The 252,458-nt window shown below is 39.3% G+C and overlaps 3 protein-coding genes across 5 annotated transcripts; 1 reads left to right on the forward strand and 2 right to left on the reverse strand.

The window, feature by feature from the left end:
• Positions 1-2,728: 2,728 nt before the first annotated feature.
• hcfc2 (host cell factor C2) lies at positions 2,729-39,304 on the reverse strand. Its single transcript, XM_061961351.1, has 16 exons — positions 39,118-39,304; positions 32,051-32,199; positions 29,599-29,759; positions 29,328-29,530; positions 24,014-24,098; positions 23,851-23,954; positions 23,567-23,794; positions 19,604-19,777; positions 17,616-17,671; positions 14,408-14,459; positions 14,294-14,325; positions 14,095-14,223; positions 10,546-10,722; positions 10,181-10,478; positions 10,046-10,115; positions 2,729-4,283 (listed from the first exon to the last, which is right to left on the reverse strand). Exons 1-16 carry the CDS (start codon positions 39,275-39,277, stop codon positions 4,274-4,276), a joined length of 2,088 nt encoding a protein of 695 aa, XP_061817335.1. The 5' UTR covers positions 39,278-39,304; the 3' UTR covers positions 2,729-4,273.
• A 35,921-nt stretch (positions 39,305-75,225) lies between these two features.
• Positions 75,226-215,609, reverse strand: cdk17 (cyclin dependent kinase 17). The gene is made up of 17 exons (XM_072913135.1): positions 215,350-215,609; positions 128,702-128,834; positions 118,357-118,539; positions 111,255-111,388; positions 109,273-109,398; positions 106,720-106,776; positions 106,490-106,604; positions 100,808-100,902; positions 100,686-100,748; positions 100,501-100,624; positions 100,316-100,436; positions 95,416-95,513; positions 95,243-95,348; positions 85,235-85,277; positions 83,720-83,810; positions 83,547-83,624; positions 75,226-75,713 (listed from the first exon to the last, which is right to left on the reverse strand). Exons 2-17 carry the CDS (start codon positions 128,826-128,828, stop codon positions 75,673-75,675), a joined length of 1,602 nt encoding a protein of 533 aa, XP_072769236.1. The 5' UTR covers positions 128,829-128,834; positions 215,350-215,609; the 3' UTR covers positions 75,226-75,672.
• A 1,364-nt stretch (positions 215,610-216,973) lies between these two features.
• Positions 216,974-240,492, forward strand: phyh (phytanoyl-CoA 2-hydroxylase). Of its 3 annotated transcripts, none has more exons than XR_012050418.1 (9): positions 216,974-217,108; positions 219,097-219,146; positions 226,978-227,091; positions 227,166-227,334; positions 230,316-230,397; positions 230,457-230,638; positions 232,252-232,401; positions 236,725-236,885; positions 240,225-240,492. XR_012050418.1 is itself a non-coding variant. In XM_061961348.1 (9 exons), the coding sequence occupies exons 1-9, from the start codon at positions 217,043-217,045 to the stop codon at positions 240,276-240,278; spliced, it is 1,002 nt and encodes a 333-aa protein (XP_061817332.1). In that variant the 5' UTR covers positions 216,974-217,042; the 3' UTR covers positions 240,279-240,492. The 3 variants fall into 3 exon arrangements, 2 of the variants coding, with proteins under 2 accessions (XP_061817332.1, XP_061817333.1); XM_061961348.1 differs by having other exon boundaries at positions 236,751-236,885; XM_061961349.1 differs by having other exon boundaries at positions 230,544-230,638; positions 236,751-236,885.
• The last annotated feature ends 11,966 nt before the right edge of the window (positions 240,493-252,458 follow it).

A 252,458-nucleotide genomic window follows, 5' to 3' on the forward strand; every position in this document is an offset into this window, starting at 1 on the left:
AAACTATATGTACTTTTATACAGTATAGGTGACATATATAAACTATATGTACTTTTATACAGTATAGGTGACATATATAAACTCTATATGTACTTTTATACAGTATAGGCGACATATATAAACTCTATATGTACTTTTATACAGTATAGGCGACATATATAAACTCTATATGTACTTTTATACAGTATAGGTGACATATATAAACTCTATATGTACTTTTATACAGTATAGGCGACATATATAAACTATATGTACTTTTATACAGTATAGGCGACATATAAACTCTATATGTACTTTTATAATGATAGGCGACATATATAAACTCTATATATACTTTTATACAGTATAGGTGACATATATAAACTCTATGTACTTTTATACAGTATAGGTGACATATATAAACTCTGTATGTACTTTTATACAGTATAGGCGACATATATAAACTATATGTACTTTTATACAGTATAGGTGACATATATAAACTCTATATGTACTTTTATACAGTATAGGCGACATATATAAACTCTATATGTACTTTTATACAGTATAGGCGACATATATAAACTCTATATGTACTTTTATACAGTATAGGTGACATATATAAACTCTATATGTACTTTTATACAGTATAGGCGACATATATAAACTATATGTACTTTTATACAGTATAGGTGACATAAACTCTATATGTACTTTTATACAGTATAGGCGACATATATAAACTCTATATGTACTTTTATACAGTATAGGTGACATATATAAACTATATGTACTTTTATACAGCATAGGCGACATATATAAACTCTATATGTACTTTTATACAGTATAGGCGACATTTATAAACTCTATATGTACTTTTATACAGTATAGGCGACATATATAAACTATATGTACTTTTATACAGTATAGGCGACATATATAAACTCTATATATACTTTTATACAGTATAGGCGACATATATAAACTATATGTACTTTTATACAGTATAGGCGATATATTATAAACTATATGTACTTTTATACAGTATAGGTGACATATATAAACTCTATATGTACTTTTATACAGTATAGGCGACATGTATAAACTATATGTACTTTTATACAGTATAGGCGACATATATAAACTCTATATGTACTTTTATACAGTATAGGCGACATATATAAACTCTATATGTACTTTTATACAGTATAGGCGACATATATAAACTATATGTACTTTTATACAGTATTGGCGACATATATAAACTATATGTACTTTTATACAGTATAGGCGACATATAAACTCTATATGTACTTTTATAATGATAGGCGACATATATAAACTCTATATATACTTTTATACAGTATAGGTGACATATATAAACTCTATGTACTTTTATACAGTATAGGTGACATATATAAACTCTGTATGTACTTTTATACAGTATAGGCGACATATATAAACTATATGTACTTTTATACAGTATAGGTGACATATATAAACTATATGTACTTTTATACAGTATAGGTGACATATATAAACTCTATATGTACTTTTATACAGTATAGGCGACATATATAAACTCTATATGTACTTTTATACAGTATAGGCGACATATATAAACTCTATATGTACTTTTATACAGTATAGGTGACATATATAAACTCTATATGTACTTTTATACAGTATAGGCGACATATATAAACTCTATATGTACTTTTATACAGTATAGGCGACATATATAAACTCTATATGTACTTTTATACAGTATAGGCGACATATATAAACTATATGTACTTAAATACAGTATAGGCGACATATATAAACTCTATATGTACTTTTATACAGTATAGGCGACATATATAAACTATATGTACTTTTATACAGTATAGGCGACATATATAAACTCTATATGTACTTTTATACAGTATAGGCGACATATATAAACTCTATATGTACTTTTATACAGTATAGGCGACATATATAAACTCTATATGTACTTTTATACAGTATAGGCGACATATATAAACTCTATATGTACTTTTATACAGTATAGGCGACATATATGAACTCTATATGTACTTTTATACAGTATAGGCGACATATATAAATTCTATATGTACTTTTATACAGTATAGGCGACATATATAAACTCTATATGTACTTTTATACAGTATAGGTGACATATATAAACTCTATATGTACTTTTATACAGTATAGGCGACATATATAAACTCTATATGTACTTTTACGACATATATAAACCCTCGGTTACACCATTTAGTGGTCAATTGCACGGATTATGTACTGTACTGTGCAATCTACTAATAAAAGTTTCAATCAATCAATCAATACTAATAAAAGTTTCAATCAATCAATACATAGCTGTGGCTAAGCGCAAATATGTTCGGCCAACATTAGCACCTTAACGATATTTTTGTTAATATTCACTGAGTACATTTTCCAAATCATATGTTTAATTCAGGAATAAGCTAATGTTGGTTGCTGATGAATGAGCAGCGAGCGCCAGAGATGTGAACTTCACGAACGAACCGAGTCTTTTGAACGATTCTTTTTCAATGAACGTTGAGAAGTGATTCATGCACATGTTAATATCGCCCGGCTGGCAACTGGATTTAAAAATTAACTTTGATTTTTAACTGTTTTTTGTTGATGTCTTTACTGTACTGGTATTGTGACGTGGGGGTCGTTCTCCCGGGATGCAGATGGACAACTCCGGACGCAAGCGTGAAGGTAGGATATGATTTATTCCTCATAAATCATAGCACAATACAAAAAAACAGGAAACAAACAAAAGGAAAGCGTGCCGATCGCACGAGAAGCTGAGGAACAAACTTAGGACTGGAGGATTGCACACAGCAAATAACCAAGCCAGACAGTGTGTGGCGAGCAACGTGAATAAGTAGCTCTCTGATTAGTGCCCGGCAGCAGGTGAGCGTGCTGAACACTAATCAGAGGCAGGTGAACCCAATCAGCACCCATGGTAACCAAAACAAACCCAGGGGTGCACAAAACAGGAACTAAGGGTGTTGGAATAATTGTTTGTAAGTTATCACAAAAGAAACGTTGTATTATGAATGCTGTCTTTCGAGGCCTAACAAGAGGAAGAAGGCTCGTGAAACGCCACTGTGATTTCAACACGGACAGATGGCAGGATCTGCTCAACTTCCAGAGGAACTCTCTTTGAAGTGTTAAACGAACTCTCTCTGAAGTATTTCACAAACTCTCTTCCAACTATTTGGTAACCGAGGTCAACGCTATTTACGACCCGCTGCCCTCTTGAAGTTGCTGTGGTCAGGAGACGGGAGGGGTTATCCATTGTCCTCCAACACCTGCCCCAGCTGGATCCAGGAAGAGCCCAAGCCCGAGAAATCCTCTTCTTGGTCTTCAAAGCGACCGAAAACAATGACTGTTTTACATACTTCCCATTCCTGCTGTGACATGTGTTGGTGCGTGAACATTGAACATCTGAATAAAAGAGGAGACGAAAACCTTCTTCGTCAGAGCGTGGTGCAGGACTGTACAGAGAGTGCAGTGGCCATGTCTCTCCTCAATATTGAGTCCAAATTGAATTCTGTCTCTGTTTGATTCCTTGCCTTTTGTCTTGTTTAATAGATGTCCTCAGTGTTTGAACGTGACAAAGGGAGTCCAAAACTAAACAGAACATGACTAAACAAAACATGATCCGGGTATATACATTTTATTCGTACATATTATTTGTATCTATTATTAAAATGCTACAAAGTTATGGACAATTCAAATGAGTGATATCATGGCACCCAATTATTGCCAATATTTCAGAATAATTACATTTGTGTAAAAGATTAGTTTCTCATTCACACCTTATCATATAACAGCTACAGTGATTACTTTGCAAAAAAAAAGGAACTGTAATAACGAGCAAGTGCTCTTTGAAAAGAACGTTGCTGTGATTTTCTCTAAATGACAATCATTCATAGTTAATGTAATTATTAAAGACGTACGATGATGAATGACCATGTGAACACCAAAGTATTTGAATGGAAAAAGACATCATTGTAATAACCTAGTAAACTATATCGCTGCAAAGATCATATCAAACACTGACATGATTAAAATTGCTCCCTGCGAACATAAAAATAGCTTACAAAACATGTCATGATTGAAACTATTTTAGTTATGTGGTGCATCATTACAAAAATATTGAAATCAAAATATATATACAGAGATGATTTAAATAGAAAAAATAAATATGTGCATTGCTTGATGTCCACGTCTCCTGATAATAATACTTTCAGCTGCAGCTGTAAGACAGAGAAGTCCATCAAACATTGTCAGCCAGGAATGACTTTGGTCTTTGTTTGTTCACCTTAGACTTAGGCCATGTCCACACCAACACAGATACTTAGGCCATGTCCACACCAACACAGATACTTAGGCCATGTCCACACCAACACAGACACTTAGGCCATGTCCACACCAACACAGATACTTAGGCCATGTCCACACCAACACAGATACTTAGGCCATGTTCACACCAACACAGATACGTAGGCCATGTCCACACCAACACAGACACTTAGGCCATGTCCACACCAACACAGATACTTAGGCCATGTCCACACCAACACAGACACTTAGGCCATGTCCACACCAACACAGATACTTAGGCCATGTCCACACCAACACAGATACTTAGGCCATGTCCACACCAACACAGACACTTAGGCCATGTCCACACCAACACAGATACTTAGGCCATGTCCACACCAACACAGACACTTAGGCCATGTCCACACCAACACAGATACGTAGGCCATGTCCACACCAACACAGACACTTAGGCCATGTCCACACCAACACAGACACTTAGGCCATGTCCACACCAACACAGATACTTAGGCCATGTCCACACCAACACAGTTACGTAGGCCATGTCCACACCAACACAGACACTTAGGCCATGTCCACACCAACACAGATACGTAGGCCATGTCCACACCAACACAGACACTTAGGCCATGTCCACACCAACACAGTACTTAGGCCATGTCCACACCAACACAGATACTTAGGCCATGTCCACACCAACACAGACACTTAGGCCATGTCCACACCAACACAGATACTTAGGCCATGTCCACACCAACACAGATACTTAGGCCATGTCCACACCAACACAGACACTTAGGCCATGTCCACACCAACACAGATACTTAGGCCATGTCCACACCAACACAGACACTTAGGCCATGTCCACACCAACACAGATACTTAGGCCATGTCCACACCAACACAGATACTTAGGCCATGTCCACACCAACACAGTTACTTAGGCCATGTTCACACCAACACAGACACTTAGGCCATGTCCACACCAACACAGATACTTAGGCCATGTCCACACCAACACAGATACTTAGGCCATGTCCACACCAACACAGATACTTAGGCCATGTCCACACCAACACAGATACTTAGGCCATGTCCACACCAACACAGATACTTAGGCCATGTCCACACCAACACAGATACTTAGGCCATGTCCACACCAACACAGACACTTAGGCCATGTCCACACCAACACAGACACTTAGGCCATGTCCACACCAACACAGATACTTAGGCCATGTCCACACCAACACAGACACTTAGGCCATGTCCACACCAACACAGATACTTAGGCCATGTCCACACCAACACAGACACTTAGGCCATGTCCACACCAACACAGATACTTAGGCCATGTCCACACCAACACAGATACTTAGGCCATGTCCACACCAACACAGATACTTAGGCCATTTTCACACCAACACAGACACTTAGGCCATGTCCACACCAACACAGATACTTAGGCCATGTCCACACCAACACAGATACTTAGGCCATGTCCACACCAACACAGATACTTAGGCCATGTCCACACCAACACAGATACGTAGGCCATGTCCACACCAACACAGACACTTAGGCCATGTCCACACCAACACAGATACTTAGGCCATGTCCACACCAACACAGATACGTAGGCCATGTCCACACCAACACAGACACTTAGGCCATGTCCACACCAACACAGATACGTAGGCCATGTCCACACCAACACAGACACTTAGGCCATGTCCACACCAACACAGACACTTAGGCCATGTCCACACCAACACAGACACTTAGGCCATGTCCACACCAACACAGATACTTAGGCCATGTCCACACCAACACAGACACTTAGGCCATGTCCACACCAACACAGATACTTAGGCCATGTCCACACCAACACAGACACTTAGGCCATGTCCACACCAACACAGATACTTAGGCCATGTCCACACCAACACAGACACTTAGGCCATGTCCACACCAACACAGATACGTAGGCCATGTCCACACCAACACAGACACTTAGGCCATGTCCACACCAACACAGATACTTAGGCCATGTCCACACCAACACAGATACTTAGGCCATGTCCACACCAACACAGATACGTAGGCCATGTCCACACCAACACAGACACGTAGGCCATGTCCACACCAACACAGATACGTAGGCCATGTCCACACCAACACAGACACTTAGGCCATGTCCACACCAACACAGATACTTAGGCCATGTCCACACCAACACAGACACTTAGGCCATGTCCACACCAACACAGATACGTAGGCCATGTCCACACCAACACAGACACTTAGGCCATGTCCACACCAACACAGATACGTAGGCCATGTCCACACCAACACAGACACTTAGGCCATGTCCACACCAACACAGACACTTAGGCCATGTTCACACCAACACAGACACTTAGGCCATGTCCACACCAACACAGATACTTAGGCCATGTCCACACCAACACAGATACTTAGGCCATGTTCACACCAACACAGACACTTAGGCCATGTCCACACCAACACAGATACTTAGGCCATGTCCACACCAACACAGATACGTAGGCCATGTCCACACCAACACAGATACTTAGGCCATGTCCACACCAACACAGATACTTAGGCCATGTCCACACCAACACAGACACTTAGGCCATGTCCACACCAACACAGATACTTAGGCCATGTCCACACCAACACAGTCACTTAGGCCATGTCCACACCAACACAGATACTTAGGCCATGTCCACACCAACACAGATACTTAGGCCATGTTCACACCAACACAGACACTTAGGCCATGTCCACACCAACACAGATACTTAGGCCATGTCCACACCAACACAGACACTTAGGCCATGTCCACACCAACACAGATACTTAGGCCATGTCCACACCAACATAGATACTTAGGCCATGTCCACACCAACACAGACACTTAGGCCATGTCCACACCAACACAGACACTTAGGCCATGTCCACACCAACACAGACACTTAGGCCATGTCCACACCAACACAGGTACTTAGGCCATGTCCACACCAACACAGATACTTAGGCCATGTCCACACCAACACAGACACTTAGGCCATGTCCACACCAACACAGATACTTAGGCCATGTCCACACCAACACAGATACTTAGGCCATGTCCACACCAACACAGATACTTAGGCCATGTCCACACCAACACAGATACTTAATAAAGGCATACTTATCTCTGTGTTTAGGCCTCTTGTCCACACACACACGCATACTTTTGTCTTTAAAAAGGCAGACTTTTACAAACGCTGGCCAAAGTGTAGGGATCCTAAACTTTCCACACACACACACACACACACACGCACGCACACACATACTTGTGATGACGTCACTCAGCATATGTGTGTACACCACACACACACACACACACACACACACACACACACACACACATACTTGTGATGACGTCACTCAGCGTATGTGTGTACACCACACACACACACACACACACACACACACACACACACACACACACACACACACACACACACACACACACACACATACTTGTGATGACGTCAGTCAGCGTATGCGTGTACACGGCACACACACATACTTGTGATGACGTCACTCAGTGTATGCGTGTACACGGCACACACACACACACAGACTTGTGATGACGTCATGATTGTGCGCTGTCATTTCCAAGCTCAATAACACTGCCTTGCTGCCTTTAAACACATTATAAGAGGACTTAATGTATGTTTGAACGTAAACATGCAGCTATTTTCACTCAACATGAATAAAAAAAGACATCAAAAAGGGCTTTGCAACACTCCCGCCAGCACTAATGTTGTTTGGATATGATGGCTGTGGAACAACTTTGACAAGAAAGACTTTTTACTCTGTGTCATAAGAAAGATGCAACATTATCTTATGTTTTTAGTCCTTGTTTGTGTGTAGTGATGTTAAATACTATATATACTTCATTACACATGTACTATATATTCATTGGAGTGTGTAGTGATGTTAAATACTATATATACTTCATTACACATGTACTATATATATTCATTGTAGTGTGTAGTGATGTTAAATACTATACATACTTCATTACACATGTACTATATATTCATTGTATTGTGTAGTGATGTTAAATACTATATATACTTCATTACACATGTACTATATATATTCATTGGAGTGTGTACTGTTGTTAAATACTATATATACTTCATTACACATGTACTATATATACATTGTAGTGTGTAGTGATGTTAAATACTATATATACTTCATTACACATGTACTATATATACATTGTAGTGTGTAGTGATGTTAAATACTATATATACTTCATTACACATGTACTATATATTCATTGTAGTGTGTACTGATGTTAAAGACAATACACACTTCATTACACATGTACTATATATTCATTGTAGTGTGTACTGATGTTAAATACTATATATACTTCATTACACATGTACTATATATTCATTGTAGTGTGTACTGATGTTAAATACTATATATACTTCATTACACATGTACTATATATTCATTGTAGTGTGTACTGATGTTAAATACTATATATACTTCATTACACATGTACTATATATTCATTGTAGTGTGTACTGATGTTAAAGACAATACAGACTTCATTACACATGTACTATATATACTTATTATAGTGTGTAGTGATGTTAAATACTATATATACTTCATTACACATGTACTATATATATTCATTGGAGTGTGTACTGTTGTTAAATACTATATATACTTCATTACACATGTACTATATATTCATTGTAGTGTGTAGTGATGTTAAATACTATATATACTTCATTACACGTGTACTATATATTCATTGTAGTGTGTACTGATGTTAAAGACAATATAACTTCATTACACATGTACTATATATTCATTGTAGTGTGTACTGATGTTAAAGACAATATAACTTCATTACACATGTACTATATATTCATTGTAGTGTGTACTGATGTTAAATACTATATATACTTCATTACACATGTACTATATATTCATTGTAGTGTGTACTGATGTTAAATACTATATATACTTCATTACACATGTACTATATATTCATTGTAGAGTGTAGTGATGTTAAAGACAATATATACTATATCATTATATCCATAATGAAATGCTTTATAATTCCATGGGAGTTTGCAGTGGCACACGCACGTCCGTGTGCTTTATATAGATACTTAAACATGCAAAATGGTTTCCTTGGCTCGTTGGTGTGTGCTGATTTGATGAATAATGTAGACTTGACGGCACATCACCATGTTGCTGAACATGTTCTAATTCTATGAGTGTTGGCTGTCAGCAGAACATTCACTCTTTAATAATGTTCCCAAGATTGTGAGTACGTGCAGGCTGGTTTGAAAGATAATGTACATCATCTAAAGTATATCAAAATAAACACAATAGGAAGTGTAATGCTGCATCAAGTCAGATATTGTTGCTTTTTTCAGGCTTCTGATTGGACAACAAGTGCATGACAGCAGGTGTGTGTGTGTGTGTGTGTGTGTGTAGACATAGACCATTTTGAAACTACACTTGTGTGGATGGAGATTGTTTTAACCTCAAATATGTGTTTTTGAAAGTGTGGACATGGCCTAAGACAAAGTTGAATGATCCACATTGAAGTTGTCACCTGTCAGCAGCATGGCGACCATCAGCACCACAGACCTCTGCCTTTGATCCAGCCCGCGCTTTAAAGAGATCTGCCAGGAAGACCAACAGGAAATGGAATTAGGTGGATGGCCAAATAAAGCAGCCTTGCTCCCACCTTGAATCCAGCGGATCTGGGTGGCCGGGCCGTAGCCCTGCTCGTTCTTGGCGGCGATGCGGAAGACGAGAGCCGGGCGGCTGGAGGCGGAGCAGTCCAGATGTGCATTCTCCAGCTGGTTGGAGCTGAGCGTGCAGGACATCTTGGTACCGCGGTAGATCCGGATGAAGGTGAGTTGGCCGGGACCCTCGGAGCTGGACGAGCGGCTCTTCTTCACCGCCATGTACATTGAATACTCCAGGATGCGGCCCGACGGAGAGGGAGGCGCTTCCCATGTGATGCAGACCACGTCGTTGGCCTGGATGGAAGAACTAGTCCATAACAGAGATTTGCAACAGCAATGCCAACTTAAGTCAAGATGTTACCTTGTTGATCTTGACAGCAGAGGGCGCTCCAGGGAAGCCATGTTGGCACGTCTTGAACTCACTGACCTGACTGAAGTCACCTCGGCCCAAGCAGTTGAGGCCCGCCACTCGAAACCTGTAAGTCTGACCTGCAGTCAGCTCCTCCTTCTCTCGCTCTTGGTAGTCCTGTAGCCTCCTCTGAGGGGAGGAGCGCACAGACCATTAATAACATCTTCTCTTTGTGGACTATTAATAACCACCATTATCTTTCATTGACATTGCAATCACCAGTATTTATTCTACCACTTCAACGTGGAATATCATTTCAAAGAACAACGGGTATAAACTAGTAACATAATAACAGTAACAAAATAAATATAAATAACAGCAATATAAAATAACAATACAATTCAGTTTTTCTGTTTTAATTAGGTTTTTGTCACCTTATTGTACCGCCATAGAGTGTGTGCTTTTTGTGTTCTTCTTGTTTTCGTGTCTTTGAAGCATGTGGTTATATGACAGTTTCCCATTTCTTTACACAGTCTTTGGCATTGTCCTTGAACTCTGCAAGATCTTTTAAGCTGCACTGGCTGGGTAGCAGAGGACAGCCAAGGCAGTGCTGCATCGTGTGGTTCTCTTCTCCACATTCGCAGGTGGTTGGGCCGGTTTTGTAGCCCCATCTGGCCATAGCAGCTTTTGATCGCCCTGTTCCTGTTCTCAGGCGGTTTAGTGTCTTCCACTGGACCCATGGTGTTTCTGACCCGGGGGGTAGGTCTTCAGAAGGGGGGATTCCCATGTCAATAGGAGGGGGGTCTTTCTAGTTTTTGTGTCCATAGCTGGAGTCTGGTTTCTTCTCGAGATGTTGTTAGGGGCTGGACATTCTCCTTGACTTCAGACATTGGGCTGAGGGTTCACGTCCATGGAGGGGGTGGCATTCATCACTGGTAGCTTTTGTGAACTCTACTCGGCTGGCAACTTCCCGTCTCACGTCTACAGGGGCAATGCCAGCGAGGAGATGTAGGTTGTTCAGGTTGGTAGGCTTCAAGCAACCAGTGATCAAGCGGCAGGTGTTGTTCAATGCTGGGTCGAGTTTCTCGGCATGGGTTGATCTCCCCCAGACAGGACATGCATACTACGCCGAGGAATAGCACAGGGCCAAAGCAGTACATCTTAGTGTGTGTGCTGTGGCTCCCCATTTGGAATTTGTCAGTTTCCGTGAGATGTTGTTTGGGGAGCTGACTTTCAGTTTGGTGTTTTTGATGTGTTCCTTGAAGGAGAGGGTGCGGTCCAGGGTTATGCCAAGGTAGACAACGTTGGTACAGTTCTCAAGTGGTGTTCCAGACCATTTGATGTTAAGAGGCCAATTCCTGAGATGGAACAAGCAGACTTGGGTCTTCGCAGGGTTTGCATGTAGATGTTTCGCTAGTAGTTGAGGAGTAGCTCATCTAGGACTGAGGTGAGGTTTGCTTCTACCGCTTCAAACATACTCTCTTGAGATGTTACACAGAGGTCGTCAGCGTAGATGAATCGTGCAGTGTTCTGGTCCATTGGCTGGTCGTTGGTATAGATGTTATACAGTAGTGGAGCCAGCACACTACCTTGAGGTAGGCCGTTCTTCTGTCGTCGCCAGCGACTTTGCTTGTTGTTTAAAGTAACATAGAAGCGCTTGTCTTTCAAGAGGACTCCAATGAGGTCTGGGAGTTCCAGATCTTTTGTCATCTCCAGGATCTTTTTTACTAGAAACATTATTTTCCCAAACAAATGTTCCTTCTCCTCACAATGACAACATTTCACTTACATTTATGTCAATGTTCCTGATACTCTGCATTTAACAGTGGATTGTGTGGCCAATTCTGTGTCCACAGTTATGTTAGAACGGAAATGCTTTACTTTTTGTGCGGCCCATCCATCCATCCATCCATCCATCTTCTTCCGCTTATCCGAGGTCGGGTCGCGGGGGCAGCAGCTTAAGCAGGGAAGCCCAGACTTCCCTCTCCCCAGCCACTTCATCCAGCTCCTCCCGGGGGACCCTGAGGCGTTCCCAGGCCAGCCGGGAGAGATAGCCTTCCCAGCGTGTCCTGGGTCTTCCCCGTGGCCTCCTACCGGTCGGACGTGCCCGAAACACCTTCCTAGGGAGGCGTTCGGGTGGCATCCTGACCAGATGCCCGAACCACCTCATCTGGCTCCTCTCCATGTGGAGGAGGAGCGGCTTTACTTTGAGCTCCCCCCGAATGACAGAGCTTCTCACCCTATCTCTAAGGGAGAGCCCCGCCACTCGGCGGAGGAAACTCATTTCGGCCGCTTGTACCCGTGATCTTGTCCTTTCGGTCATGACCCAAAGCTCATGACCATAGGTGAGGATGGGAACGTAGATCGACCGGTAAATCGAGAGCTTTACCTTCCGGCTCAGCTCCTTCTTTACCACAACGGATCGATACAGCGTCCGCATTACTGAAGACGCCGCACCGATCCGCCTGTCGATCTCACGATCTACTCTTCCCCCACTCGTGAACAAGACTCCGAGGTACTTGAACTCTTCCACTTGGGGCAAGATCTCCTCCCCAACCCGGAGATGGCACTCCACCCTTTTCCGGGAGAGAACCATGGACTCGGACTTGGAGGTGCTGATTCCCATCCCAGTCGCTTCACACTCGGCTGCGAACCGATCCAGTGAGAGCTGAAGATCTTGGCCGGAGGAAGCCATCAGGACCACATCATCTGCAAAAAGCAGTGACCTAATCCTGCAGCCACCAAACCAGATCCCCTCAACGCCCTGACTGCGCCTAGAAATTCTGTCCATAAAGGTTATGAACAGAATCGGTGACAAAGGGCAGCCTTGGCGGAGTCCAACCCTCACTGGAAACGTGTCCGACTTACTGCCGGCAATGCGGACCAAGCTCTGACACTGATTATACAGGGAGCGAACTGCCACAATAAGACAGTCCGTTACCCCATACTCTCTGAGCACTCCCCACAGGACTTCCCGGGGTACACGGTCGAATGCCTTCTCCAAGTCCACAAAGCACATGTAGACTGGTTGGGCAAACTCCCATGCACCCTCAAGGACCCTGCCGAGAGTATAGAGCTGGTCCACAGTTCCACGACCAGGACGAAAACCACACTGTTCCTCCTGAATCCGAGGTTCGACTATCCGGCGTAGCCTCCTCTCCAGTACACCTGAATAGACCTTACCGGGAAGGCTGAGGAGTGTGATCCCACGATAGTTGGAACACACCCTCCGGTTCCCCTTCTTAAAGAGAGGAACCACCACCCCGGTCTGCCAATCCAGAGGTACCGCCCCCGATGTCCACGCGATGTTGCAGAGTCTTGTCAACCAAGACAGCCCCACAACATCCAGAGCCTTAAGGAACTCCGGGCGGATCTCATCCACCCCCGGGGCCTTGCCACCGAGGAGCTTTTTTAACTACCTCGGCAACCTCAGCCCCATTAATCATTATTAATCATTATTTGGACTATAATATTTTGATGATCGTGAAAAGCCAAAATGCAAATGTGATGAATTGTCCAGCCCTAGTGTGTACACTTGATGATGACTGTGATTATAGTTACCTCTTTTGTAACAGAAGGCCGACTGCTTGGGGTCACCTGTTGGTTCTCAGCAGGCAGATAGTAGCAGTGGACCTCTGAAAAGAGGCTTTTAAATACACCTACATCAAACCACAGCGCTTCCTCCGGGCTCTGCAAAAGACTTGTTTTAGACGAAATCTGACACATGAAATGAAAATAAAAGTTGTGGAATACATCTGACCTGGTGTGTCATATTCTCAGCCTCATGTTTCTCTGTCAGAACAAAAGCAAACCAGCACTACTCAATCAGTGGCTGTTTGGTGAATTCATATGTATACATGTCTGATGACCGCACCTGCCTGGGGCTCCACCTGGCTAATGGAGGATTTTGCTAGGTTGCCGTGCTGCTGTGAGCCATCGTGCCATTGTGAAAGAAAAGCCACCATAATTATTCATTTATTGCAGTCACTTTATCTTAAAGGGGAACTGCACTTTTTGGGGGAATTTTGCCAATCAATTCACAATCCTTATGTAAGACAAGAACACATATGTTTTTTTGAATGCATTCTAACTTGTAAATAAAGGCTCGCAAGCCTATGAAGCACTCTAAAAAACATCCAAATACCTCAATCATTGTTTTATATACATGATATAAGTATATACATAATGTGGTTACATTCATAATAACATGTAATATATACATGATATATGTAATGTAGTTACATTCATAATAACATGTAATATATACATGATGTAAGTACGTATATATGTCATGTAGTAACATTCATAATAACATGTAATATATACATGATGTAAGTACGTATATATGTCATGTAGTAACATTCATAATAACATGTAATATATACGTGATGTAAGTATATATGTCATGTAGTAATATTCATAATAACATGTGATATATACATGATGTAAGTATATATGTAGTGCAGTAACATTCATAATAACATGCAATATATACATGACGTAAGTATATATGTCATGTAGTAACATTCATAATAACATGTAATATATACATGATGTAAGTATATATGTCATGTAGTAACATTCATAATAACATGTAATATATACATGATGTAAGTATATATGTCATGTAGTAACATTCATAATAACATGTAATATATACATGATGTAAGTATATATGTCATGTAGTAACATTCATAATAACATGTAATATATACATGATGTAAGTATATATGTCATGTAGTAACATTCATAATAACATGTAATATATACATGATGTAAGTATATATGTCATGTAGTAACATTCATAATAACATGTAATATATACATGATGTAAGTACGTATATATGTCATGTAGTAACATTCATAATAACATGTAATATATACATGATGTAAGTACGTATATATGTCATGTAGTAACATTCATAATAACATGTAATATATACGTGATGTAAGTATATATGTCATGTAGTAATATTCATAATAACATGTGATATATACATGATGTAAGTATATATGTAGTGCAGTAACATTCATAATAACATGTAATATATACATGATGTAAGTATATATGTCATGTAGTAACATTCATAATAACATGTAATATATACATGATGTAAGTATATATGTCATGTAGTAACATTCATAATAACATGTAATATATACATGATGTAAGTATATATGTCATGTAGTAACATTCATAATAACATGTAATATATACATGATGTAAGTATATATGTCATGTAGTAACATTCATAATAACATGTAATATATACATGATGTAAGTATATATGTCATGTAGTAACATTCATAATAACATGTAATATATACATGATGTAAGTATATATGTCATGTAGTAACATTCATAATAACATGTAATATATACATGATGTAAGTATATATGTCATGTAGTAACATTCATAATAACATGTAATATATACATGATGTAAGTACGTATATATGTCATGTAGTAACATTCATAATAACATGTAATATATACATGATGTAAGTACGTATATATGTCATGTAGTAACATTCATAATAACATGTAATATATACGTGATGTAAGTATATATGTCATGTAGTAATATTCATAATAACATGTGATATATACATGATGTAAGTATATATGTAGTGCAGTAACATTCATAATAACATGTAATATATACATGATGTAAGTATATATGTCATGTAGTAACATTCATAATTACATGTAATATATACATGATGTAAGTATATATGTCATGTAGTAACATTCATAATAACATGTAATATATACATGATGTAAGTATATATGTCATGTAGTAACATTCATAATAACATGTAATATATACATGATGTAAGTATATATGTCATGTAGTAACATTCATAATAACATGTAATATATACATGATGTAAGTATATATGTCATGTAGTAACATTCATAATAACATGTAATATATACATGATGTAAGTATATATGTCATGCAGTAACATTCATAATAACATGTAATATTTACATATTTTACTCATTTTAAACATGCGGTGGAGTATTAATTTCACAGACTCATCACAATGTTCGCTTTTCCCTTTTAACAACAACAACACTACTACTAATCACGACTACTTTGGGACAAATGATGATCCAGAAACTTCTATTTTTGAACCTGAATATAAGGAGGATGATCTACAAGTTTTAGAAGCTGTGTGCTAAACATATGCATCTTGCATCAAACACTAAGCATCATGTAGCAGTATTGCTAAATGCTAAACAAGAACATAATAAAACAACCACTTACTGTACAATGTCTGCTCTCATTGGGATAAAGACTGAAGGGATGTTTATATCTTCCCGTTTGGATGACGAATTAATCATAATTCTCAAAGAGTAAAAAAAATTCACAAACAAGCGTTTTTTTGTGTCTTTCTCGCCATCTTTGTCTTTAAGTTGGATGTCAAAGTTGACCAACTTGTGGGTTTATGTCCACAACCTTCTACTATCCAGGTGAGAGACATGATTTATCATCTACAATTAACTTTCACCAACTCAGAGGCCATGCAGCAGCTCAATATGTCAATATAGCAGCATAAGCTAGTTATCTCTCTGTGATCACGGCGCTGCTAAAAGTAGTTCCTTGGCGTTAGCGCTTATAATAACAATGTTGCTATTACTTGTTAATATTCAGGACACGACATGTAAATGGTGTATTGTTGGCGGGTTTTGGATGTTTTTGTAAAGTAATGCTAAATTGTCTGTCTTTACATATATAGTGCTTTACTATATCTGGAATGTTCAAAGCCCTTTACATGATACATCACATTCACACACTGATGTGGGCGCTAACCCCAAGCCGTCAGGAGCAAGCATGAAGCGTCTTGCCCAAGAACACAATGGCCGTGACTAGAATGGCGGAAGCTGGAATGGAACCGGACGCTCTAGCAGAATTCTCTTAGGTGCATTGTCAGCTAGCCCATACATGCTGTATGTGAGCAGTTACAAAGCATAGAAAAAGAAAAACATGTGTGTTCTTGTCTGACATAAGGATTGTGAATGATAGACAAAGTTGTATAAATAGAAGTACGAGTAATGAATTCAAGTCAAATACCTGCACTGATGTGTTCTCTTGTTCTTCAGTGTTGCATTCACTTACACTCTGGAAATCTGAGTTACAAGCGCCAACAATTAGCAGGCTGTACATTTGTCTATGTACAAACCCGTTTCCATATGAGTTGGGAAATTGTGTTAGATGTAAATATAAACGGAATACAATGATTTGCAAATCATTTTCAACCCATATTCAGTTGAATATGCTACAAAGACAACATATTTGATGTTGATCAAACTCATAAACATTTTTTTTTTTGCAAATAATCATTAACTTTAGAATTTGATGCCAGCAACACGTGACAAAGAAGTTGGGAAAGGTGGCAATAAATGCTGATAAAGTTGAGGAATGCTCATCAAACACTTATTTGGAACATCCCACAGGTGAACAGGCAAATTGGGAACAGGTGGGTGCCATGATTGGGTATAAAAGTAGATTCCATGAAATGCTCAGTCATTCACAAACAAGGATGAGGCGAGGGTCACCACTTTGTCAACAAATGCGTAAGCAAATTGTTGAACAGTTTAAGAAAAACCTTTCAGCTATTGCAAGGAATTTAGGGATTTCACCATCTACGGTCCGTAATATCATCAAAGGGTTCAGAGAATCTGGAGAAATCACTGCACGTAAGCAGCTAAGCCTGTGACCTTCCATCCCTCAGGCTGTACTGCATCAACAAGCGACATCAGTGTGTAAAGGATATCACCACATGGGCTCAGGAACACTTCAGAAACCCACTGTCAGTAACTACAGTTGGTTGCTACATCTGTAAGTGCAAGTTAAAACTCTCCTATGCAAGGCAAAAACCGTTTATCAACAACACCCAGAAACGCCGTCGGCTTCGCTGGGCCTGAGCTCATCTAAGATGGACTGATACAAAGTGGAAAAGTGTTCTGTGGTCTGACGAGTCCACATTTCAAATTGTTTTTGGAAACTGTGGACGTCGTGTCCTCCGGACCAAAGAGGAAAAGAACCATCCGGATTGTTATAGGCGCAAAGTTGAAAAGCCAGCATGTGTGTGGTTCCCCGGCGCCACAGTCCAGGATAAGCATCGCCTGCAGCGCATGGTACGTGCTGCTGAGAAGGTGATTGGCTGCGAGCTCCCATCCCTCCAGGACTTGTTCTCCTCCAGGACCAGGAGGCGTGTGGGTCGGATCACAGCTGACTCTTCTCACCCTGGACACACACTATTCTCCCCTCTCCCCTCAGGCAGGAGACTACGGTCCATCCAGACCCACACTTCCCGCCACCTGAACAGTTTTTTCCCCTCGGCCATCAGGCACATGAACAATAACTCCTAACAGTAGCTCCCTAGAATTCCTTCTAAGTCTATAACAAGATCTGATAGCTCAGTTACAGCTCTTGTTATTACCAAATCTGTGTTATATGTGTTTTATCTTGCACCATTGCACCAAGAAAAATTCCTAGTTTGTGAACCCGTTCTCAAACAATGGCAATAAAACGATTCTGATTCTGATTAGTGGCCAAGACATGGGTAACTTACACATCTGTGAAGGCGCCATTAATGCTGAAAGGTACATACAGCTTTTGGAGCAACATATGTTGCCATCCAAGCAACGTTACCATGGACGCCCCTGCTTATTTCAGCAAGACAATGCCAAGCCACGTGTTACATCAACGTGGCTTCATAGTAAAAGAGTGCGGGTACTAGACTGGCCTGCCCGTAGTCCAGACCAATGCTCCCTTTAATTTTTCATGTGTGTGAGCAAACGCACAAACACCCTGAGCATTCAGACGTGCACACTGTGGTCATACCAGCAGCACATTAGTCTCAAACCTGACATAACAATTTAAATGTCTTTATTATTATAATCACGTGACTAGTCAATTTCAAGAGATTATTTTCTAATATATATATAATATTGTTTTTTTTAAAATCAGCTATGCACTATAGTATTTTATATTTACATCTAACACAATTTCCCAACTCATATGGAAACGGGGTTTGTATATTTGTCCCCACTTACCTTGACTTTTTCTCTCTCCATCTGCTGCCGACCAATCCAGCTGTTTGGCTGGCGGGTTGACAGGCTGAATCTGGAGGAGGTAGCAGTCTGCTGCAGACACGGGGCGCCACGCCACATGGAGCATGCTGACAGTGGACTTGATGAGCATCACCGCATCCGAGGACGATGGTCTATCTAAAACAAAATGAAAGATATTGCACGTTTAATCCCCTCATTGTACCATTACAGTGGAACCTCCATTTACCACTCTCTCTATTTGCAAACTTGACCAAGTATGTCTGTGTGTATGAACGCTTCACTGCTTCATCTTGTGTCCCACTGACAGCCATTTTGTGCTTGCTTGTATTGAAGAGAATGAGGAAGCCAGCTTAGTACCAAATCAACTTTTTATTTTGTAATGAGAACTGACTTTTTCTGGACAAATATGCCAAAGCCGACTTATTTTACAGCGGAGGAGAAGACTGCCTCTTGTTCAGCGGCACAACTTCCAAGAGCACGCACGCACGCACGGCCCCTCCTACCCGCCCTCTTTCTTCTACTCAGTGGCCTAGTGGTTAGAGTGTCCGCCCTGAGACTGCTAGATTGTGAGTTCAAACCCCGGCTGAGTCATACCAAAGACTATAAAAATGGGAGCCATTACCCCTGCTTGGCACTCAGCATCAAGGCTTGGAATTGAGGGTTAAATCACCAAAAATGATTCCCGGGCGCGGCCACCGCTGCTGCTCACTACTCCCAAGGGTGATGGGTCAAATTTCACCACACCTAGTGTGTGTGTGACAATCATTGGTACTTAACTTTAACTTAACTCTTTTCTCTCCCCTTGTGAGCTGCTACTTTTTAACTGGTTATTATTGTCGCAATATGGTTGTTAAAGTTAGGGATTTTTGTCAAATCTGATTGTTTGTGAGGGCACCAGAGACGTATGTATGTGTTGGCACAGCAGTTGTCACGATGGGGGGGTGGGGGTCGCAGCTTGCTGCGCGGTTGTTCTTTCAAGATGCAAAAAGACGGCTCCGGACGAAGGCGTAAAGGTAGGATTGGATTTATTAACATAAATCACTCAACTACCAAAAACACAAACAACACAACAAAAAAAAGGCAAGCGTGCCTAAAACACATGAAACTACTAGTTAGCACAAGCTATGGCATAGAACATGAACACTTACTTGGTCAGAACGTGACGTAAACAATGAAGCCAGGCTGACTGACTGGCAAAGGCAACTTAAATAATGCCTCTGATTAGTGCTTGGGAAGCAGGTGAGCGGGCGAGCACTAATCAGAGACAGGTGAACACAATAAGTCGCCATGGTGACAAAAGCAAACAAGGAGGCCTAAACGGGAACTAAAGAAGTCCAAAAACTAACAGAACATAACTAAACAAAACATGATCCAGACCACGGATCATGACAGCAGTTGAGCTTGTTGTTGTTGTTTTTAGATCACAGGTGTTCAAACTATTCTAAAAATAACAAACAAATGTACATTACAAAGTGGGAAAAAAAGAGCAAACATTTGAAATGTAACCAGAAAAAAGTTGTAATGTTGACTAATAACACAAACTGTCCATGTAGGTTGTTTTTATATTTTATTATTATTAACTGTCATTGCTCAAAAAATAATAACGAATCAAAATCAATGTTGTTATGAATTATTGATCTATTAAAGGCTCCACTTACTTCACATCAAATATTTTACTCACATATTTTTGGGGTAAATATTGCATATTTTGTTTGCCATAAAAAACGAAGTTTTCTGTGACAAAAAGGGCATAAAACTAAAACAACATTTTTCATCTGAAATTATATCGAGATTTAAGCGTTGAAAGTAAAAAAAAAAAAAAAATGTATGACTTATTTTCAACATTTTGGACCCCTGAGATTTTTTGTGATATTTTTTTTTAAACAGTCATTGCTCAAGAAATTATAATGAATCCAAATGTAAATGTTGTTATGAATTAATGATCTATTTATAACTCAAATTACTTCATCTGAAATTGGGAGCCTGCGGGGGACTGTTGCATGTTTTGTTTTGTTTTTTCAGAATACAAAAAGTTTGGACATTCGTTTTGTCTTGTTAATAAATAGAAAGTTGATTCATCACCTCTTTGTGATTTCTGATTGTTTGTGAGGGCATCAAAGGGACTTCTGTGTGTGGGGGTGTGTTGGCAGAGCAGCACATACAGGAGACAGTTCAACGTGTTGTTGTTCATAAAGATATAGATGATTTGATGTACAGTACAGTAAAGCTTCACTGAAATATGGACTTTTGTCCCGACTGGAAAACAGTTTTCATATTGAGTTTGTTACGAAGAAATTTGCTTCACAATATGAACTGTTCCATTTACGACCCCTGTTCAAATCAAATCAACTTTATTCATAAAGCACATTTAAAATGTACCACAGGGGTAGCCAAAGTGCTGTACAATGGGCAGGTTCAAAGATAACACAAGAGAAACAAGCAAGCACACCACAACACAAACAGAGCACGATAAAAAAAAAAAATAGATAAATAAATAAATAAAACATAAAAACAGGTTCACAGCAGGTGCATTGTGGGACGCCATAGCAGGATGGATATCACTCAGTGTTAAAAGCCATGGAATAAAAGTATGTTTTTAAGAGAGATTTAAAAACAGGAAGAGAGGAAGCCTGTCTAACACTCAAAGGTAAGTCCTTTCAGAGCTTGGGAGCAGCAGCGGCGAAAGCTCTGTCACCTCTAAGCTTCAGCCATGTGTCAGGGACCGTCAGTAGCAGCTGATCGGCTGATCTTAGGGATCGGGGAAGGTGGCAGTAAGGCTGAAGGAGGTCGGAGAGATATGTTGGAGCGAGGTTGTTTAGACATTTAAAAACAAATAGTAGGAGTTTAAAATGTATTGGGTAACGCACAGGGAGCCAGTGAAGGGACGCTAGTATAGGGGTGATGTGCTCACGTCTGTGTTAGCGGACGAGCAGCAGAGGCCTGGCTAATGCCTACGTACAGGGCATTGCAGTAGTCAAGACGAGTCGAGATAAAGGCGTAGATTAATTTCTCAAGATCATGTCCTGACAGAAACGGTTTCACTTTCGCTATTTGGTGTAGTTGATAAAAAGCTTTTTTGTACGATGCTGCTGATTTGCTTTTCAAACTTCAAATCTGAGTGGAACTTTACCCCCAGGTTTGTAACACAGTCACTGACATACGTGGACAGAGTGCCGAGGTCCACGTTGGGGGAGGGAGAGCGACTTGGACCGAACAACATAACTTCTGTTTTGTCTTCATTTAGGCTCAGGAAGTTAGCTGAAAGCCAGACTTTGATGTCGTGCAGGCAGTCAATAAGATGTTGGACCGTGGCATTTTGTGCCATGGGAAAATAAATCTGGCAATCATCGGCATAAAAATGAAATGCAATACCGTACTTCCTGAAAACAGAACCAAGGGGGAGAAGGTAAAGCGCAAATAAACTTGGGGCAAGGATTGAGCCCTGGGGGACCCCATGTGGTAGAGGAGCTGTGGAAGACCTAAAACTGTCTACTTTTACACAAAAACTCCTGTCGGTTAGGTACGACCGGAACCAGTTGAGGGCGGCGCCCTTAATGCCCACACAGTTCTCAAGACGAGTGATTAAGGTGGCGTGGTCGACGGTGTGGAACGCAGCAGACAGATCTAAGAGCACCAGGACAACATATTTACCAGAATCTGTTGACAGGAGGATATCGTTAGAAACTTTTAAAAGCGCTGACTGTGCTGTGGAGGGCTTTAAAACCGGACTGGAACTGCTCAGTGATAGCATTATCCTCTAAGAAGGGCAACAACTGACTGTAGACAACCTTCTCTAATATTTTGGAAATGTATGGAAGATTAGAGATAGGTCTGAGGTTAGAGAGGAGAGAGGGGTCGAGGCTTGGTTTTTTAAGTAGAGGTCGTACCACTGCATGAACCAATGAAGTTTGTGAATGGAGGTTCACATGATCATATTCTTCTCACCTGTTTCCAGGTACCACAGGTCCTTGCAGCAGACTTGGTAGCCCAAGCTCTTATGGTAACTATCCCGGCCGCTCCAAACGTAAAGCCTGGATCCCACCACAGCGGCGCAGTGGCCGGCCCTGGCTTTGGGTCTCCTCGCATTCTGGTCCTCGCTCTGTGCCTTATGGTTCTGCAGCTGGGAGCCAACGTCGTCGTATTGTGGGCCCAGGTTCTGCCAGCTCATGGTGTCTGTCAAGTCTTGCTTTAAATTCCTTGTTATGATGGTGGATATCTCAACTACTTACCCAAGTCAAGAAGACTTAAGGAGTTGGTGCAAATCCATTTCATTCCTGCAGCCTTTTGCTTCTCTGACTCTGGAACAGGAACCCAGCCACCAAAAAGAAACATTCTGCAGACAAACCCCCGTCAGAGGTCACTACATGGGAGTTATGGCGGTTATAGCCTTACTTGTTTCCGATGATGCTGGCAGAGTGAAGACTTCTGGGTAGTGGCGTGGAACCCCTGGTGTGAGGCCTTGACCACATCATGGTGTCTGAAGAAGGATGGTGTGTCATGAGTTAGTGCATGTGATGGCTTCAACTAGGGCTGGCCAATAAAAATCACCATTATTTTTTTTTAAATATTATTCCATCTCAATTATAATCACATTTTTTGAATAAAGTGGGATTGTCCTGTGCAGGATGATACAGTCTACTGCAGTATCTTGTAACAGCACGCTAATATTTACTTCATATATACTGTATAGTTGTGTTCACGGTACAGGTAACCCACGCTATGTTCCGTACCTCGGCTTTAGGGCCACGGTGTTGATACTTTTTGGTACGTTTTGGGAGGTGAAGACAACTTTTTCCTCTCAAAGTTCTTTTGTTATTTTGCAAACTTCATCCTGCAGTAAACAAGTGGTGTAGTGAATACTATAAGACTTGTATTTAAGTGAACATTCACTAAACAAATCTTCTTTGATTACTTGTACACATGGGTGCTTCTCACCAGTGTTTTGGCAAACAGCAAGTGGTCACCAGATTTTGGAGTTTTTCAAATCTCAAATTCTGTATCTTACATTTAATGAAAATATTTGAAAGTGCAGTTTGAATTTGAGGTACTGTGAAATAATGTGTAGCAACACATAAAACAAGTTTGATGATTATTTCAGGAACAAAACGTTTTTGTCCACAAACTCCAAAATGATTTGAAAAGTAAGTATTTTGGCACATATTATAGCCCTAACCCTAAAAATAAAATCCATTTATGCTTTTTTTCCCTCGATTTTTCACTACTTTTTAAAGAAACCACTTCCAGCAGCTCTACTGAATGTTTTTACAGGGTTGTGTCACTTCTGGTTCATGTGCTTCCGTGGCTATCATTTATTGTGCTCCACAAACGGGGTATTGTTTGGATTACGAGCTGAAGGTTTTCACTACCAATCATTGATTTGTTCCCTCATAGTAGTGTGTATGTGTTTGTTGTGTGATGATCATGTTCTGATAGTTGCTTTCATTAGTAAAAGGATATTCCCTGCATTGAACTTACTGTTCTTCTGACGCTGACATCCATCCATAAAACCACAGCAACAGTCGCGTGTCACAACTCTGATCATCATCCATACCAGGTGGCAATGATTCCACTACAATACGCTGCTGTTTAGCCCGAATTTCTTTTGTCTGTTGCGTTCTTATTCGTCTCGTAAAGCACTTTGTGCAGTCATTTTTTTCTACGAAAAACCAAAGTACTGACAACACTTTTCTAACGTCTCAGAAATGAATGTAATCCTACAAGTTGGGACACGTAGACAGCCATATAGAACCAGAAAATGGCGAAGACGACACAAAAAGCACTTGTCTCCTCTTCCCAGCACCCCGTTTCTTGGCGAGGATTATGAGACATTTTTCATCTAAATGGGAATATATCAACATCCTAGCAGTCTAATGACAGCAGACATTGTACAGTAAGTGATGTTGTATTATGTTTGTTGGCTCTCATATACAGTAAAATATGTTTTATTATGTTTGTTGGCTCTCATAAAGTCTGCAGTGAGCAATAATCAGGGATGAAGAAAAAAAAAGCAAACATATTTATTATTATGAATGTTACTACATTACTACTATACTTAGGACGTCCCATTGGGGTTGTGAGTTTTTCCTTGCCCTTATGTGGGCTCTGTACCGCGGATGTCGTTGTGGCTTGTGCAGCCCTTTGAGACACTTGTGATTTAGGACTATATAAATAAACATTGATTGATTGATTGACTTACATCATGTATATATTACATGTTATTATGAATGTTACTACATGACATATATACTTACATCATGTATATATTACATGTTATTATGAATGTTACTACATGACATATATACTTACTGTCATGTATATATTACATGTTATTATGAATGTTACTACATGACATATATACTTACATCATGTATATATTACATGTTATTATGAATGTTACTACATGACATATATACTTACATCATGTATATATGACATGTTATTATGAATGTTACTACATGACATATATATACTTACATCATGTATATATTACATGTTATTATGAATGTTACTACATGACATATATACTTACATCATGTATATATGACATGTTATTATGAATGTTACTACATGACATATATATACTTACATCATGTATATATTACATGTTATAATGAATGTTACTACATGACATATATACTTACATCATGTATATATTACATGTTATAATGAATGTTACTACATGACATATATACTTACATCATGTATATATTACATGTTATTATGAATGTTACTACATGACATATATACTTACTGTCATGTATATATTACATATTATGAATGTTACTACATGACATATATACTTACATCATGTATATATTACATGTTATTATGAATGTTACTACATGACATATATACTTACATCATGAATATATGACATGTTATTATGAATGTTACTACATGACATATATATACTTACATCATGTATATATTACATGTTATTATGAATGTTACTACATGACATATATACTTACATCATGTATATATTACATGTTATTATGAATGTTACTACATGACATATATACTTACTGTCATGTATATATTACATGTTATTATGAATGTTACTACATGACATATATACTTACATCATGTATATATTACATGTTATTATGAATGTTACTACATGACATATATACTTACATCATGTATATATTACATGTTATTATGAATGTTACTACATGACATATATACTTACATCATGTATATATTACATGTTATTATGAATGTTACTACATGACATATATACTTACATCATGTATATATTACATGTTATTATGAATGTTACTACATGACATATATACTTACATCATGTATATATGACATGTTATTATGAATGTTACTACATGACATATATATACTTACATCATGTATATATTACATGTTATTATGAATGTTACTACATGACATATATACTTACATCATGTATATATGACATGTTATTATGAATGTTACTACATGACATATATATACTTACATCATGTATATATTACATGTTATTATGAATGTTACTACATGACATATATACTTACATCATGTATATATTACATGTTATTATGAATGTTACTACATGACATATATACTTACATCATGAATATATGACATGTTATTATGAATGTTACTACATGACATATATACTTACATCATGTATATATTACATGTTATTATGAATGTTACTACATGACATATATACTTACATCATGTATATATTACATGTTATTATGAATGTTACTACATGACATATATATACTTACATCATGTATATATTACATGTTATTATGAATGTTACTACATGACATATATACTTACATCATGTATATATTACATGTTATTATGAATGTTACTACATGACATATATACTTACATCATGTATATATTACATGTTATTATGAATGTTACCACATGACATATATACTTACATCATGTATATATGACATGTTATTATGAATGTTACTACATGACATATATACTTACATCATGTATATATTACATGTTATTATGAATGTTACTACATGACATATATACTTACATCATGTATATATTACATGTTATTATGAATGTTACTACATGACATATATACTTACTGTCATGTATATATTACATGTTATTATGAATGTTACTACATGACATATATACTTACATCATGTATATATTACATGTTATTATGAATGTTGCTACATGACATATATACTTACATCATGTATATATGACATGTTATTATGAATGTTACTACATGACATATATACTTACATCATGTATATATTACATGTTATTATGAATGTTACTACATGACATATATACTTACATCATGTATATATTACATGTTATTATGAATGTTACTACATGACATATATACTTACATCATGTATATATTACATGTTATTATGAATGTTACTACATGACATATATACTTACTGTCATGTATATATTACATGTTATTATGAATGTTACTACATGACATATATACTTACATCATGTATATATTACATGTTATTATGAATGTTGCTACATGACATATATACTTACATCATGTATATATGACATGTTATTATGAATGTTACTACATGACATATATACTTACTGTCATGTATATATTACATGTTATTATGAATGTTACTACATGACATATATACTTACATCATGTATATATGACATGTTATTATGAATGTTACTACATGACATATATATACTTACATCATGTATATATTACATGTTATTATGAATGTTACTACATGACATATATATACTTACATCATGTATATATTACATGTTATAATAAATGTTACTACATGACATATATACTTACATCATGTGTATATTACATGTTATTATGAATGTTACTACATGACATATATACTTACATCATGTATATATTACATGTTATTATGAATGTTACTACATGACATATATACTTACATCATGTATATATTACATGTTATTATGAATGTTACTACATGACATATATACTTACATCATGTATATATTACATGTTATTATGAATGTTACTACATGACATATATACTTACATCATGTATATATGACATGTTATTATGAATGTTACTACATGACATATATACTTACATAATGTATATATTACATGTTATTATGAATGTTACTACATTACATATATACTTACATCATGTGATTAAAATGGAGGTGTTTGGATGTTTTTTAGGGGTTCCATAGACAGAATTGAAGGGCCCCCAGAGGCTCCATTGTAAACTGACTTTTGATCGAATATATCTAATATTTAGAATGCATTAAAAATAAAATCCATCCGTTTTCATGTCTTTCAAAAATGACTGTGAACAATTACATAAAAGTGCAGTTCCCCTTTAAATGTTGTGTTTCAACTTCTGTGTTAGTGTTAGCCACATGTCTTTATGTTGTTCTTCTGGGCTGCATTTGCAAGTGTGTAAGGGGGACGCGGCACAACACTGACTGAACATTAATTACGTGGAGACACGTGTGTAAGGGGGAAGCGGCACAACACTGACTGAACACGAATTATGTGGAGACAGGCCTGACTTTTGACAGGGACGGTCGCACACATGCCCAACGGTCATAAAAGGCAGGATTATACGGAGCACCATTGCTTCCCTACTGCAATATCAGACATTTCCGCATGTTTGATGGAGGTAATTACGCTAACAGCTGGAACTGATCAAGATCATGTAATCGCCCAGCCCTCGCTCCTACAGAATAAACCTACTGAGATCAAGCTGCCAGAGGTCATCCAAGCGGCGCCCTTGCATTCCTCCAAAGATGAAAAGCTTGGGCGAGCCAAGACCAGCGTACGCGACAGCAGTGTGGGACTCCCGCGCTGAAGGACCGCACCATTTTGTCTCTGGGATGCTCCAGCCTCTTGCGCCTGATGCCGAATGCAGCTCCAGCTCATACAGGTCATCCATGTACCTTGCACAGCCAAGTAGACCTCATCACGTTACTCAACACAACACAACTTCATGAAGTGTGCACAGTACCGTGGGACATTTCCATTGGGGTCTTCGCTAACATTGGAGAGCCCCCCAAACACATAGCACCTGCCACCACAAAGTGTGAAGCTGTGTCCGATACGAGGGCATGGAGGCAAGCCATTTTTGGGCGCTCTGGGCTTCAGCTTCTTCCAAAGCCACCTGTTAGCCTATCAAATTGCAAATGTTAAAATAAGTGTTAGGGCTGCATGTTAAATCAACATTGAAGTTTTAGTTAGTGCGATAACAGTAACATGAGGCTGAGGGTTTTTTTCTCCGGCGTCACCGGAATTTGACTGAGACAAGTTCGCCAATCAGAATTGTTGAGCCTCGTATTTATTCGTCTCACTCTGTGCATCGTTTTAAGCACCCCGGCGTGTTTAGTTACCAGTAGAATCAACTGAATGCAGTGAGCCTTCTTTTCTGCCATGCACAATCTTTGTCTCGGTGGGCGGAGCACAAGACCGCCAACTTTACACACACACAGGAAGACTTGCGACTCACTAGTGGGAAGTTCCGCAAAGTTACAAAAATTAGGAGGATGAAAATGATACGTCAAAATGTCCCGTTGTTGGAATATTTCAGCTTCAAATGGGATGGGCAATATGAGCCCATCAACACAAGCAAACTGTGACAACAACAACATTCCACCTATTTTTTCCAACTAGGAAAAAAAAAAGCTCTTTATTTAAATGTATTTAAGTTCAATTTTGGCTTACAGAAATGAGAGTCCATTTATATTTGATTTGTTGAGGAAGTTATTTACCTTCCAATGACAGTACAATGGTAAACGATTCTACAGTCATAAGAAATGGGTGTATATCCTTTTAAATAGTTACTTGCATTATTAATATTATAATCGCTTTTGGTTGGTTATTTCTTCAGTTTAGGAGCGTGATGTAGACTAAAGCTCTGAGTCTGTCTTCATAAAGACAAATATTATACTATATAATATTAACTTCCGCTAACTTCTTGCAACTCAACGCCAAGAAAACGGAAATGCTGATTATCGGTCCTGCTAAACACCGACATTTATTTAATAATACCACCTTAACATTTGACAACCAAACAATTACACAAGGCGAATCAGTAAAGAATCTGGGTATTATCTTCCACCCAACTCTCTCCTTTGAATCACACATTAAGAGTGTTACTAAAACGGCCTTCTTTCATCTCCGTAATATCGCTAAAATCCGTTCTATTTTATCCACTAGCGACGCTGAGATCATTATTCATGCGTTCGTTACGTCTCGTCTCGACTACTGTAACGTATTATTTTCGGGTCTCCCTATGTCTAGCATTAAAAAATTACAGTTGGTACAAAATGCGGCTGCTAGACTTTTGACAAGAACAAGAAAGTTTGATCATATTACGCCTATACTGGCTCACCTGCACTGGCTTCCTGTGCACTTAAGATGTGACTTTAAGGTTTTACTACTTACGTATAAAACACTACACGGTCTAGCTCCGTCCTATCTTGTCGATTGCATTGTACCATATGTCCCGGCAAAAAATCTGCGTTCAAAGAACTCCGGCTTATTAGTGATTCCCAGAGCCCAAAAAAAGTCTGCGGGCTATAGAGCGTTTTCTATTCGGGCTCCAGTACTATGGAATGCCCTCCCGGTAACAATTAGAGATGCTACCTCAGTAGAAGCATTTAAGTCCCATCTTAAAACTCATTTGTATACTCTAGCCTTTAAATAGCCCCCCTGTTAGACCAGTTGATCTGCCGTTTCTTTTCTTTTCTCCTCTGCTCCCCTTTTCCTTGAGGGGGGGGGGGCACAGGGCCGGTGGCCATGGATGAAGTGCTGGCTGTCCAGAGTCGGGACCCGGGGTGGACCGCTCGCCTGTGCATCGGCTGGGAACATCTCTGCGCTGCTGACCCGTCTCCGCTCGGGATGGTGTCCTGCTGACCCCACTATGGACTGGACTCTTACTATTATGTTGGATCCACTATGGACTGGACTCTCACAATATTATGTCAGACCCACTCGACATCCATTGCTTTCGGTCTCCCCTAGAGGGGGGGAGGGGTTACCCACATATGCGGTCCTCTCCAAGGTTTCTCATAGTCATTCACATCGACGTCCCACTGGGGTGAGTTTTTCCTTGCCCTTATGTGGGCTTTGTACCGAGGATGTCGTTGTGGCTTGTGCAGCCCTTTGAGACACTTGTGATTTAGGGCTATATAAATAAAGATTGATTGATTGATTGATTGAAAGTAAATTGTTGTATATTTTTCTAATGTGTGGCACCTTTAGACCAGACTATGTTGATTGACAGTCTAAAAGTAACATGTCTACCTTCCCTCCTCATTTTCACAGTTTTATATGTATAAAATATAAAAATGGCAAATAGAATCACATCTGCAATTTTGGAGAGAAAATTCGTAATTAGGTTTTTCCCCCCCCCCAAATACGTATGTTACCTGATATTGTTAGAAATCATAGGAAAACATTACCTGAAGTTCATAGAGGTTGTTGGAGTATTTGCCATACTCTATCATGCCACCAAAGACCAGAATGCGAGTGCCCTCACAAACTAAACCATGGGCAGCACAGCCTGGTGGGATGTCTCCCCTCACAGCAGGCAGAAACCACTGCTTGGAGACTGTAGTAGAGTACAAAACATGTTGTAAGTAAGCTCAGTTATTTTAAACTGTTGTTAGTGGTTATCCTCCACACATATAGCTAGTATGTGCTGATTGTTTAAATCAGGGGTGTCCAAGCTAGTTCCATTACAGGTTACAATACACAGAAACAAATGAAGATGGTGGGTGCTTTGATATTTTTGATAATGATGCAAAAAACAATCGAATGCCAAGATATCTGAACATAACATTCATTGTGTTTCTAGCCTTAAAGTGAGATTTCATGTGCAATACATCATATTCAAGAACACAACAATGAATGCACCCTCTATTTTGTATCCCATGCAAATACACACATATTGTGGGTTCCAGAAGAAGAGGTACTAGGTATCCCATGCAAATACACACATATTGTGGGTTCCAGAAGAAGAAGTACTAGGTATCCGATGCAAATACACACATATTGTGGGTTCCAGAAGAAGAGGTACTAGGTATCCGATGCAAATACACACATATTGTGGGTTCCAGAAGAAGAGGTACTAGGTATCCCATGCAAATACACACATATTGTGGGTTCCAGAAGAAGACGTACTAGGTATCCGATGCAAATACACACATATTGTGAGTTCCAGAAGAAGAAGTACTAGGTATCCGATGCAAATACACACATATTGTGGGTTCCAGAAGAAGACGTACTAGGTATCCGATGCAAATACACACATATTGTGGGTTCCAGAAGAAGAGGTACTAGGTATCCCATGCAAATACACACATATTGTGGGTTCCAGAAGAAGAGGTACTAGGTATCCCATGCAAATACACACATATTGTGGGTTCCAGAAGAAGAGGTACTAGGTATCCGATGCAAATACACACATATTGTGGGTTCCAGAAGAAGAGGTACTAGGCATCCGTTGCAAATACACACATATTGTGGGTTCCAGAAGAAGAGGTACTAGGTATCCCATGCAAATACACACATATTGTGGGTTCCAGAAGAAGAGGTACTAGGTAACCGATGCAAATACACACATATTGTGGGTTCCAGAAGAAGAAGTACTAGGTATCCGATGCAAATACACACATATTGTGGGTTCCAGAAGAAGAGGTACTAGGTATCCCATGCAAATACACACATATTGTGGGTTCCAGAAGAAGACGTACTAGGTATCCGATGCAAATACACACATATTGTGGGTTCCAGAAGAAGAGGTACTAGGTATCCCATGCAAATACACACATATTGTGGGTTCCAGAAGAAGAGGTACTAGGTATCCAATGCAAATACACACATATTGTGGGTTCCAGAAGAAGAGGTACTAGGTATCCGATGCAAATACACACATATTGTGGGTTCCAGAAGAAGAGGTACTAGGTATCCCATGCAAATACACACATATTGTGGGTTCCAGAAGAAGAAGTACTAGGTATCCGATGCAAATACACACATATTGTGGGTTCCAGAAGAAGAGGTACTAGGTATCCCATGCAAATACACACATATTGTGGGTTCCAGAAGAAGAAGTACTAGGTATCCGATGCAAATACACACATATTGTGGGTTCCAGAAGAAGAGGTACTAGGTATCCGATGCAAATACACACATATTGTGGGTTCCAGAAGAAGAAGTACTAGGTATCCGATGCAAATACACACATATTGTGGGTTCCAGAAGAAGAGGTACTAGGTATCCGATGCAAATACACACATATTGTGGGTTCCAGAAGAAGAGGTACTAGGTATCCGATGCAAATACACACATATTGTGGGTTCCAGAAGAAGAGGTACTAGGTATCCGATGCAAATACACACATATTGTGGGTTCCAGAAGAAGAGGTACTAGGTATCCCATGCAAATACACACATATTGTGGGTTCCAGAAGAAGAGGTACTAGGTATCCCATGCAAATACACACATATTGTGGGTTCCAGAAGAAGAAGTACTAGGTATCCGATGGAAATACACACATATTGTGGGTTCCAGAAGAAGACGTACTAGGTATCCGATGCAAATACACACATATTGTGGGTTCCAGAAGAAGACGTACTAGGTATCCGATGCAAATACACACATATTGTGGGTTCCAGAAGAAGACGTACTAGGTATCCGATGCAAATACACACATATTGTGGGTTCCAGAAGAAGAAGTACTAGGTATCCGATGCAAATACACACATATTGTGGGTTCCAGAAGAAGAGGTACTAGGTATCCCATGCAAATACACACATATTGTGGGTTCCAGAAGAAGAGGTACTAGGTATCCGATGCAAATACACACATATTGTGGGTTCCAGAAGAAGAGGTACTAGGTATCCCATGCAAATACACACATATTGTGGGTTCCAGAAGAAGAGGTACTAGGTATCCCATGCAAATACACACATATTGTGGGTTCCAGAAGAAGAGGTACTAGGTATCCCATGCAAATACACACATATTGTGGGTTCCAGAAGAAGAGGTACTAGGTATCCCATGCAAATACACACATATTGTGGGTTCCAGAAGAAGAAGTACTAGGTATCCGATGCAAATACACACATATTGTGGGTTCCAGAAGAAGAGGTACTAGGTATCCCATGCAAATACACACATATTGTGGGTTCCAGAAGAAGTACTAGGTATCCCATGCAAATACACACATATTGTGGGTTCCAGAAGAAGACGTACTAGGTATCCGATGCAAATACACACATATTGTGGGTTCCAGAAGAAGATGTACTAGGTATCCCATGCAAATACACACATATTGTGGGTTCCAGAAGAAGAGGTACTAGGTATCCCATGCAAATACACACATATTGTGGGTTCCAGAAGAAGAGGTACTAGGTATCCCATGCAAATACACACATATTGTGGGTTCCAGAAGAAGAGGTACTAGGTATCCGATGCAAATACACACATATTGTGGGTTCCAGAAGAAGAGGTACTAGGTATCCCATGCAAATACACACATATTGTGGGTTCCAGAAGAAGAAGTACTAGGTATCCGATGCAAATACACACATATTGTGGGTTCCAGAAGAAGAGGTACTAGGTATCCGATGCAAATACACACATATTGTGGGTTCCAGAAGAAGAGGTACTAGGTATCCGATGCAAATACACACATATTGTGGGTTCCAGAAGAAGAGGTACTAGGTATCCCATGCAAATACACACATATTGTGGGTTCCAGAAGAAGACGTACTAGGTATCCGATGCAAATACACACATATTGTGGGTTCCAGAAGAAGAGGTACTAGGTATCCCATGCAAATACACACATATTGTGGGTTCCAGAAGAAGAGGTACTAGGTATCCGATGCAAATACACACATATTGTGGGTTCCAGAAGAAAAGGTACTAGGTATCCCATGCAAATACACACATATTGTGGGTTCCAGAAGAAGAGGTACTAGGTATCCGATGCAAATACACACATATTGTGGGTTCCAGAAGAAGAAGTACTAGGTATCCGATGCAAATACACACATATTGTGGGTTCCAGAAGAAGAGGTACTAGGTATCCCATGCAAATACACACATATTGTGGGTTCCAGAAGAAGACGTACTAGGTATCCGATGCAAATACACACATATTGTGGGTTCCAGAAGAAGAGGTACTAGGATCCGATGCAAATACACACATATTGTGGGTTCCAGAAGAAGAGGTACTAGGTATCCGATGCAAATACACACATATTGTGGGTTCCAGAAGAAGAGGTACTAGGTATCCCATGCAAATACACACATATTGTGGGTTCCAGAAGAAGAGGTACTAGGTATCCCATGCAAATACACACATATTGTGGGTTCCAGAAGAAGAAGTACTAGGTATCCCATGCAAATACACACATATTGTGGGTTCCAGAAGAAGAGGTACTAGGTATCCGATGCAAATACACACATATTGTGGGTTCCAGAAGAAGAGGTACTAGGTATCCGATGCAAATACACACATATTGTGGGTTCCAGAAGAAGAGGTACTAGGTATCCCATGCAAATACACACATATTGTGGGTTCCAGAAGAAGAGGTACTAGGTATCCCATGCAAATACACACATATTGTGGGTTCCAGAAGAAGAGGTACTAGGTATCCGATGCAAATACACACATATTGTGGGTTCCAGAAGAAGAGGTACTAGGTATCCCATGCAAATACACACATATTGTGGGTTCCAGATGAAGAGGTACTAGGTATCCCATGCAAATACACACATATTGTGGGTTCCAGAAGAAGAGGTACTAGGTATCCCATGCAAATACACACATATTGTGGGTTCCAGAAGAAGAGGTACTAGGTATCCCATGCAAATACACACATATTGTGGGTTCCAGAAGAAGAGGTACTAGGTATCCGATGCAAATACACACATATTGTGGGTTCCAGAAGAAGAGGTACTAGGTATCCCATGCAAATACACACATATTGTGGGTTCCAGAAGAAGAAGTACTAGGTATCCGATGCAAATACACACATATTGTGGGTTCCAGAAGAAGAGGTACTTGGTATCCCATGCAAATACACACATATTGTGGGTTCCAGAAGAAGTACTAGGTATCCGATGCAAATACACACATATTGTGGGTTCCAGAAGAAGAGGTACTAGGTATCCCATGCAAATACACACATATTGTGGGTTCCAGAAGAAGAGGTACTAGGTATCCCATGCAAATACACACATATTGTGGGTTCCAGAAGAAGAGGTACTAGGTAACCGATGCAAATACACACATATTGTGGGTTCCAGAAGAAGAAGTACTAGGTATCCGATGCAAATACACACATATTGTGGGTTCCAGAAGAAGAGGTACTAGGTATCCCATGCAAATACACACATATTGTGGGTTCCAGAAGAAGACGTACTAGGTATCCGATGCAAATACACACATATTGTGGGTTCCAGAAGAAGAGGTACTAGGTATCCCATGCAAATACACACATATTGTGGGTTCCAGAAGAAGAGGTACTAGGTATCCGATGCAAATACACACATATTGTGGGTTCCAGAAGAAGAGGTACTAGGTATCCAATGCAAATACACACATATTGTGGGTTCCAGAAGAAGAGGTAATAGGTATCCGATGCAAATACACACATATTGTGGGTTCCAGAAGAAGAGGTACTAGGTATCCCATGCAAATACACACATATTGTGGGTTCCAGAAGAAGAGGTACTAGGTATCCGATGCAAATACACACATATTGTGGGTTCCAGAAGAAGAGGTACTAGGTATCCCATGCAAATACACACATATTGTGGGTTCCAGAAGAAGAAGTACTAGGTATCCGATGCAAATACACACATATTGTGGGTTCCAGAAGAAGACGTACTAGGTATCCGATGCAAATACACACATATTGTGGGTTCCAGAAGAAGAGGTACTAGGTATCCCATGCAAATACACACATATTGTGGGTTCCAGAAGAAGAAGTACTAGGTATCCGATGCAAATACACACATATTGTGGGTTCCAGAAGAAGAGGTACTAGGTATCCCATGCAAATACACACATATTGTGGGTTCCAGAAGAAGACGTACTAGGTATCCGATGCAAATACACACATATTGTGGGTTCCAGAAGAAGAGGTACTAGGTATCCCATGCAAATACACACATATTGTGGGTTCCAGAAGAAGACGTACTAGGTATCCGATGCAAATACACACATATTGTGGGTTCCAGAAGAAGAAGTACTAGGTATCCGATGCAAATACACACATATTGTGGGTTCCAGAAGAAGAGGTACTAGGTATCCGATGCAAATACACACATATTGTGGGTTCCAGAAGAAGAGGTACTAGGTATCCCATGCAAATACACACATATTGTGGGTTCCAGAAGAAGAAGTACTAGGTATCCGATGCAAATACACACATATTGTGGGTTCCAGAAGAAGAGGTACTAGGTATCCCATGCAAATACACACATATTGTGGGTTCCAGAAGAAGAGGTACTAGGTATCCCATGCAAATACACACATATTGTGGGTTCCAGAAGAAGAGGTACTAGGTATCCCATGCAAATACACACATATTGTGGGTTCCAGAAGAAGAGGTACTAGGTATCCGATGCAAATACACACATATTGTGGGTTCCAGAAGAAGAGGTACTAGGTATCCGATGCAAATACACACATATTGTGGGTTCCAGAAGAAGAGGTACTAGGTATCCCATGCAAATACACACATATTGTGGGTTCCAGAAGAAGAGGTACTAGGTATCCCATGCAAATACACACATATTGTGGGTTCCAGAAGAAGAAGTACTAGGTATCCGATGCAAATACACACATATTGTGGGTTCCAGAAGAAGAGGTACTAGGTATCCCATGCAAATACACACATATTGTGGGTTCCAGAAGAAGAGGTACTAGGTATCCGATGCAAATACACACATATTGTGGGTTCCAGAAGAAGAGGTACTAGGTATCTGATGCAAATACACACATATTGTGGGTTCCAGAAGAAGAGGTACTAGGTATCCGATGCAAATACACACATATTGTGGGTTCCAGAAGAAGAGGTACTAGGTATCCGATGCAAATACACACATATTGTGGGTTCCAGAAGAAGAGGTACTAAGAACAAACAGATGCCAAGTAAACTTTCCACCAAGACTTTAGACAGCTCAGTCCTCGTTCCAGTGCTGCTATGGCAACTATTTGTACTTCTTTGTTTTGTATAGAATCAATTGTTCATCTTCAATTCTAGTCACCTTGCTTTAGAATCAAATCTTCTGGGAGGATCCCAATACTTGACAGTTGAAATTAGGGCTGGAGGTGACACATTAGTGTGATGAAATAATAATGACTGATAAATCAAAAGTTGGATTTCGGTTTTGTTCTTTCACATCAATGACTAAAATGTCGATGAAGTTGTATAAAGTGGTATTCGCTATTCTCAAATGTATGTATGTGTGCTAAAAACATTAGCCATGCTAATGTTAGCATACCCGTGTTATAAACATGCAGGTCCTCCGCTATCCCTTCGTTTCCACCTCCGAACACTACAATCAGCTCCCGAATGGCCACGGCCCTGTGTCCGTGTCTCGAACGTGGTATTACTCCTGTTATTGTATGGACTTTTCTCCATTGCGGTTCTTCGCTGGACATTTCACTCAAACAACCGAGAAGCCCAAATTTGGCGCTGTTGACGTTTTTAAAGATGGGCGTGGCCAATGAGGCGACCGGAAGTTCAGCCAAAGATCTTGAAATGGGTCGTGTATATTCTGGTCATTTATTTTTTGTTTCATGAATGGAACTTGGAAAACAAAAACGATTGGGTTATTTGGATTTAATTTAAAAAAATAAAAAATAAAAAATAAAAAAATAAAATAAAAAAAACAAGGCGTTTTTATTTGTCTGGTGTCAAAGAGCAAGTACATTGTCTAAAAAAATAATTTACTTTGATTGTATAAATCATATCACAAAAAATGTAAACCCCCAGTAAACAGAAATGAAAAAAACAAATCAAAACGGATGTTCTTTTGTGTGTTGACACCGGAAATGTTTATTTTCAAAGTAAAAGCGGGCATTCTGTGCCCGTGTGACTGTCTTAAATGTTAGAGATGCGCGGATAGGCAATTTATTTCATCCGCAACCGCGTCAGAAAGTCGTCAACCATCCGCCATCCACCCGATGTAACGTTTGATCAGAACTGCACCCGCCCGCCATCCGCCCGTTGTTATATATCTAATATTAATTAAAAAAAAAAAAAAAAAGGGTGAAAACTACGCGAATTGCACCTTGTGCAGACAAGATTTTTCGATCGGACACGGAGGAATTAGCGATGTAAAAGACCACGTTGGGACAAAAAAAACACAAGTCTAATGCCGTTGCTAGCGATACAAGTGGAAAACTTTCAACGTTTTTCGTCACCCAAACAGATTCTTTGGATGTGATAAATGCCGAAGTTTTATTTACGGAGGCAATAATTGAGCATGGACTTCCAATCGCACTGGCTGATCACATGGGACAGTTAATGTAATGCAACCTTTAAAAATCATTACGCGGTGATCGCGATCCCAAAAATAAACTTTTCTTGCATGATAATGTCCAGAAAAATTTGCTTTATATTACTATAGAGTCCTTTTAACGAATGAGTTTGATGGTTTATCACAAACCTTAAATGAAATTCCATGGCCACCGTCCTGCTCTCTATATCAACCAGTGTGAGCCCCACCCCTTTCGTGAGCGCACTGCGAAAGCGGACGGTGGGCGCGGTAGTGACCCTGGACGTGCGTCGGGCCCTTCTCACGGATCGCCTCAGCTACGGCTCCCGGTGGGGCCCTCTCGGGGGAAGGGGCCTCGGTCCCGGACCCCGGCGAGGCGTCCCTTTCTCCGCCCCGTAAAAGTGTCCATCTCTTTTCTTTTTTCTTCTTCTGTTGTGGCATATGCAGCAGGTGCCTGCTCGTTTTTCGTATGTGGGTAACAACATTTAACTATGTATATATATTTCCCAATTGGTTTAACTGCCACCCGCAAAAAAAATAAAAAAATAAAAAAAATATCTAATTAATCCGCCCAACCCGACCCGCAAGCGGATAAAATCTTATTAGGGCCCGCCATGGCCCATTGCAAAAGGACTCCCACAGGGAGTCCTTTTGCAATGGGACATAAGGACCTATTGTTTTTCGTCCGTTTCTTATTATTATTCTTCCGCAGCTTTGCGCACTATTTTGACCCCCTTAACATGCTTCAAAACTCACCAGATTTTACACACACATCAGTAATATACGGCAAAACTTTTTATCAAAAAACCAAACCTCAAAACTCAAAATTGCGCTCTAGCGCCCCCTAGGAAAAAAAAAAACTAGACTGCCTGTAACTCCCACTAGGAAGATCGGAGAGACATGAAACAAAAACCTGTATGTAGGTTTGACTTAGACTTAGTTTTCATAATTGTATATCCTCGGGCAAAAATCAACAGGAAGTTGGCAATTCCCCCTTCAAGACAAAAAAGTACTAAAAACAGTCACTTTTGCCTCTTTGCGCTGTAATTTGACCCCTTTAACATGCTTCAAAACTCACCGAACTGAACACACACATCAGGACTGGCTAAAACTGTGATCTAATAAAAAAACCTAACCCCAAATTCAAAAATTGCGCTCTACAGCAATTGTTGAATAAAACTGATAAAAAACTGCTCCTCGGAAGAAAAAAATTACAAAACTGCCTGTAACTCCCACTGGGAAGGTCGGAGAGACATGAAACAAAAACCTCTCCGTAGGTCTCACTTAGACCTACATTTCATAAATTGACTACCCTCAGCAAAAATCAACAGGAAATTTGCTATTCCCCCTTCAAAACAATTTTTTTGTAAAAACCGGTCACCTTCCTTCAAAAACGAACTCCTCTGAGCGCGTTTGTCGTTTCGCCTTCAAACTAACACAGGAGACAGATTGAACCCTTGTGATTACAACAACAGAAGCGCTTTTTAATTAACTGCTCCGGTTTTGATTTTATGACCCTTCAAAGACCCGCTGCGCTGATGCTGCTGCAATGCTGTTTTTTTAAGATGGCTGCTTAAAAGCAGGAAGCACCAACGTGCCCACACAATGCAGACAAGGTAGGTACACTAGACAAAAGTCTTGGGACACTTCAGACTACAAGTAGACAAAAGTATTGGGACACTTAGGACTAGCACCTGCCAAATACGCGGGCCCGTCCAACGTTGCTTGCAGCTTTAATTGTTTTTAATTTCATCCGCCCGATCCGCGGATAATCCGCGGACTCCGCGGTTGTGTCCGCAAACCGCGCATCTCTAATTTGGAGCCCTATACAAAATGTATCTTAAACATGGCACAACGAGGACTGACACCTACGCACATATCACACTAAAGTGGAGGCAAAATAATTCAATCACACAGTATTTTTTCCTTACAGACCAGCCCGCGGTACAGTTTAAAGTACAACTTCCGGTTTTGGTGACACAATATAAACAAAACATCGGGTTTAGTCTGTTTTTCTGTTTCTGTTGATGTGTGTGAAGAATGTCTTAAATAATTTCTGAGTCGGGCTCCAAGTACATTACAGCTAGTCACAGGCACACGGGTACCGTATTAATTATCCCCGCTTTTATTTTGAAAATAAAAACCTCCGGTGTCTGCAAATAAAAAAAAATATTCGTTTTGGTCTGTTTTTCTGTTTCTGTCTACTGGGGGATTTTAATGCTCGTAATATAAAATACAAAATGAAGATCAAACCGTTTTTATAGTCATTGCTCTTTGACACCAACATAGTTTGCATTTTAAAATTCAATTCAATCAAACAATCGTCTTTGTTTTTTTAATTTCCATTTATAAAAATAAAATTCAACGACCAAAACATACACTGATCAATGTCTCACTCCTTTAATTATCTGTGTAAAAAGTTGCTCCGAATTTGACAGACTTTGCGTGGCCAAAGTGTATAAACATACATTTCTGTTTGTTTACTTATGGTCCCTCCTCACTAACTTTCATGTGATGAGTCTGCTCTATTGTTTCTTTAACTATGGAGTTAAATTACAGTCAAAACTCCACAAAAGCAAAAGAAAAATGTTTCTACTCAAGCCAAACGATTCGCAAGTAAAAAAAAAAGTTTTTTTCCCCCCTGCAATTAAATAAAATATAGTATAAAAACAATTTCCTGCAAATAAAAAAACAATTCGCTAGTATAAAAACAATTTTCTGCAAGTAAAAGAGGATTCGCAAGCATAAAAATGTTCTTAAATAAAAAAAAACATCGATTGGCAATTATGAAAACAGTTTTTTAGTAACCCACACACTTGCACTCGGAGCACCTGTAGTTCGCACTCTACAGCAACAGGTGGTGCTGCTGAGTCCATTTAAAGGTCGTCAGAACTACGAGCGAGCTTGTTTCCCTTCTCTTCTGTGAAAGAAGCAGGGTGGACACTTTCTTCATTTTTTTTTTTTGGCGGATGGCACCATGCACCAATGTACCTCTGACAGCCTTAAAAGGTATCAGCAGCACAAGGTGTCGCTGTGGAGCGCTAATTACAGCTGCTCTGAGTGCAAGTGTGCAGATCTTTCTTTTTATAGCAGAAAATTGGTTTTATACATGCAAATCATTTTTTTTCCTGGCAGAAAATAGTTTTCATACTTTTTAATCTATTTTTACTTGCAGAAAATACTTTTTACATACCTGCCAACTTTTGAAATCAGAAAAACCTAGTAGCCAGGGTCCAGGGGCCGCAGGGTCCAGGGGCCGCAAGCCCCGGTAGGTCCAGGACAAAGTCCTGGTGGGGGGTTCAGGTTCGCCCCCCGACGCAAAATGATTATTAGCATTCAGACAGGTTAAAATGTTGCTAAAACCATCACTTTTCTATCAGTCACAGTGACTTTTCAAAACAAAAATATTACAGCAAAAATCATATGGGTTGATTGACATGTTTATTCTGTAAGCTAGCTAAGAAATTATTTTGACAGTTAATGCCAGTTATCCTGCCAACTTTTCACAAGACTTCAATTTGTTAATTGAAAGTATAAACACTTTTTACAGTAAACAAATGGTAAAACAGTACTAAACAATTCCATTAAAAAAAAAAATTGGTGTCATTATTAACTTTCTGTCCAAGCTTGTATAATCTACTGCCTTGTTCAATTGAACAAAATATTCTGTGCCTAAAATTCACATTTCTATCACAATTATCATACTGTAAACATGGTAAGCTAACTTCATTACAATTAATAGTCCTGTCAATAGCATGGAATTACAATTCAAATGTAGTTTTTTTGTAAGCCTTTCAAAAGAATTCAAAATATGAAAAATTAATGAAAATTAATTGAAGCCATCAGACACTTGAAAAGTGGCACATCACATCTCTAATGTAATCATTTGAACTTTTCAACAGAAATAGCACTGCAAAAATATTAAGGACATACTTCTGTATTTTGGTAGTTATGCTGTCAACATTTAACAAGATTTCTTCAACTTGGACTTGAAAGCATAAATAGTATAAACACTTTTAACAGTATAACAGTACTAAACAATTCCAATAGATAACATTGGTGTCATTACCTTTTTGTGGCTAAAATCCAATGGCAACGGCATTAGACTTGTGTTTTTTTGTCCCAACGTGGTCTTTTACATCGCTAATTCCTCCGTGTCCGATCGAAAAATCTTGTCTGCACAAGGTGCAATTCGCGTAGTTTTCACCCTTTTTGGAACGGATAATTATTCCCGGATAGGCTTTTGAATATTCTTCACGGAATGACTGCAGTTTTCTTTTCGGTTTAAGAATCGTTTGCGATTTTTCTCCGGCTGATTCCATGATCGTTCGCTCGTTTGGAAACAATGGCAACTGGTGCCTCGTGCTTGGCAGCGGTGCTATAAATAGCCTCGCGCATGGCATTCGGAATGTCTCGATAGGAAGTTACGGGAAGCAGTGTCGATTGTCATTGTTGTTACGCGATTTCGTGAATAAAACTTTTTTTTAAATTTTTTTTTTTAATGAATGAAAAACCGTATTTTTTATCACTGCAACCGTAACCCGGAATAGGTTGATGAAAACCGTACTAATTACGGGAAAACCGGAGTAGTTGGCAGGTATGTTTTTAAGCATGCAAATCATTTTATTTACTTGCAGAAAATTGTTTTCATACTTGCAAATCTTTTTTTGCTTGCAGAAAAATGTTTTAAGACTTTGTTTTTTTTTTACTTAAAAATCGATTTTTTTACATACAGATTTTTTTTTTTACATGCAGAAATGTCGTTTTATAGGTGCAAATGTTCTTTTCTAATTTCCGAATTGTTGTAATACTTGGAAATCGTTGTTTTATCAAATAAAATTGTTTTCATTTTCTTTCGTGTTTCACATCATTTCATTCTTGTGAATCTTTTATTTTTTTTGCTTGCAGAAAAAAATGGTATACTTGTAAATCGTTTTTTACTTGCAGAATTTTGCCAATAACTTTTTTACATGAAGATTTTTTTTTTTCTACTTTGGAATCGATTTTTGGTTTGAAGAAAATAATTTATTTGACTTGCAAATCGTTGGGCATGAGTAAAAACATTTTTAATTTGTTTGTGAATTTGTTTGGTACCATGAATTGATTACGTGGACCCCGACTTAAACAAGTTGAAAAACTTATTGAGGTGTTACCATTTAGTGGTCAATTGCACAGAATATGTACTGAACTGTACAATCTTCTAATAAAAGTCTCAATCAATCAATCAATCAATCAATCAATGTGGAGTTTTGGCTGTAATTTCACTCCATATTTGACTTTTTATAAAAGTAAATCAATACGGATTTTTACAAACTTTTCAAGGACGTTGCTTGTTTCTCCAAGTCAGAAGGCTGAATGTGTAACAGGAACCTGCCCCGTGAGCAGGAAGCCAACGTGTGACGTCACGCAACTGCACATGTGTGTGTGTGTGCGTTTCCACCCACAGGAATATGCATAGACATCTTATAAGTAGACGCAGCATGGAGCGCTACTGCCTACTGGCGCTGACGAGACGCAGGGCCGCCATCTTGGAGTGGTGATCCGCTCCACTCAGTGCAATTCATTTGGCAGGAGCAATGAACATTTAATTCATCTTACCTCACTGAATACCAGAGGTGGGACCAAGTCATTGTTTTGCAAGTCACAAGTAAGTCTCAAGTCTTTGCCCTCAAGTCCGAGTCAAGTCCCGAGTCAAGACAGGCAAGCCCCGAGTCAAGTCCAAAGTCAAGACTGGAAGGTCTCAAGTCAAGTCCTAAGTCCTGCATTTTGAGTTTCGAGTCCTTTCAAGTCCTTTTAACCACAGACTAATATATTAACACAGATTGTGCATGCTTTTCAAATGCTGTATTTATTTATTAAAACAAGTGCATTTTAAATTGCAGGAAAGAAAATTGTGCTGACATTGCACTTTATAATAGCACTATTAACCAGTCATTTTAAACATTAACTCATTCCTTTACAGAACAAACACATTGAAAAATAAAGTACTTATTTGTACAAAAGTGTTAACATTGAAAAAACATGACATATACGTGAACATAACAAAAAAGTTGTACTTTTTATATGTCAGGGCCCTATGCTGCATTGCATTTGCAAAAGACCAAATTAGCCAAGAGTCTGTCAGTCATTTGTGCACGATGGGGGCGTAGTATGATGCCACCATGGCTGAAAACTCGCTCCACTGGAGCACTGGAGGCAGGCACTGCCAAGACTCTCATGGCCACTCGGAACAGTGAAGGAAGAGTCTTCATGTTCAATGCCCAGAACAAAAGGGGGAGAGAGTTTCTTTGGGTTGGTGCACTACTTGTAAGTGTATCTTGTGTTTTTTATGTTGATTTAATAAAAAAAAAAAAAAAAAAAAAAAAAAAAAATTCTTGTGCGGCCCGATACCAATCGATCAACGGACCAGTACCGGGCCGCGGCCCGGTGGTTGGGGACCACTGAGGTAAACAACCAACAGTATGTCAGAAAGCTAGCTAAAACGGTACACATATTCATAATATAGTATACATTTTAACTGACCTTTATTTTACTATTTTTGTCTTTTTTTTAGGTGGCTAAAATACGCGGTGCTGCTGACCGCCGTCTAACGTTACGTGTGATATATTGACTAACGTAACCCTGCTTAAAAAAATCACTGAACAAAAAGTATGAATAAGGTAGTGAACTGCAACAGATTCCCGTGTTTGCAACAACGTTATAACATTAGCAGTGAGTTTACAGCCTCACTGATTTAACTACACAGCAAATAAAAGTCACGTTACTTAGCCAATAAACGTTATCTTACATTCAAAACTTACCGTTCTTTGTGCAACTTCAAATGCCGGACGAAGTTGGAAGTTGTTGCCTCTCCATCAGTAATTTTCGAACCACATGTGTTGCATACTGCAAACCGTTTTGTGTTGACCACCTCGTAATTTTTATACCCAAACAAAATTATTTAAGGCATCATTTTTTGTTCACTTGCGTGTGGTTTGGACATGTCTTCTTCGTTGGTTGTCCTGCAATTTGATTGGATGAATGCTGTGTGATGAAAACAAAGTAGATCTAATTTGATTGGCTGTTGTACTGAGAGCACACCAGCTGACACACGCAACGCTGATAGACAAGTACACAATGAAAAATACGGAGCGCTCCCGAATAACTTTTTCATCTTTGGGTTTTGGGGAAAGTAGCAAGTCATGTCAAGTCATGTCAATTCAAAAGGCTCAAGTCCAAGTGAAGTCACAAGTCATTGATGTTAAAGTCTAAGTCGAGTTGCAAGTCTTTTTACATTTTGTCAAGTCGAGTCTAAAGTCATCAAATTCATGACTCGAGTCTGACTCGAGTCCAAGTCATGTGACTCGAGTCCACACCTCTGCTGAATACCACTGATTTTCACACACTTTTTTGTCATAGGTGTAGCTATGATAAAGGACACATGTTTATATTATTCATAGTTTGCTTAACAATAATAGAATATTCTTATATGCTATAAGTGACCAGACGCCCGAGATCAAAACTGGGAATATAATCCCAGAGAAGGTACAGCTGTTTTTAAGTTGAAGAAATAATATGATGAGGTTATATATACATGCTACATAAACAATGTATGAATACATTAGATATCTATATATCTTAGGGACCTATAGACTGTATCTCTGTTGCTGCAGCAGTAGAGAGTTTATTCTGTCTTGACACTTTGTATTGATATTTTCTATTACATTCTTCCCTTAAATGATCATGTTTACAGTGATTGTTTCATATGTATTTTTTATGTATGTCGCTTTGGATAAAAGCCGTCTGCCAAATACTTCAACATAAACATATATAAACACCTGAAAGTCTTTATATCAGCTAAAACCACCAATCTGTTTCACTGGATTCAGAATTTAAGCAAATTCTGTCTTACTCAACAATGTTAGTATTTGAATATTGTTACTTGAAGACTTATTCCTGGTTACAATTATACTGTTAAGAAAGTATTGTCTTATACTTTGCCTAAAATGAGAATGCATCATAATCAGTGGCGGCTGGTGAATTTTGTTTTAGGTGGGGCTGAAAGTTTGTAAACCAAACCCCTGTAGGGGGGGTCATCCTCCCCCAGAAGATTTCTTTGTGATTTTCACATACAAATGAAGCATTCTGACTAAATAATGAAGACAAAATAGAACATTTCATAGGTTTGCAGAGAACTATATACAATATGCACACACTTCATAAAATACAAGCAATAGTACGTTAATGTTAAATCTTACTTGTGAAAAGTAATCCCCCGATTCCTATTTTCAACAGTCCGCTCATTTGAGCAGGAAAACGCTGAACACCATCTTTGTTTTCTACCTGTCAACTGTCAGTTTAGCATCTTTGTTTTCTACCTGTCAACTGTCGGTTTAGCATCTTTGTTTTCTACCTGTCAACTGTCGGTTTAGCATCTTTGTTTTCTACCTGTCAACTGTCGGTTTAGCATCTTTGTTTTCTACCTGTCAACTGTCGGTTTAGCATCTTTGTTTTCTACCTGTCAACTGTCGGTTTAGCATCTTTGTTTCCTACCTGTCAACTGTCGGTTTAGCATCTTTGTTTTCTACCTGTCAACTGTCGGTTTAGCATCTTTGTTTTCTACCTGTCAACTGTCGGTTTAGCATCTTTGTTTCCTACCTGTCAACTGTCGGTTTAGCATCTTTTTTTTCTACCGGTCAACTGTCGGTTTAGCATCTTTGTTTCCTACCTGTCAACTGTCAGTTTAGCATCTTTGTTTTCTACCTGTCAACTGTCAGTTTAGCATCTTTGTTTCCTACCTGTCAACTGTCGGTTTAGCATCTTTGTTTTCTACCTGTCAACTGTCGGTTTAGCATCTTTGTTTTCTACCTGTCAACTGTCGGTTTAGCATCTTTGTTTTCTACCTGTCAACTGTCGGTTTAGCATCTTTGTTTCCTACCTGTCAACTGTCGGTTTAGCATCTTTGTTTTCTACCGGTCAACTGTCGGTTTAGCATCTTTGTTTCCTACCTGTCAACTGTCAGTTTAGCATCTTTGTTTTCTACCTGTCAACTGTCAGTTTAGCATCTTTGTTTCCTACCTGTCAACTGTCGGTTTAGCATCTTTGTTTTCTACCTGTCAACTGTCGGTTTAGCATCTTTGTTTTCTACCTGTCAACTGTCGGTTTAGCATCTTTGTTTTCTACCTGTCAACTGTCGGTTTAGCATCTTTGTTTTCTACCTGTCAACTGTCGGTTTAACATATTTGTTTCCTACCTGTCAACTGTCGGTTTAGCATCTTTGTTTTCTACCTGTCAACTGTCGGTTTAGCATCTTTGTTTTCTACCTGTCAACTGTCGGTTTAGCATCTTTGTTTCCTACCTGTCAACTGTCGGTTTAGCATCTTTGTTTTCTACCTGTCAACTGTCGGTTTAGCATCTTTGTTTCCTACCTGTCAACTGTCGGTTTAGCATCTTTGTTTCCTACCTGTCAACTGTCGGTTTAGCATCTTTGTTTCCTACCTGTCAACTGTCGGTTTAGCATCTTTGTTTCCTACCTGTCAACTGTCGGTTTAGCATCTTTGTTTTCTACCTGTCAACTGTCGGTTTAGCATCTTTGTTTCCTACCTGTCAACTGTCGGTTTAGCATCTTTGTTTTCTACCTGTCAACTGTCGGTTTAGCATCTTTGTTTCCTACCTGTCAACTGTCGGTTTAGCATCTTTGTTTTTTACCTGTCAACTGTCGGTTTAGCATCTTTGTTTTCTACCTGTCAACTGTCGGTTTAGCATCTTTGTTTTCTACCTGTCAACTGTCGGTTTAGCATCTTTGTTTCCTACCTGTCAACTGTCGGTTTAGCATCTTTGTTTTCTACCTGTCAACTGTCGGTTTAGCATCTTTGTTTCCTACCTGTCAACTGTCGGTTTAGCATCTTTGTTTTCTACCTGTCAACTGTCGGTTTAGCATCTTTGTTTTCTACCTGTCAACTGTCGGTTTAGCATCTTTGTTTCCTACCTGTCAACTGTCGGTTTAGCATCTTTGTTTTCTACCTGTCAACTGTCGGTTTAGCATCTTTGTTTTCTACCTGTCAACTGTCGGTTTAGCATCTTTGTTTTCTACCTGTCAACTGTCGGTTTAACATCTTTGTTTCCTACCTGTCAACTGTCGGTTTAGCATCTTTGTTTTCTACCTGTCAACTGTCGGTTAAGCATCTTTGTTTTCTACCTGTCAACTGTCGGTTTAGCATCTTTTTTTCCTACCTGTCAACTGTCGGTTTAGCATCTTTGTTTTCTACCTGTCAACTGTCGGTTTAGCATCTTTGTTTCCTACCTGTCAACTGTCGGTTTAGCATCTTTGTTTCCTACCTGTCAACTGTCGGTTTAGCATCTTTGTTTTCTACCTGTCAACTGTCGGTTTAGCATCTTTGTTTTCTACCTGTCAACTGTCGGTTTAGCATCTTTGTTTCCTACCTGTCAACTGTCGGTTTAGCATCTTTGTTTCCTACCTGTCAACTGTCGGTTTAGCATCTTTGTTTTCTACCTGTCAACTGTCGGTTTAGCATCTTTGTTTTCTACCTGTCAACTGTCGGTTTAGCATCTTTGTTTCCTACCTGTCAACTGTCGGTTTAGCATCTTTGTTTTCTACCTGTCAACTGTCGGTTTAGCATCTTTGTTTTCTACCTGTCAACTGTCGGTTTAGCATCTTTGTTTTCTACCTGTCAACTGTCGGTTTAGCATCTTTGTTTTCTACCTGTCAACTGTCGGTTTAGCATCTTTGTTTCCTACCTGTCAACTGTCGGTTTAGCATCTTTGTTTTCTACCTGTCAACTGTCGGTTTAGCATCTTTGTTTTCTACCTGTCGACTGTCGGTTTAGCATCTTTGTTTTCTACCTGTCAACTGTCGGTTTAGCATCTTTGTTTCCTACCTGTCAACTGTCGGTTTAGCATCTTTGTTTCCTACCTGTCAACTGTCGGTTTAGCATCTTTGTTTCCTACCTGTCAACTGTCGGTTTAGCATCTTTGTTTTCTACCTGTCAACTGTCGGTTTAGCATCTTTGTTTTCTACCTGTCAACTGTCGGTTTAGCATCTTTGTTTCCTACCTGTCAACTGTCGGTTTAGCATCTTTGTTTTCTACCTGTCAACTGTCGGTTTAGCATCTTTGTTTTCTACCTGTCAACTGTCGGTTTAGCATCTTTGTTTTCTACCTGTCAACTGTCGGTTTAGCATCTTTGTTTTCTACCTGTCAACTGTCGGTTTAGCATCTTTGTTTCCTACCTGTCAACTGTCGGTTTAGCATCTTTGTTTTCTACCTGTCAACTGTCGGTTTAGCATCTTTGTTTTCTACCTGTCGACTGTCGGTTTAGCATCTTTGTTTTCTACCTGTCAACTGTCGGTTTAGCATCTTTGTTTCCTACCTGTCAACTGTCGGTTTAGCATCTTTGTTTTCTACCTGTCAACTGTCGGTTTAGCATCTTTGTTTCCTACCTGTCAACTGTCGGTTTAGCATCTTTGTTTTCTACCTGTCAACTGTCGGTTTAGCATCTTTGTTTTCTACCTGTCAACTGTCGGTTTAGCATCTTTGTTTTCTACCTGTCAACTGTCGGTTTAGCATCTTTGTTTTCTACCTGTCAACTGTCGGTTTAGCATCTTTGTTTTCTACCTGTCAACTGTCGGTTTAGCATCTTTGTTTCCTACCTGTTAACTGTCGGTTTAGCATCTTTGTTTTCTACCTGTCAACTGTCGGTTTAGCATCTTTGTTTTCTACCTGTCAACTGTCGGTTTAGCATCTTTGTTTTCTACCTGTCAACTGTCGGTTTAGCATCTTTGTTTTCTACCTGTCAACTGTCGGTTTAGCATCTTTGTTTTCTACCTGTCAACTGTCGGTTTAGCATCTTTGTTTCCTACCTGTCAACTGTCGGTTTAGCATCTTTGTTTTCTACCTGTCAACTGTCGGTTTAGCATCTTTGTTTTCTACCTGTCAACTGTCGATTTAGCATCTTTGTTTTCTACCTGTCAACTGTCGGTTTAGCATCTTTGTTTTCTACCTGTCGACTGTCGGTTTAGCATCTTTGTTTCCTACCTGTCGACTGTCTGTTTAGCATCTTTGTTTTCTACCTGTCAACTGTCGGTTTAGCATCTTTGTTTTCTACCTGTCAACTGTCGGTTTAGCATCTTTGTTTCCTACCTGTCAACTGTCGTAAGGACCAGATCAGTCGCCCGCTCGCCTGTTCTAAAAATAGCTCAAAGAGCAGCACTTACCAGTGAGCTGCCTCTATTTTTTAAATTGTATGTATTTACTAGCAAGCTGGTCTCGCTTTGCTCGACATTTTTAATTCTAAAAGAGACAAAACTCAAATAGAATTTGAAAATCCAAGAAAATATTTTAAAGACTTGGTCTTCACTTGGAATAAGCGGTAGAAAATGGATGGATGGATGGGTCTTCACTTGTTTAAATAAATTCATTTATTTTTTACTTTGCTTCTTATTACTTTTAGAAATACAATTTTAGAGAAAAAATACAACCTTAAAAATGATTTTAGGATTTTTAAACAAATATACCTTATTACCTTTTAAATTTCTTCCTCTTCTTTCCTGACAATTTAAATCAATGTTCAAGTAAATTTATTTATTTTTTATTGTAAAGAATAATAAATATTTTAGCTTCTGTTTTTTTCGACGAAGAATATTTGTGAAATATTTCTTCAAACTTACTATGATTAAAATTCAAAAAAATTATTCTGGCAAATCTAGAAAATCTGTAGAATCAAATTTAAATCTTATTTCAAAGTATTTTGAATTTATTTTAAAATTTTTGTTCTGGAAAATCTAGAAGAAATACTGATTTGTCTTTGTTAGAAATATAGCTTGGTCCAATTTGTTAAATATTCTAACAAAGTGCAGATTGGATTTTAACCAATTTAAAACATGTCATCAAAATTCTAAAATTTATCTTAATCAGGAAAAATGACTAATGATGTTCCATAAATTATTTTTTTAATTGTTTCAAAAAGATTCAAATTAGCTAGTTTTTCTCTTCTTTTCGTCGGTTGAATTTTGAATTATAAAGAGTCGAAATTGAAGATAAACTATGTTTCAAAATTTTATTTTAAATTTTTTCTTGTTTTCTCCTCTTTTAAACCGTTCAATTAAGAATTTTTTTCATCATTTATTCTCTACAAAAAAACCTTCCGTAAAAGGAAAAAAAAATGTACGACGGAATGACAGACAGAAATACCCATTTTTATATATATATAAATTTATTTATTTAACTATTCTTGTTTAAATCACACTTATGTGTAACTTACAAATGACAATATATTTATTTATTTAAGTGTGTATCAAACTGGTAGCCCTTCGCATTAATCAGTACCCAAGAAGTAGTTTTTGGTTTCAAAAAGGTTGGTGACCCCTGTACTAGGGCATCAAATCAGTGTCAGTTGAGTCGGTCCATAGGTTGCCTGTAGGGACTTTTAATGTCCAGCAGATGTCAGTATTTAGTGACACAGTATCGACACAGTATCAATACAGTTTTGCAATGTGTCGAAACGCTTCATGACGCCTCATCAACCCATCACTACCGCCAACACAACACGGACACTCTGACGCAGACTGAGCAATAAGACCCTCCCATGTAAAATAAAGCAACTCTTGTTGAGAAATATCAATCAATCAATCAATCAATGTTTATTTATATAGCCCTAAATCACAAGTGTCTCAAAGGGCTGCACAAGCCACAACGACATCCTCGGTATAGCCCGCATAAGGGCAAGGAAAAACTCACCCCAGTGGGACGTCGATGTGAATGACTATGAGAAACCTTGGAGAGGACCGCATATGTGGGTAACCCCCCCCCTCTAGGGAGACCGAATGCAATGGATGTCGAGTGGGTCTAACATAATATTGTGAGAGTCCAGTCCATAGTGGATCCAGCATAACAGTAAGGGTCCAGTCCACAGTGGGGTCAGCAGGAAACCATCCCGAGCGGAGACGGGTCAGCAGCGCAGAGATGTTCCCAACCGATATACAGGCGAGCGGTCCACCCCGGGTCCCGACCCCGGACATCCAGCACCCCATCCATGGCCACCGGATCTGAGTGTCTCCCCTTCCACAAGGGATAGGGGGGAGCAGAGGAGAAAAGAAAAGAAACGGCAGATCAACTGGTCTAAAAAAAAGGGGGGCTATTCAAAGGCTAGAGTATACAAATGAGTTTTGAGATGGGACTTAAATGTTTCTACTGAGGTAGCATCCCTAACTGTTATCGGGAGGGCATTCCATAGTGCTGGAGCCCCAATAGAAAACGCTCTACAGCCCGCAGACTTTTTTTGGGCTCTGGGAATCACTAATAAGCCGGAGTTCTTTGAACGCAGATTTCTTGCCGGGACATATGGTACAATGCAATCGACAAGATAGGACGGAGCTAGACCGTGTAGTATTTTATACGTAAGTAGTAAAACCTTAAAGTCGCATCTTAAGTGCACAGGAAGCCAGTGCAGGTGAGCCAGTATAGGTATATATATATGTATATAGTTATATAAAGGTATATACAGTATAGGCGTAATATGATCAAACTTTCTTGTTCTTGTCAAAAGTCTAGCAGCCGCATTTTGTACCAACTGTAATCTTTTAATGCTAGACATAGGGAGACCCGAAAATAATACGTTACAGTAATCGAGACGAGACGTAACGAACGCATGAATAATGATCTCAGCGTCGCTAGTGGACAAAATGGAACGAATTTTAGCGATATTACGGAGATGAAAGAAGGCCGTTTTAGTAACACTCTTAATGTGTGACTCAAAGGAGAGAGTTGGGTGGAAGATAATACCCAGATTCTTTACTGAGTCGCTTTGTGTAATTGTTTGGTTGTCAAATGTTAAGGTGGTATTATTAAATAAATGTCGGTGTTTAGCAGGACCGATAATCAGCATTTCCGTTTTCTTAGTGTTGAGTTGCAAGAAGTTAGCGGACATCCATTGTTTAATTTCATTAAGACACGCCTCCAGCTGACTACAATCCGGCGTGTTGGTCAGCTTTAGGGGCATGTAGAGTTGGGTGTCATCAGCATAACAATGAAAGCTAACACCGTATTTGCGTATGATGTCGCCTAGCGGCAGCATGTAAATACTAAAGAGTGCAGGGCCAAGAACCGAACCTTGGGGGACTCCGCACGTTACCTTAACATAGTCCGAGGTCACATTGTTATGGGAGACGCACTGCATCCTGTCAGTAAGATAAGAGTTAAACCACGACAAGGCTAAGTCTGACATACCAATACGTGTTTTGATACGCTCTAATAAAGTGTTATGTTATGAAATATGAGTAAAGAAAGTAAGAAGAGCGTCATTGAAAGCCAGCTAAGTAGCTGAAAAGGTGTAGATAATTAAATCACTACTGTTAATTATCAAATCACCAACAAGCTTACCAAAACCCGCGCGTTTCTTGATTACTTCCTGTTTTGTCTTCTTCGAATGACTATTGGTTGGCCTCCATCGCCATCGTGCAGTACCGCCTCTTCCGGTTGGCCTCCTATATTTGTAAACAATCATGCGCTCTTTGAAAAGTCCAAATGTTTCATCCATATTCAGTAGTCCTTTTAGTGTCCCACTATTTGTTTTTAAATATTTTATATTGTTTTTATTCAGTCATTGATAAGGATAACAATTAGAGATGCTACCTCAGTAGAAGCATTTAAGTCCCATCTTAAAACTCATTTGTATACTCTAGCCTTTAAATAGCCCCCCTTTTAGACCAGTTGATCTGCCGTTTCTTTTCTCCTCTGCTCCCCCCTATCCCTTGTGGAGGGGGAGACACACAGGTCCGGTGGCCATGGATGAAGTGCTGGCTGTCCAGAGTCGGGACCCGGGGTGGACCGCTCGCCTGTGCATCGGCTGGGAACATCTCTGCGCTGCTGACCCGTCTCCGCTCGGGATGGTGTCCTGCTGGCCCCACTATGGACTGGACTCTTACTATTATGTTGGATCCACTATGGACTGGACTCTCACAATATTATGTCAGACCCACTCGACATCCATTGCTTTCGGTCTCCCCTAGAGGGGGGGGGTTACCCACATATGCGGTCCTCTCCAAGGTTTCTCATAGTCATTCACATCGACGTCCCACTGGGGTGAGTTTTTCCTTGCCCGTATGTGGGCTTTGTACCGAGGATGTCGTTGTGGCTTGTGCAGCCCTTTGAGACACTTGTGATTTAGGGCTATATAAATAAAGATTGATTGATTGATTGATTACCACTCGCCAAAGAGTACTGAAAGACCTGATCGGTTAACGCGTGCTCAAAGACAACGTCACTTCTGATCAAACTGTTTTGTTACGTCTGTGCACGCCATCACTGTTACCATGGTTTTCATTTTGCTAATATTTAGTTTACAATGCCATGTCAAAGATTCCATACTAAACAAACATTATTTGACAATAGGGCAGGGCCGACATCCGGGCAACTGAGCTACATACGGGTTCTTCGAGCCATAGCAACCTGACTGGCGTTGAAAACAAACCGTCGCCATTACTCTTTAACCTGTCGACCTGCGCTGATTAAACCCGTCATTCTGCCTCCAAAATGCCAAAAAACGGTGTTGTTTTTGGTTGTGCAAACCACAACTGGAAACAGGGAAAACAAAGGTCGTATTTTGTTCTGCCAAAGCGTGCTAAAAGCCAGAGGTGTGGACTCGAGTCACATGACTTGGACTCGAGTCAGACTCGAGTCATGAATTTGATGACTTTAGACTCGACTTGACAAAATGTAAAAAGACTTGCAACTCGACTTAGACTTTAACATCAATGACTTGTGACTTCACTTGGACTTGAGCCTTTTGAATTGACATGACTTGACATGACTTGCTACTTTCCCCAAAACCCAAAGATGAAAAAGTTATTCGGGAGCGCTCCGTATTTTTCATTGTGTACTTGTCTATCAGCGTTGCGTGTGTCAGCTGGTGTGCTCTCAGTACAACAGCCAATCAAATTAGATCTACTTTGTTTTCATCACACAGCATTCATCCAATCAAATTGCAGGACAACCAACAAAGAAGACATGTCCAAACCACACGCCAGTGAACAAAAAATGATACCTAAAATAATTTTGTTTGGGTATAAAAATTACGAGGTGGTCAACACAAAACGGTTTGCAGTATGCAACACATGCGGTTCGAATATTACTGATGGAGAGGCAACAACTTCCAACTTCGTCCGGCATTTGAAGTTGCACAAAGAACGGTAAGTTTTGAATGTAAGATAACGTTTATTGGCTAAGTAACGTGACTTTTATTTGCTGTGTAGTTAAATCAGTGAGGCTGTAAACTCACTGCTAACGTTATAACGTTATTGCAAACATGGGAATCTGTTGCAGTTCACTACCTTATTCATACTTTTTGTTCAGTGATTTTTTTCAAGCAGGGTTACGTTAGTCAATATATCACACGTAACGTTAGACGGCGGTCAGCAGCACCGCGTATTTTAGCCACCTAAAAAAAGACAAAAATAGTAAAATAAAGGTCAGTTAAAATGTATACTATATTATGAATATGTGTACCGTTTTAGCTAGCTTTCTGACATACTGTTGGTTGTTTACCTCAGTGGTCCCCAACCACCGGGCCGCGGCCCGGTACTGGTCCGTGGATCAATTGGTATCGGGCCGCACAAGAAATAATTTTTTTTTTTTCTCTTTTTTTAATTAAATCAACATAAAAAACACAAGATACACTTACAAGTAGTGCACCAACCCAAAACAACTCTCTCCCCTCTTTGGTTCTGGGCATTGAACATGAAGACTCTTCCTTCACTGTTCCGAGTGGCCATGAGAGTCTTGGCAGTGCCTGCCTCCAGTGCTCCAGTGGAGCGAGTTTTCAGCCATGGTGGCATCATACTACGCCCCCATCGTGCACAAATGACTGACAGACTCTTGGCTAATTTGGTCTTTTGCAAATGCAATGCAGCATAGGGCCCTGACATATAAAAAGTGCAACTTTTTTGTTATGTTCACGTGTATGTCATGTTTTTTCAATGTTAACACTTTTGTACAAATAAGTACATTTGCACTTTATTTTTCAATGTGTTTGTTCTGTAAAGGAATGAGTTAATGTTTAAAATGACTGGTTAATAGTGCTATTATAAAGTGCAATGTCAGCACAATTTTCTTTCCTGCAATTTAAAATGCACTTGTTTTAATAAATAAATACAGCGTTTGAAAAGCATACACAATCTGTGTTAATATATTAGTCTGTGGTTAAAAGGACTTGAAAGGACTCGAAACTCAAAATGCAGGACTTAGGACTTGACTTGAGACTTTCCAGTCTTGACTTTGGACTTGACTCGGGGCTTGCCTGTCTTGACTCGGGACTTGACTCGGACTTGAGGGCAAAGACTTGAGACTTACTTGTGACTTGCAAAACAATGACTTGGTCCCACCTCTGCTAAAAGCCCCACAGAGACGAGACAAATGGCTCGCAGCTTTACACCGGGAAAACGAGGACGGTTCTCACTGGAGTCCCCCAAAATCCCGGGTCGTGTGTTCGGATCACTTCGTTTCTGGTAAATATAAGGAACAAAAATCCACCTTCTTAACCACAACTTGGCTATACCGTCCATGCTAATGTTGAACCCGTTGAATTTTTACTGAATAACGTTCGACAGCTGAAGTTGTTGTTGTTGCACAACAATAACATACGGTAAGTATAAAGGCTATTTTCGAAAACCGGTTTCATTTAAATTTGCACTTAACGGTTGGGTTTTTAAAAACCAATAAACCCTATAATTTTCATGTTGCCATTTAATCAACTTTTCAAGACAGTCGTAAAATGCTGTCTGCAAGTCTCCTTTGTTGTAATCAAACATTACTTGTAGTTGTAGCCCTCAAATCTCTCAATATTTTGTTCTGCCAAAGCGTGCTAAAAGCCCCACAGAGACGAGACAAATGGCTCGCAGCTTTACACCGGGAAAACGAGGACGGTTCTCACTGGAGTCCCCCAAAATCCCGGGTCGTGTGTTCGGATCACTTCGTTTCTGGTAAATATAAGGAACAAAAATCCACCTTCTTAACCACAACTTGGCTATACCATCTTGCTGGAAGGCGGTAAGGGCAGTCGTTTAATCCAACTACAGAACATTTTAACTCGTATCTTAACCTAGCCTCACTGGAAAGACTATTTACATAATCATACGCCATTTAGAACAGTTTAAAATGCCGTGAAACCTCGTTAAATGCCTTTTCTGTCAATGCTGTGTTCGCTGTGAGCTGGTTTGTTTTCAACGAATTCAATATGGCGACCGATTGCTAGGGGATTGGCAGGCGGAAGTGACGTAGGTCCGCCCTCGCCTATACGTACTTTGGTTGGAAATCGTACAGATCTGTACAGAAACCCGAACCACTGCTCAGCAGCCATAAATGGCAAAGACATCGAAATTGTTTACTGCTTTATTTACATCAAATACATTAATTCACAATACTGACTGTTGAAGATGGTTATATTGCACGCTTTTACTTTTGGAGCGCTGTGCACCAGGAAGTGACGTTTCACTGTGGCGCCAATATGTGTGTGATAATGACATTGTCGTTTTTTTAAATCTACGTTTCGTTGTTGCAGATTGCCATGACTGAATGTTCCCTGAAGGCAACACGCGGACTTCATCCGTCTTGTCTCGATAATGACATATGGACGTCTGCCATTACCGAGTGTTCCTGAAGGCAACACGCTGTCTTGTCTCGATAATGACATGCCAGTCTGCCATTACGGAGTGTTCCCGAAGGCAACACGCTGTCATTGATGTCTAACACTGACAATTAGAAAGTATACTTTTTGTCAGGCTGCAGATATAGATTTCAGTTAAAAAAAAAAAAAAAAAACATTTTTATAAACAATGATGCAATAGCATTGACAGAAGAGTGAAAACGGTAGACATTGTGTCACCTCTATTTCATTTGTATATTCTTGCTCTCGTTAAGTAAGCTCTTCTTTTTATAGAAGAAATAATATTAATGTGCAATCTACTAATACAAGTTTCAATCAATCAATCATTCACCTTCCTGTTTTCATTTGTTCATTTGGCTTTTAGGCAGCACTCCAACCACTGCGCCCTCTGCTGGTGACACTTCATACAGCAGCTAGAGACTCCAAGATGGCCTCTTGTGTTGAGGAAGGTGAAATAAAGAGCAGCTTTCCATCTTGATGTGTTGACATGACCTTTTTTTTTTTTTACCAAATTACAGTTGGTACAAAATGCGGCTGCTAGACTTTTGACAAGAACAAGAAAGTTTGATCATATTACGCCTATACTGGCTCACCTGCACTGGACTTAAGATGTGACTTTAAGGTTTTACTACTTACGTATAAAATACTACACGGTCTAGCTCCGTCCTATCTTGTCGATAGCATTGTACCATATGTCCCGGCAAGAAATCTGCGTTCAAAGAACTCCGGCTTATTAGTGATTCCCAGAGCCCAAAAAAAGTCTGCGGGCTATAGAGCGTTTTCTATTGGGGCTCCAGTACTATGGAATGCCCTCCCGGTAACAATTAGAGATGCTACCTCAGTAGAAGCATTTAAGTCCCATCTTAAAACTCATTTGTATACTCTAGCCTTTAAATAGCCCCCCTGTTAGACCAGTTGATCTGCCGTTTCTTTTCTCCTCTGCTCCCCCCTATCCCTTGTGGAGGGGGAGACACACAGGTCCGGTGGCCATGGATGAAGTGCTGGCTGTCCAGAGTCGTGACCCGGGGTGGACCGCTCGCCTGTGCATCGGCTGGGAACATCTCTGCGCTGCTGACCCGTCTCCGCTCGGGATGTTGTCCTGCTGGCCCCACTATGGACTGGACTCTTACTATTATGTTGGATCCACTATGGACTGGACTCTCACAATATTATGCCAGACCCACTCGACATCCATTGCTTTCGGTCTCCCCTAGAGGGGGGGGTTACCCACATATGCGGTCCTCTCCAAGGTTTCTCATAGTCATTCACATCGACGTCCCACTGGGGTGAGTTTTTCCTTGCCCTTATGTGGGCTTTGTACCGAGGATGTCGTTGTGGCTTGTGCAGCCCTTTGAGACACTTGTGATTTAGGGCTATATAAATAAAGATTGATTGATTTTGTCTGCTGCTCACCCCCACGTCTTTGCTGTCCAGCATCCATCACGACAAGCCCCGCCCACCTACATATCTCTTCCAGGTAAAAAAAAAATATATTTTTGTATTTAATGTAATATATTTTGATATAAATATATACTTTAAAAAGTGTGGAAACGTCTTCTCCTCTTCCCCACAGTCAGTGAGATAGTCCATGAATTCAAGTATCAATGCACAATTTTAGACAATAAATTGACCTTTGATGCCAACACTGACCGTATTTGCAAGAAGGCCAATCAGAGGCTGTTTTTCTTGAGGAGACTGAGGGGCTTCAGGCTGATAGGACACTGATGAGGATGTTCTATTCATCTTGTATCGAGTCTATTTGAACTTATTCTATCACTTCCTGGTTTGGTAACCTCAGTGTGGCCATTAAAACAGACTGGGTGGTATAATCAAGGTGTGCCAAAAGACCATAGGCACTACCTTGAACCTCCTGAACCAGATCTACCAGGCCAGAGTCATCCAGAAGGCAAAGGCCATTGTGGTCAACCCTCAGCACCATCTCTTCTCAGAGTTTAGACTCTTGCCCTCAGGATGCAGGTACACTCCTACTAATAGAAAGGCCAAACACAACAGATACATAAGATCCTTTGTTGACTTTATAAATGAGCTTCTTAAACAAGCTTAGCTGCTATGCAGTCACTTTAGTGGGAAGCAACATGTGATGATTACTTTTTATTGTGTTACAAATGTTTTTAGCTCAATGCCTTCATGATGGTTTGTATGTTGTATGTATTTGTACCTCCTTTTTACTGTTGTACCTCATTTTTACTGTTGTACCTTGTTTTTACTGTTGAACCTCGTTTCTCTGGATGCTGTGGGGCTATCTTGGTTGACAAGACTCTGCAGCATCGCGTGGACATTGGGGGGCGGTACCACTGGATTGGCAGACCGGGGTGGTGGTTCCTCTCTTTAAGAAGGGGGAACCGGAGGGTGTGTTCTAACTATCGTGGGATCACACTCCTCAGCCTTCCCGGTAAGGTCTATTCAGGTGTACTGGAGAGGAGGCTACGCCGGATAGTCGAACCTCGGATTCAGGAGGAACAGTGTGGTTTTCGTCCTGGTCGTGGAACTGTGGACCAGCTCTATACTCTCGGCAGGGTCCTTGAGGGTGCATGGGAGTTTGCCCAACCAGTCTACATGTGTTTTGTGGACTTGGAGAAGGCATTCGACCGTGTCCCTCGGGAAGTCCTGTGGGGAGTGCTCAGAGAGTATGGGGTATCGGACTGTCTGATTGTGGCAGTCCGCTCCCTGTATGATCAGTGCCAAAGCTTGGTCCGCATTGCCGGTAGTAAGTCGGACACGTTTCCAGTGAGGGTTGGACTCCGCCAAGGCTGCCCTTTGTCACCCATTCTGTTCATAACTTTTATGGACAGAATTTCTAGGTGCAGTCAAGGCGTTGAGGGGATCTGGTTTGGTGGCTGCAGGATTAGGTCTCTGCTTTTTGCAGATGATGTGGTCCTGATGGCTTCATCTGGCCAGGATCTTCAGCTCTCACTGGATCGGTCCACAGCTGAGTGTGAAGCGACTGGGATGAGAATCAGCACCTCCAAGTCCGAGTCCATGGTTCTCGCCCGGAAAAGGGTGGAGTGCCATCTCCGGGTTGGGGAGGAGATCTTGCCCCAAGTGGAGGAGTTCAAGTACCTCGGAGTCTTGTTCACGAGTGAGGGAAGAGTGGATCGTGAGATCGACAGGCGGATCGGTGCGGCGTCTTCAGTAATGCGGACACTGTATCGGTCCGTTGTGGTGAAGAAGGAGCTGAGCCGGAAGGCAAAGCTCTCAATTTACCGGCCGATCTACGTTCCCATCCTCACCTATGGTCATGAGCTTTGGGTTATGACCGAAAGGACAAGATCACGGGTACAAGCGGCCGAAATGAGTTTCCTCCGCCGGGTGGCGGGTCTCTCCCTTAGAGATAGGGTGAGAAGCTCTGCCATCCGGGAGGAGCTCAAAGTAAAGCCGCTGCTCCTCCACATCGAGAGGAGCCAGATGAGGTGGTTCGGGCATCTGGTCAGGATGCCACCCGAACGCCTCCCTAGGGAGGTGTTTAGGGCACGTCCGACCGGTAGGAGGCCGCGGGGAAGACCCAGGACACGTTGGGAAGACTATGTCTCCCGGCTGGCCTGGGAACGCCTCGGGGTCCCACAGGAAGAGCTGGACGAAGTGGCTGGGGAGAGAGAAGTCTGGGTTTCCCTGCTTAGGCTGCTGCCCCCGCGACCCAACCTCGGATAAGCGGAAGAAGATGGATGGATGGATGGAACCTCGTTTCTACCGTTGTACCTCGTTTTTACCGTTGTACCTTGTTTTTAATGACTACTGCTGCAAACCAAATTGCCCCTCGGGGACAATAAAGATTTTCTAAGTCTAAGTCACACAAGTCCTGTTGAAGGCCAAATGGGCCAATAAAGTGTTTTTGAAGTCTCAATGTGCCTAAAGAAAATGGAACTGAGATTCTTCATCATTTGAATAAGTTGTTCAAAATGGGGACAAAGTAAAGTGAGCTAAACTTTAGGATTTCTATCAAATTGCGAATTCTTGTTATCTTCTATGCTAACCCTCCAACATCTATTCACAAACGCTTTTCAATTGCTTATTTTTTTATAGAATAATAAAGAGTTTTCTCCAATGTTTGTGTGTATTTAAAGAGAAGTACAACAGCTGCAGATGAAATGGATGTTTTAGTGGTATTTAAGATGATCTACACCAAACATTCAGCTTCCTGTTTAAGGGCCCTGCACCACATTCTACAAATACTTTGAAAAAGTGCAATCTGCCAAAGACCAATGAGCTGGTCATTGACTTTGGGAGGTGGAGTCCAAGGTCACGAACCTATTGTGATTGAGGGAGTCGAGGTACAGACCGTGGACTCATTCAAGTACCTCGGGGTGTGAGTGGACAATAAGCTGGACTGGACTGTGAACACGGACCACTTGTACAGGAAAGGACAGAGCAGGCTGTACTTCCTGAGGAGGCGGCACTCCTTCAACATCTGTAGAAAACTCTTGTGGATGTACTACCAGTCTGTGGTTGTACTACCAGTCTGTGGATGTACTACCAGTCTGTGGTTGTACTACCAGTCTGTGGTTGTACTACCAGTCTGTGGTTGTACTACCAGTCTGTGGATGTACTACCAGTCTGTGGTTGCCAGTGTTCTGTACTACATGGTAGTTCAGTACATCTAAGAAGGACAGCTCCAGACTGGAGAAACTGATCAGGTTCTACGATGGGAATAAAAGTGGACTCACTGGTGACGGTGGCAGAGAAGAGTGTGGAAAAACTAGTGAGCATCCTGGATGATGCCAGTCACCCTCTGCATAGCGTTGTCAGTAGCCAGAGGAGCCTGTTCACTGCTAGACTGCTTCATCCCAAGTGCAGGACTAATAGACTCAAAAACTCCTTTGTCCCACACACTATTAGACTGTACAACTCCTCTCTGGGGAGTACTAGGATGACAGGGGATGCAATACTTTTTCATAACATGGTCATTACTGCCTAGTTTCTCTTGTTATATTCTTATTTTACTGTTATATGTTTACTCTCATTGTTGCTTTTTATTTTTATTCTATTGTAATATTTTTCTATTTCGTTTCTATTTAGACCCCCATTATTTACTTTTTAAATTCCATCTCAATTCTGTACACTGCTGCTGGAATTTTAATTTTCCTGAGGGAACTCTCCTGAAGGAATCATTAAAGTACTATCTATCTATCTATCTATTTAAAGAGCCAATGTTGACTCTAATAACACAAAGCTGTTTTTCTTTCAAACTGTCTTTGCTGAAAATATATTAATAATGTAATAATGAATTATTGACATATTCTAATGACTTTTTAACGATATCCTCCTGTCCACTGATTCTGGTAAATATGTTGTCCTGGTGCTTTTAGATCTGTCTGCTGCGTTCGACACCGTCGACCACGCCACCTTAATCACTCGTCTTGAGAACTGTGTGGGCATTAAGGGCGCCGCCCTCAACTGGTTCCGGTCGTACCTAACCGACAGGAGTTTTTGTGTAAAAGTAGACAGTTTTATGTCGTCCACAGCTCCTTTACCAAATGGGGTCCCCCAGGGCTCAATCCTTGCCCCAATTTTATTTGCGCTTTACCTTCTCCCCCTTGGTTCTATTTTTAGGAAGTACAGTATTGCATTTCATTTTTATGCCGATGATTGCCAGATTTATTTTCCCATGGCACAAAATAACACGGTTCAACGTCTTATTGACTGCCTGCACAACATCAAAGTCTGGCTTTCAGCTAACTTCCTGAGCCTAAATGAAGACAAAACAGAAGTTATGTTGTTCGGTCCAAGTCGCTCTCCCTCCCCCAACGTTGACCTCGGCACTCTGACCCCGTATCTCAGCGACTCTGTCACAAACCTGGGGGTAAAGTTTGACTCAGATTTTAAATTCGAAAAACAAATCAGCAGCGTCGTTCAAAAAAGCTTTTATCAATTACGCCAAATAGCGAAAGTGAAACCGCTTCTATCAAGACATGATCTTGAGAAATTAATCCACGCCTTTATCTCGACTCGTCTTGATTATTGTAATGCCCTGTATGTTGGCATTAGCCAGGCCTCCCTCGCCCGCCTGCAGCTCATGCAGAACTCTGCTGCTCGTCTGCTAACACAGACCCGCAGACGTGAGCACATCACCCCTATTTTAGCGTCCCTTCACTGGCTCCCTGTGCGTTACCGAATCAATTTCAAACTCCTTTTATTTGTTTTTAAATGTCTAAACAACCTCGCGCCAACCTATCTCTCCGACCTCCTTCAGCCTTACTGCCCCACCCGATCCTTAAGATCAGCCGATCAGCTGCTGTTGACGGTCCCTGACACAAGGCTGAAGCTTAGAGGTGACAGAGCTTTCGCCGTTGCTGCTCCCAAGCTCTGGAACGACCTACCCCTGAGTGTTAGACAAGCCTCCTCTCTTCCTGTTTTTAAATCTCTCTTAAAAACATACTTTTATTCCATGGCTTTTAACACTGAGTGATATCCATCCTGCAATGGCGCCCCATAATACACCTGCTGTGATCCTGTTTTTATGTTTTTATTAATTCTATTTTAATTATTTATTTTTTATCGTGTTCTGTTTGTGTTGTGTTGTGTTTGCTCGGTACTCGTTTTATCTGTTAACCTGTTCATTGTACAGCACTTTGGCTACCCCTGTGGTAAATTTTAAATGTGCTTTATAAATAAAGTTGATTTGATTTGATTTGACTTCACATCAAGTGTTCAATTTTGACATTTTTTGTGGGAAATAATTGAATATTTTGTGTTTTTGCCATTTAAAAAAAACATTTTTTCTTGGACAAAAAGTGAACAAAAAAAACCCCATAAAATAAATAATGCAAAGTTACAATGGACGGATGTGAAGTTGATCTAGAGATGTGAGCATTACAAGTCAAACAAAAGAAAATGAATTGTTATTTTCAACAGTTTTATGTGTGGAGCACTTTTGGATCCGCAATAATTTTAGTGGATGTTTTTAGAAGAAAAAAAAACTCAGTGCTCCAAAAATAAATAGGTCAATCAAAGTTGTTATGACTTATTACTTCACAACAAATATTCCACTTGAAAATGATTGCATATTTTGTGTGTTTGCCAAATAAAAAAACAATGTTTTCTTTGACAAAAAGGTTATAAAAAGGTGTAATGGACAGATGGATCTGAAGTTGATCTAGACATTTAAGTCAAACAAAAGTAAATGTATTGTTATTTTGAACATTTTTTATGAGTGGGGCCTTTTATACATTCCCAAGAATTTGAGTGGACTTAAAAAATAAAGAAATAAAATCAATGTTGTCATGCATGATTGATCTATTATATTGTATTTGCGTATTTGCGCAAATACGCAAATACGGTGTTAGCTTTCATTGTTATGCTGATGACACCCAACTCTACATGCCCCTAAAGCTGACCAACACGCCGGATTGTAGTCAGCTGGAGGCGTGTCTTAATGAAATTAAACAATGGATGTCCGCTAACTTCTTGCAACTCAACGCCAAGAAAACGGAAATGCTGATTATCGGTCCTGCTAAACACCGACATTTATTTAATAATACCACCTTAACATTTGACAACCAAACAATTACACAAAGCGACTCAGTAAAGAATCTGGGTATTATCTTCCACCCAACTCTCTCCTTTGAATCACACATTAAGAGTGTTACTAAAACGGCCTTCTTTCATCTCCGTAATATCGCTAAAATTCGTTCTATTTTATCCACTAGCGACGCTGAGATCATTATTCATGCGTTCGTTACGTCTCGTCTCGACTACTGTAACGTATTATTTTCGGGTCTCCCTATGTCTAGCATTAAAAAATTACAGTTGGTACAAAATGCGGCTGCTAGACTTTTGACAAGAACAAGAAAGTTTGATCATATTACGCCTATACTGGCTCACCTGCACTGGCTTCCTGTGCACTTAAGATGTGACTTTAAGGTTTTACTACTTACGTATAAAATACTACACGGTCTAGCTCCGTCCTATCTTGTGGATTGCATTGTACCATATGTCCCGGCAAGAAATCTGCGTTCAAAGAACTCCGGCTTATTAGTGATTCCCAGAGCCCAAAAAAAGTCTGCGGGCTATAGAGCGTTTTCTATTGGGGCTCCAGTACTATGGAATGCCCTCCCGGTAACAATTAGAGATGCTACCTCAGTAGAAGCATTTAAGTCCCATCTTAAAACTCATTTGTATACTCTAGCCTTTAAATAGCCCCCCTGTTAGACCAGTTGATCTGCCGTTTCTTTTCTTTTCTCCTCTGCTCCCCTTTTCCTTGAGGGGGGGGGGGCACAGGTCCGGTGGCCATGGATGAAGTGCTGGCTGTCCAGAGTCGGGACCCGGGGTGGACCGCTCGCCTGTGCATCGGCTGGGAACATCTCTGCGCTGCTGACCCGTCTCCGCTCGGGATGGTGTCCTGCTGGCCCCACTATGGACTGGACTCTTACTATTATGTTGGATCCACTATGGACTGGACTCTCACAATATTATGTCAGACCCACTCGACATCCATTGCTTTCGGTCTCCCCTAGAGGGGGGGGGGCTACCCACATATGCGGTCCTCTCCAAGGTTTCTCATAGTCATTCACATCGACGTCCCACTGGGGTGAGTTTTTCCTTGCCCGTATGTGGGCTTTGTACCGAGGATGTCGTTGTGGCTTGTGCAGCCCTTTGAGACACTTGTGATTTAGGGCTATATAAATAAAGATTGATTGATTGATTGATATTTAAGGCTGCAATTACTTCACATCAAATATTTCACTTTGAGAAAATATTTAGTTTGCCATAAAAACAAAGTTTTGTTGTTAGACAAAACAAAACTTCTAAAACTTCTAATTGATGGATATAGCTGAAGTTGATCTGGAGATTTAAGCCTTGAAAGAAAGAAAAAACGGAATTATTTTGAACACTTTTATGAGTTTGGATTCCAACAATTTGAGTGGAATCAAAAAGAAAAAACTGTCATTGCTCCAAAAATCCTGAATTGAAATCAAAGTTCTGAATAAGCTCCAATGACTTCACATGGCTCTGTGATGAAGGCTGCAGCTGGGGTAGGCTCCAGCACCCCTGAGAGGGACAAGCGGTAGGAAATGGATGGATGGATGACTTCACACCAAATATTGCACTTTGATATTTTGGGGGGAAAATATTGCATATTTAGAATTTTTGCCACCTAAAAAAAGTTTTCTGGGACAAAACATAAAATCAATTCAAATACAAACCCCGTTTCCATATGAGTTGGGAAATTGTGTTAGATGTAAATATAAACGGAATACAATGATTTGCAAATCATTTTCAACCCATATTCAGTTGAATATGCTACAAAGACAACATATTTGATGTTCAAACTCATAAACATTTTTTTTTTTTGCAAATAATCATTAACTTTAGAATTTGATGGCAGCAACACGTGACAAAGAAGTTGGGAAAGGTGGCAATAAATACTGATAAAGTTGAGGAATGCTCATCAAACACTTATTTGGAACATCCCACAGGTGTGCAGGCTAATTGGGAACAGGTGGGTATAAAAACAGCTTCCCAAAAAAGGCTCAGTCTTTCACAAGAAAGGATGGGGCGAGGTACACCCCTTTGTCCACAACTGCGTGAGCAAATAGTCAAACAGTTTAAGAACAACGTTTCTCAAAGTGCAATTGCAAGAAATTTAGGGATTTCAACATCTACGGTCCATAATATCATCAAAAGGTTCAGAGAATCTGGAGAAATCACTCCACGTAAGCGGCATGGCCGGAAACCAACATTGAATGACCGTGACCTTCCATCCCTCAGGCTGTACTGCATCAACAAGCGACATCAGTGTGTAAAGGATATCATCACATGGGCTCAGGAACACTTCAGAAAACCACTGTCACTAAATACAGTTGGTCGCTACATCTGTAAGTGCAAGTTAAAGCTCTACTATGCAAAGCCAAAGCCATTTATCAACAACACCCAGAAACGCCGCCGACTTCTCTGGGCCCGAGATCATCTAAGATGGACTCATGCAAAGTGGAAATGTGTTCTGTGGTCTGACGAGTCCACGTTTCAAATTGTTTTTGGAAATATTCGACATCGTGTCATCCGGACCAAAGGGGAAGCCAACCATCCAGACTGTTATCGATGCAAAGTGTAAAAGGCAGCATCTGTGATGGTATGGGGGTGCATTAGTGCCCAAGACATGGGTAACTTCCACATCTGTGAAGGCACCATTAATGCTGAAAGGTACATACAGGTTTTGGAACAACATATGCTGCCATCTAAGCGCCGTCTTGCTTATTTCAGCAAGACAATGCCAAGCCACATTCAGCACGTGTTACAACAGCGTGGTTTCGTAGAAAAGAGTGCGGGTACTTTCCTGGCCCGCCTGCAGTCCAGACCTGTCTCCCATCGAAAATGTGTGGCGCATTATGAAGCGTAAAATACGACAGCGGAGACCCCGGACTGTTGAACGAAGCTCGACATAAAACAAGAATGGGAAAGAATTCCACTTTCAAAGCTTCAACAATTAGTCTCCTCAGTTCCCAATCGTTTATTGAGTGTTGTTAAAATAAAAGGTGATGTAACACAGTGGTGAACATGCCCTTTCCCAACTACTTTGGCACGTGTTGCAGCCATGAAATTCTAAGTTAATTATTATTTGCAAAAAAAAATAAAGTTTATGAGTTTGAACATCAAATATGTTGTCTTTGTAGCATATTCAACTGAATATGGCTTGAAAATGATTTGCAAATCATTGTATTCCGTTTATATTTACATCTAACACAATTTCCCAACTCATATGGAAACGGGGTTTGTAATTGTAACTTCTAATCAACAGACAGATCTGAAGTCGATCTAAGTGTTGAAAGTCAAAACAAATGGATTTATTTTCAACACTTTTATGGCCCTTTTGGATCCCCAATAATTTTAGTGGGATTGCAAATTGGTCCTAAAGAATAATCCTAAATAAAAATCAATGTTATGAATAATTGACTTGACATGAAATATGTTATCCCCCTTCACATTCAAACATGACTGACAGCCCCAAAGTCCAAACAATCTTAACAAGGAAATCCTTGTGAGAGCCTCCAGCCCCCAAAGTCCAAACAATGTCTTTATTGTATTGCTTGTGAAGTTTGGACACCTCACCTTCATATTGAAGGAAACATTCCTTTGTAAAATAGTCCACATGGAGCCTAAATATTAGGAAGAGCATGTTAGAAGGAAGAAAAAGAAGAAGGAGAAGAAGAAGACAACATTGCAAACACTTTCTTTACTTCCAATGGTTAGGAGAAATAAATAATTCCAGTAAAAAGTCACACACCAACTCAGTGTTCCCAAAACACACACACACACACACACACACACACACACACACACACACACACACACACAAGTGTGTAAGTGTTTTCCACTGCTAAATAAGAAAGCATGCATGTGGTTAAGATGGAGTCTCAACACTTAGTTGTGAAGAAGTGATATCTTTGTAGAAAAGCGGTACTCAGTGTAAAGTAGTAGTCATTACGTCATTACATCATGACATCATTCTGTGCTACTGGAGTCTCTCTCTGCCTCGCTACACAAACACAACGCTGCAGCTTCATTTGTGTCTTTATTGCTTTTTTCCACACTCAGTTGATGGAACGGAATGTTTTGTGTTTGTGTAGAAAGAAAATATGTGCATAAAAATTCAGTATTTTTTAAAAAATTCAGTGTGAAAAAATTCAATGTGAAACAATTCATGCTGATTTTAAAGCAAGGATGTCACATGACTTTAAACCCGACACCTCATTGGCTGCTTCTGGGACAGCAGGGCTTGTAAATTCTCTGAAATGGGTTTGGACCTTTGAAACAGCCAATTTTTCTGCGCTGATTTTTTTACACTGAATTTTAAAACACTGAAATTTTAAACAACAATTTTTAAACATGACATTTTTAAATACTAAGATATTATACACTGAATTTTAAAACGTTTTTTTTAAAAACATTTAATACAAAAAATGTGTACACTGAATTTTAAAACACTGAATTAAAAATGTTTTTAAAAATAAATATATATACACATATATGTTTACACACTGAATTAAAAGTGATTTTTTACACACTGAATTTTAAAATACAAAATGTTCATACACTGAATTTTAAAACACTACTTTTTAAAAACTTTTTTACGCACTGAATTAAAAAAAACATTTTAAAACACTTAATTTTTTTAAACTGTTTTTATACACAGAATTTTAGAACACTAAATTTGAAATATATTTTTTACACACTGAATTTAAAAAATGAATTTTTACACATTGAATTTTAAAATACAAACTTTTCATACATTGAGTTTTAAAACACTGCTTTTTAAAACAATTTTTACACACTGAACTAAGAAAAAAAATATTTTGATATACTGACTTTAAAAAAACGTGTATTTTTACACTGAATTCAAAAGAAAAAAATGAATTTGAAAACACTTCATTTTTTTTTAAATATAATTTTTAAACGTAATTTTTATACACTGAACTCAAGAACACTGACTTTTTAAACACGCATTTTGCCAACTATTTTTTTTTGCAATGAATGTCAGCTTCATTTGATGTAAAAAAAAATAAAAAAAATCAGTTGACAAAATCCAAAGCAAAAATTGCGTGACATAAAAGTAGAGTCTTTCATCATAAAGACACAAATGAAGACCGAAATGTAGAATGTAAGTCAAACATCAGGCCAGGTGGACAAGCCACGCTCCTCCCCTTCAAGCCATGCCACACAACACACCTTTAATACTGTCAGGTATACACAAAGTGCAAGTTAACACCACGGCAACTTTCTATTCAAATATTTACATCACTTCCCTTTGCTTTCTGCCTCCTTTCCTTCCCAGCCTGACAAAAACATCCTGGCTTTTGCTCGCCAGACTGTGTCGGAGCGAGGAGTATTAGGGCCCCACTTATAACACCTCTATTACTGGAAATACATCATAGATGTACCAAACAAAAGGAGTATTAGGGCCACACTAATAACACCTCTATTATAGAAATACATCATAGATGTACCAAACAAAGTCCAAATGATAGAGAGTTAAGTCCACAATTAGCAGGTGAAAAGTTGCAATATTCTGGGGAAAAAGTTCAATTTTTTTCGGGAGTAAAGTTGCAATAATATTAGAAAAAGTTGGAATGTTATCAAAAATAGTTAACAATAATTTCATTGGAGAGAAAATATTTTTTTATAAAACTAAAATAAGTTGTAAAAAGTGGAATTCTGTGTGGAAAAAGTCATCATTTTAGGGAAATAAAGTCATAATAGTATGAGGAAAGATTAGTCAAATATTACAGCAATAAGGTCATAATATTACCAGGAAAAAGTCACATTATTATTTTGAAAAAACTTGGAATATTTTGTTTGTAGTGGTAGGAAATAAATCCTATTACAGGGAGAAAGATGTCATTTTTAAAGACATGGACCCTTTTTTTTTTTTTTTACATGAGAATAAAACAGCAATATTGAGATGAAAAAAACCTAATTTGATAACGAAACAATTTAGTATCATAAAAAAATGGGAGTCACAATATTACAAAAAATAATTCTAAAGTCCTAATAGAATGAGAAAACTGTAATAAATAAAGCCACAATCTTACTAGCAAAAAGTCACAACAGTTTGATGAAAAAAGCTGCAATATTATGAGAAAAATAGCAATACTACCATTTAAATTGTGAAAGAAGTCCTAATAGTACGAGAAAAGATGTGTAGTATAGTGCAAGAATAAAGTAATCACTTTACCAGGAAATAGTTGTATTTTTATATTGAAAAATGTTGGAATAAAAAAATAAATAAATAAGTAAACTGTCATTTTTAGAGTAATTGTGCAATAAATATGTTTAAAATGAGAATAGAAACGTAATAAAAAACAATTCAAATGTAATTAAAAACATTGAGAATTGTATGAGAGTGAAGTCACAATATTACAAGAAAATATGTCAAATGTGTGGAATGTGACGTCTTACTATTGTGAGGAGAAGAATAAAGACAAAGCATTTGGGTGCAAAAAACTGCACTTTAGCAGAGAAAAATCATCATATTAGCACAAATGCTTGCATTTCTTTCAAATGAAAAGTTGCAGTATGGTCAAAAAAATGTGAATGTTTTCAGAGAAAAGTCCAAATATTCTGAGGAACAATAGTGGCAATATTTTGGAAGTCAGAATATGGCAAATAAAGAAAATACACTGCAATAGTGTAGGAAAGAAGTTGGGAATATAAAGTGATAACAGGATGAGTAAAATAGTCACACAACAAGAATAGTCAGGAAGAATCATTCCTTTTTACAAAGTACTTCTAGTAGTATTATGGCTTTTGTCGTCCAAACCTCCTAATTATCTTATTATTTCTTGTGGTCCTAAAACTCCTCACTTCACTAATTATCTTATTATTTCTTGTGGTCCTAAAACTCCTCACTTCAACCAGAACAGTCCAACAGAAATCCACTAAGACCTGGAAATGAAAACATCAAAGAAAGACAAATAAATCAGCAAAGCAATTCATATATATATATATATATATATATATATATATAAATAATATGTATATATATATATATATATATATATATTAGAGATGCGCGGATAGGCAATTATTTCATCCGCAACCGCATCAGAAAGTCGTCAACCATCCGCCATCCACCCGTTTCTAACATTTGATCAGAACCGCACCCGCCCGCACCCGCCCGTTGTTATATATCTAATATAGACGATGCAAGGCATTAGTGAGGTTATAAAGCTTTTGCCTGTTAAAGAAAGGAGACTGATCCAATGCAGCACAGACATTCGCGTACCACGCTGTCACGACCCAGACGCACACCAGTGCGCAATCATATGGGAGCCGCGCTGAGCGCCCCTCCAAGCGCGTCTCGCTGCCGGCGACGGCCGGGTATGGGCCCGACGCTCCAGCGCCATCCATTTTCAGGGCTGGTTGATTCGGCAGGTGGGTTGTTACACACTCCTTAGCGGGTTCCAACTTCCATGGCCACCGTCCTGCTGTCTATATCAACCAGGGTGAGCCCCACCCCTTTCGTGAGCGCACTGCGCGCGGAGTGACCCCTGTTACGCGCCCCCGGCAACAGGGGTGGGGGCAGGTAAGATGCGCGGGCGGAGCGCGCGGAGTGACCCCTGTTACGAGCCCCCGGCCACGGGGGTGGCGGGCAGGTAAGCTGCTTACCTGCTGCGCGTGACGCCGGCCGCGGCGAAGGCGGACGAGGCGGGGTGTGGGTGCGGTGGGCGCGGTGGTGACCCTGGACGTGCGTCGGGCCCTTCTCGCGGATCGCCTCAGCTACGGCTCCCGGTGGGGCCCTCTCGGGGGAAAGGGCCTCGGTCCCGGACCCCGGCGAGGCGTCCCTTCTCCGCTCCGCTCCCGACCCGCGGATAAAATCTTTTTTTTTTTTATTTCATCCGCCCGATCCGCGGATAATCCGCGGACTCCGCGGTTGTGCCCGCAAACCGCGCATCTCTAATATATATATATATATATATATATATATATATATATATATATATATATATATATATATATATATATATAAAAAAGACAAGTGGTCTCAATCACAGCTTATACTTCAACACCTGTGGAATTGTGAGACAGAATCAATAACTGAGACTTTACTGACTGCTCATCTGTGCATGGAGGCTTCAATTCACATGACAAATACACACACACACACACACACACACACACACACACACACACACACACACACACACACACACACACACACACACACACACACACACACACACAGAGAGAGAGTAGTGGTTTAGCAGCAAACAAGCCCCCTGGACTGTAAATAAATAGAGAGAATCCCCGAGCTAATGTGGAGGTGGAAGAGAATGTGTGTGTGCACGTGATGAGTGTGTGTGAGTACAACAGGAGGTCAAGGGTCACCGTGAGGAGGGGTCATGCTAGAGAGGTCGATGATGATGATGATGAGGGTGTCCTTCCTCCTGGTTAGAAGAGCATGCTCTGTCGCCGGTTGATCTTGCTGTTACCTGGAAGCACAAACGGATTACATCACCAATCTCACATGTCACATGACTACTTCCACACTGACGTCACACACTACATTCACTTAAGTCACAGTCGCCCTCTAGTGTAGGAGAGACACACTGCAAGTGTCACAGTCGCCCTCTAGTGTAGGAGAGACACACTGCAAGTGTCACAGTCGCCCTCTAGTGTAGGAGAGACACACTGCAAGTGTCACAGTCGCCCTCTAGTGTAGGAGAGACACACTGCAAGTGTCACAGTCGCCCTCTAGTGTAGGAGAGACACACTGTAAGTGTCACAGTCGCCCTCTAGTGTAGGAGAGACACCCTGCAAGTGTCACAGTCGCCCTCTAGTGTAGGAGAGACACACTGCAAGTGTCACAGTCGCCCTCTAGTGTAGGAGAGACACACTGCAAGTGTCACAGTCGCCCTCTAGTGTAGGAGAGACACACTGCAAGTGTCACAGTCGCCCCCTAGTGTAGGAGAGACACACTGCAAGTGTCACAGTCGCCCTCTAGTGTAGGAGAGACACACTGCAAGTGTCACAGTCGCCCTCTAGTGTAGGAGAGACACACTGCAAGTGTCACAGTCGCCCTCTAGTGTAGGAGAGACACACTGCAAGTGTCACAGTCGCCCTCTAGTGTAGGAGAGACACACTGCAAGTGTCACAGTCGCCCTCTAGTGTAGGAGAGACACACTGCAAGTGTCACAGTCGCCCTCTAGTGTAGGAGAGACACACTGCAAGTGTCACAGTCGCCCTCTAGTGTAGGAGAGACACACTGCAAGTGTCACAGTCGCCCTCTAGTGTAGGAGAGACACACTGCAAGTGTCACAGTCGCCCCCTAGTGTAGGAGAGACACACTGCAAGTGTCACAGTCGCCCTCTAGTGTAGGAGAGACACACTGCAAGTGTCACAGTCGCCCTCTAGTGTAGGAGAGACACACTGCAAGTGTCACAGTCGCCCCCTAGTGTAGGAGAGACACACTGCAAGTGTCACAGTCGCCCCCTAGTGTAGGAGAGACACACTGCAAGTGTCACAGTCGCCCTCTAGTGTAGGAGAGACACACTGCAAGTGTCACAGTCGCCCTCTAGTGTAGGAGAGACACACTGCAAGTGTCACAGTCGCCCCCTAGTGTAGGAGAGACACACTGCAAGTGTCACAGTCGCCCTCTAGTGTAGGAGAGACACACTGCAAGTGTCATAGTCGCCCCCTAGTGTAGGAGAGACACACTGCAAGTGTCACAGTCGCCCCCTAGTGTAGGAGAGACACACTGCAAGTGTCACAGTCGCCCCCTAGTGTAGGAGAGACACACTGCAAGTGTCACAGTCGCCCTCTAGTGTAGGAGAGACACACTGCAAGTGTCACAGTCGCCCTCTAGTGTAGGAGAGACACACTGCAAGTGTCACAGTCGCCCTCTAGTGTAGGAGAGACACACTGCAAGTGTCACAGTCGCCCTCTAGTGTAGGAGAGACACACTGCAAGTGTCACAGTCGCCCTCTAGTGTAGGAGAGACACACTGCAAGTGTCACAGTCGCCCTCTAGTGTAGGAGAGACACACTGCAAGTGTCACAGTCGCCCTCTAGTGTAGGAGAGACACACTGCAAGTGTCACAGTCGCCCTCTAGTGTAGGAGAGACACACTGCAAGTGTCACAGTCGCCCTCTAGTGTAGGAGAGACACACTGCAAGTGTCACAGTCGCCCTCTAGTGTAGGAGAGACACACTGCAAGTGTCACAGTCGCCCCCTAGTGTAGGAGAGACACACTGCAAGTGTCACAGTCGCCCCCTAGTGTAGGAGAGACACACTGCAAGTGTCACAGTCGCCCTCTAGTGTAGGAGAGACACACTGCAAGTGTCACAGTCGCCCTCTAGTGTAGGAGAGACACACTGCAAGTGTCACAGTCGCCCTCTAGTGTAGGAGAGACACACTGCAAGTGTCACAGTCGCCCTCTAGTGTACGAGAGACACACTGCAAGTGTCACAGTCGCCCTCTAGTGTAGGAGAGACACACTGCAAGTGTCACAGTCGCCCTCTAGTGTAGGAGAGACACACTGCAAGTGTCACAGTCGCCCCCTAGTGTAGGAGAGACACACTGCAAGTGTCACAGTCGCCCTCTAGTGTAGGAGAGACACACTGCAAGTGTCACAGTCGCCCTCTAGTGTAGGAGAGACACACTGCAAGTGTCACAGTCGCCCTCTAGTGTAGGAGAGACACACTGCAAGTGTCACAGTCGCCCTCTAGTGTAGGAGAGACACACTGCAAGTGTCACAGTCGCCCTCTAGTGTAGGAGAGACACACTGCAAGTGTCACAGTCGCCCTCTAGTGTAGGAGAGACACACTGCAAGTGTCACAGTCGCCCTCTAGTGTAGGAGAGACACACTGCAAGTGTCACAGTCGCCCTCTAGTGTAGGAGAGACACACTGCAAGTGTCACAGTCGCCCTCTAGTGTAGGAGAGACACACTGCAAGTGTCACAGTCGCCCTCTAGTGTAGGAGAGACACACTGCAAGTGTCACAGTCGCCCTCTAGTGTAGGAGAGACACACTGCAAGTGTCACAGTCGCCCCCTAGTGTAGGAGAGACACACTGCAAGTGTCACAGTCGCCCTCTAGTGTAGGAGAGACACACTGCAAGTGTCACAGTCGCCCTCTAGTGTAGGAGAGACACACTGCAAGTGTCACAGTCGCCCCCTAGTGTAGGAGAGACACACTGCAAGTGTCACAGTCGCCCCCTAGTGTAGGAGAGACACACTGCAAGTGTCACAGTCGCCCTCTAGTGTAGGAGAGACACACTGCAAGTGTCACAGTCGCCCCCTAGTGTAGGAGAGACACACTGCAAGTGTCACAGTCGCCCTCTAGTGTAGGAGAGACACACTGCAAGTGTCACAATCGCCCCCTAGTGTAGGAGAGACACACTGCAAGTGTCACAGTCGCCCCCTAGTGTAGGAGAGACACACTGCAAGTGTCACAGTCGCCCCCTAGTGTAGGAGAGACACACTGCAAGTGTCACAGTCGCCCTCTAGTGTAGGAGAGACACACTGCAAGTGTCACAGTCGCCCCCCAGTGTAGGAGAGACACACTGCAAGTGTCACAGTCGCCCTCTAGTGTAGGAGAGACACACTGCAAGTGTCACAGTAGCCCTCTAGTGTAGGAGAGACACACTGCAAGTGTCACAGTCGCCCTCTAGTGTAGGAGAGACACACTGCAAGTGTCACAGTCGCCCTCTAGTGTAGGAGAGACACACTGCAAGTGTCACAGTCGCCCTCTAGTGTAGGAGAGACACACTGCAAGTGTCACAGTCGCCCTCTAGTGTAGGAGAGACACACTGCAAGTGTCACAGTCGCCCCCTAGTGTAGGAGAGACACACTGCAAGTGTCACAGTCGCCCTCTAGTGTAGGAGAGACACACTGCAAGTGTCACAGTCGCCCTCTAGTGTAGGAGAGACACACTGCAAGTGTCACAGTCGCCCTCTAGTGTAGGAGAGACACACTGCAATTGTCACAGTCGCCCTCTAGTGTAGGAGAGACACACTGCAAGTGTCACAGTCGCCCTCTAGTGTAGGAGAGACACACTGCATGTATCACAGTCGCCCTCTAGTGTAGGAGAGACACACTGCAAGTGTCACAGTCGCCCTCTAGTGTAGGAGAGACACACTGCAAGTGTCACAGTCGCCCTCTAGTGTAGGAGAGACACACTGCAAGTGTCACAGTCGCCCTCTAGTGTAGGAGAGACACACTGCAAGTGTCACAGTCGCCCTCTAGTGTAGGAGAGACACATTGCAAGTGTCACAGTCGCCCTCTAGTGTAGGAGAGACACACTGCAAGTGTCACAGTCGCCCTCTAGTGTAGGAGAGACACACTGCAAGTGTCACAGTCGCCCTCTAGTGTAGGAGAGACACACTGCAAGTGTCACAGTCGCCCTCTAGTGTAGGAGAGACACACTGCAAGTGTCACAGTCGCCCCCTAGTGTAGGAGAGACACACTGCAAGTGTCACAGTCGCCCTCTAGTGTAGGAAAGACACACTGCAAGTGTCACAGTCGCCTTCTAGTGTAGGAGAGACACACTGCAAGTGTCACAGTCGCCCTCTAGTGTAGGAGAGACACACTGCAAGTGTCACAGTCGCCCTCTAGTGTAGGAGAGACACACTGCAAGTGTCACAGTCGCCCTCTAGTGTAGGAGAGACACACTGCAAGTGTCACAGTCGCCCTCTAGTGTAGGAGAGACACACTGCAAGTGTCACAGTCGCCCTCTAGTGTAGGAGAGACACACTGCAAGTGTCACAGTCGCCCTCTAGTGTAGGAGAGACACACTGCAAGTGTCACAGTCGCCCTCTAGTGTAGGAGAGACACACTGCAAGTGTCACAGTCGCCCTCTAGTGTAGGAGAGACACACTGCATGTGTCACAGTCGCCCTCTAGTGTAGGAGAGACACACTGCAAGTGTCACAGTCGCCCCCTAGTGTAGGAGAGACACACTGCAAGTGTCACAGTCGCCCTCTAGTGTAGGAGAGACACACTGCAAGTGTCACAGTCGCCCTCTAGTGTAGGAGAGACACACTGCAAGTGTCACAGTCGCCCTCTAGTGTAGGAGAGACACACTGCAAGTGTCACAGTCGCCCTCTAGTGTAGGAGAGACACACTGCATGTGTCACAGTCGCCCTCTAGTGTAGGAGAGACACACTGCAAGTGTCACAGTCGCCCCCTAGTGTAGGAGAGACACACTGCAAGTGTCACAGTCGCCCCCTAGTGTAGGAGAGACACACTGCAAGTGTCACAGTCGCCCTCTAGTGTAGGAGAGACACACTGCAAGTGTCACAGTCGCCCTCTAGTGTAGGAGAGACACACTGCAAGTGTCACAGTCGCCCTCTAGTGTAGGAGAGACACACTGCAAGTGTCACAGTCGCCCTCTAGTGTAGGAGAGACCCACTGCAAGTGTCACAGTCGCCCTCTAGTGTAGGAGAGACACACTGCAAGTGTCACAGTCGCCCCCTAGTGTAGGAGAGACACACTGCAAGTGTCACAGTCGCCCCCTAGTGTAGGAGAGACACACTGCAAGTGTCACAGTCGCCTCCTAGTGTAGGAGAGACACACTGCAAGTGTCACAGTCGCCCACTAGTGTAGGAGAGACACACTGCAAGTGTCACAGTCGCCCCCTAGTGTAGGAGAGACACACTGCAAGTGTCACAGTCGCCCTCTAGTGTAGGAGAGACACACTGTAAGTGTCACAGTCGCCCTCTAGTGTAGGAGAGACACACTGCAAGTGTCACAGTCGCCCTCTAGTGTAGGAGAGACACACTGCAAGTGTCACAGTCGCCCTCTAGTGTAGGAGAGACACACTGCAAGTGTCAGTCGCCCTCTAGTGTAGGAGAGACACACTGCAAGTGTCACAGTCGCCCCCTAGTGTAGGAGAGACACACTGCAAGTGTCACAGTCGCCCTCTAGTGTAGGAGAGACACACTGCAAGTGTCACAGTCGCCCTCTAGTGTAGGAGAGACACACTGCAAGTGTCACAGTCGCCCTCTAGTGTAGGAGAGACACACTGCAAGTGTCACAGTCGCCCTCTAGTGTAGGAGAGACACACTGCAAGTGTCACAGTCGCCCTCTAGTGTAGGAGAGACACACTGCAAGTGTCACAGTCGCCCTCTAGTGTAGGAGAGACACACTGCAAGTGTCACAGTCGCCCTCTAGTGTAGGAGAGACACACTGCAAGTGTCACAGTCGCCCTCTAGTGTAGGAGAGACACACTGCAAGTGTCACAGTCGCCCTCTAGTGTAGGAGAGACACACTGCAAGTGTCACAGTCGCCCTCTAGTGTAGGAGAGACACACTGCAAGTGTCACAGTCGCCCTCTAGTGTAGGAGAGACACACTGCAAGTGTCACAGTCGCCCTCTAGTGTAGGAGAGACACACTGCAAGTGTCACAGTCGCCCTCTAGTGTAGGAGAGACACACTGCAAGTGTCACAGTAGCCCTCTAGTGTAGGAGAGACACACTGCAAGTGTCACAGTCGCCCTCTAGTGTAGGAGAGACACACTGCAAGTGTCACAGTCGCCCTCTAGTGTAGGAGAGACACACTGCAAGTGTCACAGTCGCCCTCTAGTGTAGGAGAGACACACTGCAAGTGTCACAGTCGCCCCCTAGTGTAGGAGAGACACACTGCAAGTGTCACAGTCGCCCTCTAGTGTAGGAGAGACACACTGCAAGTGTCACAGTCGCCCTCTAGTGTAGGAGAGACACACTGCAAGAGTCACAGTCGCCCTCTAGTGTAGGAGAGACACACTGCAAGTGTCACAGTCGCCCCCTAGTGTAGGAGAGACACACTGCAAGTGTCACAGTCGCCCTCTAGTGTAGGAGAGACACACTGTAAGTGTCACAGTCGCCCTCTAGTGTAGGAGAGACACACTGCAAGTGTCACAGTCGCCCTCTAGTGTAGGAGAGACACACTGCAAGTGTCACAGTCGCCCTCTAGTGTAGGAGAGACACACTGCAAGTGTCACAGTCGCCCTCTAGTGTAGGAGAGACACACTGCAAGTGTCACAGTCGCCCCCTAGTGTAGGAGAGATACACTGCAAGTGTCACAGTCGCCCCCTAGTGTAGGAGAGACACACTGCAAGTGTCACAGTCGCCCCCTAGTGTAGGAGAGACACACTGCAAGTGTCACAGTCGCCCTCTAGTGTAGGAGAGACACACTGCAAGTGTCACAGTCGCCCTCTAGTGTAGGAGAGACACACTGCAAGTGTCACAGTCGCCCTCTAGTGTAGGAGAGACACCATGCAAGTGTCACAGTCGCCCCCTAGTGTAGGAGAGACACACTGCAAGTGTCACAGTCGCCCCCTAGTGTAGGAGAGACACACTGCAAGTGTCACAGTCGCCCCCTAGTGTAGGAGAGACACACTGCAAGTGTCACAGTCGCCCTCTAGTGTAGGAGAGACACACTGCAAGTGTCACAGTCGCCCTCTAGTGTAGGAGAGACACACTGCAAGTGTCACAGTCGCCCTCTAGTGTAGGAGAGACACACTGTAAGTGTCACAGTCGCCCTCTAGTGTAGGAGAGACACACTGCAAGTGTCACAGTCGCCCTCTAGTGTAGGAGAGACACACTGCAAGTGTCACAGTCGCCCTCTAGTGTAGGAGAGACACACTGCAAGTGTCACAGTCGCCCTCTAGTGTAGGAGAGACACACTGCAAGTGTCACAGTCGCCCCCTAGTGTAGGAGAGATACACTGCAAGTGTCACAGTCGCCCCCTAGTGTAGGAGAGACACACTGCAAGTGTCACAGTCGCCCCCTAGTGTAGGAGAGACACACTGCAAGTGTCACAGTCGCCCTCTAGTGTAGGAGAGACACACTGCAAGTGTCACAGTCGCCCTCTAGTGTAGGAGAGACACACTGCAAGTGTCACAGTCGCCCTCTAGTGTAGGAGAGACACCATGCAAGTGTCACAGTCGCCCCCTAGTGTAGGAGAGACACACTGCAAGTGTCACAGTCGCCCCCTAGTGTAGGAGAGACACACTGCAAGTGTCACAGTCGCCCTCTAGTGTAGGAGAGACACACTGCAAGTGTCACAGTCGCCCTCTAGTGTAGGAGAGACACACTGCAAGTGTCACAGTCGCCCTCTAGTGTAGGAGAGACACACTGCAAGTGTCACAGTCGCCCTCTAGTGTAGGAGAGACACACTGCAAGTGTCACAGACCAGTAATAGCATTACTTTGATTGTTAGCTGACTTTTGCTAGCGTTTATTTATGTTTTAGAATGCCTGAAAAAAAGGAAAACATATGTGTTGTAAATTATTTTTAAAAAGTGCAAAGGAAGGAATGGCACGATGAATGAGTTGAGCAAATACAAGCACCTGACTCCAGGTATGAAGAGTTCCTGTAGCCTGGATCTCTCTGCAGCTGAACCTCCTTCAATGTGAAGATGGACACACCTGAAAGAGACCAAACACTGTTGTCCTTCTGCTCTCAGTGTGTGTGTGTGTGTGTGTGTGTGTGTGTGTGTGTGTGTGTGTGTGTGTGCTCTCACTCTCAGACAGTGTGTGAACTCTCATCCCAAGATGCCTGAAGTAGGATTGTTTCATGGCCTCCTCAGCTGAGATCCTCTTCTTGGATTCAAACTGTCACACAACAAGCACAAAGAAGAGCAGCAGACTTGAACTTGTGTCCACTGAATGTAGTGGTCAAGACTTGTGTCCACTGAATGTACTGGTCAAGACTTGTGTCCACTGAATGTACTGGTCAAGACTTGTGTCCACTGAATGTACTGGTCAAGACTTGTGTCCACTGAATGTACTGGTCAAGACTTGTGTCCACTGAATGTAGTGGTCAAGACTTGTGTCCACTGAATGTACTGGTCAAGACTTGTGTCCACTGAATGTAGTGGTCAAGACTTGTGTCCACTGAATGTACTGGTCAAGACTTGTGTCCACTGAATGTACTGGTCAAGACTTGTGTCCACTGAATGTACTGGTCAAGACTTGTGTCCACTGAATGTACTGGTCAAGACTTGTGTCCACTGAATGTAGTGGTCAAGACTTGTGTCCACTGAATGTACTGGTCAAGACTTGTGTCTACTGAATGCACTGGTCAAGACTTGTGTCCACTGAATGTAGTGGTCAAGACTTGTGTCCACTGAATGTACTGGTCAAGACTTGTGTCCACTGAATGTAGTGGTCAAGACTTGTGTCCACTGAATGTACTGGTCAAGACTTGTGTCCACTGAATGTACTGGTCAAGACTTGTGTCCACTGAATGTACTGGTCAAGACTTGTGTCCACTGAATGTACTGGTCAAGACTTGTGTCCACTGAATGTAGTGGTCAAGACTTGTGTCCACTGAATGTACTGGTCAAGACTTGTGTCCACTGAATGTAGTGGTCAAGACTTGTGTCCACTGAATGTACTGGTCAAGACTTGTGTCCACTGAATGTAGTGATCAAGACTTGTGTCCACTGAATGTACTGGTCAAGACTTGTGTCCACTGAATGTAGTGGTCAATACTTGTGTCCACTGAATGTAGTGGTCAAGACTTGTGTCCACTGAATGTACTGGTCAAGACGTGTGTCCACTGAATGTACTGGTCAAGACTTGTGTCCACTGAATGTACTGGTCAAGACTTGTGTCCACTGAATGTACTGGTCAAGACTTGTGTCCACTGAATGTACTGGTCAAGACTGAATGTACTGGTCAAGACTTGTGTCCACTGAATGTAGTGGTCAAGACTTGTGTCCACTGAATGTACTGGTCCAAGACTTGTGTCCACTGAATGTACTGGTCAAGACTTGTGTCCACTGAATGTACTGGTCAAGACTGAATGTACTGGTCAAGACTTGTGTCCACTGAATGTACTGGTCAAGACTTGTGTCCGCTGAATGTAGTGGTCAATACTTGTGTCCACTGAATGTGCTGGTCAAGACTTGTGTCTACTGAATGTACTGGTCAAGACTTGTGTCCACTGAATGTAGTGGTCAAGACTTGTGTCCACTGAATGTAGTGGTCAAGGCCTGGACAAGAATGTAGTGGTCAAGGAGCAGCAGACTCACTCTGAGGAAGGCCAGTAAGAGCTCCATGCCTTCACCATCCAGCCTGAAACACACAACACACACACTGACTGCCTGCCTGACTTACTATACACTACATGTAGAAATACTTCATACATGTATTACATGTAGAAATACTTCATACATGTATTACATGTAGAAATACTTCATACATGTATTACATGTAGAAATACTTCATACATGTATTACATGTAGAAATACTTCATACATGTAATACTTGTAGAAATACTTCATACATGTATTACATGTAGAAATACTTCATACATGTATTACATGTAGAAATACTTCATACATGTATTACATGTAGAAATACTTCATACATGTACTACATGTAGAAATACTTCACACATGTACAGCATGTAGAAATACTTCATACATGTAATACATGTAGAAATACTTCATACATGTAATACATGTAGAAATACTTCATACATGTATTACATGTAGAAATACTTCATACATGTATTACATGTAGAAATACTTCACACATGTACAGCATGTAGAAATACTTCATACATGTAATACATGTAGAAATACTTCATACATGTATTACATGTAGAAATACTTCATACATGTATTACATGTAGAAATACTTCACACATGTACAGCATGTAGTACATGTATAAAGAGGAACATCAACATTTGATTCCAAAATATGGAAGATCTCCTGGGAAAATTGGTGAAAATATGACATTTGTCTCCATGACAATAAGTCTGTCACCTTCTTTGATGGATCACCAGATACACAACTCTCCTTTAAAGTGTCAGTGTAGCAAACAGGATGTTTAAAGTGTCAGTGTAGCAAACAAGATGTTTAAAGTGTCAGTGTAGCAAACAGGATGTTTAAAGTGTCAGTGTCGCAAACAAGATGTTTAAAGTGTCAGTGTAGCAAACAGGATGTTTAAAGTGTCAGTGTAGCAAACAAGATGTTTAAACTGTCAGTGTAGCAAACAGGATGTTAAAAGTGTCAGTGTAGCAAACAAGATGTTTAAAGTGTCAGTGTAGCAAACAAGATGTTTAAAGTGTCAGTGTAGCAGACAGGATGTTTAAAGTGTCAGTGTAGCAAACAAGATGTTTAAAGTGTCAGTGTAGCAAACAGGATGTTTAAAGTGTCAGTGTAGCAAACAGGATGTTTAAAGTGTCAGTGTAGCAAACAAGATGTTTAAAGTGTCAGTGTAGCAAACAGGATGTTTAAAGTGTCAGTGTAGCAAACAAGATGTTTAAAGTGTCAGTGTAGCAAACAGGATGTTTAAAGTGTCAGTGTAGCAAACAAGATGTTTAAAGTGTCAGTGTAGCAAACAGGATGTTTAAAGTGTCAGTGTAGCAAAAAATATGTTTAAAGTATCAGTGTAGCAAACAAGATGTTTAAAGTGTCAGTGTAGCAGACAGGATGTTTAAAGTGTCAGTGTAGCAAACAAGATGTTTAAAGTGTCAGTGTAGCAAACAGGATGTTTAAAGTGTCAGTGTAGCAAACAAGATGTTTAAAGTGTCAGTGAAGCAGACAGGGTGTTTAAAGTGTCAGTGTAGCAGACAGGATGTTTAAAGTGTCAGTGTAGCAAACAAGATGTTTAAAGTGTCAGTGTAGCAGACAGGATTTTTAAAGTGTCAGTACAGCAAACAAGATGTTTAAAGTGTCAGTGTAGCAAACAAGATGTTTAAAGTGTCAGTGTAGCAAACAAGATGTTTAAAGTGTCAGTGAAGCAGACAGGGTGTTTAAAGTGTCAGTGTAGCAGACAGGATGTTTAAAGTGTCAGTGTAGCAGACAGGATGTTTAAAGTGTCAGTGTAGCAAACAATATGTTTAAAGTGTCAGTGTAGCAAACAAGATGTTTAAAGTGTCAGTGTAGCAAACTGGATGTTTAAAGTGTCAGTGTAGTAAACAGGATGTTTAAAGTGTCAGTGTAGCAAACAAGATGTTTAAAGTGTCAGTGTAGCAAACAAGATGTTTAAAGTGTCAGTGTAGCAAACAAGATGTTTAAAGTGTCAGTGTAGCAAACAAGATGTTTAAAGTGTCAGTGAAGCAGACAGGGTGTTTAAAGTGTCAGTGTAGCAGACAGGATGTTTAAAGTGTCAGTGTAGCAGACAGGAATTTTAAAGTGTCAGTATAGCAAACAAGATGTTTAAAGTGTCAGTGAAGCAGACAGGGTGTTTAAAGTGTCAGTGTAGCAGACAGGATGTTTAAAGTGTCAGTGTAGCAGACAGGATGTTTAAAGTGTCAGTGTAGCAAACAAGATGTTTAAAGTGTCAGTGTAGCAAACAAGATGTTTAAAGTGTCAGTGTAGCAAACTAGATGTTTAAAGTGTCAGTGTAGCAAACAAGATGTTTAAAGTGTCAGTGTAGCAAACTAGATGTTTAAAGTGTCAGTGTAGTAAACAGGATGTTTAAAGTGTCAGTGTAGCAAACAAGATGTTTAAAGTGTCAGTGTAGCAGACAGGATGTTTAAAGTGTCAGTGTAGCAAACAAGATGTTTAAAGTGTCAGTGTAGCAAACAGGATGTTTAAAGTGTCAGTGTAGCAGACAGGAATTTTAAAGTGTCAGTATAGCAAACAAGATGTTTAAAGTGTCAGTGTAGCAAACAGGATGTTTAAAGTGTCAGTGTAGCAAACAGGATGTTTAAAGTGTCAGTGTAGAAAACAGGATGTTTAAAGTGTCAGTGTAGCAGACAGGATGTTTAAAGTGTCAGTGTAGCAAACAAGATGTTTAAAGTGTCAGTGTAGCAAACAAGATGTTTAAAGTGTCAGTGTAGCAAACAAGATGTTTAAAGTGTCAGTGTAGCAAACTAGATGTTTAAAGTGTCAGTGTAGTAAACAGGATGTTTAAAGTGTCAGTGTAGCAAACAAGATGTTTAAAGTGTCAGTGTAGCAAACAGGATGTTTAAAGTGTCAGTGTAGCAAACAAGATGTTTAAAGTGTCAGTGTAGCAAACAAGATGTTTAAAGTGTCAGTGTAGCAAACAGGATGTTTAAAGTGTCAGTGTAGAAAACAGGATGTTTAAAGTGTCAGTGTAGAAAACAAGATGTTTAAAGTGTCAGTGTAGCAGACAGGATGTTTAAAGTGTCAGTGTAGCAAACAAGATGTTTAAAGTGTCAGTGTAGCAAACAAGATGTTTAAAGTGTCAGTGTAGCAAACAGGATGTTTAAAGTGTCAGTGTAGCAAACAAGATGTTTAAAGTGTCAGTGTAGCAAACAGGATGTTTAAAGTGTCAGTGTAGCAGACAGGATGTTTAAAGTGTCAGTGTAGCAAACAGGATGTTTAAAGTGTCAGTGTAGCAAACAGGATGTTTAAAGTGTCAGTGTAGCAGACAGGATGTTTAAAGTGTCAGTGTAGCAGACAGGATTTTTAAAGTGTCAGTATAGCAAACAAGATGTTTAAAGTGTCAGTGTAGCAAACTAGATGTTTAAAGTGTCAGTGTAGTAAACAGGATGTTTAAAGTGTCAGTGTAGCAAACAAGATGTTTAAAGTGTCAGTGTAGCAAACAGGATGTTTAAAGTGTCAGTGTAGCAAACAAGATGTTTAAAGTGTCAGTGTAGCAAACAAGATGTTTAAAGTGTCAGTGTAGCAAACAGGATGTTTAAAGTGTCAGTGTAGAAAACAGGATGTTTAAAGTGTCAGTGTAGCAGACAGGATGTTTAAAGTGTCAGTGTAGCAAACAAGATGTTTAAAGTGTCAGTGTAGCAAACAAGATGTTTAAAGTGTCAGTGTAGCAAACAAGATGTTTAAAGTGTCAGTGTAGCAGACAGGATGTTTAAAGTGTCAGTGTAGCAAACAAGATGTTTAAAGTGTCAGTGTAGCAGACAGGATGTTTAAAGTGTCAGTGTAGCAAACAAGATGTTTAAAGTGTCAGTGTAGCAAACTAGATGTTTAAAGTGTCAGTGTAGTAAACAGGATGTTTAAAGTGTCAGTGTAGCAAACAAGATGTTTAAAGTGTCAGTGTAGCAAACAGGATGTTTAAAGTGTCAGTGTAGCAAACAAGATGTTTAAAGTGTCAGTGTAGCAAACAAGATGTTTAAAGTGTCAGTGTAGCAAACAGGATGTTTAAAGTGTCAGTGTAGAAAACAAGATGTTTAAAGTGTCAGTGTAGCAAACAGGATGTTTAAAGTGTCAGTGTAGAAAACAGGATCTTTAAAGTGTCAGTGTAGCAGACAGGATGTTTAAAGTGTCAGTGTAGAAGACAGGATGTTTAAAGTGTCAGTGTAGCAAACAAGATGTTTAAAGTGTCAGTGTAGCAAACAAGATGTTTAAAGTGTCAGTGTAGCAAACAAGATGTTTAAAGTGTCAGTGTAGCAAACAAGATGTTTAAAGTGTCAGTGTAGCAAACTAGATGTTTAAAGTGTCAGTGTAGTAAACAGGATGTTTAAAGTGTCAGTGTAGCAAACAATATGTTTAAAGTGTCAGTGTAGCAAACAGGATGTTTAAAGTGTCAGTGTAGCAAACAAGATGTTTAAAGTGTCAGTGTAGCAAACAAGATGTTTAAAGTGTCAGTGTAGCAAACAAGATGTTTAAAGTGTCAGTGTAGCAAACAGGATGTTTAAAGTGTCAGTGTAGAAAACAGGATGTTTAAAGTGTCAGTGTAGCAGACAGGATGTTTAAAGTGTCAGTGTAGCAGACAGGATGTTTAAAGTGTCAGTGTAGCAAACAAGATGTTTAAAGTGTCAGTGTAGCAAACAGGATGTTTTGTCCAGCTGCAGTAGCCAAAACAAACAAAATGGTGGGAAAATGCCAGGAAAGAAGGACAAAACCTGGATTTACCAGCAACCAATAGGAGTTTGGACAGGTGAGCAGAGGAGATGTTCTGTACAGGTGAGCAGCACCATTGTGGGCGTGAACAAGATGCTGTTTATATTCTATCTGCTCATGTAGTTGCAGAAAAAAAGGCATATATGATATCACTCAAAATGATAAATATCAGCACCGATAATCAGTCAATGTCTAACATGTATCCAAAGCATCGACTACACAGGTGTGTGCAGGTGAAGAGAGGACAAGTCCATGGTCACATAAAGACACAGGTGTGTACAGGTGATGAGAGGAAAAGTCCATGGTCACATAAAGACACAGGTGTGTGCAGGTGAAGAGAGGACAAGTCCATGGTCACATAAAGACACAGGTGTGTACAGGTGATGAGAGGACAAGTCCATGGTCACATAAAGACACAGGTGTGTACAGGTGATGAGAGGACAAGTCCATGGTCACATAAAGACACAGGTGTGTGCAGGTGAAGAGAGGACAAGTCCATGGTCACATAAAGACACAGGTGTGTACAGGTGATGAGAGGACAAGTCCATGGTCACATAAAGACACAGGTGTGTACAGGTGATGAGAGGACAAGTCCATGGTCACATAAAGACACAGGTGTGTGCAGGTGAAGAGAGGACAAGTCCATGGTCACATAAAGACACAGGTGTGTACAGGTGAAGAGAGGACAAGTCCATGGTCACATAAAGACACAGGTGTGTACAGGTGATGAGAGGACAAGTCCATGGTCACATAAAGACACAGGTGTGTGCAGGTGATGAGAGGACAAGTCCATGGTCACATAAAGACACAGGTGTGTACAGGTGATGAGAGGACAAGTCCATGGTCACATAAAGACACAGGTGTGTACAGGTGATGAGAGGACAAGTCCATGGTCACATAAAGACACAGGTGTGTGCAGGTGAAGAGAGGACAAGTCCATGGTCACATAAAGACACAGTGTGTACAGGTGAAGAGAGGACAAGTCCATGGTCACATAAAGACAAGGACAAGTCCATGGTCACATAAAGACAAAGTTGTGTGCAGGTGATGAGAGGACAAGTCCATGGTCACATAAAGACACAGGTGTGTACAGGTGATGAGAGGACAAGTCCATGGTCACATAAAGACACAGGTGTGTACAGGTGAAGAGAGGACAAGTCCATGGTCACATAAAGACACAGGTGTGTACAGGTGATGAGAGGACAAGTCCATGGTCACATAAAGACACAGGTGTGTACAGGTGAAGAGAGGACAAGTCCATGGTCACATAAAGACACAGGTGTGTACAGGTGATGAGAGGACAAGTCCATGGTCACATAAAGACAAGGACAAGTCCATGGTCACATAAAGACACAGGTGTGTGCAGGTGATGAGAGGACAAGTCCATGGTCACATAAAGACACAGGTGTGTACAGGTGATGAGAGGACAAGTCCATGGTCACATAAAGACAAGGACAAGTCCATGGTCACATAAAGACACAGGTGTGTGCAGGTGATGATAGGACAAGTCCATGGTCACATAAAGACACAGGTGTGTACATGTGATGAGAGGACAAGTCCATGGTCACAAAAAGACACAGGTGTGTACAGGTGATGAGAGGACAAGTCCATGGTCACAAAAAGACACAGGTGTGTACAGGTGATGAGAGGACAAGTCCATGGTCACATAAAGACAAGGACAAGTCCATGGTCACATAAAGACACAGGTGTGTGCAGGTGATGAGAGGACAAGTCTATGGTCACATAAAGACACAGGTGTGTACAGGTGATGAGAGGACAAGTCCATGGTCACATAAAGACACAGGTGTGTACAGGTGATGAGAGGACAAGTCCATGGTCACATAAAGACACAGGTGTGTACAGGTGATGAGAGGACAAGTCCATGGTCACATAAAGACACAGGTGTGTACAGGTGATGAGAGGACAAGTCCATGGTCACATAAAGACACAGGTGTGTACAGGTGATGAGAGGACAAGTCCATGGTCACATAAAGACAAGGACAAGTCCATGGTCACATAAAGACACAGGTGTGTACAGGTGAAGAGAGGACAAGTCCATGGTCACAAAAAGACACAGGTGTGTACAGGTGATGAGAGGACAAGTCCATGGTCACATAAAGACAAGGACAAGTCCATGGTCACATAAAGACACAGGTGTGTGCAGGTGATGAGAGGACAAGTCCATGGTCACATAAAGACACAGGTGTGTACAGGTGATGAGAGGACAAGTCCATGGTCACAAAAAGACACAGGTGTGTACAGGTGATGAGAGGACAAGTCCATGGTCACAAAAAGACACAGGTGTGTACAGGTGATGAGAGGACAAGTCCATGGTCACATAAAGACAAGGACAAGTCCATGGTCACATAAAGACACAGGTGTGTGCAGGTGATGAGAGGACAAGTCCATGGTCACATAAAGACACAGGTGTGTACAGGTGATGAGAGGACAAGTCCATGGTCACATAAAGACAAGGACAAGTCCATGGTCACATAAAGACACAGGTGTGTACAGGTGATGAGAGGACAAGTCCATGGTCACATAAAGACACAGGTGTGTGCAGGTGAAGAGAGGACAAGTCCATGGTCACATAAAGACACAGGTGTGTACAGGTGAAGAGAGGACAAGTCCATGGTCACATAAAGACACAGGTGTGTACAGGTGATGAGAGGACAAGTCCATGGTCACATAAAGACACAGGTGTGTACAGGTGATGAGAGGACAAGTCCATGGTCACATAAAGACACAGGTGTGTACAGGTGATGAGAGGACAAGTCCATGGTCACATAAAGACACAGGTGTGTACAGGTGATGAGAGGACAAGTCCATGGTCACATAAAGACACAGGTGTGTACAGGTGATGAGAGGACAAGTCCATGGTCACATAAAGACACAGGTGTGTGCAGGTGAAGAGAGGACAAGTCCATGGTCACATAAAGACACAGGTGTGTACAGGTGAAGAGAGGACAAGTCCATGGTCACATAAAGACACAGGTGTGTACAGGTGATGAGAGGACAAGTCCATGGTCACATAAAGACACAGGTGTGTACAGGTGATGAGAGGACAAGTCCATGGTCACATAAAGACACAGGTGTGTACAGGTGATGAGAGGACAAGTCCATGGTCACATAAAGACACAGGTGTGTGCAGGTGAAGAGAGGACAAGTCCATGGTCACATAAAGACACAGGTGTGTGCAGGTGAAGAGAAGACAAGTCCATGGTCACATAAAGACACAGTGTGTACAGGTGAAGAGAGGACAAGTCCATGGTCACATAAAGACAAGGACAAGTCCATGGTCACATAAAGACAAAGTTGTGTGCAGGTGATGAGAGGACAAGTCCATGGTCACATAAAGACACAGGTGTGTACAGGTGATGAGAGGACAAGTCCATGGTCACATAAAGACACAGGTGTGTACAGGTGAAGAGAGGACAAGTCCATGGTCACATAAAGACACAGGTGTGTACAGGTGATGAGAGGACAAGTCCATGGTCACATAAAGACACAGGTGTGTACAGGTGAAGAGAGGACAAGTCCATGGTCACATAAAGACACAGGTGTGTACAGGTGATGAGAGGACAAGTCCATGGTCACATAAAGACAAGGACAAGTCCATGGTCACATAAAGACACAGGTGTGTGCAGGTGATGAGAGGACAAGTCCATGGTCACATAAAGACACAGGTGTGTACAGGTGATGAGAGGACAAGTCCATGGTCACATAAAGACAAGGACAAGTCCATGGTCACATAAAGACACAGGTGTGTGCAGGTGATGATAGGACAAGTCCATGGTCACATAAAGACACAGGTGTGTACATGTGATGAGAGGACAAGTCCATGGTCACAAAAAGACACAGGTGTGTACAGGTGATGAGAGGACAAGTCCATGGTCACAAAAAGACACAGGTGTGTACAGGTGATGAGAGGACAAGTCCATGGTCACATAAAGACAAGGACAAGTCCATGGTCACATAAAGACACAGGTGTGTGCAGGTGATGAGAGGACAAGTCTATGGTCACATAAAGACACAGGTGTGTACAGGTGATGAGAGGACAAGTCCATGGTCACATAAAGACACAGGTGTGTACAGGTGATGAGAGGACAAGTCCATGGTCACATAAAGACACAGGTGTGTACAGGTGATGAGAGGACAAGTCCATGGTCACATAAAGACACAGGTGTGTACAGGTGATGAGAGGACAAGTCCATGGTCACATAAAGACACAGGTGTGTACAGGTGATGAGAGGACAAGTCCATGGTCACATAAAGACAAGGACAAGTCCATGGTCACATAAAGACACAGGTGTGTACAGGTGAAGAGAGGACAAGTCCATGGTCACAAAAAGACACAGGTGTGTACAGGTGATGAGAGGACAAGTCCATGGTCACATAAAGACAAGGACAAGTCCATGGTCACATAAAGACACAGGTGTGTGCAGGTGATGAGAGGACAAGTCCATGGTCACATAAAGACACAGGTGTGTACAGGTGATGAGAGGACAAGTCCATGGTCACAAAAAGACACAGGTGTGTACAGGTGATGAGAGGACAAGTCCATGGTCACAAAAAGACACAGGTGTGTACAGGTGATGAGAGGACAAGTCCATGGTCACATAAAGACAAGGACAAGTCCATGGTCACATAAAGACACAGGTGTGTGCAGGTGATGAGAGGACAAGTCCATGGTCACATAAAGACACAGGTGTGTACAGGTGATGAGAGGACAAGTCCATGGTCACATAAAGACAAGGACAAGTCCATGGTCACATAAAGACACAGGTGTGTACAGGTGATGAGAGGACAAGTCCATGGTCACATAAAGACACAGGTGTGTGCAGGTGAAGAGAGGACAAGTCCATGGTCACATAAAGACACAGGTGTGTACAGGTGAAGAGAGGACAAGTCCATGGTCACATAAAGACACAGGTGTGTACAGGTGATGAGAGGACAAGTCCATGGTCACATAAAGACACAGGTGTGTACAGGTGATGAGAGGACAAGTCCATGGTCACATAAAGACACAGGTGTGTACAGGTGATGAGAGGACAAGTCCATGGTCACATAAAGACACAGGTGTGTACAGGTGATGAGAGGACAAGTCCATGGTCACATAAAGACACAGGTGTGTACAGGTGATGAGAGGACAAGTCCATGGTCACATAAAGACACAGGTGTGTGCAGGTGAAGAGAGGACAAGTCCATGGTCACATAAAGACACAGGTGTGTACAGGTGAAGAGAGGTCACATACCTGGGAGCATGGTTGATGAAGGGCTGAGGTTTGTATTTGGGGAAATTGTAGGATTTGAACTCCTCCATGGAAGATATTCCTGGCCAGTTGTCTTCCGTGGGTGTGCCTGAGTCAGCAAAACATCTTAGCTGCTGCTGACTGACTGACTTACCTTTTAGTTTAGTGCACCTCACCTAGTAACCTGAAGATCAGGTGGAGCTCGTCCTCCACTGTGGAGCCGGGGAACAGAGGCCGACCTGCAGCCATCTCGTAAAATATGCAGCCAACACCCCTGTAACACACACCCTGCTCGTTATACACCCTCAAAATAACACACACCCTACTCGTCATACACCCTCAAAATAACACACACACTGCTCGTCATACACCCTCAAAATAACACACACCCTGCTTGCCATACACCCTCAAAATAACACACCCTCCTCGTCATACACCCTCAAAATAACACACACCCTGCTCGTCATACACCCTCAAAATAACACACACCCTGCTCGTCATACACCCTCAAAATAACACACCCTGCTCGTCATACACCCTGAAAATAGCACACACCCTGCTCGTCATACACCCTCAAAATAACACACACCCTGCTCGTCATACACCCTCAAAATAACACACACCCTGCTCGTCATACACCCTCAAAATAACACACCCTGCTCGTCATACACCCTCAAAATAACACACACCCTACTCGTCATACACCCTCAAAATAACACACACACTGCTCGTCATACACCCTCAAAATAACACACACCCTGCTTGCCATACACCCTCAAAATAACACACCCTCCTCGTCATACACCCTCAAAATAACACACACCCTGCTCGTCATACACCCTCAAAATAACACACCCTCCTCGTCATACACCCTCAAAATAACACACACCCTGCTCGTCATACACCCTCAAAATAACACACACCCTGCTCGTGATACACCCTCAAAATAACACACACCCTGCTCATCATACACCCTCAAAATAACACACACCCTGCTCGTCATACACCCTCAAAATAACACCCTGCTCGTCATACACCCTCAAAATAACACACACCCTGCTCGTCATACACCCTCAAAATAACACACACCCTGCTCGTCATACACCCTCAAAATAACCCACCCTGCTCGTCATACACCCTCAAAATAACACACACCCTGCTCGTCATACACCCTCAAAATAACACACACACTGCTCGTGATACACCCTCAAAATAACACACACCCTGCTCATCATACACCCTCAAAATAACACACACCCTGCTCGTCATACACCCTCAAAATAACACACACCCTGCTCGTGATACACCCTCAAAATAACACACACCCTGCTCGTCATACACCCTCAAAATAACACACACATCCTGCTCGTCATACACCCTCAAAATAACACACACCCTGCTCGTCATACACCCTCAAAATAACACACACCCTGCTCATCATACACCCTCAAAATAACACACACCCTGCTCGTCATACACCCTCAAAATAACACACCCTGCTCGTCATACACCCTCAAAATAACACACACCCTACTCGTCATACACCCTCAAAATAACACACACCCTGCTCATCATACGCCCTCAAAATAACACACACCCTGCTCGTCATACGCCCTCAAAATAACACACACCCTGCTCGTCATACACCCTCAAAATAACACACACCCTACTCGTCATACGCCCTCAAAATAACACACACCTTGCTCGTCATACGCCCTCAAAATAACACACACCCTGCTCGTCATACGCCCTCAAAATAACACACACCCTGCTCGTCATACACCCTCAAAATAACATTTTGTCACCAAAACATCAATTGACCATGTACATTGTGTAACATGTATAATAATACTTCATGTACGTTGTGTAACATGTATAATAACAATACTTCATGTACGTTGTGTAACATGTATAATAACAATACTTCATGTACATTGTATAACATGTATAATAACAATACTTCATGTACATTGTGTAACATGTATAATAACAATACTTCATGTACGTTGTGTAACATGTATAATAACAATACTTCATGTACGTTGTGTAACATGTATAATAACAATACTTCATGTACGTTGTGTAACATGTATAATAACAATACTTCATGTACATTGTGTAACATGTATAATAACAATACTTCATGTACGTTGTGTAACATGTATAATAACAATACTTCATGTACGTTGTGTAACATGTATAATAACAATACTTCATGTACGTTGTGTAACATGTATAATAACAATACTTCATGTACGTTGTGTAACATGTATAATAACAATACTTCATGTACATTGTGTAACATGTATAATAACAATACTTCATGTACATTGTGTAACATGTATAATAACAATACTTCATGTACGTTGTGTAACATGTATAATAACAATACTTCATGTATGTTGTGTAACATGTATAATAACAATACTTCATGTACGTTGTGTAACATGTATAATAACAATACTTCATGTACGTTGTGTAACATGTATAATAACAATACTTCATGTACGTTGTGCAACATGTATAATAACAATACTTCATGTACGTTGTGTAACATGTATAATAACAAACTGTACAACATTGTTATTGTAAGAGAGAACACTGAGGAACTCTTTTTCTAGCGTACGAACACATTAGCATGCTACGGTATTAGCCGTAAAAGCTAACTACAGAAAGAGATAAGCTAGCTTCTACAACAACACAAACACACTAGAGTGTGTAATACACAACACTGTGATACAACACCAATCTGTAGTGAGTGAAAAACATGAACAATCATATTACAGTATCTGTAAAGTATTATTTCATGTTTAGTTTGTACACAGCTAGTATGTACAGTAGTTGTAATAACACACATGATGTGTATCATGATCAATATAAAGTGTGACACACTCCATGGACACTTGTTTGTCTGCTCCAGCTGGCGAGGGATGTTTTTTCTGCTTTATTTGGGAAAGCAATCCATTTATGTCAAAATAACATGGCTTCAAAGTCCACATTTATAGCGTCAGTTACTTTCACCTCACTCTCTCAGTTTCCGTCTGCTCCAACAACTCTCTCTTCTTTCGTGCTCACTTCTAGAAGCAGTAGTTCATTCTCAGTATATTCAGCTTCAAAAACATAAGGTTGTGAATCCTCATTTGTCCAAAAATAGTTGTATCTGTTGTTAGTTACCAAGTCTGCCATGATTAGATAATACACTTGCATTTGTTTCCTGAAGTCGTGCACAGTTGTTGCCGGAAGTCAGAAGTGTGTTGCTATGGAAACGGAAATAAATCCGCCGAGAAATGAGTTCGGACAATAATTAAAATGATCAAAATAGAGTAAATATTGTACATATTACATATTGTTACTACATTATATATATACTTGCAGTGTGTATATTGTACATATTACATATTGTTATGAAGGTGTCTGTTACTACATTATATATATATATTTGCAGTGTGTATATTGTACATATTACATATTGTTATGAAGGTGTCTGTTACTACATGATATATATACTTGCAGTGTGTATATTGTACATATTACATATTGTTATGAAGGTGTCTGTTACTACATTATATATATATACTTGCAGTGTGTATATTGTACATATTACATATTGTTATGAAGGTGTCTGTTACTACATGATATATATACTTGCAGTGTGTATATTGTACATATTACATATTGTTATGAAGGTGTCTGTTACTACATGATATATATACTTGCAGTGTGTATATTGTACATATTACATATTGTTATGAAGGTGTCTGTTACTACATTATATATATATACTTGCAGTGTGTATATTGTACATATTACATATTGTTATGAAGGTGTCTGTTACTACATGATATATATACTTGCAGTGTGTATATTGTACATATTACATATTGTTATGAAGGTGTCTGTTACTATATTATATATATACTTGCAGTGTGTATATTGTACATATTACATTTGTTATGAAGGTGTCTGTTACTACATTATATATATACTTGCAGTGTGTATATTGTACATATTACATATTGTTATGAAGGTGTCTGTTACTACATTATATATATACTTGCAGTGTGTATATTGTACATATTACATATTGTTATGAAGGTGTCTGTTACTACATTATATATATATATATACTTGCAGTGTGTATATTGTACATATTACATATTGTTATGAAGGTGTCTGTTACTACATGATATATATACTTGCAGTGTGTATATTGTACATATTACATATTGTTATGAAGGTGTCTGTTACTATATTATATATATACTTGCAGTGTGTATATTGTACATATTACATATTGTTATGAACGTGTCTGTTACTATATTATATATATACTTGCAGTGTGTATATTGTACATATTACATTTGTTATGAAGGTGTCTGTTACTACATTATATATATACTTGCAGTGTGTATATTGTACATATTACATATTGTTATGAAGGTGTCTGTTACTACATTATATATATACTTGCAGTGTGTATATTGTACATATTACATATTGTTATGAAGGTGTCTGTTACTACATGATGTATACTTGCAGTGTGTATATTGTACATATTACATATTGTTATGAAGGTGTCTGTTACTACATTATATATATACTTGCAGTGTGTATATTGTACATATTGTTATGAAGGTGTCTGTTACTACATTAGTGTGTATATAAGATGTTGACTGAGGGTTTTGAAGTTGTTTAGAGACTTTGAAGGCAACAACAGTGACTAGCTGCACCATCCAATGGACTTTAAAGTCCTACAAACAAATAAAGAGGTCTTATAATGATTGTGAACGGCAGGCAGAAGCCCTCCAATAAGTGCAGTTGTGCTTTGAAGGAGCCTTGCAGCGTGCAGCTCTTTGTTCCATGCATGTTGCCACCAAAGCAAACCACTCACCACACTTTTCTTTTCACTCTGGTTTGCGGTAGCATGAGCCATCTTTTGCTTGCTAGGTGTGCAAATCTTGGCTAAGGAACTAAGGAGAAGTCTGCAGCTAAAGAAGCTCCTGGGGTCCAAACATAGAAATGGTCTGCAAGAAAAATTGGCCTACTTTGCCAAGTCAAACAGGGCGAGGTTCCTACCACATGTCAATCTGTGTGGAATACTCGGACGATCCCAGCAGAACATCAGGGGGCCGGTACCAAAGAGTCACCACCTCGTTGGAGTAGGTTTTGGTGGGGACCGACTTTGCCCTGGCCAGACCTGCCCGCCCATTGACAGAAATTAGGATGATGAAAATAAATCCAACATTTTGGATTCCCCTCACCAAAATCAGCCAGTTTGAGCTCTCCTTTCTCATTGATGAGCAGGTTCTGGGGCTTCAGGTCCCTGTGGAGGACTTTCCTCTTGTGACAGTAGGACAGCCCACGCAAAATCTGGAACAAGAAGACCTGAAATAAAAGATGGAGGTTAGAAAAGAGGAGGAAGAAGGAGCTGCACAGTTCTTCCCACCTTCACATTGTGCATGCTCATGATGTTTCCACAGTCGTCCATGTACTGCTTCAGATCTTTATCCTGCAAGGTACACAATCACTAATCAACATGCAGGCTCAAGTGCACATCCAGACCCTTACCAGGTACTCAAACACCAGCGTGAGGCTCTTGTCAGTGTGCACGATGTCGTGTAACGTCACAATGTTGGCGTGTTTCAGGTCCTTCAATAACGATACTGCAGAGAAGAACAGGCAACTGTATCGTCATCATCCTTTAGTAGCACAAATGCTTTTTAGAGGGTATGACGTCATGTCCCTCTTTCTTCTTGGAGACTTCATGGACACGATGGCCAAGCGGTTCAAACAAGTGAGAGTTTGAGCAGCAAATGTCAGATAGTTTTTTTGTTCTTGGGTGTTCCAGCGGTTGAAATAGAGAGATAAGAAAGATCTTTCATAGAGTGCCCAAAGAAGTGCTTCATAAAGGTCATTAAAAATATCCCTTGCATCATCTTGTGGAATACAATCGGAACATGCTCGTGTCCGCAGAGATCACTTTGTAAAATGTTTGTTTGAACGTCTGTGATGCAATGCAGTTGTATTAGTAGTGTTTGAGAGCACAACTAAACTAAGGCTGAAACGACGCGTCGACGTCATCGGTTACGTAAATACGTCGACGCCGTTTTTGTGCGTCGGCGCGTCGCATATTTACGTCACACTACTGTCATGGCGGAGCGCAATGCAGACGATGCGAGCGAGGGGAAAAAAGCACGCCAAAAGTCGTCAAAAGTGTGGGAGTATTTCAATAAACGGCCTAATAATGTTGTTGTATGCACACTGTGTCGAGCGGAAATGGCCTATCATAGCAGCACAACGGCTATGAACGAACATTTGAAAAGAAAACCCCCGACAGCGTTCTTGCCATCACCATCAACAAGTCAATCGTCCGCGTGCGTATACGTTGTCATTATTACACAAAAACATGAATGTGTCATTTGTATCTGCGTTGTAAATTCATAAACTAAAGCACCGTTTGGTCTGAGAGGCGCGTTTGGCGTGCCTGTTCAGTGTTTACAAAGACGCGCTCCTCTTTAACGCTGTGGAGAGGCGGCGGCGGCGAGCGAGCGGCGAGGCGGGGGGCGCCGGGAGCGACGCCGCAAGAGACAGGGGACGACGAGCGAGCGAGGAAGAGGAGCTGAAAAGCGAGGAAAGAAAGAGAAAAGAGTTGGAAGAGAAAAGACTTTGTGTAAAATTAAAAGATTGTAAACCTGGCAAAGCCGTCTGGCGTTCAGTCTGTCGGTCCTGAAAGAACCCCACGGCACAAGACGTGTCACAAACGCTAACGTTAATTAGTTGTGCAAATACCTTTTACAACATTAACAGTTACATATACTATGTACAAACCAACAATTAACTTTCACTTTAATCATACTATCATTGTTGTGTTATTAAGCAAAATAAGCAATACTTTTACTTTTGTTGAAATGTTTACACTGTACACTTTTTTGTATTGGATGTTTAGCTTTATTTTTGCACATTTTAGCAAATAAGCAATACTTTTACTTTTGTTGAAATGTTTACACTTGTTACAGAATATTTCCGTTTTGCACTTTTTTGTATTGGATGTTTATCTTTATTTTTGCACATTTTAAAGCAAAATAAGCAATACTTTTACTTTTTAAATGCTTATACTATTCCAGAATATTAAGATTTGCACTGGATGTTTACTTTTATATTTGCACATTAAAAAGCAAATAAGCTACTTTTAATTTTGTTAAATGTTAAAAGTTTTAAATGTTTACATTGTTACAGAATATTTTGTCATGTTGTTGTCAATGTTGACTGAGTGGCCATACTTTTTTTTTTGTAAATAAAAGCCATGCCTTTTGAAAAAAACTGGCCTACATTTATTTTTTCCTCTTCATTTTAAATAAAAAAAATAATCGGTAAAAGGAAAAATAATCTATAGATTAATCGAAAAAAATAATCTATAGATTAACCGATTAATCGGAAAAATAATCTATAGATTAATCGATAGAAAAATAATCGTTAGCTGCAGCCCTAAACTAAACATATAGAAAGTGTTGTTTTGTGCTTGCTATGTCGAAATAGAACTAGAAGACCTGCTTGTGCTAATTAACTAACTCATGCTAAGTCCTTGTAATAATAAATATTGTCATTGTTGCTCCTTATTTTCATTCTCCATTTTCATTACAGAAACTACAAGTTTAGTTGTTGTTGTGTGACTTATTCCACAGGAGGACCACATTGTAGCATCTTTGGTGCTATTTGTTAGCATGAAGAAAATATCCTTCATAAAGTAGATGAATACATCTCAACAAGTGAATGTTGATATTGCTAGCAAACATCTACAGCTGAATAAGGAGACAGAACATCAACTTCACAGCATAAAACATCTACTAATATTTGTAGCAGGAAATCAACTGCAAACAAACTTTCATCACAGCAGCACTCGTTATGTCAATCAAATATGTTCCTTAGCCATGCAGCAACTTTGTCTTTCATCATTCATGTTCAATTTGTGGAGTAAAGACATGATGTGCTCTTCTCTAAAGTGTCAAATGAAGTGATGTAGTAGTAACCTCTTGGGGATGATAAATGCTTTAAATATGTTTTTCTTAAGAGTGTAAAAATCCACTCCATCCATTTGGAATATTTATTTCATGATCGTTTATAAATTTGCTCTTTAAACCTTTCAAAATACGCCCAAACCTGCACGGATTGATGTAAATCCCCAGGAGCCTCCTGGGGCTCCTCCAGACCACGGCCTAAAACCTGCAGGTGCCTCCAGGTCACGTGACTGCAACACACCTACACAGCACCCTTAAAGGGCAACTGCACTTTTCTATGTTGCTTATCATTCGCAATCCTTATGCAAGACAAAAACACATATGTTTTTCTTTTTTATGCATTCTAAAACGTAAATAAAGGTTAGCAAAAGTCAGCTAACAATGGAGTCCCTTGAAGTTGCTCTATTTTGCTTATAAAGCGCTCTAAAAAAACCTCCATAAACCTTTTATATACACGCTGTAAGTATATATTTAATGTAGAAAATTCATAATAATGTGTAATATTTACACATTTTGCTCATTTTAAGCATATGGCTGTGCAATCATTTCACAGAAACATCACAGCATTCACTTTTCCTTCAACAACAACAAGACTACTAATCATGGCAGACTTGATGAGAGACAACAAAGACTACTTTGATGATCCAGAAACTTCTATTTTTGAGCCTGAACATAAGGAGGATGATCTACAAGTTTTAGAAGCTTCAGTATTGCTCAGTAACAAGATGTAGTTTGTATGGGATGTTTATATCTTCCCCTTTACATGAAGAATTAATAGTAATCCTCATGCAGGTAAGAAAAAAAGGAAAAGAAAAAAACAAGCGTCTTTTGGTGTCGTTCTAGCCATCTTCAGGCCTAAGTTGGATGTCAAAGTGGACCAACTTGTGGGTTTATGTCCACAATCTTCTCCTATCCAGGTGAGAGACATGATTTATCATCTACAATTAACTTTCACCAACTCAGAGGCCATGCAGCAGCTCAATATGTCAATATAGCAGCATAAGCTAGCTACCTCTCTGTGATCACGGCGCAGCTAAAAGTAGTTCCTCGGCATTAGCACTTATAATAATACTTGTTAATATTCAGGTCACCACATGTAAATGGAGTATTGTTGGTGGTTTTTGGATGTTTTTTTTAATGCACTTTATGGGCGTAATGGCGTACTCCCATTATCTGCATTGTTAGCCACCTCCTACTTGCCATATTTTACGAGTTAGAATGCATAAAAAAAGAAAAACACGTATGTTCTTGTCTTATATAAGGACAAGAAATGCGGACGGGCGGTATAGCTCGGTTGGTAGAGTGGCCGTGCCAGCAACTTGAGGGTTCTAGGTTTGATCCCCGCTTCCGCCATCCTAGTCATTGCCGTTGTGTCCTTGGGCAAGACACTTTACCCACCTGCTCCCAGTGCCACCCACACTGCTTTAAATGGAACTTAGATATTGGCTTTCACTATGTAAAGCACTTTGAGTCACTAGAGAAAAAGCGCTATATAAATATAATTCACTTCACTTCAGTGGATTTAGGGCTAGACAATATGGCCTATAACAGTGGTTCCCAACCACCGGGCCGTGGATCAATTGGTACCGGGCCGCACAAGAAATTAAAAAAAAAAATATATATATATATATTTATTTTTTTATTTTTCTTACATTAAATCCACATAAAAACACAAGAGACACTTACAATTGGTGCACCAACCCATATAGATCAATACAGTCTGCAGGGATACAGTCCGTAAGCACACATGATTGTATTTTTTTATGACAATAAATACAAAAATAAATTAAAGCTGCAAGCAGCGTTGGTCGGGCCCGCGTATTTGGCAGGTGCTAGTCCTAAGTGTCCCAATACTTTTGTCCAGTTTTCGTCCCAAGTGTCGCAATACTTTTGTCCAGTTTTCGTCATAAGTGTCCCAATACTTTTGTCCAGTGTAGGTGTCCCAATACTTTTGTCCAGTGGTAGTCATAAGTGTCCCAATACTTTTGTCAAGTTGTAGTCCCATGTGTCCCAATACTTTTGTCCAGTGGTAGTCATAAGTGTCCCAATACTTTTGTCTACTTTTAGTCCGAATTGTCCCAATACTTTTGTGTAGTGTACCTACCTTGTCTGCATTGTGTGGGCACGCTGGTGCTGCCTGCTTTTAAGCAGCCATCTTGAAAAAACAGCAGCATCAGCGCAGAGGTTCTTTGAAGGGTCATAAAATCAAAACCGGAGCAGGTATCAAAACTCTTTCGCCAACTTTTAATCAGAAGGGTTCAATCTCTCTCCTGTGTTAGTTTGAAGCCGAAACAACAAACGCGCTCAGAGGAGATAATGTTTGAAGAAAGGTGACCGGTTTTTACAAAAATTTAGTTTTGAAGGGGGAATAGCAAACTTCCTGTTGATTTTTGCTGGGGGTTGTCAATTTATGAAATGTAGGTCTAAGTGAGACCTACATAGAGGTTTTTGTTTCATGTCTCTCCGACCTTCCCAGTGGGAGTTACAGGCAGTGTTGTCATTTTTTTTCTTCCGAGGAGCAGTTTTTTCTGCGTTTTATTCAAAAATTGCGCTAGAGCGCAATTTTGAGATTTGGGGTTAGGTTTTTTATAAGATCGCAATTTTTGACAGTCCTGATGTGTGCGTTCAGTTTGGTGAGTTTTGAAGCGTGTTAAGGGGGTCAAATTACAGCTCAAAGAGGCAAAAGTTACTGTTTTTAGTACTTTTTTGTCCTGAAGGGGGAATTGCCAACTTCCTGTTGATTTTAGCCCAACAATGTACTATTATGAAATGTAGGTCCAAGTCAGACCTACATAGAGGTTTTTGTTTCATGTCTCTCCGACCTTCCTAGTGGGAGTTACAGGCAGTCTAGTTTTTTTTCCCTAGGGGGCGCTAGAGCGCAATTTTGAGTTTTGTGGTTCGTTTTTTTTTTTTAAAAAGACAATTTTCGCAGGTCCTGATGTGTGGGTCAAATATGGTGAGTTTTGAAGCATGTTAAGTGGGTCAAATTACAGTTTAATGTGGCGGCGGAAGAATAAAGAATAAAGAATAAAACCTTACAAATTCAATAGGTCCTTATGTCCCATTGCATATACAATGGGCCATGCGGGCCCTAAAAATACCCCACCCCGGTCCGTGGGACACATTTTCAAGCATTGACCGGTCCACAGTTACAAAAAGGTTGGGGACCACTGGCCTATAACGTAGATTGTGATAATGATATTGTAAGGTTATGAAATGAACATGATTGGATAACCTTCTCTGATGGCGGTGCATGGCGCTCCCTCCTCGTGCTCCAAGCGGATCTCCTTCAGGGCCACCAGGTTGTCGGTCAGCTTGCTGCGGCCCTTAAAGACGGTGGCGTAGGTTCCCTACATGCACATGGAGGTGTTATAGCGGCCCTTAAAGACGGTGGCGTAGGTTCCCTACACGCACATGGAGGTGTTAGAGCGGCCTTGGCCTGCTCACCAATGCTTCTTTTCTCACCTCTCCCAGTTTGTCCAGCTTAATGTACGTCTCCAACTTGCCAAAACCGATCTCTGACTGTGAAAAGATCATGAGGAGTTTTCACTTCCTTACAAAAACATGATTATATGTTAGAATATTTATCAAGGGTAAGCTTCCTTGATAGCGGCCTGCCTTTCAGCAAGACCTGAATATATCAAGAACATTAACATTACTGTGTGCTATTATTCATTTCATTACTTTCAAATGTTGAATATATGACTCAGATTGTCATACACATATTAACCTGCTCAGTGGTCTAGTGGTTAGAGTGTCCGCCCTGAGATGGGTAGGTTGTGAGTTCAAACCCCGGCCGAGTCATACCAAAGACTATAAAAATGGGAGCCATTACCTCCCTGCTTGGCACTCAGCATCAAGGCTTGGAATTGGGGGTTAAATGACCAAAAATGATTCCCGGGCTGCTGCTCACTGCTCCCCTCACCTCCCAGGGGGTGATCAAGGGTGATGGGTGTGTGACTATCATGGGTACTTTAACTTTAAGGCTGTCAAAAAAAAAAATCGATTTATGAATGAATTACAATTCTTATTTTTTAACAATTCTTAATTATTTCATTATAATAACGATAAAATAAATCAATAAAAAAAAAAGACATTACCAGCCACTTTATTAAATGTTTGGGTAAAATTCTATTAAACAAAAACTAGTTTGAGTAATATAGAAATGTATCAGAACTGTTTATCTACTCTATGGAGGAATGTAGTTCATCATAGAACTGACACCCAATGTTATTAAAAAGTATTGATTTTGAATCCAGAATTGTTTTAAATCAAGAATCAAACATTTATCCACAATAATCAAATCAAATTGTGTGTTGCCCAAAGATTCACAGCCCCAATATAAACATATACACATACATATATACATATACATATACACATATATACATATATATAGTCATATACATATATATATAAATACATACGTCTATATACATACATATATACACACATACAGTATATATACATACATTCCTACATATACATATATATATATATATATACCCACGCCAGGAAACCAGCCAAAAAAGAACAGAAAACGGAACGACATCATCTGGTACAACCCCCCATACAGCAAAAACGTCTCAACGAACATTGGACACAAATTCCTCAATCTGATTGACAAACACTTTCCCAAAGACAACATCCTAAGAAAAGTATTCAACAAGAACAACATTAAATTGAGCTACAGCTGCATGAACAATATACGACAAATCATCTCAAACCACAACAAAACAATTGCAAATGAGCCGTCGGCCCTCAGACAGAGCGACTCCAAAACCAACAAAGGATGTAATTGTCGAAAGAAACCTGATTGCCCTCTCAACGGGGGGTGCTTACAAACATCAGTTGTCTACCAATCTAAGGTAATACGCAAGGACATTAACACATCCGACACATATGTAGGATTAACCGAGGGAGAATTCAAAACCAGATGGAACAATCACAAGGCTTCTTTCAGGAACAAAAACCTGCGAAATACCACAGAACTCAGCAAACACATTTGGGACCTCAAAGACAATAATGTTGAATATTCAATAACATGGCAAATTCTTGCATCCAGCACACCTTACAATAGTGGTAATAAAAGATGCAACCTATGCTTGAAAGAGAAACTGTTTATTATTTACCGTCCAGACCTGTCATCCCTCAACAAGCGCAGCGAAATTGTAACAACATGCCGCCATAGACGGAAACACCTCCTAGGTAACACATGAGCCAATCACCACGCCCCTAGGCCAGCCTGTACCCACCCACTCTGTGCCCTATATAAACCATGGTATGCGAATGCTCCCATTAAAATCTCCTGACGATTGAGGGTACCCCCCTCATGAAACAGGCCTGTAGAGATGAAATAGTCTTGTGATTTTTTTTCCCACACATACATATATATATATATATATATATATATATATGTATATATATATATATATATATACACACACATACAGTTTATATAGATAGATACACACAGTGTATATATATACACATATATATACATATGTACACATATATAAACATACCCATGTATGTATATATACACATACAGTATATATATATATATGTATAAAGGAGAATGTACAGAGTCTGATGATGAGCATCTTTGACTGCTTAAACAATGCAAGCAAGCACATGTGACGTACATGACATTAATACACCTAGATTTCCGCCTCCTGCTGGGCCAGTTGCCATGGCAACAGGCCCAGACTGCTGCCAGGGCTGCGAGCGCTGTGGGGCGATAGGAAAAGGAGCCCACACAAATAGGTACCAGCGATGCTAGAGCACACACAAATAGGTACCAGCGATGCTAGAGCACACACAAATAGGTAGCAGCGATGCTGGAGCACACACAAATAGGTAGCAGCGATGCTGGAGCACACACAAATAGGTACCAGCAATGCTGGAGCACACACAAATAGGTAGCAGCGATGCTGGAGCACACACAATTAGGTAGCAGTGATGCTGGCGCATACACAAATAGGTAGCAGCGATGCTGGAGCACACACAAATAGGTACCAGCGATGCTCGACGTGAGCGGCGGCTGAGTGGCTGGTCAAAAGGTGGGCTGGTGAGCTGCATCTTCTCCAGGTAGCCATCAGGAATGCGTATGTCAGCAGGCAGAGACAGTCGCTTGTTGAGGTCCTGTGAAGAAGAAGAATGTTACAGTATGTCATGTCAACTAGTTGTTGAGGTCCTGTGAAGAAGAAGATAGTTATGTCATGTCAACTAGTTGTTGAGGTCCTGTGAAGAAGAAGATAGTTATGTCATGTCAACTAGTTGTTGAGGTCCTGTGATGAAGAAGATAGTTATGTCATATCAACTAGTTGTTGAGGTCCTGTGAAGAAGAAGATAGTTATGTCATGTCAACTAGTTGTTGAGGTCCTGTGAAGAAGAAGATAGTTATGTCATGTCAACTAGTTGTTGAGGTCCTGTGAAGAAGAAGATAGTTATGTCATGTCAACTAGTTGTTGAGGTCCTGTGAAGAAGAAGAATGTTATGTCATGTCAACTAATTGTTGAGGTCCTGTGATGAATGTTTTTTAGCTGCTTGATGTTTATGATTGATGACAAAACTTTAAGGAGGTTGTCACGGAAGTAAACAAGGTAGCACTTTCACATACTCTATACATCCAATGATATGATTATTGATTATACATCATATATATATATTGTTAGTTGACATGCAGTCCAGCTGGGTGGAGAGGCAACAATGGTCTGATGACACGGGAGAGAGAGAGAGAGAGAGAGAGAGAGAGAGAGAGAGAGAGAGAGAGAGAGAGAGAGAGAGAGAGAGAGAGAGAGAGAGAGAGAGAGAGAGAGAGGGTCAAGGCTAGACCTGGACTGTAGAGAGAGAGAGGGAGGGAGAGGGAGAGAGAGAGGTCAAGGCTAGACCTGGACTGTAGAGAGAGAGAGAGAGGAGAGAGAGAGAGGTCAAGGCTAGACCTGGACTGTAGAGACAGAGAGAGAGAGAGAGAGAGAGAGAGAGAGAGAGAGAGAGAGAGAGAGAGAGAGAGAGAGAGAGAGAGAGAGGGGAGAGAGGGTCAAGGCTAGACCTGGACTGTAGAGACAGAGAGAGAGAGAGAGAGAGAGAGAGAGAGAGAGAGAGAGAGAGAGAGAGAGAGAGAGAGGGAGAGAGGGAGAGAGGGAGAGAGAGAGGTCAAGGCTAGACCTGGACTGTAGAGACAGAGAGAGAGAGAGAGAGAGAGAGAGAGAGAGAGGGAGAGAGAGGGTCAAGGCTAGACCTGGACAGTAGAGACAGAGAGAGAGAGAGAGAGAGAGAGAGAGAGAGAGAGAGAGAGAGAGAGAGAGAGAGAGAGAGAGAGAGAGAGGGAGAGAGAGGGAGAGAGGTCAAGGCTAGACCTGGACTGTAGAGACAGAGAGAGAGAGAGAGGGAGAGAGAGAGGGTCAAGGCTAGGACTGGACTGTAGAGAGAGGAGAGAGAGAGGTCAAGGCTAGAACTTGACTGTAGAGAGGTAAAGAGAGAGAGGGTCAAGGCTTGAACTGGACTGTAGAGAGAGACGAGAGGGTCAAGGCTAGAACTGGACTGTAGAGAGGGAGAGAGAGAGGTCAAGGCTAGACCTGGACTGTAGAGACAGAGAGAGAGAGAGAGGGAGAGAGAGGGTCAAGGCTAGACCTGGACTGTAGAGACAGAGAGAGAGAGAGAGAGAGAGAGAGAGAGAGAGAGAGAGAGAGAGAGAGGGAGAGAGGGAGAGAGAGAGGTCAAGGCTAGACCTGGACTGTAGAGACAGAGAGAGAGAGAGAGGGAGAGAGAGAGGGTCAAGGCTAGGACTGGACTGTAGAGAGGGAGAGAGAGAGGTCAAGGCTAGAACTTGACTGTAGAGAGGTAAAGAGAGAGAGGGTCAAGGCTAGAACTGGACTGTAGAGAGAGAGAGAGGGTCAAGGCTAGAACTGGACTGTAGAGAGGTAAAGAGAGAGGTCAAGGCTAGACCTGGACTGTAGAGCTGTGCTAGTGTTTGTGTAGGCGGGCTCAATGTTCACCTCCATGGAGATTCGCCGGTGGACTCTGTTCCTCAGACACACTCCTGTTGGGGACTGAACCTCGTCAGACGACGTCCCTGACGCTTGGTCGCTTTCTCCATCCGATCCCATCTTCAGGTTCTCGTGCACAATGTCTGGAAGAGAACACATCCATTATCTCAAAACATCTACTTTCACCATGTACTAGGCCACTGAGCAGGTGCTAGGCCACTGAGCAGGTACTAGGCCAATGAGCAGGTGCTAGGCCACTGAGTAGGTACTAGGCCACTGAGCAGGTGCTAGGCCACTGAGTAGGTACTAGGCCACTGAGCAGGTGCTAGGCCACTGAGCAGGTACTAGGCCACTGAGCAGGTGCTAGGCCACTGAGCAGATGCTAGGCCACTGAGCAGGTGCTAGGCCACTGAGTAGGTACTAGGCCACTGAGCAGGTACTAGGCCACTGAGTAGGTACTAGGCCACTGAGCATGTGTGTGCAATGCAGACACCTGGGATGTCTGCATGGAAACAAAGTACATCTTCATTCATTACTTCTTTGGTCCAGACAACTTTCTTTCTTCAACTTCAAAGTTCCCTTTTGTCACTGCTGCTCATTGACATAATTCCTTCCCCACTAAAAATAAACTACATTTTTTTCACTTCTCTCATGACTTATATTTAGTTGAGCTTTTCACAAACATCCTTTTATATCTCCTCTATCTTTCACTTTCAACCTCCTTTTCACTTTCACAACACACACACATATATACATGACTCCATCATCTCCTGCTTCTTCACAACACACATTATTAGGTTTCTCATAGTCATTCACATCGACGTCCCACTGGGGTGAGTTTTTCCTTGCCCTTATGTGGGCTCTGTACCGAAGATGTCGTTGTGGCTTGTGCAGCCCTTTGAGACACTTGTGATTTAGGGCTATATAAATAAACATTGATTGATTGATTGACTCCAAAGACATGCACCTGGGGATAGGTTGATTGGCAACACTAAATTGGCCCTAGTGTGTGGATGTGAGTGTGAATGTTGTCTGTCTATCTGTGTTGGCCCTGCGATGAGGTGGCGACTTGTCCAGGGTGTACCCCGCCTTCCGCCCGATTGTAGCTGAGATAGGCTCCAGCGCCCCCCGCGACCCCAAAGGGAATAAGCGGTAGAAAATGGATGGATGGATGGATGATTGATTGATTGATTGATTATTCACAAATAGTTCATCTCTATAGCCATTGCTTTACAACATGATCATCTTTATACTTAAACAATCACAATGTGATTATGGTGCACCTAAAGTGCCCTGCTTTTATATTCACATTCCTGGGTCTGGGCCAAGGTCCAGAGCGAGGTCCAAAAGAACCCATCCATCCATCCATCCATCCATCCATCCATCCATCCATCGTCTTCCGCTTATCCGAGGTCGGGTCGCGGGGGCAGCAGCCTAAGCAGGGAAGCCCAGACCTCCCTCTCCCCAGCCACTTTGTCCAGCTCCTCCCGGGGGATCCCGAGGCGTTCCCAGGCCAGCCGGGAGAGATAGTCTTCCCAGCGTGTCCTGGGTCTTCCCCGTGGCCTCCTACCGGTCGGACGTGCCCGAATCACCTCCCTAGGGAGGCGTTCGGGTGGCATCCTGACCAGATGCCCGAACCACCTCATCTGGCTCCTCTCCATGTGGAGGAGCAGCGGCTTTACTTTGAGCTCCTCCCGGATGACAGAGCTTCTCACCCTATCTCTAAGGGAGAGACCCGCCACCAGGCGGAGGAAACTCATTTCGGCCGCATGTACCCGTGATCTTGTCCTTTCGGTCATAACCCAAAGCTCATGACCATAGGTGAGGATGAGAACGTAGATCGACCGGTAAATCGAGAGCTTTGCCTTCCGGCTCAGCTCCTTCTTCACTGCAACAGATTGATACAGCGTCCGCATTACTGAAGACGCCGCCTGTCGATCTCACGATCCACTCTTCCCTCACTCGTGAACAAGACTCCAAGGAACTTGAACTCCTCCACTTGGGGCAAGATCTCCTCCCCAACCCGGAGATGGCACTCCACCCTTTTCCGGGCGAGAACCATGGACTCAGACTTGGAGGTGCTGATTCCCATCCCAGTCGCTTCACACTCGGCTGCGAACCGATCCAGTGAGAGCTGCAGATCTTGGCCAGATGAAGCCATCAGGACCACATCATCTGTAAATAGCAGAGACCTAATCCTGCAGCCACCAAACCAGATCCCCTCAACGCCCTGACTGCGCCTAGAAATTATGTCCATAAAGGTTATGAACAGAATCGGTGACAAAGGGCAGCCTTGGCGGCGTCCAACCCTCACTGGAAACGGGTCCGACTTACTGCCGGCAATGCGGACCAAGCTCTGACTCTGATTATACAGGGAGCGGACCGCCACAATAAGACAGTCCGTTACCCCATACTCTCTGAGCACTCCCCACAGGACTTCCCGGGGTACACGGTCGAATGCCTTCTCCAAGTCCACAAAGCACAGACTGGTTGGGCAAACTCCCATGCACCCTCAAGGACCCTGCCGAGAGTATAGAGCTGGTCCACAGTTCCATGACCAGGACGAAAACCACACTGTTCCGTCTAAATCCGAGGTTCGACTATCCGGCGTAGCCTCCTCTCCAGTACACCTGAATAGACCTTACCGGGAAGGCTGAGGAGTGTGATCCCACGATAGTTGGAACACACCCTCCGGTTCCCCTTCTTAAAGAGAGGAACCACCACCCCGGTCTGCCAATCCAGAGGTACCGCCCCCGATGTCCACGCGATGTTGCAGAGTCTTGTCAACCAAGACAGTCCCACAACATCCAGAGCCTTAAGGAACTCCGGGCGGGTCTCATCCACCCCCGGGGCCTTGCCACCGAGGAGCTTTTTAACTACCTCGGCAACCTCAGCCCCAGAAATAGGAGAGCCCACCACAGATTCCCCAAGCACTGCTTCCTCATAGGAAGACGTGCTGGTAGGATTGAGGAGGTCTTCGAAGTATTCCCTCCACCGATCCACAACATCCGCAGTCGAGGTCAGCAGAACACCATCCCCACCATACACGGTGTTGACATTGCACTGCTTCCCCTTCCTGAGGCGGTTGATGGTGGACCAGAATCGCTTCGAAGCTGTCCGGAAGTCGTTTTCCATGGCTTTCCTGAACTCCTCCCATGTCCGAGTTTTTGCCTCCGCGACCGCTGAAGCCGCACACCGTTTGGCCTGTCGGTACCTGTCTGCTGCCTCCGGAGTCCTATGAGCCAAAAGAGCCCGATAGGACTCTTTCTTCAGCTTGACGGCATCCCTTACCACTGGTGGACACCAGCGGGTTCTAGGATTACCGCCACAACAGGCACCAACCACCTTGCGGCCACAGCTCCAATCGGCCGCCTCGACAATAGAGGTACGGAACATCGTCCACTCGGACTCAATGTCCAGCGCCTCCCTCGTGACATGTTCAAAGTTCTTCCAGAGGTGGGAATTGAAACTCTCTCTGACAGGAAACTCTGCCTGGCGTTCCCAGCAAACTCTCATAATGCGTTTGGGCCTGCCAGGTCTGTTTGGCATCCTCCCCCCACCATCGCAGCCAACTCACCACCAGGTGGTGATCGGTAGAAAGCTCCGCCCCTCTCTTCACCCGAGTGTCCAAAACATGAGGCCGCAAATCCGATGACACAACTACAAAGTCGATCATGGAACTGCGGCCTAGGGTGTCCTGGTGCCAAGTGCACATATGGACACCCTTATGTTTGAAAATGGTGTTTTTTATGGACAATCTGTGACGGGCACAAAAGTCCAATAACAAAACACCACTCAAGTTCAGATCCGGGCGGCCATTCTTCCCAATCACGCCTCTCCAGGTTTCACTGTCGTTGCCAAAATGAGCGTTGAAGTCCCCCAGTAGAACGAGGGAATCACCCGGGGGAGCACTCTCCAGTACTCCCTCGAGTGAATCCAAAAAGGGTGGGTACTCTGAGCTGCCGTTTGGCGCGTAACAGTCAGGACCCGTCCCCCCACCCGAAGGCGGAGAGAAGCTACCCTCTCGTCCACTGGGTTGAACTCCAACGTGCAGGCTTTGAGCCGGGGAGCAACAAGAATTGCCACCCCAGCCCGTCGCCTCTCACTGCCGGCAACGCCAGAGTGGAAGAGAGTCCAGCCCCTCTCAAGAAAACTAGTTCCAGAGCCCTTGCTGTGCGTCGAAGTGAGTCCGACTATATCTAGCCGGAACTTCTCGACCTCGCGCACTAGCTCAGGCTCCTTCCCCCCAGCGAGGTGACGTTCCACGTCCCAAGAGCTAGCTTATGTAGCCGAGGATCGGACCGCCAAGTGCCCTGCCTTCGGCTTCCGCCCAGCTCGCACTGCACCCGACCTCTACGGCTCCTGCTATGGGTGGTGAGCCCATTGGAGGGGGACCCACGTTGCCACCAGGCGCTCGCCATCGTGCCCCACCTCCGGGCCTGGCTCCAGAGGGGGGCCCCGATGACCCGCGTCCGGGCGAGGGAAATCTGGGTCCTTTGTTCGTGTTCTTCATGGAGGTCTTCGAGAACCATGCATGAATAAAATAGCAGAGCGTCTTGTGGCAGATAATTAAAGAGTGACTTTTTGTAGGACTGCACTGCATTGCAAAAAGATGAAAGTCATAGTTCAAAAAGGTATTATTTCTTACGATAACAGATAAAGCTGCCTACTTTAAGTATTATTTACTAGGAGTGTCATGACCCAGTGTGGACCACTCCCCTGTGACCTGGATGGAGTTCTCCTACAACCCTCTGCTGGCCCTCAGTGGACTGGACTCTCACATGACTATGAATACTTTGATGTGGGTTCAGACCAGTGATGTCATTGTGCTTGTGCAGCCCTTCCAGGCACCTGGGATTAAAGAGGAAGTGCACCTTTTATGGAATTGAGCTATTGTTGACAATCATTATGAGAGACAAGAACACATATGTCTTTTTTAGGGGGGGGTTTAAAGATGAGTTGACCGTTCAAAACCCTCCTGCAAGTATATATATATATATATATATATATACATATATATATATAATGTAGTAACAGATACCTTCATAACAATATGTAATATGTACAATATACACACTGCAAGTATATATATAATGTAGTAACAAACACCTTCATAACAATATGCAATATGTACAATATACACACTGCAAGTATATATATAATGTAGTAACAGACACCTTCATAACAATATGCAATATGTACAATATACACACTGCAAGTATGTATATAATGTTGTAACAGACACCTTCATAACAATATGTAATATGTGCAATATTGACCTTGTTTTGATCATTGATTTCCTCCGCGCATTGATTTCTGTTTCCATAGCAACACACTTCCAACTGCTGGCAACATGTGTGTTCCCACTTCCACAAACGAAGGTGTGAGTGTATTATTATCTAATCATGGCAGACTTGGTAACAAACAACAAATACAACTATTTTTGGACAAATGAGGATTCACAACCTTATGTTTTTGAAGCTGAATATACTGAGGATGAACTACTGCTTCTAGAAGCGAGCACGAAAGAAGAGTGAGTTGTTGGAGCAGATGGAAGCTGAGAGAGTGAGGTGAAAGTAACTGACGCTATAAATGTGGACTTTGAAGCCATTTTATTTTGACATAAATGGAGTGCTTTCCCAAATAAAGCAGAAAAAACATCCCTCGCCAGCTGGAGCACACAAACAAATGTCCATGGAGTGTGTCACACTTTATATTGATCATGATACACATCATGTGTGTTATTACAACTACTGTACATACTAGCTGTGTACAAACTAAACATGAAATAATACTTTACAGATACTGTAATATGATTCACTACAGATTGGTGTTGTATCACAGTGTTGTGTATTACACACTCTAGTGTGTTTTGTGTTGTTGTAGAAGCTAGCTTATCTCTTTCTGTAGTTAGCTTTTACGGCTAATACCGTAGCATGCTAATGTGTTCGTACGCTAGAAAAAGTGTCCCTGCCTGGATGAAGGTGAGGGTGTGGTTTGGGTCACAACTAAATCCTGGACTGTCCCTGCCTGGATGAAGGTGAGGGTGTGGTTTGGGTCACAACTAAATCCTGGACTGTCCCTGCCCGGATGAAGGTGAGGGTGTGGTTTGGGTCACAACTAAATCCTGGACTGTCCCTGCCCGGATGAAGGTGAGGGTGTGGATTGGGTCACAACTAAATCCTGGACTGTCCCTGCCTGGATGAAGGTGAGGGTGTGGTTTGGGTCACAACTAAATCCTGGACTGTCCCTGCCCGGATGAAGGTGAGGGTGTGGTTTGGGTCACAACTAAATCCTGGACTGTCCCTGCCTGGATGAAGGTGAGGGTGTGGTTTGGGTCACAACTAAATCCTGGACTGTCCCTGCCCGGATGAAGGTGAGGGTGTGGTTTGGGTCACAACTAAATCCTGGACTGTCCCTGCCCGGATGAAGATGAGGGTGTGGATTGGGTCACAACTAAATCCTGGACTGTCCCTGCCTGGATGAAGGTGAGGGTGTGGTTTGGGTCACAACTAAATCCTGGACTGTCCCTGCCCGGATGAAGGTGAGGGTGTGGTTTGGGTCACAACTAAATCCTGGACTGTCCCTGCCCGGATGAAGGTGAGGGTGTGGATTGGGTCACAACTAAATCCTGGACTGTCCCTGCCTGGATGAAGGTGAGGGTGTGGTTTGGGTCACAACTAAATCCTGGACTGTCCCTGCCCGGATGAAGGTGAGGGTGTGGTTTGGGTCACAACTAAATCCTGGACTGTCCCTGCCTGGATGAAGGTGAGGGTGTGGTTTGGGTCACAACTAAATCCTGGACTGTCCCTGCCTGGATGAAAGAGGTCACCACAGATCTTTGTGTCCAACATGTTGATCAACGAGAGGCTGCGTCGTCATGGCGATTGTGGAGATTGTACACCTAGGTGGTGGCCAGTCAGTTGGCACCAGCGCCAAGGTGGGAGGAGCCTTGAAAATATCAGGGTAGGACGACGGAAATGTCACAGCAGTGACACTTCCTGTTTGTTTGTCACCACATGCCATCTGTTCTCTCAACCTGACACTTCCCTTTCTGACTGACTGTGTGTGTGTGTGTGTGTGTGTGTGTGTGTGTGTGTGTGTGCCTCACCCAAGCGAGTGCCGTTGCGTGGTATGGCCATGAAGGACCCCAGGGTGCCAGTGATGAGAGTGACAGAGTGAGGTCGTCGCAGTGGAGTCTTCTTGAAGGACACTGCCACTGATGCAGTGTACTGCTGCAGGAAGGACTGCATGCTGTGGGAGGAAGCAGGGCCACCATTCCTCATGAAAGGTTCTGGAAGGACACAAATATACATTTATAAGTTGTGTTATTGTTTGTGCTATGGTGCCATCTTTTGGACCAGTTCTACACTGATAAGTTGTGTTATTGTTTGTGCTACAGGGCCATTTTTTGGACCAGTTCGCTCCCCGCTGGTGCTGCAGTGTCCTTCTTTTTAGAGCTTTCAACCGGAAGTAGCAGTGCCGTTTCACTCTTATAGCCGTCCATAGCGTTTCTACTCAAAAGGATTCTTCATTCGTCACTCCAAGCAATGTTGGAGTGACGAATCTGAATCCTCCGTTGCTCCCTTGACATGTGGGGTCCCACAAGGCTCAGTTTTGGGACCACTTCTCTTTTCTATTTATTTACTTCCCCTGGGCTCAATCCTAAGAAAGCATGATATTTCTTTTCATTGTTATGCCGATGACACACAAATGTATTTTCCATTAAAGAGAAATCATGCCTCTTCAATACAGCCATTACTTGCCTGTCTTGAGGATATCAAGGCCTGGATGGCCCTAAACTTCTTAAATTTTAATGAAAAGAAGACAGATGTAATAGTGTTTGGACCTAGTGGTACCTGTGAGCTCCCCCCTGTTGACTTTGGCCCTTTGGCTTTGCACGTTAAGCCCATGGTCACCAACCTGGGCTTTCGTATTGACTGTGATTTTAAATTGGACCGTCAGATTGGTACAGTGGTGAAAGCCAGCTTTTTTTATTTACGTCAGCTGGCCAAGGTTAAAAACCTTCTTTCTAGGCAACAGTTAGAGACAGTAATCCATGCCTTTATTACATCTCGGCTGGATTACTGTAACTCTTTATATTTTGGAATTAGTCAGTCCTCCCTCTCACGTCTGCAGCTGGTCCAAAATGCAGCTGCCCGACTTTTAACTAACACAAGAAAAAGAGAGCACATTACTCCTGTTTTAGCCTCCCTCCACTGGCTGCCTGTGTCTTTTAGAGTCCATTTTAAGATGATCTTACTCGTTTTTAAATCCTTACGTGGTCTTGCCCCACCTTACCTCTCTGAGCTGCTCCATCTGTATGCCCCCACCCGGTCCCTCAGGTCAGCTGATCAGCTGATCCTGGAGGTACCCAAAACAAAGCGCAAGCTCAGAGGGGACAGAGCTTTCTCTGTTACGGGTCCCAAACTCTGGAACGATCTCCCTCTCCATGTGAGACAGGCCCCTTCTTTGGCTATTTTCAAGACCCTTCTTAAAACCCATTTTTATTCACTGGCTTTTAACCCAGCATGAGACTTTGAACTGTTTTTAGCTTTTAACTTTTTGAACTGTTTTTAACTTTTAAACTGTTTTTATCTAACAAACTGTTCTTAGGGTAATTTATATTTGCTTTTTAATTGTGTATTTTTATTTCTGTTTTAAATGTTATTTTTTAGTCTGTCCTTTGCCTCTATTTCTTTGTGGTGTACAGCCCTTTGTTTTTCAACTGTGCTTGTTTTTAAAGGGCTTTATAAATAAAGTTGGTATGGTATGGTATGGTATGTTTCTAAGTTTTACAAAATAACTACAACTATTATTACTTACTAAAGTGTGTTTTCATGTATATTTGTACATGCTATAAAACATTTAATGAAGTTTGCGTCGCTAGCATGAGCTAATATGCTAACATGTTTACGAGTATCTGTGTTAGTATTATTAACTTACAAACCCCGTTTCCATATGAGTTGGGAAATTGTGTTAGATGTAAATTTAAACGGAATACAATGATTTGCAAATCATTTTCAACCCATATTCAGTTGAATATGCTACAAAGACAACATATTTGATGTTCAAACTTAATTTTTTTTTGCAAATAATAATAATTAACTTAAAATGTCATGGCTGCAACACGTGCCAAAGTAGTTGGGAAAGGGCATGTTCACCACTGTGTTATATGGCCTTTTCTTTTAACAACACTCAGTAAACGTTTGGGAACTGAGTAGACACATTTTTGAAGCTTCTCAGGTGGAATTCTTTCCCATTCTTGCTTGATGTACAGCTTAAGTTGTTCAACAGTCCGGGGGTCTCCGTTGTGCTATTTTAGGCTTCATAATGCGCCACACATTTTCAATGGGAGACAGGTCTGGACTACAGGCAGGCCAGTCTAGTACCCGCACTCTTTTACTATGAAGCCACGTTGATGTAACACGTGGCTTGGCATTGTCTTGCTGAAATAAGCAGGGGCGTCCATGGTAACGTTGCTTGGATGGCAACATATGTTGCTCCAAAAGCTGTATGTACCTTTCAGCATTAATGGTGCCTTCACAGATGTGTAAGTTACCCATGTCTTGGGCACTAATACACCCCCATACCATCACACATGCTGCCTTTTACACTTTGACCCTATAACAATCCGGATGGTTCTTTTCCTCTTTGGTCCGGAGGACACGACGTCCAGTTTCCAAAAACAATTTGAAATGTGGACTCGTCAGACCACAGAACACCTTTCCACTTTGTATCAGTCCATCTTGGATGAGCTCAGGCCCAGCAAAGCCGACGGCGTTTCTGGGTGTTGTTGATAAACGGTTTTCGCCTTGCTTAGGAGAGTTTTAACTTGCACTTACAGATGTAGCGACTAACTGTAGTTACTGACAGTGGGTTTCTGAAGTGTTCCTGAGCCCATGTGGTGATATCCTTTACACACTGATGTTGCTTGTTGATGCAGTACAGCCTGAGGGATGGAAGGTCACGGGCTTAGCTGCTTACGTGCAGTGATTTCTCCAGATTCTCTGAACCCTTTGATGATATTACGGAGCGTAGATGGTGAAATCCCTAAATTCCTTGCAATAGCTGGTTGAGAAAGGTTTTTCTTAAACTGTTCAACAATTTGCTCACGCATTTGTTGACAAAGTGGTGACCCTCGCCCCATCCTTGTTGGTGAATGACTGAGCATTTCATGGAATCTACTTTTATACCCAATCATGGCACCCACCTGTTCCCAATTGGCCTGCACACCTGTGGGATGTTCCAAATAAGTGTTTGATGAGCATTCCTCAACTTTATCAGTATTTATTGCCACCTTTCCCAACTTCTTTGTCACGTGTTGCTGCCATCAAATTCTAAAGTTAATTATTATTTGCAACAACAAAAAAAAGTTTATCAGTTTGAACATCAAATATGTTGTCTTTGTAGCATATTCAACTGAATATGGCTTGAAAAGGATTTGCAAATCATTGTATTCCGTTTATATTTACATCTAACACAATTTCCCAACTCATATGGAAACGGGGTTTGTACATCTAGACATTCTTTTTGTATTGTTTCCCTTTCACAAATTCCTCAGTAAATTCAGCAAAACGTCAGCGTGGAGTTATTGGGTCTGTTTAGCTGATTGGAGAGCTAGCTTGCGCAGCTAGTGGCTCCATGACCATGACTTCTGTTTTGTTTGATCAGCCGTTTTACTGCCGTGTTACAGACACTGTTAGTAAACAATTAAGGTAATGTAATGTAAATAAACATTTATAAAATATTTCTGTGTAAATAACTCATTTCACAACCTATATATCTGCGACTTATAGTCTGGTGCAGCTAATATATGGAACATTATTTTTTTTCTCCTAAAATTTAGTGGGTGTGGCTTATAAAGTCTGGAAAATAGCGTAGTTGTCCTTTAAACAAAAGGCTGACCAAGCATGATAGCGGTTGCAATGTTAGCACAATAGCTCACATAGATAAGCTAAGTGTTCAAAGTGCAGGGCGGGGGCCATTTGTGGCTCGCATCTCCAGTTTTGTTGGCCTGCAACATGTTGGCTGGGAGAAAAAAAAAAATACTGGTAAAAATGTAAGAAAAAAGATGGAAAAGATGTAATGTAATGAACAAAATCTGATACAAAATTTGAAAAGTCAAAGTACAGGATGTTTGATGGATTTTAAAAAAAAGGCTACAAAGAGACATTATACAACCAAACTTAGAGCCAGCTTTGTGTTATTAATATTATTATTATTAGTCATAGTACCAAAATGTCAGATTTTCAAACGCTTTTTGCTCTTTTTTTCCAACAAAGCCTGAGCTGGCCTCCAAGCCGCACTTTGCACACCCCTGTCATAAATAACAATAGTACAAATTGTGTCTTTAATAATCAGCATTTTTTTCTCTCTACAAAATAAAACATTTTTGGTTATGGGGAAATAGTGCGAACACCCGTGGTGTGCACGACTGTAGATGTGACACTTGGACCAGACACACAGAGCAGGGTGATACACCTCCAATATGGACCAGACACACAGAGCAGGGTGATACACCTCCAATATGGACCAGACACACAGAGCAGAGTGATACACCTCCAACATGGACCAGACACACAGAGCAGGGTGATACACCTCCAACATGGACCAGACACACAGAGCAGGGTGATACACACAGAGCAGGGTGATACACCTCCAATATGGACCAGACACACAGAGCAGGGTGATACACCTCCAATATGGACCAGACACACAGAGCAGGGTGATACACCTCCAACGTGGACCAGACACACAGAGCAGGGTGATACACCTCCAACGTGGACCAGACACACAGAGCAGGGTGATACACCTCCAACGTGGACCAGACACACAGAGCAGGGTGATACACCTCCAACGTGGACCAGACACACAGAGCAGGGTGATACACCTCCAACATGGACCAGACACACAGAGCAGGGTGATACACCTCCAATGTAGACCAGACACACATAGCAGGGTGATACACCTCCAACATGGACCAGACACACAGAGCAGGGTGATGCACCTCCAACATGGACCAGACACACAGAGCAGGGTGATACACCTCCAACGTGGACCAGACACACAGAGCAGGGTGATACACCTCCAATGTGGACCAGACACACAGAGCAGGGTGATACACCTCCAATATGACGGACATGTGACTGTAACATGGCACCTTCAAAAGTAGAACGTTTTTCCTTGCTCTGATGTGGGATTTGAGCCCAGGATGTGGTTGTGGCTTGTGCAGCCCTTTGAGACACTGGTGATTTCGGGCTATATAAGTAAACTTTGATTGATTGATTGAAAGCAAACAGACTGGAAAGCAGGGACGCTGCAAAAGATGGATGTGCTTTATTTTGGAAGATCCTGGCACCTTCCTGCCAATCTCTTCAAAGTGTCAGTTGGAAAGAGCAGGTGATGCGGTGTTAAACAGAAGATGTTTACAGACACCTTCATACGACTAAACAGAAGATGTATACAGACACCTTCATAGGACTAAACAGAAGATGTATACAGACACCTTCATAGGACTAAACAGAAGATGTATACAGACACCTTCATACGACTAAACAGAAGATGTATACAGACACCTTCATACGACTAAACAGAAGATGTTTACAGACACCTTCATACGACTAAACAGAAGATGTGTACAGACACCTTCATACGACTAAACAGAAGATGTTTACAGACACCTTCATACGACTAAACAGAAGATGTTTACAGACACCTTCATACGACTAAACAGAAGATGTATACAGACACCTTCATACGACTAAACAGAAGATGTACACAGACACCTTCATACAACTAAACAGAAGATGTATACAGACACCTTCATAGGACTAAACAAAAGATGTATACAGACACCTTCATAGGACTAAACAGAAGATGTGTACAGACACCTTCATACGACTAAACAGAAGATGTTTACAGACACCTTCATACGACTAAACAGAAGATGTATACAGACACCTTCATAGGACTAAACAGAAGATGTGTACAGACACCTTCATACGACTAAACAGAAGATGTTTACAGACACCTTCATACGACTAAACAGAAGATGTATACAGACACCTTCATAGGACTAAACAGAATATGTATACAGACACCTTCATAGGACTAAACAGAAGATGTGTACAGACACCTTCATACAACTAAACAGAAGATGTATACAGACACCTTCATAGAACTAAACAAAAGATGTATACAGACACCTTCATAGGACTAAACAGAAGATGTGTACAGACACCTTCATACGACTAAACAGAAGATGTTTACAGACACCTTCATACGACTAAACAGAAGATGTATACAGACACCTTCATAGGACTAAACAGAAGATGTATACAGACACCTTCATACGACCATACAGGTGTGTAAACTCAGTCTGACCTTCTCACCTGAAGCACTGAGTGTGTGTTTATGTGACATCACTCCATCAGGCACTTAGTGGCTTTTCATGCACGCTTCATAAAACCTCAAAGACGGTGGAGAGCGACTACAATAGACTAAAAATAGGTGAGCGTTTGTTTGGTCAACTTGCTCATTTATGCAGCAGCACAACCAACAATACTTTTACATATCATTCATCCCAATTATAAATCCATTTAGAATTTTTAATTTATCTCATTTAATATTTTATACATTTCAAATATCTATTTAATAAATTCTAAAAACACTTTTTAAAAATAAGAATACATTTAAAAAACATTTTTTTAGGTTATCTTCATGCAACTGGAAGGAGCTTTTCTAACCAGTAAGCTCTTTAAAAAAAAAAGTTTCATTATCATTCTGTAAATTCACAAACTATAAGCCACTAATTTTTCCCTACGCCTTAAACCCTGTGGCTTATAAAACGGTGTGGCTGATTTATAGATTTTTCTCCGCTGAAGGCCATAATGCAAATAGTTTTTGAAAAAAAAACAAACAAGCAAAGACACTGAACAGGTGTATTATTGTTTGTGCTAAGGCGCCATCCTTTGGAAAAGTTGGCTCTCCGCAGGTGCTGCAGTGTCCTTCCATTTAGAGGTTTGAACCAGAAGTACAATTGCCGTTCTGTCATCCAGCCATTCATAGCGTTTGTAAGTTTTACAATATAACTAAAACAATTCTTACTACTCAAGTGTGATGTCTGTAGGAGTGTTTTCATGCATATTTACATGTGATATCGTAATGTAATGATGCTAGCGTTGTCAGCATCAACTAATATGCTACGAGTGTCAGTGTTAGTATTATTAACTTACATTCTTTTTGTATTGTTTCACTTTCACTAATTCCTCAGTAAATTCAGCAAAACGTCAGCGTGGAGTTATTGAGTCTGTTTAGCTGAGTGGAGAGCTAGCTTGCGCAGCTAGTGGCTCCATGACCATGACTTCTGTTTTGTTTGATCACCCGTTTTACTGCCCTGTTACAGACACCGTTTGGAAACAATGAAGGTATGTAAATAAACATTTACAGATTATTTCTGTGTAAATAACTCATTTCACAACATTTATATCTGCCACTTATAGTCCACTGCAGCTGATATATGGAAACATATTCATTTCCCTAAAATTGAGTGGGTGTGGCTTTTTCTACCGCTTGTCCCTTTTTGGGACAGCTGCACTCGGGTGGAAGGCGGAGTACACCCTGGACAAGTCGCCACCTCATCACAGGGCCAACACAGATAGACAGACAACATTCACACACTAGGGACCATTTAGTGTTGCCAATCAAATCTACCTATCCCCAGATGCATGTCTTTGGAGGTGGGAGGGGCCTATCCCCAAGGTGCATGTCTTTGGAGGTGGGAGGGGCCTATCCCCAGGTGCATGTCTTTGGAGGTGGGAGAAAGCCTGAGTAGAACCCACGCAGTCACGGGGAGAACATGCAAACTCCACACAGAAAGATCCCAAACCCGGGATTGAACTCAGGACTACTCAGGACTAAGGCTGAAACGACGCGTCGACGTAGTCGACGTCATCGGTTACGTAAATACGTCGACGCCGTTTTTGTGCGTCGGCGCGTCGCATATTTACGTCACACTACTTTACTGTCATGGCGGAGCGCAAAGCAGACGATGCGAGCGAGGGGAAAAAAGCACGCCAAAAGTCGTCAAAAGTGTGGGAGTATTTCAATAAACGGCCTAATAATGTTGTTGTATGCACACTGTGTCGAGCGGAAATGGCCTATCATAGCAGCACAACGGCTATGAACGAACATTTGAAAAGAAAACCCCCGACAGCGTTCTTGCCATCACCATCAACAAGTCAATCGTCCGCGTGCGTATACGTTGTCATTATTACACAAAAACATGAATGTGTCATTTGTATCTGCGTTGTAAATTCATAAACTAAAGCACCGTTTGGTCTGAGAGGCGCGTTTGGCGTGCCTGTTCAGTGTTTACAAAGACGCGCTCCTCTTTAACGCTGTGGAGAGGCGGCGGCGGCGAGCGAGCGGCGAGGCGGGGCGCGCCGGGAGCGACGCCGCAATCGTGCCCAGGTGCGCGATCCGCGCAGTTGGAAGAGAAAAGACTTTGTGTAAAATTAAAAGATTGTAAACCTGGCAAAGCCGTCTGGCGTTCAGTCTGTCGGTCCTGAAAGAACCCCACGGCTAATTAGTTGTGCAAATACCTTTTACAACATTAACAGTTACATATACTATGTACAAACCAACAATTAACTTTCACTTTAATCATACTATCATTGTTGTGTTATTAAGCAAAATAAGCAATACTTTTACTTTTGTTGAAATGTTTACACTGTACACTTTTTTGTATTGGATGTTTAGCTTTATTTTTGCACATTTTAGCAAATAAGCAATACTTTTACTTTTGTTGAAATGTTTACACTTGTTACAGAATATTTCCGTTTTGCACTTTTTTGTATTGGATGTTTATCTTTATTTTTGCACATTTTAAAGCAAAATAAGCAATACTTTTACTTTTTAAATGCTTATACTATTCCAGAATATTAAGATTTGCACTGGATGTTTACTTTTATATTTGCACATTAAAAAGCAAATAAGCTACTTTTAATTTTGTTAAATGTTAAAAGTTTTAAATGTTTACATTGTTACAGAATATTTTGTCATGTTGTTGTCAATGTTGACTGAGTGGCCATACTTTTTTTTTTGTGAATAAAAGCCATGCCTTTTGAAAAAACTGGCCTACATTTATTTTTTCCTCTTCATTTTAAATTAAAAAAAAAATCGGCAAAAGGAAAAATAATCTATAGATTAATCGAAAAAAAATAATCTATAGATTAACCGATTAATCGAAAAAAATAATCTATAGATTAATTGATAGAAAAATAATCGTTAGCTGCAGCCCTACTCAGGACCTCCGTATGGTGAGGCAGATGCACTAACCCCTCTCCCACCGTGCTGCCCATATATCCCGGTATAGTCAGGAAAATGTGCTAAATACCGTACTTTCGGACTATAAGTCGCTCCGGAGTATAAGTCGCACCGGCCGAAAAAAGGAAAAAAACATATATAAGTCGCACTGGAGTATAAGTCGCATTTTTTGGGGAAATGCATTTGATAAAAGCCAACAGCAAGAATAGACATTTAAGATAAATGAAGAATAGTGAACAACAGGCTGAATAAGTGTACGTTATATGAGGCATAAATAAGCAACTGGTATGTTAACGTAACATATTATGGTAAGGGTCATTCAAATAACTATAACATTGTCATGACTTGGTCTTGGGTCTTTGCTTTTCCGGGATGCAACGGAAAGTTGGCTCGGGCGAGACGGGAATGTAAGTACATTTTTTATTTAAAGACTATAAATCCAAAAAAAAAAAGGATCAAACAAAAAGCGCGCACAGAGGCGGAGAATAAACTATGAAACCAAAAGACTATAAACATGGAACAAAAACTTACTATGACAAGGGACATGAAGCAGGATCTTAGAGGATGAAGAGTGTACAGAAGCATAAATGTGGAGAGGTCGTCAGAAAGACAAACTGAAAAACACTGAACTTAAATACTACAGACATGATTAACGAAAACAGGTGCGTGACTCAAGACGTGAAACAGGTGCGTGACGTGACAGGTGAAAACTAATGGGTTGCTATGGTGACAATCAAGAGTGCACAATGAGTCCAAACGTGGAACAGGTGAAACTAATGGGTAATCATGCAAACAAGACAAGGGAGTGAAAAGCCAGAAACTAAACAAAACATGACTTAAAACAAAACATGATTACACAGACATGACAAACATATAGAACATGCTATACAATCTGTCACTCCTAATGGCTAAATCCCATGAAATCTTATACGTCTAGTCTCTTACGTGAATGAGATCAATAATATTATTTGATATTTTACGCTAATGTGTTAATACTTTCACACATAAGTCGCTCCGGAGTAAAAAAAAAAACTGCGACTTATAATCCGAAAACTACGGTACATGTTGATTGATTAGATTGAGGGTTGCATTGACTGTAACATGAAGGAGGACACACAAACACTAACCGTTGTCCTTGGTGCCGCCATCCTCCATGGTCATCTGCTCTGCCAGCTCTGAAAGAGACTCGTCCATGCTGTGGCTGGAGCGCAGCGTCAACGACAGACGCTTCTTCATCTTCTTCATCTTCTCCATGGCGGCCTGCAAGAACACACCCTGGGTCAGCCTTGGCCCGAGGACAGTTGGACAAGTGTTGGCGAGGGAGTGTGGCCTCAAGAAGGAAGTGGGGCTGCCTATAATCTAATATTCATTGGCCCTGCACACGCAGCAACCATGAAGACAGATCAAACTGGGATACTTTCACTGTTGCACCAGAAAGAGGAGATGAAAAGTCATCAGAGAGCAGTGTGTTGATGCAGGAAACACCTTGCTGCTCATTGTGCTGCTCTGGCAACGGCCCCGTCATGTGTGTGTGTGTGTGTGTGTGTGTGTGTGTGTGTGTGTGTGTGTGTGTGTGTGTGTGTGTGTGGAGGAAACAGACGCAGAAATGTCCCACTGAACCTCAGTGCCACACAAATTGACCCCTGCGTCATCTCTTTCCTCCACTCTTGACCTTTGACCCCCTCTCATGACACATCCCCTTCAGCATCCATGTTGCTTACAAGTGACCAAAACTACAATGAACTCATCTGCCAAAAATTAAGTCTTATATAAGTGTTATAATGAAGACAACACATGATGTAAGTGTCTATATTAGCCTACTATCAAAATGACTTTAAAAGTCTTATATAAGTGTTATAATGAAAACAACACATGATGTAAGTGTCTATATTAGCCTACTATCAAAATGACTTTAAAAGTCTTATATAAGTGTTATAATGAAGGCAACACATGATGTAAGTGTCTATATTAGCTATATCAGCCTACTATCAAAATTACTTCAAAAGTCTTATATAAGTGTTATAATAAAGACAACACATGATGTAAGTGTCTATATCAGCCTACTATCAAAATGACTTTAAAAAGTCTTATATAAGTGTTATAATGAAGACAACACATGATGTAAGTGTCTATATTAGCTATATCAGCCTACTATCAAAATGACTTTAAAAGTCTTATATAAGTGTTATAATAAAGACAACACATGATGTAAGTGTCTATATCAGCCTACTATCAAAATGACTTTAAAAAGTCTTATATAAGTGTTATAATGAAGACAACACATGATGTAAGTGTCTGTATTAGCCTACTATCAAAAGGACTTTAAAAGTCTTATATAAGTGTTATAATGAAGACAACACATGATGTAAGTGTCTATATTAGCTATATCAGCCTACTATCAAAATGACTTTAAAAGTCTTATATAAGTGTTTTAATGAAAACAACACATGATGTAAGTGTCTATATTAGCCTACTATCAAAATGACTTTAAAAGTCTTATATAAGTGTTATAATGAAGGCAACACATGATGTAAGTGTCTATATTAGCCTACTATCAAAATGACTTTAAAAGTCTTATATAAGTGTTATAATGAAGACAACACATGATGTAAGTGTCTATATTAGCTATATCAGCCTACTATCAAAATGACTTTAAAAGTCTTATATAAGTGTTATAATGAAAACAACACATAATGTAAGTGTCTATATTAGCCTACTATCAAAATGACTTTAAAAGTATTATATAAGTGTTATAATGAAGGCAACACATGATGTAAGTGTCTATATTAGCTATATCAGCCTACTATCAAAATTACTTCAAAAGTCTTATATAAGTGTTATAATAAAGACAACACATGATGTGTCTATATCAGCCTACTATCAAAATGACTTTAAAAAGTCTTATATAAGTGTTATAATGAAGACAACACATGATGTAAGTGTCTATATTAGCCTACTATCAAAATGACTTTAAAAGTCTTATATAAGTGTTATAATGAAGACAACACATGATGTAAGTGTCTATATTAGCTATATCAGCCTACTATCAAAATGACTTTAAAAGTCTTATATAAGTGTTATAATGAAAACAACACATGATGTAAGTGTCTATATTAGCCTACTATCAAAATGACTTTAAAAGTCTTATATAAGTGTTATAATGAAGGCAACACATGATGTAAGTGTCTATATTAGCTATATCAGCCTACTATCAAAATTACTTCAAAAGTCTTATATAAGTGTTATAATAAAGACAACACATGATGTAAGTGTCTATATCAGCCTACTATCAAAATGACTTTAAAAAGTCTTATATAAGTGTTGTAATGAAGACAACACATGATGTAAGTGTCTATATTAGCCTACTATCAAAATGACTTTAAAAGTCTTATATAAGTGTTATAATGAAGACAACACATGATGTAAGTGTCTATATTAGCTATATCAGCCTACTATCAAAATGACTTTAAAAGTCTTATATAAGTGTTATAATGAAAACAACACATGATGTAAGTGTCTATATTAGCCTACTATCAAAATGACTTTAAAAGTCTTATATAAGTGTTATAATGAAGGCAACACATGATGTAAGTGTCTATATTAGCTATATCAGCCTACTATCAAAATTACTTCAAAAGTCTTATATAAGTGTTATAATAAAGACAACACATGAAGTAAGTGTCTATATCAGCCTACTATCAAAATGACTTTAAAAAGTCTTATATAAGTGTTATAATGAAGACAACACATGATGTAAGTGTCTATATTAGCCTACTATCAAAATGACTTTAAAAGTCTTATATAAGTGTTATAATGAAGACAACACATGATGTAAGTGTCTATATTAGCTATATCAGCCTACTATCAAAATGACTTTAAAAGTCTTATATAAGTGTTATAATGAAAACAACACATGATGTAAGTGTCTATATTAGCCTACTGTCAAAATGACTTTAAAAGTCTTATATAAGTGTTATAATGAAGGCAACACATGATGTAAGTGTCTATATTAGCTATATCAGCCTACTATCAAAATTACTTCAAAAGTCTTATATAAGTGTTATAATAAAGACAACACATGATGTAAGTGTCTATATCAGCCTACTATCAAAATGACTTTAAAAAGTCTTATATAAGTGTTATAATGAAGACAACACATGATGTAAGTGTCTATATTAGCCTACTATCAAAATGACTTTAAAAGTCTTATATAAGTGTTATAATGAAGACAACACATGATGTAAGTGTCTATATTAGCTATATCAGCCTACTATCAAAATGACTTTAAAAGTCTTATATAAGTGTTATAATGAAAACAACACATGATGTAAGTGTCTATATTAGCCTACTATCAAAATGACTTTAAAAGTCTTATATAAGTGTTATAATGAAGACAACACATGATGTAAGTGTCTATATTAGCTATATCAGCCTACTATCAAAATGACTTTAAAAGTCTTATATAAGTGTTATAATGAAAACAACACATGATGTAAGTGTCTATATTAGCCTACTATCAAAATGACTTTAATAGTCTTATATAAGTGTTATAATGAAGGCAACACATGATGTAAGTGTCTATATTAGCTATATCAGCCTACTATCAAAATTACTTCAAAAGTCTTATATAAGTGTTATAATAAAGACAACACATGATGTAAGTGTCTATATCAGCCTACTATCAAAATGACTTTAAAAAGTCTTATATAAGTGTTATAATGAAGACAACACATGATGTAAGTGTCTATATTAGCCTACTATCAAAATGACTTTAAAAGTCTTATATAAGTGTTATAATGAAGACAACACATAATGTAAGTGTCTATATTAGCTATATTAGCCTACTATCAAAATGACTTTAAAAGTCTTATATAAGTGTTATAATGAAAACAACACATGATGTAAGTGTCTATATTAGCCTACTATCAAAATGACTTTAAAAGTCTTATATAAGTGTTATAATGAAAACAACACATGATGTAAGTGTCTATATTAGCCTACTATCAAAATGACTTTAAAAGTCTTATATAAGTGTTATAATGAAGGCAACACATGATGTAAGTGTCTATATTAGCTATATCAGCCTACTATCAAAATTACTTCAAAAGTCTTATATAAGTGTTATAATAAAGACAACACATGATGTAAGTGTCTATATCAGCCTACTATCAAAATGACTTTAAAAAGTCTTATATAAGTGTTATAATGAAGACAACACATGATGTAAGTGTCTATATTAGCCTACTATCAAAATGACTTTAAAAGTCTTATATAAGTGTTATAATGAAGACAACATATGATGTAAGTGTCTATATTAGCTATATCAGCCTACTATCAAAATGACTTTAAAAGTCTTATATAAGTGTTATAATGAAAACAACACATGATGTAAGTGTCTATATTAGCCTACTATCAAAATGACTTTAAAAGTCTTATATAAGTGTTATAATGAAGGCGACACATGATGTAAGTGTCTATATTAGCTATATCAGCCTACTATCAAAATTACTTCAAAAGTCTTATATAAGTGTTATAATAAAGACAACACATGATGTAAGTGTCTATATCAGCCTACTATCAAAATGACTTTAAAAAGTCTTATAAGTGTTATAATGAAGACAACACATGATGTAAGTGTCTATATTAGCCTACTATCAAAATGACTTTAAAAGTCTTATATAAGTGTTATAATGAAGACAACACATGATGTAAGTGTCTATATTAGCTATATCAGCCTACTATCAAAATGACTTTAAAAAGTCTTATATAAGTGTTATAATGAAGACAACACATGATGTAAGTGTCTATATTAACCTACTATCAAAATGACTTTAAAAGTCTTATATAAGTGTTATAATGAAGGCAACACATGATGTAAGTGTCTATATTAGCTATATCAGCCTACTATCAAAATTACTTCAAAAGTCTTATATAAGTGTTATAATAAAGACAACACATGATGTAAGTGTCTATATCAGCCTACTATCAAAATGACTTTAAAAAGTCTTATATAAGTGTTATAATGAAGACAACACATGATGTAAGTGTCTGTATTAGCCTACTATCAAAATGACTTTAAAAGTCTTATATAAGTGTTATAATGAAGACAACACATGATGTAAGTGTCTATATTAGCTATATCAGCCTACTATCAAAATGACTTTAAAAGTCTTATATAAGTGTTTTAATGAAAACAACACATGATGTAAGTGTCTATATTAGCCTACTATCAAAATGACTTTAAAAGTCTTATATAAGTGTTATAATGAAGGCAACACATGATGTAAGTGTCTATATTAGCTATATCAGCCTACTATCAAAATTACTTCAAAAGTCTTATATAAGTGTTATAATAAAGACAACACATGATGTAAGTGTCTATATTAGCCTACTATCAAAATGACTTTAAAAGTCTTATATAAGTGTTATAATGAAGACAACACATGATGTAAGTGTCTATATTAGCCTACTATCAAAAGGACTTTAAAAGTCTTATATAAGTGTTATAATGAAGACAACACATGATGTAAGTGTCTATATTAGCTATATCAGCCTACTATCAAAATGACTTTAAAAGTCTTATATAAGTGTTATAATGAAAACAACACATGATGTAAGTGTCTATGTTAGCCTACTATCAAAATGACTTTAAAAGCCTTATATAAGTGTTATAATGAAGGCAACACATGATGTAAGTGTCTATATTAGCTATATCAGCCTACTATTAAAATGACTTTAAAAGTCTTATATACAGTTAGGTCCATAAATATTTGGACATTGACACAATTTTCAGTATTCCAGCTCTGTACAACACCACAATGGATTTGAAATGAAACAATCAAGATCTGCTTTAAGTGCAGACTTTGAGCTTTAATTTGAGGGTATTTACATCCAAATCAGGTGAACGGTGTAGGAATTACAACACATTTTATATGTGTCTTCCACTTTTTAAAGGACCAAAAGTAATTGGACAATTGGCTACTCAGCTGTTCCATGGCCACGTTTGTGTTATTCCCTTGTTTTTTTTTTTCATTTATTTCATTTACAAAGAGCAGATAAAAGGCCTAGATGGCATTTCAAGTGTGGTATATTCATTTGGAATCTGGGGAGGTCATCTCTTAATATGATGTCCAAAGAGCTGTCACTATCAGTGAAGCAAGCCATCATTAGGCTGAAAAATCAAAACAAAGCCATCAGATAGATAGCAAAAACATGAGGTGTGGCCAAATCAACTGTTTGGTACATTCTTAAAAAGAGAGAACACACTGGTGAGCTCAGCAACACCAAAAGACCTGGAAGACCACGGAAAACAAGTGTGGTGGATGACAGAAAAATCCTTTCCCTTGTCAAGAAAAAGCCCTTCACAACAGTTGGCCAGATGAAGAAAAGTCTCCAGGAGGTACGTGTATCTGTGTCCAAGTCAACAATTAAGAGACGACTTCTCCAGAGGAAATACAGAGGGTTCATCACAAGGTGTAAACCATCGGTGAGCCTCAAAAACAGGAAGGCCAGATTAGAGTTTGCCAAGAAACATCTAAAAGAGCCTGTGCAGTTCTGGAACAACATCTTATGGACAGATGAGACCAAGATCAACTTGTAGCAGAATGATGGAAAGAGAAGAGTATGGAGGAGGGAAGGAACTGCTCAAGATCCAAAGCATAGCACCTCATCAGTGAAGCATGGTGGTGGTACTGGCATGCATGGCTGCCAGTGGATCTTGATCTCTTATATTTATTGATGATGTGACAGCTGACAAATGCAGCAGAATGAATTCTGAAGTGTTTGGGGCAATATTATCTGCTCATATTCAGCCAAATGCTTCAAAAGTCATTGGACGGCGCTTCACAATGCAGATGGTCAATGACCCCAAGCATACTGCGAAACCAACCAAATAGTTTTTTAAGGCAAAGAAGTGGAATGTCCTGCAATGGCCAAGTTAATCACCTGACCTGAATCCCATTGAGCATGAATTTCACTTGCTGAAGACAAAACTGAAGGGAAAATGCCCAAAGAACAAGCAGGAAGTGAAGACAGCTGCAGCAGAGGCCTGGCAAAGCATCACAAGGGACCAAACCCAGCGTCTGGTGATGTCTATGTGTTCCACACTTCAGGCTGTCATTGACTGCAAAGGATTTGCAACAAAGTATTAAAAAATGACAATTTTATTTATGATTATATTAGTTTGTCCAATTACTTTTGGTCCCTTAAAAAGGGGAAGGCACTTATAAAATGGGTTGTAATTCCTACACCGTTCACCTGATTTGGATGTAAATACCCTCAAATTAAAGCTCAAAGTCTGCACTTAAAGCAGATCTTGATTGTTTCATTTCAAAATCCATTGTGGTGTTGTACAGTGCTGGAATACTGAAAATTGTGTCAATGTCCAAATATTTATGGACCTAACTGTAAGTGTTATAATGAAGGCAACACATGATGTATGTGTCTATATTAGCCTACTATCAAAATGACTTTAAAAGTCTTATATAAGTGTTATAATGAAGGCAACACATAATGTGTCTATATTAGCCTACTATCAAAATGACTTTAAAAGTCATATTTAAGTGTTATAATGAAGACAACACATGATGTAAGTGTCTATATTAGCCTACTATTAAAATGACTTTAAAAGTCTTATATAAGTGTTATAATGTAGACAACACATGATGTAAGTGTCTATATTAGCTATATTAGCCTACTATCAAAATGACTTTAAAAGCCTTATATAAGTGTTATAATGAAGGCAACACATGATGTAAGTGTCTATATTAGCTATATCAGTCTACTATCAAAATGACTTTAAAAGTCTTATATAAGTGTTATAATGAAGGCAACACATAATGTGTCTATATTAGCCTACTATCAAAATGACTTTAAAAGTCTTATTTAAGTGTTATAATGAAGACAACACATGATGTAAGTGTCTATATTAGCCTACTATTAAAATGACTTTAAAAGTCTTATATAAGTGTTATAATGTAGACAACACATGATGTAAGTGTCTATATTAGCTATATTAGCCTACTATCAAAATGACTTTAAAAGCCTTATATAAGTGTTATAATGAAGGCAACACATGATGTAAGTGTCTATATTAGCTATATCAGCCTACTATCAAAATGACTTTAAAAGTCTTATATAAGTGTTATAATGAAGACAACACATGATGTAAATGTCTATATTAGTTATATTAGCCTACTATCAAATGACTTTAAAAGTCTTATATAAGTGTTATAATGAAGGCAACACATGATGTAAGTGTCTATATTAGCCTACTATCAAAATGACTTTAAAAGTCTTATATAAGTGTTATAATGAAGGCAACACATAATGTGCCTATATTAGCCTACTATCAAAATGACTTTACAAGTCTTATTTAAGTGTTATAATGAAGACAACACATGATGTAAGTGTCTATATTAGCTATATTAGCCTACTATTAAAATGACTTTAAAAGTCTTATATAAGTGTTATAATGTAGACAACACATGATGTAAGTGTCTATATTAGCTATATTAGCCTACTATCAAAATTACTTTAAAAGCCTTATATAAGTGTTATAATGAAGGCAACACATGATGTAAGTGTCTATATTAGCTATATCAGCCTACTATCAAAATGACTTTAAAAGCCTTATATAAGTGTTATAATGAAGGCAACACATGATGTAAGTGTCTATATTAGCTATATCAGCCTACTATCAAAATGACTTTAAAAGTCTTATATAAGTGTTATAATGAAGGCAACACATGATGTATGTGTCTATATTAGCCTACTATCAAAATGACTTTAAAAGTCTTATATAAGTGTTATAATGAAGGCAACACATAATGTGTCTATATTAGCCTACTATCAAAATGACTTTAAAAGTCTTATTTAAGTGTTATAATGAAGACAACACATGATGTAAGTGTCTATATTAGCTATATTAGCCTACTATTAAAATGACTTTAAAAGTCTTATATAAGTGTTATAATGTAGACAACACATGATGTAAGTGTCTATATTAGCTATATCAGCCTACTATCAAAATGACTTTAAAAGTCTTATATAAGTGTTATAATGAAGACAACACATGATGTAAGTGTCTATATTAGTTATATTAGCCTACTATCAAATGACTTTAAAAGTCTTATATAAGTGTTATAATGAAGGCAACACATGATGTAAGTGTCTATATTAGCTATATCAGCCTACTATCAAAATGACTTTAAAAGTCTTATATAAGTGTTATAATGAAGGCAACACATGATGTATGTGTCTATATTAGCCTACTATCAAAATGACTTTAAAAGTCTTATATAAGTGTTATAATGAAGGCAACACATGATGTAAGTGTCTATATTAGCCTACTATCAAAATGACTTTAAAAGTCTTATTTAAGTGTTATAATGAAGACAACACATGATGTAAGTGTCTATATTAGCTATATTAGCCTACTATCAAAATTACTTTAAAAGCCTTGTATAAGTGTTATAATGAAGGCAACACATGATGTAAGTGTCTATATTAGCTATATTAGCCTACTATTAAAATGACTTTAAAAGTCTTATATAAGTGTTATAATGTAGACAACACATGATGTGTCTATATTAGCTTTATTAGCCTACTATCAAAATGACTTTAAAAGTCTTATATAAGTGTTATAATGAAGACAACACATGATGTAAATGTCTGTATTAGTTATATTAGCCTACTATCAAATGACTTTAAAAGTCTTATATAAGTGTTATAATGAAGGCAACACATGATGTAAGTGTCTATATTAGCCTACTATCAAAATGACTTTAAAAGTCTTATATAAGTGTTACAATGAAGGCAACACATAATGTGTCTATATTAGCCTACTATCAAAATGACTTTAAAAGTCTTATTTAAGTGTTATAATGAAGACAACACATGATGTAAGTGTCTATATTAGCTATATTAGCCTACTATTAAAATGACTTTAAAAGTCTTATATAAGTGTTATAATGTAGACAACACATGATGTAAGTGTCTATATTAGCTATATTAGCCTACTATCAAAATTACTTTAAAAGCCTTATATAAGTGTTATAATGAAGGCAACACATGATGTAAGTGTCTATATTAGCTATATCAGCCTACTATCAAAATGACTTTAAAAGTCTTATATAAGTGTTATAATGAAGACAACACATGATGTAAATGTCTATATTAGTTATATTAGCCTACTATCAAATGACTTTAAAAGTCTTATATAAGTGTTATAATGAAGGCAACACATGATGTAAGTGTCTATATTAGCCTACTATCAAAATGACTTTAAAAGTCTTATATAAGTGTTATAATGAAGGCAACACATAATGTGTCTATATTAGCCTACTATCAAAATGACTTTAAAAGTCTTATTTAAGTGTTATAATGAAGACAACAAAGGATGCAAGTGTCTGTATTGGTTATATTAGCCTACTATCAAAATGACTTTAAAAGTCTTATATAAGTGTTATAATGAAGACAACAAAGGATGTAAGTGTCTATATTAGACTACTATTGCCCATGCAGTGTTGCAGGGTGACCAGACTACTTTTGAAGGCAAGTGTGTCACGCTGCTGATCTGATGACTCAAGTCACATGTGCACTCAAATGTGGCAATTTTACACGCAAATTGTGTCGAGAAAAATCAAATACAATGCACAATAAGGCAAAGAAGCACAGAGAGAGAGAGAGAGAGAGAGAGAGAGAGAGAGAGACACACACACACACACACACACACACACACACACACACACACACACACACACACACACACACACACACACACACACACACACACACACACACACATACACAGCTAAGCAGCCATTGTCCTTCTTTCAAAGGAGTGCAACAGAGCTGGGTTTTATCACTGCAGCAAAACAAAACAAAGACTCATGTGACATGTGTGTGTGTGTGTGTGTGGGGGGGGGGGGGGGGGTGTATGTGTGTACGTGTATGTGTGTGTGTGTACGTGTGTTTTCATGTGTGTGTGTGTGTGTGTGTGTGTGTGTGTGTGTGTGTGTGTGTATGTATGTATATGTGTGTGTGTGTGTGTGTGTGTGTGTGTGTGTGTGTGTGTGTGTGTGTGTGTCAGAGAGATTCTATAAGCAAAATCTGGAGCCTCCTGCAATAGTGAGCGCATGGACTGTTTATTATTTCATTCCCCCCCCACATTTCTTCCAAACCCCCACATCCAGTCTTCCCACTGCTTCCTCAGAAAGCATCCCAGGGGCACGGTGGGCCTAATTACTGGCCTAATAATGACACGCCATCCTTCCGTTTCCACCGCCTCCTTTCCAAGAATACCCGGCGAAGAGGTTTGTGGTGGAGCTGAGAAGGTTCGGAAGAGAAGTCAGACATAATGACATCTTTTGTGTTGTGCTGCAGAGCCATGAAGTCACTACAGTACAATGGAACAAAGTCTTGGGATTCCAGTAGTTCAAGTCAACGGGGAGACAAAGTGTTCCAGAGACATCCATGATGCAGTGAATTATTTCTACAAATATGTTCATGTCGTTATGGTGATGTCCGGCTCAGCTCCTTCTTCACCACAACGGATCGATACAGCGTCCGCATTACTGAAGACACCGCACCGATCCGCCTGTCCATCTCACGATCCACTCTTCCCTCACTCGTGAACAAGACTCCGAGGTACTTAAACTCCTCCACTTGGGGCAAGATCTCCTCCCCAACCCGGAGATGGCACTCCACCCTTTTCCGGACGAGTACCATGGACTTGGGCTTGGAGGTGCTGATTCCCATCCCAGTCGCTTCACACTCGGCTGCGAACCGATCCAGTGAGAGCTGAAGATCTTGGCCAGATGAAGCCATCAGGACCACATCATGTTTAAAAAGCAGAGACCTAATCCTGCAGCCACCAAACCAGATACCCTCAACGCCCTGACTGCGCCTAGAAATTCTGTCCATAAAGGTTATGAACAGAATCTGTGACAAAGGGCAGCCTTGGCGGAGTCCAACCCTCACTGGAAACGGGTCCGACTTACTGCCGGCAATGCGGACCAAGCTCTGACACTGATCATACAGGGAGCAGACCGCCACAATAAGACAGTCCGTTACCCCATACTCTCTGAGCACTCTCCACAGGACTTCCCGGGGTACACGGTCGAATGCCTTCTCCAAGTCCACAAAGCACATGTAGACTGGTTGGGCAAACTCCCATGCACCCTCAAGGACCCTGCCGAGAGTATAGAGCTGGTCCACAGTTCCATGACCAGGACGAAAACCACACTGTTCCTCCTGAATCCGAGGTTCGACTATCCGGCGTAGCCTCCTCTCCAGTACACCTGAATAGACCTTACCGGGAAGGCTGAGGAGTGTGATCCCACGATAGTTGGAACACACCCTCCGGTTCCCCTTCTTAAAGAGAGGAACCACCACCCCGATGTCCATGCGATGTTGCAGAGTCTTGTCAATCAAGACATCCCCACAACATCCAGAGCCTTAAGGAACTCCGGGCGGATCTCATCCACCCCCGGGGCCTTGCCACCGAGGAGCATTTTAATAACCTCAGCAACCTCAGCCCCAGAAATAGGAGAGCCCATGATGCAGTGAATTATTTCTACAAATATGTTCATGTCGTTATGGTGATGTCAGACTGAAGGGAGCAAAGATGACAGCATGCCAAAACCAAGGCTTGATGTTGGGGCATCTTCTTTACAGCCGTGCCCAAACCTTGTGAGAAGACAAGACGTTCCTTCAATACCAAGCAATGTATCTCAATCAAGTCCATAACAGAAAGCCCCAGAAACTGCACATTAGGACCACTTACAGTATGTAAGCAAATGTCCATACAACCTTTTAGAAATGTTATTCACATTCATTATTTAGCACTTTGTGGTGATGATTTCATTGGCCAAGAGTAGGTTGTCTGTTTCTTCAGGTCACATTTAAAGAGGAAATGCACCTTTTTGGGGGGAATGTTTTCTATCAATCACAATCCTATGCATTCTAACTTGTAAATACAAGTCTATTAGCAACTATCTGTCATTTAGCTGGGGACACCCTACAACTACCTCGAGGGGTGCCCACACACCATTGTGTTTATTTGACTTTGCCTTTTCTTTGGCCCACCCCTATAACAGGCCTCAAATGTTTACTTTTTAAGGTCAAGGCAAGTGTTGCCTTCAAGGAGGGCTCATATTTTAGGGCACCAAGGCAAGTTAGAAGAGCACCTAATCAAACATTATTTTCTTTCGAGGCAGAATATATATATACTGTATATATATACACACAATGGTCAACACACAAGGTTCCACAAACAACACAATGGTCAACACACAAGGTTCCACAAACAAAACACAATGGTCAACACACAAGGTTCCACAGACAGCACAATGGTCAACACACAAGGTTCCACAAACAACACAATGGTCAACACACAAGGTTCCACAAACAACACAATGGTCAACACACAAGGTTCCACAAACAACACAATGGTCAACACACAAGGTTCCACAAACAACACAATGGTCAACACACAAGGTTCCACAGACAGCACAATGGTCAACACACAAGGTTCCACAAACAAAACACAATGGTCAACACACAAGGTTCCACAGACAGCACAATGGTCAACACACAAGGTTCCACAAACAAAACACAATGGTCAACACACAAGGTTCCACAAACAACACAATGGTCAACACACAAGGTTCCACAAACAACACAATGGTCAACACACAAGGTTCCACAAACAACACAATGGTCAACACACAAGGTTCCACAAACAACACAATGGTCAACACACAAGGTTCCACAAACAACACAATGGTCAACACACAAGGTTCCACAAACAACACAATGGTCAACACACAAGGTTCCACAGACAGCACAATGGTCAACACACAAGGTTCCACAAACAACACAATGGTCAACACATAAGGTTCCACAAACAAAACACAATGGTCAACACACAAGGTTCCACAGACAGAACAATGGTCAACACACAAGGTTCCACAAACAACACAATGGTCAACACACAAGGTTCCACAAACAACACAATGGTCAACACACAATGTTCCACAAACAACACAATGGTCAACACACAAGGTTCCACAAACAAAACACAATGGTCAACACACAAGGTTCCACAAACAACACAATGGTCAACACACAAGGTTCCACAAACAACACAATGGTCAACACACAAGGTTCCACAAACAACACAATGGTCAACACATAAGGTTCCACAAACAAAACACAATGGTCAACACACAAGGTTCCACAGACAGCACAATGGTCAACACACAAGGTTCCACAAACAACACAATGGTCAACACACAAGGTTCCACAAACAACACAATGGTCAACACACAAGGTTCCACAAACAACACAATGGTCAACACACAAGGTTCCACAAACAAAACACAATGGTCAACACACAAGGTTCCACAAACAACACAATGGTCAACACACAAGGTTCCACAAACAACACAATGGTCAACACACAAGGTACCACAAACAACACAATGGTCAACAAACAAGGTTCCACAAACAACACAATGGTCAACACACAAGGTACCACAAACAACACAATGGTCAACACACAAGGTTCCACAAACAACACAATGGTCAGGTGCACTAATGTGGTTGTCACAAAAGTAAACAAGGTAGAAGTCGAATTTTCAATATCCAATTATATCCATCCATCCATCCATCTTCTTCCGCGTATCCGAGGTCGGGTCGCGGGGGCAGCAGCCTAAGCAGGGAAGCCCAGACCTCCCTCTCCCCAGCCACTTCGTCCAGCTCCTCCCGGGGGATCCCGAGGCGTTCCCAGGACAGCCGGGAGAGATAGTCTTCCCAACGTGTCCTGGGTCTTCCCCGTGGCCTCCTACTGGTCGGACGTGCCCGAAACACCTCCTATACATATATATATATACATACATATATATATATATATATATACATATATATATACATACATATATATATATATATATATATATATATATATATATATATATACAAACATATATATATATATATATATATATATATATATATATATATATATATATATATATATATATGTATATGTATATATATATATATATATATCTATATATATATATATATATATATATATATATATATATATATATGTGTGTATATATATGTATATATGTATATATATATATGTGTATATGTTTCCGACTTATAGTTCTAGTGGAGTTTAAATCATTTCATGAAAACGACCTCATAGGCAAACAAGGTTCGAAGACGTTTTCTTTGAGAATTGATCATTTAACACTCTGCAAGTATTCCCCCGCAGAGTGAAGGATAAAACACTGTTGGAGGAGGAAGTGTCACCTGGCACAGGTGCTGGTGGGCTCATCAACTTGCCTTGAGTCATATTTCCACATAAAGATCATACAGCACACACAACAAGATGTGTGGTGGAGGTGATGACACAGGTGTCACCAGGATGTCACATACAGTAAGTGTCAAAGGTGATGACACAGGTGTCACCAGGATGTCACATACAGTAAGTGTCAAAGGTGATGACACAGGTGTCACCAGGATGTCACATACAGTAAGTGTCAAAGGTGATGACACTGGTGTCACCAGAATGTCACATACAGTAAGTGTCAAAGGTGATGACACAGGTGTCACCAGGATGTCACATACAGTAAGTGTCAAAGGTGAAGACACAGGTGTCACCAGGATGTCACATACAGTAAGTGTCAAAGGTGATGACACTGGTGTCACCAGAATGTCACATACAGTAAGTGTCAAAGGTGATGACACAGGTGTCACCAGGATGTCACATACAGTAAGTGTCAAAGGTGATGACACAGGTGTCACCAGGATGTCACATACAGTAAGTGTCAAAGGTGATGACACAGGTGTCACCAGGATGTCACATACAGTAAGTGTCAAAGGTGATGACACAGGTGTCACCAGGATGTGACGTGGCTGACTCACATACAGTAAGTGTCAAAAGTGATGACACAGGTGTCACCAGGATGTCACATACAGTAAGTGTCAAAGGTGATGACACAGGTGTCACCAGGATGTCACATACAGTAAGTGTCAACGGAGATGACACAGGTGTCACCAGGATGTCACATACAGTAAGTGTCAAAGGTGATGACACAGGTGTCACCAGGATGTCACATACAGTAAGTGTCAAAGGTGATGACACAGGTGTCACCAGGATGTCACATACAGTAAGTGTCAAAGGTGATGACTCAGGTGTCACCAGGATGTCACATACAGTAAGTGTCAAAGGTGATGACACAGGTGTCACCAGGATGTCACATACAGTAAGTGTCAAAGGTGATCACACAGGTGTCACCAGGATGTCACATACAGTAAGTGTCAAAGTCTTTGCCTGAATATTGTCTTTAGTGGCCAGACAAAGTGGTGCAGTGTGTTGTGCAGACACACACACACACACACACACACACACACACACACACACACACACACACACACACACACACACACACACACACACACACACACACACACACACACACACACACACACACAGCAGCAGCACTCAAAGAGCCCTTTGTTGGTTTGGAGAGGAGCCTAAAAAGGATGACTGAGCCACAAGGGCTTCCTTGCAGGCAGCTGCACAAAGTAATGTCATGTAATTATTCATGTAAAGTAATGTAATGTAATGTTAATATGAATGGTAATTATGATGGAGGTGTACGCTGGTAGACTTTGCTGGGCTGTTTTTGAGGTCACCATCAATACAAATGCAAACATAACTTGAACTGAAATGTTGTGATGGCAAAGATGAAAAAAGAGTTGCGATGCTGTCGACTAAAGTTCCCTCAGGTGATGCTGACTCACTTACAAAGTAAATAGTAGGACACATACTTTTAGTTTATGCAAAATAACAAGTTTAGCATTGTACAAAGTGAAACACATACAGGTAAAAGCCAGTAAATTAGAATATTTTGAAAAACTTGATTTATTTCAGTAATTGCATTCAAAAGGTGTAACTTGTACATTATATTTATTCATTGCACACAGACTGATGCATTCAAATGTTTATTTCATTTAATTTTGATGATTTGAAGTGGCAACAAATGAAAATCCAAAATTCCGTGTGTCACAAAATTAGAATATTACTTAAGGCTAATACAAAAAAGGGATTTTTAGAAATGTTGGCCAACTGAAAAGTATGAAAATGAAAAATATGAGCATGTACAATACTCAATACTTGGTTGGAGCTCCTTTTGCCTCAATTACTGCGTTAATGCGGCGTGGCGTGGAGTCGATGAGTTTCTGGCACTGCTCAGGTGTTATGAGAGCCCAGGTTGCTCTGATAGTGGCCTTCAACTCTTCTGCGTTTTTGGGTCTGGCATTCTGCATCTTCCTTTTCACAATACCCCACAGATTTTCTATGGGGCTAAGGTCAGGGGAGTTGGCGGGCCAATTTAGAACAGAAATACCATGGTCCGTAAACCAGGCACGGGTAGATTTTGCGCTGTGTGCAGGCGCCAAGTCCTGTTGGAACTTGAAATCTCCATCTCCATAGAGCAGGTCAGCAGCAGGAAGCATGAAGTGCTCTAAAACTTGCTGGTAGACGGCTGCGTTGACCCTGGATCTCAGGAAACAGAGTGGACCGACACCAGCAGATGACATGGCACCCCAAACCATCACCCAACCATGCAAATTTTGCATTTCCTTTGGAAATCGAGGTCCCAGAGTCTGGAGGAAGACAGGAGAGGCACAGGATCCACGTTGCCTGAAGTCTAGTGTAAAGTTTCCACCATCAGTGATGGTTTGGGGTGCCATGTCATCTGCTGGTGTCGGTCCACTCTGTTTCCTGAGATCCAGGGTCAACGCAGCCGTCTACCAGCAAGTTTCAGAGCACTTCATGCTTCCTGCTGCTGACCTGCTCTATGGAGATGGAGATTTCAAGTTCCAACAGGACTTGGCGCCTGCACACAGCGCAAAATCTACCCGTGCCTGGTTTACGGACCATGGTATTTCTGTTCTAAATTGGCCCGCCAACTCCCCTGACCTTAGCCCCATAGAAAATCTGTGGGGTATTGTGAAAAGGAAGATGCAGAATGCCAGACCCAAAAACGCAGAAGAGTTGAAGGCCACTATCAGAGCAACCTGGGCTCTCATAACACCTGAGCAGTGCCAGAAACTCATCGACTCCATGCCACGCCGCATTAACGCAGTAATTGAGGCAAAAGGAGCTCCAACCAAGTATTGAGTATTGTACATGCTCATATTTTTCATTTTCATACTTTTCAGTTGGCCAACATTTCTAAAAATCCCTTTTTTGTATTAGCCTTAAGTAATATTCTAATTTTGTGACACACGGAATTTTGGATTTTCATTTGTTGCCACTTCAAATCATCAAAATTAAATGAAATAAACATTTGAATGCATCAGTCTGTGTGCAATGAATAAATATAATGTACAAGTTACACCTTTTGAATGCAATTACTGAAATAAATCAAGTTTTTCAAAATATTCTAATTTACTGGCTTTTACCTGTATATGTGTATATCTCACAGAAGCCTACTGGTACTGTTCATCATACTACTGGAAGTAGTCCTCTTTAGATCTTTACTACGCACGATGCTGGTCAAAAGTCTACATAGCAACATACTTCAGCAATTTTGCTGATGTAGAAAAGTTACAATCAACTCAAATTAGCTTCACAGCATGGCCTCTTAACTTCATGTGAGTGATTATTAATGGCTTTTTTGCCCATATCCGATATTGTCCAACTCTTAATTACCGATTCCGATATCAATCGATGCAGATATATACAGTGGTGGAATGAACACATTATTATGCTAATTTTGTTGTGATGCCCCGCTGGATGCATTAAACTATGTAACTTTACCATGAATTGATTTAAGTGGACCACGACTTAAACAAGTGGAAAAACTTATTGGGGTGTTACCATTTAGTGGTCAATTGTACGGAATATGTACTGTACTGTGCAATCTACTAATACAAGTTTCAATCAATCAGTCAAACACAAAGTTTTCCAAAATAAGAGAATAACTTCAACTCCAGTTATGGAAACAAGTGCCAACATGGCACTGCCATATTTATTATTGAAGTCACAAAGTGCATTATTTTTATTTATTTTTTTTAAACATGCCTCAAAACAACAGCTACAAAAACAATGAAGGCACACAGCTTCAGTCCAGAGTATACTAGATCATACTTGCCAACATTGAGACCTCCAAATTCGGGGGGTTGTTTGGTGTGGGTTCACAGTGTGGCGCATATTTGTAACAACAGTGTTAAACTTGTTTGTACGGCCACCCTCAGTGTGACCTGTATGGCTGTTGACCAAGTATGCCTTGCATTCACTTGTGTGTGTGAAAAGCCGTAGATATTATGTGACTGGGCCTTTGTATGGAGGAACAGCGGACGTGACGACAGGTTGTAGAGGACGCTAAAGGCAGTGCCTTTAAGGCACGCCCCCAATAATGTTGTCCAGGTGGAAATTGGGAGTAATTGGGGAGAATGGTTGCCCCGGGAGATTTTTGGGAGGGGCACTGAAATTCGGGAGTCTCCCAGGAAAATCGGGAGGTTGAAACCGATACCGATAATTTCCGATATTACATTTTAAAGCATTTATCGGCCGATAACATCTCTAGTGATTATGATTGACGATGTTGCATGGCTGCAGTTGTAGTGACCCCAAGATGCAGGAACCAGGAGAACAGTGATCAGGTAAGGGGAATTTTGTTATCATTAAACAGAAGGAAGCAGTCGTGCATGTAGGTTCTACAAACATAAATCAGTCCCTGAGCTGAGAAGCGTGCGAGACAGGCATAAATAGAAACATGTTGATTGGCAACAGGTATGGACCGGCTGCCAATCAACAGCAGGTGACGGGAAAACCGCAGGAAATAGAAACAAAATAAGAGCACTGATAGGAAGTAAACACAAAACAAGGAAGCACAAACGGAAATGAAGTGACAGATCGTCACAGACGACACCTGTTGACTTCTCTGAGCCCATTGAAATAGGACTCATGTGATGCAGTCATTAGACTCGCTTACAAACGCCACGATGGGAAAGTCAAAGGAACTCAGCACAGATCTGAAAAAAACTGAATCATTGACTTGAACAAGTCAGGAAAGTCACTTGGAGACATTTCAAAGCAGCTTAAGGTCCCAAGAGCAACTGTGCAGACAATTGTTCCTAAGTATAAAGTGCATGGCACAGTTTTGTCACTGCCACGATCAGGAAGAAAACGCAAGCTATCACCTGCTGCTGAGAGACAATTGGTCAGGATGATCAAGAGTCAACCGAGAACCACCAAAAAGGAGGTCTGCAATGAATTGGAAGCTGCTGGAACACAGGTGTCAGTGTCCACAGTCAAGCATCGCCATGGACTGACAGGCTACCATGCAAGAAAGAAGTCCTTGCTCCAGAAGCCACACCTTAAGGCTCGTCTAAAGTTTGCTGCTGATCACATGGACAAAGATAAGACCTTCTGGAGGAAAATTCTGTGGTCAGATGAAACAAAAATGGAGCTGTTTGGCTACAATACCCAGCAATATGTTTGGAGGAGAAAAGGTGAGGCCTTTAATCCCAGGAACACCATGCTTACCGTCAAGCATGGTGGTGGTAGTATTATGCTCTGGGCCTGTTTTGCTGCCAATGGAACTGCTGCTTTAAATGGGACGATGAAAAAGGAGGATTAGCTCCAAATTCTTCAGGACAAGCTAAAATCATCAGCCCGGAGGTTGGGTCTTGGGCGCAGTTGGGTGTTCCAACAGGACAATGACCCCAAATACACCTCAAAAGTGGTAAAGGAATGGCTAAATCAGGATAGAATGAAGGTTTTCTTCCCAAAGTCCTGACTTAAAGGTGTGGACAATGCTGAAGAAACAAGTCCATGTCAACACATTTAGCTGAACTGCAGCAATTTAGTGGTCAAGTGGTCAAGCAGAAGCTTGTGGATGACTACCAAAAGCGCCTTATTGCAGGTAAACTTGCCAAGGGACATGTAAGCAAATATTAACATTGCTGTATGTATACTTTTGACCACCACATTTTCAGTAGAGCCATAATAAATTCATAAAAGAAGCAAACTTCATGAATGTTTTTTGTGACCAACAAGTATGTGCTCCAATCACTACATCACAAAAAAATAGAAATGATTGTAAAGTCAAGACAGCCATGACATGATGTTCTTTACAAGTCTATGTACACTTTTGACCACAACTATATATATATATATATATATATATATATATATGCAATACACACACACACACACACACACACACACACACACACACACACACACACACACACACACACACACACACACACACACACACACACACACACACACAGTGTGTAACTATGGGTTCACCTGTATGGTGTCACTGAGCAAATGACTCGGGGCCATGCATTCATGTTGATGGACTGGAAGTGAAAGTGTTGGCTCCATGACTGTGCTGATTGACACGTCTTTGTCACTTGATTAAAGATCTTGTGAGGTGATGCTAACTGCTGCTATCTCAGTATCAAGAAGAAAACTCTCGCACCGTACCTGCTGTCAAAACTCTAAACAGTTCCTTTTTTCACAATAAAAGTGCTGCACTAACAAAATAAGAGTCTCAGAAAGCTAGCAAGATAGAGAGTTTGCCATCAAAGTATTTCTTGTTCTTATTTTTGATTTGAAAAATGTAAGTTGAGATCCAATTATACAAAAGGAATTTTGTTGGTACCCGTTTTTGTATGTCTGGCATCCCCATCAGTCCCCAAAATGTAAAATCAAGGCATGGTGGAGATATTTATTCATGTTAGGGATGTCCCGATCCGATATTTGTATCGGATCGGCTGCCGATATTTGCCAAAAATTGCGTATCGGCAAGGCATAGGAAAATGCCGATCCAGATCCAGTTTAAAAAAAAAACTCCGGTCCGTGTTTTCCAACGCACCTATTTAAATAATACATTTCACTTTTCTGCTGCTCCGTAATTTCCGTTCCGCATTTTCCAGCACACCTTCAACACATCCACAATTCTTACGCAGTTGCTTTTAGCTGCTGGCATTACACGACAGGCTCTTCTCACTCTTTCCTGTGTCTCCCTCTCACAGACAGCAAGCACACCTTCTTACACACGTCACATACTGTCAAGACACACGTCACATACTGTCACGTCATACGTCACATACTGTCACGTCATACGTCACATACTGTCACGTCATACGTCACATACGTATACGTCCTCTCCCAGCAGAGAGCGAGGTAGCGGCATGGCTAACGTTAGCTGTGATGCTAGCGCAGCCGCTAAGGTGCGCGCCTGCTCAAGCGTCCTCTGCGCACGGCAAATCTATGCCACGCACAAAATCAAATAAAAAATAAGCGCATAACAATTTTCGACACACGGACACGACAGAGACAACAGTTTTCGTCATCATTGTTCAAATATTGTGACGTCTGTCGAGACGCTTATCTCCATTCGGTGCCACACGTCCAGACTCCACACCATCAAAATGGCAAACATTTCCACATCAACCAACTTTAGATTTATTCTCATATCAAACTCTTTTTGACACTTACATCAGGGGCCCCCCTCCACACCCTGGATTATAAATAATGTAAATAATTCAATGTGATTATCTTGTGTGATGACTGTATTATGATGATAGTATATATCTGTATCATGAATCAATTTAAGTGGCTTCGACTTAAACAAGTGGAAAAACTTATTGGGGTGTTACCATTTAGTGGTCAATTGTACGGAATATGTACTTCACTGTGCAACCTACTAATAAAAGTCTCAATCAATCAATCAAAACACATAGAATCATCATACTGCTGTGATTATATGCATCAAGTGTTCATTCAAGGCTAAGGCAAAATATGGAGATATATATTGTGTATCGCAATATGGCCTTAAAATATCGCAATATTAAAAAAAGGCCATATCGCCCAGCCCTAGTTCAATGATGCCATTTCTGTTTGTCATGTATAATTTTGTTTATTTTGTGTTTATCCTTGAATAAACAGGTCAGTTTCTTGTTACCAACCATTGTGTATTATTCAAACTCCCCTAATTCAGCTGGCTAGTTGTTATCAATAGTACTAAAACCCTTTTCAACATGATTCTGACAACTAAGTAGGCTAAATAACTTTAAACTTTAATACATGCTCGGATAGGCTAGTATCGGTCAGTATCGGTATCGGATCGGAAGTGCAAAAACGATATCGGTATCGGATCGGAAGTGCAAAAACCTGGATCGGGACATCCCTAATTCATGTCAACAAATATTTCCACTTAAGGATGAGTTTATAGTTGTGGTCCTTATGGCCCAGCCCTACACTGCTGTTAGCAACATGGATGTTGGCATTGTGTTTATATGCACCTTGTTTGAGTAGTAATCATGAAATAGTTTATGGATGTTGGCATTATGTTTATATGCACCTTGTTTGAGTAGTAATCATGAAATAGTTTATGGATGTTGGCATTATGTTTATATGCGCATTGTTTGAGTGGCTGTCTATTTCATGGCTGGCTCACAGCGTGGACACTTCGTGATCAGATACGACCGACAGACGATTCTGGATGTGGATAGATCGGGCCGTTATAGGCTGAAAGATGCGTGTACTTTCGACCTCCTCGCTAGCATGGGGATTCTTCGCTGGCTACATCCAGCGGCCTCTGAAGCAGCGGAGTTAAGTGCCAGCGGGGACCGTCAACGGAAGACACGTAAGCGGTGTGAGCGGAAGCAGAAGCGGGGATGCCGAGCGGGGCTAACAACAAAGCGAAAGGCTAATCCTCAAAGAAGCGCTAGTCCGGGTGAGAAGTTACCGTATTTTCCGCACCATTAGCCGCACCTAAAAACCACAAATTTACTCAAAAGCTGACAGTGCGGCTTTTAACCCGGTGCGCTTTATATATGGATAAATATTAAGATTCGTTTTCATAAAGTTTCGGTCTCGTAACTACGGTAAACAGCCGCCATCTTTTTTCCCGGTAGAACAGGAAGCGCTTCTTCTTCTACGCAAGCAACCGCCAAGGTAAGCACCCGCCCCCATAGAACAGGAAGCGCTTCTTCTTCTACTGTAAGCAACCACCCGCCCGCGTAGAAGAAGAAAAAGCGCGCGGATATTACCGTACGTTTCATTTCCTGTTTACATCTGTAAAGACCACAAAATGGCTCCTACTAAGCGACAAGGATCCGGTTCATGAAAAGACGCAATCTCTCCATCCTCACATGGATTACTATTTCACAGCAACTGATATTCCTGTGAACCGCACTGTAGATACAACGGGAGCACGTACGGTGAATATTCGCACCACAGGGAATGAGAAGTCGTCCTTCACTGTGGTTCTAGCTTGCCATGCTAATGGCCTGAAACTTCCACCCATGGTGATATTCAAAAGGAAGACCTTGCCAAAAGAGACCTTTCCAGCCGGCGTCATCATAAAAGCTAACTCGAAGGGATGGATGGATGAAGAAAAGATGAGCGAGTGGTTAAGGGAAGTTTACGCGAAGAGGCCGGGTGGCTTTTTTCACACAGCTCCGTCCATGTTGATATACGACTCTATGCGCGCCCACGTCACAGATGGTGTCAAAAAACAAGTGAAGCACACAAATACAACACTCGCCGTCATTCCGGGTGGATTAACCAAAGAACTCCAACCGCTGGATATTGGTGTCAACAGGGCATTCAAATCACGACTGCGAACGGCGTGGGAACAATGGATGACCGAAGGCGAACACACCTTCACTAAGACAGGCAGACAGCGCCGGACGACATACGCCAACATTTGCCAGTGGATCGTAAATGCCTGGGCAGATATTTCGGTCACAACTGTGGTCCGAGCTTTCCGGAAGGCAGGATTCACAGAACTGCTGAACAGTGACACTGACTCCGATGACTTCGACGAGACGGAACCGGCCATTTTGGATCCCACATTTGCCCAACTTTTCAATTCGGACACCGAAGACGAAGAATTCGAAGGATTTACGAATGAAGAATAACTTCAGAAGGTGAGCGCTATGTTTATTTTGTGTGTTGTGACATTAACGTTCGAGCAACATTATGTTGCTATTGCTCTGCACTATTTTGAATTTTACTATGTTTGTGATTGCACATTTGCGTACATTTTGGGACAGAGTTGTTAGAACGCTGGTTTTTAATATATTATTAAAGTTTGACTGACCTATCTGACTGTTTTTTTGACATTCCCTTTAGCGCAGCGTAGGCGCGGCTTATAGTCCGGGGCGGCTTATAGGTGGACAAAGTTTTGAAATATGCCATTCATTGAAGGTGCGGCTAATAATCCAGTGCGCCTTATAGTGCGGAAAATACGGTAGTTAAAACAGAACTAGCCAGCGCCAGGCTGGATAATACCTGCACACATAGCAACTATTTTAGAACAATACACAACTCAAAAAATGTTTTTTCTGTGTCAGAAGTAGACATGCACTCTACTGAGGTGGCAAGTTATGATGCGTTCGGTTCATCACAACATCAAGCAAACAATCGGAAAATTCCCGTGATATCAATTCCTAGATATGGTCGAAATTATTTAAAGTGCACTCCACATAATAAACACAACATTATTAATATTGCTACTACGGATAATTTCAACAAAAACTCCTCAAAACAGCCCACTACCTATAATATGGGCTTCTTAAACATAAGATCATTATCTTCCAAAACGTTATTAGTTAATGAGGTCATTAGAGACAATAATCTTGACGTCATTGGTCTCGCCGAGACCTGGCTCAAACCAGACGATTTCTTTGCGCTGGGTGAGGCGTCTCCTCCTGGCTATGCGGGAACGCATATTGCCCGTCCCATTAAAAGGGGTGGGGGAGTCGCACTCATATACAACAAAAACTTTAACCTTACCCCGAACCTAAATAATAAATATAACTCGTTTGAGGTGCTTACTATGAGGTTTGTCACACCGCTGCCTCTCCACCTGGCTGTTATCTACCGCCCCCCAGGACCCAATTCGGACTTCATCAGTGAATTTTCAGAGTTCGTTGCTGATTTAGTGACGCACGCCGACAATATAATCATAATGGGGGACTTTAATATCCATATGAATACCCCATCGGACCCTCAGTGCATGGCGCTCCAGACTATAATTGATAGCTGTGGTCTTACACAAATAATAAATTAACCTACGCATCGCAACGGTAATACGATAGATCTAGTGCTTGTCAGGGGTGTCACCACCTCCAAAGTTACGATACTCCCGTGTACTAAAGTAATGTCCGATCATTACCTTATAAAATTTGAAGTTCTGACTCATTGTCAACAAACTAATAATAATAACTACTATAGCAGCCGCAACATTAATGCTGCCACAACGATGACTCTTGCTGGCCTACTGTGTTTATATTAGAGATGCGCGGTTTGCGGACACAACCGCGGAGTCCGCGGATTATCCGCGGATCGGGCGGATGAAATTTAAAAAAATAAGATTTTATCCGCTCGCGGGTCGGGTCGGGCGGATTAATTAGATTTTTTTTTTTTTTTTTTGCGGGTGGCAGTTAAACCAATTGGGAAATATATATACATAGTTAAATGTTGTTACCCACATACGAAAAACGAGCAGGCACCTGCTGCATATGCCACAACAGAAGAAAAAAAAAGAAAAGAGATGGACACTTTTACGGAGCGGAGAAGGGACGCCTCGCCGGGGTCCGGGACCGAGGCCCCTTCCCCCGAGAGGGCCCCACCGGGAGCCGTAGCTGAGGCGATCCGCAAGAAGGGCCCGACGCACGTCCAGGGTCACCACCGCGCCCACCGCACCGACACCCCGCCTCGTCCGCTTTCGCCGCGGCCGGCGTCACGCGCAGCAGGTAAGCAGCTTACCTGCCCGCCACCCCCGTGGCCGGGGGCTCGTAACAGGGGTCACTCCGCGCGCTCCGCCCGCGCAGCTTACCTGCTTGCCACCCCTGTTGCCGGGGGCGCGTAACAGGGGTGGCAGTGCGCTCACGAAAGGGGTGGGGCTCACCCTGGTTGATATAGAGAGCAGGACGGTGGCCATGGAAGTCGGAACCCGCTAAGGGAGTGTGTAACAACCCACCTGCCGAATCAACTAGCCCTGAAAATGGATGGCGCTGGAGCGTGGGCCCATACCTGGCCGCCGCCGGCAGCGAGACGCGCTTGGAGGTGCGCTCAGCGCGGCTCCCATATGATTGCGCACTGGTGTGCGTCTGGGTCGTGACAGCGTGGCACGCGCAAGTCTGTGCTGCGTTGGATCAGTCTCCCTTCTTTAACAGGCAAAAGCTTTATAACCTCACCATACCTGCCAACTTTTAAATCAGAAAAACCTAGTAGCCAGGGTCCAAGGGCCGCAGGCCCCGGTAGGTCCAGGACAAAGTCCTGGTGGAGGGTTCAGGGCTTCGCCCCCCGACGCAAAATGATTATTAGCATTCAGACAGGTTAAAATGTTGCTAAAACCATCACTTTTCTATCAGTCACAGTGACTTTTCAAAACAAAAATATTACAGCAAAAATCATATGGGTTGATTGACATGTTTATTCTGTAAGCTAACTGCAATAGTTTGAAATTATTTTGACAGTTAATGCCAGTTATCCTGTCAACCTTTCACAAGACTTCAATTTGTTAATTGAAAGTATAAATAGTATAAACACTTTTAACAGTATGTCGTGCTGTGAAATACAGCTGACAGGATGGCGCACCAAACACGAAGCAAGGCCATGGTGCAGGAGAACAAAGGACTTCTTTCATTTAAGGTTTGTGATAAACCATCAAACTCATTCGTTAAAAGGACTCTATAGTAATATAAAGCGAATTTTTCTGGACATTATCATGCAAGAAAAGTTTATTTTTGGGATCGCGATCACCGCGTAATGATTTTTAAAGGTTGCATTACATTATTAACTGTCCCATGTGATCAGCCAGTGCGATTGCTAATTCCTCCGTGTCCGATCGAAAAATCTTGTCTGCACAAGGTGCAATTCGCGTAGTTTTCACCCTTTTTTTTTTTTTTTTTTAATGTTAGATATATAACAACGGGCGGATGGCGGGCGGATGCAGTTCTGATCAAACGTTACATCGGGTGGATGGCGGATGGTTGACGACTTTCTGCCGCGGTTGCGGATGAAATAAATTGCCTATCCGCGCATCTCTAGTTTATATGCACATTGTTTGAGTGGTAATCATGAAATGCTGATGTTTAAGACATTTGTTTCTGTGCTACTCATTGTTTTCTACTAGTAGCATTTGAAGACAGCAGTTGTTGAGTTGGACTTGCTGTGGGATGATTCTGTGTTGAGAAAAAAGCGTCATGTTCCCACTGACTACAGTACAAATGTTCTGTTTCACTCAGCCCTGAAGCTTTCTAGCAGGAACACTCTTCAAAGGTTCTTTGTCATGTCATGCCATATGCTGGCCACAGTTTGTCCTGAAGGCAGTTATTTTCACTTTGCTTGTAAAAAAAATATTTAAAAAAAGTCAGGCGTTTAGTTGAGTTTGTTGTTAAAAAAGAAAAAAATAATACAGAATGTTTTGGAGCCTTAAAACAACAATGACACCATTATTACGTCTGTGTAAAAGGATAGGGCAATAATGACAAAATGTCTCCATCCATCCATCCATCCATTTTCTACAGCTTGTCCCTTTCAGGGGAGCCTATCCTAGCTGCACTCGGGTGGAAGGCGGTGTACACCCTGGACAAGTCACCACCTCATCACAGGGCCAACACAGATAGACAACATTCACACACTAGGGATCATTTAGTGTTGCCAATCAACCTATCCCCAGGTGCATGTCTTTGGAGGTGGGAGGAAGCCGGAGGGAACCCACGCAGTCACGGGGAGAAGATGCAAACTCCACACAGAAGGATACAGAGCCCAGGATCGAACCCAGGACCTTGTCTATCCTATCCTAATGAATCCCAGCATTATCTCTAGAAATATTCTGTAAATGTTTATTTACAAACCTTAATTGTCTGTAACATGGCAGTAAAACAGCTGATCAAACAAAACAGAAGTCATCCTCATGGAGCCACTAGCTGCGCAAGCTAGCTCTCCACTCAGCTAAACAGACTCAATAACTCCACGCTGACATTTTGCTGAATTTACTGAGGAATTTGTGAAAGTGAAACAATCAGTGTGAAGACATTGACTTATAATTAGACGTATAATCAGTGTGTGAAGACATTGACTTATAATTAGACGTATAATCAGTGTGAAGACATTGACTTATAATTAGACGTATAATCAGTGTGTGAAGACATTGACTTATAATTAGACGTATAATCAGTGTGTGAAGACACTGACTTATAATTAGACGTATAATCAGTGTGTGAAGACATTGACTTATAATTAGACGTATAATCAGTGTGTGAAGACATTGACTTATAATTAGACGTATAATCAGTGTGTGAAGACAAGCAGTACGTTTGTGTAGAAGAAGTGCATAGTAGTAATAATAAAGAGGTTGGAGAGATACTGTATATTAGTGCATGTTGATACTGTATATTAGTGCATGTTGATACTGTATATGAGTGCATGTTGATACTGTATATGAGTGCATGTTGATACTGTACATGAGTGCATGTTGATACTGTATATGAGTGCATGTTGATACTGTATATTAGTGCATGTTGATACTGTATATGAGTGCATGTTGATATTGTATATTAGTGCATGTTGATACTGTACATTAGTGCATGTTGATACTGTATATGAGTGCATGTTGATACTGTACATTAGTGCATGTTGATACTGTATATTAGTGCATGTTGATACTGTATATTAGTGCATGTTGATACTGTATATTAGTGCATGTTGATACTGTATATGAGTGCATGTTGATACTGTATATTAGTGCATGTTGATACTGTATATGAGTGCAAGTTGATACTGTACATGAGTGCATGTTGATACTGTATATTAGTGCATGTTGATACTGTATATGAGTGCATGTTGATATTGTATATTAGTGCATGTTGATACTGTACATTAGTGCATGTTGATACTGTATATGAGTGCATGTTGATACTGTACATTAGTGCATGTTGATACTGTATATTAGTGCATGTTGATACTGTATACTAGTGCATGTTGATACTGTATATGAGTGCATGTTGATACTGTACATTAGTGGTTGTTGATACTGTACATTAGTGCAGGTTGATACTGTATATTAGTGCATGTTGATACTGTATATTAGTGCATGTTGATATGATACTGTATATTAGTGCATGTTGATACTGTACATGAGTGCATGTTGATACTGTACATTAGTGCATGTTGATACTGTACATGAGTGCATGTTGATACTGTATATGAGTGCATGTTGATACTGTATATGAGTGCATGTTGATACTGTATATTAGTGCATGTTGATACTGTACATTAGTGCATGTTGATACTGTATATGAGTGCATGTTGATACTGTACATTAGTGCATGTTGATACTGTACATTAGTGCATGTTGATACTGTATATGAGTGCATGTTGATACTGTATATGAGTGCATGTTGATACTGTACATTAGTGCATGTTGATACTAAACATTAGTGCATGTTGATACTGTATATGAGTGCATGTTGATACTGTACATTAGTGCATGTTGATACTGTATATGAGTGCATGTTGATACTGTATATTAGTGCATGTTGATGTTGTATATTAGTGCATGTTGATACTGTACATTAGTGCATGTTGATACTGTATATTAGTGCATGTTGATACTGTATATTAGTGCATGTTGATAATGTATATGAGTGCATGTTGATACTGTATATTAGTGCATGTTGATATTGTATATTAGTGCATGCTGATATTGTATATTAGTGCATGTTGATACTGTATATGAGTGCATGTTGATACTGTATATGAGTGAATGTTGATACTGTATATGAGTGCATGTTGATACTGTATATGAGTGCATGTTGATACTGTATATGAGTGCATGTTGATACTGTATATGAGTGCATGGTGTCCACCTCAGTGATGGGCACTGATGAAGCCACAGGAAGAACTAGAGATAATTAGAGATGGCAGTCTGGGATTAAAAGGAACATCGCCCTGGAAAAGAGATCTGAATTAGGGGGTAGGGGAGGTCAGATTACGTCGTCTAGTTTCACGTCCACAATTTACATGCTTGAATTCTGAGATGATGTTTCAAAACTCATGCTTTGGGACAACTTCAGCCATTGTTTAGGCTGATGTGACCCCGACATGCGTGTGTGTGTGTGTGTGTGTGTGTGTGTGTGTGTGTGTGTGTGTGTGTGTGTGTGTGATGCTAACACAGGGTTTAAGGGGGACTGCACTTTTCTTTGGAGTTGTGCCTATTGTTCACAATCTTTGTTTCGCTTTCTAAGATGTAAACATTGACTAAAGTCACCAAAATAGGGTAAATATTGTACATATTACATATTGTTACTTGCAATATATATATACTTGCAGTGTGTATATTGTACATATTACATATTGTTATGAAGGTGTCTGTTACTACATTATATATATACTTGCAGTGCGTATATTGTACATATTACATATTGTTATGAAGGTGTCTGTTACTACATTATATATATACTTGCAGTGTGTATATTGTACATATTACATATTGTTATGAAGGTGTCTGTTACTACATTATATATATACTTGCAGTGTGTATATTGTACATATTACATATTGTTATGAAGGTGTCTGTTTCTACATTATATATATACTTGCAGTGTGTATATTGTACATATTGTTATGAAGGTGTCTGTTACTACATTAGTGTGTATATAAGATGTTGACGGAGGGTTTTGAAGTTGTTTTAGAGACTTTGAAGGCTACAAGGGTGACTTGCATTAGCTGCATCTTCCAAGAGTGCGGGGACAATGTGTGTGGGGGACAATGTGTGTGGGGACAATGTGTGTGAGGGACAATGTGTGTGAGGGACAATGTGTGTGAGGGACAATGTGTGCGGGAGACAACGTGTGCGGGGGACAACGTGTGCGGGGGACAATGTGTGTGGGGACAATGTGTGCGGGGGACAATGTGTGCGGGGGACAATGTGTGTGGGGACAATGTGTGCGGGGGACAATGTGTGTGGGGGACAATGTGTGTGGGGGACAATGTGTGTGAGGGACAATGTGTGCGGGGGGGACAATGTGTGCGGGGGACAATGTGTGCGGGGGAAAATGTGTGCGGGGGACAATGTGTGTGGGGGACAATGTGTGTGAGGGACAATGTGTGCGGGGGGGACAATGTGTGTGGGGACAATGTGTGCGGGGGACAATGTGTGCAGGGGACAATGTGTGTGAGGGACAATGTGTGCGGGGGGGACAATGTGTGCGGGGGACAATGTGTGCGGGGGACAATGTGTGCGGGGGACAATGTGTGTGGGGACAATGTGTGTGAGGGACAATGTGTGCGGGGGAGACAATGTGTGCGGGGGACAATGTGTGCGCGGGACAATGTGTGCGGGGGACAATGTGTGTGGGGGACAATGTGTGTGGGGACAATGTGTGCGGGGGACAATGTGTGCAGGGGACAATGTGTGTGGGGACAATGTGTGTGGGGGACAATGTGTGCGAGGGACAATGTGTGCGAGGGACAATGTGTGCGGGGGGGACAATGTGTGCGGGGGACAATGTGTGCGCGGGACAATGTGTGCGGGGGACAATGTGTGGGGGGGACAATGTGTGCGGGGGACAATGTGTGCGGGGGACAACGTGTGCGGGGGACAACGTGTGTGGGGACAATGTGTGCGGGGGACAATGTGTGCGGGGGACAATGTGTGTGAGGGACAATGTGTGCGGGGGGGACAATGTGTGCGGGGGACAATGTGTGCGGGGACAATGTGTGTGGGGACAATGTGTGCGGGGGACAATGTGTGTGAGGGACAATGTGTGCGGGGGACAATGTGTGCGGGGGACAATGTGTGCGGGGGACAATGTGTGCGGGGGACAATGTGTGCGGGGGACAATGTGTGTGAGGGACAATGTGTGCGGGGGGACAATGTGTGCGGGGGACAATGTGTGCGGGGGACAATGTGTGTGAGGGACAATGTGTGCGGGGGGGACAATGTGTGCGCGGGACAATGTGTGCGCGGGACAATGTGTGCGCGGGACAATGTGTGCGGGGGGACAATGTGTGCGGGGGACAATGTGTGCGCGGGACAATGTGTGCGGGGGACAATGTGTGTGGGGGACAATGTTTGTTGGGACAATGTGTGCGGGGGACAATGTGTGCAGGGGACAATGTGTGTGGGGACAATGTGTGCGGGGGACAATGTGTGTGAGGGACAATGTGTGCGGGGGGGACAATGTGTGCGGGGGCCAATGTGTGTGGGGACAATGTGTGTGGGGGACAATGTGTGCAGGGGACAATGTGTGTGAGGGACAATGTGTGCGGGGGGGACAATGTGTGCGGGGGACAATGTGTGCGGGGGACAATGTGTGCGGGGGACAATGTGTGCGGGGGACAATGTGTGTGGGGGACAATGTGCGCGGGGGACAATGTGTGCAGGGGACAATGTGTGTGAGGGACAATGTGTGCGGGGGGACAATGTGTGCGGGGGACAATGTGTGCGGGGGACAATGTGTGCGAGGGACAATGTGTGTGGGGACAATGTGTGCGGGAGACAATGTGTGCGGGGGACAATGTGTGCGGGAGACAATGTGTATGGGGACAATGTGTGCGAGGGACAATGTGTGCGGGGGACAATGTGTGTGGGGGACAATGTGTGCGGGAGACAATGTGTGTGGGGACAATGTGTGCGAGGGACAATGTGTGCGGGGGACAATGTGTGCGGGAGACAATGTGTGTGAGGGACAATGTGTGCGGGGGGGACAATGTGTGCGGGGGACAATGTGTGTGGGGACAATGTGTGCGGGGGACAATGTGTGCAGGGGACAATGTGTGTGAGGGACAATGTGTGCGGGGGGACAATGTGTGCGGGGGACAATGTGTGCGGGGGACAATGTGTGCGGGGGACAATGTGTGCGGGGGACAATGTGTGTGGGGACAATGTGTGCGGGGGACAATGTGTGTGGGGGACAATGTGTGTGGGGGACAATGTGTGCGGGGGACAATGTGTGCAGGGGACAATGTGTTTGGGGACAATGTGTGTGGGGGACAATGTGTGCGAGGGACAATGTGTGCGGGGGACAATGTGTGTGAGGGACAATGTGTGCGGGGGGGACAAAGTGTGCGGGGGACAATGTGTGTGGGGGACAATGTGTGCGAGGGACAATGTGTGCGAGGGACAATGTGTGTGGGGACAATGTGTGTGGGGGACAATGTGTGCGGGGGACAATGTGTGCGGGAGACAATGTGTGTGGGGACAATGTGTGCGAGGGACAATGTGTGCGGGGGACAATGTGTGTGAGGGACAATGTGTGCGAGGGACAATGTGTGTGGGGGACAATGTGTGTGGGGGACAATGTGTGCGGCGACACTAAAGTGTTGTGATGGAATGTCTGAGGGCGAGCATCATCTGCTACAGCAAACATCCCCTCTGACACATTCATGGAGGATGGCAAGCACACACACACACACACACACACACACACACACACACACACACACACACACACACACACACACACACACACACACACACGCACACACAGAGAGAGGACTACTAGAATAAAGAGTACACATTCCATGCATGGCTGACATAATTGTGTGTACAGTACATGTGCTACTTCAGCGTTATTCCAAAAGGCAAAACAAATCCTAATGAGTGCGCACCAAACAGAAAAATATGTCAGCGTTATGTAAACGAGAGAGAGAGAAAGACAAAAGCAAGAGCGGTTGTCAATAGCAACAGTGTCTTAGAGGTTGCCATCATCGTTAGCGAGGGCCCAGTCGGCGTTGCAGCAAAGCATTGTGGGCAAGGCCACATTTTATAGGTACATTTATTGACATATTACAGGTACATTTATTGAGCACATAATGTGCAGCATTTTGACATAATATAGGTACATTTATTGAGCACATAATGTGCAGCATTTTTACAAGGACCAGTCATAAGAGTGCATCACCTGTGTGAAGTTATCATGCCAAAGATTCAAATGTCATCTTTGGCAGGTAAAAATGTTCATTTGTGCTGTTATGGTTTTTAAGTTGTTAAGACTTGGGCTGCTGCCCCCGCGACCCAACTTTAGATAAGTGGAAGACGATGGATGGTCACTTCGTTGCAGGCCGGCACACTTGACCAAACAAACAAACCGTGCGAGCAGAGAAAACAGATGTTCTTCCTGAACATGTGAACGCATCAGAATGTGCTAGAAGCCAATTGGTGTCACATGTGACACTTGACCAACCCGAGCTAGATCCTGAGAGTCGATTGTCCATCAGTTCCACAGTGTGATAACACGAATGCTAGTTGACACAATGCAGATCAATAATATATGGCCCAACAACGACTGGTAATGACTTTGTCCTCTGGGGGTGTGCTACATGTGATGTGGGTCACAACAAACTTCTTACCAATTATGGAGGCAAATGGGGGTCAGACAGCAGAATGCATGGACATCATGATATCAGAACACTGCAGCATCATGGATGCAAACATGCATGACATCATGATATCAGAACACTGCAGCATCATGGATGCAAACATGCATGACATCATAACACTGCATCATCGTGGATGCAAACATGCATGACATCATGCCATCAGAACACTGCAGCATCATGGATGCAAACATGCATGATATCATGACACTGCTGCATCATGGATGCAAACATGCATGATATCATGACATCAGAACACTGCAGCATCATGGATGCAAACATGCATGACATCATGACAGAACACTGCAGCATCATGGATGCAAACATGCATGACATCATGACATCAGAACACTGCAGCATCATGGATGCAAACATGCATGATATCATGACATCAGAACACTGCAGCATCATGGATGCAAACATGCATGACATCATGCCATCAGAACACTGCAGCATCATGGATGCAAACATGCATGATATCATGACACTGCTGCATCATGGATGCAAACATGCATGATATCATGACATCAGAACACTGCAGCATCATGGATGCAAACATGCATGACATCATGACATCAGAACACTGCAGCATCATGGATGCAAACATGCATGATATCATGATATCAGAACACTGCAGCATCATGGATGCAAACATGCATGGCATCATGACACTGCAGCATCATGGATGCAAACATGCATGACATCATGACAGAACACTGCAGCATCATGGATGCAAACATGCATGACATCATGATATCAGAACACTGCAGCATCATGGATGCAAACATGCATGATATCATGACATCAGAACACTGCAGCATCATGGATGCAAACATGCATGATATCATGATATCAGAACACTGCAGCATCATGGATGCAAACATGCATGACATCATGACAGAACACTGCAGCATCATGGATGCAAACATGCATGACATCATGACATCAGAACACTGCAGCATCATGGATGCAAACATGCATGATATCATGACATCAGAACACTGCAGCATCATGGATGCAAACATGCATGACATCATGCCATCAGAACACTGCAGCATCATGGATGCAAACATGCATGATATCATGACACTGCTGCATCATGGATGCAAACATGCATGATATCATGACATCAGAACACTGCAGCATCATGGATGCAAACATGCATGACATCATGACATCAGAACACTGCAGCATCATGGATGCAAACATGCATGATATCATGATATCAGAACACTGCAGCATCATGGATGCAAACATGCATGGCATCATGACACTGCAGCATCATGGATGCAAACATGCATGACATCATGACAGAACACTGCAGCATCATGGATGCAAACATGCATGACATCATGATATCAGAACACTGCAGCATCATGGATGCAAACATGCATGATATCATGACATCAGAACACTGCAGCATCATGGATGCAAACATGCATGATATCATGATATCAGAACACTGCAGCATCATGGATGCAAACATGCATGACATCATGACACTGCAGCATCATGGATGCAAACATGCATGACATCATGACAGAACACTGCAGCATCATGGATGCAAACATGCATGACAGAACACTGCAGCATCATGGATGCAAACATGCATGACATCATGACAGAACACTGCAGCATCATGGATGCAAACATGCATGACATCATGACATCAGAACACTGCAGCATCATGGATGCAAACATGCATGACATCATGACAGAACACTGCAGCATCATGGATGCAAACATGCATGACATCATGACATCAGAACACTGCAGCATCGTGGATGCAAACATGCATGACATCATGACAGATGCATGTTAGCTGCAGCATCATGGATGCAAACATGCATGACATCATGACATCAGAACACTGCAGCATCATGGATGCAAACATGCATGACATCAGAACACTGCAGCATCATGGATGCAAACATGCATGACATCATGACATCAGAACACTGCAGCATCATGGATGCAAACATGCATGACATCATGACATCAGAACACTGCAGCATCATGGATGCAAACATGCATGACATCATGACAGATGCATGTTAGCTGCAGCATCATGGATGCTAACATGCATGACATCATGACAGATGCATGTTAGCTGCAGCATCATGGATGCAAACATGCATGACATCATGACAGATGCATGTTAGCTGCAGCATCATGGATGCTAACATGCATGACATCATGACAGATGCATGTTAGCTGCAGCATCATGGATGCAAACATGTGAGCAGCACATTTTCTAAGTGTTGCTGTAAAAAAGGTCTGATGTCACATTTCATTGGTTGCAACACAAACCTTCCTATGCAGTGAATTCCTCTGAATGAAGTGCTAAACACTCACACTATAGAAACAAAGTGAATGAAGTGCTAAACACTCACACTATAGAAACAAACTGTATGACGTGCTAAACACTCACACTATAGAAACAAAGTGAATGAAGTGCTAAACACTCACACTATAGAAACAAAGTGAATGAAGTGCTAAACACTCACACTATAGAAACAAACTGTATAAAGTGCTAAACACTCACACTATAGAAACAAAGTGAATGAAGTGCTAAACACTCACACTATAGAAACAAACTGAATGAGGTGCTAAACACTCACACTATAGAAACAAACTGAATGAAGTGCTAAACACTCACACTATAGAAACAAACTGAATGAAGTGCTAAACACTCACACTATAGAAACAAACTGAATGAAGTGCTAAACACTCACACTATAGAAACAAACTGAATGAAGTGCTAAACACTCACACTATAGAAACAAAGTGAATGAAATGCTAAACACTCACACTATAGAAACAAACTGAATGAAGTGCTAAACACTCACACTATAGAAACAAAGTGAATTAAGTGCTAAACACTCACACTATAGAAACAAAGTGAATTAAGTGCTAAACACTCACACTATAGAAACAAAGTGAATGAAGTGCTAAACACTCACACTATAGAAACAAAGTGAATGAAGTGCTAAACACTCACACTATAGAAACAAAGTGAATTAAGTGCTAAACACTCACACTATAGAAACAAAGTGAATTAAGTGCTAAACACTCACACTATAGAAACAAAGTGAATGAAGTGCTAAACACTCACACTATAGAAACAAACTGAATGAAGTGCTAAACACTCACACTATAGAAACAAAGTGAATGAAGTGCTAAACACTCACACTATAGAAAAACTGTAAACACTCACAATATAGAAACAAACTGTAAACACTCACAATATAGAAACAAACTGTAAACACTCACACTATAGAAACACACTGAAAACACTCACACTATAGAAACAAACTGTAAATACTCACACTATAGAAACAAACTGTAAACACTCACACTATAGAAACACACTGAAAACACTCACACTATAGAAACAAACTGTAAACACTCACACTATAGAAACACACTGTAAACACTCACACTATAGAAACAAACTGTAAACACTCACACTATAGAAACAAACTGTAAACACTCACACTATAGAAACAAACTGAATGAAGTGCTAAACACTCACACTATAGAAACAAACTGAATGAAGAGCTAAACACTCACACTATAGAAACAAACTGAATGAAGTGCTAAACACTCACACTATAGAAACAAACTGAATGAAGTGCTAAACACTCACACTATAGAAACAAAGTGAATTAAGTGCTAAACACTCACACTATAGAAACAAACTGAATGAAGAGCTAAACACTCACACTATAGAAACAAACTGAATGAAGTGCTAAACACTCACACTATAGAAACAAACTGAATGAAGTGCTAAACACTCACACTATAGAAACAAAGTGAATTAAGTGCTAAACACTCACACTATAGAAACAAACTGAATGAAGAGCTAAACACTCACACTATAGAAACAAACTGAATGAAGTGCTAAACACTCACACTATAGAAACAAACTGAATGAAGTGCTAAACACTCACACTATAGAAACAAAGTGAATTAAGTGCTAAACACTCACACTATAGAAACAACGTGTATGAAGTGCTAAACACTCACACTATAGAAACAACGTGTATGAAGTGCTAAACACTCACACTATAGAAACAAACTGAATGAAGTGCTAAACACTCACACTATAGAAACAAACTGAATGAAGTGCTAAACACTCACACTATAGAAACAAAGTGAATGAAGTGCTAAACACTCACACTATAGAAACAAAGTGAATGAAGTGCTAAACACTCACACTATAGAAACAAAGTGAATTAAGTGCTAAACACTCACACTATAGAAACAAACTGAATGAAGTGCTAAACACTCACACTATAGAAACAAAGTGAATTAAGTGCTAAACACTCACACTATAGAAACAAAGTGAATGAAGTGCTAAACACTCACACTATAGAAACAAACTGAATGAAGTGCTAAACACTCACACTATAGAAACAAAGTGAATGAAGTGCTAAACACTCACACTATAGAAACAAAGTGAATGAAGTGCTAAACACTCACACTATAGAAACAAAGTGAATGAAGTGCTAAACACTCACACTATAGAAACAAAGTGAATGAAGTGCTAAACACTCACACTATAGAAACAAACTGTAAACACTCACACTATAGAAACAAAGTGAATGAAGTGCTAAACACTCACACTATAGAAACAAAGTGAATTAAGTGCTAAACACTCACACTATAGAAACAAAGTGAATTAAGTGCTAAACACTCACACTATAGAAACAAACTGAATGAAGTGCTAAACACTCACACTATAGAAACAAAGTGAATGAAGTGCTAAACACTCACACTATAGAAACAAAGTGAATGAAGTGCTAAACACTCACACTATAGAAACAAACTGAATGAAGTGCTAAACACTCACACTATAGAAACAAAGTGAATGAAGTGCTAAACACTCACACTATAGAAACAAAGTGAATGAAGTGCTAAACACTCACACTATAGAAACAAAGTGAATGAAGTGCTAAACACTCACACTATAGAAACAAAGTGAATGAAGTGCTAAACACTCACACTATAGAAACAAACTGTAAACACTCACACTATAGAAACAAAGTGAATTAAGTGCTAAACACTCACACTATAGAAACAAAGTGAATTAAGTGCTAAACACTCACACTATAGAAACAAAGTGAATGAAGTGCTAAACACTCACACTATAGAAACAAAGTGAATTATGTGCTAAACACTCACACTATAGAAACAAACTGAATGAAGTGCTAAACACTCACACTATAGAAACAAAGTGAATGAAGTGCTAAACACTCACACTATAGAAACAAACTGAATGAAGTGCTAAACACTCACACTATAGAAACAAAGTGAATGAAGTGCTAAACACTCACACTATAGAAACAAACTGAATGAAGTGCTAAACACTCACACTATAGAAACAAAGTGAATGAAGTGCTAAACACTCACACTATAGAAACAAAGTGAATGAAGTGCTAAACACTCACACTATAAAAACAAAGTGAATGAAGTGCTAAACACTCACACTATAGAAACAAAGTGAATGAAGTGCTAAACACTCACACTATAGAAACAACGTGTATGAAGTGCTAAACACTCAGACTATAGAAACAAAGTGAATTAAGTGGTAAACACTCACACTATAGAAACAAACTGAATGAAGTGGTAAACACTCACACTATAGAAACAACGTGTATGAAGTGCTAAACACTCACACTATAGAAACAAAGTGTATGAAGTGCTAAACACTCACACTATAGAAACAAACTGTAAACACTCACACTATAGAAACAAACTGAATGAAGTGGTAAACACTCACACTATAGAAACAAAGTGAATTAAGTGCTAAACACTCACACTATAGAAACAAACTGTAAACACTCACACTATAGAAACAAACTGAATGAAGTGCTAAACACTCACACTATAGAAACAAACTGAATGAAGTGCTAAACACTCACACTATAGAAACAAAGTGAATTAAGTGCTAAACACTCACACTATAGAAACAAACTGAATGAAGTGCTAAACACTCACACTATAGAAACAAAGTGAATGAAGTGCTAAACACTCACACTATAGAAACAAACTGAATGAAGTGCTAAACACTCACACTATAGAAACAAAGTGAATGAAGTGCTAAACACTCACACTATAGAAACAAACTGAATGAAGTGCTAAACACTCACACTATAGAAACAAAGTGAATGAAGTGCTAAACACTCACACTATAGAAACAAAGTGAATGAAGTGCTAAACACTCACACTATAGAAACAAAGTGAATGAAGTGCTAAACACTCACACTATAGAAACAAAGTGAATGAAGTGCTAAACACTCACACTATAGAAACAAACTGAATGAAGAGCTAAACACTCACACTATAGAAATAAACTGAATGAAGTGCTAAACACTCACACTATAGAAACAAACTGAATGAAGTGCTAAACACTCACACTATAGAAACAAACTGAATGAAGTGCTAAACACTCACACTATAGAAACAAAGTGAATTAAGTGCTAAACACTCACACTATAGAAACAAACTGAATGAAGTGCTAAACACTCACACTATAGAAACAACGTGTATGAAGTGCTAAACACTCACACTATAGAAACAACGTGTATGAAGTGCTAAACACTCACACTATAGAAACAAACTGTAAACACTCACACTATAGAAACAAACTGAATGAAGTGCTAAACACTCACACTATAGAAACAAACTGAATGAAGTGCTAAACACTCACACTATAGAAACAAAGTGAATTAAGTGCTAAACACTCACACTATAGAAACAAAGTGAATGAAGTGCTAAACACTCACACTATAGAAACAAAGTGAATGAAGTGCTAAACACTCACACTATAGAAACAAAGTGAATGAAGTGCTAAACACTCACACTATAGAAACAAAGTGAATGAAGTGCTAAACACTCACACTATAGAAACAAACTGTAAACACTCACACTATAGAAACAAAGTGAATTAAGTGCTAAACACTCACACTATAGAAACAAAGTGAATTAAGTGCTAAACACTCACACTATAGAAACAAAGTGAATGAAGTGCTAAACACTCACACTATAGAAACAAAGTGAATTAAGTGCTAAACACTCACACTATAGAAACAAACTGAATGAAGTGCTAAACACTCACACTATAGAAACAAAGTGAATGAAGTGCTAAACACTCACACTATAGAAACAAAGTGAATGAAGTGCTAAACACTCACACTATAGAAACAACGTGTATGAAGTGCTAAACACTCACACTATAGAAACAAAGTGAATTAAGTGCTAAACACTCACACTATAGAAACAAAGTGAATGAAGTGCTAAACACTCACACTATAGAAACAAAGTGTATGAAGTGCTAAACACTCACACTATAGAAACAAAGTGAATTAAGTGGTAAACACACACTATAGAAACAAAGTGAATTAAGTGCTAAACACTCACACTATAGAAACAAACTGTAAACACTCACACTATAGAAACAAAGTGTATGAAGTGGTAAACACTCACACTATAGAAACAAAGTGAATGAAGTGCTAAACACTCACACTATAGAAACAAAGTGAATGAAGTGCTAAACACTCACACTATAGAAACAAAGTGTATGAAGTGCTAAACACTCACACTATAGAAACAAAGTGAATGAAGTGCTAAACACTCACACTATAGAAACAAAGTGAATTAAGTGGTAAACACTCACACTATAGAAACAAACTGAATGAAGTGCTAAACACTCACACTATAGAAACAAAGTGTATGAAGTGCTAAACACTCACACTATAGAAACAAAGTGAATGAAGTGCTAAACACTCACACTATAGAAACAAACTGTATGACGTGCTAAACACTCACACTATAGAAACAAAGTGAATGAAGTGCTAAACACTCACACTATAGAAACAAAGTGAATGAAGTGCTAAACACTCACACTATAGAAACAAACTGTATAAAGTGCTAAACACTCACACTATAGAAACAAAGTGAATGAAGTGCTAAACACTCACACTATAGAAACAAACTGAATGAGGTGCTAAACACTCACACTATAGAAACAAACTGAATGAAGTGCTAAACACTCACACTATAGAAACAAACTGAATGAAGTGCTAAACACTCACACTATAGAAACAAACTGAATGAAGTGCTAAACACTCACACTATAGAAACAAACTGAATGAAGTGCTAAACACTCACACTATAGAAACAAAGTGAATGAAATGCTAAACACTCACACTATAGAAACAAACTGAATGAAGTGCTAAACACTCACACTATAGAAACAAAGTGAATTAAGTGCTAAACACTCACACTATAGAAACAAAGTGAATTAAGTGCTAAACACTCACACTATAGAAACAAAGTGAATGAAGTGCTAAACACTCACACTATAGAAACAAAGTGAATGAAGTGCTAAACACTCACACTATAGAAACAAAGTGAATTAAGTGCTAAACACTCACACTATAGAAACAAAGTGAATTAAGTGCTAAACACTCACACTATAGAAACAAAGTGAATGAAGTGCTAAACACTCACACTATAGAAACAAACTGAATGAAGTGCTAAACACTCACACTATAGAAACAAAGTGAATGAAGTGCTAAACACTCACACTATAGAAAAACTGTAAACACTCACAATATAGAAACAAACTGTAAACACTCACAATATAGAAACAAACTGTAAACACTCACACTATAGAAACACACTGAAAACACTCACACTATAGAAACAAACTGTAAATACTCACACTATAGAAACAAACTGTAAACACTCACACTATAGAAACACACTGAAAACACTCACACTATAGAAACAAACTGTAAACACTCACACTATAGAAACACACTGTAAACACTCACACTATAGAAACAAACTGTAAACACTCACACTATAGAAACAAACTGTAAACACTCACACTATAGAAACAAACTGAATGAAGTGCTAAACACTCACACTATAGAAACAAACTGAATGAAGAGCTAAACACTCACACTATAGAAACAAACTGAATGAAGTGCTAAACACTCACACTATAGAAACAAACTGAATGAAGTGCTAAACACTCACACTATAGAAACAAAGTGAATTAAGTGCTAAACACTCACACTATAGAAACAAACTGAATGAAGAGCTAAACACTCACACTATAGAAACAAACTGAATGAAGTGCTAAACACTCACACTATAGAAACAAACTGAATGAAGTGCTAAACACTCACACTATAGAAACAAAGTGAATTAAGTGCTAAACACTCACACTATAGAAACAACGTGTATGAAGTGCTAAACACTCACACTATAGAAACAACGTGTATGAAGTGCTAAACACTCACACTATAGAAACAAACTGAATGAAGTGCTAAACACTCACACTATAGAAACAAACTGAATGAAGTGCTAAACACTCACACTATAGAAACAAAGTGAATGAAGTGCTAAACACTCACACTATAGAAACAAAGTGAATGAAGTGCTAAACACTCACACTATAGAAACAAAGTGAATTAAGTGCTAAACACTCACACTATAGAAACAAACTGAATGAAGTGCTAAACACTCACACTATAGAAACAAAGTGAATTAAGTGCTAAACACTCACACTATAGAAACAAAGTGAATGAAGTGCTAAACACTCACACTATAGAAACAAACTGAATGAAGTGCTAAACACTCACACTATAGAAACAAAGTGAATGAAGTGCTAAACACTCACACTATAGAAACAAAGTGAATGAAGTGCTAAACACTCACACTATAGAAACAAAGTGAATGAAGTGCTAAACACTCACACTATAGAAACAAAGTGAATGAAGTGCTAAACACTCACACTATAGAAACAAACTGTAAACACTCACACTATAGAAACAAAGTGAATGAAGTGCTAAACACTCACACTATAGAAACAAAGTGAATTAAGTGCTAAACACTCACACTATAGAAACAAAGTGAATTAAGTGCTAAACACTCACACTATAGAAACAAACTGAATGAAGTGCTAAACACTCACACTATAGAAACAAAGTGAATGAAGTGCTAAACACTCACACTATAGAAACAAAGTGAATGAAGTGCTAAACACTCACACTATAGAAACAAACTGAATGAAGTGCTAAACACTCACACTATAGAAACAAAGTGAATGAAGTGCTAAACACTCACACTATAGAAACAAAGTGAATGAAGTGCTAAACACTCACACTATAGAAACAAAGTGAATGAAGTGCTAAACACTCACACTATAGAAACAAAGTGAATGAAGTGCTAAACACTCACACTATAGAAACAAACTGTAAACACTCACACTATAGAAACAAAGTGAATTAAGTGCTAAACACTCACACTATAGAAACAAAGTGAATTAAGTGCTAAACACTCACACTATAGAAACAAAGTGAATGAAGTGCTAAACACTCACACTATAGAAACAAAGTGAATTATGTGCTAAACACTCACACTATAGAAACAAACTGAATGAAGTGCTAAACACTCACACTATAGAAACAAAGTGAATGAAGTGCTAAACACTCACACTATAGAAACAAACTGAATGAAGTGCTAAACACTCACACTATAGAAACAAAGTGAATGAAGTGCTAAACACTCACACTATAGAAACAAACTGAATGAAGTGCTAAACACTCACACTATAGAAACAAAGTGAATGAAGTGCTAAACACTCACACTATAGAAACAAAGTGAATGAAGTGCTAAACACTCACACTATAAAAACAAAGTGAATGAAGTGCTAAACACTCACACTATAGAAACAAAGTGAATGAAGTGCTAAACACTCACACTATAGAAACAACGTGTATGAAGTGCTAAACACTCAGACTATAGAAACAAAGTGAATTAAGTGGTAAACACTCACACTATAGAAACAAACTGAATGAAGTGGTAAACACTCACACTATAGAAACAACGTGTATGAAGTGCTAAACACTCACACTATAGAAACAAAGTGTATGAAGTGCTAAACACTCACACTATAGAAACAAACTGTAAACACTCACACTATAGAAACAAACTGAATGAAGTGGTAAACACTCACACTATAGAAACAAAGTGAATTAAGTGCTAAACACTCACACTATAGAAACAAACTGTAAACACTCACACTATAGAAACAAACTGAATGAAGTGCTAAACACTCACACTATAGAAACAAACTGAATGAAGTGCTAAACACTCACACTATAGAAACAAAGTGAATTAAGTGCTAAACACTCACACTATAGAAACAAACTGAATGAAGTGCTAAACACTCACACTATAGAAACAAAGTGAATGAAGTGCTAAACACTCACACTATAGAAACAAACTGAATGAAGTGCTAAACACTCACACTATAGAAACAAAGTGAATGAAGTGCTAAACACTCACACTATAGAAACAAACTGAATGAAGTGCTAAACACTCACACTATAGAAACAAAGTGAATGAAGTGCTAAACACTCACACTATAGAAACAAAGTGAATGAAGTGCTAAACACTCACACTATAGAAACAAAGTGAATGAAGTGCTAAACACTCACACTATAGAAACAAAGTGAATGAAGTGCTAAACACTCACACTATAGAAACAAACTGAATGAAGAGCTAAACACTCACACTATAGAAATAAACTGAATGAAGTGCTAAACACTCACACTATAGAAACAAACTGAATGAAGTGCTAAACACTCACACTATAGAAACAAACTGAATGAAGTGCTAAACACTCACACTATAGAAACAAAGTGAATTAAGTGCTAAACACTCACACTATAGAAACAAACTGAATGAAGTGCTAAACACTCACACTATAGAAACAACGTGTATGAAGTGCTAAACACTCACACTATAGAAACAACGTGTATGAAGTGCTAAACACTCACACTATAGAAACAAACTGTAAACACTCACACTATAGAAACAAACTGAATGAAGTGCTAAACACTCACACTATAGAAACAAACTGAATGAAGTGCTAAACACTCACACTATAGAAACAAAGTGAATTAAGTGCTAAACACTCACACTATAGAAACAAAGTGAATGAAGTGCTAAACACTCACACTATAGAAACAAAGTGAATGAAGTGCTAAACACTCACACTATAGAAACAAAGTGAATGAAGTGCTAAACACTCACACTATAGAAACAAAGTGAATGAAGTGCTAAACACTCACACTATAGAAACAAACTGTAAACACTCACACTATAGAAACAAAGTGAATGAAGTGCTAAACACTCACACTATAGAAACAAAGTGAATGAAGTGCTAAACACTCACACTATAGAAACAAAGTGAATTAAGTGCTAAACACTCACACTATAGAAACAAAGTGAATTAAGTGCTAAACACTCACACTATAGAAACAAAGTGAATGAAGTGCTAAACACTCACACTATAGAAACAAACTGAATGAAGTGCTAAACACTCACACTATAGAAACAAAGTGAATGAAGTGCTAAACACTCACACTATAGAAAAACTGTAAACACTCACAATATAGAAACAAACTGTAAACACTCACAATATAGAAACAAACTGTAAACACTCACACTATAGAAACACACTGAAAACACTCACACTATAGAAACAAACTGTAAATACTCACACTATAGAAACAAACTGTAAACACTCACACTATAGAAACACACTGAAAACACTCACACTATAGAAACAAACTGTAAACACTCACACTATAGAAACACACTGTAAACACTCACACTATAGAAACAAACTGTAAACACTCACACTATAGAAACAAACTGTAAACACTCACACTATAGAAACAAACTGAATGAAGTGCTAAACACTCACACTATAGAAACAAACTGAATGAAGAGCTAAACACTCACACTATAGAAACAAACTGAATGAAGTGCTAAACACTCACACTATAGAAACAAACTGAATGAAGTGCTAAACACTCACACTATAGAAACAAAGTGAATTAAGTGCTAAACACTCACACTATAGAAACAAACTGAATGAAGAGCTAAACACTCACACTATAGAAACAAACTGAATGAAGTGCTAAACACTCACACTATAGAAACAAACTGAATGAAGTGCTAAACACTCACACTATAGAAACAAAGTGAATTAAGTGCTAAACACTCACACTATAGAAACAAACTGAATGAAGAGCTAAACACTCACACTATAGAAACAAACTGAATGAAGTGCTAAACACTCACACTATAGAAACAAACTGAATGAAGTGCTAAACACTCACACTATAGAAACAAAGTGAATTAAGTGCTAAACACTCACACTATAGAAACAACGTGTATGAAGTGCTAAACACTCACACTATAGAAACAACGTGTATGAAGTGCTAAACACTCACACTATAGAAACAAACTGAATGAAGTGCTAAACACTCACACTATAGAAACAAACTGAATGAAGTGCTAAACACTCACACTATAGAAACAAAGTGAATGAAGTGCTAAACACTCACACTATAGAAACAAAGTGAATGAAGTGCTAAACACTCACACTATAGAAACAAAGTGAATTAAGTGCTAAACACTCACACTATAGAAACAAACTGAATGAAGTGCTAAACACTCACACTATAGAAACAAAGTGAATTAAGTGCTAAACACTCACACTATAGAAACAAAGTGAATGAAGTGCTAAACACTCACACTATAGAAACAAACTGAATGAAGTGCTAAACACTCACACTATAGAAACAAAGTGAATGAAGTGCTAAACACTCACACTATAGAAACAAAGTGAATGAAGTGCTAAACACTCACACTATAGAAACAAAGTGAATGAAGTGCTAAACACTCACACTATAGAAACAAAGTGAATGAAGTGCTAAACACTCACACTATAGAAACAAACTGTAAACACTCACACTATAGAAACAAAGTGAATGAAGTGCTAAACACTCACACTATAGAAACAAAGTGAATTAAGTGCTAAACACTCACACTATAGAAACAAAGTGAATTAAGTGCTAAACACTCACACTATAGAAACAAACTGAATGAAGTGCTAAACACTCACACTATAGAAACAAAGTGAATGAAGTGCTAAACACTCACACTATAGAAACAAAGTGAATGAAGTGCTAAACACTCACACTATAGAAACAAACTGAATGAAGTGCTAAACACTCACACTATAGAAACAAAGTGAATGAAGTGCTAAACACTCACACTATAGAAACAAAGTGAATGAAGTGCTAAACACTCACACTATAGAAACAAAGTGAATGAAGTGCTAAACACTCACACTATAGAAACAAAGTGAATGAAGTGCTAAACACTCACACTATAGAAACAAACTGTAAACACTCACACTATAGAAACAAAGTGAATTAAGTGCTAAACACTCACACTATAGAAACAAAGTGAATTAAGTGCTAAACACTCACACTATAGAAACAAAGTGAATGAAGTGCTAAACACTCACACTATAGAAACAAAGTGAATTATGTGCTAAACACTCACACTATAGAAACAAACTGAATGAAGTGCTAAACACTCACACTATAGAAACAAAGTGAATGAAGTGCTAAACACTCACACTATAGAAACAAACTGAATGAAGTGCTAAACACTCACACTATAGAAACAAAGTGAATGAAGTGCTAAACACTCACACTATAGAAACAAACTGAATGAAGTGCTAAACACTCACACTATAGAAACAAAGTGAATGAAGTGCTAAACACTCACACTATAGAAACAAAGTGAATGAAGTGCTAAACACTCACACTATAAAAACAAAGTGAATGAAGTGCTAAACACTCACACTATAGAAACAAAGTGAATGAAGTGCTAAACACTCACACTATAGAAACAACGTGTATGAAGTGCTAAACACTCAGACTATAGAAACAAAGTGAATTAAGTGGTAAACACTCACACTATAGAAACAAACTGAATGAAGTGGTAAACACTCACACTATAGAAACAACGTGTATGAAGTGCTAAACACTCACACTATAGAAACAAAGTGTATGAAGTGCTAAACACTCACACTATAGAAACAAACTGTAAACACTCACACTATAGAAACAAACTGAATGAAGTGGTAAACACTCACACTATAGAAACAAAGTGAATTAAGTGCTAAACACTCACACTATAGAAACAAACTGTAAACACTCACACTATAGAAACAAACTGAATGAAGTGCTAAACACTCACACTATAGAAACAAACTGAATGAAGTGCTAAACACTCACACTATAGAAACAAAGTGAATTAAGTGCTAAACACTCACACTATAGAAACAAACTGAATGAAGTGCTAAACACTCACACTATAGAAACAAAGTGAATGAAGTGCTAAACACTCACACTATAGAAACAAACTGAATGAAGTGCTAAACACTCACACTATAGAAACAAAGTGAATGAAGTGCTAAACACTCACACTATAGAAACAAACTGAATGAAGTGCTAAACACTCACACTATAGAAACAAAGTGAATGAAGTGCTAAACACTCACACTATAGAAACAAAGTGAATGAAGTGCTAAACACTCACACTATAGAAACAAAGTGAATGAAGTGCTAAACACTCACACTATAGAAACAAAGTGAATGAAGTGCTAAACACTCACACTATAGAAACAAACTGAATGAAGAGCTAAACACTCACACTATAGAAATAAACTGAATGAAGTGCTAAACACTCACACTATAGAAACAAACTGAATGAAGTGCTAAACACTCACACTATAGAAACAAACTGAATGAAGTGCTAAACACTCACACTATAGAAACAAAGTGAATTAAGTGCTAAACACTCACACTATAGAAACAAACTGAATGAAGTGCTAAACACTCACACTATAGAAACAACGTGTATGAAGTGCTAAACACTCACACTATAGAAACAACGTGTATGAAGTGCTAAACACTCACACTATAGAAACAAACTGTAAACACTCACACTATAGAAACAAACTGAATGAAGTGCTAAACACTCACACTATAGAAACAAACTGAATGAAGTGCTAAACACTCACACTATAGAAACAAAGTGAATTAAGTGCTAAACACTCACACTATAGAAACAAAGTGAATGAAGTGCTAAACACTCACACTATAGAAACAAAGTGAATGAAGTGCTAAACACTCACACTATAGAAACAAAGTGAATGAAGTGCTAAACACTCACACTATAGAAACAAAGTGAATGAAGTGCTAAACACTCACACTATAGAAACAAACTGTAAACACTCACACTATAGAAACAAAGTGAATTAAGTGCTAAACACTCACACTATAGAAACAAAGTGAATTAAGTGCTAAACACTCACACTATAGAAACAAAGTGAATGAAGTGCTAAACACTCACACTATAGAAACAAAGTGAATTAAGTGCTAAACACTCACACTATAGAAACAAACTGAATGAAGTGCTAAACACTCACACTATAGAAACAAAGTGAATGAAGTGCTAAACACTCACACTATAGAAACAAAGTGAATGAAGTGCTAAACACTCACACTATAGAAACAACGTGTATGAAGTGCTAAACACTCACACTATAGAAACAAAGTGAATTAAGTGCTAAACACTCACACTATAGAAACAAAGTGAATGAAGTGCTAAACACTCACACTATAGAAACAAAGTGTATGAAGTGCTAAACACTCACACTATAGAAACAAAGTGAATTAAGTGGTAAACACACACTATAGAAACAAAGTGAATTAAGTGCTAAACACTCACACTATAGAAACAAACTGTAAACACTCACACTATAGAAACAAAGTGTATGAAGTGGTAAACACTCACACTATAGAAACAAAGTGAATGAAGTGCTAAACACTCACACTATAGAAACAAAGTGAATGAAGTGCTAAACACTCACACTATAGAAACAAAGTGTATGAAGTGCTAAACACTCACACTATAGAAACAAAGTGAATGAAGTGCTAAACACTCACACTATAGAAACAAAGTGAATTAAGTGGTAAACACTCACACTATAGAAACAAACTGAATGAAGTGCTAAACACTCACACTATAGAAACAAAGTGTATGAAGTGCTAAACACTCACACTATAGAAACAAAGTGAATGAAGTGCTAAACACTCACACTATAGAAACAAACTGTATGACGTGCTAAACACTCACACTATAGAAACAAAGTGAATGAAGTGCTAAACACTCACACTATAGAAACAAAGTGAATGAAGTGCTAAACACTCACACTATAGAAACAAACTGTATAAAGTGCTAAACACTCACACTATAGAAACAAAGTGAATGAAGTGCTAAACACTCACACTATAGAAACAAACTGAATGAGGTGCTAAACACTCACACTATAGAAACAAACTGAATGAAGTGCTAAACACTCACACTATAGAAACAAACTGAATGAAGTGCTAAACACTCACACTATAGAAACAAACTGAATGAAGTGCTAAACACTCACACTATAGAAACAAACTGAATGAAGTGCTAAACACTCACACTATAGAAACAAAGTGAATGAAATGCTAAACACTCACACTATAGAAACAAACTGAATGAAGTGCTAAACACTCACACTATAGAAACAAAGTGAATTAAGTGCTAAACACTCACACTATAGAAACAAAGTGAATTAAGTGCTAAACACTCACACTATAGAAACAAAGTGAATGAAGTGCTAAACACTCACACTATAGAAACAAAGTGAATGAAGTGCTAAACACTCACACTATAGAAACAAAGTGAATTAAGTGCTAAACACTCACACTATAGAAACAAAGTGAATTAAGTGCTAAACACTCACACTATAGAAACAAAGTGAATGAAGTGCTAAACACTCACACTATAGAAACAAACTGAATGAAGTGCTAAACACTCACACTATAGAAACAAAGTGAATGAAGTGCTAAACACTCACACTATAGAAAAACTGTAAACACTCACAATATAGAAACAAACTGTAAACACTCACAATATAGAAACAAACTGTAAACACTCACACTATAGAAACACACTGAAAACACTCACACTATAGAAACAAACTGTAAATACTCACACTATAGAAACAAACTGTAAACACTCACACTATAGAAACACACTGAAAACACTCACACTATAGAAACAAACTGTAAACACTCACACTATAGAAACACACTGTAAACACTCACACTATAGAAACAAACTGTAAACACTCACACTATAGAAACAAACTGTAAACACTCACACTATAGAAACAAACTGAATGAAGTGCTAAACACTCACACTATAGAAACAAACTGAATGAAGAGCTAAACACTCACACTATAGAAACAAACTGAATGAAGTGCTAAACACTCACACTATAGAAACAAACTGAATGAAGTGCTAAACACTCACACTATAGAAACAAAGTGAATTAAGTGCTAAACACTCACACTATAGAAACAAACTGAATGAAGAGCTAAACACTCACACTATAGAAACAAACTGAATGAAGTGCTAAACACTCACACTATAGAAACAAACTGAATGAAGTGCTAAACACTCACACTATAGAAACAAAGTGAATTAAGTGCTAAACACTCACACTATAGAAACAAACTGAATGAAGAGCTAAACACTCACACTATAGAAACAAACTGAATGAAGTGCTAAACACTCACACTATAGAAACAAACTGAATGAAGTGCTAAACACTCACACTATAGAAACAAAGTGAATTAAGTGCTAAACACTCACACTATAGAAACAACGTGTATGAAGTGCTAAACACTCACACTATAGAAACAACGTGTATGAAGTGCTAAACACTCACACTATAGAAACAAACTGAATGAAGTGCTAAACACTCACACTATAGAAACAAACTGAATGAAGTGCTAAACACTCACACTATAGAAACAAAGTGAATGAAGTGCTAAACACTCACACTATAGAAACAAAGTGAATGAAGTGCTAAACACTCACACTATAGAAACAAAGTGAATTAAGTGCTAAACACTCACACTATAGAAACAAACTGAATGAAGTGCTAAACACTCACACTATAGAAACAAAGTGAATTAAGTGCTAAACACTCACACTATAGAAACAAAGTGAATGAAGTGCTAAACACTCACACTATAGAAACAAACTGAATGAAGTGCTAAACACTCACACTATAGAAACAAAGTGAATGAAGTGCTAAACACTCACACTATAGAAACAAAGTGAATGAAGTGCTAAACACTCACACTATAGAAACAAAGTGAATGAAGTGCTAAACACTCACACTATAGAAACAAAGTGAATGAAGTGCTAAACACTCACACTATAGAAACAAACTGTAAACACTCACACTATAGAAACAAAGTGAATGAAGTGCTAAACACTCACACTATAGAAACAAAGTGAATTAAGTGCTAAACACTCACACTATAGAAACAAAGTGAATTAAGTGCTAAACACTCACACTATAGAAACAAACTGAATGAAGTGCTAAACACTCACACTATAGAAACAAAGTGAATGAAGTGCTAAACACTCACACTATAGAAACAAAGTGAATGAAGTGCTAAACACTCACACTATAGAAACAAACTGAATGAAGTGCTAAACACTCACACTATAGAAACAAAGTGAATGAAGTGCTAAACACTCACACTATAGAAACAAAGTGAATGAAGTGCTAAACACTCACACTATAGAAACAAAGTGAATGAAGTGCTAAACACTCACACTATAGAAACAAAGTGAATGAAGTGCTAAACACTCACACTATAGAAACAAACTGTAAACACTCACACTATAGAAACAAAGTGAATTAAGTGCTAAACACTCACACTATAGAAACAAAGTGAATTAAGTGCTAAACACTCACACTATAGAAACAAAGTGAATGAAGTGCTAAACACTCACACTATAGAAACAAAGTGAATTATGTGCTAAACACTCACACTATAGAAACAAACTGAATGAAGTGCTAAACACTCACACTATAGAAACAAAGTGAATGAAGTGCTAAACACTCACACTATAGAAACAAACTGAATGAAGTGCTAAACACTCACACTATAGAAACAAAGTGAATGAAGTGCTAAACACTCACACTATAGAAACAAACTGAATGAAGTGCTAAACACTCACACTATAGAAACAAAGTGAATGAAGTGCTAAACACTCACACTATAGAAACAAAGTGAATGAAGTGCTAAACACTCACACTATAAAAACAAAGTGAATGAAGTGCTAAACACTCACACTATAGAAACAAAGTGAATGAAGTGCTAAACACTCACACTATAGAAACAACGTGTATGAAGTGCTAAACACTCAGACTATAGAAACAAAGTGAATTAAGTGGTAAACACTCACACTATAGAAACAAACTGAATGAAGTGGTAAACACTCACACTATAGAAACAACGTGTATGAAGTGCTAAACACTCACACTATAGAAACAAAGTGTATGAAGTGCTAAACACTCACACTATAGAAACAAACTGTAAACACTCACACTATAGAAACAAACTGAATGAAGTGGTAAACACTCACACTATAGAAACAAAGTGAATTAAGTGCTAAACACTCACACTATAGAAACAAACTGTAAACACTCACACTATAGAAACAAACTGAATGAAGTGCTAAACACTCACACTATAGAAACAAACTGAATGAAGTGCTAAACACTCACACTATAGAAACAAAGTGAATTAAGTGCTAAACACTCACACTATAGAAACAAACTGAATGAAGTGCTAAACACTCACACTATAGAAACAAAGTGAATGAAGTGCTAAACACTCACACTATAGAAACAAACTGAATGAAGTGCTAAACACTCACACTATAGAAACAAAGTGAATGAAGTGCTAAACACTCACACTATAGAAACAAACTGAATGAAGTGCTAAACACTCACACTATAGAAACAAAGTGAATGAAGTGCTAAACACTCACACTATAGAAACAAAGTGAATGAAGTGCTAAACACTCACACTATAGAAACAAAGTGAATGAAGTGCTAAACACTCACACTATAGAAACAAAGTGAATGAAGTGCTAAACACTCACACTATAGAAACAAACTGAATGAAGAGCTAAACACTCACACTATAGAAATAAACTGAATGAAGTGCTAAACACTCACACTATAGAAACAAACTGAATGAAGTGCTAAACACTCACACTATAGAAACAAACTGAATGAAGTGCTAAACACTCACACTATAGAAACAAAGTGAATTAAGTGCTAAACACTCACACTATAGAAACAAACTGAATGAAGTGCTAAACACTCACACTATAGAAACAACGTGTATGAAGTGCTAAACACTCACACTATAGAAACAACGTGTATGAAGTGCTAAACACTCACACTATAGAAACAAACTGTAAACACTCACACTATAGAAACAAACTGAATGAAGTGCTAAACACTCACACTATAGAAACAAACTGAATGAAGTGCTAAACACTCACACTATAGAAACAAAGTGAATTAAGTGCTAAACACTCACACTATAGAAACAAAGTGAATGAAGTGCTAAACACTCACACTATAGAAACAAAGTGAATGAAGTGCTAAACACTCACACTATAGAAACAAAGTGAATGAAGTGCTAAACACTCACACTATAGAAACAAAGTGAATGAAGTGCTAAACACTCACACTATAGAAACAAACTGTAAACACTCACACTATAGAAACAAAGTGAATTAAGTGCTAAACACTCACACTATAGAAACAAAGTGAATTAAGTGCTAAACACTCACACTATAGAAACAAAGTGAATGAAGTGCTAAACACTCACACTATAGAAACAAAGTGAATTAAGTGCTAAACACTCACACTATAGAAACAAACTGAATGAAGTGCTAAACACTCACACTATAGAAACAAAGTGAATGAAGTGCTAAACACTCACACTATAGAAACAAAGTGAATGAAGTGCTAAACACTCACACTATAGAAACAACGTGTATGAAGTGCTAAACACTCACACTATAGAAACAAAGTGAATTAAGTGCTAAACACTCACACTATAGAAACAAAGTGAATGAAGTGCTAAACACTCACACTATAGAAACAAAGTGTATGAAGTGCTAAACACTCACACTATAGAAACAAAGTGAATTAAGTGGTAAACACACACTATAGAAACAAAGTGAATTAAGTGCTAAACACTCACACTATAGAAACAAACTGTAAACACTCACACTATAGAAACAAAGTGTATGAAGTGGTAAACACTCACACTATAGAAACAAAGTGAATGAAGTGCTAAACACTCACACTATAGAAACAAAGTGAATGAAGTGCTAAACACTCACACTATAGAAACAAAGTGTATGAAGTGCTAAACACTCACACTATAGAAACAAAGTGAATGAAGTGCTAAACACTCACACTATAGAAACAAAGTGAATTAAGTGGTAAACACTCACACTATAGAAACAAACTGAATGAAGTGCTAAACACTCACACTATAGAAACAAAGTGTATGAAGTGCTAAACACTCACACTATAGAAACAAAGTGAATGAAGTGCTAAACACTCACACTATAGAAACAAACTGTATGACGTGCTAAACACTCACACTATAGAAACAAAGTGAATGAAGTGCTAAACACTCACACTATAGAAACAAAGTGAATGAAGTGCTAAACACTCACACTATAGAAACAAACTGTATAAAGTGCTAAACACTCACACTATAGAAACAAAGTGAATGAAGTGCTAAACACTCACACTATAGAAACAAACTGAATGAGGTGCTAAACACTCACACTATAGAAACAAACTGAATGAAGTGCTAAACACTCACACTATAGAAACAAACTGAATGAAGTGCTAAACACTCACACTATAGAAACAAACTGAATGAAGTGCTAAACACTCACACTATAGAAACAAACTGAATGAAGTGCTAAACACTCACACTATAGAAACAAAGTGAATGAAATGCTAAACACTCACACTATAGAAACAAACTGAATGAAGTGCTAAACACTCACACTATAGAAACAAAGTGAATTAAGTGCTAAACACTCACACTATAGAAACAAAGTGAATTAAGTGCTAAACACTCACACTATAGAAACAAAGTGAATGAAGTGCTAAACACTCACACTATAGAAACAAAGTGAATGAAGTGCTAAACACTCACACTATAGAAACAAAGTGAATTAAGTGCTAAACACTCACACTATAGAAACAAAGTGAATTAAGTGCTAAACACTCACACTATAGAAACAAAGTGAATGAAGTGCTAAACACTCACACTATAGAAACAAACTGAATGAAGTGCTAAACACTCACACTATAGAAACAAAGTGAATGAAGTGCTAAACACTCACACTATAGAAAAACTGTAAACACTCACAATATAGAAACAAACTGTAAACACTCACAATATAGAAACAAACTGTAAACACTCACACTATAGAAACACACTGAAAACACTCACACTATAGAAACAAACTGTAAATACTCACACTATAGAAACAAACTGTAAACACTCACACTATAGAAACACACTGAAAACACTCACACTATAGAAACAAACTGTAAACACTCACACTATAGAAACACACTGTAAACACTCACACTATAGAAACAAACTGTAAACACTCACACTATAGAAACAAACTGTAAACACTCACACTATAGAAACAAACTGAATGAAGTGCTAAACACTCACACTATAGAAACAAACTGAATGAAGAGCTAAACACTCACACTATAGAAACAAACTGAATGAAGTGCTAAACACTCACACTATAGAAACAAACTGAATGAAGTGCTAAACACTCACACTATAGAAACAAAGTGAATTAAGTGCTAAACACTCACACTATAGAAACAAACTGAATGAAGAGCTAAACACTCACACTATAGAAACAAACTGAATGAAGTGCTAAACACTCACACTATAGAAACAAACTGAATGAAGTGCTAAACACTCACACTATAGAAACAAAGTGAATTAAGTGCTAAACACTCACACTATAGAAACAACGTGTATGAAGTGCTAAACACTCACACTATAGAAACAACGTGTATGAAGTGCTAAACACTCACACTATAGAAACAAACTGAATGAAGTGCTAAACACTCACACTATAGAAACAAACTGAATGAAGTGCTAAACACTCACACTATAGAAACAAAGTGAATGAAGTGCTAAACACTCACACTATAGAAACAAAGTGAATGAAGTGCTAAACACTCACACTATAGAAACAAAGTGAATTAAGTGCTAAACACTCACACTATAGAAACAAACTGAATGAAGTGCTAAACACTCACACTATAGAAACAAAGTGAATTAAGTGCTAAACACTCACACTATAGAAACAAAGTGAATGAAGTGCTAAACACTCACACTATAGAAACAAACTGAATGAAGTGCTAAACACTCACACTATAGAAACAAAGTGAATGAAGTGCTAAACACTCACACTATAGAAACAAAGTGAATGAAGTGCTAAACACTCACACTATAGAAACAAAGTGAATGAAGTGCTAAACACTCACACTATAGAAACAAAGTGAATGAAGTGCTAAACACTCACACTATAGAAACAAACTGTAAACACTCACACTATAGAAACAAAGTGAATGAAGTGCTAAACACTCACACTATAGAAACAAAGTGAATTAAGTGCTAAACACTCACACTATAGAAACAAAGTGAATTAAGTGCTAAACACTCACACTATAGAAACAAACTGAATGAAGTGCTAAACACTCACACTATAGAAACAAAGTGAATGAAGTGCTAAACACTCACACTATAGAAACAAAGTGAATGAAGTGCTAAACACTCACACTATAGAAACAAACTGAATGAAGTGCTAAACACTCACACTATAGAAACAAAGTGAATGAAGTGCTAAACACTCACACTATAGAAACAAAGTGAATGAAGTGCTAAACACTCACACTATAGAAACAAAGTGAATGAAGTGCTAAACACTCACACTATAGAAACAAAGTGAATGAAGTGCTAAACACTCACACTATAGAAACAAACTGTAAACACTCACACTATAGAAACAAAGTGAATTAAGTGCTAAACACTCACACTATAGAAACAAAGTGAATTAAGTGCTAAACACTCACACTATAGAAACAAAGTGAATGAAGTGCTAAACACTCACACTATAGAAACAAAGTGAATTATGTGCTAAACACTCACACTATAGAAACAAACTGAATGAAGTGCTAAACACTCACACTATAGAAACAAAGTGAATGAAGTGCTAAACACTCACACTATAGAAACAAACTGAATGAAGTGCTAAACACTCACACTATAGAAACAAAGTGAATGAAGTGCTAAACACTCACACTATAGAAACAAACTGAATGAAGTGCTAAACACTCACACTATAGAAACAAAGTGAATGAAGTGCTAAACACTCACACTATAGAAACAAAGTGAATGAAGTGCTAAACACTCACACTATAAAAACAAAGTGAATGAAGTGCTAAACACTCACACTATAGAAACAAAGTGAATGAAGTGCTAAACACTCACACTATAGAAACAACGTGTATGAAGTGCTAAACACTCAGACTATAGAAACAAAGTGAATTAAGTGGTAAACACTCACACTATAGAAACAAACTGAATGAAGTGGTAAACACTCACACTATAGAAACAACGTGTATGAAGTGCTAAACACTCACACTATAGAAACAAAGTGTATGAAGTGCTAAACACTCACACTATAGAAACAAACTGTAAACACTCACACTATAGAAACAAACTGAATGAAGTGGTAAACACTCACACTATAGAAACAAAGTGAATTAAGTGCTAAACACTCACACTATAGAAACAAACTGTAAACACTCACACTATAGAAACAAACTGAATGAAGTGCTAAACACTCACACTATAGAAACAAACTGAATGAAGTGCTAAACACTCACACTATAGAAACAAAGTGAATTAAGTGCTAAACACTCACACTATAGAAACAAACTGAATGAAGTGCTAAACACTCACACTATAGAAACAAAGTGAATGAAGTGCTAAACACTCACACTATAGAAACAAACTGAATGAAGTGCTAAACACTCACACTATAGAAACAAAGTGAATGAAGTGCTAAACACTCACACTATAGAAACAAACTGAATGAAGTGCTAAACACTCACACTATAGAAACAAAGTGAATGAAGTGCTAAACACTCACACTATAGAAACAAAGTGAATGAAGTGCTAAACACTCACACTATAGAAACAAAGTGAATGAAGTGCTAAACACTCACACTATAGAAACAAAGTGAATGAAGTGCTAAACACTCACACTATAGAAACAAACTGAATGAAGAGCTAAACACTCACACTATAGAAATAAACTGAATGAAGTGCTAAACACTCACACTATAGAAACAAACTGAATGAAGTGCTAAACACTCACACTATAGAAACAAACTGAATGAAGTGCTAAACACTCACACTATAGAAACAAAGTGAATTAAGTGCTAAACACTCACACTATAGAAACAAACTGAATGAAGTGCTAAACACTCACACTATAGAAACAACGTGTATGAAGTGCTAAACACTCACACTATAGAAACAACGTGTATGAAGTGCTAAACACTCACACTATAGAAACAAACTGTAAACACTCACACTATAGAAACAAACTGAATGAAGTGCTAAACACTCACACTATAGAAACAAACTGAATGAAGTGCTAAACACTCACACTATAGAAACAAAGTGAATTAAGTGCTAAACACTCACACTATAGAAACAAAGTGAATGAAGTGCTAAACACTCACACTATAGAAACAAAGTGAATGAAGTGCTAAACACTCACACTATAGAAACAAAGTGAATGAAGTGCTAAACACTCACACTATAGAAACAAAGTGAATGAAGTGCTAAACACTCACACTATAGAAACAAACTGTAAACACTCACACTATAGAAACAAAGTGAATGAAGTGCTAAACACTCACACTATAGAAACAAAGTGAATGAAGTGCTAAACACTCACACTATAGAAACAAAGTGAATTAAGTGCTAAACACTCACACTATAGAAACAAAGTGAATTAAGTGCTAAACACTCACACTATAGAAACAAAGTGAATGAAGTGCTAAACACTCACACTATAGAAACAAACTGAATGAAGTGCTAAACACTCACACTATAGAAACAAAGTGAATGAAGTGCTAAACACTCACACTATAGAAAAACTGTAAACACTCACAATATAGAAACAAACTGTAAACACTCACAATATAGAAACAAACTGTAAACACTCACACTATAGAAACACACTGAAAACACTCACACTATAGAAATAAACTGTAAATACTCACACTATAGAAACAAACTGTAAACACTCACACTATAGAAACACACTGAAAACACTCACACTATAGAAACAAACTGTAAACACTCACACTATAGAAACACACTGTAAACACTCACACTATAGAAACAAACTGTAAACACTCACACTATAGAAACAAACTGTAAACACTCACACTATAGAAACAAACTGAATGAAGTGCTAAACACTCACACTATAGAAACAAACTGAATGAAGAGCTAAACACTCACACTATAGAAACAAACTGAATGAAGTGCTAAACACTCACACTATAGAAACAAACTGAATGAAGTGCTAAACACTCACACTATAGAAACAAAGTGAATTAAGTGCTAAACACTCACACTATAGAAACAAACTGAATGAAGAGCTAAACACTCACACTATAGAAACAAACTGAATGAAGTGCTAAACACTCACACTATAGAAACAAACTGAATGAAGTGCTAAACACTCACACTATAGAAACAAAGTGAATTAAGTGCTAAACACTCACACTATAGAAACAAACTGAATGAAGAGCTAAACACTCACACTATAGAAACAAACTGAATGAAGTGCTAAACACTCACACTATAGAAACAAACTGAATGAAGTGCTAAACACTCACACTATAGAAACAAAGTGAATTAAGTGCTAAACACTCACACTATAGAAACAACGTGTATGAAGTGCTAAACACTCACACTATAGAAACAACGTGTATGAAGTGCTAAACACTCACACTATAGAAACAAACTGAATGAAGTGCTAAACACTCACACTATAGAAACAAACTGAATGAAGTGCTAAACACTCACACTATAGAAACAAAGTGAATGAAGTGCTAAACACTCACACTATAGAAACAAAGTGAATGAAGTGCTAAACACTCACACTATAGAAACAAAGTGAATTAAGTGCTAAACACTCACACTATAGAAACAAACTGAATGAAGTGCTAAACACTCACACTATAGAAACAAAGTGAATTAAGTGCTAAACACTCACACTATAGAAACAAAGTGAATGAAGTGCTAAACACTCACACTATAGAAACAAACTGAATGAAGTGCTAAACACTCACACTATAGAAACAAAGTGAATGAAGTGCTAAACACTCACACTATAGAAACAAAGTGAATGAAGTGCTAAACACTCACACTATAGAAACAAAGTGAATGAAGTGCTAAACACTCACACTATAGAAACAAAGTGAATGAAGTGCTAAACACTCACACTATAGAAACAAACTGTAAACACTCACACTATAGAAACAAAGTGAATGAAGTGCTAAACACTCACACTATAGAAACAAAGTGAATTAAGTGCTAAACACTCACACTATAGAAACAAAGTGAATTAAGTGCTAAACACTCACACTATAGAAACAAACTGAATGAAGTGCTAAACACTCACACTATAGAAACAAAGTGAATGAAGTGCTAAACACTCACACTATAGAAACAAAGTGAATGAAGTGCTAAACACTCACACTATAGAAACAAACTGAATGAAGTGCTAAACACTCACACTATAGAAACAAAGTGAATGAAGTGCTAAACACTCACACTATAGAAACAAAGTGAATGAAGTGCTAAACACTCACACTATAGAAACAAAGTGAATGAAGTGCTAAACACTCACACTATAGAAACAAAGTGAATGAAGTGCTAAACACTCACACTATAGAAACAAACTGTAAACACTCACACTATAGAAACAAAGTGAATTAAGTGCTAAACACTCACACTATAGAAACAAAGTGAATTAAGTGCTAAACACTCACACTATAGAAACAAAGTGAATGAAGTGCTAAACACTCACACTATAGAAACAAAGTGAATTATGTGCTAAACACTCACACTATAGAAACAAACTGAATGAAGTGCTAAACACTCACACTATAGAAACAAAGTGAATGAAGTGCTAAACACTCACACTATAGAAACAAACTGAATGAAGTGCTAAACACTCACACTATAGAAACAAAGTGAATGAAGTGCTAAACACTCACACTATAGAAACAAACTGAATGAAGTGCTAAACACTCACACTATAGAAACAAAGTGAATGAAGTGCTAAACACTCACACTATAGAAACAAAGTGAATGAAGTGCTAAACACTCACACTATAAAAACAAAGTGAATGAAGTGCTAAACACTCACACTATAGAAACAAAGTGAATGAAGTGCTAAACACTCACACTATAGAAACAACGTGTATGAAGTGCTAAACACTCAGACTATAGAAACAAAGTGAATTAAGTGGTAAACACTCACACTATAGAAACAAACTGAATGAAGTGGTAAACACTCACACTATAGAAACAACGTGTATGAAGTGCTAAACACTCACACTATAGAAACAAAGTGTATGAAGTGCTAAACACTCACACTATAGAAACAAACTGTAAACACTCACACTATAGAAACAAACTGAATGAAGTGGTAAACACTCACACTATAGAAACAAAGTGAATTAAGTGCTAAACACTCACACTATAGAAACAAACTGTAAACACTCACACTATAGAAACAAACTGAATGAAGTGCTAAACACTCACACTATAGAAACAAACTGAATGAAGTGCTAAACACTCACACTATAGAAACAAAGTGAATTAAGTGCTAAACACTCACACTATAGAAACAAACTGAATGAAGTGCTAAACACTCACACTATAGAAACAAAGTGAATGAAGTGCTAAACACTCACACTATAGAAACAAACTGAATGAAGTGCTAAACACTCACACTATAGAAACAAAGTGAATGAAGTGCTAAACACTCACACTATAGAAACAAACTGAATGAAGTGCTAAACACTCACACTATAGAAACAAAGTGAATGAAGTGCTAAACACTCACACTATAGAAACAAAGTGAATGAAGTGCTAAACACTCACACTATAGAAACAAAGTGAATGAAGTGCTAAACACTCACACTATAGAAACAAAGTGAATGAAGTGCTAAACACTCACACTATAGAAACAAACTGAATGAAGAGCTAAACACTCACACTATAGAAATAAACTGAATGAAGTGCTAAACACTCACACTATAGAAACAAACTGAATGAAGTGCTAAACACTCACACTATAGAAACAAACTGAATGAAGTGCTAAACACTCACACTATAGAAACAAAGTGAATTAAGTGCTAAACACTCACACTATAGAAACAAACTGAATGAAGTGCTAAACACTCACACTATAGAAACAACGTGTATGAAGTGCTAAACACTCACACTATAGAAACAACGTGTATGAAGTGCTAAACACTCACACTATAGAAACAAACTGTAAACACTCACACTATAGAAACAAACTGAATGAAGTGCTAAACACTCACACTATAGAAACAAACTGAATGAAGTGCTAAACACTCACACTATAGAAACAAAGTGAATTAAGTGCTAAACACTCACACTATAGAAACAAAGTGAATGAAGTGCTAAACACTCACACTATAGAAACAAAGTGAATGAAGTGCTAAACACTCACACTATAGAAACAAAGTGAATGAAGTGCTAAACACTCACACTATAGAAACAAAGTGAATGAAGTGCTAAACACTCACACTATAGAAACAAACTGTAAACACTCACACTATAGAAACAAAGTGAATTAAGTGCTAAACACTCACACTATAGAAACAAAGTGAATTAAGTGCTAAACACTCACACTATAGAAACAAAGTGAATGAAGTGCTAAACACTCACACTATAGAAACAAAGTGAATTAAGTGCTAAACACTCACACTATAGAAACAAACTGAATGAAGTGCTAAACACTCACACTATAGAAACAAAGTGAATGAAGTGCTAAACACTCACACTATAGAAACAAAGTGAATGAAGTGCTAAACACTCACACTATAGAAACAACGTGTATGAAGTGCTAAACACTCACACTATAGAAACAAAGTGAATTAAGTGCTAAACACTCACACTATAGAAACAAAGTGAATGAAGTGCTAAACACTCACACTATAGAAACAAAGTGTATGAAGTGCTAAACACTCACACTATAGAAACAAAGTGAATTAAGTGGTAAACACACACTATAGAAACAAAGTGAATTAAGTGCTAAACACTCACACTATAGAAACAAACTGTAAACACTCACACTATAGAAACAAAGTGTATGAAGTGGTAAACACTCACACTATAGAAACAAAGTGAATGAAGTGCTAAACACTCACACTATAGAAACAAAGTGAATGAAGTGCTAAACACTCACACTATAGAAACAAAGTGTATGAAGTGCTAAACACTCACACTATAGAAACAAAGTGAATGAAGTGCTAAACACTCACACTATAGAAACAAAGTGAATTAAGTGGTAAACACTCACACTATAGAAACAAACTGAATGAAGTGCTAAACACTCACACTATAGAAACAAAGTGTATGAAGTGCTAAACACTCACACTATAGAAACAAAGTGAATGAAGTGCTAAACACTCACACTATAGAAACAAACTGTATGACGTGCTAAACACTCACACTATAGAAACAAAGTGAATGAAGTGCTAAACACTCACACTATAGAAACAAAGTGAATGAAGTGCTAAACACTCACACTATAGAAACAAACTGTATAAAGTGCTAAACACTCACACTATAGAAACAAAGTGAATGAAGTGCTAAACACTCACACTATAGAAACAAACTGAATGAGGTGCTAAACACTCACACTATAGAAACAAACTGAATGAAGTGCTAAACACTCACACTATAGAAACAAACTGAATGAAGTGCTAAACACTCACACTATAGAAACAAACTGAATGAAGTGCTAAACACTCACACTATAGAAACAAACTGAATGAAGTGCTAAACACTCACACTATAGAAACAAAGTGAATGAAATGCTAAACACTCACACTATAGAAACAAACTGAATGAAGTGCTAAACACTCACACTATAGAAACAAAGTGAATTAAGTGCTAAACACTCACACTATAGAAACAAAGTGAATTAAGTGCTAAACACTCACACTATAGAAACAAAGTGAATGAAGTGCTAAACACTCACACTATAGAAACAAAGTGAATGAAGTGCTAAACACTCACACTATAGAAACAAAGTGAATTAAGTGCTAAACACTCACACTATAGAAACAAAGTGAATTAAGTGCTAAACACTCACACTATAGAAACAAAGTGAATGAAGTGCTAAACACTCACACTATAGAAACAAACTGAATGAAGTGCTAAACACTCACACTATAGAAACAAAGTGAATGAAGTGCTAAACACTCACACTATAGAAAAACTGTAAACACTCACAATATAGAAACAAACTGTAAACACTCACAATATAGAAACAAACTGTAAACACTCACACTATAGAAACACACTGAAAACACTCACACTATAGAAACAAACTGTAAATACTCACACTATAGAAACAAACTGTAAACACTCACACTATAGAAACACACTGAAAACACTCACACTATAGAAACAAACTGTAAACACTCACACTATAGAAACACACTGTAAACACTCACACTATAGAAACAAACTGTAAACACTCACACTATAGAAACAAACTGTAAACACTCACACTATAGAAACAAACTGAATGAAGTGCTAAACACTCACACTATAGAAACAAACTGAATGAAGAGCTAAACACTCACACTATAGAAACAAACTGAATGAAGTGCTAAACACTCACACTATAGAAACAAACTGAATGAAGTGCTAAACACTCACACTATAGAAACAAAGTGAATTAAGTGCTAAACACTCACACTATAGAAACAAACTGAATGAAGAGCTAAACACTCACACTATAGAAACAAACTGAATGAAGTGCTAAACACTCACACTATAGAAACAAACTGAATGAAGTGCTAAACACTCACACTATAGAAACAAAGTGAATTAAGTGCTAAACACTCACACTATAGAAACAACGTGTATGAAGTGCTAAACACTCACACTATAGAAACAACGTGTATGAAGTGCTAAACACTCACACTATAGAAACAAACTGAATGAAGTGCTAAACACTCACACTATAGAAACAAACTGAATGAAGTGCTAAACACTCACACTATAGAAACAAAGTGAATGAAGTGCTAAACACTCACACTATAGAAACAAAGTGAATGAAGTGCTAAACACTCACACTATAGAAACAAAGTGAATTAAGTGCTAAACACTCACACTATAGAAACAAACTGAATGAAGTGCTAAACACTCACACTATAGAAACAAAGTGAATTAAGTGCTAAACACTCACACTATAGAAACAAAGTGAATGAAGTGCTAAACACTCACACTATAGAAACAAACTGAATGAAGTGCTAAACACTCACACTATAGAAACAAAGTGAATGAAGTGCTAAACACTCACACTATAGAAACAAAGTGAATGAAGTGCTAAACACTCACACTATAGAAACAAAGTGAATGAAGTGCTAAACACTCACACTATAGAAACAAAGTGAATGAAGTGCTAAACACTCACACTATAGAAACAAACTGTAAACACTCACACTATAGAAACAAAGTGAATGAAGTGCTAAACACTCACACTATAGAAACAAAGTGAATTAAGTGCTAAACACTCACACTATAGAAACAAAGTGAATTAAGTGCTAAACACTCACACTATAGAAACAAACTGAATGAAGTGCTAAACACTCACACTATAGAAACAAAGTGAATGAAGTGCTAAACACTCACACTATAGAAACAAAGTGAATGAAGTGCTAAACACTCACACTATAGAAACAAACTGAATGAAGTGCTAAACACTCACACTATAGAAACAAAGTGAATGAAGTGCTAAACACTCACACTATAGAAACAAAGTGAATGAAGTGCTAAACACTCACACTATAGAAACAAAGTGAATGAAGTGCTAAACACTCACACTATAGAAACAAAGTGAATGAAGTGCTAAACACTCACACTATAGAAACAAACTGTAAACACTCACACTATAGAAACAAAGTGAATTAAGTGCTAAACACTCACACTATAGAAACAAAGTGAATTAAGTGCTAAACACTCACACTATAGAAACAAAGTGAATGAAGTGCTAAACACTCACACTATAGAAACAAAGTGAATTATGTGCTAAACACTCACACTATAGAAACAAACTGAATGAAGTGCTAAACACTCACACTATAGAAACAAAGTGAATGAAGTGCTAAACACTCACACTATAGAAACAAACTGAATGAAGTGCTAAACACTCACACTATAGAAACAAAGTGAATTAAGTGGTAAACACTCACACTATAGAAACAAACTGAATGAAGTGCTAAACACTCACACTATAGAAACAAAGTGTATGAAGTGCTAAACACTCACACTATAGAAACAAAGTGAATGAAGTGCTAAACACTCACACTATAGAAACAAAGTGTATGAAGTGCTAAACACTCACACTATAGAAACAAAGTGAATGAAGTGCTAAACACTCACACTATAGAAACAAAGTGAATTAAGTGGTAAACACTCACACTATAGAAACAAACTGAATGAAGTGCTAAACACTCACACTATAGAAACAAAGTGTATGAAGTGCTAAACACTCACACTATAGAAACAAAGTGAATGAAGTGCTAAACACTCACACTATAGAAACAAACTGTATGACGTGCTAAACACTCACACTATAGAAACAAAGTGAATGAAGTGCTAAACACTCACACTATAGAAACAAAGTGAATGAAGTGCTAAACACTCACACTATAGAAACAAACTGTATAAAGTGCTAAACACTCACACTATAGAAACAAAGTGAATGAAGTGCTAAACACTCACACTATAGAAACAAACTGAATGAGGTGCTAAACACTCACACTATAGAAACAAACTGAATGAAGTGCTAAACACTCACACTATAGAAACAAACTGAATGAAGTGCTAAACACTCACACTATAGAAACAAACTGAATGAAGTGCTAAACACTCACACTATAGAAACAAACTGAATGAAGTGCTAAACACTCACACTATAGAAACAAAGTGAATGAAATGCTAAACACTCACACTATAGAAACAAACTGAATGAAGTGCTAAACACTCACACTATAGAAACAAAGTGAATTAAGTGCTAAACACTCACACTATAGAAACAAAGTGAATTAAGTGCTAAACACTCACACTATAGAAACAAAGTGAATGAAGTGCTAAACACTCACACTATAGAAACAAAGTGAATGAAGTGCTAAACACTCACACTATAGAAACAAAGTGAATTAAGTGCTAAACACTCACACTATAGAAACAAAGTGAATTAAGTGCTAAACACTCACACTATAGAAACAAAGTGAATGAAGTGCTAAACACTCACACTATAGAAACAAACTGAATGAAGTGCTAAACACTCACACTATAGAAACAAAGTGAATGAAGTGCTAAACACTCACACTATAGAAAAACTGTAAACACTCACAATATAGAAACAAACTGTAAACACTCACAATATAGAAACAAACTGTAAACACTCACACTATAGAAACACACTGAAAACACTCACACTATAGAAACAAACTGTAAATACTCACACTATAGAAACAAACTGTAAACACTCACACTATAGAAACACACTGAAAACACTCACACTATAGAAACAAACTGTAAACACTCACACTATAGAAACACACTGTAAACACTCACACTATAGAAACAAACTGTAAACACTCACACTATAGAAACAAACTGTAAACACTCACACTATAGAAACAAACTGAATGAAGTGCTAAACACTCACACTATAGAAACAAACTGAATGAAGAGCTAAACACTCACACTATAGAAACAAACTGAATGAAGTGCTAAACACTCACACTATAGAAACAAACTGAATGAAGTGCTAAACACTCACACTATAGAAACAAAGTGAATTAAGTGCTAAACACTCACACTATAGAAACAAACTGAATGAAGAGCTAAACACTCACACTATAGAAACAAACTGAATGAAGTGCTAAACACTCACACTATAGAAACAAACTGAATGAAGTGCTAAACACTCACACTATAGAAACAAAGTGAATTAAGTGCTAAACACTCACACTATAGAAACAACGTGTATGAAGTGCTAAACACTCACACTATAGAAACAACGTGTATGAAGTGCTAAACACTCACACTATAGAAACAAACTGAATGAAGTGCTAAACACTCACACTATAGAAACAAACTGAATGAAGTGCTAAACACTCACACTATAGAAACAAAGTGAATGAAGTGCTAAACACTCACACTATAGAAACAAAGTGAATGAAGTGCTAAACACTCACACTATAGAAACAAAGTGAATTAAGTGCTAAACACTCACACTATAGAAACAAACTGAATGAAGTGCTAAACACTCACACTATAGAAACAAAGTGAATTAAGTGCTAAACACTCACACTATAGAAACAAAGTGAATGAAGTGCTAAACACTCACACTATAGAAACAAACTGAATGAAGTGCTAAACACTCACACTATAGAAACAAAGTGAATGAAGTGCTAAACACTCACACTATAGAAACAAAGTGAATGAAGTGCTAAACACTCACACTATAGAAACAAAGTGAATGAAGTGCTAAACACTCACACTATAGAAACAAAGTGAATGAAGTGCTAAACACTCACACTATAGAAACAAACTGTAAACACTCACACTATAGAAACAAAGTGAATGAAGTGCTAAACACTCACACTATAGAAACAAAGTGAATTAAGTGCTAAACACTCACACTATAGAAACAAAGTGAATTAAGTGCTAAACACTCACACTATAGAAACAAACTGAATGAAGTGCTAAACACTCACACTATAGAAACAAAGTGAATGAAGTGCTAAACACTCACACTATAGAAACAAAGTGAATGAAGTGCTAAACACTCACACTATAGAAACAAACTGAATGAAGTGCTAAACACTCACACTATAGAAACAAAGTGAATGAAGTGCTAAACACTCACACTATAGAAACAAAGTGAATGAAGTGCTAAACACTCACACTATAGAAACAAAGTGAATGAAGTGCTAAACACTCACACTATAGAAACAAAGTGAATGAAGTGCTAAACACTCACACTATAGAAACAAACTGTAAACACTCACACTATAGAAACAAAGTGAATTAAGTGCTAAACACTCACACTATAGAAACAAAGTGAATTAAGTGCTAAACACTCACACTATAGAAACAAAGTGAATGAAGTGCTAAACACTCACACTATAGAAACAAAGTGAATTATGTGCTAAACACTCACACTATAGAAACAAACTGAATGAAGTGCTAAACACTCACACTATAGAAACAAAGTGAATGAAGTGCTAAACACTCACACTATAGAAACAAACTGAATGAAGTGCTAAACACTCACACTATAGAAACAAAGTGAATGAAGTGCTAAACACTCACACTATAGAAACAAACTGAATGAAGTGCTAAACACTCACACTATAGAAACAAAGTGAATGAAGTGCTAAACACTCACACTATAGAAACAAAGTGAATGAAGTGCTAAACACTCACACTATAAAAACAAAGTGAATGAAGTGCTAAACACTCACACTATAGAAACAAAGTGAATGAAGTGCTAAACACTCACACTATAGAAACAACGTGTATGAAGTGCTAAACACTCAGACTATAGAAACAAAGTGAATTAAGTGGTAAACACTCACACTATAGAAACAAACTGAATGAAGTGGTAAACACTCACACTATAGAAACAACGTGTATGAAGTGCTAAACACTCACACTATAGAAACAAAGTGTATGAAGTGCTAAACACTCACACTATAGAAACAAACTGTAAACACTCACACTATAGAAACAAACTGAATGAAGTGGTAAACACTCACACTATAGAAACAAAGTGAATTAAGTGCTAAACACTCACACTATAGAAACAAACTGTAAACACTCACACTATAGAAACAAACTGAATGAAGTGCTAAACACTCACACTATAGAAACAAACTGAATGAAGTGCTAAACACTCACACTATAGAAACAAAGTGAATTAAGTGCTAAACACTCACACTATAGAAACAAACTGAATGAAGTGCTAAACACTCACACTATAGAAACAAAGTGAATGAAGTGCTAAACACTCACACTATAGAAACAAACTGAATGAAGTGCTAAACACTCACACTATAGAAACAAAGTGAATGAAGTGCTAAACACTCACACTATAGAAACAAACTGAATGAAGTGCTAAACACTCACACTATAGAAACAAAGTGAATGAAGTGCTAAACACTCACACTATAGAAACAAAGTGAATGAAGTGCTAAACACTCACACTATAGAAACAAAGTGAATGAAGTGCTAAACACTCACACTATAGAAACAAAGTGAATGAAGTGCTAAACACTCACACTATAGAAACAAACTGAATGAAGAGCTAAACACTCACACTATAGAAATAAACTGAATGAAGTGCTAAACACTCACACTATAGAAACAAACTGAATGAAGTGCTAAACACTCACACTATAGAAACAAACTGAATGAAGTGCTAAACACTCACACTATAGAAACAAAGTGAATTAAGTGCTAAACACTCACACTATAGAAACAAACTGAATGAAGTGCTAAACACTCACACTATAGAAACAACGTGTATGAAGTGCTAAACACTCACACTATAGAAACAACGTGTATGAAGTGCTAAACACTCACACTATAGAAACAAACTGTAAACACTCACACTATAGAAACAAACTGAATGAAGTGCTAAACACTCACACTATAGAAACAAACTGAATGAAGTGCTAAACACTCACACTATAGAAACAAAGTGAATTAAGTGCTAAACACTCACACTATAGAAACAAAGTGAATGAAGTGCTAAACACTCACACTATAGAAACAAAGTGAATGAAGTGCTAAACACTCACACTATAGAAACAAAGTGAATGAAGTGCTAAACACTCACACTATAGAAACAAAGTGAATGAAGTGCTAAACACTCACACTATAGAAACAAACTGTAAACACTCACACTATAGAAACAAAGTGAATGAAGTGCTAAACACTCACACTATAGAAACAAAGTGAATGAAGTGCTAAACACTCACACTATAGAAACAAAGTGAATTAAGTGCTAAACACTCACACTATAGAAACAAAGTGAATTAAGTGCTAAACACTCACACTATAGAAACAAAGTGAATGAAGTGCTAAACACTCACACTATAGAAACAAACTGAATGAAGTGCTAAACACTCACACTATAGAAACAAAGTGAATGAAGTGCTAAACACTCACACTATAGAAAAACTGTAAACACTCACAATATAGAAACAAACTGTAAACACTCACAATATAGAAACAAACTGTAAACACTCACACTATAGAAACACACTGAAAACACTCACACTATAGAAACAAACTGTAAATACTCACACTATAGAAACAAACTGTAAACACTCACACTATAGAAACACACTGAAAACACTCACACTATAGAAACAAACTGTAAACACTCACACTATAGAAACACACTGTAAACACTCACACTATAGAAACAAACTGTAAACACTCACACTATAGAAACAAACTGTAAACACTCACACTATAGAAACAAACTGAATGAAGTGCTAAACACTCACACTATAGAAACAAACTGAATGAAGAGCTAAACACTCACACTATAGAAACAAACTGAATGAAGTGCTAAACACTCACACTATAGAAACAAACTGAATGAAGTGCTAAACACTCACACTATAGAAACAAAGTGAATTAAGTGCTAAACACTCACACTATAGAAACAAACTGAATGAAGAGCTAAACACTCACACTATAGAAACAAACTGAATGAAGTGCTAAACACTCACACTATAGAAACAAACTGAATGAAGTGCTAAACACTCACACTATAGAAACAAAGTGAATTAAGTGCTAAACACTCACACTATAGAAACAAACTGAATGAAGAGCTAAACACTCACACTATAGAAACAAACTGAATGAAGTGCTAAACACTCACACTATAGAAACAAACTGAATGAAGTGCTAAACACTCACACTATAGAAACAAAGTGAATTAAGTGCTAAACACTCACACTATAGAAACAACGTGTATGAAGTGCTAAACACTCACACTATAGAAACAACGTGTATGAAGTGCTAAACACTCACACTATAGAAACAAACTGAATGAAGTGCTAAACACTCACACTATAGAAACAAACTGAATGAAGTGCTAAACACTCACACTATAGAAACAAAGTGAATGAAGTGCTAAACACTCACACTATAGAAACAAAGTGAATGAAGTGCTAAACACTCACACTATAGAAACAAAGTGAATTAAGTGCTAAACACTCACACTATAGAAACAAACTGAATGAAGTGCTAAACACTCACACTATAGAAACAAAGTGAATTAAGTGCTAAACACTCACACTATAGAAACAAAGTGAATGAAGTGCTAAACACTCACACTATAGAAACAAACTGAATGAAGTGCTAAACACTCACACTATAGAAACAAAGTGAATGAAGTGCTAAACACTCACACTATAGAAACAAAGTGAATGAAGTGCTAAACACTCACACTATAGAAACAAAGTGAATGAAGTGCTAAACACTCACACTATAGAAACAAAGTGAATGAAGTGCTAAACACTCACACTATAGAAACAAACTGTAAACACTCACACTATAGAAACAAAGTGAATGAAGTGCTAAACACTCACACTATAGAAACAAAGTGAATTAAGTGCTAAACACTCACACTATAGAAACAAAGTGAATTAAGTGCTAAACACTCACACTATAGAAACAAACTGAATGAAGTGCTAAACACTCACACTATAGAAACAAAGTGAATGAAGTGCTAAACACTCACACTATAGAAACAAAGTGAATGAAGTGCTAAACACTCACACTATAGAAACAAACTGAATGAAGTGCTAAACACTCACACTATAGAAACAAAGTGAATGAAGTGCTAAACACTCACACTATAGAAACAAAGTGAATGAAGTGCTAAACACTCACACTATAGAAACAAAGTGAATGAAGTGCTAAACACTCACACTATAGAAACAAAGTGAATGAAGTGCTAAACACTCACACTATAGAAACAAACTGTAAACACTCACACTATAGAAACAAAGTGAATTAAGTGCTAAACACTCACACTATAGAAACAAAGTGAATTAAGTGCTAAACACTCACACTATAGAAACAAAGTGAATGAAGTGCTAAACACTCACACTATAGAAACAAAGTGAATTATGTGCTAAACACTCACACTATAGAAACAAACTGAATGAAGTGCTAAACACTCACACTATAGAAACAAAGTGAATGAAGTGCTAAACACTCACACTATAGAAACAAACTGAATGAAGTGCTAAACACTCACACTATAGAAACAAAGTGAATGAAGTGCTAAACACTCACACTATAGAAACAAACTGAATGAAGTGCTAAACACTCACACTATAGAAACAAAGTGAATGAAGTGCTAAACACTCACACTATAGAAACAAAGTGAATGAAGTGCTAAACACTCACACTATAAAAACAAAGTGAATGAAGTGCTAAACACTCACACTATAGAAACAAAGTGAATGAAGTGCTAAACACTCACACTATAGAAACAACGTGTATGAAGTGCTAAACACTCAGACTATAGAAACAAAGTGAATTAAGTGGTAAACACTCACACTATAGAAACAAACTGAATGAAGTGGTAAACACTCACACTATAGAAACAACGTGTATGAAGTGCTAAACACTCACACTATAGAAACAAAGTGTATGAAGTGCTAAACACTCACACTATAGAAACAAACTGTAAACACTCACACTATAGAAACAAACTGAATGAAGTGGTAAACACTCACACTATAGAAACAAAGTGAATTAAGTGCTAAACACTCACACTATAGAAACAAACTGTAAACACTCACACTATAGAAACAAACTGAATGAAGTGCTAAACACTCACACTATAGAAACAAACTGAATGAAGTGCTAAACACTCACACTATAGAAACAAAGTGAATTAAGTGCTAAACACTCACACTATAGAAACAAACTGAATGAAGTGCTAAACACTCACACTATAGAAACAAAGTGAATGAAGTGCTAAACACTCACACTATAGAAACAAACTGAATGAAGTGCTAAACACTCACACTATAGAAACAAAGTGAATGAAGTGCTAAACACTCACACTATAGAAACAAACTGAATGAAGTGCTAAACACTCACACTATAGAAACAAAGTGAATGAAGTGCTAAACACTCACACTATAGAAACAAAGTGAATGAAGTGCTAAACACTCACACTATAGAAACAAAGTGAATGAAGTGCTAAACACTCACACTATAGAAACAAAGTGAATGAAGTGCTAAACACTCACACTATAGAAACAAACTGAATGAAGAGCTAAACACTCACACTATAGAAATAAACTGAATGAAGTGCTAAACACTCACACTATAGAAACAAACTGAATGAAGTGCTAAACACTCACACTATAGAAACAAACTGAATGAAGTGCTAAACACTCACACTATAGAAACAAAGTGAATTAAGTGCTAAACACTCACACTATAGAAACAAACTGAATGAAGTGCTAAACACTCACACTATAGAAACAACGTGTATGAAGTGCTAAACACTCACACTATAGAAACAACGTGTATGAAGTGCTAAACACTCACACTATAGAAACAAACTGTAAACACTCACACTATAGAAACAAACTGAATGAAGTGCTAAACACTCACACTATAGAAACAAACTGAATGAAGTGCTAAACACTCACACTATAGAAACAAAGTGAATTAAGTGCTAAACACTCACACTATAGAAACAAAGTGAATGAAGTGCTAAACACTCACACTATAGAAACAAAGTGAATGAAGTGCTAAACACTCACACTATAGAAACAAAGTGAATGAAGTGCTAAACACTCACACTATAGAAACAAAGTGAATGAAGTGCTAAACACTCACACTATAGAAACAAACTGTAAACACTCACACTATAGAAACAAAGTGAATTAAGTGCTAAACACTCACACTATAGAAACAAAGTGAATTAAGTGCTAAACACTCACACTATAGAAACAAAGTGAATGAAGTGCTAAACACTCACACTATAGAAACAAAGTGAATTAAGTGCTAAACACTCACACTATAGAAACAAACTGAATGAAGTGCTAAACACTCACACTATAGAAACAAAGTGAATGAAGTGCTAAACACTCACACTATAGAAACAAAGTGAATGAAGTGCTAAACACTCACACTATAGAAACAACGTGTATGAAGTGCTAAACACTCACACTATAGAAACAAAGTGAATTAAGTGCTAAACACTCACACTATAGAAACAAAGTGAATGAAGTGCTAAACACTCACACTATAGAAACAAAGTGTATGAAGTGCTAAACACTCACACTATAGAAACAAAGTGAATTAAGTGGTAAACACACACTATAGAAACAAAGTGAATTAAGTGCTAAACACTCACACTATAGAAACAAACTGTAAACACTCACACTATAGAAACAAAGTGTATGAAGTGGTAAACACTCACACTATAGAAACAAAGTGAATGAAGTGCTAAACACTCACACTATAGAAACAAAGTGAATGAAGTGCTAAACACTCACACTATAGAAACAAAGTGTATGAAGTGCTAAACACTCACACTATAGAAACAAAGTGAATGAAGTGCTAAACACTCACACTATAGAAACAAAGTGAATTAAGTGGTAAACACTCACACTATAGAAACAAACTGAATGAAGTGCTAAACACTCACACTATAGAAACAAAGTGTATGAAGTGCTAAACACTCACACTATAGAAACAAAGTGAATGAAGTGCTAAACACTCACACTATAGAAACAAACTGTATGACGTGCTAAACACTCACACTATAGAAACAAAGTGAATGAAGTGCTAAACACTCACACTATAGAAACAAAGTGAATGAAGTGCTAAACACTCACACTATAGAAACAAACTGTATAAAGTGCTAAACACTCACACTATAGAAACAAAGTGAATGAAGTGCTAAACACTCACACTATAGAAACAAACTGAATGAGGTGCTAAACACTCACACTATAGAAACAAACTGAATGAAGTGCTAAACACTCACACTATAGAAACAAACTGAATGAAGTGCTAAACACTCACACTATAGAAACAAACTGAATGAAGTGCTAAACACTCACACTATAGAAACAAACTGAATGAAGTGCTAAACACTCACACTATAGAAACAAAGTGAATGAAATGCTAAACACTCACACTATAGAAACAAACTGAATGAAGTGCTAAACACTCACACTATAGAAACAAAGTGAATTAAGTGCTAAACACTCACACTATAGAAACAAAGTGAATTAAGTGCTAAACACTCACACTATAGAAACAAAGTGAATGAAGTGCTAAACACTCACACTATAGAAACAAAGTGAATGAAGTGCTAAACACTCACACTATAGAAACAAAGTGAATTAAGTGCTAAACACTCACACTATAGAAACAAAGTGAATTAAGTGCTAAACACTCACACTATAGAAACAAAGTGAATGAAGTGCTAAACACTCACACTATAGAAACAAACTGAATGAAGTGCTAAACACTCACACTATAGAAACAAAGTGAATGAAGTGCTAAACACTCACACTATAGAAAAACTGTAAACACTCACAATATAGAAACAAACTGTAAACACTCACAATATAGAAACAAACTGTAAACACTCACACTATAGAAACACACTGAAAACACTCACACTATAGAAACAAACTGTAAATACTCACACTATAGAAACAAACTGTAAACACTCACACTATAGAAACACACTGAAAACACTCACACTATAGAAACAAACTGTAAACACTCACACTATAGAAACACACTGTAAACACTCACACTATAGAAACAAACTGTAAACACTCACACTATAGAAACAAACTGTAAACACTCACACTATAGAAACAAACTGAATGAAGTGCTAAACACTCACACTATAGAAACAAACTGAATGAAGAGCTAAACACTCACACTATAGAAACAAACTGAATGAAGTGCTAAACACTCACACTATAGAAACAAACTGAATGAAGTGCTAAACACTCACACTATAGAAACAAAGTGAATTAAGTGCTAAACACTCACACTATAGAAACAAACTGAATGAAGAGCTAAACACTCACACTATAGAAACAAACTGAATGAAGTGCTAAACACTCACACTATAGAAACAAACTGAATGAAGTGCTAAACACTCACACTATAGAAACAAAGTGAATTAAGTGCTAAACACTCACACTATAGAAACAACGTGTATGAAGTGCTAAACACTCACACTATAGAAACAACGTGTATGAAGTGCTAAACACTCACACTATAGAAACAAACTGAATGAAGTGCTAAACACTCACACTATAGAAACAAACTGAATGAAGTGCTAAACACTCACACTATAGAAACAAAGTGAATGAAGTGCTAAACACTCACACTATAGAAACAAAGTGAATGAAGTGCTAAACACTCACACTATAGAAACAAAGTGAATTAAGTGCTAAACACTCACACTATAGAAACAAACTGAATGAAGTGCTAAACACTCACACTATAGAAACAAAGTGAATTAAGTGCTAAACACTCACACTATAGAAACAAAGTGAATGAAGTGCTAAACACTCACACTATAGAAACAAACTGAATGAAGTGCTAAACACTCACACTATAGAAACAAAGTGAATGAAGTGCTAAACACTCACACTATAGAAACAAAGTGAATGAAGTGCTAAACACTCACACTATAGAAACAAAGTGAATGAAGTGCTAAACACTCACACTATAGAAACAAAGTGAATGAAGTGCTAAACACTCACACTATAGAAACAAACTGTAAACACTCACACTATAGAAACAAAGTGAATGAAGTGCTAAACACTCACACTATAGAAACAAAGTGAATTAAGTGCTAAACACTCACACTATAGAAACAAAGTGAATTAAGTGCTAAACACTCACACTATAGAAACAAACTGAATGAAGTGCTAAACACTCACACTATAGAAACAAAGTGAATGAAGTGCTAAACACTCACACTATAGAAACAAAGTGAATGAAGTGCTAAACACTCACACTATAGAAACAAACTGAATGAAGTGCTAAACACTCACACTATAGAAACAAAGTGAATGAAGTGCTAAACACTCACACTATAGAAACAAAGTGAATGAAGTGCTAAACACTCACACTATAGAAACAAAGTGAATGAAGTGCTAAACACTCACACTATAGAAACAAAGTGAATGAAGTGCTAAACACTCACACTATAGAAACAAACTGTAAACACTCACACTATAGAAACAAAGTGAATTAAGTGCTAAACACTCACACTATAGAAACAAAGTGAATTAAGTGCTAAACACTCACACTATAGAAACAAAGTGAATGAAGTGCTAAACACTCACACTATAGAAACAAAGTGAATTATGTGCTAAACACTCACACTATAGAAACAAACTGAATGAAGTGCTAAACACTCACACTATAGAAACAAAGTGAATGAAGTGCTAAACACTCACACTATAGAAACAAACTGAATGAAGTGCTAAACACTCACACTATAGAAACAAAGTGAATGAAGTGCTAAACACTCACACTATAGAAACAAACTGAATGAAGTGCTAAACACTCACACTATAGAAACAAAGTGAATGAAGTGCTAAACACTCACACTATAGAAACAAAGTGAATGAAGTGCTAAACACTCACACTATAAAAACAAAGTGAATGAAGTGCTAAACACTCACACTATAGAAACAAAGTGAATGAAGTGCTAAACACTCACACTATAGAAACAACGTGTATGAAGTGCTAAACACTCAGACTATAGAAACAAAGTGAATTAAGTGGTAAACACTCACACTATAGAAACAAACTGAATGAAGTGGTAAACACTCACACTATAGAAACAACGTGTATGAAGTGCTAAACACTCACACTATAGAAACAAAGTGTATGAAGTGCTAAACACTCACACTATAGAAACAAACTGTAAACACTCACACTATAGAAACAAACTGAATGAAGTGGTAAACACTCACACTATAGAAACAAAGTGAATTAAGTGCTAAACACTCACACTATAGAAACAAACTGTAAACACTCACACTATAGAAACAAACTGAATGAAGTGCTAAACACTCACACTATAGAAACAAACTGAATGAAGTGCTAAACACTCACACTATAGAAACAAAGTGAATTAAGTGCTAAACACTCACACTATAGAAACAAACTGAATGAAGTGCTAAACACTCACACTATAGAAACAAAGTGAATGAAGTGCTAAACACTCACACTATAGAAACAAACTGAATGAAGTGCTAAACACTCACACTATAGAAACAAAGTGAATGAAGTGCTAAACACTCACACTATAGAAACAAACTGAATGAAGTGCTAAACACTCACACTATAGAAACAAAGTGAATGAAGTGCTAAACACTCACACTATAGAAACAAAGTGAATGAAGTGCTAAACACTCACACTATAGAAACAAAGTGAATGAAGTGCTAAACACTCACACTATAGAAACAAAGTGAATGAAGTGCTAAACACTCACACTATAGAAACAAACTGAATGAAGAGCTAAACACTCACACTATAGAAATAAACTGAATGAAGTGCTAAACACTCACACTATAGAAACAAACTGAATGAAGTGCTAAACACTCACACTATAGAAACAAACTGAATGAAGTGCTAAACACTCACACTATAGAAACAAAGTGAATTAAGTGCTAAACACTCACACTATAGAAACAAACTGAATGAAGTGCTAAACACTCACACTATAGAAACAACGTGTATGAAGTGCTAAACACTCACACTATAGAAACAACGTGTATGAAGTGCTAAACACTCACACTATAGAAACAAACTGTAAACACTCACACTATAGAAACAAACTGAATGAAGTGCTAAACACTCACACTATAGAAACAAACTGAATGAAGTGCTAAACACTCACACTATAGAAACAAAGTGAATTAAGTGCTAAACACTCACACTATAGAAACAAAGTGAATGAAGTGCTAAACACTCACACTATAGAAACAAAGTGAATGAAGTGCTAAACACTCACACTATAGAAACAAAGTGAATGAAGTGCTAAACACTCACACTATAGAAACAAAGTGAATGAAGTGCTAAACACTCACACTATAGAAACAAACTGTAAACACTCACACTATAGAAACAAAGTGAATTAAGTGCTAAACACTCACACTATAGAAACAAAGTGAATTAAGTGCTAAACACTCACACTATAGAAACAAAGTGAATGAAGTGCTAAACACTCACACTATAGAAACAAAGTGAATTAAGTGCTAAACACTCACACTATAGAAACAAACTGAATGAAGTGCTAAACACTCACACTATAGAAACAAAGTGAATGAAGTGCTAAACACTCACACTATAGAAACAAAGTGAATGAAGTGCTAAACACTCACACTATAGAAACAACGTGTATGAAGTGCTAAACACTCACACTATAGAAACAAAGTGAATTAAGTGCTAAACACTCACACTATAGAAACAAAGTGAATGAAGTGCTAAACACTCACACTATAGAAACAAAGTGTATGAAGTGCTAAACACTCACACTATAGAAACAAAGTGAATTAAGTGGTAAACACACACTATAGAAACAAAGTGAATTAAGTGCTAAACACTCACACTATAGAAACAAACTGTAAACACTCACACTATAGAAACAAAGTGTATGAAGTGGTAAACACTCACACTATAGAAACAAAGTGAATGAAGTGCTAAACACTCACACTATAGAAACAAAGTGAATGAAGTGCTAAACACTCACACTATAGAAACAAAGTGTATGAAGTGCTAAACACTCACACTATAGAAACAAAGTGAATGAAGTGCTAAACACTCACACTATAGAAACAAAGTGAATTAAGTGGTAAACACTCACACTATAGAAACAAACTGAATGAAGTGCTAAACACTCACACTATAGAAACAAAGTGTATGAAGTGCTAAACACTCACACTATAGAAACAAAGTGAATGAAGTGCTAAACACTCACACTATAGAAACAAAGTGTATGAAGTGCTAAACACTCACACTATAGAAACAAAGTGAATGAAGTGCTAAACACTCACACTATAGAAACAAACTGTAAACACTCACACTATAGAAACAAAGTGAATTAAGTGGTAAACACTCACACTATAGAAACAAACTGAATGAAGTGCTAAACACTCACACTATAGAAACAAAGTGTATGAAGTGCTAAACACTCACACTATAGAAACAAAGTGAATGAAGTGCTAAACACTCACACTATAGAAACAAAGTGTATGAAGTGCTAAACACTCACACTATAGAAACAAAGTGAATGAAGTGCTAAACACTCACACTATAGAAACAAAGTGTATGAAGTGCTAAACACTCACACTATAGAAACAAAGTGAATTAAGTGGTAAACACTCACACTATAGAAACAAAGTGAATTAAGTGCTAAACACTCACACTATAGAAACAAACTGTAAACACTCACACTATAGAAACAAAGTGTATGAAGTGGTAAACACTCACACTATAGAAACAAAGTGAATGAAGTGCTAAACACTCACACTATAGAAACAAAGTGTATGAAGTGCTAAACACTCACACTATAGAAACAAAGTGAATGAAGTGCTAAACACTCACACTATAGAAACAAAGTGTATGAAGTGCTAAACACTCACACTATAGAAACAAACTGAATGAAGTGGTAAACACTCACACTATAGAAACAAAGTGTATGAAGTGCTAAACACTCACACTATAGAAACAAAGTGAATGAAGTGCTAAACACTCACACTATAGAAACAAAGTGAATGAAGTGGTAAACACTCACACTATAGAAACAAACTGAATGAAGTGCTAAACACTCACACTATAGAAACAAAGTGAATGAAGTGCTAAACACTCACACTATAGAAACAAAGTGAATTAAGTGGTAAACACTCACACTATAGAAACAAACTGAATGAAGTGCTAAACACTCACACTATAGAAACAAAGTGTATGAAGTGCTAAACACTCACACTATAGAAACAAAGTGAATGAAGTGCTAAACACTCACACTATAGAAACAAAGTGTATGAAGTGCTAAACACTCACACTATAGAAACAAAGTGAATGAAGTGCTAAACACTCACACTATAGAAACAAAGTGTATGAAGTGCTAAACACTCACACTATAGAAACAAAGTGAATTAAGTGGTAAACACTCACACTATAGAAACAAAGTGAATTAAGTGCTAAACACTCACACTATAGAAACAAACTGTAAACACTCACACTATAGAAACAAAGTGTATGAAGTGGTAAACACTCACACTATAGAAACAAAGTGAATGAAGTGCTAAACACTCACACTATAGAAACAAAGTGTATGAAGTGCTAAACACTCACACTATAGAAACAAAGTGAATGAAGTGCTAAACACTCACACTATAGAAACAAAGTGTATGAAGTGCTAAACACTCACACTATAGAAACAAACTGAATGAAGTGGTAAACACTCACACTATAGAAACAAAGTGTATGAAGTGCTAAACACTCACACTATAGAAACAAAGTGAATGAAGTGCTAAACACTCACACTATAGAAACAAAGTGAATGAAGTGGTAAACACTCACACTATAGAAACAAACTGAATGAAGTGCTAAACACTCACACTATAGAAACAAAGTGAATGAAGTGCTAAACACTCACACTATAGAAACAAAGTGAATGAAGTGCTAAACACTCACACTATAGAAACAAAGTGTATGAAGTGCTAAACACTCACACTATAGAAACAAACTGATCATCACTTACAAGGAGGCACTTGTCAAATGTCACAACTCGAAGCTCCAACGTGACAGCATTCTCTTTCTGCTTGACTTGCCATTTTACTAACTATTAACCACCTCGTCTTTGGCGCCGAATTGACCGTCAAGCGGAGGCCTTTATAATCCAAGTGGATTAAAGTCCGCCCAAAGACAACAATTGAGAGAAATTACCTGTAAATGTTCAATTCCGTCCTTTCCAGCGGAAGTTCCGGAAGCAGAGCCCGGATGTCCTCCGCCCACCCCAGCAGAGCCAGAAGCACACAAGCAGCCGCTCTGGCTCGGTTCTGGTTGCGAGCGTTCTTGTAGACAAATGGAATAATGTCCTCAGAATGTGGGCCGACGGAGCAGGAATAGCAAAAGGCTGTTGGTGTGGCGGATTAAAGCTTCTGGAAGAGGAGGAAGGCGCCACCATGGACGTGACGCAGGGGGAATCAAGCGTGAGTGGGACAGTCAAGCAACTTCCTGTTAGAGTGACAAATAAAGGCATAGCGATATCCGGTCACGGGTTACAAAATAAAGGGAGTTTTTCTTATCGGTGCTGTCACTGTGTAGTCCTAATAATATGTCGAAAACAGTCACACCGACCAAAAAGAAACACATAAAAATACAAGACTATTTTTGGTTTGTCTAAAATATTTGTCCTGTGGCGTTTAGGGTCCATATCAACATTCAACTTGACTTATTTCATCAACTAAATTTACATTATTTCTGTAAACCCATGAAGCTAATCTATTTGTGTCCTTTTTACAAAACCTCTTTTGGATAATACATTTATGTTACTCAATGTGTTGTGGACTTAGCTTTTTTGCATCAAATGATGCTGACAATTGTATTAATTTTTTTTTTTACTATTTATATTACTATATTATTGTGTATGCTCCTTAGGGGATCTGCTCCAATTTCGTTGTTCTTTGAACCTGTTCACTGTAATAATGACAATAAAACTCTATTCTATTCTACATTTTCATTTCATTTCTTCATTTAGATGTTAATTTGTGTCTTTATTGCAAAGGTTGTTTTGTTTTTTTTACACTGAATTGATGTAACAACATTTTTTTTTGCGTTTGAAATTTGTGAGTTTATTTTTTTTTTACATTAAATTATGCTGACAATTTCATTACATTTCTATTGTATTTAATTTTGTATTTGTACTGTATTTTAACAAATTGAATTTTTCAACATACAAATTTTGCTCACAAAATCAATTCAATTTTGCTGACCATTTCATTAAATTCTAATATTATTTAATTTAATGATTTAATTTATTTACCGGACGTGGGTCTTGAGTTTTTAAAGCAGGGAATATTTCTGCACTTAATTGTTTTTATATTGTTTTTAAAAAATCTCATTAAATAAACATTTATGAGCAAAATTTGTGTCTTAAAAAAACTGTGCAGAAATGTTCGTTGCTTCCGGTAAATTAAATCAAATAATGAAATTGAATGCTATTAACATTTAATAAAAGTGTTAGTATAATATGATGTATTAAAAAAAAAAAAGTTAATAAAATTCAAAGGCTAAATTACCTAAAGTCATTTGAACGAGATTAGAATGAGGTAATCTTCGGTGACATGGCGCCCTCTGGTGGACACAAGGAAGCAATGCGTGTGACAAACAAACACTTTTAACACACTGATGAATCAAATGAAATAATCATCATCATTTGCAAGTAACAAAACAGCATAAATGTTTGAGTTACGTGGCCCGAACATAGTAAATCAAGTAAAGGGTCAAAGTGGGCCACAGCGCCCTTTGACCCACATGACGTTGACCACGTGACTGTGACCACGTGACTTTGACCACATGCGCACACCGCCGGCGCAGACTCGCAGCGGGACAAGGACGACGTGCAGGCGGACTGGACATGTCGCGGGCTGCGGAGAGGATCCGGCTGACGATCGGTCACCTTGATCGGTCACCGGCTGTGGTCGTATCCTATCTTCCGTGCATGAGCGGTGCTGGGTGATGTATGAAGCCGAGAAAGGTGCTTTGTGCCGCGGGCAGCGCAGGATGCAAGGCCGCAGACCCGCTGGCCCCTTTGGAAGACTGCAGGACGCTCATTTGACACTTTTTGTTGTAAATGTCTCTTTATGTTGTAAATGTATCTTTATGTTGTAAATGGATACTAGCAGAGTGCACCTGAATCTCTGAGTCACCAAAACTAGAAGTGTTGACATGTTTTAAAAGCTGCAAAGAAGTCTTTATTTACACAAGCAGTGAAGTTGTGTAAATGGTAAATAAAAAGAGAATACAACAAATCCTTTTCAACTTATATTCAATTGAATAGACTGCAAAGACAAGATATTTCATGTTCACACGAGAAACTTTTTTATTTCTTGCAAATATTAGCTCATTTGGAATTTGATGCCTGCAACATGTTTCAAAAAAGCTGGCACGAGTGGCAAAAAAGAGTGAGAAAGTTGAGGAATGCTCATCAAAGACTTATTTGGAACAATAGAACAACAATAGACTGCAAAGACAAGATATTTCATGTTCACACTGAGAAACTTTCTTATTTCTTGCAAATAATCATGAACTTAGAATTGAATGACAGCAACACGTTGCAAAAAAGACATTTTTTACCAGTGTGTTACATGGCCTTTCCTTTTAACAACACTCAGTAAAGGTTTGGGAACTGAGGAGACACATTTTTGAAGTGGAATTCTTTCCCATTCTTGCTTGATGTACAGCTTAAGTTGTTCAACAGTCTCCCTTCTCATATTTTAGCCTTCACACATGTCTGGACTACAGGCAGGCCAGTCTAGTACCCACACTCTTTTACTATGAAGCCACGCTGTTGTAACACCTGGCTTGGCATTGTCTTGCTGAAATAAGCAGGGGCGTCCATGGCAACGTTGCTTGGATGGCAACATATGTTGCTCCAAAACCTGTATGTACCTTTCAGCATTAATGGTGCCTTCACAGATGTGTAAGTTACCCATGTCTTGGCCACTAATACACCCCCATACCATCACACATGCTGCCTTTTACACTTTGCGCCTATAACAATCCGGTTGGTTCTTTTGCTCTTTGGTCCGGAGGACACGACGTCCACAGTTTCCAAAAACAATTTGAAATGTGGACTCGTCAGACCACAGAACACTTTTCCACTTTGCATCAGTCCATCTTAGATGAGCTCGGGCCCAGCGAAGTGTTTCTGGGTGTTGTTGATAAATGGCTTTGGCTTTGCATAGTAGAGTTTTAACTTGCACTTACAGATGTAGCGACCAACTGTAGTTACTGACAGTGGTTTTCTGAAGTGTTCCTGAGCCCATGTGGTGATATCCTTTACACACCGATGTGACTTTTTGATGCAGTACCGCCTGAGGGATCCAAGGTCACGGGCATTCAATGTAGGTTTTCAGCCTTGCTGCTTACGTGCAGTGATTTCTCCAGATTCTCTGAACCTTTTGATGATATTACTGAGTGAAATCCCTAAATTCCTTGCAATAGCTGGTTGAGAAATGTTGTTCTTAAACAATTTGCTCAGGCATTTGTTGACAAATTGGTGACCCTCGCCTCGTCCTTGTTTGTGAATGACTGAGCATTTCATGGAAGCTGCTTTTATCGCCAATCATGGCACCCACCTGTTCCCAATTAGCCTGTGCACCTGTGGGATGTTCCAAATAAGTCTTTGATGAGCATTCCTCAACTTTCTCACTCTTTTTTTGCCACTCGTGCCAGCTTTTTTGAAACATGTTGCAGGCATCAAATTCCAAATGAGCTAATATTTGCAAGAAATAAAAAAGTTTCTCAGTGTGAACATGAAATATCTTGTCTTTGCAGTCTATTCAATTGAATATAAGTTGAAAAGGATTTGTTGTATTCTCTTTTTATTTACCATCTACACAACATGACAACTTCACTGCTTTTGGGCTTTGTACTTTGTTCTTCCTTAACTTGAGCACCTTCATTCAGGCTGCACTGACTTCCTGTCAAAGCCTCAACTTTCACCCTCACAAACTCAGGTAAGGACTCTCCTTCAGCTTTAGTGGGAGTTGTTATGTAATGCACACTTTTTATCGCCCTTTGACCCACGAGGCTTCATTCCATATTGACCCAGCTGGTTTATCAGCTTCTTTTATTCTGAAATCCTCAACCAAGTAGGAAAGGCTTAGTTTGGCGAGAGTACTACTTTAGTAATATATCATCAGAGCCAAAAGTTACTTAAACTTGATGTTTAGTAACTCAGTATTTGAGAAAACTTTGGAGCATTTTGTCTGTCATTCACAATCCTTATGACAAGAACACGTTTTCATTTGTTATGCATTCTAAATCGTAAATAAAAGCTAGCTAAAGTCAGCTAACAATGCAGTCAAGGAGAATGGATAGATTAGATTAGATGCATCGCAATTCAGACACGGTTGATTATAAAATCGATTAGTAAACGTCAACAATGGATTATTTACTCATTGTAAATAAAGTCATGCAGACAGTTGTAAAACTGGTGTGACTGCTAGGGCTGTGAGTCTTTGGCCACCACACCATTCCGTTCTTGGGGGTAATGATTCCATTCAAAAGGATTCTTGATTCAAAATCAATACTGTTTAATAAGATTGGCTGCCAGTTCTATGATGAACTACATTCCTCCATAGCAGAGATACACAGCTCTTATGAATGTTTATATTACTTCAAAGAAAAGTGGTTTTGTGTAACAAAATTCTAGCCCAACATTTAATAAAGTCAAATACAAATAAGGCAACAAGAGAAGTATCCTACACGTCTCTGTGTAGAGCAGATATAGATCATCTACATCTACTATACGACTTGTCTGAGTGTCAGGACACCACACATTCAAAAAAGAAAAGTAGAAACAATAAAAAAAATAGATTCGTTTTTTTTTTTCATCCATTAAGAATCGATAAAAATAAGAATTACAATTCAATTGAAAATCACCCCGATAATTTAGTGTTAAAGAGGAACTGCACTTCTTTTGGAATTGTGCCTATCGTGCACAATCATTATGAAATACATGAAGATGGTTATTTTTTAATGCGTTCTATATATTCAATGAATGCGGGCAAAAGTCTGCTTACAATGGAGCCTATAGGAGTCGCTCTACAAAACCATCCAAACACCTCCATTTTATACACATGACGTAAGTATATATGTCATGTAGTAACATTCATAATAACATGTAATATATACATGATGTAAGTATATATGTCATGTAGTAACATTCATAATAACATGTAATATATACATGATGTAAGTATATATGTCATGTAGTAACATTCATAATAACATGTAATATATACATGAAGAAGTATATATGTCATGTAGTAACATTCATAATAACATGTAATATATACATGATGTAAGTATATATGTCATGTAGTAACATTCATAATAACATGTAATATATACATGATGTAAGTATATATGTCATGTAGTAACATTCATAATAACATGTAATATATACATGATGTAAGTATATATGTCATGTAGTAACATTCATAATAACATGTAATATATACATGATGTAAGTATATGTCATGTAGTAACATTCATAATAACATGTAATATATACATGATGTAAGTGTATATGTCATGTAGTAACATTCATAATAACATGTAATATATACATGATGTAAGTATATATGTCATGTAGTAACACTCATAATAACATGTAATATATACATGATGTAAGTATATATGTCATGTAGTAACATTCATAATAACATGTACGGTAATATATACATGATGTAAGTATGTGTCATGTAGTAACATTCATAATAACATGTAATATATACATGATGTAAGTATTTATGTCATGTAGTAACATTCATAATAACATGTAATATATACATGATGTAAGTATATATGTCATGTAGTAACATTCATAATAACATGTAATATATACATGATGTAAGTATATATGTCATGTAGTAACATTCATAATAACATGTAATATACACATGATGTAAGTATATATGTCATGTAGTAACATTCATAATAACATGTGATATATATATGATGTAAGTATATATGTCATGTAGTAACATTCATAATAACATGTAATATATACATGATGTAAGTATATATATGTCATGTAGTAACATTCATAATAACATGTAATATATACATGATGTAAGTATATATGTCATGTAGTAACATTCATAATAACATGTAATATATACATGATGTAAGTATATATGTCATGTAGTAACATTCATAATAACATGTAATATATACATGATGTAAGTATATGTCATGTAGTAACATTCATAATAACATGTAATATATACATGATGTAAGTATATATGTCATGTAGTAACATTCATAATAACATGTGATATATACATGATGTAAGTATATATGTCATGTAGTAACATTCATAATAACATGTAATATATACATGATGTAAGTATATATGTCATGTAGTAACATTCATAATAACATGTAATATATACATGATGTAAGTATATATGTCATGTAGTAACATTCATAATAACATGTCATATATACATGATGTAAGTATATGTCATGTAGTAACATTCATAATAACATGTAATATATACATGATGTAAGTATATATGTCATGTAGTAACATTCATAATAACATGTAATATATACATGATGTAAGTATATATGTCATGTAGTAACATTCATAATAACATGTAATATATACATGATGTAAGTATATATGTCATGTAGTAACATTCATAATAACATGTAATATATACATGATGTAAGTATATATGTCATGTAGTAACATGTAATATATACATGATGTAAGTATATGTCATGTAGTAACATTCATAATAACATGTGATATATACATGATGTAAGTATATATGTCATGTAGTAACATTCATAATAACATGTAATATATACATGATGTAAGTACATATGTCATGTAGTAACATTCATAATAACATGTAATATATACATGATGTAAGTATATATGTCATGTAGTAACATTCATAATAACATGTAATATATACATGAAGAAGTATATATGTCATGTAGTAACATTCATAATAACATGTAATATATACATGAAGAAGTATATATGTCATGTAGTAACATTCATAATAACATGTAATATATACATGATGTAAGTATATATGTCATGTAGTAACATTCATAATAACATGTAATATATACATGATGTAAGTATATGTCATGTAGTAACATTCATAATAACATGCAATATATACATGATGTAAGTATATGTCATGTAGTAACATTCATAATAACATGTAATATATACATGATGTAAGTATATATGTCATGTAGTAACATTCATAATAACATGTAATATATACATGAAGAAGTATATATGTCATGTAGTAACATTCATAATAACATGTAATATATACATGATGTAAGTATATATGTCATGTAGTAACATTCATAATAACATGTAATATATACATGAAGAAGTATATATGTCATGTAGTAACATTCATAACATGTAATATATACATGATGTAAGTATATATGTCATGTAGTAACACTCATAATAACATGTAATATATACATGATGTAAGTATATATGTCATGTAGTAACATTCATAATAACATGTAATATATACATGATGTAAGTATATATGTCATGTAGTAACATTCATAATAACATGTAATATATACATGATGTAAGTATATATGTCATGTAGTAACATTCATAATAACATGTAATATATACATGAAGAAGTATATATGTCATGTAGTAACATTCATAATAACATGTAATATATACATGATGTAAGTATATATGTCATGTAGTAACATTCATAATAACATGTAATATATACATTATGTAAGTATATATGTCATGTAGTAACATTCATAATAACATGTAATATATACATGATGTAAGTATATATGTCATGTAGTAACATTCATAATAACATGTAATATATACATGATGTAAGTATATATGTCATGTAGTAACATTCATAATAACATGTAATATATACATGATGTAAGTATATATGTCATGTAGTAACATTCATAATAACATGTAATATATACATTATGTAAGTATATATGTCATGTAGTAACATTCATAATAACATGTAATATATACATGATGTAAGTATATATGTCATGTAGTAACATTCATAATAACGTGATATATACATGATGTAAGTATATATGTCATGTAGTAACATTCATAATAACATGTAATATATACATGATGTAAGTATATATGTCATGTAGTAACATTCATAATAACATGTAATATATACATGATGTAAGTATATATGTCATGTAGTAACATTCATAATAACATGTAATATATACATGAAGAAGTATATATGTCATGTAGTAACATTCATAATAACATGTAATATATACACGATGTAAGTATATATGTCATGTAGTAACATTCATAATAACATGTAATATATACATGATGTAAGTATATGTCATGTAGTAACATTCATAATAACGTGATATATACATGATGTAAGTATATATGTCATGTAGTAACATTCATAATAACATGTAATATATACATGATGTAAGTATATATGTCATGTAGTAACATTCATAATAACATGTAATATATACATGATGTAAGTATATATGTCATGTAGTAACATTCATAATAACATGTAATATATACATGAAGAAGTATATATGTCATGTAGTAACATTCATAATAACATGTAATATATACATGAAGAAGTATATATGTCATGTAGTAACATTCATAATAACATGTAATATATACATGATGTAAGTATATATGTCATGTAGTAACATTTATAATAACATGTAATATATACATGATGTAAGTATATGTCATGTAGTAACATTCATAATAACATGCAATATATACATGATGTAAGTATATGTCATGTAGTAACATTCATAATAACATGTAATATATACATGATGTAAGTATATATGTCATGTAGTAACATTCATAATAACATGTAATATATACATGAAGAAGTATATATGTCATGTAGTAACATTCATAATAACATGTAATATATACATGATGTAAGTATATATGTCATGTAGTAACATTCATAATAACATGTAATATATACATGAAGAAGTATATATGTCATGTAGTAACATTCATAACATGTAATATATACATGATGTAAGTATATATGTCATGTAGTAACACTCATAATAACATGTAATATATACATGATGTAAGTATATATGTCATGTAGTAACATTCATAATAACATGTAATATATACATGATGTAAGTATATATGTCATGTAGTAACATTCATAATAACATGTAATATATACATGATGTAAGTATATATGTCATGTAGTAACATTCATAATAACATGTAATATATACATGAAGAAGTATATATGTCATGTAGTAACATTCATAACATGTAATATATACATGATGTAAGTATATATGTCATGTAGTAACATTCATAATAACATGTAATATATACATGATGTAAGTATATATGTCATGTAGTAACATTCATAATAACATGTAATATATACATGATGTAAGTATATATGTCATGTAGTAACATTCATAATAACATGTAATATATACATGATGTAAGTATATATGTCATGTAGTAACATTCATAATAACATGTAATATATACATGATGTAAGTGTATATGTCATGTAGTAACATTCATAATAACATGTAATATATACATGATGTAAGTATATATGTCATGTAGTAACATTCATAATAACATGTAATATATACATGATGTAAGTATATATGTCATGTAGTAACATTCATAATAACATGTAATATATACATGAAGAAGTATATATGTCATGTAGTAACATTAATAATAACATGTAATATATACATGATGTAAGTATATATGTCATGTAGTAACATTCATAATAACATGTAATATATACATGATGTAAGTATATATGTCATGTAGTAACATTCATAATAACATGTAATATATACATGATGTAAGTATATATGTCATGTAGTAACATTCATAATAACATGTGATATATACATGATGTAAGTGTATATGTCATGTAGTAACATTCATAATAACATGTAATATATACATGATGTAAGTATATATGTCATGTAGTAACATTCATAATAACATGTAATATATACATGATGTAAGTATATATGTCATGTAGTAACATTCATAATAACATGTAATATATACATGATGTAAGTATATATGTCATGTAGTAACATTCATAATAACATGTAATATATACATGATGTAAGTGTATATGTCATGTAGTAACATTCATAATAACATGTAATATATACATGATGTAAGTATATATGTCATGTAGTAACATTCATAATAACATGTAATATATACATGATGTAAGTATATATGTCATGTAGTAACATTCATAATAACATGTAATATATACATGATGTAAGTATATATGTCATGTAGTAACATTCATAATAACATGTAATATATACATGATGTAAGTATATATGTCATGTAGTAACATTCATAATAACATGTAATATATACATGATGTAAGTATATATGTCATGTAGTAACATTCATAATAACATGTAATATATACATGATGTAAGTATATATGTCATGTAGTAACATTCATAATAACATGTAATATATACATGATGTAAGTATATATGTCATGTAGTAACATTCATAATAACATGTAATATATACATGATGTAAGTATATATGTCATGTAGTAACATTCATAATAACATGTAATATTTTGTCACTGCAGACTTCATGAGAGCCAACAAACATAATACAACATCACTTACTGGACAACGTCTGCTGTCATTAGACTGCTAGGATGTTCATATATTCCCATTTAGATGAAGAATGACTCATAACCCTCGCCAAGAAAAGGGGGTGGAACCAAGCGTCTTTTCGGGTTCTTATTGCCGTTTCCGGGTCTAAATTGTTTGTCAAAGTGTCCCAACTTGTTGGATTACATCCTCATCCTTCTACTATCCAGGTGAGAGGCATGATTTATGATCTACAATAAAGTTTGATGAGCAAGGAAACGAGGAAGCAGCTGATCAGTCATTAATGTAAACATTTGCACATAAGCTTGCGCCGCGATAAATAGTTGGTCTGTGTTAGCACTTGTAATAACAATATGACTAATACTCGTTATTTATAATAAAAATATCACTAATACTTGTTAATATTTATAATAACAATATCGCTAATGCTTGTTAATATTTATAATAACAATATCGCTAATGCTTGTTAATATTTATAATAACAATATCCCTAATACTTGTCAATATTTATAATAGCAACACTTAATATTCAAGTCACTAAATGTAAATAGAGTATTGTTGGCACTTTTTGGATGTTATTTATTGTGTTTTATGGGCGAAAGAGGAGCTCCCATTGGCTTGGCTCGGAGTGAAAGCATTAAAAAAATCATCGTCATGTCTTTCAGAATTATTGTGAACAATTGTCAAAATTCCAAAAAATTGGAATTTTAAATTGGGCCCCGGGCCCCTCTGTAGTGGTAAAGTTCTCAAAAAGGTTACGAAACCCTGGCCTGAAAAACAATCTTAGTCAAATAGATGGATTTAGAATCCAATGAATAAGAACCAGGAGTCATATCAGTTCTTGATCTATCTATGTGTGGTTAATGGTAAGTAATGAGGCACAAAAGGTGATGAGTCAGGGGTAAATACTGGAATGGTGTAACTTGGTGATCAGAGGAGTCAGGGGTAAATACTGGAATGGTGTGACTTGGTGATCAGATGAGTCAGGGGTAAATACTGGAATGGTGTGACTTGGTGATCAGAGGAGTCAGGGGTAAATACTGTAATGGTGTGACTTGGTGATCAGAGGAGTCAGGGGTAAATACTGTAATGGTGTGACTTGGTGATCAGATACACGCTGGATGAAAAGGAGCTGCTGAGCGCAGAGGAGCGACTCTTCTACGAGCAAAATGGCTTCTTTGTTGTGAAGAAGCTGGTGTCTGCTGAGGACGTGGACTTGTTCCGGTAAAACCACGGACATCTCAAACTCGGTCACCGTGGCACCAGGAATGAAGTCACACCTTTGGGTTTGTCTTCAGGAAGGCGTTTGAGCGCATTTGTCAGCAGGAAGTCAAGATGCCCGGTCTGGTTGTGATGAGAGACGTCGCCATCGCCAAGTCCGAGTTTGTTCCGGATCAGAGAGCCGTGTCCAAACTCCAGGACTTTCAAGAGGATCCTGAACTTTTCCGCTACTGCACCTTGCCACAGGTACTTTCCCGCCGTACCATCTGAGAGTCATTCATTTGTTATTGTCACCACGTAGAAGTACTTGGGATGGAGAACTTGTCTAAACTTCCAATTCACCCGGGGATTTTCTTTGGAAACTAGTCCTGTTTTTCCTTACAAGTTAGGAAACACTTGATTCTGACCTCTTCTGTACCTCTACCAGATTACAGAGACCGGATTTTTAGGAACTCATTTGAAAAAACTGGATGGTGTATATCACTGTGCCTTAGTTTTAATACTGCTTGTCCAACATTGCACTTGATATGTTGCATCTTCCTCTCAGGGAATAAAACTCACTTCAAATTCCTCTAATATTACAATTCTATCCATGTGGTCTAAAATGACTTACAGACTTCAGGACAGACTACTAATGCACATTTGACAAAAGACTCTGTTGACCTTCAGTGGTTTTCGTCCTGGTCGTGGAACTGTGGACCAGCTCTATACTCTCGGCAGGGTCCTTGAGGGTGCATGGGAGTTTGCCCAACCAGTCTACATGTGCTTTGTGGACTTGGAGAAGGCATTCGACCGTGTCCCTCAGGAAGTCCTGTGGGGAGTGCTCAGAGAGTATGGGGTATCGGACTGTCTGATTTTGGCGGTCCGCTCCCTGTATGATCAGTGTCAGAGCTTGGTCCGCATTGCCGGCAGTAAGTCGGACACGTTTCCAGTGAGGGTTGGACTCCGCCAAGGCTGCCCTTTGTCACCGACTCTGTTCATAACTTTTATGGACAGAATTTCTAGGCGCAGTCAAGGCGTTGAGGGGATCCGGTTTGGTGGCTGCAGGATTAGGTCTCTGCTTTTTGCAGATGATGTGGTCCTGATGGCTTCATCTGGCCAGGATCTTCAGCTCTCGCTGGATCGGTTCGCAGCCGAGTGTGAAGCGACTGGGATGAGAATCAGCACAGTCCGAGTCCATGGTTCTCGCCCGGAAAAGGGTGGAGTGCCATCTCCGGGTTGGGGAGGAGACCCTGCCCCAAGTGGAGGAGTTCAAGTACCTCGGAGTCTTGTTCACGAGTGAGGGAAGAATGGATCGTGAGATCGACAGGCGGGTCGGTGCGGCATCTTCAGTAATGCGGACACTGTATCAATCCGTTGTGGTGAAGAAGGAGCTTAGCCGGAAGGCAAAGCTCTCAATTTACCGGTCGATCTACGTTCCCATCCTCACCTATGGTCATGAGCTTTGGGTTATGACCGAAAGGACAAGATCACGGGTACAAGCGGCCCAAATGAGTTTCCTCCGCCGGGTGGCGGGGCTCTCCCTTAGAGATAGGGTGAGAAGCTCTGTCATCCGTGGGGAGCTCAAAGTAAAGCCGCTGCTCCTCCACATGGAGAGGAGCCAGATGAGGTGGTTCGGGCATCTGGTCAGAATGCCACCCGATCGCCTCCCTCGGGAGGTGTTTAGGGCACGTCCGATCGGTAGGAGGCCACGGGGAAGACCCAGGACACGTTGGGAAGACTATGTCTCCCGGCTGGCCTGGGAACGCCTCGGGATCCCCCGGGAGGAGCTGGAGGAAGTGGCTGGGGAGAGGGAAGTCTGGGCTTCCCTGCTTAGGCTGCTGCCCCCGCGACCCGACCTCGGATAAGTGGAAGAAGATGGATGGATGGATGGATGGACCTTCAATTGTGTTTTGGCACCAGGTGAGTCTGTCCAGAAGAGTGCAAAAAAAGGTAAAAAAAAAACGCTGGTCAATGCCAAGTTGTTTTGGATGACTAATTACTGTATATGTTGACTAAAAAGGACTGCAGAGACAAAAAGTAGTACTTGCTTCAGGAGACCAGCCCTTACAATGCAAACATAGCATCAGCAAGCGAGGTCTAAATCCAAAGAAAAAGAGTCAGTTTATGTAAAGCCCAGAAAGAAATGCAGCTGCTACTTCAAAACACATAAGGAGCTGGCCAAAACAGCTCTGAGAGCCGACAAACAGGAGCCCTTAAGACAAAACAAAAGAGTTGACTAGTGGACATAAGAAGGAAAACCCAAAGAGTTCACATGGGAAAAGACTTGCTGCTTCAAACTTGATTATGAATTAAGCAAGAAAGAACACTTCAAAGATCTCATTCGCATTCACAACCTGCTCAGTGGTTAGAGTGTCCGCCCTGAGATGGGTAGGTTGTGAGTTCAAACCCTGGCCGAGTCATACCAAAGACTATAAAAATGGGAGTCATTACCTCCCTGCTTGACTGGTGGTACTTTAACCAACTCCTCCCCGGGACTTTGACCAAATGACTTGCCATGAAACTGGCAGACACTCCACAGATGGTATGTTGCTAAGGAACCACCTTGGTTGTAGAAATGAGTTGCCATGAAACTGGCAGACACTCCACAGATGGTATGTTGCTAAGGAACCACCTTGGTTGTGGGTGTGGCATGGCATGAAACTTTCATCTTGCCACAAAACAAGAAGTGGCTCCACAAACTCAGATCTTGACCAGAACCGGTACAAATGACACTCTAAAGGGCTGAGTCGGTCAGTACCCATCCGTAGTGGGCGGCAAAAACTGCTGAGTCAGACGGTCATTACTGATCTCCTTACAAACGGATGTGAGGCTTTTCGGTCGACCCCAAGAGGGACAAGCGGTAGCAAATGGATGGAAGGTTTGGGTGTGGTCATTTCACCAATATAGTTAAAAAGTTAAAGTAGCAATGATTGTCACACACACACTAGGTGTGGCCAAATTATTCTCTGCATTTGACCCATCACCCTTGATCACCCCCTGGGAGGTGAGGGGAGCAGTGGGCAGCAGCGATGGCCGCGCCCGGGAATCATTTTTGGTGATTTAACCCCCAATTCCAACCCTTGATGCTGAGTGCCAAGCAGGGAGGTAATGGCTCCCATTTTTATAGTCTTTGGTATGACTCGGCCAGGGTTAGAACTCACAACCTACCCATCTCAGGGCGGACACTCTAACCACTAGGACACTGAGTAGGTGACCTTGGACTAAAAGTGCCCGTGTGCCGTCAGGTCCTGAAGTATGTGGAGTGCTTCGTCGGAGCGGACATCATGGCCATGCACACCATGCTCATCAACAAACCTCCAGATGCAGGTAGGACGCTGCACAACAGGAGATGCTGTTGGGAGACTGACCCAGGTGCGGGTGTGCAGGTAAGAAAACCTCCCGCCACCCCATGCACCAGGACCTGCACTACTTCCCCTTCAGACCCGCCGACCGCATTGTCTGCGCCTGGACAGCCTTGGAGCGGGTGAACCGGCAGAACGGCTGCCTGGTGGTCCTGCCAGGAACGCACACGGGCACGCTGAAGGAGCACGACTACCCGGACTGGCAGGTAAGACCAGCCCTCTTACAAGTATGTGAACATACCCTCTGAACGTCACAGAATGCCACACGTTCAGTCAGCCATTTTCAATATTCCGCTCTCAATATCACTGTAGTAACGCTTCTGCACTCTGACCATATTATTAGGGCAGTCATACTGGAAATACTCAAACATTGTAAAGAGATGTGCTGTACCTAGCAATGCTGCTAATGCTACAGCGTTTCAACAAAGCTACACCCGTTTAGCACTCACCTTCTAAAACTGATTCATCATCCTCTTTGTGTTCAGGCTCAAAAATATAAGGTTGTGTATCCTAATTGTTCCCAAAGTAATCCTTGTTGTCGCTCACAAAGTCTGCTTGATTAGCATTGTTGTTGATGGGGAAGAGATCTGTGGTTCCTCCTCTACATCATTACCTCTTGTCTGGGGTATGTCTGTGAGATTGATACTATTCTGATCACATCTATTTACTTAGTCCTCAGGTGTCATAAACCATATAAATATGATAATAACTTCAATATAGAGCCAACTTGTTTTTACACTCTACTACTTCTAGTATGTGTGTGCACACGTTTCATTATAGTACTACTTTAGGTATGGCCAGGTTTCATCATAGTACTACTTTAGGTATGGCCAGGTTTCATTATAGTACTACTTTAGGTATGGCCAGGTTTCATCATAGTACTACTTTAGGTATGGCCAGGTTTCATTATAGTACTACTTTAGGTATGGCCAGGTTTCATCATAGTACTACTTTAGGTATGGCCAGGTTTCATTATAGTACTACTTTAGGTATGGCCAGGTTTCATTATAGTACTACTTCAAGTATGGACAGGTTTCATTATAGTACTACTTTTGGTATGGCCAGGTTTCATTATAGTACTACTTCAAGTATGGACAAGTTTCATTATAGTACTACTTTAGGTATGGCCAGGTTTCATTATAGTACTACTTTAGGTATGGCCAGGTTTCATTATAGTACTACTTTAGGTATGGCCAGGTTTCATCATAGTACTACTTTAGGTATGGCCAGGTTTCATCATAGTACTACTTTAGGTATGGCCAGGTTTCATCATAGTACTACTTTAGGTATGGCCAGGTTTCATCATAGTACTACTTTAGGTATGGCCAGGTTTCATTATAGTACTACTTTAGGTATGGCCAGGTTTCATTATAGTACTACTTTATGTATGGCCAGGTTTCATCATAGTACTACTTTAGGTATGGCCAGGTTTCATTATAGTACTACTTTCGGTATGACCAGGTTTCATTATAGTACTACTTTAGGCATGGCCAGGTTTCATTATAGTACTACTTTAGGTATGGCCAGGTTTCATTATAGTACTACTTTGGGTATGGCCAGGTTTCATTATAGTACTACTTTAGGTATGGCCAGGTTTCATTATAGTACTACTTTAGGTATGGCCAGGTTTCATTATAGTACTACTTTAGGTATGGTCAGGTTTTATCATAGTACTACGTTAGGTATGGCCAGGTTTCATCATAGTACTACTTTAGGTATGGCCAGGTTTCATTATAGTACTACTTTAGGTATGGCCAGGTTTCATTATAGTACTACTTTAGGTATGGCCAAGTTTCATTATAGTACGTGTGGTGTGCAGGGTGGTGTGAACAAGATGTACCACGGAGTGCGGGACTACAACCTTCAACACCAGCGTGTGCACCTGGAGATGGAGAAGGGCGACACCGTCTTTTTCCACCCGTTGCTCATCCACGGTTCTGGCATGAACCAGACCCAAGGCTTTCGGAAGGTACGAGGGTTACCCAGAATGCATTTCCCCACCACAACACAATCTCTTGTGAGTGTTTGTCAAGGTCATCTCTTGTGTGTGTTTGTCAAGGTCATCTCTTGTGTGTGTTTGTCAAGGTCATCTCTTGTGTGTGTGTGTGTGTTTGTCAAGGTCATCTCTTCTGTGTGTTTGTCAAGGTCATCTCTTGTGTGTGTTTGTCATCTCTTGTGTGTGTTTGTCAAGGTCATCTCTTGTGTGTGTTTGTCATCTCTTGTGTGTGTTTGTCAAGGTCATCTCTTGTGTGTGTTTGTCAAGGCCATCTCTTGTGTGTGTTTGTCAAGGTCATCTCTTGTGTGTGTTTGTCAAGGTCATCTCTTGTGTGTGTTTGTCATCTCTTGTGTGTGTTTATCAAGGTAATCTCTTGTGTGTGTTTGTCTAGGTCATCTCTTTTGTGTGTTTGTCAAGGCCATCTCTTGTGTGTGTTTGTCAAGGTCATCTCGTGTGTGTTTGTCAAGGTCATCTCTTGTGTGTGTTTGTCAAGGTCATCTCTTGTGTGTGTTTGTCATCTCTTGTGTGTGTTTGTCAAGGTCATCTCTTGTGTGTGTTTGTCATCTCTTGTGTGTGTGTTTGTCAAGGTCATCTCTTGTGTGTGTTTGTCTAGGTCATCTCTTTTGTGTGTTTGTCAAGGCCATCTCTTGTGTGTGTTTGTCAAGGTCATCTCTTGTATGTGTTTGTCAAGGTCATCTCTTGTGTGTGTTTGTCATCTCTTGTGTGTGTTTGTCAAGATCATCTCTTGTGTGTGTTTGTCAAGGTCATCTCTTGTGTGTGTTTGTCAAGGTCATCTCTTGTGTGTGTTTGTCAAGGTCATCTCTTTTGTGTGTTTGTCAAGGCCATCTCTTGTGTGTGTTTGTCAAGGTCATCTTTTGTGTGTGTTTGTCAAGGTCATCTCTTGTGTGTGTTTGTCAAGGTCATCTCTTGTGTGTGTTTGTCAAGGCCATCTCTTATGTGTGTTTGTCAAGGTCATCTCTTGTGTGTGTTTGTCAAGGTCATCGCTTGTGTGTGTTTGTCAAGGTCATCTCTTGTGTGTGTCTGTCAAGGTCATCTCTTGTGTGTGTTTGTCAAGGTCATCTCTTGTGTGTGTTTGTCAAGGTCATCTCTTGTGTGTGTTTGTCAAGGCCATTTCTTGTGTGTGTTTGTCAAGGTCATTTCTTGTGTGTGTTTGTCAAGGTCATCTCTTGTGTGTGTTTGTCAAGGTCATCTCTTGTGTGTGTTTGTCAAGGTCATGTCTTGTGTGTGTTTGTCAAGGTCATCTCTTGTGTGTGTTTGTCAAGGTAATCTCTTGTGTGTGTTTGTCTAGGTCATCTCTTTTGTGTGTTTGTCAAGGCCATCTCTTGTGTGTGTTTGTCAAGGTCATCTCTTGTGTGTGTTTGTCAAGGTCATCTCTTGTGTGTGTTTGTCAAGGTCATCTCTTGTGTGTGTTTGTCAAGGTCATCTCTTGTGTGTGTTTGTCAAGGTCATCTCTTGTGTGTGTTTGTCATCTCTTGTGTGTGTTTGTCAAGGTCATCTCTTGTGTGTGTTTGTCTAGGTCATCTCTTGTGTGTTTGTCAAGGCCATCTCTTGTGTGTGTTTGTCAAGGTCATCTCTTGTGTGTGTTTGTCAAGGTCATCTCTTGTGTGTGTTTGTCATCTCTTGTGTGTGTTTGTCAAGATCATCTATTGTGTGTGTTTGTCAAGGTCATCTCTTTTGTGTGTTTGTCAAGGCCATCTCTTGTGTGTGTTTGTCAAGGTCATCTTTTGTGTGTGTTTGTCAAGGTCATCGCTTGTGTGTGTTTGTCAAGGTCATCTCTTGTGTGTGTTTGTCAAGGTCATCTCTTGTGTGTGTTTGTCAAGGTCATGTCTTGTGTGTGTTTGTCAAGGTCATCGCTTGTGTGTGTTTGTCAAGGTCATCTCTTGTGTGTTTGTCAAGGTCATCTCTTGTGTGTGTTTGTCAAGGTCATCTCTTGTGTGTGTTTGTCAAGGTCATCTCTTGTGTGTGTTTGTCAAGGTCATCGCTTGTGTGTGTTTGTCAAGGTCATCTCTTGTGTGTGTTTGTCAAGGTCATCTCTTGTGTGTGTTTGTCAAGGTCATCTCTTTTGTGTGTTTGTCAAGGCCATCTCTTGTGTGTGTTTGTCAAGGTCATCTTTTGTGTGTGTTTGTCAAGGTCATCTCTTGTGTGTGTTTGTCAAGGTCATCTCTTGTGTGTGTTTGTCAAGGCCATCTCTTATGTGTGTTTGTCAAGGTCATCTCTTGTGTGTGTTTGTCAAGGTCATCTCTTGTGTGTGTTTGTCAAGGTCATCGCTTGTGTGTGTTTGTCAAGGTCATCTCTTGTGTGTGTTTGTCAAGGTCATCTCTTGTGTGTGTTTGTCAACAAGGTCGTCTCTTGTGTGTGTTTGTCAAGGTCATGTCTTGTGTGTGTTTGTCAAGGTCATCTTTTGTGTGTGTTTGTCAAGGTCATCTCTTGTGTGTGTTTGTCAAGGTCATCTCTTGTGTGTGTTTGTCAAGGTCATCTCTTGTGTGTGTTTGCCAAGGTCATCTCTTGTGTGTGTTTGTCATCTCTTGTGTGTGTTTGTCAAGATCATCTCTTGTGTGTGTTTGTCAAGGTCATCTCTTGTGTGTGTTTGTCAAGGTCATCTCTTTTGTGTGTTTGTCAAGGCCATCTCTTGTGTGTGTTTGTCAAGGTCATCTTTTGTGTGTGTTTGTCAAGGTCATCTCTTGTGTGTGTTTGTCAAGGTCATCTCTTGTGTGTGTTTGTCAAGGCCATCTCTTATGTGTGTTTGTCAAGGTCATCTCTTGTGTGTGTTTGTCAAGGTCATCTCTTGTGTGTGTTTGTCAAGGTCATGTCTTGTGTGTGTTTGTCAAGGTCATCTCTTGTGTGTGTTTGTCTAGGTCATCTCTTGTGTGTTTGTCAAGGCCATCTCTTGTGTGTGTTTGTCAAGGTCATCTCTTGTGTGTGTTTGTCATCTCTTGTGTGTGTTTGTCATCTCTTGTGTGTGTTTGTCAAGGTCATCTCTTGTGTGTGTTTGTCAAGGCCATCTCTTGTGTGTGTTTGTCAAGGTCATCTCTTGTGTGTGTTTGTCAAGGTCATCTCTTGTGTGTGTTTGTCATCTCTTGTGTGTGTGTTTGTCAAGGTCATCTCTTGTGTGTGTTTGTCTAGGTCATCTCTTTTGTGTGTTTGTCAAGGCCATCTCTTGTGTGTGTTTGTGTGTTTGTCAAGGTCATCTCTTGTGTGTGTTTGTCATCTCTTGTGTGTGTTTGTCAAGATCATCTCTTGTGTGTGTTTGTCAAGGTCATCTCTTGTGTGTGTTTGTCAAGGTCATCTCTTTTGTGTGTTTGTCAAGGCCATCTCTTGTGTGTGTTTGTCAAGGTCATCTTTTGTGTGTGTTTGTCAAGGTCATCTCTTGTGTGTGTTTGTCAAGGTCATCGCTTGTGTGTGTTTGTCAAGGTCATCTCTTGTGTGTGTTTGTCAAGGTCGTCTCTTGTGTGTGTTTGTCAAGGCCATCTCTTATGTGTGTTTGTCAAGGTCATCTCTTGTGTGTGTTTGTCAAGGTCATCTCTTGTGTGTGTTTGTCAAGGTCATGTCTTGTGTGTGTTTGTCAAGGTCATCTCTTGTGTGTGTTTGTCATCTCTTGTGTGTGTTTGTCAAGGTCATCTCTTGTGTGTGTTTGTCTAGGTCATCTCTTTTGTGTGTTTGTCAAGGCCATCTCTTGTGTGTGTTTGTCAAGGTCATCTCTTGTGTGTGTTTGTCAAGGTCATCTCTTGTGTGTGTTTGTCATCTCTTGTGTGTGTTTGTCATCTCTTGTGTGTGTTTGTCAAGGTCATCTCTTGTGTGTGTTTGTCAAGGCCATCTCTTGTGTGTGTTTGTCAAGGTCATCTCTTGTGTGTGTTTGTCAAGGTCATCTCTTGTGTGTGTTTGTCATCTCTTGTGTGTGTGTTTGTCAAGGTCATCTCTTGTGTGTGTTTGTCTAGGTCATCTCTTTTGTGTGTTTGTCAAGGCCATCTCTTGTGTGTGTTTGTGTGTTTGTCAAGGTCATCTCTTGTGTGTGTTTGTCATCTCTTGTGTGTGTTTGTCAAGATCATCTCTTGTGTGTGTTTGTCAAGGTCATCTCTTGTGTGTGTTTGTCAAGGTCATCTCTTTTGTGTGTTTGTCAAGGCCATCTCTTGTGTGTGTTTGTCAAGGTCATCTTTTGTGTGTGTTTGTCAAGGTCATCTCTTGTGTGTGTTTGTCAAGGTCATCGCTTGTGTGTGTTTGTCAAGGTCATCTCTTGTGTGTGTTTGTCAAGGTCGTCTCTTGTGTGTGTTTGTCAAGGTCATGTCTTGTGTGTGTTTGTCAAGGCCATCTCCTGCCACTACGCCAGCTCTGACTGCTACTACATAGACGTGAAGGGAACCACGCAGGAGAACATCCAGGATGAAGTGAAGGAGCTGGCGGCCAAGAAATACCCCATGGCTGACAACATCTCCTTCCAGGTGACACAATGTTTGCTTGAGGGCCAAAAGACAACTGCATATATATATATATATATATATATATATATATATATATATATATATATATATATATATATATAGCCTACACATATGTGTACATAATATAATGTATATATAATAATGAATATAATTGAATATTATGTGAAAGTTGGACTCCCATCATGTATCATCATAAATTGTCATTTTGAGTTTCTTATGGATGTTTTTTTATAACTTCCACAAAGTTCAGTGAGCAGATTGTCTTGTGTGACCGTGTGTGTCGACTTTGTGTTGCTTGGATGGGGTTTTTTTTGTGTTTTTTTGGACCATGACTAGGGAAGGTTGTTTGCATTGGGTCATAAAAGTAAATGCTGACACACTCTCCCTTTTAGTGCCTAATTAAAAGGTCATTGACCTGAATTCCTCACATGGGCCTCTAGATGGCGACACAATAGCATCAAAATTGACCGACTAATTAAAGTTCATTAAAGTCATGAGGTCTCGCGGGCCAAATGGATTACGTTGGCGGGCAAGGCAGCATTTGGCCGTAGTTTGAACACCCCTGACGTTTGCATAGAGGAGACAAGAATGAGATGGGAAGGATTGCAAGTCAGATAGGACAGCTGCAACAAGGTATTGTGATGCATGTACACTGGTGTGTCCCGATGCCACATTGACAGCTAATATGGGTCCGATAGCAACTAAAAACAAAACAGATGATATCAACTTGCTTGTAAATTGTCCAATATACAAGCGGTCCTGTATCGCACTAACTTGTGCAAAGATGGACAGCCAGGGAACGCCTCAATGTCCTCCAATTTCTTCTGTTTTACTAAAGTCCTTTACAAATACATCAACATGCTCAGAACTAGCAGCTACACAACAGCTAAGCACGCAAGCTAGACATATTTAATAAGTGTCCTTGATGGAACAATATGGCAATCTCAAACAGATTATTTGTTAATATAACAAATATTGTATATTAATTACACACAATGTAAGATAAAGACTAGATTTGAGGAAAAAAAGACTAAAAATGGTTCATTTGACTTGATGGGACATCGTAAATGAAGATTTATACATCTAGAAATCAGCAGCACTTTTAAGATGGCGAAAGGTATTTTATTCTGAAAACTAGCATTATTCAACTTGCAATTCTTAAATGAAGCATCCTTGAAAAATCTTTAAGATTTTCTAGGTGGGGAAAAGCCAAACATCTTATTGGAAAGTCATTTTGTCAACATGTTGACTCTGGAATGGACAAAATGACTACCGTATTTTCCGCACCATTAGCCGCACCTAAAAACCACAAATTTACTCAAAAGCTGACAGTGCGGCTTTTAACCCGGTGCGCTTTATATATGGATAAATATTAAGATTCATTTTCATAAAGTTTCGGTCTCGTAACTACGGTAAACAGCCGCCATCTTTTTTCCCGGTAGAACAGGAAGCGCTTCTTCTTCTACGCAAGCAACCGCCAAGGTAAGCACCCGCCCCCATAGAACAGGAAGCGCTTCTTCTTCTACTGTAAGCAACCACCCGCCCGCGTAGAAGAAGAAAAAGCGCGCGGATATTACCGTACGTTTCATTTCCTGTTTACATCTGTAAAGACCACAAAATGGCTCCTACTAAGCGACAAGGATCCGGTTCATGAAAAGACGCAATCTCTCCATCCTCACACGGATTACTATTTCACATTAACTGATATTCCTGTGAACCGCACTGTGGATACTGTGGATACAACGGGAGCACGTACGGTGAATATTCGCACCACAGGGAATGAGAAGTCGTCCTTCACTGTGGTTCTAGCTTGCCATGCTAATGGCCTGAAACTTCCACCCATGGTGATATTCAAAAGGAAGACCTTGCCAAAAGAGACCTTTCCAGCCGGCGTCATCATAAAAGCTAACTCGAAGGGATGGATGGATGAAGAAAAGGATGAGCGAGTGGTTAAGGGAAGTTTACGCGAAGAGGCCGGGTGGCTTTTTTCACACAGCTCCGTCCATGTTGATATACGACTCTATGCGCGCCCACATCACAGATGGTGTCAAAAAACAAGTGAAGCACACAAATACAACACTCGCCGTCATTCCGGGTGGATTAACCAAAGAACTCCAACCGCTGGATATTGGTGTCAACAGGGCATTCAAATCACGACTGCGAACGGCGTGGGAACAATGGATGACCGAAGGCGAACACACCTTCACTAAGACAGGCAGACAGCGCCGGACGACATACGCCAACATTTGCCAGTGGATCGTAAATGCCTGGGCAGATATTTCGGTCACAACTGTGGTCCGAGCTTTCCGGAAGGCAGGATTCACAGAACTGCTGAACAGTGACACTGACTCCGATGACTTCGACGAGACGGAACCGGCCATTTTGGATCCCACATTTGCCCAACTTTTCAATTCGGACACCGAAGACGAAGAATTCGAAGGATTTACGAATGAAGAATAACTTCAGAAGGTGAGCGCTATGTTTATTTTGTGTGTTGTGACATTAACGTTCGAGCAACATTATGTTGCTATTGCTCTACACTATTTTGAATTTTACTATGTTTGTGATTGCACATTTGCGTACATTTTGGGACAGAGTTGTTAGAACGCTGGTTTTTAATATATTATTAAAGTTTGACTGACCTATCTGACTGTTTTTTTGACATTCCCTTTAGCGCAGCGTAGGCGCGGCTTATAGTCCGGGGCGGCTTATAGGTGGACAAAGTTTTGAAATATGCCATTCATTGAAGGTGCGGCTAATAATCCGGTGCGCCTTATAGTGCGGAAAATACGGTATTCTTGCTCAAATGAAGATGACGACTACAAAGAAGTAAAAACATCTTAAAACGAGGGACATTTCTAGTAATAAGATTTTAAATCTTGGCAAATAATTTGCAGTCTTCAAAGTAAAGTAAGGAAGTATCTAGGAACAAACGTGTCCGCATCATTCAACTTCCCATGTCTTTCTCCTAATGTAACGAATTATTTTGACCACTTGGTGTTGCCAAAACACCACTTTGAAAACAGAAATATGTCAATGATTTATGGTTGTTTTTTTGACAGAATAGGCCCACCTAGCATTGTTTGATTACTTTCACCAGATCAAACCCTTTAACATTCCACACTACAAAATAACATGTACTATCATTCCTGCTTTTATTAGTCTGTCTTAATATCATTTTTGAGGTTGGGTAATTGCAGCTTGGAATAGGTTTTTGATACATTATTATTTTTGAAGCATTGAGCATCAATTGTCACATTTGTGCACTTAATAGAAATCACATAACATTATTTGAAGTCGTTTTTATTGAACTATATTGTCTTCTGTCTCCCTCTGCAGGACACCTGGGCCTTCAGAGGCCGCCTGGTGCAGGGAGAGAGACGCTCACTTTAAGGTGGCCTGAAGAGGACCGAGTCAGCTGCTAACTCTGCAGCAGGGCCGGCCCGTGGCATAGGCCGCATAGGCAAATGCTAAGGGCGCCGTCCATCAGGGGGCGCCACGCCAGTGCCACAAATGTTGGAGGAAAAAAAAAAAAAGTTGGTACTATTATTTCTAAATACAAAAAATAATCCAACGTTAATTAAAATGCAAAGTAAAGCCTATATAATGGAAATATTATTTGTTACATTACGCCCCCGCACGGTGCGCCCCCTCCCTTCCCGTATCATGACTCTTTTTGGACGTCACCACATCAAAAAATCAACACAAGATGTCAAAACGGCCAAAACTGTCAGGTGCCCAGGGAAGAAAAAAGAGAAAAGAAGAGGAGGAGAAACAAGAAAAAGACAAGAGGTAGCAGGTAGGTAACGTTAGCCTACATGAAATTATTTGTCTGTTACAGAATGTGATAGTAACCTGGCTTTTTAGCATTAAGCTAATGTTACATGATTCGGCAATTGCTAATCAATAAATAGCTAGTTCTGTTTTAACGTCGGGTTAATATTGTGGAGGGGGCTAAATTGTTATGGAAAATAATAATGTAACGTTAGGTAATTACCTTACATTCCTCAGGGACATTTGTATTAGATCTTTAGCAGGTGTTTTTTGTTTACATTGTTATTGCCTTCTGGTTAGCTAATGTTTGCCCTGCAGGTAATAGTCACTTTTCCACCCCTTTATATATTAGGTATAGTTGTAAACCTAGTTGTTAAAGTGCACATCATTAATGTAAATAAAGCAATATGTATGTAAAAAATATTGTATTTCATATATTCATTTTTTATTTTTTGCATTCATTTATTTATTCATATTTTTTTTTATCTTGTTAACTATTCTGATTGTTAATTTGCTTTCTTTAAGTAAAAAAAAGGTCAAAGACAAAGCTATTCGGTTTCTTGTGAGTATATACACTTCACTGCCGATGTGGGGGGGCGCCACCTAAAATCTTGCCTAGGGCGCCAGATTGGTTAGGGCCGGGCCTGCTCTGCAGTATCAGTCCATACAGCCACTGTACAGGAAACTGTGTTTACATACATTCGTACATATACAGGATGTGTAGACATGCATCTCTCTCTCACACACACAACACACAATTGGTTCTTTAAGGGTGTTTGTAAACCGAAAAGTCTGTATAGTAAAGCAAATTTCTACAAAAGAAACAAAGTAAATATGAAAAATGAGTTACAGCCTGGACAAAAGTCCATATTTTAGTGAAGTTTTGAACACTTAACACACAATATAAAGTGCCATACTGTACTGTATATAAACAAACTTAACAAAAAGGTCATGGATCCACTTTTTCCTTTATTAACAAGTCAAAACAACGACAGCAATCTGATCTGTTCTATGTACGCGCTGCTCTGCCAACACAAGTCCCTTTGGTGCCCTCACAAAAGATCAGAAATCACAACACCCTTAACTTTAACAAGCATATTGCTCCAATAACAAACATTAGGAGAATCACTTGCATTAACATCAGCAAAGGGGGAGTAGTCAGATGGGGGGGGGGGGAAGATGCTGTGTGTGCTTTTGGAAGAGGCGCCACTGAACAAGAGGTAGCTCTTCTCCTTTACTGGCATATATTTCCAGAAAAGTCTGGTCTCATCACAATTAAAACTTGCCTGCCTGGTGGATTCATCCATACTTGTGAGCACCATTAAATAGTCTTTTAACTCCACAGCCATTCCCTTCTTCTTTCCACACTGGTCTGTTGTCTTTTTGGGACAAAATGGACAAAACTTGTCAAAAATGTTAAAAAAAACCAAACAAAGAAAGAAGCATTAAGAAGTGACTAGGAGGACTGCAAAAATGCTGTGCCCTGCTTTTTGCCTGCAGGCGTGTCACAAAATGAATGAAGCATGTAAAAGTTGGTCAGTTCTTACATCCAAGTTCCACTCTCACAAGATGTCTTTCTGCAGCCTTTTACTGCCGACAATCAGCACTTCCAAGTACTGTTACTGTACAATCAGCACTTCCAAGTACTGTTACTGTATAATCAGCAATTCCAAGTACTGTTACTGTACAATCAGCACTTCCAAGTACTGTTACTGTACAATCAGCACTTCCAAGTACTGTTACTGTACAATCAGCACTTCCAAGCTTTGAGAAGGATGGGTTGTGTTGGACAAAATCATCTGTTGTACATCTGCCTTACTAAGCACCTTGATGAATGTAGTCATAAATAAACTCTGCTCTTATTTGAATAAAGACCTTGCATGAAGCATGTGGGGTCAATTCTAGCGTGTACGTACATGTAAACTTTATCCAACAAAGGAAACATAGGTGCAACTTTATCCAACAAAGGAAACATAGGTGCATATGTCCGTCACAGCTCATCCACAGAGTGCTTGCTTTTAACCCCAGGATGAAGGGAAACTTAAAGGATAGCAGCGGAGGACAACAATGACATCTGGTAGGAGGAGCCCCACAGGCAGGAGTAGAGGTCTGGGACAGGAAAGGAATCAGGCCCGTACTCTCCTCCTGGAAGCTGTGGTTCCAGTCTGAGGCTCGCTGAATAAAATAAAGCTTTTTGTTCAACGATTTCTTCTTGGCATCATATTTGGTCCATTCACACCACCAAGTGGTCCTCGGGTGCGGACCAGGATGACAAGACCAGCGATGACCAGAGACCACAGAACTTTCCTCCAGAAGGTCTTATCTTTGTCCATGTGATGTCAGATGAAACTAAAATGGAGCTGTTTGGCCACAATACCCAGCAATATGTTTGGAGGAGAAAAGGTGAGGCCTTTAATCCCAGGAACACCATGCCTACCGTCAAGCATGGTGGTGGTAGTATTATGCTCTGAGCCTGTTTTGCTGCCAATGGAACGTGTGCTTTAAATGGGACAATGAAAAAAGAGGATTAGCTCCAAATTCTTCAGGACAAGCTAAAATCATCAGTTGGGTCTTGGGCGCAGTTGGGTGTTCCAACAGGACAATGGCCCCAAACACACCTCAAAAGTGGTAAAGGAATGGCTAAATCAGGCTAGAATTAAGGTTTTAGAATGGCCTTCCCAAAGTGTGGACAATGCTGAAGAAACAAGTCCATGTCAGAAAAGCAACATATTTAGCTGAACTGCAGCAATTTAGTGGTCAAGTGGTCAAGCAGAAGCTTGTGGATGGCTACCAAAAGCGCCTTATTGCAGGTCAACTTGCCAAGGGACATGTAAGCAAATATTAACATTGCTGTATGTATACTTTTGACCACCACATTTTCAGTAGAGCCATAATAAATTCATAAAAGAAGCAAACTTCATGAATGTTTTTTGTGAGCAACAAGTATGTGCTCCAATCACTACATCACAAAAATAAGAGTTGTAGAAATGATTGGAAAGTCAAGACAGCCATGACATGATGTTCTTTACAAGTCTATGTACACTTTTGACCACCACTGTATATATACACATCTACATACATACATACATATATATACGTATATATCAATCAAGCAATGTTTATTTATATAGACCTAAATCAAAAGTGTCTCAAAGGGCTGCACAAGCCACAACGACATCCTCGGTACAGAGCCCACATAAGGGCAAGGAAAAACTCACCCCAGTGGGACGTTGATGTGAATGACTATGAGAAACCTTGGAGAGGACCCCCCCCATCATCCTCCCATCATATATACATACATACATATATATACATATACACATACACACACATATATATATACATATACACATACATATATATATATATACATATATATATACACACACATATATATATATATATATATATATACACACATACATATATATATATATATACACACACATATATACACCTATATATATATACATATATGTACCCCCCCTCATGAAACAGGCCTGTAGAGATGAAATAGTCTTGTGATTTTTTTCCCACACATACATATATATATATACATACACACATATATACTTATACACATATATACATAGACACATATATATACACATACATATATATATACATATATATGCATATATACATACATATATATACACATATATATACACATATATATACACACATATATATATATATATATATACACATATACACATATATATATAGACACACATATACATATATATACACATATATATATATACATGTACACACACATATATATACATATACACATATATATATACATTTATATATATGTATATATATATATATATATATGCGTGTGTATATATATATGCGTATGTATATATATATGCATATGTATATATATATGCATATGTATATATATATGCATATGTATATATATATATATGTGTATATATATACACGTATATGTGTATATATGGAATACACATACATACATAAAACAAAATGTAGAAAAAGTGATGTAAATACCTTCTCGATGCCCTGTTTGACCCCTGACCTCACACATTAATATTAAGGGTGTGAATGGTTGACCTCACACATTAATATTAAGGGTGTGAATGGTTGACCTCACACATTAATATTAAGGGTGTGAATGGTTGACCTCACACATTTATATTAAGGGTGTGAACGGTTGACCTCACACATTTATATTAAGGGTGTGAATGGTTGACCTCACACATTAATATTAAGGGTGTGAATGGTTGACCTCACACTAGAGATGCGCGGATAGGCAATTTATTTCATCCGCAACCGCGTCAGAAAGTCGTCAACCATCCGCCATCCACCCGATGTAACGTTTGATCAGAACTGCACCCGCCCGCCATCCGCCCGATCTAATATAGATGATGCAAGGCATTAGTGAGCCTGCCAACTACTCCGGTTTTCCCGTAATTCGTACGGTTTTCATCAACCTATTCCGGGTTTTTCATTAATTCAAAAAAAAAAAAAGGGTGAAAACTACGCGAATTGCACCTTGTGCAGACAAGATTTTTCGATCGGACACGGAGGAATTAGCGATGTAAAAGACCACGTTGGGACAAAAAAACACAAGTCTAATGCCGTTGCTAGCGATACAAGTGGAAAACTTTCAACGTTTTTCGTCGCCCAAACAGATTCTTTGGATGTGATAAATGCCGAAGTTTTATTTACGGAGGCAATAATTGAGCATGGATTTCCAATCGCACTGGCTGATCACATGGGACAGTTAAATGTTTGTAATGCAACCTTTAAAAATCATTACGCGGTGATCGCGGTCCCAAAAATAAACTTTTCTTGCATGATAATGTCCAGAAAAATTCGCTTCATATTACTATAGAGTCCTTTTAACGAATGAGTTTGATGGTTTATCACAAACCTTAAATGAAAGAAGTCCTTTGTTCTCCTGCACCATGGCCTTGCTTCGTGTTTGGTGCGCAAGCTTTATAACCTCACTGAGGTTATAAAGCTTTTGCCTGTTAAAGAAAGGAGACTGATCCAATGCAGCACAGACTTTCGCGTGCCACGCTGTCACGACCCAGACGCACACCAGTGCGCAATCATATGGGAGCCGCGCTGAGCGCACCTCCAAGCGCATCTCGCTGCCGGCGACGGCCGGGTATATGGGCCCGACGCTCCAGCGCCATCCATTTTCAGGGCTAGTTGATTCGGCAGGTGGGTTGTTACACACTCCTTAGCGGGTTCCGACTTCCATGGCCACCGTCCTGCTCTCTATATCAACCAGGGTGAGCCCCACCCCTTTCGTGAGCGCACTGCGCGCGGAGTGACCCCTGTTACGCGCCCCCGGCAACAGGGGTGGCGGGCAGGTAAGCTGCGCGGGCGGAGCGCGCGGAGTGACCCCTGTTACGAGCCCCCGGCCACGGGGGTGGCGGGCAGGTAAGCTGCTTACCTGCTGCGCGTGACGCCGGCCGCGGCGAAGGCGGACGAGGCGGGGTGTCGGTGCGGTGGGCGCGGTAGTGACCCTGGACGTGCGTCGGGCCCTTCTCGCGGATCGCCTCAGCTACGGCTCCCGGTGGGGCCCTCTCGGGGGAAGGGGCCTCGGTCCCGGACCCCGGCGAGGCGTCCCTTCTCCGCTCCGTAAAAGTGTCCATCTCTTTTTTTTTTCTTCTTCTGTTGTGGCATATGCTGCAGGTGCCTGCTCGTTTTTCGTATGTGGGTAACAACATTTAACTATGTATATATATTTCCCAATTGGTTTAACTGCCACCCGCAAAAAAAATAAAAAAATAAATATATCTAATTAATCCACCCGACCCGACCCGCGCGCGGATAAAATCTTTTTTTTTTTAATTTCATCCGCCCGATCCGTGGATAATCCGCGGACTCCGCGGTTGTGTCCGCAAACCGCGCATCTCTACCTCACACATTAATATTAAGGGTGTGAATGGTTGACCTCACACATTAATATTAAGGATGTGAATGGTTGACCTCACACATTAATATTAAGGGTGTGAATGGTTGACCTCACACATTAATATTAATGTGTGAATGGTTGACCTCACACATTAATATTAAGGGTGTGAATGGTTGACCTCACACATTAATATTAAGGGTGTGAATGGTTGACCTCACACATTAATATTAAGAGTGTGAATGGTTGACCTCACACATTAATATTAAGGGTGTGAATGGTTGACCTCACACATTAATATTAATGGTGTGAATGGTTGACCTCACACATTAATATTAAGGGTGTGAATGGTTGACCTCACACATTAATATTAAGGGTGTGAATGGTTGACCTCACACATTAATATTGAGGGTGTGAATGGTTGACCTCACACATTAATATTAAGGGTGTGAATGGTTGACCTCACACATTAATATTAAGGGTGTGAATGGTTGACCTCACACATTAATATTAAGGGTGTGAATGGTTGACCTCACACATTAATATTAAGGGTGTGAATGGTTGACCTCACACATTAATATTAAGGGTGTGAATGGTTGACCTCACACATTAATATTAATGGTGTGAATGGTTGACCTCACACATTAATATTAAGGGTGTGAATGGTTGACCTCACACATTAATATTAAGGGTGTGAATGGTTGACCTCACACATTAATATTAAGGGTGTGAATGGTTGACCTCACACATTAATATTAATGGTGTGAATGGTTGACCTCACACATTAATATTAAGGGTGTGAATGGTTGACCTCACACATTAATATTAAGGGTGTGAATGGTTGACCTCACACATTAATATTAAGGGTGTGAATGGTTGACCTCACACATTAATATTAAGGGTGTGAATGGTTGACCTCACACATTAATATTAATGGTGTGAATGGTTGACCTCACACATTAATATTAAGGGTGTGAATGGTTGACCTCACACATTAATATTAAGGGTGTGAATGGTTGACCTCACACATTAATATTAAGGGTGTGAATGGTTGACCTCACACATTTATATTAAGGGTTTGAATGGTTGACCTCACACATTAATATTAAGGGTGTGAATGGTTGACCTCACACATTAATATTAAGGGTGTGAATGGTTGACCTCACACATTAATATTAATGTGTGAATGGTTGACCTCACACATTAATATTAAGGATGTGAATGGTTGACCTCACACATTAATATTAAGGGTGTGAATGGTTGACCTCACACATTAATATTAAGGGTGTGAATGGTTGACCTCACACATTAATATTAAGGGTGTGAATGGTTGACCTCACACATTAATATTAAGGGTGTGAATGGTTGACCTCACACATTAATATTAAGGGTGTGAATGGTTGACCTCACACATTAATATTAAGGGTGTGAATGGTTGACCTCACACATTAATATTAAGGGTGTGAATGGTTGACCTCACACATTAATATTAAGGGTGTGAATGGTTGACCTCACACATTAATATTAAGGGTGTGAATGGTTGACCTCACACATTAATATTAAGGGTGTGAATGGTTGACCTCACACATTAATATTAAGGGTGTGAATGGTTGACCTCACACATTAATATTAAGGGTGTGAATGGTTGACCTCACACATTAATATTAAGGGTGTGAATGGTTGACCTCACACATTAATATTAAGGGTGTGAATGGTTGACCTCACACATTAATATTAATGTGTGAATGGTTGACCTCACACATTAATATTAAGGGTGTGAATGGTTGACCTCACACATTAATATTAAGGGTGTGAATGGTTGACCTCACACATTAATATTAAGGGTGTGAATGGTTGACCTCACACATTAATATTAATGGTGTGAATGGTTGACCTCACACATTAATATTAAGGGTGTGAATGGTTGACCTCACACATTAATATTAAGGGTGTGAATGGTTGACCTCACACATTAATATTAAGGGTGTGAATGGTTGACCTCACACATTAATATTAAGGGTGTGAATGGTTGACCTCACACATTAATATTAAGGGTGTGAATGGTTGACCTCACACATTAATATTAAGGGTGTGAATGGTTGACCTCACACATTAATATTAAGGATGTGAATGGTTGACCTCACACATTAATATTAAGGGTGTGAATGGTTGACCTCACACATTAATATTGAGGGTGTGAATGGTTGACCTCACACATTAATATTAAGGGTGTGAATGGTTGACCTCACACATTAATATTAAGGGTGTGAATGGTTGACCTCACACATTAATATTAAGGGTGTGAATGGTTGACCTCACACATTAATATTAAGGGTGTGAATGGTTGACCTCACACATTAATATTAATGGTGTGAATGGTTGACCTCACACATTAATATTAAGGGTGTGAATGGTTGACCTCACACATTAATATTAAGGGTGTGAATGGTTGACCTCACACATTAATATTAAGGATGTGAATGGTTGACCTCACACATTAATATTAAGGGTGTGAATGGTTGACCTCACACATTAATATTAATGTGTGAATGGTTGACCTCACACATTAATATTAAGGGTGTGAATGGTTGACCTCACACATTAATATTAAGGGTGTGAATGGTTGACCTCACACATTAATATTAAGGGTGTGAATGGTTGACCTCACACATTAATATTAAGGGTGTGAATGGTTGACCTCACACATTAATATTAAGGGTGTGAATGGTTGACCTCACACATTAATATTAAGGGTGTGAATGGTTGACCTCACACATTAATATTAAGGGTGTGAATGGTTGACCTCACACATTAATATTAAGGGTGTGAATGGTTGACCTCACACATTAATATTAAGGGTGTGAATGGTTGACCTCACACATTAATATTAAGGGTGTGAATGGTTGACCTCACACATTAATATTAAGGGTGTGAATGGTTGACCTCACACATTAATATTAAGGGTGTGAATGGTTGACCTCACACATTAATATTAAGGGTGTGAATGGTTGACCTCACACATTAATATTAAGGGTGTGAATGGTTGACCTCACACATTAATATTAAGGGTGTGAATGGTTGACCTCACACATTAATATTAAGGGTGTGAATGGTTGACCTCACACATTAATATTAAGGGTGTGAATGGTTGACCTCACACATTAATATTAAGGGTGTGAATGGTTGACCTCACACATTAATATTAATGGTGTGAATGGTTGACCTCACACATTAATATTAATGGTGTGAATGGTTGACCTCACACATTAATATTAAGGGTGTGAATGGTTGACCTCACACATTAATATTAATGTGTGAATGGTTGACCTCACACATTAATATTAAGGGTGTGAATGGTTGACCTCACACATTAATATTAAGGATGTGAATGGTTGACCTCACACATTAATATTAAGGGTGTGAATGGTTGACCTCACACATTAATATTAAGGGTGTGAATGGTTGACCTCACACATTAATATTAAGGGTGTGAATGGTTGACCTCACACATTAATATTAAGGGTGTGAATGGTTGACCTCACACATTAATATTAATGGTGTGAATGGTTGACCTCACACATTAATATTAAGGGTGTGAATGGTTGACCTCACACATTAATATTAAGGGTGTGAATGGTTGACCTCACACATTAATATTAAGGGTGTGAATGGTTGACCTCACACATTAATATTAAGGGTGTGAATGGTTGACCTCACACATTAATATTAAGGGTGTGAATGGTTGACCTCACACATTAATATTAAGGGTGTGAATGGTTGACCTCACACATTAATATTAAGGATGTGAATGGTTGACCTCACACATTAATATTAAGGGTGTGAATGGTTGACCTCACACATTAATATTGAGGGTGTGAATGGTTGACCTCACACATTAATATTAAGGGTGTGAATGGTTGACCTCACACATTAATATTAAGGGTGTGAATGGTTGACCTCACACATTAATATTAAGGGTGTGAATGGTTGACCTCACACATTAATATTAAGGGTGTGAATGGTTGACCTCACACATTAATATTAATGGTGTGAATGGTTGACCTCACACATTAATATTAAGGGTGTGAATGGTTGACCTCACACATTAATATTAAGGGTGTGAATGGTTGACCTCACACATTAATATTAAGGATGTGAATGGTTGACCTCACACATTAATATTAAGGGTGTGAATGGTTGACCTCACACATTAATATTAATGTGTGAATGGTTGACCTCACACATTAATATTAAGGGTGTGAATGGTTGACCTCACACATTAATATTAAGGGTGTGAATGGTTGACCTCACACATTAATATTAAGGGTGTGAATGGTTGACCTCACACATTAATATTAAGGGTGTGAATGGTTGACCTCACACATTAATATTAAGGGTGTGAATGGTTGACCTCACACATTAATATTAAGGGTGTGAATGGTTGACCTCACACATTAATATTAAGGGTGTGAATGGTTGACCTCACACATTAATATTAAGGGTGTGAATGGTTGACCTCACACATTAATATTAAGGGTGTGAATGGTTGACCTCACACATTAATATTAAGGGTGTGAATGGTTGACCTCACACATTAATATTAAGGGTGTGAATGGTTGACCTCACACATTAATATTAAGGGTGTGAATGGTTGACCTCACACATTAATATTAAGGGTGTGAATGGTTGACCTCACACATTAATATTAAGGGTGTGAATGGTTGACCTCACACATTAATATTAAGGGTGTGAATGGTTGACCTCACACATTAATATTAAGGGTGTGAATGGTTGACCTCACACATTAATATTAAGGGTGTGAATGGTTGACCTCACACATTAATATTAAGGGTGTGAATGGTTGACCTCACACATTAATATTAATGGTGTGAATGGTTGACCTCACACATTAATATTAATGGTGTGAATGGTTGACCTCACACATTAATATTAAGGGTGTGAATGGTTGACCTCACACATTAATATTAATGTGTGAATGGTTGACCTCACACATTAATATTAAGGGTGTGAATGGTTGACCTCACACATTAATATTAATGTGTGAATGGTTGACCTCACACATTAATATTAAGGGTGTGAATGGTTGACCTCACACATTAATATTAATGTGTGAATGGTTGACCTCACACATTAATATTAAGGGTGTGAATGGTTGACCTCACACATTAATATTAATGTGTGAATGGTTGACCTCACACATTAATATTAAGGGTGTGAATGGTTGACCTCACACATTAATATTAAGGGTGTGAATGGTTGACCTCACACATTAATATTAAGGGTGTGAATGGTTGACCTCACACATTAATATTAAGGGTGTGAATGGTTGACCTCACACATTAATATTAAGGGTGTGAATGGTTGACCTCACACATTAATATTAATGGTGTGAATGGTTGACCTCACACATTAATATTAATGGTGTGAATGGTTGACCTCACACATTAATATTAAGGGTGTGAATGGTTGACCTCACACATTAATATTAATGTGTGAATGGTTGACCTCACACATTAATATTAAGGGTGTGAATGGTTGACCTCACACATTAATATTAATGTGTGAATGGTTGACCTCACACATTAATATTAAGGGTGTGAATGGTTGACCTCACACATTAATATTAATGTGTGAATGGTTGACCTCACACATTAATATTAAGGGTGTGAATGGTTGACCTCACACATTAATATTAATGTGTGAATGGTTGACCTCACACATTAATATTAAGGGTGTGAATGGTTGACCTCACACATTAATATTAAGGGTGTGAATGGTTGGGCACTTAATGATTTCATTCCTGGGGTGACCATTCACTTCTCATGTCAACACGCTTCTCCATTCAGACACATGTAATATTCTGTATAATGTTGTCTATC

This window comes from Nerophis lumbriciformis, linkage group LG05 (genome assembly GCF_033978685.3).
Source record: "Nerophis lumbriciformis linkage group LG05, RoL_Nlum_v2.1, whole genome shotgun sequence".
In the NCBI taxonomy this organism is placed as follows: Eukaryota; Metazoa; Chordata; class Actinopteri; order Syngnathiformes; family Syngnathidae; genus Nerophis; species Nerophis lumbriciformis.

Excerpts from the sequence above, each read along its gene's own strand:
- hcfc2 (XM_061961351.1), bottom strand. The coding sequence starts at position 39,277 with ATGTCCAGCGAAGAACCGCAATGGAGAAAAGTCCATACAATAACAGGA. Across the intron at positions 32,200-39,117 it reads CCTGCATGTTTATAACACGG|TCTCCAAGCAGTGGTTTCTG; the intron begins GTATGCTAACAT and ends ACTCTACTACAG. Across the intron at positions 23,795-23,850 it reads CTTAAGTCTTCTTGACTTGG|ACACCATGAGCTGGCAGAAC; the intron begins GTAAGTAGTTGA and ends AAGACTTGACAG.
- cdk17 (XM_072913135.1), bottom strand. The coding sequence starts at position 128,828 with ATGGAGAAGATGAAGAAGATGAAGAAGCGTCTGTCGTTGACGCTGCGC. Across the intron at positions 106,605-106,719 it reads AGCTGGACAAACTGGGAGAG|GGAACCTACGCCACCGTCTT; the intron begins GTGAGAAAAGAA and ends ATGTGCATGTAG. Across the intron at positions 100,903-106,489 it reads ATGCACCGCCATCAGAGAAG|TATCGTTATTGAAGGACCTG; the intron begins GTTATCCAATCA and ends TCTTCTCTGCAG.
- phyh (XM_061961348.1), top strand. The coding sequence starts at position 217,043 with ATGTCGCGGGCTGCGGAGAGGATCCGGCTGACGATCGGTCACCTTGAT. Across the intron at positions 217,109-219,096 it reads ATCGGTCACCGGCTGTGGTC|GCTGCACTGACTTCCTGTCA; the intron begins GTATCCTATCTT and ends ACCTTCATTCAG. Across the intron at positions 227,335-230,315 it reads GCTACTGCACCTTGCCACAG|GTCCTGAAGTATGTGGAGTG; the intron begins GTACTTTCCCGC and ends GTGTGCCGTCAG.